Source organism: Diadema antillarum, unplaced genomic scaffold (assembly GCF_040938485.1).
Source record: "Diadema antillarum isolate AM-2024a unplaced genomic scaffold, OU_Dant_1.0 scf00000025, whole genome shotgun sequence".
NCBI classification, from domain to species: Eukaryota; Metazoa; Echinodermata; class Echinoidea; order Diadematoida; family Diadematidae; genus Diadema; species Diadema antillarum.
This window is the reverse complement of record NW_027270914.1, coordinates 2,533,765-2,822,122: the sequence shown is the minus strand read 5'-3', so window position 1 is coordinate 2,822,122 and position 288,358 is coordinate 2,533,765. Positions and strand designations below refer to the sequence as shown.

Below are 288,358 nucleotides of genomic sequence, written 5' to 3'. Positions count from 1 at the left end.
GAAAATTGAATTCCTCTAGCGTTTCCTAAAACTTAGATTGGTCCCCTGCGTTACTGACATCCGCAAATATTTCATGAAGAAAAATAGGCCCTATAGATTCGTCAACACATTGTTACACCATTAAAATTCATCTGTTACAATTTTCACTCTAGTTCACATTTAAACGTTTAACTGACTAATGACTACACAAAATCGTTCCTCTACACATCCAACTCACTCCCTATTTTTTCTTTTGTGTGTGTGTGTGTGTGTGAGTCCATCATAGAATTATATAATATGGGACAGGAATCAAGGTCTTCATAGAAATGCAACTCGACGGGTCTGTAAGTTGAGACTACGCCTGATATGCATATCGCCTCATTAAATGTATCGATCGCCGCGTGATTTAAACTGATATAATTTAGCGGGTTTGAATATCGATCGATAGCTCTAGTAGCCTCGCTTCGAAAAGTGACTCAGAAGTCACCCATCCGGAAGTAACTGAATGCGACCACAGCGACAGTGATAGGCATATATCGTTGTTTGTTTGTTTGTTTGTTTGTTCGTTCGTTTGTTTGTTTTTGGAAAATGCTGGCTTTCAGAGGGAGCGAAAGGGAAATAGAAAAATCAAATGTCTCACATAGATATACATTGACGATGAAGAGTTTACTTGCAAAACGGGTTAAGCCTTATTTTTAGGATTTCAAAGCAAGTTCATCATTAGATAGAGCAAAACAAAATGTCCGATGATACCTTACTTGAAATATTCTCCAAGTTATGATTCCTACATTTTTGTAACTAATTGATTTTCTCTGTTTTTAGCAGCTTTAATCGTATTCATCTCAAATTAACAGAGACGGAGTTACCACGTTTTTCGACCAATCCCTTCAAATGTTTGTTGTGTGAAAATATACTTATCATATCATATATTATAATTATATATTTTCATATAATATGTAGGCTTACAATGCAATGATGATAAGACCATGAACCTAATACTAGGTCCATGATAAGACAAGCCAAAGAAATTACAGTAGTACAGTTATATTTTGTAGAGTGCCCTCTATGAGAGGTTTGAAGTGATCTGAGCTGAGCTGATTAATGTAATGATCTTTACCGAACCGGGTCCTTGTGTTAATAGGGTGACCCGCGGTGAATCATAGCTCTGTGTCAGCTTTGCTATGTACTTTCCTTGCCAGTGACAAGGGGGCATGAAAGTGCACCTTTATGTCGCTTGCATGAGTGGTGTACACATAGCTATATAAAGTAATATGGACTGTCTAGCAAAGGATACAGCTGTCCATCTTTCAAGAATCAATCAAGAATGAAGTTTATCCTTCACTTTCGTAGCAGTTCTTTGGTTGTTGTTGTTGTTGTTGTTTTCTAAACAGCAACACAAACGATGCAAGCATTCCGCGCTATTTTTTATATTACATTATGTGTGTACCATGTGATGGATTACGCAAAGGTGACTAGCCCGGATGTTTTCCCATGTTCTCAAGCCATGTGTTACAGCGCATGGAAGTTTGTGATTCATTGTTACGTCACTAAACCTGCGCTGCTTTCACCGGGGAATGACGCTACGTCCACTCATCACACTTTCTTTGAAGTCGCTCTTTTCTGCAGCAAGTCTCTTCTTTTTATATGATCGCATTAATTAAGATGTCAGCAATATAGTGCGGTGCTAGGCAACATATTAATATATTTATTATCTTTCCCCCTTGCCCGCCCGGGGTCTCGTCAAGTGATTCATGTCATATTCATAAACGCTGATTCAAGAAAGAGCAGACATCACAAACGAGTGGGAGAGAATCAGGGGTAAGAGGGGAAAGATAGGAAAAAAATATATATAGATAGATAGATAGATTGATTGATTGATGTATAGATAGATATAGACAGACAGAGACACAGAAGTACACGTCTGTATCCTTCCTCTTACATCGTTATTCACCAGCTCTGTACGTACAAAAGCTTGTTTTTGATGACAAACCCTGCGTAAATGTCAGACTGTAAATTTCATATCAATATTTTTTCCCCGAGAGGAAAACGGCGCGCTTAGTAAATGATTCTATTTTTGAAGCATGACGTCATTCAATAGACAATGGCAGCGTGAGATAGACTTGTCTAGCTCATTGATAAGGTCAAGGTTGAGCTAGTTTATAAAGTGATATCGCATTAAAAAATAGAGAGCCTTTTTTCGTCTGCAACGATGCGTCAACACAATCCCCATTTGCAATCTTACGTTAGTAGGCCCCCATCTGTTATATGATTTTGAAAACGGCGCAGCCGCATTAAGGAGCTACGCATGCGTAATGAAAGTTATTGATGCCGAGAAGCCTACTGAAGAAATCTACTACCTTGAGGAACGGCATATTCTTAAACAAAATATTACGGGGTATCTGATCTGAAGTGAATGATAAGTTTTTTAATCCCTGTATTTTGCCTCTAGATTACATATTAATCTTTTGTGAGCCATTAATTGATTTTCTTCCTCAAGTTATGGTATCATTATTGATTTTTTTTTCTCTCTTCATGATCGTCAAAACAACGTCCATTGTTCTGCGCCTAAAAACAGTATCTCATCAAAATCCTACACGCCGTGTAAAGCACGTGAAAAATGAGTTCGTAAACTTCTGGATCGCTATAATGTCTAAAAAGATAGTCGGAGTTTTTTATGGGTAGAGTTAATAATGTCATCATATTATTTACTGTCTCGATATACCTGGGGACAGCGTCGCGGTGCCAAACAACAGCTGCGTTACTGCTTATTGGGAAAAAGTTGATGGGAGCTCCCACGTGACTGCGTATGAGTAATCAATAGCAACATGTCCACATGAATTAAGTCATAGAAGTAAGGTGGCATCGCGGAGCGCTGACACGTGACTGGCCCGACCAATTAGGGAAATTTATTCATGAATATAATATGGGTGAACTTCGTGTCTGGCCGATCGATATATTGCGCGCGCGTGTATATTATGGAAGGCTGGAAGATATTTTATGTGGAGGAATACGCGTGGTGGTGTGTATGATACGGGTGTTACGCAGGTGCGTTGCAGAAATCTGTCTATCGAATTGGACAAATTAAACTTGATTCCCTATCAAATATTATTGATTGCGAAACTAATAGACATGTTATACAGATTTGAAACAGCCGCAACATAATCCATTTAAAAAGTGATATCTGGAGTGGTATTGGTTAAAAGAATGAGTACCCTAACTAATGAAAGAGTGCGGAAGGGAAACAATGGTTAAAAGTTTAGTTTTACTGCTGAAGACATCTTATCAGCGATAGAAATTATGAAAGTCAGATATTAGTACAGTAATAATGACAATACAAGTGTAGTAACATTTATTGTGAGGTTATTTATCCTAATAAAAATGATGGTGGTTATGATCATGACGATACTCATTGTACTGATGATAATGATATTCATGATTAATTGTTTACATGATATAAAAGTGATGATGGTAGATATGATAATGATAATGTAAAATCTATGTATGTGCAGGGAGGAGACGTCTCGCCACCCTGGTATTTGTAAAAGTTCTGTACATTTACAAAAACAATCATTACGCTAAATCGACCTGAATTTTCATTGTGTTGAAAAGCTCGAAAAACTTTGATTCCTAAATATGCTATATGGTATTAATTGATTCTGTTTATTATTGTTTGTATTACTTTTTTTTTCGTGAGAAATGTATACTTTAATACTTTTCAGGGAGATCACAAACACACATACACTATGCGATTAGGAAGCGTGACACTCAACCGAAAACGTAGGTGGCGCTTTTTTATCACAACTGCAGAAACAAAAAAAGAAAATGAAAATCATAAATGCATCGTGTTGTAAACTCTCAACCACACTAACAAGATAAAGGTTATCAAAGAAGTTTGATCAGTCACTGGCAATGCTTTAAACGTTTCAGGAAGTAGGTGCCGACTTGCCAGCGTATAATGTGTTTGGAGGCTGTGACTGCACCAATGCGCATACGAAAATCAACATAATGGATGTAACATGATTTCCTTAGGGGTGGAGAAAGGGGTATTTAGTTATTTGCCATTGAATTTCACAAGATGAAATCATACATCTTGCAGCGATGCCGTTTTCAGCAGTCGGTAACTACTCTGTACAAGATCAGAGAAAATGAAAATGTCCGGAGATTGTATTGTGCCGTTCCACTGTGTGCGTCGTATTATAGACACTGATACACAAGTTGACATGGTACACACAGAAACGTGCAAACGGAAGGACAACCCGATGACCTTTGTATTGGGAGGATCGGGTCCCGTTGTCAGATTACATCGGATTTTGACTGATAATACAGATGTTTGTCGAGGTGGTGCCAAATAGTTCAAGATGAGAAATTTTTAGGTGTGTTGGCAATCCATTACTTAATCCTCTCATTGCTACAACAGTGTCATTGACTTACGCATGTATGTTGAGTGTGGTTACGACAACGAGTGTATTAACTATACCGATACTTTCCCTACGGGTTGCCCGGTAGGACTTTCAAAATTTTGGTAGGGAATCGGTTAAAGAGCCATGTATGGAGAAACGTTTGGGACCTGCCGCTGAGCGTAGCAGGTGGGTCCCGAGTGCACGTCACTGGGTGTGAAAGCAATTCCGCGAGTAGTCTTTATCCAAGGCGGCAGTAAATAATGCACATGCCGACCTGTCCAGTAGGGAATTGAGCAGCGAGTATAATAAAGTGACTATACCGTTTGCTGACAAGCTAATCGCTTAATCATACACAACCGATACGTACATTGTGCATTCATATTATGGACGAACGGGAGCATTGGTAAAAACATTCTATTATGAGTGCGTGCGGATGACTATGTTGTCAGGCTCGCAGAGCTCCAAGAGAGGGAAAAGGGGGAAACTTGTTCGCACACTTGCTTGAAAGCTTCATCCCATTAGTATAGCTCAACTGCGAGTTGTACCGTGACTGAAGTAAACCACTTGGCGTTGACACCTGAGCTGTATGGTGCCTGTGAAGAGTACCATCAGAAATTAGTTGCTTGATCGGCGAGCTGTCTTGTCGGTTCCCCCTGGTGGTGGTGATGTCGAGGCTCAGCCGGGGTCGTTTTCCCCCCTCCTTTTCATTTTCTGGACCTACCCAAAACACAGCGGGACGATCGATTTCCAGCAGACGACATTTGCTATTTCAAAATATACAACATTAAAACAAAAAGCGTGGGAAAAATTCCCTGCTAGGCGTCAATAAGATGAATGCCTGACAGGAGGAGGCTCAAAAGGTGAAGGCACTTTCTGAAGCGACACTCCCTTCTCATGTTGAATGTCCGTGTTGTGATAGGCTTAGTTGCTTTTTAAAATGTTCGAGAACTTTTCGCTGACTCTTGGCTGGAATAAAAGAAAAAATGACAAACATGCACTGCGCAGGCCTCTTATAGATATGGGAAGCTGACGGCGGAAGATGCCCATCGATTTAGAAAAATATTTTTTGATATTATAATATCTTACCTTGAAGCAACAAGCGTTTTTCTATACTGCGGTCCCTGGTGTACATACAGCTGTTCACCGGCACCAGCGCAAATATTAAGTCATTATCAATCAACCAAACCTGCAATAGTTGCTGCATAAAAAAAGTTCCAAAATGAGTTGACTTTTAAAGGACAAGTTCACCTTCATAAACATACGGATTGAGAGAATGTAGCAAAATTAGTAGAACACATCATTGAAAGTTTGAGGAAAATCAGACAATCCGTTCAAAAGTTATGAATTTTTGAAGTTTTTGTGCAGTACCCGCTGGATGAGAAGACTACTGCAGTGTATGAATAACTTAGATGTCACATGCTACAACAATATAAGGAAAATATAAAGAGAATTTCACAAAATTCCATCTTTTGAAAAAAGTACACATTCCCCTGACTCGTTACCGATAAATGTTATGGGTAATATTATTCCCCCTGCCTTTAGAAAGAGGCAAGTCAATTGCTCTTTTATTATGCGAAAAAAAGTGAAAATATGTTGAATTTTCTTTTATATTTTCTTTATACTGTTGTACGCATATGACTCACAAGCTGTAGTAGTCTCCTCATCCAGCGGTTCCAACACAAAAATTTAAAAAAAATCATAACTTTTGCATCGATTGTCCAATTTTCCTCAAACTTTCACTGATGTGTTCTACTAATATTGTTGCATTTTCTCAACCCTTATGTTTATGAAGGTGAACTTGTCCTTTAAAGATGGGACACTATAGTACCTGATTAAATCCCTGGGTGTATGATGAGAGAATAAGTGGGTCAAGAAAGAAAAAAAAACTCCAAATCAGAGCGTGGGTACTTTAAAAAAATCGTCTGACAGATCTTATCAAAAGTATCCGGTTCTAAATGACGTCAGCGTCTGGGCCTGAAATTGCTTTAACCTATCTTCTACCAGACTGTATCTGGAGGGGCGGGGCACGGGGTCTGACGCGGGACGGGGGCTGACGCGGCGCTTGGTACTAACAAGCATTCGAACATCTGCAAGTATAACTCATTGAATTTCATGCCATGGATTTCACTTGTTTGGATATAATTAATTTACATGTTTTAGTTGTTGTTTATTTTCCTTGGGCCATCAGTTTGATGCTCTCATTTTATCTTTAGCTTTTCTCAAGAGGAGGAATGAAAATCGGCGCAAAACCTTATCAAGTTGGAAAAACATTGGTGGTAATTGATTACCTCTCAAGTCGTTCATATCAATTATGTTTGTTGTGTATGAACGGTTATCCACATGAATTATATACAACTACTATTACACGATGTAACAGTCTTATACATATACTACATAACAGTGGAAGTGAACGGAACTCCCAAGAGAACTTCCTTGCTGGTTCTCCGATGATGACCGAAATATAGGTGTGATCATAATATCCCTTACAAAGCGTGAGAAAATGGTAAAATGCGAGCAGATGGTTTATACGGGGGGACGAATATGTTTTCATTTCTTTTTCTGTCACACGCCCTCTCTTCTTCTCTTGCACCTCGCCTATTATACAGAAATTGTCTTGCATTAGACGTTTTTTCAGTGACTTACGTAGTATGCATTCATGCTGCTACCTGCTCTCCATAACATATAATGCCAATTATAAAGAAAGGAACGCATTCTGACGTTTGTATCATGCAGACTCGGTGATTGTCAATCTATTGCCTCCATGCGGAATCCGCATTACATTGAATTCTTTTATCTATCATTTATGTCTGCTATACTTGATCTACATGCACGATATCTTGTGGTGTTTTTTTTTTTATTTTGTTGTGTGTTTTTGTTGTTGTTTCTTTACTTCCATTGTGATTATTCGCACAGTCGGCAGGTAAATTGATACACATTACTCATGATGCAGAGGATGTTTTTCATTAGTCGCGGCGAAATTGAATCATTCCTAAACGAATCCGATCGAAAGTCACATTAACTCTTCTTCTATCGTCGGCAACCTGTTTGAATGCAAAACGTCAATGATTCTCTGCAATGGCCGTCCGGAAGAGGTAAAACCGCACGAGGAAAGTAGACTGTCACCGACACGCCAATGTGCACGGGAAGGTGTGTGTAGTGGGTCAAATACGAGAAGCATAAAGCTGGATGTGTGAGGTTATCGAGTCTTCGCAAAACCGAATCCACTGAATCTGTGAATATTCGTACCATCGAGGTAGATCTGTGATGGAACGCGCGAGCGCAAGAAGAGAATGGTGCATATAGGAAGCGCCATTTTGTTTTAGTCACGCACGTGCAAGGCGATTTCAACACTAATTTTTCCTCTTGTGTCTCTTGACACTCCGTGCGTGCGGCCCTATAGAGATATAGGCTTTAGGAGCAAGAATATCTTTTTATTGGCGAATAGCCTTTCATATAGTAGTTCTGTTGCGGTGATTCAGACCAATAAGTTAACCAGGTCTATTCGCAGTCATTTCTTGCTTAACTTCGTTTTACCCGCTAGCGTCCTCCCAGATAAATCCAAGCTAGGATGCAGCTCACCATGAAGCTAGGGTGGGTTCTTTCACTACATCTCTACTCGACGAGTTTTTCCCCTGTGTGTTCTACTCATGTATCATCTTTCACTCCAACTTATACACTGTAAAAACATCGGTGTTAGATTTAACACCATGGGTGTTAAATTTAACACCAATCAAACTTCAATACAGGACCACACCAACAGGTGTAGAAAATGTATTGTGACGGTGTTAAAAAGTGTTCACCTGGCACTTCGTGGTGTTAATTTGACACTGTGGCTGGTGATATTTTTGACACTGCGCTAGAGTTAATTCAATAATCACACCGCATGGTGTTGATTTGATATTGGTGGTGTTAATTTCAATGGTATAACACCCGTCCAGCTTCAATAGGGGACCACACCAATGGTGTTACTGTGGTGTAAATGTGTTTACATATTTTTTTCAAAAATCAAGTACTTTATCGGAAAATTCTTTATCGTCTTGTTGAAGTTCAAAATTAACAAGAAGTGCAGTAACTAAGAAACTATTCAAAAAACAATTTTAAATTTTGAAATGACACCCGGAGGTGTTCATCTAACACCATGAATGAGCACCGGAAATTTAACACCAGCTCGGTGTTTCATATTTAACACCGGACTTTTTGCAGTGTAGCCCTTAGCCCTTTCTGTGCCAGGGACGTCGGACAATCCTTATGTACACCGCTACGGGGTTTTCCAATCGGCAGTCAAAGTGCGCAAAATGGTTAAAGGGTCCCTGCCACGTAATGCAAATGTCAAAACATCTACATTAAAAACATGACATTGAATGTTGAAAGCTTCAACAATGATGACCACAATCTCTATTGTTTATAGGTCTTACCGCTGTACAATCTTGTAGTGTATTCTACACCGGGCTGTGCCTGTGGACAAGACCTGACGATGTCCAGTTGCTTTCTCCACGAATGTTGGCGAAAGTCTAACTCGGTTTGCATGCTAGATTATCAGTTTGTCTCTTTGTTTGAATGTTTGTTCGGATTTATGTGCAGAAGTTTTAAAAGTTGCCCACATTTATATGAGTGAAGATTTTAAGTATAAGTTATATCAGCGTCAGTGCTGCCTTGGTGTTGTTTGATGTGACATTGCGGATGATTTTTTTATCTGCTCAATTTTAGGTTCCAGTTCACTCGAGTATTCCTCTGACAATGTCTGACGTGTTAATTGTGCGTGCCTTCGTACACCCCAGTGTTCTTCCACGTTTGACACTGCCAGGGTAGACTCTCTGCCCCCTTGTATGGATTCTCACTCCTGTTAATGCAGGACTCCTTTCATTGTTCCCTGAGGATGCTCCTACTTTTCCGGTACTCTGGGGCGATTTCCCTGTCCTCCTCCTCCTCCTCCTCCTCCTCCTCCTCCTCCTCTTCCTCCTCCTCTTCTTCCTCCTCCTCCTCTTCCTCACCATCATCATCCTTTCTCCTTCTTCCTTCTCTTCCAATGTTTTCTCCTTTTTTCCTCTGATCCTTCTTGTTATTTTCGTCCTTTTCTCCTTCTTCCCTTTCCCCTTCTACTCCTCCTGCCTCTCGAAACTCATCCACGTCTCATCTTCTTCTTCATCCTCATCATCCTCACCCAGGCCTTTCTCCCTCTTCTTTTTCTTTATTTTGAATGTTTTGAATTCAATTGATTTAAATTGGGTAACCACAATAATAAGGAAACAGTGAATGCTTACAAGTAAACACGCAACCACGAAACCACCGGCTTTGAGTCTCCTCCGAAGACATCTGCTGTATACCCCTTTTCCCTAATCCTCATCTTCCTTTTACCCCCTCTTCGTCTCCTCTTCCTTCTTTTCTTCGTCCTCTTCCACATCGGTCTCCTCCTTCTCCTCCTCACCATCATCATCATTGTCTTCCTGATCTATTTCGACGTCTTAATTGTTCCGTCGTGCCGTTCCGTGCGTGTTGCGGAGTGTTTGGAAAGGAAAACTGTTTTCGCAATGGTTGATGGAGTGCAAAATCAATCTTCGTCTCTTTTCCTTTAAAGAAGACTATTCTTGTCTGAATGACATTTCGAGATGCTGCCTTCTTCCACCATCTTCTTCATCTTTTTCATCATCATCATCATCATCTTCTTCTTCTTCTTCTTCTTCTTCTTTTCTATCATAAGTAACACGCACAGACAAGCGCTCTCCCACACTACTCGAGCTGCACCCCGCTTGACTCAACATGGATGACTCACCACGTCCTGACTCATGCAACTTGGGCAGCCAAATTCCGTCTCATCGAATGTCATGAGCCTCTCGGATTGGCTTTCGTGGGCAAACACAAAATGATCGTCTGAAATAACCACCCGTCTCTGACTTCTAGGCTGCATTTTTTTTTTAACAAAAGAGAGAAAAAGAAAGGACAAAATGGCGGCAATATTGTTCGAACGTATCAATCAAAGCACTGTTGATTTCAAGTGTATTAAGCTTTCTTTTCGTTTGGTTCATGTGTAAATATCCACCTGTTAAGAAACCTATATTTCAAAGTAAATGGTTTATAAAAGTGCAATCAATGGGAAAAAAAAATCCGTGATCCAAGTGCCCGTATATGTGAGTTTGGATGGGGGAAAATGGGCAGCTCCTAATATCTCGAATGTTTATCGAATGGTATATATGAATATATTATGTCATATACTGTAATGACACTGTTTGCGATTTGTAAGCCACTATTACGCACCTTCAGCAATGTTAAGTGACCAATTTCTATGTAACATCAGATACAAGTGGATTTCATGGTACCACCGACTTCACTTTTTATGTTCTGTAGACAAAAACGAACCAAAAATAGTCTCATTTCATGATTACTGTTCTTGTCGCACTAAGCTACCAGCGTCCCTATAGTTTACATACAGACATACAAGGAATCCCCCACTAACGACGATTAGAATGATTGAGATTACGCGCGCTCAACATAATTACACCATTATATGATTTTATCTAACGAGGCTTAACGTACCAATTTGATTAAAATCGATAGATGTGTAAACTGATGTGGTCTTTGATCCGTATCATACGGGCTATAGTTTGTATCTACAGTAGATTGACATCGGGCGCGAATTAGTCTCTCCCTACCTCTTCCTCTGTCTCTCCCCCTCTGTATCTGTCTCTCTCGCTCGCTCTCTGTCTGTCTGTCTCTCCCCCCCCCCCCCCATCACCCACACACACACACGAACTCTTCCTCTCCACGCCCATTCGTCATACACATGCACGCATGCAGCATACGCAGACGATACTTGCATATGAAAAACGGCGTACTCAGTATTTTGGCGGGAGGTGTCTTGACATCGTCCTGTCGTAAGGCGTTTTGCTGTGCCTTTTTTGTGTCAAGCAAAACAAAAACAAACATTAGCAGGTAGCATGCCGTGAATTTCACTTCGGTACAGTCTTCTCTGCTTTTCAGTCACTGGTAACGTGACACAAATAGAGTTGAGAGTTAAGCGGTTCAAATAGTTATATTCGACTACAGCAGGAAACCATATGGAATTACATATTCACGAATTTAAGGGTGGAGATTTTAAAAAGACAAAAAATTGACTTTTTTCACGTATACAAATTCCACCGGCTAGAAAAGATGGTAACTGAAACGTTAAGCGCTCATCATCTGCACTTTTTGCATCAGACGCACGCATGCGCACAAGAAATTATATAAGTGTGATCAATAACGTAACGCTATACCAACAATGATCAAACGCAATATCAGGTATTCCCCATGAACGTCATTTCGTTTTAGCTTCTTTAGCTGTTTGTTATTCACTCCTCACGAAAATTATTTCGGTGAAATGGAACCACGAAGCAGTAATGTTTCTTTTAAAGTCAACACTCGCTGTGACTCGAAATGCAGGGAAAGTGTCGAAAAGTTTATTGGGTGATGTTTGTTCAGGGCTGTTTTTATTATCATTGAAAGTTACGTCCCGTATATTTCTTTCCATCTATCTATATTCATTAAACATTCTGCATTACGATAATGAAGAATAATTGTTGTCATATTTGCCCATTTTAAATAGGCAGAAGGGAGCTGTAGGCCTAACAAAATACAGGCAGAGAACTTGGGCAATAATCTATGTCAAAACCGGTTTGACCGCTAGCTATAGGGTGAACTAAAATCATTATTGATCACTTCGAAATACGTAAGGATGCCGCAAGGATTGTGTTTGAAGTCGCTTGTCAGTTCGCTGAACGTAGACACACCCAAAACACACATATAGTGTGCACACGGGTTGTCCCGCCGTACGTCGAGTAATAGGTAAAGCACAACGCGTATCGATTACAATACTACGTTCATTTGGTTGGTGGTTCGTTTAGTTCGGCGCCGCGGCGGGGCTGGTGTATTTTTCTCCAACGCAGTCAATGGGCTCATCGCGGCGACGACATACAGCGTAATAACGACCCGCTTGGTGTACGAATTGATAACAAGATTAGGCTAGGCAAAGTGCGCATAATGTGGTTCTCGCTCCGTGCGCAGTGTCACACAGCGGAGAACACGGATGGCGGACGTTTGGAGGGGGGGGGGGGGGGGTGAGGATGGGTAGAGAGATAGACGAAAAAAGATTCACGCAGGCCAATTTTAACGGTGTGTTGTTTTTCCCTGCCATTGCATCACCGACTGTATAGATTCACTTGATGCTACATTTTATATAGTTTTGTCACTGTTATAAATTCCTCCAGATAGACACGCCGGCCAGATATTTAAGATTTCACGCATGAAAAGTCTGAGAGAAATTCATCAAAAGGTGATCTTCCATACACCCCGACGAGTTTCAGAATTTCACATCATATAGGCCTTGTACTTCATATCGACAGTGTCATGTATAGACTTGGGGGATTTAATGCGGTCCTTGAGCAGATGAACCAATACTCTTTAAAAAAAATACACTGAACAAGGATGATAAAATTGGAGGCTCACACGTTATAGTACTTTAGCAATGTAATTTCGTTACCAACGCACTTGCTTAACATCCTTACTTGTGTAGAATATTTTTCAGGGGGTGATTTTCATTTTTTTTTTTTTTGTTCTGATTTCTTAAGCATCCTGTCATGCACTCTTATGTGAAGCTGCTACGTTATCATCCTCGTTCATTATGATTCTTTTGATGAATTTTGAAAAATATATTAATTTATGTATATATATTTCTCATAGCAATCACTCTTTATTCAGTCTGACAATAGACGTTCAAATACTAAAGTCTGAAAATCATCCGGAAGTTTCCTTTAAGGACATCGCAGATCGCACAAAGCACCAGAACTATGTCATTTAGCATAGCTAAACCTCCTCTTCTGAATATTTTTTCCACTCTCTCTATATGCCCTTCGTGTACTTAGAGTGTTGATTGTCACGGAAAACGCCATAACGGTTTCCTTACTTTCCAAAGTCCATGGTAGTAAAAGGATAAAACGCGGCACGTCGAGTGCAATAAAATTCGTTTTGTAAGTAGAAAACAGTCTCCCGTGAAGGTCACTTTCACACAGTGTAAGGTGCGGCATTCTGATAAAGCTTTCGCTCGAGCCTGGAGGCACAGTCTTTCCACAGAGGGGCGTCACGACGTTTTTTGTATGGAAAGCCAAAGGCGACTAACGCGCTATTAATGAACGCTCGAATACGAGGATGACCACGCTATGCATACGTAATGCAACAGTTCCATCAATCATGATGTCGACACATTCGGCTTTCCGTATGCCGAGTTGTCATGTAGGTGAAATAAATTTGAAAGCAGAAAAAAAGAAGTCTGTGTATTCAAGGGATGAAATGTCCTCATGTTGTTGTTGTTTTAAAAAGAAAAGAGAGGTGCCACAGTATGGTAATTCGATTTATGCATTCAACACTGCCTATACACGTAGACTACCAAGTTCAGCAGGGTTTCAAGGAAAATATTTAAACCACAATTTCTGTTCGGATCGAGTTTATTCCCACAAATGTTCCGTTCGACCTTCTATAGGCTAAGTTATCAAAGCAAGAAAAAAAAATCATTATTCTTATTGCTGGGTTACACTGAATTTCTCACATTTTTCTTCAACACACACCAGCAATACATTCTTTAATCTAAGCATTTCCTTCTTCATCACTTAAATTGTCAAAATTGGTTCACTTTTTCTAATCCAGCATTGTTCGAAAGCAGGAGCCAATGTAAGCGCTTTGCCCTGATTTTTTTTTTTTTTTTGCGTTAAGCAGGAAATAGCGTGATAGGTCTTGAAATCTAAATGACTGCACATTTTTATTATAGGTTCCCACTTCGACACATTCTGTGTAACACGCAGTGCCAAGGCAAACCTCGACAGGACGGTGCTCAAGCGTGTGATCTGGTGCGTGGGCAAATGTTTTGACATGTGTCACGTCTATTGATCTTTTTTTAGTCACCTGACTGACCTCATGACGTGTCACGTGGTATCCGCCTACATTAGCTGTGGGTGGGATCGATGCGGACTTTGCGCGAGCTACTGCAGGCCCGGATGAGAAAGTACCTGTACCATATGATACTGAACAGCTGGCTGAGAGTTGATTAGAAGGCAGTGACACTCCACGTTTAATTTTACTCTGATGAACAGGTTGAAATAACCAGGCAGAACAGTAAGGGTGTGACTGGAAATGAGGCGCAAAGTATGGAAGTTTGGGGTTTTGAAGTTACCATAGTATCAAACACCTAAAGATGACGTGGTGATATTATCAGCCCTCAGGTCTCCTGTACTAGCCCTGCATGAACATTTTAACCTGATTTCCTGTTATAAAATCAGATCAATAAATACTGAGGAATGAAGGGGCTTTTGAAAATTAAATGTGCAGCGGTATATCGATAGCAAAGGACTCAAATGAAAGCATATTACTCTACCTCATGAATAACCAGTAATAAAACCTCAGTAATTGACAGTGTCTTTGTGAAAGTAGTGATAATGATATTGTAAAACTTAATTGAAACATTTCCTTTCACCCATCTTTGTCATTTTGTAATTGTATACAATTATAGTAATTTCATAGTCAGCGGTCTTCAAGCGTCTTGACATTTTAAGGTGAGGAGCAGCGACAATCAGAAGGGCTTCCTCCTTGTAACCATTTCTGTAACAGCGACTTTTGACATCAGTAAAGATACTAGAATAATTTGGGGTTTTCTGTGCTAACCAGCACCACTCAGAGCACATAAAGGGTTAATGGAGGACCTCTGTGATTAATGGCATTAAAATTCGTAAATAAATCATAGCTAACTATGAAATGCTCGCATGCCGATGTCGTTAAAAATAGGCATTTTTTGTCCAGTTCTTCGCCTCCGTATCATGTACTTTCTCCCCCCCCCCTCCCTACACACACCTTTTTCTTTTAATCGAAAAAACAACAACAACAAAAGCGGAAACAATACAAAACATTTTAGACGAATAAATTTGCGTGAGCTATATAACTGGATGCTGATTTCTCCGGAGGCGCCCTTTAAGCGGTGTGAACGCCATCTCCGCACAGCTGGCCAATAGTGATGAGAATCTGACACACCATTCAAGCCTGGACGCTTCAATTAAAGGTTGACCGACGAAGCGTGACTCGCTGATTGATGGCATCTGTGAACGCCACAGCGTGTTGCGAATGTTAAAAAAAAAAAGAGTCCTGTGTCTTCCCTCAGACTGTGGAGCTACAGTAGCTCAATGCTCAGATACGGCAGCACCAAGGAGATTGTACTGAGTATACCTAACTCTTTGAGCAGCACGCGTCATTTCGCTTGAGAGGACGTTCTTTATACCATCGTTTGGCATGGCTACTACGTAGTGTTCTCAATGAGCGAAACATTATAGGACCGTCAATCCAGGCCAATTATCTCAATGATTGCAAAAGTCGACTGTATTTCACCATGCATTATAGTAGGGTGTTCTCTATATTACCCTGAGCATCTTATTACACGAGCAACCAGGCGTTGAAAAGCATTCGATACGTTATAATGAGTGGAGAGAATGAGAAAGAGAGTCTCTCTGTATGTGTGTGGGGGGTCTTTCTTTAATGTTTATACTTATGTTTGTGGGGATGGGAAATAATGCAAAGTGGACATAGATATATGGGGGGCATTTCATGAAACATTTTGTCCGACAAGTTGTCGGACAAAATGGGCTCTCAGCCAATCAGATGCAAGGATTTCAATAGCTTGTAACAGTTTGTCAGAAAAATATCCGACCAAAATACTTCATGAAATGCCCCCATGTTCTCAGATTAAATAGACCGGTTCTGTAGGAAGAGAAACATCCATAAATTGTAATACATTACAGAAACAATCTATTGATTAATAAGCAAAGCATCAACCAGTGTGCATTCTGCTTGTTTCTTGTCAACACAGTGATCGTATACTCCCACCCCCCCCCCCCATTCCCTTCATCACGTGATTTCCGAAATTAACCTCGCACATACAGTCGTTGCTGTCTATTATCTAATCCCACGCTCTGCGCCCGTCAATGCGGGATACGTCTCGACACGACGCCTAATGAAGCAGTGATCGCATGACAGACAGGCTGCTACCAGTGGCTGCTACTACTCTTTAACAAACCCCAGGGCTTTGTATGTCAATTCCTGATGACTAGCCTCCTCTCTCAGTCGTCTCAACAAATTCAGGGGATAATATATCTTTTTAATTCTCAAAAGAATGATGCAATACCAAATGCCAATTTATTGTTTTTATATCATTATCTATTCATTTACCCATCTACGTATAATTGAAGTCAAATGAAAACACCATTTGAGACATTTTTTCTTTCTTTTAACGTCTGCGGTGCTTTTATTATGACTCTAATTTCTTCAGTTTCTGTTTATTACACACCGACGAAGAACTTTCCTATTTTGTTTATGTGTTGTATACTTCCATCTCAATTTTTTTCGTAAGGAGTGCAGAGAAGAAAGCCCTTTTCTCATCCATTTCTCTTACTTTTTCATTTTTCCTCTTGAAATGCAAAAGCAGGGCAAAGTATTTTTTAGTAGGGTCCCATTTTTTTCTCTCTTCATTTCTTTTTCTATCTAAAACAACAACAGCAACAACAACAACAACAACGTACATATTGGTCTAGCTGAGCACTGTTGCCAACTTATAGTATTAACTGATTAATCTTTTTCTATAATGTCGCTGGCGTTGTTGCTTGAGCAAGCTCTGAAACGGATCTTTTTTTTTTTAATTTTTTGAATTTCTCACAAACATACTATTGCTATCTCTATTTTTCTCTCTTTCTCTGGCTAGAATAAGAGTTTGAATGTCACGAGTGAAATGACAGGTTTGCAAATCTTGAAAAAAAAAAAGATAAAAGAAGATCGAAATCCAAGCAAGAGAATTTGCAATGTGATGACGACGTCATTACAATTCTTGTGGAGTTTGAGATTAAAAAAAAAATGAATGATGAATTCTTATGATTCGTGTGGCGAAATGTTATTTTATTTCAAGCGTTTGGAAGTTTCATTTACATGGCAGAAAGGTTCAGTGAAGAAAGAAAAATCTTCAACATTATTTTTTCTCCTACATATGGAATGATGAAGGACAACACTAAGTACGGTTTAAAATCCCATCACCCAGCGATAGTAAAGTTGAAGAGCGCTCTTTGCTGGTTACGGCAGTCAGTGAATAGTTACCTTCACGAGCACAAGGTCCTTAATGTCATTGATTTGTGACTGCACGAACGCCCTTCTGATTATAAAGTAATACACCTGTCCACTGGCGGCGTTGTCCTGCGCTGCCTCTCCCCGGGGAAGTGACCCGTATAGACTAGTCTATCTGAGTTATATCATTAAACGATGAAGAATTTAGTGTTTTCGTTTAGTTGTTGTTGTTTTTTTCCTTTAGTGATGTTGTTGTTGTTGGTTGGGGTTAATTATGTATAGTTGGTGGCTCTAGTAAATGCGGAAAAGCAGACAAGCCGAGAACGAAAACAAGCAATGTTTTTTAAGGCAAGATTTGTGCACACACTCACACATACACCACTATACACATACGAGCAAAAGTATACAAGCACGCACACGCACGTACACACTTCGCTTGAGCTCGCACATATTCATGAATTCACACATGAGACATTCACATGCCATCGGCGAAACCAAACAAATGGCAAAGACAAGCATAATAGTTGTGTGTTTTGCATGTACAATCATTCTGTTACATCATTCCCGTATTGTGAAGTGCTCTCTGACAAGATGTCTACTGAAGATATGAAAGTACTGACGTCATAATGCGTTTGTGAAATGACGCCAATCTGACACCAAAGTTGTGGCGATGGTTGAGATTTAGATCATGTTCCGCATGCAACGAACAGCTAAACCTTTCCAGCCCCTTTGCATTATGTCTATGCTGTACGCAAACAAGTCAGCAATAACGATGACAAGAACATAAGTTCTCACAATGACTGAAGACAGGAAGTAAAAAAAAAAAAAAGAATACAATACAGTATACATAGGAACATTCCTTCTTCCGTGAGTTTTAGTCCTTCCCATTTCAATGTGTTTGAGAACGAACGAACGAAATGGTTTACCGCGCATTGATTATTCAAATACCACAAGTCTCCTTGGTGAACATGATAGAATGTTTAACTCTTACATAACATAACTTTTTTTACATGATTAAATGACCTTTTCTTCACGTCGTATGAGAGTGAAACGCACTTGAGAATCCTAAGAAAATGAAGCAAAATTCAAAGAGCTCTGTACGTCTCTACTTCAAAGTGCTGTGTTGTTAGTATAGACACAAGATCTGGCTTGTGGTATTGTGATGATAAAAACCACCTTCGGACGAGATTACACTGAAAATAAGAGGATTGTGCCGAGATATTAATATCTTCACCTCCTTTTGCGGATAGCATGCCAATAAACCTCTTTTTCTTTCGTCTCAGAGAGTGAGATGTTTATGCACACAGGTATACAAAAATGGAAATTGATAAAAATCCTCTCAAAGATTAATATGTAACGTCAGACGATAAACTGGATGCAGTGGCGCGAAATACCGTAACCATGGAGATGGCAAGAAAGGAGACAGAGAGGGTGGGTGAGATGATCAACAGACCGTTCGCCTTCTAATCCACTCACCATTTACGCTGATAAAGACTGTCGAAGATGATATATCAAGGGCAGGCAAAACAAGCGAACTCTGCGCAGTGGACAGAGATCATAAGAGAGATGTAAATATGACAAAACTATTTCATCGCTCATTTTGACTCTACTGTGTTAGTGGTATGGGTGCTACATAGTGATGATACAATGTTCTATTGTAATTATTCATAAACCTTTTTTCGCTTCAAGTCCCGATTCGCACAGAAAACCCTATAGCGTTGCACAAAGCGTAAAAAGTCGCTGGCACGGAAAAGGTTAACACTCGGATTTGTCAAAGCAGGAAAGTAAAAAGGACACACACTGAAAACGGAGGGAAATAAATCAATTTCACTCTTATTGAATTCGGACTCATGCGAGAAATGTAAGCATGCGAGATATTTTGAATCGAGTTGTACATCGTCGAGTTTTCGTGTAAAGAGAAACCTAAATGAATGGCCTCTCTGAGAAGTAGATTTCAGCTTCGGGCACACTTCTTATGTTGATCTTTATTCTGCTTTTTCCTTTTCTTGGAAATCGACCAGGAGAAGACGATTATAAATAGAACCCAGCGTTCGTTGGGTTTTAGATTTTGTTTATGTTACTGTCAATGGTATTCGTGTCGCGACTATCTAAAGAAACTCGCGTTCTTGGCTGTCGCTTCGCCTTCTCGATTGTGCTTTCCACGTAAACGTGTGTATTTTAGTGTCTATTTCTTTCTACATGTTTCCATTAACAGATTATAAGCATTGATATAAATAGTCCTCTCTCTTCCTACACCCTTTCTCTATCTCTCCGTCCCTATCTATCTATCTATCTATCTATCTATCTATCTATCTATCTATCATCTATTGTCATCTATTTATATATTCATATATTCATCTATCTATCTATCTATCTATCTATCTCTGTATATTTCTCTCTGCTGCTCTTTCAGTCCTCATGTAGTTATAAATCAGCTGCCTCGTCTATTGTTTCTTCTATTCTTGGAACAATTCAAATATGGGTGTCAACTTCAATTTCACTAATTGTTTAACTTTCTCTGTATGACTGGAAATCTACTCTCGTATCTATTCCCCCCCCCCCCCGAATAATCTAAGTATAGATACTATTCTCTCTCTCTCTTTCTCTCCTATCTCCCTCTCTTTTACTTTCTCTCTCTCAAATCGACTGTCATATTTCTTTCTATATTCCTTTTCCTGGACACAATAAGCAGGATTATTACATATCTTCTCTGTGGGCAGCGATGGTTGAGTGTGTACAGGCCTTCTCTCAGCAATGCGTACGTGCATGCTGACCCGTACGACGCTTTCCCACACTGAAAATATGCCATGCATTTTCTTCTTTCACAGCACGGTTCGCTCCCTTGTGTTGCTATTGCAGGCTCCCGCAGTCTGGTGACCAGTGTGAGCAGTGGTTGCATGGGTCCTGCCCATGTTTTCGTTAGCGGGACGCCACATTAGCTTTGCTTCTCTGCGAAGGCATCTGCGTGTGCGTGCGTGTGTGTGTGTGTGTGTGTGTGTGTGTGTGTGTGTGTGTGTGTGTGTGTGTGTTGCGTGCGTGCATCTTTATTCGTGGCGTGTTCGCGTAAAAAATCTCAAAAGCCCAGAGGCAGAAATGAGATTCATATTCATGACGATCTTCCAAATGAAAGATTAGTCTCCGCTTCCAAACCCTATTGTGTTGTTGTGTGCGAAAAATAATAAATCTTCTGAATAGCTTCACAGTCACCACTTCATACTTCGTCCTGACCTGCAATATAGGACTTCACTTTGATTTACCTCAAATTAGCCATCAATATAAAAGAGGGACTCAAGTTATGACAAAAAAAAAACATTGCAAAACTGTTAACTACAAAACACATTGAACAGAAAAATGCAGAAAATGAGAAGAGATAGACTTGTATGCATTATTAGTCTTAGCGGATTTTTAATTCATAATGCAATGCATGATGCAGTGAACAAAAGTACATAGGAAAGAGACTATCACACATAAAAAGTTGCTAACTTCAGTTCTGTTTCCCATTAATTTGACGCCCACACATCCGGGACCCTCAACTGCACTCTACAGACAATTATTGATGAAGATGTATCGCAGTGTTTCACAAGGGACTCATGTACGTGTTTTTACCGCCATTTTTTTCTCCCTCTTGCTCTTTGCATATCTCTCCCTGTGTCTTTCTTGCAGTCGCCTTCGATCTATCACACACACACACACACACGCACACACACACATACACCACACTCATAAAACCGACATACGTACTCACACTTGTTCTTTCTCTCTCTCTCTCTCTCTTTCCTTGCATATGACACTCCCACATACACACTCACACACACATTACACACACTAACACTGCCATTTTCCCTCTTTTCCTATTTTTCTATTTCTTGTCTTTTTCCATATATTTGTATATTTCTCTCTAGTCTATATTATATATTTCTCTCTTTCTGTATTATATATTTCTCTCTGTCTATATTTATATCTTTCTCTCTATCTCATTTCCTGAAGATCATCTTCAGTCCTCACAGTCTTCTTTGCAAAATTCTCCAAGAATTTTCTGTCGTTCGAGATGTAAAGAAAAAGAGAAGCAGATTCAAAGATTGTAATGGGAATTATTATGCGAAATAATCCACCCATCTTTCTTTGCTTACAAACCCGTTTGCCATGGGGCTTGGAACTTCCAATAGATATTGTTTTAATAGGACTTAAAAAAAATATACATTTCCATAGGCCATGGATTAATTCACACGTCCTTCTATTCATATTTTATGATAGAGTGTCAAGATTAAGATAATGACCTTAACAAATTGCAGTTTCCATACGTTCTATACCACCGCTACCACTATCCTTCCATAGTTATTGCTCCTACGATATACTACACTGCTACTGCTACTGCTACTACTACTACTACTACTACTACTACTACTACTACTACTACTACTACTACTACTAGGCCCTACTACTATCCCAGGGTCGGTGCAACGGGAGGGGGGGGGGCACCTCGGGCCCCCACTTTTCTTTTTTATAATACGTAGGAATACACAGGATTTAGGCACTTACCCACCCCCCTTTTTTTTTACCCCGGAAGTGGCAATAGAAAAATGTGGTTAAACTTTTTTGTTTTTGCTTGGCAGCCGATGAACTCCGGAAGTTGTACCAGAAAACTGGCCTGAAAGGGTTTTTTTTTCTGCTTGTCAGGTGATGAAACCCGGAAGTAGCACGAAAACATAAACTGCCCCCCCCCCCCCCCCCCCCCCCATTTTAATCAAAACGCGGCGCCGGCCCTATATCAGACTGCGACTACGACTACTACTACCACAACTTTTACTTCTGCAAATGATTTTACTTCCAGTGTATCTTTCTTTCCGTCCTTCTTATCGTCGTACTGAGAACACTGCATGCTTGAGCCTACCCGTTTTGGCAGTCACGATTTTTCACGCAGTATTTACATACGAAGGCACTTTACGGAGCATTATACGAACTTGACAGGAATCCACAATGTTGGGGTGTATTTATTTATAGCCTCCATTGATTTAACGCGCGCTGCCATTGACCGCTACGCCGTGCCGCAGATTACCACGCAAAGAAATGCTGGGGCCATCGTCACTTCGGGTATCAACGCGCAATTTATTACGCCATCCCCTTCGGAGGAGGGTAGTCACCGGCGGTGCACCGTCGTCGGTTCTTCGTCACCGCCGGCTGCGAAACTCACCCACCCCCTCAACGTCACACCTTTGTATTTTCTTCTTGACAGACAAGTCATTTACGGGCGCTCGACGGGGCGAGACCCCAGACAGCTACGAGCAAAGAGAGGGAGGGGGGGGGGGGGGTGAAGGGAGAGAGAAAGAGGGGTGAGGGAGAAGGATGGTCTTTACAACACTAGAATAATGATGCGCCGCATTATGCTAAGCACGTTGACATTTTCTGGCATAACATGCTTGACTGAATACGCGAGATACGCTGGTACGGACTAGACTCCCGCGAAAATGCGTATTCCATGTACTCAGACCACTTAGCAGAGAGAAAAGAAAGAAGAAAAAAAAAAAAGAGAGAGAAAAGGATCATTAGTACGTGCCAGGGAAGTGTTGCACGTCGCAGATAATGGAAGGTGTTGTTCCTACACACATTAATCCTCTCTATTATAACAACTAATAGTAAGACGATTAGCAGCAATAATTCTCAACTTCGCCGCATTTTATGTGAAGACAAATAAGGATGCGCTAAAACAGGTGTTACTAGCTTGCTTGGGCGTGAAGTTTATTTGTTTGTTTGTTTGTTTGTTTGTTTGTTTGTTTGTTTGTTTGTTTTTGCCCGGCTTTCCTTCCTGGTGCATTTTTAAGACCTTTTGATATAAATGTATACAGTATTTCCCATCTTGTTTTGTTTTTAAATCACGTTTCTATGTCACCTTCCTTGAGTGTCATTGTCTATGTTTCTTTTATGTCTGGGGATTTGACTTTTGTTCCTCTCGTCATTGCTCAGCAGAAGTTCGGAGAGAGTGCCGGATTGATATAAGAGATCAATGTCTCAATAGCTGAAGCTAGATTGGGAAATAAACCTTCCTTTCCTTGCACTAAGGCTATAATAACCCAACGATACACCATGATTAGCATTGAATCCCGCCCTGTGCACTAGACGCTGGATCTCTCCTCCCAGTCTTCTATGCATTTAACCGCGCCGAGGCAGACAAAAATTAGCATATCTTCAAGACGTTGTCATATATTACGCCTGAGGGGGCGGGGAACGGGATTCTTTGGGGGGAAAAACGCGAAGCGAATGCATAAAAGGAGAGAAAAAAAAAGGCGAGTGATCGTAAAACGCAAAGCCACGGTGTGTGTGTGTGTGTGTGTATGTGTGTGTGTGTGATGATTAAAATGTCTGCAAACCTATTGTAAGTCTTGTCTACTGATCACAGAGAACGAGCTGAACAGTACTTCGTTAATTCCTTGTTTCTCTGCATAAATCCTATAGCATCAAATAAGCCTCCATGCTGACCATGTCTAAACAGTAGAGCCTATCATTATCATTATTATCATCATTATTATATCGTTATTATTGTCATTATTATTATTATCATTACTATCATTATCATTATCATCATTATTATATCGTTATTATTATCATTATTGTCATTATTATTATTATCATTATCATTATTTTGTCTATGGTAAGCCAAATGGTAAAAAAGGTAAATAGAAATACAGAAAAAAAAACATTGGCGAGTGTTAGTGTTCTTGATGAATCAGATGGATCCTTCCTCTTTTAAGGTAACTTCTTGTCTGCAGTCTTCAGTGGCTCGTCGTATTAACCTCTTATTTGTCTACTCCAATCAATTTCTTCTGATTTATTGCACTCATTTTTATATTTGTTTGTGTGCTTCACCTTGTGCTGATCGGGAAACGACTCCAAATAGCAAACAATTTTCCCCTGCTCTCTTGAGTAAGGTACGTCCATAGTTTTCAATTGCCATGGTACGATGATATCTGGGTCACATGGACACGTAAGCCCAAACCGATTTCGGGATTCGTCATTGGCCTTAAGTCAAAAGTCTGGACAATGTCAGTGAGTGAGAAAGAGAGAGAGAAAGAGAGAGAGTGGGGGGGGGGGGGTGAAGAGTGAACGGGAGAGGGAGACAGAGAAATTGATGAGTAAAGAACAGGAAGCGAGAGAGAAAATGAGATGAGTGGCTGAGAGAGCTGCTGGGACTGTTAAAGAACTACGCTCAGACGCAACCAGACTAAACGACAGTTGGTGGCGGAACGGCGCAGTTTACTTCTGTGGATTGAATGATCGTGAGTCGCCCGATTCTTCGTCGTGTAAATGATAGGGTTTTAGCATACATTCCCCCCACCGCCTCTTCCCCATAGCTTACCTCCTCCCCCCCCCCCCATAAACACACACGATCTCCCTCTGTCTGTCTTTCTCTCTCTCTCTCTCTCTCTCTCTCTCTCTTTTTCGCCGATACGATATGGGTTTTCGAATTTCTGTCAAACTTGATTTTGGCTTGCCAAGTAAAAATCGGTGCTACAACGGATATGCGTGGGTGTGTGCGCGGCTACATGTGAGTGTCTTAAGATATGAGAGTCAGATACTTTTTTTCCTTGTCCATGTCTTTCCAAAGCTCCCAATCAGTGCATTTCCATCCCCTAAAAAACGATAAAAATACATCATATATACGAAAAAAAATACATAATAATCATGAAATGTGTGACAATTAAATGGAGAGTGTCCTCTTGTAGTTTTGGTACTTTAAATAATGAGTTGTAGATCATGTTTTCGTGCTTTTATCAAAATCTCGCCGATAGTTTCAAGGCACGCGTACAGACCGGAGATTTATTTGTAGAGGGCCGTACGAAATTGTTAAATCGGACATTCGGAACTGATGGCAGAATATGCATACAAGAGCGCCCTCTTGAGTGCGGGATTCAGTATTTCTTTAAGGAATTTCGAGGCATGTCGCACTCACTTTAATTTAGGACATTCAAAAATTATAAGGACATGACATACATAAAGCGTAATTCGTTACTGGTAGAATTCCGTTCTTGTTTTTCTCTGTACTTTTTGTAGGAGCGTGTTCAGGCGTCAAAAATAATCGTAACATGAGCCGTATCTGCGGGCACATTAATGTGATCATTTCCGTATTTGCATTACACCGAGTGGTTTTGTTATTATTGAAATTAATTGCATGTGTTACATGGATCACTTACAATATCTTTAATGTTTACTTTTATGCTATACAGAAATGCGGAATCGTCCACTATAAAGAGTAGGGATTTGCCTGTCATCGCGGGAGGGGTGGTTCGTGAAAATAAGAAAAGAGAAGCTGTGACTTCACTCCACAGACATACAACATGTTATACTTTTCAATGATATTGATCAACTTTAGATCAACCCAATTCATCAAAAACTGTAATTTTTGCCAGGTAATATTCCATGACATGTGACATGTGCCATGCAAAGCTGAGGAAGATGCACGATTTTAATCACAAAAATTAATTTCTTTAATTCACTCCCTTAGTCTGTGTAGCAGTATAATACTCATGTAAGCATAAGGAAAGGCGAACACATTAACTGTCCCAGAACGATAGACGAGCTTTATCAGACACTGCTGAGAGTTTGTGGATAGCAAAATCTTCCTTTTCCAAACAATCGTAAAAGAAAATGTGTCGTATATGACACTCTCCAGTATTGACACGAATCCGAAACTGGACCTACATGCCTAACTCCCACGCGGAAATGATATTTTTAGTACGTAAACACACTGAAGCAAATTTTAGTTGACAACATTGCTTTTTGCACGCGCGTGTGTGTGCATGTTTTAGGGCACTTCATAAAATTTGCAGTGGTTATAGACACATTCGTGCTTACTTGTTTTTGTTTTCTGTTTGTATTACAAAAAGTAAACCAAAACAAAAGATAGAAATACTGAGGGAGTATAACCCAAAAAGGCCTTTACCGCCTTGTTGCGAGCTAAATACACACATAGTCGATATTTTTTACAAGCTTAACCCTCACAGACAACCACCGACTGTAAAGCCAAGTGATTAAAGACAATAATGCTCTTAGGTATTTGGTGTTTACAAGGTTACGCTTAGCCGTATCCACAATCAGTACCATGCAGTATCAAAGCATTTCATTGCGTCACATACGAATAGCTGCATGTTAATAATCACTTAGTTGCCGTGCGTGCATTCCTGTATACATGTATTAGAATCACACAACATTTACTTGATTATATTGTTAACTCCACAGCGCTTTACACATGAAGAATGTAGCAGCCTATACAGACAGGCTTTGTCGCTATCTTCTCGCTTGTTTCCAATGCAAATCAAAGGCGAGATTTTCTTTTTAATGATCGAGAAGGATAAATGAAATATGAGAAAGAATTATGTATTCGGATTTCTATTATCTTTCTCTGGAGGAAGAGGAATGCCGAAATTAACATGACAAACTAACACGATTGTATTAATGAAAATGGAAAAAAGAAATGACAGACAGAAATAAGGGTGGCAAGGAGGCTGCAGTCTATATACTGGGTCCAAAAAAAAACACACCAATAAAACATGCTCACTAAAGAAGTAGTCAAGTTCCGAGAAATGCCTATAGAATGTGGCTTCGTCATGGAATGTGCAGAAGTCGTACCTCGTTCTATCTAGAAATCGAGGTTAAACGACCATGAATGTGTGTACTTAATTAGGGCTGCAATTTAAAGGACACGTGTTTTCTCGGGCGTGTGCAATATAGGTGAGGCGAGAATAATTAGTGACTCAGTATGCATCATTCTGCCACGTTATATATACGCGGCGCCGTACGTCCATGTGTGCGTGGGTGGATACGATCGAGCTGATGCGCAATATATTGCCACAACTGCGACAAAAGAGGTCGGTGGTGGCGTGCTAGCACACATGGAGACGATTACGGAGTTATCGTGTGTAGATGTTAACCTACTGTCTCAATTATTTTAGTCGCTCGGCGTAGAATAGAAGACCATCGAAAGTTTGGTCGTTTGCAACTAGCGTTTGAACAATTTTGCTAAGACATTCGGACAAATACACGACCAAAAAGAAATCTGTGTTGGTCTTTATCGACCTTCGTATGCATGCACAACATTGGTTTCTGGACCAATGCAGCTGCAGTATGCAGTCTCATAACATTGTTAACAATGGAGTGTTATTATGAGCACTCTGATTACGGTACGTAGAGGTGAAGAAAAGATGCGTTAATCCGATGTTTATCATTTTGTGCAGGTTTGGATGAATCTTTACGGCCATCATAGGGAATCAAAATTCTCCATCCACTCTTAATCTGTATTTCTTTTGAAATAAACGTGTTTACTCATGTATAGAAAAGGAGCTACAAGGTATTATTGCAACTAACCGTGAGCGAATATGAAAAAAAACCCCAAGGTATATGTATGTATCATAAGTAATTAAAAGTTTCCGAACCATTCACAGTCATTCATTATCTTTGTATTCACGAATCATAATGAGTAATAGAAACACACATTAGATATTTGCACTATGAATCGTTTGTCACTAATCAGACGTGTAATTAGTCGTTGCTCTCAGGAAACTACCGAAGAAGTGATTAAAGCGATGACGTTACTACGAGTAAGCGTCGTGGGAACACCGGACGTTTAAACAGCTTCTGATATGCGTGAGCTGTATGTAAAAACGCCTTGAAGCGAGACTGTGGAATTGCACACTTTGTATCACGTGCCAGTCTAATTTGTGCGGGAGTTCGCATAACAGGTGCTGCAGGTACAGGTGTGAGTGAGTCTGGCAGTATACCATAGGCTACATAGTATTAAACCGCCGTGCATGGGGAGGTGAAAACCTGCCTCCAAAAGCTCGCATTTTGAAGAACGGCGCCCTTCACTCGCGGGTCAAATTCAGGCCACGAGATCAGTGTAGTCTCATGATCTAGACCCTTTATTGATACATGCTGCATTGACTCATCATCGTCGTATTCCACAGTTGTTGTTCCTGTTTTTTCTTCATGGTAGTCTTTTAATACTTGCCTGCAGTGCTTAAAAACTGTTCATATCCAGAAGCAGCCGTTGGTGAATATATATTACACGAGGGTTCATGATCACGATGAATTCAAGGTGATAGATCACGAATTCTCGCCGAAGCGAGGGCTAGGGAAGACCAACCACCCCACCCAGCGAATATATGGGATTTTTTACGTGTCGTAGCGTGCTTGGCTGTGCGCATGTCATTTACATAAACGAATGGAGATGCTTGCTTCGGCCAATATTGGATTGAACGCAAAAACCAAGTAGAACGGGGTTAAGGCATTGGGGGTATTTGCGAGGAGGTAGAGCAGTTCATATTACACGTGGGCGATATCATCCTTTTTCCGCCCAAATTTCTTCCCTCTCTTCCTGGCCTCCTTCCCTCATCATCCACCTGTCTCTCCCTCTCTCTCTCTCTCTCTCTCTCTCTCTCTTCCTTTCTCTCTTTCTCTCTCTCTCTCTCTCTCTCTCTCTCTCTCTATCCCTTGGGCCTACTATCTATCTAGCTGTCAGTGATATCTATTTATATACTTACCTATCTATTGTCTTATTTCATCTACCTATTTTATTTTCTATTTATCATCTCTATAGTTATATTCATCTTCCTCTTAATCATCTATATATCTAATCATTTATCTATACTTCTCTATAATCATGTATATATATGTAGGCCTCTATCTATTTATATATCTTTCTATCTGTCATTTATATATTTATCTATCACAATATGCATTCTGCTCTATATCATCTTTACGTCTATCAGCTGTCTATTTTTCTCTTTAACAATCAATGTATCTCTAATCCATAAACATTATCATAATCTATTAATCTACTTATTCATATCTTCATCTCCCTATCTATCATCTACATATCTATATATTATCAATATATCTATCTCTTCTTTTCTCTCTCTTTCTCATCTTTGTATCTATTTATCTATTTCAACGTTTTCAACGTAATATTCTTATATTAGGCCTATAATATTAACTCACTGCTGTATCTTGTTCCTGTCCCTTGTCCCTGTTTCCTTCGCTGGATCAGTACACTTTTTTTCATGACATGGCATTATAGATCAGACTAGAGAAAAAGAGAAAGAGACAGACAGAGAAAGAGAGATAGAGAGAGAGAGAGAGTCAGACAGACAGACAGACAGATTTGTATAGACAGACTGCTACCAGCAGACACTCAAGAAACTCTAGATCTATGGCATCCCTAATGTTCTTTGTCCATCGCGACATGTTCGCTTTCTCTTCTTACTATACTTGCTGCGTGTAAAGTTCCCCTTTTCGTAATGTTAACCTTGATGTTTTGATATTCTCAAGAATCATTATTGTTAGTTCGAGGCTATACTCCCCTTTCTCCGACGGAACTTCCTTTCCCTGAAACACCGAGAAGATAAGACAAAGTCATATGAAATTGAGAAAAGATCAAATTCTATTAATGTAGTTTGACGATGACTTTAAATCGTTAAATGTCTGCCGGTAGGGGAACGATTCACATGATGTCGTTCCGCTAGTATATCTGACATTCTACAGCACCTAATAGGCGGCCATGACATTGAATTCAGAATGTACTGTGGCCGCTTTCCATAGCTGACGGTCTAAAGGGTTGCTAAAATTTCTGGGACGCATGCCATCCATTCAATTGACCAGTTTGTATGGGTATTACAGCATCAGGAAACCAATAAAATCCTCAATTTACGCTCAGATAGTTTCATTTCAACGTCTCGATATGAAACATCGGGCAAGATCCAGTGGAAAAGGAATGAAGCAGCGACACTTCAACAGTATTTCAAAACACTTGTCCTTCATGTATAACTTGCCGTGCGGTCATCACTGGTCATGTAGCATGCCAGATTCTGTATCTGTAAGAGCCGTCGTAATATACAATCTTTGTACTTCAAATCACTTAATATGTGTAAATGTAATCATTGAAGTATGTTGTGTGTGTCTGTGTCTGTATCACATAGACACAGCTAGGGGCGTCTATTTTGTAAAGCATTGCTGCATAGCGCTGGGAGAGTACTGGAATCAGTGCAAGGTTTGCCTGTGGTTGCGTAACTGATGACGCATTTGAGTACCATCCTCTGCGATGTGCACGACAAGAATGTTAATTACGTTTGCTTGTTTCTTTGTTTGTTTTTGTTTGTTTTTTGTTTGTTTGTTGTAGTCTTTTTAGCTTCAAGACTTGCTGAAAAATGACATTAGAAGTAAAATTCCCAAATTGATTTTCTGTTTCAACTAGTAGGAGGAATGTTGTGCAGAGCTGCACATTATTATTTCAGATCTTAGTTGAGAAGATGAAAAATCGCTACTCATATAAAAACAATTTTGTGGTGATTGTCGGCTTGTCATGAACTCATACTGTGAAATATCACTATGAAAATCTCATTCTTCGTTAAACTAAGATTATGTTGGGGATTTTTTTTTTCTATGAGGAAAAAAAAAGCAAAAGTAGGCCTACATGCTTCACTTGAACTAGATTTAGCTTGTTTGAAGTCACTAATCATGAAAGAATAAGACTGCCTGTATACTGTAACTGCTCGAGTGTGCGGCAAAATCAAATCCAACCGTCAACACACACATGAAAACTGCTTAAGAAAAGAATTTAAGGGGAAAACCTATGGTAAACTTGGCATCCTGCACGGTAAGGTCTGAAACAAGCAAGACTAGCTTCTCATCGACAGAGAGGTGTTGATGAAGAGACCCTTTCAACGCGTAATGACATATCTTAAATCCGGGTCAACAACCCGTTCGTAAAAACATAACGATCGAGTTATCGAGCGAGGGATCACGTGGGACCATCCGACTAAAGCTGTTGATTAACACCGATTTTGATCGGTAATATCGCGGGACGGGTTCCAAGGCCAAGATCGCGATATCTGTGCTAATGATCGTCAATATTGACGCCGACGCTCTTTATTGGCAAAGGCGCAGCTGATCATCGTTGGGGGAAAAAAATATCAGAGTTTACCGGGGGAAACCCCGATCCATGAACACGTGCGAAGAATGTAGTGCGCGTCAGAAAACTTTCTGTCACAAGGATGAACGCATGGCGAACAGTGTAAATTTCTCTCGCTGCATATTGTGTGTATATGGCTGTGTGTGTGTATAAAGTGTGTGGCGGATTTGGCTGTGTGTGTAATGTGTGTGGCGGTCGATGTAGGTGACAACAATGTGTACAGGTTTTCATAATTTGAAAATGTGTTACGTATAGCGACCGACACCCCCATTAAAGGCGTATGTAGTAATTGTGAAACTTTCTGCACAAGGACATTCCCGTGATCAATTTAATGTGATCATTCTATCAGAAATAATTGATGAGATTCTACTTGGATATTATTTTGATGCCGATGATGGATTCTTCTGCAGATGCGCGTCTTTAATAATATGAATTTAATGAATGACGTATGGTATGACGGAACTGATTATGGTAATAATTCTGGTAATGCCACGATAGCACACAGACGCACAAAAATACATGCCAGGTTACATTAAGGCGGCTGCGGACGACGTGTTTTATGGGTGGAAAACATTTCCCCTTTTCATTTGTAAGCTATCATTTACAGGCGGCATGGCGCTCGCTGTACCAATGAAATGGAATTTTCTGTGATGTTTGCACGCTGACAGTGTGCAATGATGCCATTACATCAACTTAAAGGCAGTGCATGTATACATGTCAATCAGTTGAAACAAAAGTAAAAACATCATGAAGTTTTTTTAAATGGAAACGTTTTAGCATCCCTCTCTCCACACAACGCCTTGGATTCACATTATGAAATTACTATGCAATCCCGTGTGCATCTTCGTAAGAAACTGCCGTTCTCAATGCTGTTGGTTATTTTTATAACGCCCCTCAATTACAAAGATACGAGCAAAACTACCATTTCTCAATATAAAGTATTCCCCTAAAAAATTGATACGTATATCGGTTTTTGCTTTTGAACTCTTTATGTATGTGTATGTATTATTACGTAATATAAAAGCATAAAAGTTTGATAACCTCAAGTATCTATACATTCGCTAACTCTTACTCTTTGTACATCTCTTTCTATTTCCAACTACAGGCCTCCATGGACTTTGCAGGCATCCCCGCTGATAAAGGTAAGTCCTTCACATTTGAAATTTGAAATTCAAATTCAACTTCTATTGTTCCCCAAAGAATATTCAAGTTGATAATTGGAATTAGATATCCATTTGAATAATAAAAAGGGATCAAAGTGACGGTATGTTTATGTTTCAGATCAGTAAAAAAAAAAGTTAATTTCGAACTTAGGTTCTTTTTATGCAACGTGGGGTTTCGTGCCATGTTCAATGTGACTTTCACAAACAGACTGGAATCAGAAGGGTGAGAATATTCGTCAGTGTCGGACATAAGAAAGTTTGGGGAATTTCAAAATTCTACACTGCAAAAAGTTCGGTGTTAAATATGAAACACCGCGCTGGTGTTAAATTTCCGATGCTCATTTATGGTGTGAGATTAACAGATTGGTGTCACTTCAAAATATAAAATTGTTTCTTGAATAGTTTCTTAGTTATTGTTCTTCTTGTTGATTTTGAACTTCAACAAGACGATAAAAAATTTTCCGATAAAGTACTTGATTTTTGACCAAAAAAAAAAAGGGTGTAGACACATTTACACCACAGTAACACCAGTTTGTGTGGTCTTCTTTTGAAGCTGGACGGGTGTTATACCATTGACATTAACACTAGAAGTATCAAATCAACACCATGCAGTGTCATTGTTGAATTAACACCAGCGTAGTGTCAATATATCACTAACTACAGTGTCAAATTAACAACAGAAAGGGCCAGGTGAACACTTTTCAACATCATAAATGCGTACTTTCTACACCTGTCCCGGTGTGGTCCTCTATTGACACGTGTTAAATCTAACACCGCTCTTTTTGCAGTGTAAGTGTTTCGACAGAATAGTGCCTACGCAGCAAAAAGCTTGCCCTGTCAAGCTTCATAGTGAATTGAATTGTTTGCTGGAGGCTTGAACCCATAGTCTTCACAGTCTCAATGTCCCTCAAAGGTGACCACGAGACCTCCCTCCACGTTTCTTCTTTGCTTCCTAATTCCAGTGCTCGAGTTCTTCACCGATCCGGAACAGAGGCGGAAGTGGAATAAGAAGTCGCCTACATTCGAGATACTGGAAGAAAGGGACGACTTCAAGATCGTCTACACGTAAGTGCACCATTGAGCTTTGTGGGGAAATATCTCGATATCTCGTCGGTCATTTTCTTTGAAGCCGCCGTTTCGCCATCTTAACCACGCGCATCGCCCATATATACGCTTGCGTATAATATAGCTCACGACGCCACGTGATCTTGGCGACAGGCTTTGCTGGAAAAAGCGAGCAAGTCCCCATAGAGTGTGCCTGGTAACATGGCGGCGCCGCGGCTTCATGTTTTTGCAGCTTTAACCCTATAAAGCCCAAGCTATTTTGACCCCTTCCAGGCCCGGGGGGGGGGGGGGGGGGGCACATTGTGCCCCCTATAACTTCTTTATTATGTAATATATCACCGTCATATTTGGCACATGGATAGAGCAACTCATACTCTACATGACCCAACATTTGAAATTTCTCAAGGTCACCTATTGAGGGCGCTAATTACCAAAATATAAAGAAATATATAGGATATATGCTAAAATCATATTTTTCTTTATATTTCTTTATCCCCAGTATATATGCTTTTATTTTGTATCAATCATTTTCATATTAGCCACAAAGGAAAAGCAAGTCAACCATCACTATTTTTTATGGTTGAAATTTCTCAAGGTCAGCATGTGGGGGCGCTATTCATTACAATATATATAGAAATATATTAAACCTCTGATGTATTGCTTGGGATAGGTACATATATTGGTATCACATTTAACATTTCCATAATATTGGAATTTTGAGTTTGCAGATTGATAATCCCCCTATGATCAACAAGTTATATTACAGGGAAAGCTTGTGTGAAAATGACACAAAATAAACGGGTAGTCTTTGGAAATGCTGTATTTTTTATTATTTCTAGTATGTCTATTGTTTGATGCCTACGTCATATAAAAATAAAGGAAATAATAAGAAGACCATTTCAGGATAATTCTTAACCATAATTACTTAACATTTTGGTTCTTCAGCAAATTATAGCCAAGAAAACCCACATTTCATTCAGTATTATATTCTTGTTTGTAATTGGAACAGAAAAACATGCAAAATCTGACGAACATGGTTGTCAGTTTACGGTTGCCATGGCAACCAGCAATATCAAACATAGCTAAATTTTATACCAAAATGTTCGCAGTAAGATTTTAGGAAAAGTCACCAAATTTGGTTGAAATCGGGTAAAGGGTGTAGGAGTGGCAATCGAAAATATGGTAGGAGGCACAATGTGCCCCCCCCCTTAGGCTTTATAGGGTTAATGGGCCTATGAGATATCCAGATACAGTCAAACCTGCCTTAGCGGCCACCTCTCTATAGCGGCCACCTGTCTATAGCGGCCACTGAAAAATCCCCCCGAGAGAAAAGCCATGTTAAAGACCCTGTGTATAGCGGCCACCTGTCTAACGCGGCCAGCGGCCACAAATTTTGTTTCCCGCGGTAGATTTTAACCTGTCTATAGCGGCCAAAAACCCGATGGAGCCGTAGCCGAGCTGATAATTCAGGGTGTTTTTCTGCTTTTTAGCTGTGCCAGTCATTTGTGGGCAACATTCAGTGATCGCCACCGTTGCATTCATCACTTATTCAGTCACAATAATGGACTAATTCATGACTGTGCACATGCTACATCTAGTGTACTGTGCGACAATTTCATAAACACCGGCATTGTGCTATGCATGATACACACGTGTGCATACGTACACACATAAATGTACATGTATATACAACGATGATACATGTACATGTAGGCAATGCACACAAAGTTGGATTACCTGTCTATAGCGGCCACCTGTCTATAACGGCCACTTTTTCCGTATCCCTTGGGTGGCCGCTATAGACAGGTTTGACTGTACTTCTAAAGAGATCTTTATAGACCACTGAACCACGCATGGGTTGCTAGACTAATTTCACAGGCATTTGCATGAGAATATCATGGGGAGAGATGGATGGTTTGAGACGATAGTCATAATAAAATAATATCAAGTCGCTGCACGTGACATTTACATAATCTTCAAAACCGTTCGAATCAGAGGAGCGAACAAAAGATTTCTAAAATTGACATTTTTTATTCACTTTGACCCTAAGAATGGTTGTCACTTTTGTTAGCTGCTGGCGCATGCAGTTACTTTTGGGATCACTATACTGACGGAACTACTTTTTCCATTCAATAGCGGATATTCAAACAAGACTATTGATGGATGAAGCAGTATTAACGTAGCACAGCGACACGGCTCTTGCAGTCGTGTGTCTCGTATTGTTTTATAGAATGGAGTTTCCCTGTTGCACGCTTTCGAGTAATCGTTCAATCGTAGTAGAAACTAACCCTTGAAAATGCACGAATAACCACCCCTCAAAAGAATCCATGAACTCCCTTGCGTGAAGGAAATATTCTGCCTTGACACAAATAATACACGCCAAAGCGTCCATATCACGTGTAAAATATGATACATTTTATGCTGGTCGGTTCAGGGGTTTGCTAATTGTTGAGATTACAATTGCGAGAGTGCTATCTTTCTTTAATGATCTAATTTCATCGAAGAAAAAGAAAAAAAAAACCCTTTCAAATAACTTTTTTTTCTTCTCGTCTCATCTGAGTGTGCAAGGAGAAGTGTGTGTCTGTGTGCGTGAATGTGAGTCACATGTGTGCGTGTGTGTGCATGTGTGCACACGGTGAACCGCAAACCCAGTATTGATATGTGTGTACTGTGTATGTGTCTGTGTGTGTCACTGTGTATGTATGTAACAGAATGATCAAATTTCCTTTCTCTACCACGCAACGGAAAACCGCGCGAAGGAAATGGAAACCCAATATGGTTAAAGTAAACATGGGAAAAAAAGAAAAGTTTTGGGAGTCTGCTTTTTGGCATGCAACGAACCTCCACTATTCTGCCGACTCTGGTCTCCCCATCCAGACAAGGGGTAAAACTGTAACGGGCCGATCCTATTCTAAAGAGAGAAGTTCTCCGGGTCAAATACCACCGAGGAAAAAGTCTCGTCTACCTCGTAAAAATGAAAACTTCTTCTCGAGATGACGACGGGTTTAACCCTTCGTGTGCTGTTCTTGAGTGCCCATTGCTATGCATCGGAATACCACCTGAACCTTATACGCGCTGTCCCCGGCAGGGAAAGGGGGTTAACAGACCCCGATGAAACCAAGCACTCCCCTCTTTCTCCTCGTCCGTCGTCGTAGCGATGTTTAGAAAACAAACACGATTAACGGTCCATTGTGGAACTTTCTTAGCCTTGAGTGTGCATTGGCTGGTGGAAGGGGGAGGGGGATTTTAGGAGGGGCGCCCTCAGAAACCTGAATAACAAAAAAGGGTTAACGGGTTAAGTCCAGGGTCAAAGGTCACCGCACCAAAGTGCTGACTGATTCTTCTTCTACATTTATTTTTCTTCCTGCACTCGGAAGTTGTACAAATTTGCATAGGGCAACCACAAATTGCTGTAGGATAGAATATGATGAAAGAGACATGCGCCCCCCTCCCGCCGCACTTGTTGTATGGTGATAACGGTTCTTCATTTCATCATTTCACACAGATTTTGAACGATGACGTTCCAGTTAACTCTTTTCCCTTCGAGACTCTTGACCTGCTATGTGGTTCTCCTCGGCAAGGCGTTTAAACTTGAGTGTATACTTTCCACCTTCCAGATCATCAAGGGAAAATAAACTTAGTGACCAACAAAGTAGGCCTATAATATGCGAAAACTGATGGCATTTCTACTTTGTGGTTTTTGTTCACCCTTCGTAAACCGATACACCATTTTCTGTATTCCCCTAGAAATTAGACCTTCGGCAATCGCACTCTGACAACAAAAATTGCTTGATGGTAATTGTTCATAGAGGGATGACTTGTATCAATTTTGATATAGTGGCGTGTGCGAGATTGGCTATATAATTTCATGGAAACATAATGTAGCATAAATAGATGGATGCAGACATTTTTTTTTAATTTCTTTTCTTCGAAACATGACGTAGCCACTATATCCAAGAGCCGATACGCATTGCTATTGTGTAGTGTTTTCCCTGTTTATCCAAGGATGCGTATTTGCATCATGCAGTGACTTTTTATTATGAAAGTCCTACGAAAATTACTGAAATACCTCAGGTTTAGATGACTGAATAAACAAAAGAATAAAGATGTATGAATAAGTTAATATAAACTATATTTGTTTCACATCCACCACCACTTTTTAACGTGGGTTGAAGGGAATAATTGATATAACGATCTGTCTGTCGATTAGTAGTTTGTGGATCGGTCCGTCCGTGGCAAGAATTTTCGATTTCAACTACACCTTGCTTGGTAAGCAAGGAGTGACCTCAGAGAGAAGACGTGCCAGGCGTACTACTACTACTACTCGGGGTGTCGTTGAATGGGTTGCCATGGGAAACAACGATTTTCTCTTTCTTTCTTTTTCTTTTTGGCTATATATCTTGCAGAGCAAAAGTCTCCTGCAATACACACACACACACACGCACACACATGTATGTAACAGACTACATATTCCCGACGGATATATACCAAACGGATATATATATATATATATATATATATATATATATATATATATGCCGTTATCACGGCAACCATGAATCACGAGCAAACCTTTTCTCTCACAAGGTCCATCATATTTATCATCTTAGGTGATAATACATGTATATTCCATCGACCAAATCAACGGATATTTTTCTATAGATAGGCCTTCATTTATAGCTATTACTTTTTACTTACAATATGAGCTCCCTCGTGGAGACTTTATGAGCTCCTTTGTGGAGACAACATGAGCTCCCTCGTGGAGACGATATGAGCTCCCTCGAGGAGACTTGGTATGCATTTAATATTCTTGTTTATATCTCTTTAAGATCTATAATGTTTGGTTTATGTTTAAGTGCTGTCTGGGGCAAATTATTTGTATAGGGCCCCATTTCTCTCTCTTTCTCTTCTTCCGATCTTTAACATAACAACAACAACTATTACTTTTCTCCGGTTATGATCCGACTATGCATGTGCTTTGCTTTACAGATTGTGTCATTGCACGTGCAATGAGGTAACGGAGATTTAAAAAAAAAAAGATAATGTAATAAATAATATAATAGAGAGACTCTTATGTGGAAGGTATATGATGTCAAATTTTAGATTTATAGTCGCACTAGTTCTTCTCAAGTGTTCTCTGTACTCCTTACTTCATAGTTATCAAACTTTAAAAAAAAAGCCAACCCCTTTGAGTGCTTTGATTGCAAACTGGCACAGAAAACCCCATAGCATTGTACACACTGTTCAGAGTTCCTGGCACAGAAAGGGATAAACAGTGCTTGGTGAGATATCTGCAGTGATATCTCTCGTTCTAACTTTCAAGTTCTTTTCCATAACCCCCTTTGTCTAGCCAAATCTCTCAAGAGGATACAACATTGCGACATTTATAGATGATGTGACAACCACGGTTTATGATTAAAACATTTTCATCTCACAGTAATTGATATGGAGGAAGAGGGAGGGTATTGATCACCCTTAAGCTAATTCGTGTTTCATCCTTTCTCCTTCTCTGGTGTTCTCCTCCGTGTCTCTCTTTCACTCAATCTCCCTCTTTCTGTCTATTCCTCATCACCTGCCCCACCCGCTGCCTCCTGCCTTGCCCCCATCCCGTTTTTTCTCTCATGGGGGCGCTGTGGCATAGTGAATAAGACTTGCGACTCCCGATCAGAGGACCCGAGTTCGAATCCCGCCCAGTACGTCCTTGGAAAAAATGTTCTACCCACCATGTCCCTCTCTACCCAGGTGTATAAATGGGTACCTGGCAATAATGGGGTAATAATAATAGCAGGGCCCTCTGGTAGAGCAGTGGCAAAACCGAAGAGGCTAAACTGAAGAGACAAATAGTACATTATTATTATTGTTATTATTATTATTATTATTATTATTATTATTATTATTATTATTATTATTATTATCATTATTATCATTATTATCATTATTATCATCATTATTATTATTATTATTATTATTATTATTATTATTATTATTATTATTATTATTACTATAATTATTATTACTATTATTACAGAGTATTCAAGATGCCTACGGCGTGTGACGATCGAGACGTGGTGCAGTGCTGTGTGGTGAGGTCGGACGAGGAGCCCGTTCGTCACACCATCCTCTACAAGAGTTGCAACCACCCGAGCAAACCACCCAACAAGGGGCACATAAGGTTGGTCCCCATCCCCTCTCCAGGGAGGCCATTGTCTCTCCTTTTCTTATTTTCTTTTTCTTTCTTCAATTCAGTTCAGTTAACTTTAGTTTATTTTTTTCCCATCAAGCAAGAGAAAAAAGTAAATACAATGTAATATAAAGCATGCTTAAAACAACCACATAGTTTGATTAATTTCAATCAAGGCAAAAGAAATGCAAAATGAAATTGCATTATTCTTGATTTCCATCAAACAAAAAGTAATACAAGACACAAAGTATAATTTTTTTTTGTTGTTGTTGTCCATTCATTCATTATTAAACAGTTTGAAAGAAGTGCATGTCATAAGGTACAATTATACGTAAAATATGTGTACGAAAAATCATAATAACAAGAAAATAATGCACACTTTGTAATGGCGACAAAAGTAAATGCCGGTATGACGATGAAAAAAAAAAGTTGATACCCCTGTATGGGAAATTAATCTATACTTAGGCCTACCATTAGAGCATTTGATAATTGATATGCATTGTATATGATGTTAATGATATAAAACCATATCGTGAACAATACTTCACTTCTGTTTGTAAGTTTTGCTATATTTTGATGAAAATATGTTTATGGATATTAGGGTCCCATGAAAGACCACTGCTTATTGGTAAATGGGCTACCCTGACAAAAGATTAGGAATAAAATAGGTACATAGATAAATAAATAAATAAATAAATAGATAAGTAGTTTATAGATGAATAATGAATATATAAATACACACATACATACACCCATAAATGAGTAGCTGAATAATATGATAGATAAAAATCTAAATAGATACATATACATGCATGTAAACATACACACAATAGACCAACATACATACAAAAATGAATAAATGAATAAATGATAAATGATAAATGAATATCTAAATGAATAAATTTCCGAAATCTGTGCTTACTACTGCCCAGGGCTGATGTCGGAGTGATGGGGATCGTGATCAAACCAAAGGAAGGTGATGACGTAGCTACCCACGTGACATGGGTCGGACAGGTCAACCTGAAGGGGTGGATGCCAAAGATGATGGTCAACAAGGTCACCGTCGGTTACCCCGTCTCGCTGTATGACGACATCGTGACGGTAGGTATATTAGGATGAGTCAACGAAATGACGATAGTGATTATCATCATAAAAACATCAATTATGATAATACTACTACAACAACAACAACAACAACTACTACTACTACTACTACTACTAATAATAATAATAATGATAATTGTTATTATTATTATTATTATTATTATCATCATCATCATCATCATTATAATATAACGACACTAAATATAATGACAATAACAACAATAAAAAGATTTGGTAGTATAAAACAAATAACGATAACAATAATGAAATGATGATCATCATATAATAATAATGTTAATAATGTTGATGATGATAATAATAATAATAATAATAATAATAATGCCCGTTAATAATAACAACAATAACAGAAGTAACAATATCATAATAACGATAATGATTTGTTTTTATTTCACCAAATTGGATCTATTTTACATTGCCGTGAAGTAAGCAATCAATGTCTGCAAACAAGCAACCACAGTATATGATTAGGTAATGAATTTGGTACCATAATTTGCCAAGAGCCGCAAACCACGCAGCCAATGCTCTCAACCAGGGACCTCGTAATTCCATGAATGGTCTCTGGTCTTATTCTCTGATCTACAAGTGCTCGTCATGATTACGATATTAGCGAGCTTTAGATTTTAGACACACGGACGTTCAGAGGGGAAAAAACATGGTCTGAGAGTGCGCAGTAGCTTGATGTGCGCTACTGCGCACGCTCAGACCATGTTTTTTCCCTTTGAACGTCCGCGCGTCTAAAATCTAAAGCTCCCTATTAGCGAGAATGTAAACCTAAGACGACCATTGATATCATTTCCATTTCTAAGAGTTAACATGGTGAGAATATTATGTGCCTCAAACAAAAAACCACAGATACAAAACTAGCTACTGTATTGGAGTTGCTTTCAGTATCATGCTGTTAATCATGTGTGGTAGGAAATCTACAACGAATAACTCAATCAGCATTAGCTATTTTTAGAGTAGCTCATTAACATCGTCTCTGCCTAACGAATGGTGTGAAGTGTTAGCAATTTGTTAAATCAATCCTTTCACACTTCTGCGCCTCCTATCTCTCTCTATATCTTTTCCTATTATGCTGTCAGGTGACATGTCATGTGTGTCACATGTGACATGTCATGACTATTGTGACGTAGCAGTGAAGACAGTTCCACGACGTGTTCGAGTTGGCCTTCATTGATAAAAACAAAGGGGACGAATTCGTGGGGCGGTTTCATCAGAATCCGAAATAAACCGACAAAGACACAGAACATGAAACCTCCACATGGTTTGAATGACAGAGGGATATTAGTCTCGATCAAAGACGCAAGCTATTATAAGGTCGCAGTGCCATCGCCTATAACTATCCGTATCATTGGTACACCAACATCGTGGTGGCACTGTGGCATAGTGGATAAATTAATGTCCCTCCCTCTCGACCCAGGTGTATAAATGGGTAACCAGCAACGCTAGGATAATACTAATGGCAGGGCTCTCTGAATGGTAGAGAAGTGTCAACACTAAAGAGTCTACCCTGGATATAGAAAACCATAACCATTATGTAGGCCTATCATATATTGTTATATATAATATATTACATATAAATTGTATGCTATACATTATATATTATATATTACATATTACATATTATATATTATATATTATATATTATATATTATATGTTATGTATAATATATATTATATAATAATTGGGCCGTGACGCGAGAAAAGGGCCCTTAGGGCATTAAATACCGAAAATGAGTTTTCACCTCCACTTTGTGGAAGGAACTCTGCCGTATTTAGATATGCAAACCTTTATCTGTAATTCCAATCCTAAATGACCCCATTACGTCATTCAAAAAAAGCATGTTTTCTAAAAATCCTGTCACTTTTTGATGCGTCTATGCATGTGCGCGCAGTTAGTTAGTTGATCTTTTTTTGCGCGTATTGCTTTGTCAAACTTCCGCGCCGTTTTCTGGCGTTTGCGCGCAGGGCCTTTTCTCGGGTCACGGCCCATATCATATCATACATTTATATTATATATTTTATATTGAGCATCACGTCTTAGTCGAAGATTTAGCAACCACTTGTATTACAATGATGTTGGTGTTATTTTTTGATTGGCAGTACTGGAAGAAGCTGACGGGACAGGACAAGAAGGAAAAGAAGGACGCCAAGAGCGACGAGGAAGAGAAGAAGGAAGAAGGTGGCGAGGAAGCGGCGGCTGAGGGCGAGGCAGCAGCAGCAGAGGGCGAAAAGCCTGCAGAAAACGGCGAGGCGGCAGAGGGTGAGGCCGCGCCCGCTGCCGAAGAAACCAAGGCTGCGGACGAGAAGCCCGCTGAGGAGAAGCCTGCAGAGGCGGAGGCCGAGAAGAAGGAGGAGGCGGCGTCGGAGGAGAAACCAGCCGGCGAGGGCGCTGCAGCAGAAGCAGCAGAATAAGGCTTCACGGAAACGCTTTTAAACATAACAGCAACAACAGAGTTAAATATGGACATTTTGAACACCTAACAATTGTAGGGTTTTGAGTTAAAGAGGAGAGAGAGTGCGAGAGAGAGTCTATTTGGAGAAGCATATTCTGTCAAGTCAACAGACCATTTTTTGCGTCTTTGTGTTCATATTTAAATTGTCATCTCTTTATTCTTAATATTATTCTTTCTTTCAATCTAGGCCTTAAAAGATCGACAGCCTCTGAAGAGCGCCCCCAAACGGCGGTCTTATCTTGATCTGCATGCAAGCGGGGATATAGAGGGGAATGATCACAGACATGTATTGTACCATTCTCTTTTTGGATATTTCCTTGGATCACCCACACCCGTTTACGCCACCATAAAATACAATCTTACCTTCAAGTAGGAATTAAAGTTGTTCTAAAGGCATTATTCTATAGGGTGTTATTTGAACAATTATTGTAATACATGTCTTCACCATGACTAGTTTTTCTCTCATTGTATTGATTGGGAAATGCATGAAGTCTGCTCCAAAACACTTTCCGTTCAGCATGACAATAGAAGATAGGAGTACGCAGCAGCAAGAAAGGATTCTTTTCTCATTTGTTTTTGTATTATCATTATTACTCTGTTGTAAACTATAAAAAAAAAAATCGTCTGCATTCTTCAAAACTTCTCTGTATCTCTCTTGTCCAGTGTCTTTATTCTCTGTGAAAAAAAAGGAGGATTAGAAAATAAGGAAAACGAAATTCAACGACTGCTCGGGACGGTCTTTTCGTCCAAAATAGCGAAGTCCAGTGTGTAGATTGCATTGATATTAATGGTCAAAGCGATATGTGTGTAACCCATCGACAGACTCTTTGTCGTTTGTCTCTAGTTGCAGTTTGTGACCTCGACTTGTAATGCAGTGTTCATGCGATCAACAGAAGTTGTAAGCATGACGTCATCATGACGTCAATTTGCGCGGGATATACATATATATGTATATAATATATATTATAAGAGCAAGAGATGGTTGGTTTTTTTTTTCGGTGTCAGCAAGCTAGCTGTTCATAACTGTAACAGCTGATTGATTAAATATTGGAGTAGTGTGTTTAACGCTTTTATTTTCAAAATGTATTTCTATGCCTCCTGGTGTTTTTGGCGGAGAAAGAGATAACAAAGCTTATACATCAATGTCTTTTTAAAAGATTTACAGGCATTATGCCAATCACACTGAGCTGTAGATTGCTAGCCCGACGTTCGCATATATTTGGATAAGTATGAAAAGATATTGATATCATGTGCGTGGTGAATGAGCCAAAAGCTGTATTTTAAACAGATTAAAAGTGTATCACATAGAGTGTAGCGACAAGCTTCTGTCAGTGACGTTTTGGAGGAGCTCGTTATAACCGTCGTCTCCTTCTCCAGGTAACTTTTTAAGACTCGCTCTTCTTTCCACAGACGTCACACCCATCGGTAACGAGTCGCACACATGAATGTCTGTGGATGAATACTCAACTTTGAGTTTCATCGCGCAGTCGGAGTGTTTGGAGGGGCGTTAGCAGTCACCGGTCACCACAGTGTGTGTAGTCACGGCGCGAGTGCATTGGTTGACTTACCTGTTCCGTCTCCTTTTACATGTTAACATCTACCCAAGACGGGCATGCACCAATATGCATTTGTCCAGCGTCTAGCACGTCGCTGATTGGCTATTTTGATCACGTGTGTGTTCGTGTGAGGACAGCGCACTGTGTCGCGCTCACCATACAGGCGACTCGTTGAACAATACTTCATGATTGGAACCAAGGTGTGTTTAAGTCTGGGCATCTCTTTGTCATTCAGATGTCATTCAAAATATCCTTGAGGTGTCTTTCAGCTATCACTTCCTTAGGACGTGTTCCCGAAGACTTTTTAGTTTGAGTATGATCAGCAGAGAAAGGTTGTGTATTGGAATGTGCTTGAGGAGGTAGAGATCGATAACACCTGTAATACGAAGCGTGTAATATTGTCTGTTTTTGTTGTGACGTAGCATTGAGAGGAATGGTGCCTTGCGTTTGGGTTACTATGGTAACGATATAAACAAAAGTGTTTTTAAAAAATCATTTGACGGCTTCCGGTGTACATATTCATTTCATTTTTTCAAATTTTTTGCTAAATAAGATCTTTTCAATTTGAAAGCAGTTCTGTTCAGATAGATTAAATAGGTACAGACCCACAGAAAATGCAGTATAGGAACTCGATTGGTACGGTCGACCGAATAGCCTTAATTTGAGGTAAGTACTATCAGTGCAGAAAGATGTATTTTAGCCCAAATGCTGCAGAAATCTAGAGAAAGGACACAGAATTTTAACTTAGATATGAAAAATATAATCAATATTTTTTACGAACAGGCGATCCAGAACGTATGAATTCAATTATGAAGATTCGCCAGTTCGTGTTATCGATGACAGTTCTCATCGACCGGAAAGTTTTAGGGTTTCTTTTTAAAGAGAACGAACTACGTGTAACCTCTGTTTGTAACAGTTTGGATGACATGGTATTTCTTAGATGATATTTTTCTTATATCAATATCAACCATATAACCATTTCCAAAGTGAAAGTACAGTTTGTTCGGACGTAAGTTGTTGGAGCCTTAAACATTAAACAACTATCGATACTAACAAATGTCCAGTTTTTATCGTCGATATTATCGTTATTCGCTTTTGTGTTACCCCAATGCGTGAGCTGATGTATACAATATGAATCGCTCTTGTTCCAACATGTCATATGCAATCGTCTGTACAGTGTTCACCTGTGCATCGACACAGTCTCTCATTTCGGCGCCATCGATATACCGTCTCTAGTTTAGTGTTGGTCTGGACTTACCCTCACAATGGTGCTGTAGTCTATAAGAGTCAGACCGTACCTCTTACATCAGCGCCAGCGGCTGACTTGGGAGAGTGAAGCGATTCCGAAACGGCGGGCTCGGGATCGATAGGCCAAAATGTCGATCAATTCCATCCAACGCTCGACGCGGCAGGATATACTACATGTAGTAGCTTCATCTGGAAAATTGTACTGCTGTTGATAGATTCTGTTCTCGTGCGACTACGCAAACGTCATCAAAATAGGGTTTAATGGTTGCGTTCATCACACATAGGCCTACACATACACACGCACATACACAAGTCGTGGTTTACATCAGTAGATAGCAGAATACTTGCGCACGTAGCCGTACGGCGTTAAAGTCAGTTTTGTCCTATGACAATGGGATCCCATAGCACGTGAGAGACAGATATACACATAGTTACACACTGTTTTGCTCCATTAAAGGATGATGTACGCCGCACAAATTTGTCATTGAGTAAGTTTTCACGTAGAGGCTGTTGCTTTTAAAAGGTGCTCGGAAAGATTGTTGTAGTTTTGTTATTTCCTTGGCGGTGTTTTTTTTTCCCAAGTTCGTATCTGTTTTGTCAGGGAGTCTTGTTTTATTTTGCCATGCTTTCCTTTGTTGTTGTTGTTGTTGTTGGGATTTTTTTTTTTTTTGACTTTGCGTCACAGCTGTGTTGAGCTTCGCACTGAGAAATGTTGCGTTGGCCCAGTTGTTGTATTTGTCTCCTTGGTAACCGAAGTCCGAAATATCTTCGGTCGGCATTTTGGCAGTAAAAGGGTTGTTCGTAGCTATTTTTGCTGTGTGTACTGGGTATCGCTATAAACCCACGGGAAAGCGCAAATGTTTATGTTGTAGGATATCATTCTTGCCAGTGTAATAACATGGACGTTTGTCTCGGACAACTTGTCTTAGCTATGCATTCATTCAACTATTCATTCATTTTTTCTTTCTTTCTTTCTCTTTGACATTACTGTAACCAATTTTTCCACACTGCTTCCTGTATGGTTTGAAGAAAGACAAATTTCTGTGCGTGTGTATCATTCACTGTTTTTAAGGCCTTCCACATACTTCCGCAAAACTAACAATTTATTTTACGTAAAGATAGCGATTCAGAGTCTTTTTAAAGAATGAGGCATTTTATACACTGTAACACCAAGGAAAGTGCATTATGTTGATTGTTTAATTGTCTAAGTCTTATTATACCGGAAAGTCTTGTGTGTATTTTGTAAGTTTCGGCATGCCATTTCTTTACATGTGTATATAAAACGTCTTGATATATAAGTTATTTATACCGAATGATTATAATTTGTTGATGTGAACGTAGGGACTTATTTCGGTCTAGCTAGTGAGGGCGGGCTTTATAACAAGGGGGTAGATGTGTTGTATTATACTGTTTGTTTTCATACGAATGATCTCTTGACATTTAATTGATTAAACTATCGCCCCCTCCCCCTTTCTTTCAAATACTACACAGCTGCATGACAAATGTGTGGGTTGCACGTGGTCGCGTTTTAAAAGACAGCGCCGACTGTATTGATTGATTTATTGCTCGGGAGACCTCTCAACTACACTTTAATAACAGACAAGCAATGTCATACCGTCGTAGATTGACATTCTGTAGAGGCATCAACAAAATCTGTGCTGTTATATCTCCGGCGAGGCGAACGCCATTTTGGTGACATCATACTTTCGCAGATCGCGGCGTGCTTGTCGGCGTTACTATAGAAACAACGCGCCAACATACATGGTATAGGCACACGTCTATAATAATAGGTGGTAACGTAACGGTTATATTACACGAGGTGTATCAATGAAGACGGATTGTACGGATAGAATATAGAGTAGTTAGAGTATCACGGTATTTTCACAGCACTGATTTGTGTCTTATGGAAACAACAGCAGCAGCAGAAGAAGAAAGAGAGGAGTCGAATAACACAATAGTAAAAATAGACAAATGTATATGAGTGTTTTTTGCAAGGCTGGTTAATGTTCAGCGCGCGAAGAATCTGTACAAATGCATTTTCGCAGACTTCAAACACACATTATGCAATGATATTCGAAGATTACGTGCTCCAATGACACACGCAGAAACCAATGATTGATTTGGATAGCTGAGCCTTAAGGCTGAAACAAGGAAAATAGGGACAGGTGCGAATGACACGTATGCATCTTGGCATAATTTGTATGTTGTTGTTTTTTTCCTTTTCCTTGTGTTAATATTTCTTAGTAGAATCTCTGAGAATGATCTGAATTTGAAAAAAAAAAGTACATACAGTGATAAGGCATGAATGCACATATTTTTTGAGAGTTCAGATGCAAAAGGGCTTTAACTGCAGCAGAGAGAGAGAGAGATACTCCACTCGAGTCCTTTTGCAACTGAAGTCGTCTCTATTCGATGACACAGTGTATTTGATGTACATACATGTAAAATATAGTGTGCTAACTGCCATATGGAGTTAACTGGGTAATGTTACTATTGTAAAACGTGACTGTGCTTAGGTAAGTAAGCAAATCGCTCTAGCATTTAGATTTCAAAAAACAGAAAAACAAACAAAAAATACGAAGATTACGTGATAGTAAATTTGCAATATAGCCAGTAAGTTGATTTCGGCACGCTTTGTCACTTACATGCCACGTTGTGATATAGACAAATGATATACCGTATTGTATGTATATTGTTCATAACAATTAATGTTGGTTGCCCGAGATATATACTTTGAATTGGATTTTCTCACTTCTTAAGACGTTATAATGGACTCTAGTATGGAACTTTTGACAAAGCATTGACTTATAGTCTGTACAACGTATGTTACTTCCGCACAGTGTAAACTTAGTGATTAGCTCGTAGCTTCGAATGTAGATTAGTAGAGATTACAGCGTTTTTTCTATATGGTCCATGCAGTAAGGGAACACGTGATCCTGGATTATACATAGTGATTTCTTGAGTATGTGCAAAAAGAAGAAGAAAAAAAAAAAGAATACAGGAGGCCACAATTTGGATGTTACAACATACACTCACACTGCTGTTGCAGGATTTCTGGTGTCTCCGAGACTCAACTCGGACCGTGATGTTTGTTTGACTAGTGAAGCGATGTTATTAAAATTCCTATGTTAAGAAAAAAAAAATGTCCTTTTTTTGATGGAGTCATGATTGATCATCTTAAAATCACATCATCTTTTATTCGATGAGTGAAGTGCGTGGACGACTTTGCTGTTATTCTTTTTTAAAGTCTTGATTGCACAGCTTTGACTGCTTCATGATGATGATGATGATGATGATGGTGGTGGTGGTGGTAGTGGTGATGATGATGATGGTTATAGTGATAGTGATGATAATGGTGATGATAGTGGCGATTGTGATGCACTCAGCTAGTGTTGGTAGTGGTGAGGTGATGGTGATGTTGATGGTACGTGGTGATTATTGTGGTGATGGTAGAAATAGCGATGGTGATGATGGTTGTGATGGCAGGTGATGGCAATGGTGACAGTGGTGATGGCGATGGTGACAGTGGTGATGGCGATGGTGATGATGGTGGTGGTGATGTCGAAGATGATGTGGTGGTGGTGATGATGTTGATGCTGCTGCTGCTATGCTGGTGACGGTGGTAGTGGTGGTGAGGTGATGGATGCAATGATGGTGGTGGTTGTGATAGTGGTTTTGTGATGGTGGTGATAGTGGTGGTGTGGTGGTGATAGTGGTGGTGTGATGGTGATGGAAATGATGGTGTGGATGGTGATGTGGACGGTTATGGGGGCTTGTAACGGTGGTTGTGGTAGTGAAGGTGGCGGAGATGGTGATGATGGCACTAGTGATGATGGTGGTAGTGACGGAGGTGATGTTGATGGTGGTGGTGGTGGTGAGGTGATGGTGATGTTGATGGTGGCGATGATTGTGCAGGATGAAGGCATTGATGGTGGTATTGATGATTGGGATGGTGATGACGAAGATGATGTTGGTGATGGTAATGATGGTGGGGTGGTGGTGAAGTTGGTGATGGTGATGGTGACGATGGTGGTGGTGGTGACGATGATGATAGTATCCATGCTTCGGATGGTGATGATAATGGCGGTGGTGATGGAGGTGATTGTGATGGCAGTGCGAGGTTAGTGATGGTGATTGTAGTGGTGCTAATGGGGTGATGATGTTGGTGATGGTGATGGTGTGTTGGTGGTGGTGATGGTGATGATGGTGTTGGTGGTGACAATGATAATGGTAGCGATACTTGGGGTGATAATGATAGTGGTGGTGGTGATGGTTTTGGGGAAGTTGATGGTGGTGATGGTGATGGCAGTTGTGACGGTGATGGTGATGTTGATTCTGGTAATGGTGATGGGAATGATGAGGAGCAGTAAGAGGGAAAAAAGGAGAGAGATAAGAATACAGATGGCATATATATATATATGTATATATATGTATATATTACATATACCATATATATGTAACATATGATATAAACATATTATAAGGATTTATATAATATTATAATCAGCTGAGAACCAGAAGGGTGCTATCGTGTTCGAAGATTTAAGAGTAAACAAAAACAGAACAATCTATATTCATGAAATCAAAAGCTTACATTTTCAAAGGTTGGTAGATTTATAAGCATTGTTCCAAATATTGCGTAAAATGGCACCCTTGCTGTTCTCATTTTAACATTTTACACAAAGTTAAAAAGAATGTAAAATTGTTACCATAATGTAGAGGAGATCAATAACCTAAAATACCTAAAAAAACTGTGATAACGCCCTTTTGGTTGTCAGCCAATGATATTATATATTCTTTTTCCTTTATTCTTTCAATCAATGTCAACTTGCACACAGAGTGAAGTTCTTTGTTGCGATTACATTTTCTCAGTCTCTACACATGATACGACACTAAAAAAGAGACATAAGAAGTGATAAATGTCCACGTAACGTTAGCATCAATCATGGAAGCCACAGTTGGTGGAATTTCCGCTCAAAACCCTCCAAAAGTTGATGTGGATGGGACTAGAGCCCGTGATGTGGCTGGAGGCTATTACACACAAGACTACAAACTGGAATCACATGTCATTACTGATGTTGTTCTTGTTGTTGTTGTTTTTTTTTTTATTGAAATGTATCAAACAAGTGCGCAGCACATTTACCACACAGTTACAGCACTATTGGTACATAATACAATCGATTGTGTAACATTCATACGAACCTACCCCGACCAAAACAGAACCACTGTACACTAAATAAAAAAAAAAAAAAAATGTCCCTACCGGGCAAAAGCTCTGTAAGATTTTTCAAAACTTCCAAGCCATTGTAGCTCAGTGAACAATACCACAGAGTCTCAATCATGGGGTCCTTGTTTCAAATCCCCAGGCAGTAACTGCTTACCCCAAGGCAAGGCACCCTGTAGCTTAGTCCTACCAACCGGGACTTCGGTCCCTCAGTTGCTTGCTAACCAGCATTTATCACAACCTCAGCAGCCATGCAAAACAACTCAAGAACATTTAAATGAATATTCAAATTAACATCCAAATAATATCACAGTTATAAAATCTAGTTTTCTTTTCATAAAAAGTACTTTGTATGAAACATATCACACTATGTAGAGGAATGTATACTGTAATTCCCATTCTTATCTACAGCCCCATTATATAAATCACATCAATGCATATACGCAATATATGAAACAATGGAATGGTGGGAATAAAGGCAGAATACAATGAGGAAAGACTACAGTCAACTTGCTTAGTTGTCTTTTCAGTTTTTTAAATGGACGGAATGGACTGACACTCCCTGCAGAGAACAAACATTGAAGCAGAACATTAAAAAACTAGAAATGTCGCTACGGCGACTGATGCCTCCGCCATAATGCATGATTCTCCCAATAGGTGTATCGTACAATGTCTTCACAATGTGTGATGACAGTTTCACATAACTGGCAAAATATCGAAATAACAGGTTTATCAGAAATATCTTGAATGTTCACTTTCCACGAACTGGGTTTGCTATAATTGTCTATTAAAGAGTGCAGGTACACATATTTGGGGAATTGGAAATTTTTACTTGACTTCTGACCGACCTTATTATAAGTTTATGCATTGAGTATAATTTTCAAAATATGAAGAAAGAGTGTAATTACCAGTACAAAATATATATATATTTTTCATTTAAACCTAACCTTTGACCCTTGACCTTCTGGCTGGAAATTTCCAAGAGAATCTCCATTAAGTAATACATGTACATATATTAAATTTTAAAACTAATAATGCAATCATTGCATATACTAGTACAGGCGTATATGAGGGAAATAGTAACATTTTGAGAAGTTGACCTTGACCTTTGACCCCTGACTATTGACCCATGACCCCTAAATTCCCTAGATAATCCCTGCCAGTCAGTACATGTATGTACCAAGTTCAATGAAGATACATTGAACCATTTGTGAGAAAAGTGATATTGCAACATTTTCACCTAACCTTTGACCTTTTGACCTTTGACCTTATGACATGAAACTCTCTGGAGAATCTTTATGCAGTAGTACATGTCTACACTAAGTTTCAAGAAAATAACTGCAGGCATTGCATAGATATGGGGGAAATAGCAACATTTTTAGCATTTGACCTTGACCTTTTGACCTTTGACCTCTTGTCAATGTCACTATTGAAAAATCTACTCAACTAATTGTCCCATCATACATCATCCTTGGACCAAGTTTGGTGAAAGGTGCTTCATCCAGTTTTGAGTTATCACGTAAACAGATAAATTTTAGGATTTGACCTTGATCTTTGACCTTTGACCTCTGTCCGATTTCACTGAAAAACTAATCAAATAATTGTCCCATCATACATCATCCTCCATCAAAGTTTGGTGAAATTTGCTCCATACAGTCTTGAGTTATCGCGTAAACGGATAAATTTCATGATTTGACCTTGACCTTTGACCTTTGACCTTTTGCCGATTTCACCTAAAATCTAATCAAATCATTGCCCCATCATACTTCATACTTGGACCAAGTTTGGCAAAATTCCAGTAAATATTACTCAAGTTATCGCGTAAACGAAAGCGGACGGACGTACGTACGGACGTACGTACGGACGTACGGACGTACGTACAGACGTACGGACGTACGGACGGACGGACGGACAACCCGAAAACATAATGCCTCCGGCACCACTACGTGGCGGAGGCATAAAAAAAAAAAATATATATATATATATATATATATATATATATATATATACAGTATATAATAAATATGTCAACAACAACAACAAAAAATCAGATACTGCTGTTGACTGAAGTTTGGCAGGAAGAGGATCTGAATTGGTAGTGTAGGTGATTTAAAGCAAATATCTGCTCCAAGTTCAGGTTGCCCAAAGCAAGTAGAAAGCAGAAGTACAGAAAGGTCCCTGTCACAGAAAGCGTTAAAAGCGAATTGAACATTGAGGGGAATTGTACCAAATATTACGTATCATTTGTCAGAAATGGAATGAAACTCTTTACTCTTCTCATCACCATCAAGTTTAACATCAAACATAATGGGAGTTTCCATCAAAGATGAATATTACAGAAGTGAATACAATAGGTACAGTGCACTCCCGTTACAACGAAATTCCGGTTACAGTGAAGTAAAAATTCAGGCCCAAATTTATCAGCAATATAGCATTATATACTTTATTTGTTTGGTTACAATGACATCTATACTTTACAAAAGAAAACTGCCAGTCCCGAGGACTTCGTTATAGAGGAAGTCAAACCATTTTGACTTTAAAGAACACTGCGCCATTCAAATTGGGAATTACAGCTGCTGCTGCTTCAGTCTGGAACATGCAGAGGAAAGGGGACTATCCACCTCAAAGGGACTATTCAATGCCTTTTTAGAGACTTTTTCGTCATACAATACCCATCATCATGCTTGGACGATAGTGAGAAACCTGCAAAAATCAGTCATTTGGTTAGAAACTGTGATATTTGTCAAAGAATTGACTATCTGATATCGTAACTGCCTCTAACCAACATTTCCCTTTGATCAACTCCGTGTGTGCCACGTTTACATACCTAACTCGGTCAACAGCTTGTCAACTTTGCATATTTTGCGCAAACGCCCAACTGCGCATAAACCGATCACTAAATCACAATATGCCACAGTACTAGTGTCGTAGTCACAGCTTTGCCACAAAACTTATATTACAGCAAAGCTTGCACCTTTCTCTTAATCACATCTTTTGTGCTTTTCTAGCATAAATGCTTCAATAAAATGCTGCATGGTTTTGTAAAAATAGAATGCTTTCCAAACAAGCTCATGCAATACAACATGGCACATGAGGGGTTTACACCACGGCACACAGAGTTAACCTTCTCAGTTTCATCTTAAGAAAATGTAATAGCCAATATACACAAACCAGGAGCCAACTGTAATGACAGAGTTAATCTAAACATTATAACAAGGTCTGAAGAACTGTGACAAGATTAACAGCTCCAAATTATTTTGGTCCTATCGATCCTGGGCGGCCACTTTAGCATTACCATTTCACTCTAAGGGGGCGCTGTCACTATCCCATCACTCAAACATTGGCAGGTACCCCTAGGTATAACCCCCAGGTACAGAGGGACCACAGTGCTCAACACGTCTTGTCCATGAACATGGGGGGATCCAGGAATGGAATTCCATAAAGGGGAGGCCCCTTTGCAAAACTAAAGGGGGTGCATGCAGCCCCCCCCCCCCAATTTTTCTTTTTATTTCTTTTGTTTGGACCAAAAATAAAGATGGGGCGTGCGCCCCCCTCTGGATCTGCCACTGATGAATGTGCATACCTGGCAGACTTTGGATCACTGATCTATGGTCTGGGCATCCAGAGCTTCATCCACAATTCCAAAGGGCTTCCCTACACACAACAGGCTGGATTTGAATTGCTGATCTACCGTCTAAGCATCTAGTGCTTCATCCATAATACCGAAGTGCTTCCCTATGCACACAGGGCTGGATAAAGAACCGCTGATCTACTGTCTACACATCCAGTGCTTCATCCGCAATACCAAAGGTCTTCTTTTCACACACCAGAGTGGATTTGAACCTCTGATCTACCGTCTATGTGTCCAGAGTTTTATCCACAGTACCACAGTGTAGCCCCCCCCCCCCCCCCCCCCCCCCCCCCCCCCTCCTGACACCACACACTTCTCACAAGTGGGCGGGGCCACACAGATATAAAAGGAATACCCCCATCCCCACACACACATAGTGGGGCCAGCCCAAAGTCACCAGTCTATATGATGTATGTACATCATCCTCGTCCACTACACACTTGTGTGACAAGGCACTCATACCGGCCAATCAAACCCACCCACCTACCTAACCCTAACCCCCTCCTCCCTCCAAAGCCCCCTATACTAGGGTCCCATCCCCTGGTACTTAGCCCTCAATGTTCTCATGAGTTCGCTGTTCAGACTCCCCGTCTCGTGGCGGTCCACCGTGGATCCCGCTGACGAAGCTAGCTCCCAGATTTTCTGCTCTATCTCCTTCTGCCGGGCTGCAGTGCACAAAACAAACAAACAAACAAACAAACAAACAAACAGAGAAATCAGGAGGGACATTCAAGATGGTGGCAGTTCAAAACAAAGAGGTCAAGAATCATCATATAATGCACCACAAGGTACCCTAGTAAAACAAAGCAATCCTAATAAAGCAGTGGCAGATCCAGAGGGGGGCGCACCAGGCACACCCTTTGATTTTGTAAAGATGCCTCCCCTTTACAGAATTCCTGGATCCACCCCTGTAAAGGGTGGGTCCCACCTCTTATTGAGATCACCTTGTTTTTGACATCTCAGCCATTTCAAAATCCATTTTCATCAAAATAAACTTTGCATTTCTCTGAGACTTGTATTCTCTTTCATATTTCATAAGAGGTTTCTTATTATTTCACCAAAAAAAAGTTAGAAACCTGAAATTCCATCTCAACCATGTTTTGCCAACGATTCACCAAGAAGGATGAACTCCTCTAAAACCCTACACATCATCCACAAGTTTGAGTTTAGTAACATGAAAAGTCTCAACAGAGGTTTGGATGCTTTTCAAAGGCTTTTAATTGCCGAAAGTAACTACAAAATAAACCTATAGCCTCCAGTGTGTGGGGAATAGTGATTTCATATTACACACTGAAATAGCCAATAAACAGAGACACTGCATTCATTATATAGTTTCCACTGAAATCACATGCTTAGTAAAATCTGTGCCAGGGTTTGGAGTACATGTGTACTTGAAGCATGTGATGCCATAATCAAAGTGGTAATGAACATTGATGAATATGTGCCAAGTTTGTAAAACGTGTACCAGTACTTAAAGGACAAGTTCACCTTCATAAACATAAGGATTGAGAGAATGCAACAATATTAGTAGAACACATCAGTGAAAGTTTGAGGAAAATTGGACAATCGATGCAAAAGTTATGAATTTTTAAAATTTTTGTGTTGGAACCGCTGGATGAGGAGACTACTACAGCTTGTGAGTCATATGCATACAACAGTATAAAGAAAATGTAAAGAAAATTCAACATATTTTCACTTTTTTCGCATAATAAATGAGCACTTGACTTGACTCTTTCTAAAGGCAGGGGGAATAATATTACCCATAACATTTGTCGGTAACGAGTCGGGGGAATGTGTACTTTTTGCAAAAGATGACATTTTGTGAAATTCTCTTTATATTTTCCTTATATTGTTGTACGCATGTGACATCTAAGTTATTCACACACTGCAGTAGTCTTCTCATCCAGTGATTACTGCACAAAAACTTCAAAAATTCGTAACTTTTGAACGGATTGTCCAATTTTTCTCAAACTTTCAATGATGTGTTCTACTAATATTGCTACATTCTCTCAATCCTTATGTTTATGAAGGTGAACTTGTCCTTTAAATTAGTGAATTTGTTCAAACAACTGTAGGCAAATGCTGAAGGGCATGGTTGTTGAGTAGGGCCATAAACGAGGTTACCTGTCTGCATAACATCATCACATGATCTAATTTGCATAAATGTACATGACTGTGACTGTTATCACAGTGTGTTTTGTTTTTTAACACAAGCAACTTTTACATTACATTACATTCTTGCTTAAAGGGGATGGCTAGTAACTGATCAGTGGGAGTCAGTGGGAATGCTGGGGGATGATTGTTCCAATCCTTGTGGGATTCATTTAAGAGTACAGTATATATCTATTGTTGTGTGGAAATTATTTGCTTCAGAATGGTCTCATTGATATTCAAGTAATGTGCAGTTTAATGTTTCCAGGTTAGCATGACTGTACAGTGTTGGGGCGATCGTAAACGGGCCGTGAACGATCGCCCCGACACTGTACAGGCATGCTAACCTGGAAACATTGAACAGCACATTACTTGAATATGAGACCATTCTGAAGCAAATAATTTTCACAAAACAATAGATATATAATGTACTCTTAAATGAATCACACAAGGATTGGAACAATCATCCCCCAGCATTCCCACTGATTCCCACTGATCAGTTACTAGCCATCCCCTTTAAAATTTCAATCTCAAGAGAATTTGTCAGTCAATTTGACTTATTGGCTTTTTTTTTTCTTGGTTTTTGTTTAAATCAACTCGAACATGAAATGGAGCTGTTTCTGTTTTTATTGGTATTTCTTTTTACACTTTTTCAAAATTCTATTTTTATATTGATATTTCTTTTAAAAGAAGTCTATTTCATAAGGCTAAAGTGTTGGTGAAAAGGTGGACCTTGCATCACAAAACCAAGAAAATATTGCCAGAAAAGACTTTTTTAGTTCAGGTCACATCAGGAAACGAGAAATTCTTCAAAGAGCGTCATGACTACTGTATACGATAACCCAATAATATAGGATATTATTTACCCCCTAGTAATAAGTATTGAATGTACTTAAATTTCTAGGCTAGGTTTTGTTTGTTGTTTGTTGTTTGCTTCATTTCTGAAACAGTAAAATCATATCAAATATAAACAGTGTTGAACATTACATATTTGAAACGAGAATCATGGGTGAAATATCAAAACACAATGAGAGTTGTGAAAACAAATGGACATGTGACAATGATAACAATATATGTAACGGTGGATTGCCCATTTCAGATCTATCTACATGATAGATCTGTTCTTCAATGGGGTTTAAGCTTTATAAACATTCTCAGACTTGCATAAGGAACGTCGGGGCGAACTGTATGAGACGAAATAAACTTGCATCTCACCTTGTTCAGCCGTTAGCTCCTCCTCCCTGCCTTCCTCCACTGGTCTGCTCTCGCTGTCAACCTCCTCCCCAGTGTCAATCTCCTGCACAAGTGGCTTGCTGCAGCTTGCTGAAGCAACCTCGTCCCCAGATGGTTTCTCCCCGGCACGCCCCTCAAACTCCTCCAGGATCTGCCAGCTGCGTGGCAACCTCGTCTCCAGATCAGCGAACTCTGCCTTCTGCCGTTGGAAGTTACTGTCCTCAGTAGTACTTGACGGCCGCTAAAAATATCATGGATTGGAGAGACACAGAATGTTGAGTGTTACCAAAGCATCTGTAAGTACATGTCATCAAAACAAATGATATAATGTATTGAAAAGTTTCATGTCTAGTTTTCCTCACTTCATAAGATCACAAAATCAAAACATAATGAAACAGAGGAAAGGCACAAATAGCAAATATTACTTTTTTTTCCAGATATCAATCTGAACACAGTCCAATCAATTCATAACGCATGTTTAGTGTGAACACAGTCATGTCAAGGCATCATTTGCGTACACTCAGACAAGGAGGCATTTGAAAAAAAGACAAGCCAAAACCTTGAGTGAAAGGAATACATGAATACTGGAATTAATCAATCACATATTTCAGTAAATCCCTTACAGTACGCTGGGCAATACTTTCTTTGAGACTTGAACTATCTGAGACATATAACTGAATAAAGTGTTAATGATTCAAACAGGTTTGAGTAAAACAACTTTTGAGTTTTCTACAGAGAACGAAAAGATTTAGCCCACTTCAGCACAGCTCCTGGTATTGCCCCAAGTTGGAAATCTTTGAACTGTTCATGTACAACAATTGGAGAAGACTCCGGTATTAGAGAAATAATCTACCTGTTTGTCACTATCAAGTGAGATCTCCTCGATCAGTGTTTGTTTTGAAGACTCCATAGCATCCCCCGCTCCTTTCTGTCCGCTATCTTCGATCTGCATCGTGTCCAGCTCCTCTATCAGCATGCCTCCGCCTCTCGACGGCTTTGGCTCCCTGTCATCCGTTGCCATGACGACAGCCTCCTTGGCGGGAGTGATGTCTTCGATCAATGTCTTCTGAAAGAGCAAAGCATCAAGTGTGAACTCACATAGCTAATGTGTTCTGGATTCTACATTGTATGTCATTTTAGCCATCCAGATTTGACATTCAGTTTTTACAAAATACCCCATCACATCATTCTTCAAACATTTTTAGATGACAATAATTCCGAAAAGAGTTATACTTTGGGCATAAGAATATTTGTTTTATAAGCAATAATCCGATTTATATCATACTACATGTTTTGTACTGTACTACGAGATCTGCAATATTTTATCTTCAGCAAAATTGTATGTGAAATGTGCATTACTTTTGTTACTGAATTAAGTCCACAAAATGCTTATTGAAAGTCATTTCACTGGAGAATCAATCAACAAGAAAAAGATATCAAACACTTAGTAAAAAAAGAAATAACAGTACAAGACATTTGATATCTTCAATAAAAAAAAATGAAGAAATTGATAACTACAAGTCTTCAAGTGTTATCATCGATCTTTACAGGTCTGGACCTTCACTACAAGATCTTCAGTTGTTGGTTACTATGGAAACCAAAAGTGTTGATGCCTTGGGCTCCTGTACATGTGTAGATATTTTGTAAAAAAAGAAAAAAGAAAACAAAATCGACAAAAACATACACAAAAGCCAAAAAACACCTGACAAGTTTGGGCTATATCACAGGCAGTTCCTTCAATCATCTTGAAGTCTTCACAGTGATGACTTGGATAGGAGAGCTGTGGCCGTAGTTGCTACTAAAGTCATACACCAAACAAGTTCTACTCAGAGACCAATGGTTCAGAGGTATTAGATAATGACCTCATGTAATTTGCATAATAAGGTCACAAGCATCATCATTGTTCTGTGAAAACAAAGGGAACTTAATGTTCTACGAAACAATATATCTATTCAATGGCGATTTTACTGAAACTCCACCCTATCAGGTTGGCTGATTTTACTTTATTCATACAGCCAACTCAAACCTCAAAAACTAAGCAGCTTCTTAGGTTATGTTCACTGGCCTGTATTCATGAAGATGGTCTAAATCAAAACTAAGGTTTAAATCTACTCCATGGACTGAAGTAAGTGTGAAATAGGCAAAACTTTCACATGCATGCATTAACTTGTGGTTATTATTGGATGTCTGTTAGTGTATGCAATCTGTCACGTGCACTTATGCACAAGAAATTCGCATAAACTATGGACTAAATTTAAATCATCTTTGTGAATATGGGTCATTATGTTGATGTAATGCAGACACACATGCTGCAATACCTAACCACACTCACTGCTATCTTGATAGAAGCCACATAACTTGGAGGCGGGCAATCTATCAAGCGCATATGCGCACAACAAATTTGTATAAACCATAGAATATGAAAGAGCATGTAATTTCAAGAGGAATTCAACATTTATTTGATGAAAATTGGCTTTGAAATGGCCGAGATATCCAAAACAGAGTGATCCAAATAAAAGGTGGGAACCACCTTTCAATACGATCATTACCCACGCCGATGAAAATCGGCAGGGGGTTATGTAAAGGGTTCCGTATGTTTGTTTGTTTGTTTGTTTGTTTGTTTGTTTGTTTGTTTGTTTGTTTGTTTGTTTGTTTGTGTACAAGATAACAAGAGAACGGGTAAACGGATTTGTTTGTTTGTTTGTTTGTTTGTTTGTTTGTTTGTTTGTTTGTTTGTTTGTTTGTTTGTTTGTGTACAAGATAACAAGAGAACGGGTAAACGGATTTGCACGAAATGTTCAGGGGATGTTTGGATAATGGCAAGAAAGAATCGATTAGATTTTGGTGATAATCGGTTGACCCTTGCAAATTCTGTGTTACCTTGAAGTTTTGACCCCATGATATAGTGACCACTCCGAAAATTTCCCGTTTCTCACTTTGCGATTTTCCGCTACCATACAAACACATAAACTCCCAAACGATCCGACTTCCCTGCTCAAATGTTCGTAAGAATTCCGAAATTTACGTTAAGGCCTATTTGAGGGACTATGTCCTTCTAGATTTATGAAAGTTCGTTCTCCGTCGTCACAAACTGGCCCGTATTTTGATGATTTTTCAAATTAACATTGATTGTTTTTTTCGTTGGAGGAGCATTTGCTCGGTCAGTTACACTGCACGATATGCGCACTCAATGTCAATGCGTGTGCAAGGCCGCTGAAAATGCATCGCGCTCTACACTGTTGGTGCAAAATTGCATCGGGGACGTTGCGGCGCTTGTTGGTGACCGAATACTGGTGCAGTAGACATTTGCATTCAACCCTTGCATTGAATAATTTCCGTAGACACTAATCATAGGGGTAATTGCCTAGGGAGTACGTAAATTTTGTTTTTCTTTTGCGCTTTTTTGGATACCATCAAAGATCGTACACTCATACGACCTTTGATATCATCACACTCTCGGCTTGCTATGAGCAAAATATCCCGCAAGAAAACGGCGTATTTCTCAATTTTTAGCGCTTTTTCGGCGACCCGTCGCGTAGACAATACTAGTATACTCTTAAAACTGGACTTAATTCGCGCGCGCTTGGAAAAGTTCTGATTCTGCACTTTTGACGGTGGTATTTGGGATTTTCGATGGATTTGAGTGGAGGAGACTAGGACTTTCCTGCTGTGAATGAGTGTTACCGTATGTGAAATGATGTGATTTGCGTGTGATGTGACTGTAGAACCAAAGATCGTACACTTCAGTGTACGATCTTTGGTAGAACTCACTGGCTGGTGATAAAACACACTGGCAATTAAGTGACCGAATTCTGGTAGATGACCGAATGCACATTATGTTTACCCCGACTTTGTACAAGGCGTGGGTCTGCCGCCTTTGACGGCCCCTCTCTAGTTTTATACTTTGTTTTTGGATGTCTCAGCCATTCCAAAACCGATTTTCATAAAACAAACTTTAAATTCTTATCAGAATGGTATTCTTTATTCTATTTCACAGGTGGTTTCTTGGCATCTCGCAAAAAGATAAAATCCCAATCTTCATCTCCACCAATACTATACCATCCCTTTAAACCATCTTTGTGAACACAGGCCATTATATTGAAGCAATGCACAAAAATGCACACTGTAAAGCCTAACCACACTCAATGCTATCTTTATGGTAGTCTTACCTTGGAGGAGGGTGTGGCCCATAACTCTGCCATCTCATCCTCATCAATCTCCTCAAGATCAGGCAGGTCCTGTGGTGGGAGGACAGATGAGAGAGAGAGGGGGTAAGAGAGAGAGGGGGGTGAGAGATAGAGAGAAAGTTGAGAGAGAGCGGGGGTGAGAGATGGGAGGGGGTAAGAGAGTTAGGGGATGAAAGATAGAGAAGGGGTGAGAGATATGGGGGGTAAGAGATAGAGGGGGTGAGAGATAGAGAGGGGTGGGGGGGGGGTAAGAGAGTAAGGGGATGCGAGATAGAGAAGGGGTGAGAGATATGGGGGTAAGAGATAGAGGAGGTGAGAGTTAGAGAGGGGGTGAGAGATATGGGGGGTAAGAGATAGAGGGGGTGAGAGAGAGAGGGTGGGGGGTGAGAGGGGGGGGGGGTAAGAGAGTAAGGGGATGCGAGATAGAGAAGGGGTGAGAGATATTGGGGTAAGAGATAGAGGAGGTGAGAGTTAGAGAGGGGGTGAGAGATATGGGGGTAAGAGATAGAGGGGGTGAGAGAGGGGGGGGGGGGTAAGAGAGTAAGGGGATGCGAGATAGAGAAGGGGTGAGAGATATGGGGGTAAGAGATAGAGGAGGTGAGAGTTAGAGAGGGGGTGAGAGATATGGGGTAAGAGATAGAGGGGGTGAGAGAGAGGGGGGGGGGGTAAGAGAGTAAGGGGATGCGAGATAGAGAAGGGGTGAGAGATATGGGGGTAAGAGATAGAGGAGGTGAGAGTTAGAGAGGGGGTGAGAGATATGGGGGTAAGAGATAGAGGGGGTGAGAGAGAGAGGGTGGGGGGGGGGGGGTGAGAGAGAGGGGGGGGGGGTAAGAGAGTAAGGGGATGCGAGATAGAGAAGGGGTGAGAGATATGGGGGTAAGAGATAGAGGGGGTGAGAGAGAGAGGGTGGGGGGTGAGAGGGGGGGGGGTAAGAGAGTAAGGGGATGCGAGATAGAGAAGGGGTGAGAGATATGGGGGTAAGAGATAGAGGAGGTGAGAGTTAGAGAGGGGGTGAGAGATATGGGGGTAAGAGAGAGAGGGGGTGAGAGAGAGGGGGGGGTAAGAGAGTAAGGGGATGCGAGATAGAGAAGGGGTGAGAGATATGGGGGTAAGAGATAGAGGAGGTGAGAGTTAGAGAGGGGGTGAGAGATATGGGGGTAAGAGATAGAGGGGGTGAGAGAGAGAGGGTGGGGGGGTTAGAGAGGGGGGGGGTAAGAGAGTAAGGGGATGCGAGATAGAGAAGGGGTGAGAGATATGGGGGTAAGAGACAGAGGGGGTGAGAGATAGAGAGGGGGTGAGAGATAGAGAGGGGGTGAGAGAGTTAGGGGATGAGAGATAGAGAAGGGGTGAGAGATATGGGGGTAAGAGATAGACAAGGTGAGAGATAGAGAGGGGGTGAGAGATATGGGGGTAAAGGATAGAGGAGGTGAGAGAGAGGGGGTGAGATAGAGGGGGTGAGAGAGAGGGGGGGTAAGAGAGTAAAGGGATGAGAGATAGAGAAGTGGTGAGAGAGGGGGGGGGGGTAAGAGAGTAAGGGAATGAGAGATAGAGAAGGGGTGAGAGATAGAGAGGGGGTGAGAGAGGGGGGGGGGGGTAAGAGAGTTAGGGGATGAGAGATAGAGAAGGGGTGAGAGATATGGGATAAGAGATAGAGGAGGTGAGAGATAGAGAGGGGGTAAGAGATATGGGGGTAAGAGATAGAGGGGGTGAGAGATAGAGAGGGGGTGAGAGATAGAGAGGGGGTGAGAGAGATGGGGGGGTAAGAGAGTTAGGGGATGAGAGATAGAGAAGGGGTGAGAGATATGTGGTAAGAGATAGAGGAGGTGAGAGATAGAGAGGGGGTAAGAGATATGGGGGTAAGAGATAGAGGGGGTGAGAGATAGAGAGGGGGTGAGAGAGAGGGGGGGTAAGAGAGTTAGGGGATGAGAGATAGAGAAGGGGGGAGAGATATGGGGGGTAAGAGATAGAGGGGTGAGAGATAGAGAGGGGGGTGAGAGAGGGGGGGGTAAGAGAGTAAGGGGATGAGAAATAGAGAAGGGGTGAGAGATATGGGGGTAAGAGATAGAGGGGTGAGAGATAGAGAGAGATAAAAGGGATAGAAAGGGTGAAGTGAATGGCATAATCATAAAAAGTTGATTAATAAAATGAAATCAAGCAAATAAAAAAAGACTTAGAAACTTATATCATAAAGTCTTCATCTTCCACCAACTCCAAAGTTGATAATTGCTGCCTATAAAGTAATATTGATATTTCTTTTCCAAGGGACGTAATCTGAACCCCATTCACTGAATGTGATGACACCACGCACATGTCTTTTTGTATCTGTCGTCTTGCTCTGTTTAGCATAGGGTTTGTTTGGGTATTTTTGGGTTATTGTTTTTTTCTGCTCTCATCTCCAACACTACTGCATACATGGAACATTTTGCAAACTTTCTATTTTCATGAATTTTGCTAGTCAGGTGCTATTCACAAATTCAAAGACAAGCAAAAATATTGACTCTGATCTGAACATGAATGTGACGAACATGCATCCATTGTACATCTCTCCATTCAGTACTATACTCCATGATCGTGAATTTAACCACACGGGAAATTAATGGAGAGTCCCGATTTGCAAAACATTAGACTTGCTAAGTATATGGCGTATACAGTATCTTGGAAATACAATCGAATTTTAGATCAACATCTCCAGATGGCAGTATTTACCATCATGCAGAAGGACAAGTGTAGGATAGAGAGCCAACGGTATACTCACGTCAATGTCTATCTTTTCCATGTCGTCCGGCTCTCTCTCGTCTGACCACGAGGGCTCAGTCTTGGTCGGTGGCGCTGTGAAATGCAACGAATGATAGTTTAAAAATATGAATAAAACAGTATATCAATGTTGAGATAATGACATAGTGTGCATTAGGGTTTACGAGAACACTTGAAAACAATGCCGCTAATCATACTTCTACTACCCTAACAGTTTTCATTCACTGCACACATATTGAAGAATACAAATGCCTTTGCGACTCGGTGATCCAAATTCATTATGGCAGTTTAAATCTAGTTCATGGATTTTCCAAAGTTTGCTGGCAAAAATGAAAATTTGCATATGACGCATTATACACTAACAGACATCTTATAGTAAACACACTTTGATAGTCCCATCTTCAAGGTACTCTTATCTCGAGCTTGTTTTAGTTCACAGACTAAATTCAAACCATAGATTTAATTAAAACTACCTTTTTTATTGCAACTGATTAACAAATTTGTTAATCAGTTACAATAAAAAGACAAATCGAAAGAAGAATTTCATGAATTTGAATAAAACTACCTTCATGAATTTTGGCCCCCAAGATTTGTATGGTGACCTTTGACCCATGTCTTACCTTCCTGGCCTGTCGGAGGTTTCTCCACATTGAAAGTAAAGAGGTGTTCATCCTCCGGAGGGTGGTGGATGAAGGTCTCCGGGTCCGGAATCTCAACCTTCTTCGGGAGGTCGCCTCCATTCTACAAGGGAAAGAGTTCGTGAATCAATCTAATACCCCATTTATACGCAAAGTGGGGCCAGGAGCCCTCCTGAAGAGTTTGAACTTACACCCCTCTGAGTCTGTTCATACAGAAAATGACTGCCCACTGAGACCACTAACAAAGTGGCTGAGAGGGGCATAACTGTCATGGCGACCTTCAAGTGTGCGGAAACTTCTAACATACAAATTGTTATGCACAGCGCGCACCACATTCCACCTCCGGAGCACTCTAAACAATGGCGACTATTTATACAGAGTTCGGAGCACTTCAGGAGTGCTCAAGAGCTTGTGACGTCACATGCGTCAAACAATATCTAGAAATAAAGAAAATTCAACCTATTTTCACTTTTCTTGCATAATAAAAGAATGCTTGACTTGCCTCTTTTAGAAGACAGGGGAATTAATATTACCTTTAACATACATCAGTGACAAGTCAGGGAAATGTGCACTTTTTTAAAGAAATAAAATTTTGTGAAATTCTCTTTTCATATGTTCCTTTAATACATGGATCTATGCATGTGACATCATATACTGTAGTAGTCTTCTCATCCAGGACTGACTGCACAGATAATTTAAAAATTCATAACTTTTGAACGGATTGTCCGATTTCCCCCCAACTTTCAATGATGTGTTCTACTAATATTGCTGCATTCAATCAATCCACATGTATTCTATATGAAGGTGGACTTGTCCTTTAAAGGAGACCTCCGGGTGATTTTCAGACTTTTACATTTGAACAACTATAAATTAGTTATACCGAATACAGAGTTTCAGAATTTATAGTGATCGGGATGAGGAATAAGAATGTTTTCAAAATTTATAACAAATCACAATAAACAAGGATGATGACAAGGCAGCCTCACCGTAAGAATGCATGAGTTGGAGCTCAAGGAAGCAGAACAAAAGAAGAAGGCACGCATATATTCTGCACAGGCGTACTTGCTAAGCAAGTGGCATTGCAATGGAATTACACTGCTACATTTCTGAAATATGCGAGGCTCTATGTCATCAACACAATTCAGTGTAATTTGTTGAAGATTTTTCTGAGAATTGGTTTCTCTATTGGACCACAATAGATTCCACAAATCTATACATGGAGCTGTTGATTTATGTGCTACATGATTGTGAAATTATGAAAGTCGTCTGGAATGCTCCATTAACTCACCTCTTCCCTCTCCCTCCGCTCCCTCTCCTCCCGCTTCTTAATGTTCCTGTTCCTGATCTCTGCAAGAGCTGTGATGGGGAAGGGGGAATAGAATAACCATTTGTGTCTATTGTTGGAGACAGTTTCCTTCTATATTTTGCAGGGTCTTGCACAAGAGGTTGTCTGCTGGCTACTGGGAAATTCAGCGCAGTAGTGAGCAGAAAACTTCTATAGAAGATCTGCAAAGCATGAAAGGAAACTGTTGGAGAGGTGATAGAACATCTGGCCTCATCAACGAAGATCCAACTAACAGGAAATTTTGGAGAACAGCAATCAAAGAAATATTGTAATGGCAGAGATTTTTTGCAAGTTTCATGCAACATGAGAGTAGCATGAAAATGAAAGCATGCAAATTTTTTGCTTGTCATATGTAATAGTATTTTATATTGGTGATTTCAAGGTAGGTATATTGTAGGTGTATAGCTGCCTGTTTTTAGTAGTTGTCTTTACATTTTCTGGTCCTGAAACATAAGTGAATTTACTGTCGTAATGCAAACCAGTGGCAGCGGTAAGTTATTGGAAGTGTTCGCTCAATTGCTGCGACCATTTGCGAAATCAAAAACAAGCAAAATTTCTCTCACACACGGCTGTGCGTGAAAAATTACTTGTGCAAAAATTTCCACTTTTTGCAGTAAATCGTCCAACCCCACAGAGTGGAAAAATGAACTTTGAATGCCGACGATGACACCAATGAATCAAAAGTAATAAAAAAGTAGCAATTCCTAGCAGCAAATCAATTTGGAGATACCACAGCAAATAATGAAAGAAATCAGCCAAAGCATTTGAAAAATATGACAACTATGGTGATAAATCCATGGGAATTCCCCAAAGAGCATTAAATCAATTTGGGAGAGAAAAATAGACGGGTAAAACCACATCATTAAAGTAAAACTATTGAAGCAGCTCACTGTCCTCAATGAACGGATGCTGTCTCACCATTGACGCTATCCATGATCTTCTGTCTTTCATTGTTAATCCACCTATCCCTCTCAGCTTTCTCAGCCTCACGACCTCCTTTCCACCTGGATTTTTAAAAAAAAAGGTCATATTAATACATTTTATTGATACTTTACCAGAAATTGCCATAACAAAATCGGTACAGTGCACTTCCCTTATAAGGAACACGGTTAAAACAAAACTGCGGTATAAACAAAGTAAAAATTCAGACCACAACATTATCCGCTCTATATTTACATTGTTTATTTGTGTGGTTATATAACGAAATTTCGATATAACAATATAATGCTGGTCCTGAGGACTTTGTTATAACAGGAGCCCACCATACTTAATATGGAGAATATTAAGAGAATGAAGCCCACGGAGCCTTGGACTGGATCTGGCAAAAACATACTTGAAAGTACATTCACTAATTTGTTAATGAAGGGCATTTCTGGTTTTATGGAATATGTGGTGTCTTTTTCATTCTCGTATTTCAGGTTTCTGGGTTCCAGAGAGGGAGGGGGTGGGGATATTAGGGGGAAAAGAGTTAGCTATCTCACCATGCTAGTGTGCAGGCTCGCTCCTTGGGAAACACTGGCCGGTCGTCCAGGTACGTCAAATTTTTCTATGTGGATTACAAACATTACGAAAAAAGACAAAGAGAAAAAGTCTGTGAGAATATGGAAACAAATCTGACGTTTTGATCAGACAATGATTGCTATCTTATTGCAGAAAAGTATTGACCAAGACTACTGTATTAAAATCTACAATGCATTCTGCTAACATAAAGATTAAAGTAGATGAATCTGTCATAAGAACTAACAGGTATGGTTTAGATTTCATTTTGCACGAAAAAAAATGTAAGACTTGTGACATTCAATTTTGCATTTAATAAATGGCTTGAAGTTTTGTGTCCACACACCTTCGAGAGCACGTCACCAGTGGGATTGGACATTGACGATAATGAAACCAAACCAACATGAACAAAGAGAGGGATTAAAAAAAAAAAAACACTCATGACAGCATTCTGCAATCTACATGAAGGTCTGTGTACATTTGGGAGGACTAGAATGCCTATGGTTGATTTTGTGTCGCAGTGGTGGCAGCACCTCTAAGCTAGAAACTAAACAAACCGACAAAAAACAAACAAATAAACCCAAACTAACAATGTCTCTGATGAGAGTCAGCATTTTGCTTCATGGAATTATTAATGGGTCGAGGGCAATTACCCCCGGACAATTATCCCGGGCCCTTCCCCTGACCCTAAGCCTAACCCACACTCTTAACCCTAAACCTAACCCTAACCCTAATCTTTACTCTAAACTTATCACTAGCCAGTATTTACCCGGGCGGTAACTGCCCTTGGGGGGTAATTGTCCCGACATGTTTTTAACAACTCGATGCACATCCAATAATTGGGTAACGGCTTCAGTGTGAATATCACTAAGCTCGAAAATAAACTAAACTAACAAATGTGTGAAAATATGAATATTAAAACCCAAACTTACAATGTCTCTGATGAGAGTCTTGCGGTAATTCTTGATCTCCTTGATGACTGGGTTGTCCATCAGATTCAGCACTCGCTGGCAGAAAGAAAACACAAACAGACATTGAGGATCAAATAACAGTTTACCCTGCCATGCACTCCTTGGCCACAACTTGCCAAGCTTTGAGGTTTTTCTCTTCTTTTTTTTTTGGTCTTTTTTTTTTTCTTCTTCTTCTTGTATATGTTGTTCAGATGTTTCCATTGTGAACATGTGACAAAACCATATTTCTGTGCCCTGTTTTTACATATAACTTGGACAAATAAAGAAATGACATAAATGTCACCAAAGGGCAAAGAAGAATAATCATCTTTCCCTTGATGTGAAACAATTTGTGATTGACTCACCAGCGTGGGCATGGCTGCAAACACCTCCACCACCTTGGGGTCGTTGATGCGGTTGTGCGAGAGGTCAACGACACTGAGGTTGGGGCAGCGCGCCAGTTCGGCGAGGTCATCGGCCGATGTCAGTCTGTTGTGGGCGATCTGGAGTGTGTTCAACTTGGGCAGGCATGCTAGATGGATGGGAAGGGGTTCAAAAATCTGTTTAACTCTTTTAGTCCCTAAAATAACATTTATGTAGTTAAAGGCAAGCTACATGTACATATAGACAGGAAGGGGTTCACCCGTTGAGGATGAGTCCCGGAGAATACTCGGCCAGGTGTCTATGGGAAATGCGTGTTATAGCAAAAAAACGGGTTACAGACCAAGAAACAGCTTTTCTATGGTTTCAGGCAGGCCAATGAGCAGAAAGGATTACAGACACTGTTTAACTCTTTAAAAAAAAAGCCTGAAAAACAAGCTCTCATGGGTTCCATCTATCAGTATCTGAAATGTTGTGCCCATTACACAATCCATTTTATACAACTCTACTGAAAGACCTCTCAACTTCCAATACACAATTCACCATGAAGGAATGGGCTACAGCACAGAGCTCAGTGTATTTTGTATATTTGTTTCACATAGATGACACCATGGACTTTCAACTCAATTGATTAACAGCACATAGCAGCGTGAAATGAAGGTGTGTTGAAATCCTCTCCTACATTTTTTTGACTGTAGCAATACAGATATCCTTTCAGTTTCACTAAAATTATGCTGTTTATGTTTTTTCCAACTAAAGGAAGAAATTCAAAATAATATTCAAATGCAGACATTTTACTGTGCATTGCAGGATCGTTCTAACAGGACTGATATCCTTGGGAAAAGTATGTTCAATAGCAAAATGTAGCAAAATGTAGCAAAAAAAGAAAACTGCTTTTTTATCCAATAGTGGCGAGCCAATGGAGCAAGATGGAGTCAAAAGGGACCTGAGCTTTTGATCCTGGCAGAATCTTTGTCAGAGGCAAAATGACAAACAGGCAGGGAAAGCAATCACATATATGGACTACACACAACAAGAACAGTCAAGGACAGGCTAGGGACACAGAACAAAGAAAACAAATGGTAAGGGTTGGAGGTCATGGGCAAGGAGCCCAACAGGTAAAGGGAGGGGGATTTAAGCAGGAGGGTGGACAGACAAAAGGCAGAGGAGGGTCAGTAATGATCCTGAGGACTATGGGGGCAACCTGTGAAGGATAAGGATGAATAGGGAGGCAACATCAAACAAGATTAGGAACAACAAAGGGATAAACAAAGGAAAAGAGTGAAATAGCAAACAGCATTTTGTATGTAACATACATACACCACACTGAGGAAATCAAATCTTCCATTCTTTACATCTCTTGTCAAAAATGGGGTCAATGGCATCACCATCCCGACAAAGACGCTCACCGATCACAACTGATTGACAAATTGCCCTACATCGACGTAAATCTCAATGGAAGAACTTCATGAGTTTGAATAATTACGCAGTACCGTGGTACCCGCTGCATGCTGTAAGAATTAGAACCAACACTTGCTGTCGGGCGACAGCTTGGTGGAGATGACGCCTGTCCGGTGATCAGGAGGTCGTAGGTTCTAATCCTGCTCGAGCATGTACGCCCATGATTTTTGATCATGGCTACTACTAAAACACTGATCAATTCACTGTTTATTCATGTGGATGTAGGGCAATTTGTCAATCAGTTGAAATGAAAACATCTCAAGAATTTAATGAATTTGAACACTCACCGATGTTCTCTATCCTGCTGATCTGGTTGTTGGAGACATTGAGGGTGTCCAGTTTCTCCAGCTGCTCAAGGTTGCTGATCCGGGAGATGAAATTCTGCTGGATGTACAGGCACCGCAGCTCTGTCTGGTGTTCCAGGTTCTCAATCTTACGGAAACCGTTGCACTCCAGGTACAGTGCCTTCAGCCCGGTGTACTTGGCTAGGCCTTCGATGCGAGTGTAGCCTAGTGGGACAAAATACATAGGAGAAAGCGGGCAAGAGATAAGATATATATTAAGACTTGTCACGGCTCTCGCTGCAGACGGATAAGGGAAGTTAATACATAAAGGTATGAAAGAGAAAGATGGGAAAGGGGTTTCACCAAGACCCTCAAAGCAGGTCTAACCCAATCTTTTCACAGGTGTTATTTTAGCCATATAGATAGACAAAGATAGAGCAGCAAACACAGAACCTAGTATACCATTAACTTCACAGACATCCAAAGGCACTTACCCCTGTAGTGCAAGTAAAGGACATCATTGAGTTCTGGGGTTCGGTAGAGCTTGTGCTGCTTGCAGATATCCATGAGGGCTTTCTCTGTCATTCTGGAGGAGGAAAAAACAGAGGAAAAAAGTGCTGATTACAGGAATCACCACCACTAAAATTATTGAATCGACTGACAGAGTGAATAAATGAAAGAATGAACAAATGAATGAATGAATGAATGAATGAATGATGAAATCTGTAAGTGATACACAGAATGAATGAAATAGTATCTGGCTGATTGACTCAATCACTGACCAAATGACTGACTGACCGACTGACTGCATGGCTGAGTGAACAACTAAATAAAACAACTACATATATGAATCAATGAAATGAATGATTGAATGAATGAATGCATGCATAACTGAATGAATGACTAAAGTTGTGAAAGAATAATCAGTTACTGTAAAATGAGGAATGTTTGCGTGCAATTTTGCAAATTTCGCGAGTGCCAACATTCACGAAATTAAAATGCACGCGAAAGTTCTTGCCTACACAATGTGCATTGGACATCAGTAGCAATTCGCGAAAATTTCATGCTGCGAGAAAGGTCGTCGGCTCCAATTCGCGAAATTTTCATGCCGCGAATAGATCGTGTTTTACAGTACTACCCATTGCTAAATGAATGACTGACTTCATTACCAGAGATGCTAACCTTGTAGACATCATGGTAGTATCTATTCTACAGGCTGAAAAGGCATATTCTTTTTATGGAAAATGGCATTTGTGCTTTTCCTGCAGGAGATATGTGCAGGAACATACTTAGGAAAAAAACAGTATTTTCCATGAAATCTGCTGTATGTTTTGGTAAAAAGACATAGCAAAATACTGCAAAAGAGTAAGAGTTGGCCGCTCTGCACTCGTGAATCCCTACAAGAAGTTATAAGTACAATGCAGTAGCACGACATAGCTTGCCTATAAACTTACCTGGGATATTTATCATCATCCTCAGCTTTCTTGGAGTCGGTGTCCTTCTCCTCGTCCTCCTTTCTGTCTCTCTCCTTGGAGCTTGGTTCTTCTCCAACATCCTCTATCTTCTCCTCCTCTTCCTCCTCCTACAGAAAAAAAAATACATATCTATCAAGTTCAAAGGTGGTTTTTCCTCGTAATCATTGCCTTTTTTTCTATCATCCCCCTTCTTGTCAAGAAAAAAAAAACTGACAATATCAAACAGCCATAGCACACAATTCTTTCCATAGAACTCAGCTTCTCCTCCTTAATTATCATCCATTCTTTTCTCATCTTACCCCGTCTTCCTCTTCTCCTCCTCCTCCTACTATACAAAAGGTTATTCATCTGTTTAAGACTAGTCTTGAGTATACTTGGGCAGATGTCTATAGAAATAGTTGATTTCCCTGAATTTAAAGGTCCTATTTACCTTTGGGAGCAGTGATTTAAAAATGTTCAAGATATCACATTTGATGCATATGTGTAGGTCTGTTGTATCACAAAACATCATACCATATAACATTTCTGCAAAAAATCCTAAACTGTAAGGAGATATCAGTATTTTTCTCTTTAAACTGTAACTGTAGATGGTACTAGTCTGGAATTTTTTTTTTCATTATGACTATTGTTCACATTTTGTGTATTTAACAACACTTAACATCGATTATTAGGATTCAAATTTTTACAGTGTATCGGTTGTTTCCATCACTAACTCACATTTTAAAACTATTTTAAAGCACTAATGTTGGGTTTTTGTTTCATGTGTAAATGGTAAATTATGCCTTTAATATCATATCCCTGTAAACAGTGGAAATATAATCATAAAACAGGTCTAGATTTCTATGGTCTGCTCGAAAAGCAACTGACCTTTACAAGGGAGGTGTCTTCTTGCTCTTTGCTGATTGAAGGCTCCACTTGAGTTGACTGCGGTTCATCTCCCTCACCGGTGGTACCATCTGTAGGCAATGCCTTGGCAGGCTTGGTGCTTTTGGTACCGGGAGGTTCCGCTTCACTGCCAACCTCGGTGACAAACACCGGCGACTGCTCCTCAGCCTTCACATCATCGGTGATCTCAACAATTGTCGGCATGGCGACACCTGAGACAGAGAGAATAAATTGGCCCTTAGGTGCAAATTGGAAGATCCCCATGTAGTTTTATAGGTGAAAAGAAAGAGAGCAGTGTCAAAAGTGGTGTCTATTGGTATCTCTCCTTTTCTCTGAACTGCATTGTGTTTATTCATTACATTGGGCTTGTCCATTGAGAATCACATTCATTCCATGATGACATAATCTCTTAGTTGTACATCGTATACCAATGACTGGTTTTGAAATGCGGTGATATAAACCACCTTGATTAAATGTTCACTTCAACAAATGTAAGGTTTGACAGACCTTTTAGCAATCAGTATCTTTGACCCTGATACACTAGATTGTGTCTCTTCAGATAGGACCAAAATTTTTTCTTCTTGCATAATTCTTCCAATGTTTCAATCCTGTCAAAGAATATGACAAAATGCTGTCTCCATTAAGCACAATAGTTAAGCTTTGTACATTTTACAAGCCATTTCCTGTCTCCATAAATATTCTCAATAATTTCCCCCCCCCCCCATATTCCCAACATGCATGCGTATCCAAAGCAATGCTCCAGAACACATTAACTTTCTCATCTTTCCACATCAGTCTGTGCATTCTGGTCTGCATTCTATTACGTAAAGAACCCTGCTCCATACTCCTCAGAAGTACACCACAGCTGGTGCCAATGCGCTCCTACTTAGACTATGGAAGGAGCTTCCAAGATTACTGTATACGCTATAATTTTCGCGTACATAAATTTTCGCGAATTGCCGCTGTCACACACTTTCGCGAGTGGTTAAATTCGCGATTGGGGGACCAGAGAAAATATGAAGTGGCAAAGAAAGTGTGAATTTTCAACTTACTAGCAAATAAGAATGATACTAGTTATACACTGCATGAAAAAACTTACCAAGCTCTGCGAACTAGTAAGTTAGAATTCAACATTTTTGAAGTGGTTAAGTCCATCGCGCTAGATTTCTGACGAGTGGTCCCCTTGCGATAATGGATTGGCTCTCTACAGTATTCGTAAGTAGACGTGGACGTGCGTAAACGTAAACAAGCTGAGCCAGTATGGTCTGTTCGGTAAGCCGTGACATGGTATACTAGTATACAAATGACGCACAGGTCTGAGTGCGTCAGTCGGAATTGTGTGCATAAGGTAACTATGGAATGCTTAACCCACGAGGCGAAGCCGAGTGGGTTTAGGCTAAATTCCATAGTTACCGCATGCACACTATATTCCGACTGACGCACGAAAAGACATGTGCGTCATTTGATTTATAGAATGGGTAATTTTCTTGTCAAAAACCCAGTTTTCTATCGTGTTACCCGATGACAAAATTACTGGATGCATTTCCTTTTGGCTTTCCGTAAAGGGCATGCATACCCGTACGCACCGTTTTTACTGGATGCATGGCCAGCCATGCATAAGTTTTTACTGGATGCATGGCCAAGCTGAGTGCGCGAACGCTTGCTTTAGTGCGCGAACCTTTGTTACAAGTACGCGTACTCTTGCTAAGTGCGCGATAACATGTTTACCACTGTGACTCAGCGTGCGGCCAGTAAAAATGAACACATAGCTCTCGACCAATCAGATCGCAGGATTCTCGCTACCCATTCTATAATACTGAAATGTTCGTATCATCAAGGCAAGGGATTCATTTTGGAAGGTAATATTTTCGCGTGTTGTTAATTTCGCGAATAGCTCCCGACTCGCGAAATTCGCGAAAACAAAACCCACGCGAAATATATAGCGTATACAGTAATTCGTCTGTCTCCTTGTTTGGAGGTTTCTAAGAAACATCTCAAAACTTTATTTTTGCTCAGTAATTGAATCAAGTTATTTTTCTTTCATTATAGTGTAAAGCACTGTTAGATAACTTAAAATACACTGTAGTTTCTCAGCATTTAAGAGCAATATGCAAATATAATAATTATTATATTTAATCATTTGCAATATGAGTTATAATGTGGGCTGTAGATAAATCAATGTCTCCGGGATACAAAACTTTCATTCAATTCAATTCAATTTCGGTTTTATTAAAAAACACCAAATAAAGAGTCCGAAGACTAACCATATTTGGTTTACATCAAACTTTACAGCTCTACGACTTTACAGGGAGACATAAAGAAAAGAAATAAAGCAAACTGACACTTTACACAACAACTGATTCATATTGACAACCCCCCCCCCCCCCCCAAAAAAAAAAAAAAAAAAAAAAAATGCCACACTATAATTACATTATCATAAAAATTGATAACACAAACTTTAACATTAGCAACAAAGATAAAACATCAACAGAAGAGAAATTGCATATCCTTTATCAAATTGTAAAAGCACTTTGACAAACAGAGAGGGGAGGGGGGCATCGGGGGACAGTTAGACTCTTGTCTGTGCTACGCAAGTTACATTGTATTTTATTCTTCTCATTTGATTTGGTTTACTTGTGTGACTGACGTCCCAAGATCACCACGGAATGAACGTTTTGATGGTTGAAACAGTTGACCTTGATACGGGAATTTGATGTTCTGATGAATTTCAGCAAGGCCCCAAGTGCCCAAGCCAAGAAAGGGAGTATGAAAACGGTGTCAGGTGGCTCGCTGTGTAGCTATGTTACTGTACACTCTGGTGACCCTATCTGCAAAATAGAGATAGAATTTAAAATTAGACCCTAGACCCTAGTAAGGTAGTAGATCTAGTATTAAAAAAAAAAAAAAAAAAAAAAAGCAGCACAAAGGTTCGACCTCCAGTGCCAAAATATGACCGCGCCCAAAGGCATAGGTTTTACTAGTCCGTGCCCCGCGGTCAAATTTTGGACAGCTTTATGGTCGAATTACAGATTGTATGGGTGTCTTGCTTTACACTCTTGAGTCTTGAAATCAGTGAAGTTGATGCAAGCCAAGAGGCAAGAGTCAAGAGGCTTCAGCACTGGAGGAGGCCTTGGAGGCAGCTAAACAGAATTAGAAGTGAAAGCAAGGCAATACCAGTTTCATCTAGACATATATCTATGACTATGAGAATGAATTATGACTAGGAGTTACTTGCTGGCCACTTCTACTCTAATAGAGTGGTCAAGCCGTGGAACTCCCTCCCAGAGCATGTTGTGTCTGCACCCACTGTGGCTGTGGCATCCTTCAAGAGTAGATTGAGAGCCCTTCCCATAGGAATAGAGGGCTAATCAACCAAGTATCCAAGTATCCAAGTAAGTCCCCTGGCCCTGCACTGGCTGTGGCTGGAGTCTTGAACTGGGTATCCAATATTCTGGCCCTGGTTGCTGGTGGTGGGTCCTGTTTGGTGTTGTTTACATGTTTGTATGTCGACATTGTTATTAGGCACTGCCACAGGGCAGGGGGAGGTTTAATAATCATTGGTCTATAAATAGCACGTTAGACATCTAATTTAGTAATTTACTTAGTAGAACGGTAGGGCTACACAGTACCTCACTGTGGTCTAACCGTTAACAGAGCTAACATTAATTGTAAGATAAGGTATGGTTAAGCAGAAAACAATGAAGAACACGATTTTCTTTTTATGACGGCCGACGGATTCCCAACATGATTGTAAACGAAGTAAAACATGAACGATTTACAATTACACTCTCTAATGAAGCCTAATGTAAATGAATTCTAAGAAATAAATAAATGGCGTAAATACTCAATTTTGAGTTGAGTGATACACGCCATTAAAACCAAAACAACAACAACAACAACAACAACATTTGATTAAAGAACGAACTGCAGTTGCTAAGTTGGTGCGCTCTCCTAGCCCCGCAATGACTGACACGGATTTCAGTATACTGGACTGAACTACGCGACTACGCCGATCTGAACGCTTTCGTTCCTATGTACGGAGAATAATAGCTAACCATTAATATTTTAAGGGCTTCTCAAACTACGTTTATGTCGGTATTGTGCTAAAAACCTAGCAGCAATTACTATCATACCTCTGTTTCTTTGAAGAGAATGATGCAAATTCGACGATATCGACGCTTCGTACGAGAAGAGGAAAACACCGTACGTATGCGGTCTGTGTATTGTATAATAACGAAAAAAAGAATCGAGATTCCGCATCAAGCGTGCGTTACCTTAGCAACTTCAGTCCAGACATCATCTATCGAAAGCCCAAAGTTTGGACCATTTCTGAGAGAGGAGGCATTAATCTATCGCTATCACATTTGTCATATATTCATTGCTTAAACTTAGAAGAGTTTTGAAATGCTTGGTTTTAAAAATTTCCATGACTTCATCTGACGATGAATATGTGATCTTACACAATGCAGAAGCTACTAGATGCTCTACAACTGCACTCCAACTCGTCTACCAAACAACTCGGCCTATACAGAAATATTGGTCAATTACTAGTATATTGATTAATCGCCCCATCCTAGTACAACTGGCGAACCTGATAATAAGTCGTATAGCTCATACACTTTTCAGAAAATAACCTTCTTTTTTTTCTCACTTGGTAAGGCACTTGAATTTTTTCCAAGCAAAGAGTTGCCCGACGTAACAATCTATGGAATTCCTGTTCAAACAAAGAATGAATTTACACAGACCAGACAAGACAAGCCTATTAAACATCAATTCAGGAAGTATTCATTTGCATATGTAGCGCTAAATTCAGTAACAAACTTTTTCTGTTATTTACTGCCAAAATAAAATGGGCTTTAATGAACACTTTGTTGCTGTCAGGTGAATGTGCTGGCAAGCATTCTTTATGGGGATTTTACATGAATAGCATAGAGATAGAGATTTTGACAGCCAATTCTATACACACGCCTGTTATGGCAAATGACCTTTTTTTTTTTTTCCCGCATGCTTATGCACAAAGTAGAACTACAAAATGGCTTGTGTTAATAAACTCCATTGTAAATGTCCTTCCCCTGTAGTTTCTTTATTGTCTCTTTATTTGAGAAATGAGACTTTTTTTAAATCGACTATAAAAATGCCAAATTGCAATACTAAGTATATAAGGAAAAGGTATAACGCTCGTCGTGACAGACAGGTGTATATAATCATGCATCAGGAAATGAAGTGATCTGACGGCCTTCGGCAGACCTATGAAATGTTAATTCAATTAAAAACATTTTATAAGCTTAAAGACAAGTAAAATGAGAACAGAACATAGTAAATCAAAACACAGTTGAATAAAGGCAAATAGAATATTATGTTGCTTATCGTAAAGGGATAAAGGCCCTGTCAATTTTGGACCCGTTGAGCCTCACAGTGCAAGAGCGACTGACTCATGGTCAGTAGTCAGCACACAATGGTTGAAAATATCCGTCTGTCCGGAGGAGCTTTTATCATTTATTTTTTTTTAATTTTTTTTTACTGTTGCAGCCCTCTTCCATATTTCTTTTTTTACTGTTGCGGCCCTCCTCCGTAGGAGGGGATTCCATGTTCAAAGCCAGATGTACTCTCCGGGGAACATATCCCTGAAGACCAGATACAGGCCTTTGCTCAAGTCTTTCGGTCGCGATATTACCACTTCTTAATCCCCATGTATACTGAGCTCAGTGAGCATTACATTCCCTGAGTTTGAAAATGATTCAACAGCTGATTAATTACTGTCGTACTGAATTCACCTGAATTCGTGATCATTTATCATCGTAAAAGCTGTGTGTCATAATACTGAATCATCATCAATATTTTGTCATTATGATATACTAATAGGCCTAGTAGAAAATAGCTATGAATAAGATTTTACAGTAACGAGTTTTGGTTTCTAAATTCCAAGCATATGCTATGTAGATTGTCGTCAATGCCCCAAACATGTACAATCATGGTGAACAACTTGAAAAGCTGAATGAACGCAATTTGTTCTGCATTAAAAACCTTCATAAGAAAATCCAGTCATCCGAATGACGGGTCCGAGGTGTTACCAACCGAATTGTCATAGTAGCCGAAATCGCATAACACCCTCAGCTGACTTAATATCAGACTCCTTAATATTTTATTTCTCTCAACCTGTAAAAAGTCAAGCATTTTGATGGTTCCTCGTAATAGCAATGGCAATGCAGATATTACATTTTAATATTTTTACGTAGTTTGTGAGATTAAAATCCGCATAGGAGAATTAGATTTGATCTAAAAAATTCAAAGATAAATTTTGGGCCTGGTATTGCGACTATAATCTTTCACCATATCATTCGTGAGAATGAGAGGATTGGGCGTCGGCTGTCAATTCACAGAGGGTCGGTGTACCACCTGTGCGCGACGTCTGACCTACCATACTACGAGTAAACTGGTGTAAGCGGCATCAGTACAGAGCGCTGAGCTCCGTTGGCGTACTCGATCGGGTACAACAGTTGATAAATAGTGCAGCAGTGTAGCCCCATGATCACCGATTGAAAGGCCTGTGCATTTTGTAGGTAGAATACAGAAACTCTGAAAGGAAATACAAAATGTCTGGTGGCGGCGCTGATATGACTCTCCGAAAGACAGTAGACCAGCTGAGGCGAGAGCTGAATCTTGAAAGGAGAAAGGTCTCGCAAGCATCAGCAGAGTAAGTTCTACTTCTAGAAATCTAGTTCTAAATTTTATATGATATCGTACTGCTACTGTTATGTCTTTATGAGTATGACTTCACTTACGTTATGTGTTTATGTCATGTGTTTATGTCCGATAGAAGACTGCACAGCACAGCACAGATAGATTATGCACGGAGAACAATAAATCTGCATTGTCGTTGATTGGTATAACAGTCATATACTAAAGTCCTATTATTATTGTTGTATTTCCTACAAATTGGTGCTACTGTTGCCTGTTGTGTCCAATAAAATTATACACAAACAGATGATGATGCAAAGAAAACAATATATCTACCGGTGATCAGTATAGGTCTATATACTAATAGAAATAGATCAAGAATTAGACATCTTCTATTGTTACGTATTCATTTCTTTATTGGTCTATGTCAGATGTAGAAATTTGGCTTCCACTGGCATTACATTGCAACAAAATGATCGTAACAGTACACATAGTTTACATCACAATTACATAATTACGTCCATGATAAGCACAATGAAAACAAACAACACCCTACAAATCTATTACACAATACATATACAATATACATTGTATCATATATTACAATTAGGTACAGTCAGTCGTCATCATAGACCGTACTGTGATATGAAGACTTTTCAAACTATTAACGTATGATCTCATCATATGTTTATTACCTTCAATGTTTACTTCACGATGCAGCCTACAAGCCTACTGTGAACAGAATGCCGGGAATGACTACTTGCTATCGGGAATCCCGCCCCCTGGTGTGGCCATGAATCCATTCAAGGAAAAGAAGATCGGATGCAGCATCATCTGAAATTCAGGAAGAGGAGTCTTTTTATGTAGACTAGATTATAAAGGTACTTGACATTGGACTTTTGTACAGATAGTGGTACAGTGGATTCCTGTTATAACAAAGTCCTCGGGACCGGCAGTTTTCTTTCGTTATATCGAAATTTCGTTATAACCGAACAAATAAACTATAAAAATGCTTAGACTGGATAGTGTTCTGGCCCGAATTTTTACTTCGTTGTAGCTGGAATTTCGTTATAAGCGTATTCGTTATAACGGGAGTGCACTGTACAGGGAAAACCTGAAATAACAATCTTGCTTGTAATGAGGTACCGATTTTGTCGAGGTGAATTCGGCAGTCCTGATTTTCCATTATTCACTGTATGCAGCTAGTCTCTTTGTTTAATATGTTTTCAAAATGCATAGCAAATTGCGATGCAATGAATACCAGGAAAATTATTTCCTGTACTAAATATACGTGTAGATGTACACCCCTTGTGTGATATGTAATAACATACAAGGTATTCAACATGATATCCTATTTAATCAGGCATGATGTTGATATAATGGATGCTATGAGCATAAGTTTTTAGACTATTAAGCATTTGTATAATATGTGTTCATCAAAGTTTGTCCAGTAATTTTGCTTCTTAATTTTTTCCTTTTTTTTTCTTTTTTTTTTTTGCTGCTGCTGCTGCTGTTGCAAGAAGAAAAAAAAGAAGAAACTAAACTGAGAGGTATCTTTGGATATTCCTTTTGAATTGTACTCACAAATTAATAAAAACATTTCAAATAAAGAGCAAAGTTAAATGTTCAAACGTTGCTTACTTTTTTTTCTTTTAACGGGAGGCAGGGAATTTCCCATAAGTGATAAATCACTCTGTGAAAGCATTCTTTTACTTTGGCACTAGCTGGGCGATTTCAGAAATGGATGACTTGAGAGTCTTCAGTTCACTTTTATCTGTTTTAACCCATTGGGGATGGACACGCATTTCCCATAGACACCTGCCCGAGTATACTCCGGACTGGTCCTCAACAGGTTAAAGTGGTACTAATTATTGAAAGTGAATCCTTGAAAGTGACGGAGCATACCATCCACCCTAATTGGTCATTAAATGGATCAAATATCTGACAAGCACTTGGCATCAATGTAATAATGATACAAGAACTTGGCCAGCATACAACATGGCTTCTACAATTGACGGCTCATTACTTTTCTCTTCTTTTTCGACTCTTATAGAAAGGGAAGTAAGATGAAAAAAACAAATTATGGAGGACGTTAGTTTTTAAAGGCAGTTTCTAAGGATTGATTTGATTTGTTTTGATGATGCATTAATTTGCTTGTTTCTCTGTTACTTCCTTTCTTTTGCAGAATTCACACGTAGCTGTTTTTTTAAACTAAAGATGGACTTTCGATGCTGACATCACTGGAGCACCGAACACCACAAGCACAGTACTTACTCCCAGGCCCCATCAAGTCACATGCAAGTATTACTCGTCATGGCAGATTTGGGTCAAAAGTCACAAGTTAAGACCCAATGACAAGACAGCTTCTTGAAGATGAACTGTTCTACAATAATAAGTTTGTATTCCCACTCCTGTCGATAAAGGGCAGCATTTTTTTTCTTCAATTTTTGAAAGGCTAACTTGACCTCGTATTGATGTCATGACCCTGTTCACACCACGTGGTGCTTTTACCGGGCATGAATGCAGATTATGATCTGAATGTGCAAGAGGTGTGCAACAGGTCCAGTTTGTTCAGGTCTGCGAGTAGTACATACCATATACTGTAAAGCAAGATATTTTTGCGTCACCAAATCTTGCAAATTGGAGGACGATGTCCTTTTGCGCAGCATGAGATTTTCGTGAAGTGTCACTGGCATTCAGTGCATATAGTGTAGACAGGATCTTTCACATCCATTGTAATTTTGCGTATCTTGACTCTCGCAAAATTTGCAAAATTAACAGGCACGCTAACATTCCTTGTTTTACAGTATTTAAGACTAAAACAAACTACATGTATTCATGCTCTGTATATTATGTGAATGGTTATCAGCCCTGTTCTCCAGTTCCCTAATATGTTTATAACTTCTGTTTTAATGAGAAATTCAGATATTCCTTGAATTGGCCATCATTTGTGTATTTTGAAAGCTACAAGGGATCTACAATCAAGAGATAAAACTTGATATAAGAGATCATGTATACAACATCGTGATACTGTAAAAGCTGTTATTTTTGCATACAGATATTTTCTCAGTGATGAGGTCACAGATGTTGTTTTCATGATTTGACACTGGTCGAGGCTGTCATAACTTCATCGTTGCCTGTCCATTCACTCTGCAAGGGGGGCATTTCACAAAGCATTTCGTCCGACAAAGTTGTCGGACAAATTTGCTCTTAGCCAATCAGATGCAAGGATTTCAGTAGCTTGTAACAGTTTGTCCAAAAAATATCCGACCAAATTGCTTCATGAAATGCCCCCCAGATGATGATACACGTGCTGTTAAATTTGCCAAATTCATGAAAATGAAATCCTTGCCAAAATAACAGCTTTACAGTATATGCGATCATGTAGATCGCCCCATGAAATCTGGTCTGAAACCACAGTGTACTGATATCTATAGTGAGAGGCTTTCCAGATGAGGAAAATAAAAATGATGAAAATCTGATTTGCAAAATCATGCAAATGACATTTCATCGTGTTCCTAGTAAACAGAGTCTCTCGGCCGCTAGAAATAATCTCTTCAAAGAATGTACAACAAATCACAAATAACGGTCCATGTAACAGGGTGTCATGAACAACGTTTCCGTCACTCAAACAAGCAACTATCAAAAAAGAAATGGAGGGGGGGGGGAATCATTTAGGCCAAAGTAGATAGTATGTGTACATGTCAAGTCAGTGGAGTTAAATAAACATGGTTTAGGGGTCAATCCGTTTGGCTGACAAATGAACTGCCAAAACCAAACAAAATGTGATGTGAAGTTCTTCGAGATCATGCACTGTCATCAAAAATAGCAGATATGGGAAGCGCAATTACCAAAGTATGATTTAGATCAGTTTTAAGAGATAGAAATATGAAACAGATAGAAAATGACCACTGAATGAATTCTACATGTTAGACAAACAAGATTTTCTTGCCAAGTGAAACGCTAAGTACTGAGACTTTCACAGTTGTTTCAGTGTTCAGGGCAAATGCCTTTTAGTGCCTGTAGCATGAATTTTCAAACGGCAATGTTGTTTGTTCTTAACCAAGCTACTCATTCTCTTCATATTGAAGTCTCAGATTGTGATTCTCATGATGCTATAGGGGAGTTTCATATTTAAATTTTTATGTGCAACCTGAGAAAGATTTTCCATAGCAACCAGAAAGCATGGCCTACCTAGCAACAACTAATGAAAGCACATGTTGGGGTCACACCCAAGTGTCAGTGAAAGATTCTTAAAAGGCACAAAACAGGTGGAATATCTCAATGGACAAGTTTGTATCACCTGAAAGAAATCATTGAATTGTGGTAGATTATGAGACTCCACACTCTCGATCCATGCACTTTTCTCATTGTACATCCAGCTGTTATTTCTTAAAAGAATACGATTGAGATACCAATAAATGTACCTATAAAGTTTACACAGTATTTTTTGATACCTTGCCGCCAGTTGCAAGGTCAGGCTTGCCTTTTTAAAGAGACCATTTGGTTACCTGTATTTGAGAGAGTCATGATGTTTTAAAGGGATCGTACAGTTTTGGTTGAGACGTAATTTCAGGTTCTTAACATTTTTGGTGAGATATTGAGAAAACTCTTACGAAATATGAATGAGCATGTAATTCTATGAGGAATTCAACTTTTATTTGATGAAAATTGGTTTTGAAATTGCTGAGATATCCAAAAAAGAGCAATTCTTATAAAGTGTGGTACCCACACTTTATTACGATTGCTTTGTTTTACTTTGTTTTTGGATGTTTCACTCATTCCAAACCCAATTTTCATCAAATAAACTTTGAATTCCTCTTAAAATGGTATGCTCTGTACTGTATCATAAGTGTTTTCTTGGTATCTCACAAAAAGTTATAAGCCCAATTCTCATCTCCACCAATACTGTACCATCCCTTTAATGACTTTTTAATCTTTGTATATATAATGAAGGATTCATCACATTTGTCTAATTTCTTCGCATCAATGAAAAGACTCATCACATTTATTCACTCAATTTGCAGAAGAGCACTTGGCCATTCAGTAGGGGCACATTAGCCAATGGCTTATATCGTACTACTAGTAGTTTATTTAGAGGGTGTGATCACTGTGAGCAAGTTGCACCACAACTGCAGATTAATGTTTACCTTTCTAGGTGCTGGATTGCAGTACTAAAAATAATAATAGTAATGATAATAATATTAATAATGTGTTGTATGAAGCAGTTGATTCATCAAAGTGGACAGGCAAGAGTTTTCTGTTTCATGTGTGGAAGGAGAAAGTGGATAGATAGATCTATAGCAGTGCAAATTCAAAACATCTGAAAGACAACTTGGATAATCTTGTGCATTTCTCTATGGAGATGGGTGTACTGAAAGAGAAAATTGCTATTCAGTCATGCCTGAGCAGCCAGCTCTTAAGCAAAACATGCAAAATTATCAATCATATCGTGGCTGGGGCGACAAGACCACGTATCTACAAAATGTCAAATGTACAAGAGAGTCAAAAAACATGGCGGCCAAAGCACTACATGTATAACGAATGGGATGGCCTTTCGTTTGGCATGCCGTGGTGGCTTCATTTTGAGAATAAGACAGTTAGGATTTGGACAGGACATCATTCAACCGATTATCTGACCATTTATCTGAAAAAGTCATTTTCACCAAAATTTGAGATGCAAGGTCTTGTTACTCCAGCGACGATATGGCTATTGAAATACATGAAAGTGTCAGAGTTTTGTGCAAATTGAAAAATAGAACCTGGTCTGTTCTCCTTTTTTTTTTCTTCTTCTTCTTCTTCTTCTTCTTCTTCTTCTTCTTCTTCTTCTTCCTTTTTTCCTCTTTTTTTGTTGTTGTTGTCAATATCAGTTTGATAGTTGGAAAAGAAAAGCAACTCAACTCAGGACAACAGAAGGTGCTGATGATATATTCCTGTTTTGCTGCCATTGAAATAATGCATTTCTTGATAGATTTCCTCACTAGGTGAGATCCTTCCTATTGTGGAAGGTGCATCTCTACAACAACTGAATTTCAATGCCAAATATTTCACAGTATCCAAAGCTTTTGTGCCAAAATCTGTGTAAAGTTGTGGAAAACAATCAGATATTTTCACACGCACAAAAAAAACCCTGCAAATTCATAAAAAAATATTTTTTGTAATGATTGTGTGAGGAGACATTATGTGTAGCATGCATGATATTTCTCCAAGAAGCATCAGCCAGAAATCTGCAAGAAAATTGAGATTGGGTCAAAGTACATTCAGCCATTACTTACTCTTTATCACTGATGACAGCTTAACATACATGTATGTACAAAATGTAGTCTCAGGCACTTGTTGTGGAGCTGGTTTCTTGCAGTGTTATTGAGTCAAGAGAAATGTGTTAAAATGTCATCATCAATTTTCCTGTGCACATATCAAAGAATATCTGGAGATATACAATATGTGATCATGCATGCAAAGCCTTTATTGTTTCTTGTGAAATCTCTCTGGGACTTCAAACATATATAGAGGAGAAATTTCATACAGCCAGTAGGCATACCAATTCAATGATTGTGATTTTTTATGCATTTTTCATAGTAAAATGCATCCAGCAAATCACAGAGGTGAATCAATACAGTATCATGTCACAAAAGAGCTATTTAGTAGGATGAGCTTTTTGTATATATTGATGTAGAAAGTACTGCCTAGCTGATGGTGTTGATCAGCCTTGAGCTTAGACTAACAGATGGAATTCTAAAGCAACAACACAGTACTTAAATGTCATGTAAGTGGCTCTAATTGAAAGCTAATGATTGACGTTGAATGTGAAACTACAGGTACTCCTTTCGAAGAGTAGAGCCCATTCAAGTTGATACATCATGCCTCATTGGTGTTGTGCAGCACCCTGCCACCAACTGAATGCCCCCCCCCCCTCCCCCCCCCCCCCCCCCAAGAAGTGAGTTCACATTTAGCTCTCAACAATCACCCCCAAATGGATTCAAGGGGCTAGGAGGGCATAGTGGAAGATGCGTTGTCATGGTGACGAGCTATTGATGCAATTCCTCCCCCCCCCCCCCCACTTCCAACTCAATGCCTTGTAGTAGGTATTTGGCAAGCTTCCTGCCGCTATACTTGTAAGCAGTCTTATGGATGGCTTTTATGAGAGGGGTTTGAATACATTTCAATTGTAAATTCAATCAGTGCATTATTATTGATGTAAATGATGTTTTGCAGATACGGGAACAAATGTCAGTATTCCCTTCTTGAATAACAGCCATGAGTTTCGTAGGAGTTTTATGCCATTGCCAGAGTCAATACCATTTACATTGCCAAATTGCGTATACAAATTGTATCTTGTGTTTGAAAGAGGAGGGTCTTACTGATGTTTTCAGCCATCACAATCTCCAAGTCTTGACTTCAATCCCTCATATTTTTACTGTCTGTTTTATGGAATGTTTTCTTAGCTTCAATTTTTTTTTCTGAGTACTATTTTTGTATTCATGCTAATTGATACTTTCAGCAACAATCTTATACCTTTTGTGTGAATACTGTACTGTACTTCAGAATTTTAGATATATTCTTTTGCTGTGTACTTGTTTGTATGTATATGCTAAATGTAATATTTTAGAAATGATTATGTATTTGTAAAGAATGCATTCAATAAGATTTGAAACTGAGGATAATGAATTGGTCTGTTTCAGATGAAAAAGTATTTGCTTGCCAATGAAATACCGAGTTAAAACCAGAGTTACAATGTATAGAACTGAATTCCTTCTTCATCGTTGTGTACATGCAGTTCAATACCACATTTTATTCATTTAACCAAAATGTTTATGTGTCACTGCTATTTCTAGACAAAGGAGTAATTCTAATTCTTGTCTATTTATCACTTGAAGAAACAGGTCATGTGTTTGAGCATAGAGGTTTTGAAACATGGTCTTTAAATTTTCTTGATGAAGCGTTTTCTTATTCCATACAGTACATATAACATAGCAATATGCTGCAAATATGTTTGATTCTTACCATGTTTAACACTCTGTTGCCTGTCCGGCAGAAGGGCCTAAGGCTCGCACATTTGAAAAATAACAAAAAATGATGATTTCATAATGAGAGCGAACTTTCAAAACTTCTGTCTAATTATGTCTCAAACCAAAATTTGATTTGGGGTCAAAATTTCATGCTAGGGCCTTTCTGCCGGGTAGAAGATGACTCATTTCTTTCACATACAGCCTTATTCTTCTAACACATTCCACTTTGTGAGAACATTGGCATTTTTTTCTATTTCCTTTTTTCTTGGGGGGGTGGGGATGGGGGAGAGTCAGAGTACATTGAGTTACCTTGTGTTGGCTGTCTGTCTGTTTGTATGTTTTTCAGGTCACATCTCGGTTGAGTTATAGAAGTGTAGAATAAATCAGAGGCTATATGACACAGATACATGTTACCAGTGGTGTGGCTTTATTCTGTTTCTGTATTTTATCATGAATACACACAAAAAAATAAATTAATGAATATGAAGAGATTTATTGCAAAATGAGCTAAGCGCCATTTTTAAACATTGCAAAGTATATAAGTCCACCAGCAGAAAGAGCAAAATTAAACCTTTCCAGTAATACTCACTTGTGACATAACAAGGAATATTCTGGAAGTTATGATTAAAAACATCCTGTATTTTTGTTATTGTTTTTTTATATTTTTATAGCAGCTTTTGATAGTCACAACTATCTCAACTTAACAAGAATGGAGTTAGCTCATTTAGTGATAAAACTCTTCATATATATATATATATATAAATGAACAAAAACAAAACTGGAACAAAGTTCATGCTGTATTCACCAACAGCAGAAATAAACTGTTGGTGAATACAGCATGAACTTTGTTCCAGTTTTGTTTTTGTTTTTAATAATCACGCCAACACGTGGACTACCTACTCAATATATATATATACATGTATATATATATATATATATATATATATATATATATATATATATATATATATATATTTATATATACTGGAAGAAATTGGACTGAGGCAGACGTTGCTCTCGATCTTAGTCTCCCTTTTATTTGTCAAGCTTTCGGCCAATCATCTGGCCTTCCTCAGGATCTACCAACAGAATAGTTATTATATGAATAACCTGATGTGTCATATCATGTTTAATACAATTTCATATATTACCACTCTTCTAAATCATTTCCTTTATATACACACATCAATCATTCAATACAAATACAAATATTCAATCTAACCTCATCTCATCATCAAAATGACATATAATTATTCATATAATAACTATTCTGTTGGTAGATCCTGAGGAAGGCCAGATGATTGGCCGAAAGCTTGACATATAAAAGGGAGACTAAGATCGAGAGCAACGTCCGCCTCAGTCCAATTTCTTCCAGTATATATGCAACCAACAATGAGGCACCGCACACGTTTGGGACTCAGGGAACTATCTCTCACACTATATATATATATATATATATATATATATATATATATATATATATATATATATATATATATATATATACAGAGAGAGAGAGAGAGAGAGAGAGAGAGAGAGAGATTATGATAGTGATAGAAGGCTGCAATGTGATGGCGATGAAGTGATGATGGAATGAAGGTGGTGAGGAGAGTTGGGTGTGGTCGTTGCCATGGTGATGGATACCTGTGAATGCTCTGTATTCAACTTGACATAACAAAGGAGTGGGGTAAAACAGACATTAAAAGTTTCATTGAATTTATACACAATATAAACAAGAAAACATTGAATTGAATTGAATTTAAAAGGTGCTTTATTGATCAATATCCATCGAAACCCGCAGGCTGAATTGCAGACATTGTTAAGAAAGGACCATGAATACATTTAAAAAAACTGTAAAGTTTGAGAAAAATTTGACAATTTATAGATTTTAGTTTAAAATGTAAGTATGAGGATGAAGAGAATACTGTCGGATCATCAACAGCAGGGGGAAATATGATTAGTTTGGTTGACAGTACTCATCAGCATGAAGAAGACAAGAGATGAGAAGAATGATGATAAATGTGGAGGGGATAACAAGAACGAAAGAATAGAAAGAGAGAAAGGGAAAGAGAAGGATGATGAAATAGAAGTGGAGGAGAAAAGGAATGAGGAAAGGGAGAAAAAGAACAAAAGGAATAATAAGAGAAGATCAGAAGGAGATGAGAAAGAAAGAAGGATGAGAAGATACGGAACAAAGAAAGAAAAAGAATAAGTGGCTGAAGAAGAAAGGCGAAGAAGAAGAAAGATAAGGCAAAGAAATATAGAAGGGAAGGAGGAGAAGAAATTCGTATTCTCAACAGAGCTATGAATTCCAAGCATCCCCTCTCAAAAGAATTATTCGCGTTTTATCACTAGGCCTACTTGTCCTACCATCTGTTGGCAAGGGCTTGACTAGAACAATGGTGATCCTTCAACTAATATATGTATACACTCGTCAGTGAAGGTGCTTTGTAGCTCTGTAACGCTTTCTCAAGTAGGCTTCTAGTACCTCATTATCACACGTAACAAAACCCATTTGTTACGCTCTGAAAATTGAAGCACAAACGCCGCCCGCACTCCTTCATCCCCACCCCACCCCCCACGTTCGACGTGTGAAGAACAAACAGCTGTAAATCATTCTAGGGTATTCTTTCTTTTGTTCTCGACATGACCCGTGCCCCCAACAATAACCATGTGGGATTAATTTTTTGAAGCCGAGCTAGCTTCACCGCGAAGGAAACAAAAGCGCCAGCCGGCCAGAGCTCCACTGTTTCAAACATAATGATCGGGGTTAATAGCATTCATTCACACTGTCATATCAGCTTCCGCGCTATTTTTATCGTTCGAGGGGGCAATGGGCTGGGCTGTACATGGGGAAACACACAAAAGACGCTGACTTACAAGCACAGTCTGGTATATTGGAACCCAATGAAAATCCCATAACGAACACGGCTAAGCCTAATAAGTACAATATTATCAATGTGAAACTCTGAATAATGAATAACGAAATAATTGTCTCCAGCCGCGTATCGTAAGCCAGTTCATAGTCCCACGTTGCGTATGTGCAGAAAAGGTCACTTGCATGAAAAGAGGCATGTTGTTTTTTAAATTCTCAAAGATTACGCATGATTCTGTGATGTGATGATTATTCATGTAATCCGTACAAAAGGTGCTTTCCAGAACATATACATTACAGCAATAAAGTGTTCATTAAAATCTTATAGTATTTGACAATAATAATAGAAATCACAGCAACAAAGTGTTGATCAAAGCCTATAGTATTTGATAATGATAATAGAAATCACAGCAACAAAATGTTGATCAAAGCCTTTAGTATTTGACAATAATAATAGAAAACATTTGTTAATGCATTCAATTCAAAGCAGTAAATGAAAGGTTGTTTGCCAAATTAAAGTTTTGATCGACGTTGTATTCTGGTCACCTGATCGACGTGGTTGTAATTCTGGTCACCTGATCTACGTTTATAGTTCATTCTTTGTTTGAATATGAATCCATGAATCGCTACGTGGGGGAAACTTATGCATTTGTCTTGCAGTGACGTCACAAACTGTTACAATGTTCTTAAACTAAAATCTAAATGAATAAAATGATGATAAATAGATATGAACTGAGTGTCCAATTTTCCTCAAACTTTACTAATCTATTCTACTGATATTGCTGCAGCGCTCACTCAATCCACATGATTATGATGATAGTAATAATGATAATAATAATAATAATAATAATAATAATAATAATAGTAATAGTAATAATAACAATAATGATAATAACAGTAATAATGATGATGATGATGATGATAATGATAATAATAATAATAATAATAAGAAGAAGAAGAAGAAGAATATTTGGGTTTCATTCTGAGTTCATGGAACGTGAAAGTGGCTTAAAGGACAAGTTCACCTTCATAGACATGTGGGTTGAATGAATGCAGCAATATTAGTAGAACACATCAATGAGAGTTTGAGGAAAATCAGACAATCCGTTCAAAAGTTATGAATTTTTGAAGTTTCTGCTCAGTTACGGCTGGATGAGAAGACTACTATAGCTTGTGATGTCATATGAGTACAACTTTATAAAGAAAGTATAAAGAAAATTCAAGATATTCTCACTTTTCTCACATAATAAAAGAGCACTCGACTTCTCTCTTTCAGATGTCAAGGGAAACAATGTTACCCCTAACATAAGTCAGTAACATGTCGAAGAAATGTGCACTTTATTCAAAAAGTCAAGTTTTGTGAAATTCTCTTTTTATTTTCCTTATATTGTTGTACGCATGTGACATCATACACTGTAGTAGTCTTCTCCTCCAGCAGTGATTGCACAGATACTTTAAAAATTCATAACTTTTGAACGGATTGTCGGATTTTCCCCAAACTTTCACTGATGTGTTCTACTAATATTGTTGCCTTCACTCAATCCACATGTATAATTTATGAAGGTGAACTTGTCCTTTAAGGGAAGCCCGACTTTGCTAACAAACACAGTGTCCTCGTCTGCTGTCCTGTCGCGATCTCCCTCAGTTCAACCTCAGTTTCCAGCTCACCGCTGCACATCTTTTGTCACTATTTTTGTTTTGTTTTTACTCTGATACTATAGTACTCTCACTATGTCGATTCCCTAATTCTTCAATCGTGTCTTTCTATATAACAAAAACATAAACAGAATTCAACATGGTAATATTTCCACAGTGACTCTTTATGCATAACAATACTTGTCCTATTTTCAGGAAGCATGCAGGGGGAGTAATACCCTTTACGTTCATGTGTTGGTGACAAGACAAGGGAGCTTATAAAACTTTCGTTGTTGTTTTTTAAGCGAAATTTTATTGAATTCTCCTTATTTTTGTCTTTATATTTTTGTCTTGCGGTGACGACACAAACTATGGAAATCTTCTCACCCAGCGATGGCGGCACAAAAAATTCATTTCACAGTTTTCGTTTACCATTTTGTACTCTGTCTTGAACAATCACCCAAACATCATTATTTCGCTGTTGCCTCAGTGTACAAAACTTAACAAGTTGTAAGTATCATACGAAACCATTGAAGCGATTCTATTGCTTTAAGGCTATGAATCACAACAATAATATTTTGCTTGTCAATCGTTCATTGTGGTCACTATTGACATGACTTTCGATGTAGCAACACTCACATCCATACCTTGATACATATATAGTTAACAACAGTGACGCACAACATAAAATTTTATAAAACTTTCGTTGTTGTTTTTTAAGCGAAATTTTATTGAATTCTCCTTATTTTTGTCCTTATATTGTTGTCTTGCGGTGACGACACAAACTATTGAAATCTTCTCACCCAGCGATGGCAGCACAAAAAACTTTTGAAAAAGTATACACTATTGGACGAATTGTCAGATTTCCTAAAACTTTACAGATGTGTTCGCATGCTATAATATTTCTGCATATATTTCACTAGCCACGTGTGATAGGTTTCATTCCTTCCTGAAAACGTTGCTCTAAATTGCCCAGTGTTTCTCTTCCGATACTAGTAACCGAAATCAGTGTATCCTTGATCTCTCGTCTACGTCTTCCGTCTGTACCATCTTTGCTTCCTTCTAGTCTAGCAGCCAGAAAGGGTCCCCGTGCACCCCCCCTAAAACAAAATTCTACGATATGTTCGAAGATCGTCAGAACCTGTATTTTCCGAATCCGGTTGTCGCCAGCGGAAAAAAAGGTTGCGCGCGCGTCTTATTTGCATATTTCTAAGATGGCCGCCGCCCGTTGCTAGGAGACGGATTATTTTTGAATAACTTTAGTTAGGAATAACAAATTACCATAAAAATGGTATCATTTTGAAGAGAATTAAATTTCCTACAAGCTGATACCCCATTTGATGGGATAAATAGTTGTTGTCATGAAATATTAAGGAAGGAATTATGTTTTTTAGCATTTTTCTAAAAAGATAGGGAATTTGGTTATAATGTTCTTTTCCATACATCTAATATGCATTTACAAATAACATTTGAAATTTCCTAAAATTATCCCCCAGTCATAGCTATTATCATGTGAAAACGGCTTTCCAATACACCAATTCCTTTAAAAGTTACACGACATTAAAGGGGATAAGGTTCAATAGGTTTTACAGCAATATTATTTTAAGGGTTATAATGTCTCCGCGCGCAATTGCGTAGGTTCTGTATCTGGGGTTTGTTGTAGATCACTGCTATCTATTGATCAAATCTCATCGAAATCGGCGAAGAAAGAAAGAAAAATTACACTTTCTATTCCTTATATGAAATAAAAATGTTTTTTTTTTTCTATTCTGTGTTACCAAACTCAATCCATTCAGCTTCCCATATGAACAGTTTCTTGTCTTTTTGGATTCCCTCCAAAATCACAACTTATCTGATATTAAAAAGTTAAAGAAAAAAATTTGACGTGACAGTTTCCTCTTATTGGAAGATTAAAGTGAAAAAAAAAAGAAGAATCTTATGCTAAAAGCCCTAAGAAATAAAGAACTTGTTAAATGGCCTTTCAGAGTTTAAAATGAAACATGGCTATCTTACTTTTTCATAACAAAATGAAGGGAAGTATCTGTGTAGTTCATGTCGGCCCATACTGGGTTACTATTCTTCAGAAATGATCCCCGTGCACCCCCCCCCCAAAAAAAAAAAAATCTACAATGTGTTCGAAGATCGTCAGAACCTGTATTTTGCGAATCTGCTTGTCGCCAGCGGAAAAAGGGTTGCGCGTGCGTCTAATTTGCATACTTCTAAGATGGCCGCCGCCCGTTGCTAGGATACGGATTATTTTTGAATAACTTTAGTTAAGAATATCAAATTACCATAAAAATGGTATCATATTAAAGAGAATTAGATTTCCTACAAGTTGATACCCCGTTTTATGTAATAAATAGTTGTTGTTATGAAATACTAAGGAAGGATTTTTTTTTTACATTTTTCCCAAGAAATACAGATTTCAGTAATGTTTTTTCCATACATTTAATTTCTGTTTACAAATAACATCGGAATTTTCCTTAAGTTAAACCCCATAAATAAGTATTATTATGTGAAAGCGGCTATTCAATACACCAATTCCTTTAAAAGTTACACGACATTAAAGGGAAAAGGTTCAATACGGTTATACAGAAATTTAAGGGTAATGTCGACGGCCGCACTTGCGTAACGCGTGTAATACTATAATAATCATTGCAAGTATGAGACCCTATCACTTCTTACATCCAAATTATTGATTAAATATCATTACATCTTGTGGAATATGAAAGCAAATTAAATCTTTTATTCGCTATCACCTTTGATCTACTCAGCTTCACTTTTAGTTTACGTCTTTTTTCATCAAATAGAATAAAGGCCTTACGAGAGGTGTAATTTCATGACGGCCGAAACGGGCTTACCTGGATAGGGGTTTCCAACATATCGATATTAATCAAACTTCTCTTCATCAACTCTCATTCTTCTGATCATCTTCACACACATACTCACACCTCCAATATCACACACAGGCATTCATGCACGGGAAATGAGCTCAGTCGTGAATTTCGTGAATTTATTCAATACGCCATTAATGCATTCATGGAACATCAAACTCGAATGCTTTATTTAGATGTCGAAATAAGAGTTACATGTATACCGCACAAGCGAAATATTTCTCACCATGCTCTAGCAGGAAATCAATTAATTTTTTTAAGATAAGATCGCACATACGTGTTCTCATTCTTTGGTGGTTCGCCTGATGGTTTTTAAACATATTGCTCACACGTTTATTATTGCCAAGAAACTAATAGATAGATTACAAATACCAAGGAATGGCATTGATAAAAACGAATAGTTGCAAGTCAAATCCAGTCGCTTTCAAATTCTGTTTTTTTTTTATAAAAAATGATTTCATGCACTTAACTTTATTACATGGGTTGATTTAAATGCAATACAACGTAAACTTGGTTGTTGAATCCGTTAGGAGTGACTAATAATCAATATTATACAAAAATGAGAGAGAGAGAGAAAAAAATGTTATGGTTAAGTAGACCATGGATCTATAAAACATGAGGGAAATGTCTGAGGGAACATTAACCATGCATGCGTGTATGTATATTTGTGTGCATGTATATACTATAACTATGTATATATAATATATCTATATCTATATATAAATATATAAATATATATATATATATATATATATATATACAAATATATATATATATATATATATATATATATATATATATCACGTTTATATTTATGCAGGTTTGTATACTTTTGTGTTGTGTGTGTTTGTGTTCAAGGATGTTTGTGTATGACTAATGTGTTAAACATTAGACATATTCAGAGTGTAAATGTTTAACCACAACGAATACAATATTTTCATGTTTTCCACAGAAATTAGACATCTATTATAATTAGATAAATTTGCTAAAATGATTTGAAGTGTATCTGCTATAGGCGCATCTGACGTGCAATCCACTTTATAGAGCGCATGTAAGTTCCGCTGGAATAACAACTCATGCATGAGTTAAATACACCATCCAATGTTTTCAGATATCCATGCCCTACTCGTCCGCCGGTCCTTTTTAGATAGAGTAACTATAAATGTGCATGATCGATACCCAAAAGATTATTGACATTGCACGTTAAACACTTTCACTAGGTTGCCATTGTCGCGAGTCTCGATATGCTAATACATGTATACTATCTACCACAAATCGATTCTTAGTCTACGAGTGACCGTGGTGATCTTATCATGGCTTATCACATCTTGAGGTCTATGGTGGTAATCGTGTTGATCGTAGAAGAATTATTGGACTGTTTGAAAAATTACTACGATCAACACAATGTCTTTGACTGACATCAAGATTTGATTATCTGATGATCAGCACGATTAGTCCGCGAGTAAGACCACGATTTCGGGCGAATCGAGAAAGTGGACCCAGCTTAGTGAATGCCACGAGAGTGGTAACGTACCATAAGGATAATCAACACGACAGTTTCAATACCGTACATATCAATATTTACATATCTTCCAAGATTACTTCACCTATGTAATCTAGATTCTTTTGTATGCCTCCGCCAAGAAGTGGTGCCGGAGGCATTATGTTTTCGGGTTGTCCGTCCTTCCGTCCGTCCTTCTCTCCGTCCGTAATGAATTTTGTGGACAGCGTAACAAAAAAAAAAAAAAAAAAAAAAAAAAAACCCTGAAATTTGGCATGTATGTGTATTGGGGGTGAAATTCTGCCTATCAACTTTTGGGTGCACATGCTCAAGGTCAAAAGTCAAAAGGTCGAGGTCAAATGCTTAAAATTTCACTATTTCCCTCATATCTCTGCAATGCCTAAAGATATTTTCTTGAAACTTAGTGTATACAGGTATTACCCAATTAAAATTCACTGGTAAAAGTTTGGGGTCATAAGGTTAAGGTCAAATGTGAAAAGGTCAAGTGAAAATGTTAAAATTTTACTTTTTTTCTCTGTATCTTGGATATTGTTCAAGGTATCTTCATGTCAGGTCAGGATGATCTGCTACTGGTACCCTGTAGCCCAGTACAACCTGTTTCAGGGTCGGATTGTCGGCGACTAAACCGGCAAACCCACCAGTCTCCAACTGGAGAATGGTGAGGAGGGTGGCTGGACACCCTGGTGGAACTAAAAACAAGATCTATCTTAAGGGCATCGACTCTGGAGAGTCAACGATGGCCATCCAGCAATGCAGAAGGACCCGGCCACCCACTGCATTTTCTTGGCCACGATAGTTCTTATGAGAGTTCGTAAACATTGTGGAAAACCGGCATCTGATGGTGGGACCCGCAGGCCAGATGATGCGTCAATGGCTACTGGGGAAGAGGAGCGTGTTGCACCGACTAGGCACAGCTGTAAGGACGCAGAATATACTGCCGATAATCCTGTGCATGAAAGGAGCAGCACAAACCTGAGAAAACCTAGAATTATAGGGACATGGAATGTTCAAGGAATGAATGCTGACAAGATGGAGATCATCATAACCCGAATGGGAGAACAAAATATCAGTGTGCTTGGTATTTCAGAGACTTGGTGGCTCAACCAAGGTCGTTTCACTACCGAAGATGGCTACACAGTTGTGTATTCAGGCAAAGACGGCGGAAAGAGGGAACACGGAGTAGGCTTCATCCTGGACAAAAACTCGGCTAAGTCTTTCTTGGGTTTCAACCCAATAAGCAAAAGAATTATTACTCTCAGACTGGAAGGTCACCCATTTAACATCTCCGTCATCCAGGTCTATGCGCCAACATCTACTGCATCTGATGAAGCCATGGAAGACTTATGATCAGCTCCAAGATACTCTTGACAAGATTCCGAACAAAGATGTTCTTGTGATAATGGGAGACTGGAATGCAAAAATTGGCAAATCAGTGACCAAGTCTAAGATCGTCGGAAAATATGGATTGGGAGAAAGAAATGAACGTGGAGATAGTTTGGAAGATTTCTGCCAAGCTAATGACCTGATTGTTGGAAACACTTTCTTCCAGCAGCACCCCCGAAGACTATGGACATGGAAGAGCCCCGGGGACAATGTAAGAAACCGGATTGACTATATTCTCGTTAAAAGAAGATGGCGCTCTTCACTGCTCAGTGTTCGGACAAGACCAGGTACAGACTGTGGGAGTGACCACCAGCTTCTGGTTGCACAGCTGAAACTAAAGCTCAAAGTAAAGAAGAAAGAGACACCACCATTAAGGTTTGATGTAGACAACATACCGGAACAGTACACTGTTAGTGTGAGCAATAGATTTCAGGCACTTCTTCAGATTGATGATGAAGAGCTGTCTCCCAATGAACTGTGGGAAGGAATGAAAGAAGCAGTGTTAAGCACAGTTAAGGAGGTCATCCCAAAGAAGAAGAAGAAGAGGCAACCATGGTTATCCAGAACAACATTAGAACTGACTTGCTGACAAGAGACAGGATGCGAGGAAGAGAGGGGATATGGCTGAGTGGCGAAGACAACACAAAGAAGTGTCAAAAGCAGTTAGAGCTGATCAACGTGCCTTCGTTGAGAGAAAATGTGAGGAGATAGAAAGAGCAGGGAGTGATTCTAAGAGGGTGTATGCTCTGGTCAAAGAAAATGACTCAAAAACCATCAGCAAGGTCAGATGTCATCAATGACAGAAATGGTACCACCTTAACAGAGAGCACAGACATAAAGAACAGATGGGCCTAGTACTGCAAGGAGCTCTACGAGCAGAAGACCCAGGCAGACTCTGCCAACAGCAACCTAGGGGAACAAGAGTTAGAACCACCCCCGTTATTGGAGGAAGTGCGCCAAGCAATGAGAGAAATTAGGAACGGGAAATCACCAGGCTGGGATGATATCCCAGGCGAGTTATGGAAAGCCTCTGGTGAGGAAGGCATAAACATCACGTGGAAACTATGTGACACAATCTGGAGGAATGTAGAATGGCCCGAGGACTGGGGAAGAGCGGTCTTTATCCCGATACCTAAAAAAGGAAATGTAAAGGAGTGCTCAAACCATCGCACCATTAGTTTGATAAGCCATGCCAGCAAAATACTACTCAAGATCATCAACAACAGAATGAAACGGCAGATGGAAAATGAGATATCTGAAGAGCAGGCTGGTTTTAGAGCAGGAAGAGGCACGAGAGACCATATCATCAACATCAGAAACATCATTGAGAATTGCCGAGGACACTCTGTACCACTCTACCTGTGCTTTATAGATTACAGCAAAGCCTTTGATTGTGTCTGTCATGCAAAATTATGGAACACTATGAGAGAAATGGGTTTTCCTAGCCATATAGTGAAGCTCATTAGCAAGCTATATAAAGATCAAGAGTCTACAGTACGAACAAGCAGAGGTGACACAGAATGGTTCAAGATTGGTAGAGGTGTCAGACAGGGATGCATACTATCGCCCCAGCTTTTCAACATCTATGCTGAACGGATTATGAGAGATGCCCTGGGAGATTTCCTTGGTGGAGTGACAATAGGTGGCCAACGGGTAACAAATCTCAGGTATGCGGATGACACCACCCTGGTTTGTAACAACAGAAGAGAATTGATGGATCTACTCAGAGCAGTAAAAATAGCAAGTGAAGAGAGGGGGCTAATGCTGCATACTAGAAAGACTAAGATCATGGTTGTAGATGGAGAACGGAGTTTCGCAGATGGTGTCTTTTCTCTAGATGGTGATGCCATTGAAGAGGTGGAAAGCTTCGAGTTCCTGGGTTCCATCATAAACACCAAAGGGGACTGCTCACAGGAGATTAAACGAAGACTAGCAATGGCCCGGAATATGGTACAAAGTATGACAAAGCTCTGGAAAAGTAAACTCCCTTCCTCCCTCAAGGTCCGGCTACTAAGATCTACAGCCTTTGCCGTGGCATCATATGGCTCAGAATCCTGGACAATGAAGTCAGCAGACAAGAAGAGACTGGATTCGTTTGAGATGTGGTGCTATCGTAGGATACTGAGGATACCATGGAAAGAAAGAAGAACAAATACATGGGTGCTAGAGGAGCTTGGAGTGGAAAAGAAACTACGGGCTGATATTGTGGCCAGAAAATTGACATATTTTGGCCATGCTACCAGACATCACTGCCTGCAGAAAACAATCATCCAGGGAATGGTTGAGGGAAAACGTAAAAGAGGAAGACCCGCAGCAAGCTGGCTTGATGACATCAAACAGGTGACTGGAGCAAGCATTACAGAGGCTACCAGAGCTGCCGCTGACCGCAGACAATGGCGTTCTCTCATCCGAACCACACCTGCATATTTGTATGCTACGTGACTAGAGAGAGAGATCTTCATGGAACATAGTATATATTATGCATGTACTGACTGGAAGTGATTATCTAGGGAATTTGGGGTTCATGGGGTCAAAGGTCAAGGGCAACACTTCAAAATTTTACTATTTCCCTCATATTTATGCAATGCCAGCAGGACTTAAACTTGGTGTATGCATGTATAACCCAAAATAGAGATTCTCTGGCAATTTCTTTTTTTTTTTTGCCAAAAAGGTCAAAGATCAAGGATCAAGAGAAAGTGCTGAACTTGCTTCTTCCTCCATGTCTCGGAAGTGGCTCATGGTATCTTGAAACTTAGTACATATTTATGCATGTTCTGCCTGACAGTGATTCTCTTATGAATTTTAGGGTCAAAGGCCAGATGAAAATGGTAACAATTTTCTACTCAATACAAAAATTGCACTTTTTCTCCATACCTTGAAAATTACTTAATGCATAAACTTATGAAAGGGCCAAAGTCAAGTTAAAGTCCTAAAATTCCCAAATACATGCTCTCCTATTCATCCAATTAGACCTAGGTCAAGGAAGGTGACCATTTTGAATTTTGAATGGAAACAATGTCATTATCGTTTTCAAATTCCCAGTAACAGGGCATTTAATCTTGTTGCTTTCGCGTGGCCTTTCTTTCTATGATATACAAGAAGTAAATTTGTTATTGCTTTCAGCAATAACAAATTGGGGCCCGTTTATCTATATCATGACGAACCTCCGGAATAACGAACCTTTGGGGGAAAAAATGAACCTTCGGAATAATAAACTATAACTACTATTGTTATATTGTACAAGCTTTAACGCCGACATCTATTAACCTACTATATTACTACTTTCACTCTTTGAAAGGAAACACGCCAACAACCAACGACACAACAGGAATGGAAACAATGGCATTATCGTTTTCAAATTCCCAGTAACAGGGCATTTAATCTTGTTGCTTTCGCGTGGCCTTTCTTTCTATAATATACAAGAAGTAAATGTGTTATTGCTTTCAGCAATAACTAATTTGGGCCCGGTTATCTATATCATGACGAATCTCCGGAATAATGAACCTTTGGGGGAAAAAATGAACCTTCGGAATAATAAACTGTGACCAATATTGTTATATTGTACAAGCTTTAACGCCGACATCTATTAACCTACTACTACTTTCACTCTTTGAAAGGAAACACGCCAACAACCAACGACACAACAGGAATGGAAACAATGTCATTATTGTTTTCAAATTCCCAGTAACAGAGCATTAATCTTGTTACTTTCGCGTGGCCATTCTTTCTATAATATACAATAAGTAAATTTGTTATTGCTTTCAGCCGGCAGCATAGCTTTCGATGGTTTGTGATATCATTAGAATTAAAACATTGAGCTCTCCATAGCTGACAATTGTAAAGTAGTAGCCCGCCAAAGTTGGATTACCTTTTTTTGATACGCACTGTATAACCTGAAAAAAAAAAAAACAGATTTATTGGGTTTTTATCAATTGTACATTATAGCCACTCAAATAATGATGTATTGTTTGAGTTAGTCTTCGTACACCACTTAATTACCAACTGCTAATAGTAGTCGTAATCTTCGTTGTAATATTAAACTAGAAATGTCGCTATGACGACTGGTATGCCTCCGCCATAATGCATGATTCTCCTAATAGGTCTATAGTACATGTGGACAATGTGTGATTACATTTTCACAAAATTGGCAAAATATTATAATGGCATGTTTGTCACAAATGTGTTGAATGGTCACCTTCCTTGACCTAGGTTTAATTGGATGAATAGGAGAGCATGTATTTCACTTGATCTTTGACCTTTGACCTATCGTAGATTTTTTTTTTTGGGGGGGGGGGATGCACGGGGACCATTTCTGAAGAATTTATGATGTAACCCAGTATGGGCCGACATGAACTACACAGATACTTCCCTTCATTTTGTTATAAAAAAATAAGATAGCCATGTTTCATTTTAAACTCTGAAAGGTCATTTAACAAGTTCTTTATTTCTTAGCGCTTTTAGCATAAGATTCTTCTTTTTTTTCACTTTAATCTTACAATAAGAGGAAACTGTCACGTAATTTTTTTTCTTTAACTTTTTAATATCAGATAAGTTGTGATTAATTTCACGTTCTTGGAGGGAATCCAAAAAGACAAGAAACTGTTCATATGGGAAGCTGAATGGATTGAGTTTGGTAACACAGAATAGAAAAAAAACATTTTTATTTCATATAAGGAATAGAAAGTGTAATTTTTCTTTCTTTCTTCGCCGATTTCGATGAGATTTGATCAATAGATAGCAGTGATCTACAACAAACCCCACATACAGAACCTACGCAATTGCGCGCGGAGACATTGTAACCCTTCAATATTGCTGTAAAACCTATTGAACCATATCCCCTTTAATGTCGTGTAACTTTTAAAGGAATTGATGTATTGGAAAGCCGTTTTCACATGATAATAGCTATGTTTTGGGGATAATTATAGGAAAATTCAAATGTTATTTGTAAATGCATATTAAATGTATGGAAAAGAACATTATAACCAAATTCCCTATCTTTTTAGAAAAATGCTAAAAAACACAATTCCTTCCTTAATATTTCATGACAACATCTATCTATCCCATCAAATGGGGTATCAGCTTGTAGGAAATTTAATTCTCTTCAAAATGATACCATTTTTATGGTAATTTGTTATTCCTAACTAAAGTTATTCAAAAATAATCCGTCTCCTAGCAACGGGCGGCGCCCATCTTAGAAATATGCAAATTAGACGCGCGCGCAACCTTTTTTTCCGCTGGCGACAACCGGATTCGGAAAATACAGGTTCTGACGATCTCCGAACATATCGTAGAATTTTGTTTTAAGGGGGGTGCACGGGGACCCTTTCTGGCTGCTAGACTATTCCTTCCTTGTCTGATGATAGACTCGGGTAGCTCGCGCGTCCATGCTCCAGTGGGACGCTGCAAATTTCATTGTTGTTTCGATGAACGTCAGATTTAGCATACAAGTTGTCAGCGCTGACAATCACCATAGTAACAGTCAGTGACCAGAGCATCTCATCCAATCAAAACCAAGGATTTTGCTGAAATTGTCAGCGCTGACAAACGTTGATGAAACACCCCCCAGATCTCGGTCGTGGATCGCGTGGTCCTCGCGAAAATTTGCACTAAGGTAGAGGCCAATGTAATCTACAAGACTGTATAGTTAGATTTTTCAAATTTCGATCTATGTATTTTATATTAATTAATTTACGCTAATTTATGCACAATTTTTTTGGGCCTATAAATCAAAAAATAAAGCTCTAAGACTTCTAATTTTTGGTGAACATATTCTTTTCAATATCCTCAACAATGATATTAAGCAAGAATTCGGCTTCATAATTATTTCTTATGTATTTTATTGTTTATTGAATTTCTTATGTATTTCTCTGTTTTTTACTTTTTGTTTTTGTTTTTTCGTCAAAATTTGTCGCAGAAACTTTTTAAAGCATAATCAGGCTAAAATAAATCATTATCAGCCATTGAAAGTAAAGATATTTATCTTTATATGAATTAATTGCAAAAACACAATTTACATTGGATTTGTACACAAAATCATGTTTTTGAGCAATTTTTGGGTCGACGAATTTTTTTCAAAGGGGCGTGGCTTCAAAACGGTATGCCGGAAGCGACAAATTTGGTCTCAAAAGTTGTGCGATACTTGAAAGAAAAAAGTCATAAAATGTCGCGGCGAGAGCATCACGCAATGCGGAATAATCACGCGAAACGTCGGGGGGGGGGGGGGGGGGGGGGGCAAAAATCCCCCCCCCCCATGGGAATAATTATAGGGTTAAGATATTTGCGACAGATATTTGCGACAGATCACCGCGGCAGACTGCTGCAGGAAGTCATGGGTTCGAATCCCACCCGAGGCATGCCCATGATTTTATCATGGCTCGTACTAAAACATTATTAATCGGCTATAATCACTATTTACGTCGATGAAGGGTAATTTGTCAATCAGTTGCACAAACAAGGCTTGTTTAATGGAGTTCCTCAAAAGAACGCTGAAACAAAACTCAGATAAAGCACACACACACACACACACACACACACACACACACACACACACACAAGAATGGAAGAGACAGATTGAATGGGAAAGTGAAATCAAGATCGGAAATGTTGGCAGTGGAAGCTGTAAGAGGTCGCTCTCCCTATATAAAGTATAGTACATAAAGCAGAACCGGAAACACAAGCGAATACCACTAATGATTATGGTAGACCTACATGAGAATAATTATGTTGATTACGAACAGGAGGAAATATGGAAGAAACAAAAGGCGACATAAAGGACTGGTAGCATCATGCGTATACGTTGAAAACGAGGCATGCTTAGAATATTCTAGAGTGACCGAGTGTCATTTCACAGTTTTCGTTTACCATTTTGTACTCTGTCTTGAACAATCACCCGAACATCATTATTTCGCTGTTGCCTCAGTATAGAAAACTAAACAAGTTAAAAGTATCATACGAAACCATTAAAGCAATTCTATTCCTTTAAGGCTATCAATCACCTCAATAATATTTTTCTTGTCAATCGTTCATTGTGGTCACTATTGACATGACCTTCGATGTCTTAAACTCACATCCATATACCTTGATACATAATGTTTATAAGTCAGTGACGCACGACATTTGCTCCTGCGACAGTATAGTAAGGTGTGTCCGGTCTTATTTTCTCCAAGGACTTATATTTAGGATCAGGGTTTTGATAAGGTGTTAGGTTTAATTTGAAGTAAGGATTAGGATCATTGTAAGGGATTAGGGCTATGTCTATGGAAAAGTTTTATTTTTGGCTTGTTTGGCTTAGCGTGCAAGGGAGCAATTGAAGAGTTTGTTTGCAAAAACCGATAAGTCCATATCTGACAAATGGAGATATTTGCGATTAAAGGTCAAGAAAAATAAAGAGAATAATAAAAAAAAATTTGCTTCTTTTCACCATAACTTCAAAAATGTACCTTTATATGTAGTGACAAAAAAATCATTTAAAAGGTATTATTTTGTACTTTATGACAGAGACCGTACTTCAAAATCTTCAAAAATAGACTTATTTTGTGAACAAACTCTTCAATTGTGGCCGGAGCAATATCACATTGCTCTCCTATGTTCTGAACTGCATGCAGCATCAGCTGCAATGCACTTCGCTCAGAAGCTAGAATGTTAGGGCGCCCTCTTGTGTGCCTCTTGCGCTCGTGACGCTAGACAACGAACCATTGATTGCCTGTTTGCGCGCAATTCTGAAGGCTGCTCAGGCAATAATAACAGGGATAAAAGACAAGGGAACATGATCGAGGGATAGATAGATAGACAGATAGAGAGATAGATGGATAGATAGATAGATAGATAGATAGATAGATAGATAGATAGATAGATAGATAGATAGATAGATAAATAAATAGATAGACAGAGAGGAAGAGATATATACACGATGTATTATCATAGAGCTATACACAGATGGAGAGTTAAATAGATTAGATAGATACATAGATAGACAGACAGAGAGATAGATGGATAGATAGATGGATAGAAAGAAAGAAAGATGGGAAGATGGATGGATAGAGAGATAGACAGAGGGGTAGATAGATACATTAAAGGGATGGTACAATATTGGTGGAGATGAGAATTGGGCTTTTAACTTTTTGCGAGATACCAAGAAAACACTTATGATATAATACAGAGCATACCATTTTTTGAATGACTGAAACATCCAAAAACAAAGTAAAAAAAAAGCGATCGTAATAAAGTGTGGGTCCCACACTCTATTAGAATCGCTCTTTTTTTTTTGGATATCTTAGCCATTTCAAAACCAATTTTCATCAAATAAACGTTGAATTCCTCATAGAATTGCATGCTCTTTCATATTTCAGAAGAGGCTTCTCATTATCTCACAAAAAATGTTAGAAACCTGAAATTAGGTCTCAACCAAAACTATACGATCCCTTTAATAGATGGATAGATTGAGGGATGGATAGATAGTTTGATAGCTAGAGAGATAGTGGTAGAGGGATAGATAGATAGACTGATATTTTGTAGATAGGCAGATACATACATAAATGCATGAATTATATATATAATAGGGACATTGAAAGATAGAAAGATCGACATTAATTTTTGAATAGATAAATGAAAGAGTGGACAAGAACTTAATGTTGATAATATCTAAAAAAAACCACTATAAACAAGACTGCATCACTCAATGAAGTAATTTTCGTCGTCCCTTTGCCTAGGTTACTATTATCTATATAGTAACACTTTAGTAATGCAAGCTAAGAGACGACGAAAGTGAACACGACCCCTTTTAAAGAAAAATCCTATAGACCTATACGTACATCCTCGCAACATACCCCTTTCAGACGTTCAAATAGTGTTGTACGTTACAAGTCTATTGTGCAAAAGACAGAATCGCTGTTATGAAATATAATGGCATGGTGCCTAAGCCATGATGGAGTACCTATATTGCGCAATGAGATCTGAGCTTGACACGTCTATTGCCCAATTCAAAGTGTTCCCTTTTAAAGTATATATTCTACATGACATTGCTGTACACATATCTTTACTTTTTTATGTTTTCTAGCTTGTAAGAACTGCTGGATAATGTATGTTGATTTTGTAAACAATAATGTTGACACTTTGTAAGCTTAAGAAGATTCAAATGATCAAAAATTCTTGGCAAATGCTTTAGTGTTCGGACACATCATTTCTTACAAACTATAGAATACGTTCTACTACGTTGTTGTGTCATAAATAAATCCATTTATGTGTATCGTTTGTCTGAAGAATGGCATTGACTGAAACGTATGCTTTTGGAGAAATATAATGCTAAATATTCCAGAAGAGAGGGAAAAAAGAAGAAGAGGGGAAAAGGCAATTAGCACCATGCAGTTTTAAGTTATTGCGCAAGTTGCGTACTAGTAACTCTGCGAGGGACGATTGCACAATGAGACGCGTGTCGAGTGTGCACGCATTGCATGCCAGCTAGGACGCGGTACACAATACAAATACGTGTAACGTGTATTTCCCACTTCCATGCAGAAGTGTAACGCTGATTAGTCATGCGTGGCCTGTCACCTCTTGTGCAGGGCTGACAACTTTTTGTTTACTCTCTTGCCAAAGAACCCCGGTGGGGAAAACCCACTTTGACCTAACCCGCGTCTCAACGATCAACTATCGGTCACATGAATCTATGCGCAATCGATATCCACAGAAGCGAAGACAAATGATCGGTTTGATTGAATTCATGTTATCTGTATCGTTCGTTTGACTTACTGAAAGAATGCGAGCTGCGTACTGTGAAGCAGGGGTGCATTTCCCCACACTATCAATATGAAGTTTGATAAACGATAAGCGAAACTGGTACTAGTATGGCAGGGATGCAAGTACAGTGCTTTACAGTCACATTCATTATACTGTGAAACAGAACTAAAAAAAATGATGTACTGCAGTATATCAAAACTATACGAAAATAATTTCTCTACATTGAATACAAATTGAACGGTGCAATATCGAAGAATACGGCAATGTGGAGAGACAACCGGTTGTAATTTTCTTTTATAATTTTTAGAACACATCAGAGTATTCTAGTTTTTTACAACTTAGAGCTGAGTTATAATTGCATAAATAAGTGCATCTACACACACACACAAAAATGAAATCAACTTGTTTACGATTACGAATATTATTGTGAGCTTTAAACAAGAATTCAAACACATGGCTTGACCGTATACTAGACATAAAACGTAGGGCAATGGAGTTTACATTGACTTTGCTTGAAGAAAAGCGTTTTTAAACTTTGTATAATAGCACAGATAAAAGTTATTTCTATATACTAGGAAAGATGGTGCAGGACTATAGTTATAAATGATGAAAAACGCACGCGCGCACGAGCGCGCGCGAGTGCGCGCGCGCGCGCGCACACACACACACAGACAAACGATGGTTATTCATGAGTTTACAGTGTATGTAAAAATTGTCATCTCTTTGAACAAAATTAATTTGAACAAAATAACGAGAGACTACAGCAGAATGTGCTTATGGAATGGACCTTTAGATTGAAAGATCCTCCCTTTGTTGAAGTTGACATCAAAGTCAAGCGAACTGAACAACCATGTTGTAACATTATTCAAGTTAAGCACTGAGTGCAAAAGTTATAACACTTTACTGAAGTGAGTTAAGTTGAGATCATTTCCGACTTGATCACCCAACCCTATCCGCAAAATACAAGATCAATAAAACAAATTATACTTTAAAAAAGGAAGTGCAAAGCTTTGCTTTTTGTATGAAGATACATACATAGTTTGCAAATTTTGAGAGTAAATTCTGTTTATTATTTTGTATGATAATGACACTGAAATAATGAGATGGTAAATTTAACATTTTGAGTGGTAAATTTGAGTTTTTTTTCAAGTTTTGACAAAAGGTTGATAATAATGATATACAATTTCATTTTTAGAGTGTCGGCCTACAAGACGAAGGAGTTATCTTCCCGAAGGGGCGGATCCAGGAATTCCGTATAGAGGGGCGCCTTTACAAGATTAAAGGGTGGGGGAGTGCACCCCTCCTATTTTTTCTTTTTTTAATTCTTTTGTTTGAACAAAAAAAAATAAAGGGGGGCGCCCGGTGCGCCCGGTGCGCCCGGTGCATCCGGTGCGCCCAGTGCGCCCGCGCCTGGATCCACCACTGTTCCTGTATGTGAAGAAACATCCATTCGTTCAAGTGAGCACATCCTCTTATTGCATACATCAAGCCGAGATGCCACAGCTCGCACGGTAACAGAAAATGACAGTTGAAAAACATAAATAGAATTCGTAAACAGTACGCTGTATCATGCAATCAAAGCCAGGCATCAATGACGACAGAGCTTTCCCCATCAGAACTCAAGAGGGCGCTCGTCGACCCCATTCTGCAGTCCTGGGGGGCGTTTCATCAACGAGTTCGTCGGAGTTTTCACCGACAAATTTGCTATCAGCCAATCAGACGCAAGGATTTACACTGACAACTGTTAAAAGCTAATGAAATCTCTGGTCTGATTGGCTGATAGCAAATTTGTCGGTGAAAACTCCGACGAACTCGTTGATGAAACGCCCCCCTGGTCGCACTGGCCTGTGCGTGGCACAGTCGAGACAACACTGACCAGCAGCCAATTCTTAGAGGAGAGACGCACAACGGACCACATGGGGAATAAACAAGGTTATATGCACTGATCTCTATACACATGTCCCACCCACATGTTCCATTCATTAGTGTCTCCTTGATAATATATGACGCAGGGTGCGCGTGTCTGTGACGTCAGTCAGTCAGGTTCGTCTGAAATTGGTGAATATAAGTGTATCACACAGAAAGATAACAAGACTCTCGTGTATACGCAATTGTTTCTCATCTTTAATTCTTTTTTTGTTTTGCTTTTTAATAAGAAAATACGGTGCCATGACATTTGCTCCGGACCTGCGATTATTGCTCCCATGAAATATCAGCACGCTAAGTCAAACATAAATTGTACTAACAAACATCATACTCTAAGTCGAATTCTAATCCTCACTTCAAACTTAACCTAAAATAAATACGTTAAGAAGATGATGTCATTCTCCTCCTCTTTCTTGTATCAAATCAATGTATCTATCTGCTAATATATCTATCTATCTATCTATCTATCTATTTATCTATTTATTTATTTATCTATCTATTTATTAATTCATCTATCTATCTATCTATCTGTCTATCTATCTATTTATCTATCAATCTTATATATCTATCTATCTATCTATCTATTTATCTATCTATCTACCTATCTATCTATTTATCTATCTATCTACCTATCTATGAATCTCATCTATCTATCCATCCATCAATCTATCTATCTACCTATCTATCTATGAATCTCCTCTATTCTATCTATCTATCTACCTATCTATGAATCTCATCTATTCTATCCATCTATCTACCTATCTATCTATCTATCTATCTATCTATGAATATCATCTATTCTATCTATCTATGAATCTGATCTATCTATCTATCTATCTATCTATCTATCTCTCTATCGATCGATCTATGATCTATCTATCTATCTCATCTATTCTATGTATGTATGTATGTATATGTATGTATGTATGTATCTATCTATGTATCTGTCATTATCTCTATAAATTTTGTTCTGCATGTGTGTTTGTGTGAATGTCAATAATTCGTCTACTTGGGTTCCATCCGCCTCGCAAGTGAGTATAAATATAGGATAGGCCTATTAGAATAATTTCCCCTTTGTGAATTCACGATAAGACTGAAGAAAACTTGTTGAAAATGTGTGGGTTTTTTTTTTTTTTTGGTTTTTTGGTGTTTTTTTTTTTTTTTTTTTTTTTGGGGGGGGGGGGGTTCTGCGGCCCCGTTTGAGTTGAATCACTTTGTGATTGACACCAATGCCAGTGTTCTGGGTTATGCAAAAGTGAACACAGTGTTTGACCCCCCCCCCCCTCCTTGATTCTGATTTTACACTAATCACCAATGTCCACTTGCCTATGGAGTTAGTAGCTTATCACTCTATAAAAGTGTTTGGTTCTATAAGTTAGTTTGCAGCAATCAATGGCAATATAACACATTTATTTATGAGATCATTCGAATCCTTGACGAAATGACTTGGTTTAGTAAACGTGAAGGGAGAGGGATCAAACTTTGCTAATTGATATGTTACATATTTTTGTTGTACATGGTTAAAAGATGGCAATATTTTTCTTTAGCCCTTTATCTTTTTTTTAATTCAACATCAAGCTAAAACAGACCTTGATAAGTAAAGCCACTCGAATAAAATACCGTAGAAGTTCCATCAAAATTTGACAAAAAAAAAAAGAAAAATGAGAAACGCGTGGAGCTCTGAATTTGCATGGTTTCATCAAATATTTGTCGTAACAACACACTCAAACTGAGAAGAACATATCAAAATTTACAAAGCAATTACATCACTCGGTTCTCAAACAAATCTACAATAAAAAGCTTAATTTTTTAAATTAAAACATATCCATTGAATCCGTTTTCCCCTCAAAAATCATCGTTGCTAGGTTATCAAACGTGGGTTCTTATTCTACGATTACACTAAGTAAGGAAAATCTCGATAACTTCAGTTTCTTCAGGAAATGAATGAAGGATTAGGTGCATAATTTGTAGTTGATATCACGCTATAACCATGTTAATTCAATAATCATATTCCTGTTTTGCGCTTGAAAATTATCCGATAAGCAAAGATCGAAATTCGATACCATCTTCACGATAGCTTGCATCGATATCAGCCGGGTTATTCCCCGGTCACTGCTATCAGCTGATTGGACAGTTAGAGCTGTGTGTGTCTTTACTGCACTGCAGGCTTCATGTCCCGTTAGCATCGTGCAAGGCATGGATACGATCGGAAAATCCACGGACGTAACTCATCGAAATTTCGCACGGAGGACCCTTAAACGCTTGAAGGTGAAAGAGTTATAAACCAACTAACTTATTTCACTAACAGCTCGTAAGTACAAAGCACTAATGCATTCATTTTCATCGATTTGTGTTAACTCGCATCGGCTGAGATGCCATACCGTGTGGTGCGTCGGTTCGATATGTACCGTTGACGAGCTTTCGTTGCTAGTGTGTGGTGAGGCTGATTAGCTAGTGCCCCCTGTACTGGAACGTGGTGTGTGCATATTATGCTACTCGAGCCATATGAATGTCCGCATGAATGTGTTATGAAGTGACGGCTGTCCTGCCGTCTAGCTACCCCAGCACTTCGCCGGTAGAACTGCCATGCTTAGTAGGTCCTTGGGAACATATGCGAGAAAATACATACTAGTAGTGCATGCCTGTAATAGCGAGAGGCGTGTCCTCTCTCTGCTTGAATATTATTCAGACCAATTTTCAAAGCATATACACGGAAAAGATATTACTGTTCAGTTGCAGTGATGTTATGATCAACAGAATAAAATTTCAGATGCTATCTTGTTTTCTATGAAGTAACAATCCAACATACCTAGTCTAACTGATAAATAGTACTCCAAACGTGGAATACACCCACTTCCAACACGTATATCAATGGCTTCTTAAAGGGGGTTCCCCACCCAATATCATAGGGTGAATATAAAAGAATGGATGTCACAATAAGTGCTCTTGTTTCCCATAGCAACCAGTACTGCATGTTGCAACTTTTGTTAAGGTCAAGTGCCAACTGCAATACACATAATAGTCTTGATATGATGCATCTTTTACTTTTTACCCAGTTTACATCTCTGTACACTGATACCTCACTGATTCTTCTCTATGAAGACTCACATAATATATTATTATCATTTCTGTCATTATATCTACCCTGTAGCTAAAACTCTGCCACAGCACAGTATTCTAACTGTACAAATACAATGTATGTACTATAGAAGTAATGATCATATATTCTGACTGTATGTAAATGAAGAGTTTAAATGCAAAACCAGATACTGTATGTACTTTTTTATCAATTTGAGATATATTTGAGATTTGTAGAACAAACAAATATTAAGATATATGATAGATCTAATGATGTCTTTAAAAACATTTTTGTTTTATAATGAGTGCAGTACCACTGAAAGTATTTTTCTTTGACATTTTATTAATTTGACATTTAAACTGTGAAATTGGCTATTATCTCTACGACACATGTATGATTTACATTCAAACTCTTCATTTATGATATATATACATAATGTATGCACAGACAATGGTGTGTGTGTACATGTATAGAATGCCCGTCTGTTTGGTGATTTCTACAACTTAGGTGGCAGCATCATGTACGGGGTATAGGTGGAAGAAGTAGATAGGGCCACCGCAATATTGCCCTATCTAATTATTTATTTTTTGCAGCGTTTGTTCGGCTTGGTCTTTGTCGAGAGATTTCATACACAGGCATATAAACTTATTTAGGCAAGTACAATATCTCTTTAGCCATACCATACAAAGATGTGATATATATGGGTCATTCCATGGGGTTGGGCCTGCTCTAGATTTTCATGCTGTGCAGGGAATAAAAGTCATATTCTGAAAATTTTATCAAATAATTGCTTGTGGTTTGTGGTTATTCTTGGAGAGAGAGATGTGTGAAGAATTATTTGATGAATAAAAAACAAGCCTGTGTACAAATTTATTTTGTCTGTGACTGTTTCATTGTTGATGTCTCATGGTTTTTTTGTGGTACCAGTTGTGACAAAAATATATGCCATTTTCATGGCAATGTAATACAGAAATACACAACCTTTCAGCATTATGCCTATCGTAATTAAGAGAGGCAAGGTGACTTCTACAAAGACTATAAGGCACATAAACATGTGTCACAAAATAAGAACACCAGAGCATCTTGAAGCAACCTCATACCGATGTTACAAACGAAGTCCGCGGCGATTTTTGTTGTAACATCGGTATTGCATGGTTTTACATACACTTATAATCATAATATGATCAGAAACTTGATTTCTATAATTAGACTCATATTTTAGGAGTGTTATTGTCCAAAAATTAGCATCAAAGAGCTCCAAATAAAAGAGAAAACACAGAACATATTACCGTACTTCCGTCCGAAGTCCGGCCTCTTCGTGTAACATCGGATAAGAAAGTCGCGCTCGCGACAAAAAGAAGAGCTACTAACTTCAGCAATCGTATTTACGTCACTGGCAGTACTTCCCCAACGGCGGGAAGACCACTTACAGCCCCGTTCACACCTACCTGGACGGCGCAAGACCCGTTTTTCTGCTGTAGTCCGTGTTACATCGGTACGTGAATTTCGATGTTTCCGATCGGGAATTTCAATGTTTCCGATGTCAATCAGTAAGCTTGTACGCTATTTTACGAAGTAAATAACTTTTGTCACATTTTGTAAACTGTATTGGAGGAAAAAAACGATATTAAAACCACTAAACTGGCCAAATATACGGTGGACGATGATGCCGTTAACACGCTGTAGTCCCACATACTGAGATATTTGTTACTTGTTCATGTTCGTAATTGTGATCGCCAAATTTCCCCTTTTATGCCCGTCTCTGCAAAAGGAGCATGTGTTCCTCTCTTAGAAAACCGTACAAAAGTATGTCCAGTGTATCTTCACGGCAATATAACATTATTTTACCTCCCGATTCTTGTGAATTTTGGACCTTACTTATGTCATTCGTATCTACCAAGTAGATGTGCTGAACGTTAGTACGGTACTATGAAGTTGGAATACGTAGACGTCCAGACTGCGTCTGAGCTAAAGAAAGAGTTTGCCCAATTTTGTTGTTGATATTTTGGGAATTAAGAGCTGTCAGATTCTTTCTCTTGAACAGATTTACAATGACAGTGTTTTCCTTTCAAGATTTCACTGACCTGTTAATAGTGTTAGATGGCTTTACGGTGCTCTGATGAAGCAGTACATGGGTTCACTGTTTCCATTCCACGTTCACCCACTGCAAAATCTCAAAGCTAAAATGCCAGTTTCGTATTCATTTTGGGTAGGTAATTGGTAGGAAATAGTTCCATATGTACCGCAATCAAAATTGGCATAATATTGGTCTATCCTATCCTAAAAAGAGGGCAAAAATTTTGAATTTGATGGGGATTGAGTACCGTAAAAAAAAAAGGGGGGGGGGGGGCCTAGTATTTTGTTTGAGGTCTATTTGGAATAGGACCGTAACTGTAAACCTAACCCTATCCCTAACCCTAGCCATGACACTGGGGGCAGCGCCCTGCCCTTGGCCTTGCTAGCTTACATAGATGTGAAAAAAAAAATTAGTGTAGAATATGAAAATGATTTTTTACATGCTATATTATTATTAATATCATTAACATTACTGCTGTACATCATTTTAAGCGTAACCCATATTTTTTTTAATTTTTTTTTTTGTGGATGGTACACATGGAACTGTAGCCAACTGGTATGACAAGAGGTAGAAAGGTAAGCAAAATTGTCCAAATTATTTAATTCCATTCATATACACAGATACATCAACAGGAATATAAAGAGTACACAGACACAAATTTTCTGTTAATTCTTTCATTTTATTTCTCTTCACACCTTTTGTCCAGTTTGTCGATGAATCTGCCATGGATCCTCCTCTGCCGCCGCTACGTGATTAAACTACGTGAAAGAGTGAAAAGGGCACAGCCACAGCACTCCACAAACAGAGAGAGGAAGCTGACAAAGCAACACCAAAGAAGAGCGAACATAACAAACTAGACAAAAAGAAGACTGCACGGAGGGAAAATGGACATTGTAGAAAAGAGCAGAAATTAACTTCAAACGTAGAACATGGAGAAGACAAGAAAACTTGTATGATTTCTCTTTATTAGTTTTCATAGTTGAGTTGACAGTTGATGAAGTTGTTAGTAAGAGTATATAAGGTCAAATTGTGTAAGGCTCGACATCATTCTTCTTCTTATTATTAAGTCTACCTTCTTTCATACCAGAGTTACAAAGAATTGAAGTCTGTGTAACATAGGTATTGTTCCAAAGGTATACAGCAGGTATAATTCCAAAGAACTGTTACATTAGTGTTATTCATGGGAACATACATAAAGTCTATGTGTGTAGGTTTTAACATCTGACACCACAACAAAGGAAATCAGTTGATATGTCGTAATGTACCTATGTTACGAAGACATACTGTCCGTGTAACATAGGTAGTATACTGTGGACAAGGTTGTAGTACGAAAACCCCTGATGATAACAATAAAATCATGTTTTCACTTGAATGTCCATACAACTCACTTGCTTCGACTGTAGTTTTTTAAAGAATATTGTTATTGTGTCACTCTTGAGGAAAAAGTTAAACCTTTGTTTAAAATTGTAAATAGTTCGTAGAAAAAACATGTTAATAAAAGTGTCTTCCAGTTGATATCAGAATGGACAATCTTACTAATAATGATCTCATGTGCCTTTCAGATAACATGTTGATGTGTTATGGTGGAAAAAAACTGGGATATGTTCATTGTTATCATTTCAGAACACAAAATTATTGAGGATGTCACAAAATGAAGTCCATGTAACGTAGGTATTTGTCATACCTGTTTACCCAGGCTGACTGAAAGTGTGCGAAGTAATAAACAGATTTCTAGTGGAATAAGTTGAAGAATGGGAGTAACAAATCAGGGGGAAAAAGAAAATTTCAATTTACCCAACTTGAATTTTCAACTTGTATGTCACAATTTCAGTCCCAACCCCATGGAATTACCCATATATATATATACCGGTATATATATATATATATATATGTAAGCACACATGCAAAAATGTAAAGATAAAGAGCATACATGAGACACAATTGGCAACACAGAACCAAATATGCATATCACATAATATATGCCACAAAATCAAAACATATGGTTTATTACATTCAAGCATACTTAATAGGTAGGTCTCAGTATACAGTCATGAGATCAGTGCTTTTGGTTCCCGTGGCAACCAGACATTTCTTTCAAATGGATGACTCTTCCCAAGATATTTGATTAATATTTTGTTCATACACATCGTCCATGAGAGAGGAAGAAGACTTGATTTTCTTAAATCAAATCAAGAAACATTGATAGCCAAGCAATTGCATTACATGCTAGATTGAAAAAAGAGCATTTACAATATGTTGACATTAAAAAGAATAAAAATTGAGAAATAATATGAGACAAGTAAGCGAGAAGTGGATGTAGAGAAAATAATGAAGAAATATATGGACAGAAAGCTTTTCTTTTATCTTATTTTTAAATGAACATAACTGAGGAAGATGGAAAAAAGGAGGAGGCGAAAAGTTTGGAATAGAATGGGATGTACATCAATTGAGAATAGGAAGATACTCGTGTCATTATTCCATATGAAGTATGAAGAAGATTGCAATCAGAGTACAGAAGCATGTGTATGGGAGAGTAAACTCTAGATTATTCATTCATTTTTTAATATTGTTCATATTGTTGTTTCATTCCTTTGCAGAAATTACATTTATAACCTTTTTTTTTAAGCTAGATTTATGACTGTTACTCAAATTGACAACAAAACTTTAAAAGAATATAGTTCCACCTCAAATTGACATTTTTGTTTATTATTTTTTTTAAGTTTTTCCAGACTTAATAAATTTAACTAGTTCTTTCTAATATTCCTCCAATATTGAATACAAATGTGCATTCAATTAGAGGAACCAATTTCAAAATGGCAAGCAAGATTCTCCCCGGACTTGATGGGGTAAGAAGGGTTAGAAGAAGAAGAAATTAAGTAAAAGTGTAGAATTTAAAAAGAATCAGTAGAGATGGTGATATCTCAGAATGGTAATAAAATAACACCAGCACCACAAAAGAGTTAAAATGTGCCCATATAGCCATTTTTTAAAAGTCTTTAACTGAGGAAGAGGATGTTGGGGGGAAGTACCTGGCTTTGGAAATTTTTGTGCCGATGATCTGATCTGAGGAAAGGATTCCAGAGCCGGAAAAGGGTGTGTGACCGACCTTCGACCTGCAGATGGGAAAATAATTTGCCGTTTTAATGTTGACGAACATTGTCAAGTCTGTGTCTGGGGTTTTTTTTTTTGGTTGGTCAGTGGGAGAAAAGCTGAAATCAGCTGTTCTTCTTTTCAGGGTCATGGGTGGGTCAGTGACACTTGAAGTGAGCAGTGAGTCTGCAGACACTTTGAATGAAGTTGAACTTGGTGTTGCTTAGCCTTGGATCAAGGCTCTTGTTTTATTTTCCCTGTCAGTTATAATTCTCTTCAGTCTCATTCCATTATAGAAGAAGTCCAGGGTTAAGCTGCCGAATCAATTCTCCAGGTCTGTGATTAAAGCAAGTCAGCATCACAATGTACTTCACTTTACTATAATCATCAGTTCAACCCAGGACTGATACTTTTCCGTACAGAACAATCAAAGAATGGAAACTGCAGATTATTATATTCAACATGAGTTTCTCACACCCGTGTATTTGCTGGTTTTTTTTTTTTATTTTTTTTTTTTTTAGGGGATATTTTCTTCAGAATTAGGCTATCCCCACTGTTAACCCTGTTTTTGTTTTTATTGTCTGACTAGTCCATATGAACAAGAATTGGTGAGAATTTTCATGATTATCATTCAGTAATATAGTAGACTTCTCAATAAACTAAGTACTTCTCACAACATGTCTTTTTCATTTTTTTCTTCTGAAACTTACTGAAGACTTTACAATGTTTTCATAAACCTGTCTTCCATCCTCAATAAGTGACACTTACTCTGTGAGATATTTTTCTTTAGATGCGTTCCAAAGTAATCAAGCCCTACTCCTGCCCCCCTCGTTCGCTCTTTTCCCAGCCGCAATCATTCGCTCCCGGCTCCCCTAATTTATACATGTCCCTTTCCACAGAGGCCAAATTGATTGCGCTGTAGTTGCAGCTTAATGTACCGTTTGTACGAGAATGTGATGGCGGATAACGCAAGGCCAGCCGTACTGTGTCAAACCATCTTTGCTAGGTGGCATCAATGTTTGAGTATGAAATACATGCATACCTTGTATACCATTGGGTATCTGTGACCTTTTAGCGCTAATGAGATGCCAGCGTTAACTCTCCCATACCCGCTACCCCAAAAATGCCATTGCCATTGTATGCAAACTGACTGCAGATAGTAGGAACAGTGTTAAGGTGGTTAATGAACTGGCAATGCTTCAATACACCTCCAAGGCCAGGTAGCACACACACACATCCCCTGACCATACAGCATCAAGTACAATGCCATTGAGAATAGAAGAAAACTTCAACTGAATTCTGTTGTAAGCCACTTCACAGTTCTACTTTGTGCATGAGCAGAAAAAGGTCGTATGCACCAACAGGCATGTTGGTTTTTGAAATATTCATGTTGTACTTATAAATGGTGTTTGCTGGCACATCCACTTGACAGCAAGCCTGGTTTTAGGCAATCGTGATTAAAAAAAAAAAAATGTTAATACCTTCAATGCAAAATAATGAAATGGATCCCCCCTCCCCCCCCCCCCCCCCCCAAGTGATGGACCATTCTAATCACCTCGTCTTCATGCATTCATTGTTTATTTGAACGTGATTGCAGAGATTCAAAGATTGTTACATTAACTTGTTCATTATGCTGCTGTGAAAATGAGTGAAATTCATACCCAACTTAGAAAAAAAGAAAGGTCATACAGTATGTACCAATGTACTCATGAGCTAACTACGCGAAAAAATCATCACTCAATTTTTGGTGAAAATCTGTAGGTGGGAAATCCCCCTGGGGAATTCCCCCAGGGTAAATATGGTCAAAGCTGTAAGAAAGATACTATAGGCCTACTGTTAACTTGTTGAGGACGGACTGATTTTGCTACAACAGGCATTTCCCATAGACACCTGCTCGAATTTACTCGGGACTCGTCCTCAATTGGTTTAAACAAAAATTTTCATGTGAGTAATTTCTTGTGCTCGGCCGGGTAAAATGAAATTCATGTGCTTTTAATTCTGCAGAATCAAAACATAAAGTAGTGTTACCTTTATAAGCAAAAAAGATTACACGCTTTTATTTTCACACCAGTTTCTTGTTGCGCAAAATGCGTGACCATTTCCTCACTGCGAAAATTTCCTCTTAAAATTTCAATAGTCATCTAACAACAAATGACACATATTTTGCTGTCGCTGATTCAATTTTATTATCAAATTATCATGATTAAAAATTATGTATCATCATTATTATTGTTATCAGCAGTCGTAATAGTAGTAATGTAACAGTAGGCCTACTAGTTACAATAATAGTACAATTATTTTTGTTTTCATACCTATTATTATCAAATGCATATTATTTACTTATTGAAATCTATGAGCATTTATAGGGAGGGGGTGAAGTATTGTAAAAGGAGGCTTACATATGTTTTGATTCATCAGCAAAACAGAGGAAACAATTACAGCGACCTTTTTAATAGCATATAATTGTCGTCGCACACAGGAAAATGAAAAAAAAAAGGATTAAAATATGAAATGCAAGTTATGATGTGTATCACACTGTTGACTCTAGCACTAGAAAAGGTTTTTTATTTATGTCTGCGCTGCTCCCTTTAAAGGAGAAGGCTAGTAACTGATCAGTGGGAATCAGTGGAAATGCTGGGAGATGATTGTTCCAATCCTTATGGGATTCATTCAAGAGTTCATTGTATCTATTGTTGTGTGAAAATGATTTGCTTCAGAACGGTCTCATATTCAAGTAATGTGCAGTTTAATGCTTCCAGGTTAGCGTCCCTGGTCAGTGACGGAGCATTAATCTGCACATTACTTGAATATGAGACCGTTCTGAAGCAAATCATTTTCACACAACAATAGATATATAATGTACTCTTAAATGAATCCCACAAGGATTGGAACAATCATCCTCCAGCATTCCCACTGATTCCCACTGATCGGTTACTAGCCATCCCCTTTAAAACAAAGGTGACAAGTAGATTTCCCCCGCAAACAAGTCTAGTCCAATGATGCAAGACTAATGCCTTCCGCAGAGGTCTAGCACGGGAGCATCTCGATAATGCATGTTCCCAATGGTCTTTTTTAGCATGTGTTTGGGTATGTGTTTGTGTGTGTTTGCATCTGTATGTAGTCATGTGTGTGTGTCAGGTGCATATTATGCACATGAATAGCATGGATATTTGATATATAGTCTAAAACATATTATCACAGTGGCTACTTGCCTGCAGTGACCAGGTGCTATCTGCTTTTAATCCTTCCCCCCCACGAGAAATATATGTTAAGATTATGTAGAATGGCCACTAGCTATAAGTTTTATTCCCCATCTACCAGTATACTGAGTTTTCACATTCCAGTGCTTTTTAAGGTCATGAATTCAAAATGCACCATAAGAAAAAACAAAAGCAAAGACATAACCTGTTTTTAATTCAGTTCTTTCTTCGATATATTTTGTAATTTGATATGATCGTTTGACAACACATATGTGCCTTTAAACCTTTGTGTGTTTTTTTTAACTTTTTAAAATTTCATTTACTGATAATGCAACATGACAAGAATGTGCAAATAACCTGTATACAGTGGCTACCTGCCCAGAGAAGTTGCTCTTTTTTTTCCTTTTTATTTTTATTTTTTCCTTCCATGAATGCTTGCTACAGCAGGCTCAAATGTATTATAACATCCACAAAGTTTATCACTCATCCTAATATTACGATTGTACAGCATGGTGATGAAGAATAATGTTTCATGTGTGAGCAATTTATGAGCTTTAGATACCAGCATTTTCTTGTTGTCATAGAACCAAACCTTACCAATCCATCACCCTTAATGAGAATATTTTCCACTCACTAGGAGCTTGATATCAGAGTTGCCTCATCTGCCATGGTCTACAAGAAGCTGATAGGAAGAAAGAAATCAATTATATCTCATCATTCCAGACAAAAGAATAAAAAAGCCTTCCTGATTTGGAGAATTATATTTGCCTATTGAGGTAAATGCAACATGGAAGTATCTCCCTGATTGCGATTTTATGCTGTGGAGCCCCTTCTCCCCCCCCCCCCCCCCCCCCCCGATGTTGATAATCAACTAGCAGATGTAAACATTGCCAGTCTTGACGTACAAATGTATACTCACATATTAAGACCTTGTTTATGTGTGTATGCAAGTTGCACATTAAGAAGGGGTGTTTATTATTCACATAAAACAGGATTTGAATTTTTTTTTGTGTTTGTTTGAAAGGATTTTTTTTTCCTCGAAGGAAAAACATCACTGTGTAATATTTCGTGAACAATACAATGTCTATAGTGTGAATTACATTGTTGTTAAGCCATGATATTAGTTGTTATACAATCGTGATGGGAAAATGTGGCTATTACAATTTACCTTGAATTTTAATGAATTAACCTATCACAGCACTAAATAGTCCCATGCCAACCTGTAGTCATGGCAAATATCCAAAAGAACCAGTAGATAGATTATGGTCAAAATGTCTGATGATAAATTCTTCAGGTAATATGAATATATTCAGTTATATCCTGAAGAGGCTTGAAAGCTGTCTCTATAGATTTGATAATGAAAATCTAGATATTTTTTTAGAGAAAGTAGCTAAATTTTATGCAAGGTTTTGCCCTGTATGATGTTGTGAAATACAATCTCATAACTTTTTTTTTTGGTACAAAAAATCTGTAGATGCACCAAATGAAAATGATATAGACACATGAGGGGCATATTTGTGTGTGTGTGTGTGTGTGTGTGTGTGTGTGTGTGTGTGTGTGTATGTATGTGTGAAATATGCGTAGAGACACTTTATGAGCGTTGTGACAGCCTTTGATAAAGTGGTTGAAAATCAACGTAATGGTTTAGGAATATGGTTTGATTGTTTTTCAGGGATCTTTGTTGGTTTTTTGTGGCACACAGAAACAGGGAAATGTCAAAAATAGTTGAATCCATTTAGAATGAAGAATAAGCCTTGGTTCTAATAAGACAATATTCAGCTTACTTGATAAGGCTAATGCTCATATTTTTCTACATTTTGATCAGTGAATTTTCTTTAAAACTGTGCAGATATTTCATGTACGTGACTTCAATGAATGAATGTAGAATTTCTTATGACATACATTGTGCTGTCATGTTTGGTCAAATTGACTGGCTTATAAGTCTAACAGATTCTCAAACTGCTCTGTAAATTTATAAATTCATAACTTCACAAGGTAATTTGATCACTGCACATCACTGCCACCTCTCGACATACACTGTAATATGCTCACGGAATGTATCTTTAAAGAACATTGTTTTTCCCTTGCACTGCAGTGTAGAGAGCACATAGTCAGAGCAAGTGTATGTCAATGTCAGCAGTCATGGGATATGATTATTATTCCAGCCACAATGTTTTTCCATCTTTCGCCGAGTCAAGATCGCCGAAGTTAAGTCGAGGTTGTGCGTAGGTCGTGAAATAGATGATTGATTTCGCTCTGTGTGATCGATGAGTTACACAACATCCTCCCAAGCCTACACATTATGCCAACTACGTTTTGTCAGAAGAGGGCCATTGTGATGCTCCCGTGTATAACTTGCTGTGATCAAAATCAAGTTTGATTTGATTTGATTTGAATAGTTTATTTGTTCACAAAAACAAGAAACATAAGTGAGTTACAATATTCCTATACGATAAAATTTTGTCATTTATTTGATGTACAAAAATAATCAAAATGTATTCAAAATCATTGTGAAAGGCAGTCAATGTACTCCATAAGAAAGCTTAAATCCCCCAAAATGTGTTGTGAAATGAACTCTAAAATCTTCCAGATCACCAGTTGCAACTTAATGCAAGACTTTTTATTTGTAAATGATTTTGTAATCACATAGATTGTCACTGACATAGAAGATTAAGTGTAACGAAGAAATGCTTACCCATTATGGCAGTAAGCAAATGCTCATAATATGCATTAAACTCATATAAATCATAACTCATATTTTAGAACTATTTTAAAGCACTAATGCTGGGTTTTTGTTTCATCTGCAAATGGTAAATTATGCCTGTAAGTAAGTGCTGTTAAATGTATGTATGATTTAGTAGGCTTGGTTAAAAGAAGTCTTATAGTTACCAAAGGTTCTGAAGAAAAGTAAACCTAGATTTGAAAACCTGGGTTAACTGGTCGTGATTGGAGATTTAATGCTTTGAGTTTTATGGTTTTGGCTTATCAACCTTTAAGTTGTCCTAGAATATATGGATTGTGTCTTTTAGGTTGGAGATGGTTTCTTTGTAGTTTGTGTTTTTATGTTTTAATATTGTTGCAACTCATCATGATGGCTTGCCCAACATAGCAATAGCGGATACTTGCAAGGGCTGTACTATTGCAATGTACAGTGCAGAAGGGGCAGGCAAAATGAAGAGCCTGTAATCGTAATCTTACAAGGTTCTTGAGAAAAAAAAAAGATCCGTTGCTATTAAGATATGGGTAAAACCGACTAATTAGAGATTTATCCCTTTAGTTTGAATGGCTGGAGCTCAACAGTATATGAGTTTAAGTTGTGAAATTACTAGTAGAGTGGGTCTGTTAGATTGGAGATGATGAATTTGCCATGACTCTGTTGTTGTTGTTATTTTTAAAGTCTCATCATATTTCACCCCTGCATGGGTATTGAGCAATGATTAGTTACGTTCAGACGGGAGCCCTTAACCTCGAAGTTAGGAAACTTCGAGGTTAGAGCTTGTAGTTAGGGACCGTGAAGACGCACTCGTAGTTAGCAAACCTCGAGGTTTGCTCGATGTTTCGAGCCACGAGAAATCTTATGGTTAGCGCTCTAACCACGAGCCGCGGGGGGTCCCCACTCGTAGTTAAGCACCGTGTGGACACAAAAAACAACGAACTCGAAGTTAAGAGTGACCTCGCCGTAAACTCCAGCCCCCACAATTTCTCTCTGCTTCCGGGTCAACCTCCCAAACGTACACCACAAATACACTACACGTGAAAAACATATGACGAACGACACAACAACATCATCTTTTCTTCCCATGCGCTTGATCTCTGAAACTGAACACGTCGAACTAGATCGCTACTGTATTCTATATTCTTCTCCGACGCTTAAAAAAATGTTTTCGACGAATATCTTCATAAAGGAATAAAGTCATCAGTGCAGTGCTATCTCTGCATACCATGACAGAGAAAAAGAGTACCTGTAAGCGAGTCCGACAGGGTTGGACAAAAGAATAAATAGACGCCTTGTTAGCAGTGTGGGCTGAAACTTCCGGTTATGTGGTTCTAACATCGAGTGGGACCCACTCGTAGTTACGAGGGGCAGAAGCTTAACCTCGAGGTTTCGTAACCTCGAGGTTAAGACTCGTCGTGTGGACACACGTCGTAGTTAGGGGGCAAGAGCTAAACCTCGAGGTTTCCTAACCTCGAGGTTAGGGCCTGCCGTCTGAACGTAACTAATGTTAACTGTGGCAGTATAGCTGTACAGCATCTAATCAAATTATTACCAACATGCTATTCGATTAGTACCACTGGGAGAGAGTAAATTCAATTAGATGTCTGGTAACACTCGTTTCGGTCTAGCGAGGTGAGCATTTATCTATCATTCATTTATATCTATGATATTCTTTTACTCTTTTTTTTTTCAGTGGATGAGGGGCTGCTGGAAATGGGATGGAAGATTTTTTATTTTGTAATGTGAATTTGTCACCCTCTAATATTATCATCGGATAAAAGAGAAACAACGTTGGGATAAAGTTATGCATGACTCATGTTTGGCTATTGAATTGAATTTGACTGCTTTTTTTGTCTCTTTTTTATTTGGTTCAATTGTTATCTAGATGTAATCACTTTTGGTAGCTCCGTAGGATTTTGGATATATAGCCATCTCCCCCAGTCTTGTCTGAGATGAAGATGTGGAGCTCATCGCCATGGTAATGATGTTGACTTCAGTATGGGTTTATTCTGAGAGGAGTTGCTGATCATTGAATATAATGTAAAACTCAGGCTTTATTTACAAACTTCACATGGCTCAGAATTACTCACGTGCCAGCGTGTGGTCGATAGTATTGGATGTGAACTACATTATGTATTTGAGACAGTGGTTAGTAAAATGCTCATATGTGCTTTCTTCACTGAGCTACTCTTACACTGTGCTGTTTTGTTAAAATACTGAGTATGCTCGAAAGGTTGTATCTACATTGTCTTCCATAGAGTGCCCCAATAGAGTGGCTATGTGGTAAAATTTAACCCATAGGGGAACATGCTCAAAATGTTCTGCCCATATAGGGGGAAAACATAAATCAATGGTCCACTATCATGCGTTCATATTTATTCAGATCACTGTTGATATGACTAGCCTGTATGATGTTAACACGTTGTGATATTGCACAAGGCCTTGCAGATATCATTTTTTTTTTCAAACCAAAGAGGTACAGCTGTACAATATACCAGTGTATCTATATTCTTTGGTAACTACTCAAATTACAGATGTATGTGAGTGCAAGTCTGCATCGTTATAGATACTTCAAAGAGAAAGGTTCTGTAGTAGAGGATCTACAAGTGTACCACTTGAATATATTTAGGAGGACAAGATTGGAAGGGAAGGTACAGCAAAGGATACAGTGACCTCCTCTCAGGTTGTCATGGATACCAAGACAGATTTGATCTGAATAACTTTGAATAGATTTGAATTGATTATGCCTAACTCAGTATTTACCATGCTCTTATTTTTCATTTGTTTGAGTCTCTTCCCCCCCCCCCCCCATATATCTTGGATATAGTTTGGAAATGTGCTAGCATCTATTTGTGAAATTCCTTGTATACAAAGAATTTTTACCATCTGCATTTTTTTTTTTTCAGTGATTGCAGATGCCAACTGCCATGACAACTGGTTTTTGGCAAATTGTCAACTTGAGACTGTAGGGTATTTTGACTGGCTGCCTGACTGATTACTACTTCTTGAACTGTGTACTTTTCGGAAATATTTTTGTTTTTTCAGTTTTTCTTTTCCAGTGTCAGTATCACACACTTTTTTTTAGCTCTCTAAGTGAGGTCAAAATGTGGTAGTGTAGACACCATTATCATATCATTAACTTTGAACAAGTAGGATGTTTACTATGCTGTGTATATGCTCCATGAAGATGGCCGATATGTGCATTTTGATCCCTTGCTAATCAGGGTCTTCTTGTGTAAAACTCTGACAACTTTACAATTAATGGTAGCTCTACAATCAGTGGTAACTACCATAACAATACTGTTCCATAGCCAATCAAAGCCAAGAAAAACCAAGGGTTACACCAATGCTTGCAGAGTTACCATTAATCATAAAATTAGGCTTGCCATGTACCAGTAGCAGTGGGGCCCCGGGATGTTTGGTGATATATGTTGTCTCATATTATCAGTGTGAATGGGGCAAGTGCTGCATCTGGTATATCAATGTGTCGCTTCATTTATGATGTAAAAAACTGTCGCCGTTAGTGAGGCTCCTCTACCAAGGTCCTCGGTGCTAATAGTCGCCACGGATCGCTCGCCAAGCTCCGAGATGCGGTGGCTTCCTCCCCAGGTTGCGCTGCGGAGAGTCGCAGAAAAGTGCACCGCAAATTCGGTTAGCATACCGATATTAGTTGACAGCATATTAGGGGCATTAGTGGTTTGCTGGAAATGTGGGGGAAAAAAAAGCATAGTCGTCTTTTGATGTGAACAAGGGTTAGGAGCATCAAGGCTAATGTGTTATGAAGGCCACGATATTTGTCTTGTATTTTGAAAGAGAGAGAACAAATTGTAAAATGTCATTTGGAAGAGGAAAAGGGAAGAGAATGAAAAGAAAAATTATAATTGGTAATCATATCTCGATCAGTTTTTTTCTCTACATTGATGTATTTTGCACAACCCAGAAATAGCACATCTACTGCATACTGGAACTGACATCTTCGAAGGCAACATAATAGGCCTATATGATTATACATTATGTCACAAAATTGTGTTGTTTTCAAAGGGTTTGAAATGGTGTAGTGTTTTCTATGCGAAATCCTCCCATACTTGCATACAGGCAAAACTGTAACAGAAAGGTATGAAATGAACATTCTAGTCTTTCATCATAAAGCCAGTGTGCTTACAAGTATTGATTTCTGTGTGTTTTTTTCTTAGCATAATTCCACAAAATCAGGCGGAAAGTATGCTTGGAATCCTCTATGTGTCTGGGATGTGACACAATGCTATGCGTACATTAAATGTTCAGGTAGTTGCTGAAGATTCTTCCAGCATTTTGAATGATTTTTCTACATGCATTCCACTCCAACTTACAATGTGTTTATCATTATGCCAACACCTTGGTGTGTTAAGTGATTTACATGGCTCTCCACTCAGTGACGGATCCAGAGGAGGGCGTACCAGGCGTGCACCCCTCTTTATTTTTTGTTAAAACAAAAGAAATAAAAAGAAAAAAATGTGTGGGGGGGGGGGGGGAAGGGCATGCGACCCCTATAATTTTGTAAAGGCGCCTCCGCTTTACAGAATTCTTGGATCCGCCACTGCCACTCAACTATAGATGTACAAAAGCATCTGAATTTGACTCCTGCCCATTGTATTCATTCTGGGCCAAGATTATGCCCACTTTTCTGTGCATATGTGCCATTACATTTTGCAAGCATAATACTTTATTACACCCCACAACTTTCAAGACAAGTTATGAGTGGCTGAATTTGTGATTGAGAACCACATTTATAGCACCTGAAACAAACACCACCCCTTTGGAGAGACAAATTTGTGATTTCCATCAATCTGAGAGTGGGAATGCATGTACATGGGCATTTTTGTTACTGGCAGATGATTTCGGCCAGTTGAAAAATTTGGCGAACATTGGTGGACCCACCAAATTTGTGAAAATAAAATCACTGGGATATGCTACGACATGGCTTCGAGTCATTACTAGGGTAATAGTGATGACAGGGTTAGCATTGTATGTTGTGGTATACATTGATGTTGCTACAGTGGGTAGCTTGAAGATCACACATCATTTCTTTGTTGTTATTATTATCATGCTTAAGGTATTGTGTTGATGATGATATAATGATTATAGGGTCACTGTCATAGTCATAACTTTTGTCATTGTCATTATCATCATTGTGATCGTTATCATAATCTTTAATATTCGTCATCGTAGTCAGAGATAATTTCCTTTGTCACAGCATAACAAAGCACTTTCTGCCAAAAAAACACAAGCTGTCATTGGATAAAGCTTCTTTAATACACACATACACACACACACACACACACATACATACAGACACACCTCACACGCGTACACACAGGCACGCGCATAAACTATTAAAATCAATGCAATCAATACAGTGGCCCAGACATTATTCCAGCTCTGGCTAACTAGCCTGATGGATTTATTGATTAGTGTCCATCAGTGGGCAGCATGGAATGGTCAGCAATGAAAAAAAACTTTTTAAGACCAGATGGTGATTTTTTTTTCTTTGTTTGTCAGTGGTTGTTGTTTTGTTTCACATTTTGTTTTGTTTGTTGGTGCTTTACAAGCTACCTTTACATAATTAAGTGTTGTCGGGAGTATTAATGAACCTCTTATGATTACGCTGCTGTGGTGGAATGAGTGTTGTTAAAGCAGCAAGAACAAAAGTCGTGATTTAGGAGTGAGAGATCGAGGAGAAAGGAGAGACAGAATGAATGATGGAAGAGGAGCAAGAGAAAGAAGAAGAGGAAAACAAAGAAAGGGAGAGAGAGAGAAAGAGAGAGAAATTGAAGGAGAGTAGAATGAAGGGGAGATGGACAGGCTGACGTTGTTAGGGGTATAGATTTATTACATAATATCTCTCACAGGGCCATTTACGTGGTATATAGAAGAACTGCAGAGAGAGAGAGAGAGAAAGAGATCAGATAAACAGTTTGGGTTCTGCTTCCAGTGATTCTTGCTCATAAACTATGTCCACTATAAGCTGGAGACTGTAATCAGCGTGGGTGTATGTGATCTAGTTTAAGACTTGATTCTTGAGGACGGTTCTACTGCTCTTGTTTTCGGTTGTGACAGCAAGGCTTCAAATATATCCGATACTCTTCTCATTTGCATGCAACATTAATCCATCCCCGCGGACTTCTTCAACCCGTCAGACTGACCCGTAAGTAACAGCGGTCATTCCTTCAAGTTTCGTACCTCGTCTTGTGTGTGTAGGTGTGTGCGTTTGTGTGTGCGTGTGTGCGTGTGTATGTTTGTGTGGATGTGCTAGGTTTCTGTACATTTGTGTGTTTTTATCATGGGTATTTTGCCCTCGAGTGCAAAAACACACTATTTGTGCAATCTCTGTACTAAATGTTGTAGTCGTGAGCTAGTCTTTTGTTACAGTGCGTTATAGCCGTGGTATTATATAACTGCAACTGCATTGTTATTGCGACATGCAGCACACAACATGAAGATGCATAAAAACACAAAGGACTGTAGCCTCATATAGTAATAGACACCAAAATTTATATTATTCATTTCTTAATTTATCTTAATAGTTTATGTATTTATTCATTTTATTGGGAGAATAGGGTTAATTGTGTGCAGATGATGTAATGAGTGCAGTTAGTCTGCATTCAGTGTCACCTAACCAAGAGAATGACTTCTTGTCACCCCCCCCCCCCCCCCCACCACCACCACCACCACCACCACCACAACCACCACCACCTAGGTATTTAGAGCAAGGAAACATGAATACCACTTGCTTATCCTGAAGAAAATCGCGGCCCAGGAAGAATGCAAATGGTGTGTAAATGCTCTTTGCTGGTAGTGTACAAAGCAAGTTCTTCTTTCACCTGAGCAAAACAAAAGAAAACAGAAAAGAAGAACTTTTTTGAATGACTCAGAGTGTCAAACATTTTCCTAGTGAAATTTATCCTATGTTGCTAAGAGCAGATTGCTGATGTTTATAAAAAACCAGATTGTGAAAAAAAAAAAATTACCATACAAGTTCTCTGTGCACTAGCTCACCATCATGTTGAATTGTACACACTGCTGATTATCATGTCGCAGTGAATTTTCAACATGCCATGAACATCATGGTGAATTTTATCACTCCATCTTGTTTCTAGTCACAAAGTTTCAACGTAAACTTGAATAATCACAGTGTATTTAGACTATATACATTGTGTTTTAGTATGATAATTGAAGTACTCCAGTGTAGGTCCATGCACTTATTCAAACATCTCAGTTCGTATTGTATTGTGGATGTGTCGCAGTGCTTTTTTTGTTGTACACCAATTTTTATGTACATCAGTGTTATTCAGTGCATCATGAACATTATAGTATTGTTATATATTTCATCACCTCAGAGTTTCAGCATATGCCTGAATATCACAGTGTATTTAGACAGTACAGTGTGTTTTAGTGTGATAACTGGAATACCCCAGGGTATGTCCATGCACTAGTTCAAACATCATATTGAATTGTGATACACACCGTAGAATATCACAGTGTATTGTCGTGCACTATATTTTTGATACCTCGTATACTGGAGGACAGCTTTATAGTACATCACCCCATTTTGTTTCAATCACACAATTTCAGCATACACCTGAATATATATATCACAGTGCATTTTAGCATTATAATTGGAATCACGTTATGCATTATCGGTAATTCTCTTTTCTTTTTTTCTTTTTTTTTAAATGGCTCAATAGAGCTTGTAAAAAACCAAGTCATTATTCTCTTTCACACATATTCATCCCAGGTATAATGATCAAAGGGTTTCAAAGCAGTATTGGCTTGAATATATCTGTTTGAGTGTTAAGTGAAACAAAATTAAAATTATCAGCGGCCAGTGTGTGAGTACTGCAGTGAGTGGTGCTGCAGTATACTTTTGTGTGCATGTGTGTGATTGTCCGCTGGTCTAAATTGCAAAATCTAATGGACAAATCACATCTATCCGTACGTATCTGTGTAGTGGGCCGGTGATGAAATGCGGGTTGCTGATGGGGGTGGTATTGGGCTGGAAACGGGGAGGGGGAGGGGGAGGGGTGGCTATGCCGCAAACTCCGTCATAAAAATTGATAGGAGTGTTGCCGGTGAAATGGTCCATTTCAGAGAATCAATTTGACCTTGACGGCTTTTCAGACTCGTCGAGATTTTCGTGGCGACGACAACGTTGGGCATCATATACCCCCATCCCTTGTCTCTCCTCTCAGCTGTGTCTAGTTCATCTCTTATGTCTCTAGTTTGTCATTACTGGTACTTGCCCCCCCCCCCCCCCAACTCTGGTGAGCTTAAAGGTAGCAGTCTATCTTCAAAAACACATTTGCTCATTCTCTTGAGAAGACCCATTCTTAATGAGAATTGTTGCGGCATCAAATATCGCAATGTTCGAGCTCTTTGACAGATATTTCACTTGAGCAGTTGAGACATTTAAGGTGCTTTGCACAATGTGATCTATAAAACAGATAACTCGTATGTGAATGAACCTTTAAATACCAAGATCCACCTTCAGCAGAATTGGGAAATCAGGGGACCACACAAAAATGCTCAGCCATTTCAAAACCAATTTTCATCGAATGAACTTTGAATAACTCTTAGAATTGTATGCTCCTTGATATATCATACAGCGGTTGCTACTTTATCTTACAAAAAGTTGGAATCTGAATCTCCATCTCAACCAAAACTAGACCATCCCTTTAATGCTCAGCAAGAACCAATATGAATCAGAAGGGGAGGAGGAGGATTCCTCCAGGACCGGTCCTACACCGCCACTAACCCCCCCCCCCCCCCCCCCCTTGCTCTTTTTTGGTGTGGAAAGATTGCATTAAAAGCCGGGCTCCACTTCGGAAAATGGATACCTTCTGCCGTATGTCGTTGAAAAGGGAAAGTGGAAGCCGTTCTTTGTGGTAGTGTAGCCTGAGCTGTCGGTCATTTAACCCATCGAATGCCGGGGGCAGGGATTTTGATATGATTGTGAAAGAGCGATGGAATTTTATGAGACAGTGGTCTTAAGGGTGCTTGATTTCATCCACCGAGGTAGTGGTCAGCGTGAGAGAAGATATTGAAGTGGTCAGCAAGATCAACATGATGGTGATGTAGGAGAGTGGACATGACGCTAAGGCTTCGGACACAGTACTGGCCAATTGGCAGTGATGTACATAAGCACCTCCCTTAATCCTGTCAATAGGATTATCCCCCTAAAGCCGTTAAGCCCCCTCTCACAATTCATTGTGACAGCAGTGCAATTTGATTGGACGGCACGTGCCCGACTCAGGCTGCTAAATTTTTCCTGCTGAATTTCGTCAATGTGTTAACGTCTATAAAGATTTGTACAAGTGCACTCTTTTTTTTTGTCTCCATGCAAGCTGTGAATATTGGATGAGTAGTCAGCTATAGTGTATGGCAATACATTGCCTATGAATTGTGCAACGCCATCTGCCTGTGTGTCTGTATGTGTAGAAAAGCAATCCTAATATATGGTGTGTGAGGAACAATGTGTAAAGTCAGATGTATTGTGTGTTAGGCTGTAGGCTAATGTTCTTTCAGGCTTTCATAACATGTCACAGCCATCATTGGCAAGGGGCTAGGGATGAGTGCATTCCTGGATACATGGACAGATCAATGGGAGGATGATGTAAGGGATAATTGCTTTAATAGAATAGATAGATGAATAGATGGATGGATAGATAAATGAATAGATAGATGGATAGATTGATTGGTAGATGGATAGATAGATAGATTTTAATAAATTTACAGGTAGATGATTTAAGAGGTATTTTCAAACAGTATGTCAATAAACACATTATTAATTAGATGAACAGATAGCTATATATAGATTGACAAATTTTAGGATCAGCAGTATGAAAATAGTTAAGAAAGAAATAAAGGCACAAGGAAACAAAGAAACAAAATAGATGTATAGATGAGTAGAGAGAGAGAGAGAGAGAGAGAGAAAGAGATGTATGTATTGGTAGAATGGTAGCTAGATGGATGTATATAAGTACAATAGGAATAGTAGAAAGTTGGTTGAGTGGATGGCTATATATGTAGATAGACATAATAATAGAGCTTGTTGGATAAATATGAAAAGATAAACATAATGTTCTCAGATCCATGATAGTGACATCGAACAGGTACTGGATAATCAATTATCATAACATTTCATTCTAGTGTTGAGAAGAATAGTCATATATTTTCAATTCAATTCAATTCAATTCAATTCAATTCAATTCAATTCAATTCAATTCAATCATAGTTTATTTCCAATCAATGAAAATCAAAACATAGTACAAAGTATACATGTCATGAAATAATATTGTTCAAACATTTGCAAAAGATTCATGTAGTATCCGAGATAAATTATATAACAACATATATTTATAATACAATAATTAGGAGGAACAATACATATTATACTTCGTGGACGTGCGGAAAATAGATTTGATTATGGAAAATAGTGATCCACTAAAAAGCAAAGCTTGTGGGACGTGGATCGCTAGATAAATAATGAGGAAATAATATATTATTCTAGATTTTTTATAGCTGTTATATTTAATATAGATTATTTAAGTCATTTGTAAAGATATACATGTATATCTTTACAAATGACATTTCCCCCCATATGCTCATAGGAGACAGCTCTAATGAATGAGAAACACACAAGTACCCGTACTAATCATGTGCTAGATTCAACTGCGATCTCTACCTATCTATCTGTTCATGAACCAATTGAACAAAGCGATCAATATTTTATTGTGAACTGTGTTAAACACAAGCTGTATTTAACAGCCAGTATCTTTGTGCGTTTTCCTTTATTTTATGTGTAAACCATTTAGTGCATTTCCCATCTTTTAGGTAGCCCTCTCCATTTTTAAGCAATATCATAAAATCCAGCATTAGATGTTTCAATATCGATCATTTCTCATCTGTTGGCAAATATATGTTATCAGAGTTGTTATGCATGATCTATCTATTGTTACATATAATGCTTCATCAGACTGAATTAAAATGAAAATAAAGTTTTAATGATGACATGAAATATGTGATATATATTACCAAGTCAAAGAAACATTGACAAATTGTATTAGAAAGATAGCACAATCCATGTCAGAAGAGTTGTTCCATGACATTTGCTCCTGCGACAATTGCTCCCATGAAATATCTGCGTGGTAAGCCAAGCATAAAACCTACCCACTAACATAACCCTAACCCTAATCCTCACATCAAACTAGAATGAAAACCTAAAACCCTATCACAACTCTAGCCCTAACCCTAACCCTATCCCTGAAGTCCTTGGAGAAAATAAGTCCGAAGCAATTGTCGCAGGAGCAAATGCCACGTCACCAAGAAGAAGACATTGGGCTGAGAAGGATTTCTACGTGCTACTCCGTCGCAGAGAAAAGTGCATTGTGGAGGTTGACTAATTAGCATAATTTACATCATTGAATTAAGCCATGGTTCGCGGACAATAATACCCCTGTGGGTAGCACAATCATCATCAGATGCCATAACATTCTCAATTGTCTGTCTCACCCCCCCCCCCCCCAACGTTCTAGTTTCTCACACATTGCCAGAATAAATGACATTAAGCCAGATGATGGATCTTTGTAAGTCTTTTTTTTTTTCATCCCGTGGCCGTACTCAAATGAGACAGGATGGAGGGAGAGAGTTAATGACCACACACCAGCAAAAACGTGACAGTTCGGATGACCCGTTCGAAGTTAAACTCAATTTTGTAATGATTTTCTAGCCATCACCACCATGGATTACAGAGAGCTAATGCACTACGCTAGTCTAGGAATCCTAGCTGTTTATGCAAATTGAAGATGGATATTTTTGCATTAATAGTATCATGTCATGAATTGTGAGACTGCAATTCTATTATGAACCCCACGATGAGGTAATTTTACACATTTTGCAAGACAAAGGTACTTTTTACCCTAAATGCAGGTGGCAAGGGCATGCTAGAATGCAGAAGTATTAAACTTTGTTGCAGCCAGCTTTAATGCAGGGATGGGAATGTAGACTAGTGTCAAGTTACACCCTTTCATTTGCTTGGCATCACTAAATTGTCATTGAGAATCGAAATAACATTTACAGTCTAGCATGAAGGGGATAAACTGTGTGTGGGGAGAATGATGAGTAGCGATGGTGACATTTATCACAGAGAGATAGATAGATAGGTAGAAAAATAGATAGAAAAAGAGAGATATATACACCTAGGTATATAGATAATATATAATATATATATATATATATATATATATATATATATATATATATATATATATATATATATGTGTGTGTAGAGAGAGAGAGGGAGAGAGATATAGAGAGAGGATGAGAGATAGATAGAGAGGGAGAGATAGATATAAAGAGAGAAATAGATGGATAAAGGAAAAGAGAGAGGGAGTGAGAGATTGATAGAGCAGGAAAATAAAGAACTGAATACATGCACTGACTGACAGAAAGGCAACGAAATAAAGGGAGAGGAATAGAGGGAGAGAAAAAAAAGGAAAACATGTCTTAGATAACAAGCTATAGGGATATGTTTTGATAGTACATATGCCTTCTGATAATTTTCAGCATGCAAAGATATGCATGTATAGATATGGATATATGTTTATCTATTTTGTATAGACAACAGAAACATATCAAGGAAAGAGCTCATCTGCATGAAATATCATATTAACAATCAAATTTTGATTGTTCAGTTTGATTTTTCACATTATGTTTTTCATTATTTTTTCTCCAACAAAACATAACGTAAAATAGATATCATGTTTTGTTAGAAAAAAGATGTTATATTTTGTTGGAAAAGGGAATGAAAAATAAAATGAATTGAATTGAATTATTCACATAGGAATAAATAATGCAGAAGAGAGAAAGGAGTGAGATATAGATATACAGAACTATGATCATGGTCAGAAATCTTTTAGGGACGAATATAGAGCATGACATGTCATGGATGTTATAGGAATGACAGGATTCATACAGAGGCAGACCCAAGAGGGAAGATGATTTATTGGTATTAAAGTTAGAGTTTAATCGCTGAATTTCAATCAGGAAGACTTGTGTGAGGTAAACAAATTATGGAGGCGTAGCAGCAGGACACTGGGCCTTGTTGGTGATGCCCAAGACACATATTGGCCAATGCTTGGATAACTGTGTTGTGCCTACCCTCTCCCCCTCCCCCCCCCCCCCCCCCCTCCATCCTCCTGCCTGAGTAACAAACAGCCCCTTCTTTCAGGGCTCTAATGCTGAATCACTGGTCTTGAGTGTTCAGATTATTGGTCTCGGAATGGACTGGATTTTTCTTTTTGCCGCATTTGGACATCGAGGTGGAAATAACTTTCCCTTTTATGGAATAAAAGAAGAAGAAGAAGAGGACAGAATGACAGTCAGTACAGTTAACAACCCGCGGTGATGAAATAGTGAGATGTATTTCTCCTTCAAATATAAGTTCTTCCCTTTACTCTGCTGATGACTCATTTGAGGACTAAAGTCTCCTAGTGACAGATATTTTGCTGGATTAAAACACTGTACACGGCAATCCGACATCATGTTTTGGACACCTACCATTGAGATGTATCCTTTCATTACCCTGGGACACTTCGTGAAGGTACTGTACTCTTACTACAAATTGTAAAAAAACAAATGTTCGCACACATTTTGATTTCGTGAATTTCACGAGAGCCAAGATTCACAAAATTAAATTGCATGCAAAAGTTCTAGCCTACACTGTATGTATTGAATGCCAGTGGCAATTTGCAAAAATTCAATGCTGCGAAAGAGGCCATTGGCTCCAATTTGCAAAAATTTCATGCCACAAAAAAAAAAACAACTTGCTTTTGTGATACAGTGACGTAGGCCAAATTATCATTGTCTTCTATCTCAACCCATTTATGGAGAGATGTTTACTATCTACTGTTGTCTTCTCTTACATTATCCATCTATCAGGAGATAGCTTTCTTCACTCTTGGTATGATGTTGTTTCTCCTTGGCAGGTTCTTGAAAAAAAAATTGATTGCTTATGAACCCATTCGAGATCTTACCAACCAAACAAAGTTGAACTTTGCCTTTGACTGAAGAAGTGCGAGGACTAGAAGATTCAAAATGGATTGCTATGTTTCTGTTTATTTTGGGCCACTACACTCCTTTCGTGAGCCACCAAATTTTCAGATTTAGAGATATTAGTGGCCCAACGATGGGAGCACGAGATGAAAAAGTTAGTGTCAAGCCCTGTGTAATAGCAGATGAAAAATCATTAATTGTGTGACCACTACAGGAAAAAACATAATATACAAATTTGGGGATATAATTTTCTGTAGAATATGCTGTACAGGGAAAAAACTGAATATTTGCAAATTTCAGGAAGGAGGAAAAAAAAAACATCGAAAAAAAAAATGGAGCAGAACTGTACTTGATTGGTAGGATTATGAATGCTGACAGTATGAGGACATATTGCATGACTTTTTTTCTGTGCTGAATTATGTATCCAAACTACCCACTGGGCTTACCAAAGACAGAGATTGATAGAGAGAGAGAGAGAGAGAGAGAGAGAGAGAGAGAGAGAGAGAGGGGGGGAGGGAGGGAAAGAGGGTTGGAAAAGAGAGAGAGAAAGAAAGAAAGAGAGAGATAGTGCATTCAGACGCAAAAAAATTATACTTGAACGGTATAGCTATACGATGAATTTATACGTCTGAACGCTGACTAACGAAACAACGTATAATGAAACGACGGTCAGAGCATCATTTCGAACTAGAACTCGATAATGAATCAGCATTCCGTGTGCGTCTGAACGTGTGGCGACCATAGAACGGTATAACTGGGCGGGGCTTAATGGGAGCGCGCACGAAAGGTGACCCAACAGCTGTCCCTCATCATGACTATAACAGCATGCGCAGAGGGAAACTGCACATCTATACGACGTTTCCCAGAACAGTCAAAATTAGTGTCTGAACGGTCTGCCGGCTATACGATGATTCTTCATACGTCGATTCGTTATCGAGTTTTGGTATAAAATGGCTTGCGTCTGAATAGGGGGAGAGAGGGAGAGGGGGAGAGAAAAATAGAAAGAGATAGTGATGATGATGGATGCATACACCAGCCTACTCTATAGTCATAACGACGAAGCGTGATATTTCTTGAGGTTTGAATTTTTGAGAATATAGCTTGGTGCATTCATGAATTTAGATTGTTGGTTTTCTTTTGAAATTCAGTTGTCTTGAAAACTGACTCAAGTAAAAAACTGTGTGCTGTATAATGCGCACATGGCCAGTCTGTGTTTGTGTGGTGGCATATAATTATATTCATTTAGACAGCATTAAAATTTCAATTTCATTGATTCTGTATAAATTCTCACTTCGTGAATTATTTATTGCAGTATTTCACGCATCTAATTCATCCATCCACTCATTCATAGAATCTGTTTCTTACAATTTTCTTTTCTTTATTTTTTGTTAATAATTGACTCTCTCTCCCTCTCTTCTGAATGTGTCTGGCTGCTAAAGGATAAGACAAAAATGGAGAAGTTGCTGCCTGGATCAGCATACACGAGCTCTAGCGGTTATTCGGTGCATTGCGTGTCGTCCGTTGACTAATCGTGTTTGCCCAGTGCGACATGATTGATGGACCAATCGCATGAGAGAACTGTTGTTCAGGACAAATTTGAAATGCAGTCCCTCGCATCGTCGAGGAAAGTGGCAATGTGACTGTGCAGACAAAAAGGAAAACAAAAACAAAATCAAAAGGGAAGAGGACAGTATGTGTGGTCATAGCTTCATTAGAACTGAGTCACGTTAACCCATCGGCTGCCGGAACCTGCTTGGTCCTGTACAGAACCTATGGGGAATTTGAGAGTCTTGCAGGGAACAACTTAAACATGTGATGATCGTATATATTGAACCACATGTGATTATTGAGATTACTTATTTGGTTGTGTGGTTTTTTTTTGCCACGCACATTCTTTATCTTACAATCCATTATTAGAAATAATTCAAATGAGGCATTTTACAAGATATGGCTTATATTGTCAAGAAGCGAAGTAGTAGACATATCTAGCTCTGCATGTGTCATTTCACATGAATGAAAGATTTACCCCCACCTCCCCCCCCAAAAAAACAAAAAAAACAAAGAACAAAGAACAAACAAACAATGGAGATGAAGATGCATGAAGTCGGAATGTGTATTATATTTTTTGCTGCCAGTTTTAGGTTCAGATTGGTAGAAGATGAGGTTCAAAAGCGATGGATTTATTCATTCTTATCCTGCAGTAATCCCTTACCTCCATCAATAATGCCAAGAGATATACAGGATTTATTTATTTACTCTGCATAATGCATAGATGGGGGAAAAGCTACAGTATGTATTAGAAAAGATATTTTACATCCTCCATGTTGACAAAAAAAAAATGTCAACAGTATGAATTTTAATTTCAGCTTGATATATAACCGATTGCCACATGTGCATGGATATGGACAAGTACATGGGTCCATGACAATCATCTGTATCCATGGTAACCGTCGCAATTGTCTGGCATGATGACCTAAAGGCAAAGCACAGCACAGTTCCCTGCACCCCTGCATTGAGACAATAAATTGCAAACCAAAGAGATTCAAATTAATTTTCCATTTTCTGCGGTACAAGCACACAAAGTTGCCCTTTAAAATCACTAATAATTTTTCTTTCATTACTTTTTTCCCCCTTCCATGCTCTCGCTCTTCGTAATTAGCTGCAAAAGAAGTTGTAATTGTGCGTCGATACACGCCAATCCGAGTGCATGCAACGGGGGACCCAGGTGCTGCGTAGAGATAGCTTGTTAAAGTGGACGTTCGAAAAATGCCGAAAATAATCAATGCCCGAATCTGTCTGTGTGCTAAATCAAGGCATGATGATGTGTCCTATAGAATGACTCATTGAACATGAGGGGGTGAGTCATGGATGTTGTAGGGGAGAAAAAGAAGAAGAAAAAAAAAAAAAAGAAAGAAGAAACTCACCCAACAAAGGAGCAACATTCAATTAGTAATGATGTCCTTGGACATACCTCACATTCATGTTGCAATTCATATGCCGCGGATGGTGAACACTCGTGCAGATATGTTGAGTGCATCGCAAACAGAGAGTTTTTCTATGTCTCGCCCGGTAAGGTTTTGGGGCAAGAGCCCCCGTAATTTGAATGAGCAGGTATCCATTCACTCTGCTTGCCAGACAGTGAGGCTTAGTAGCCCTTGGCAAGCGTGGGTTGGTAGCACTCTGATGAGAGTCAACTTTTATTAAGCTATTTTCCCCTCTCCTCATGGCTAACGATGACAACCCACAATATTATCAATAAGTACCATCAAACAAGTGATTTAGGATATTAATTCATCTTATTGTCGGTGTTGGGATGTTAGATTTTTATAATTACTACGATGAAGATGATCATTGACTCTATCAAAATCATTATTGATGATGATAATGATATGGCCTTCTTTATCAAGGATAGACTCTTCAGTGTTGCCACTGCTCTACTAGAGGGCCCTGCCATTATTATCGCCGTAGTGTTGCCAGTTACCCATTTATATACGTGGGTCTCAAGGGACGTGGTGTGGATAAAAATATCTTGTCCAAGGAGGACGACACTTAATGGGATTTGAATTCAGAACTCTCTGACTGAAAGTCAAGAATCTTATCCATTATGCCACATTGCCCCCGCAAATTAGTAGTAGCATTAGGAGTAGACACAGTTATGTTGGTGTAAAGAATAGTCATATTGTAGTTGCACAAGGACTAGCAGTAGAAGTACGTAGCATCAGAGCTGGAAAGAAGTGATCTCCCAGATAAATTTGATCATTGGATCCTCCATGATATTTATATGTGAATATTGGCCAAACCCTGGTAGGAGTAATCAGCAGTAATAATAGCAGCTGATTAAAGTGAACTATTCTTTATCATCATCATTATTGTAATCATGAAATGTTACCTCCATTAACATACTTCATACCAGCCGAGTACCTCATGTAGTACATCACTCAACCAAATGCAAATTGTTCATCTCCCATACTTTTGGCCTTGACGTGTTTGATTATCAATATCATGATAAAGAGTGTCTCCCCCGCATCCCTCGAAAAGTCACGGATCACTGCCGAGATAATGTCAGCATACTTCCTCTCCAATTTGACTGCCCTTTTCAAATTTGGTAGACACCGAATTTCTACGTACACATGCTGCCTGAAATATCAGGGAGGTACATTCATGTACCACATGGAGGCATACATGTATGTGACGCTAACCCTGAACTGTGTCCTTTTTCGACACTTGGCACATACCCACACACACACATGCGTGCTGATATGTTCTTTCTTCACAGATCTGTGCACATATCCGTGAAGCAACTGCGTGAGTGACTGGATATCACACTATCCTATTTGTCCCTTCTCCGTCACAAAGGTCTATGTGTGGGACTGTTGCATCACATTGTATATCAAAAGTGATTGATGGACTTGACCAAAGCTGTAAATCTTGTAGGGAATTTCTAATGATATACCACTGAAATAGCTTGGCTAATTGATGACGTAGTATATTCATGTGCTTGTGCATTGACGTGAGTGTTCGTCTGTATGTCTGTATGTGTGTGTGTGTGCATGCATTGGTATGATAATGTGTGTGTGAATGTACTCCTGTCTGTGAGTGTGTCCCTTTATGTAGAATGTTTAAGTCTCTTAGGACCAACGGTTTCAAGTGCCGTAGGCACTATGCACGAGTCAGTTGCCGACGACGATGGCAGGGTTAACGTTGAGACAGAGATCAAACCAACAGATCGCGTATCACGTGTCTCAATCGCTCATATTCGGCTGATCCCGCGGGATTTGTTGTTGACGACGGGGGCTGACGCATTTGGATCGGGTCGAGGAGCAGTCACGATCTCCATGTTGATTTTCCTTTCAGGAGGGATGTTTAAAGAAAGAGGGAGAGACGAAAAAAGAGAAAGAGAAAGAGATAGAGATAGAGAAAGAGACGAAGACAGTGAAAGAATCCAAGACATCCTATTACATGCCAGTACACATTTAAAAGCCCAAATATCATGATTAAAACCACCTGAATAGGATGAAAATTGAGATAGAAAATTGGTCAAGCGTTGCTTTTAGCCCTTTGGCCCTATGGGACTCGCGAATCTCCATGCATTTTGTAAAAAACCTGCCAAGATTCTGGAGTGTATCGATTTCTAGTCCCGTGTAAGAAAGAACATAATGAGGAACATGTATGCAGATTTTTAACTCTAAGCCATTGCAGTATTCGTATATTATACTATACTGTACTATAAGATCCTGCAAAGAGAGCCAACATTCCTATGGTATGTATTTGTTTTTATCGTTCTATGTAACATGTATACATGTCAATTATATATTCACATATATATAATTGATGAGAGAAGTGTGAGAGAGACATAGATAATCTGACTATCTGTGTCCCCCTCTCCCTTTCTTTCTTTTCTTTCTCTCTATATAATATATGTATATATATCTCCCTCTCTCCCCCTCTCTATATATAAATATACATGTATATAACATTATATATTTATATATATCTCCCTCTCTCCCTTTCTCTCTCTCTCTCTCTATATATATATATAAATATACAACATGTATGAATATATAATATATTTATATCTCCCTGTCTCCATCTCTCTTGCCCCTCTATCTGCCTTTATTTCTCCCTTCTCTATCTCTCTCTCTCACTCTCACTATCCCTCTCCTTCCCCTTCTGATTTATTAAATGGCCAATTATCAGGTACCAAAGGTTTGCCAGCCTCCCTTAACAGCCACCCTCCGTCTCCCAAGACCATCTCTGAGACCATTTTCGAGATCTCCCCCCCCCCCCTTATTGTCCTTTCTCTATCACTGATGGACACATAGCAGCTAAGACAGCACACCCTGAGGAATGAATATTACATGAGAATGGGGCATATCTCGTCACCCTCGCTCTGCAGCGAGACCAAGAGAAAACCATCTTTGGCAATTTATGTCCCTCCATTGCCTCCTCCCCCTCGTCCTTTTTTAGACCTGTTCACACACACACACACACACACACACACACACACACACACACACACACACACACACACACCTAATGATAAGCGGTTTTTCATAATTGATTTTCATGTTGCGATTAAAAAGCTAATGATAATTTTTATGCGTGAATGCAAAAATTACTATTATCATGATGCAGATCATGATGCAAAAATCGATCCATCTCAACATTTCAAGGAAACTCTTCCAATAATGTGCCTCATTCCATGTGTGTGAATGGCACATGAAAAAAAATAGAGCTTATTATTCCCATGATGCATACTCAGTTTGACATTGGTAGTGCTCAGTGTGTCGAAGGTGAGGGTCCCTTTGGTCCTCTTCAGTCATTGTTTGGGGATGTGCAGCTTGGAGTTTGGAAATGCTGGATTACAGCCAAATTAGGTTTCTTTAGGCGTGTGTGAACAGGGTCAAAATAAAATTGATTTTTTGCAACACAATGCAAAAAACAAATAACTCTTGTTAGTGCAAATGGATCTTTTATAAAGGAAAACTCTTGCCCCTCTCTGACTCCAGCCAATATACAAATGTATGTCTTGTATATTTGTCTTTCTGTCCGTCTCTGTCTTTCACACACCTTTCATTTTCTGCTTGTATGCCTATATGGGTTAGACATACTTGTAGTTGTAGCATAATATATTTACCTCTGAGGAGATAGTAACTTTTTTCCTCTCTTTTTTTTTTCCTCTTTTTTTTTCCTTTCCTTTTCTCTCTTTTTCCTCTTCCCAATCATTTTGGTGTCAGTTGACATCGGTTCGTTTATTGTGTTTTATATTGATGTTTTGTGTATTTTCTGAGGGTCCCATATCGTACAAGCTTTGCTTCTTAGTGGGACCCTCCACTTCCATCCTCATCCCTAGTTGACTTGTATTATACGCTTTATGTATTTAACAAAGATGTAATCGCAAAAGAGACACTAAGTTACATGTGAAGAAATATTATTATATTTTGTTTTGACAGATTAAAGATGAATAGGATATAATGATAGGAATGAAATGACAATATCAAAAGAATTGAGGGAAATATAAAAACATGAATAAAATGAAAGGGATAGAAATAATACAGATGGACTATTGAACAATGTGTGGTAAAAAAAGAACCACATTAATGGAGTTAGAGAACCACAGTTTAATTAATTTAATGGAGTTCATGCGTGGAGGACCAAAAAAAAAAAAAAAAAAGTTGGGTAAGGTGGTAGACACAGCAGTGCCCACAGTGGCCAGAGACCCGTCAATGAAAACGTCATTCTCAGGAGGGGGGTGGAGCTGCCTTTGCAGGGATAAATTATGCTTGGTGTCACTCTTGTGCATTCTTGACACCAGGTCTGTATATAATTAGTGTCAAACATATTAAGCTCACTCCAATGGACATGATTCATACCCACACCTGTGCTAATTTTTTTTTGGATACCATAAATAGCATCTTGGAGATGGTAGACAGGTACAAATGGTGGTCCCCTTTCGCACTAAAAAGATAGTCGGCTTCCTTGATACTCGTGAAGATGCGATTTACAACTGCACCCCCAGCGGTGTCAACATCAGGGAGTTATGTGTCTGTTAACTCATTGAATACTAGTCCCGAGTATACTCGGACAGGTGTCTATTGTGAAATGCATGTTATATCAAACTCACTTGGTACTCAACGGGGTAATAGTCCACTTTGGAATGATTACAACATCTATTTTTAGCAGCACTGGAAAATTATCAGGTGCTTCAGAACGGATTAAAGAATTGATGAATCAATCAGTTAGGTAATTAAAAATCATTTTTGTTGATTAGTGGTGTGCGTGACTTCTCCATGTTTCTAATCGCACAAAGAGAATACAGTGGAGGTTTTGACAAAGAGAAAGATTTTTGTAAAAAAAAAATTGTTCTCTCTTGGCACAATTGCTACAAACTGTAATTTATATCTTACCAATAGTTACGACAAAGACAACACAGTTATGATATAAAGGGTTGATATATAATTCGAAATGTGCACATTGATTTAGTGAAGGCATACAAAAGAAGATGAACTCACAATTTGAGAATATATATATATATATATGTATATATATATATATATATATATATAAAAATCATAATATTTTCATTTTTCTAGTATGATAAAAAAAGCTCATGGCAAACCTCCTTCAGAAAGTGGGCAGAATGATATTGCCCTCAACATATATCACCAACAAATTGAAGGCATTGTACCTTTCATTATTAGAAGAAAAACACTTTGTGGAATTCCTCTATTTTCCACTATATATATATATATATATATATATATATATATATATATATATATATATATATATATACATATTTTCTTTTTTACTGCTGTGACATCACAAATTGTTGTAGCCTTCCTAGACAGTGATGACATCACCTGGATTTAACCAAAACATTGAACATTCTTTCATAACTAATGAATCAATTATCTGATTGCCCTTAACCGTCTCTGATGTCCTCTAGATTCTCACTATATTTCAGATGTAAGTTCCCCTTTAAAGTTGAGAGAGAGGGGAAAAAATGACAATGAATTATGAATCTCTCGATGAATAATCGTATTGCTTGTATGAGCCCAATGCACTATATACACATTAGCATGGGATGATCAGCCAATATCAGCTGCAGCAATAATTTTTGTAGACAACAAACAACAACAACAACATGACAGTGACAAAGTGTATAACAAAGACACTGTCAATGCTTGCCCCGTAATCATCATGCACTTTCGTCTCGTCACTTTGCGAACCCTTTTAGCCCCCCGCGCACTGCAGCTAATGATGATGTATCGGCCCCAATAATGAACCCTGCCGAGGTATTAAAGTGGTCTTTGTAGCTCCTGTCCTCGTAAATATTGTCACCTTTCATTTTAATTTTTTTTCTCTTTTTTTTTTGCTGGTGCCTTTGCGCTCATCATTCCATGATACTCTCCCATAATTTACACTCCACTGTACTGAGGTATGATCTACAGTATGATGGGCCATCCGCACCAGCACCTGCAGGCTTTATACGGCAGTGTGCAAATGGGTTTGGAATGAGAGATGTTGGGAAATGCATTTTTTTTTCTTTTTGGCTGATCTTTTTGTTTTGCTAAAACAGCAGCGCGATAGAAAGAGGGAAGAGAGCTCATCCCTTGAACTCTATCAGATGTCCTTGCTTCGTCCCATCTCAGGGTCAGCCTCTTTCAGCGGCAGTCATTAGCGCTGGCGATCGCCGGAGTTCGGCCGTACGATGCAACTCAACCAAGTTCGTCGAATAAACATAAACATTCGCCATTCTGTGTTATAGAGCTTACCCATATTGTAGGTTTATACTTTCTGGCTGTCTAAGATTGCTTTCGTTTATTAGCTCATGTCTGGCACAGAATGAGGGTTTCCATACAACTTTCAGGATTTTGGGGCAATGATAAATGCAAAATGAGCTGATAAACACATAAATGCGTTTGTAAATTGCGCTTTAATAGTGAGTATGGAAACACGATTTTATAGTTGATATTGACACACATTTTGATAGTGGGTGTTGAAATACATTTAAAGCATGGGAAAGTTGATGATTGCACCAGCCTAATTTCCAAAAACTAATTTCTGAGTTGCAATTTATTAGTATAGTTGATATCTGAATTTAGTCTATGGCAGCCTTTGTGGTAAGGGAATTTACAATCAATTACATCTTTTGATAAAATGGGTCCCAGAGTTCTTATTGAATAATGATTCTGATGGGATAGTTGATATTCATTTTGATATGTTTTATTCCACTGTTACTAAAGGAGGCAATGATGATTGCTTGTAGCAAGGAGCTGGAAGCTCCTTGCTTGTAGGGAAGCAACTTAGGGACCAACAGCTGTAAGTCACTTCAGAAGGACTATAGGTAGTGAGGATGATGTGTCATGCTTTAGGCAGGGCTCCACACTAACTTTTATTTTTGGTGGCCCAAAGGCAAACATCCGACCTTTTTTGGTGGCCCGATCAGGCCACCAAATTCTTCATTTCTGAAATTTTGGTGGCCCGACATGCATTTTTGGTGGCCCTGGGCCACCGGGCCACCGTTAGTGTCTAGCCCTGTTCCCTGCTTTAGGGCACAAACACTGCAGCCTGGGGATTTGAACCCGGAACATTTATATGGTGTCTATTACAATTTTTTAAAGTACTTTACAGAAAATAATGGAATGATATGTTAACAAAAGAACAAAAGAACAGTAGAGCACAAAAGAATGTATATATGATCAAAATATTTCATATTTCATACCATTTTTGTTTTGATTTGTAGACGATGCAATTTTTCGGAATTCTCGTCTTATTGCAGGTCTGTGCCGTGCTTCCCAGTCACGTGCAAATTTTATGTGTCGTCTGGGTTTTGTTTCCTCGGAAACGTATCAACCAAATTCATAAAAGCTTGCCGCACAGACTGTACATGTACGTGCTTAGGCATCAGATATACACAGGGGAGGGTACCTGCACATTTCAGCAAGGAATAATGGATGTAGTCATGATTAGTTTATGACAAATGCAACCATATGGGATAGGCCTCAAGCACAGCTCATGTTGGGCACATTATCTTTCTTGGTTTTAAGCGAACAGTTTCATATAGATCATGCACTAGCTCATTTTCTTATTCTGCATTCCAATGTTTGTAAGTATATTTTTAATTCAGTTCAATTCAGTTTTTATGTTTCCATCCAGCAAGGAGTGGAACAAAACATGATATAATATAAGATCTTTTATAAGATCTTTTAGATCTTAGTGTAAGATTTTTGTAAGATCTGAAAGAATTTGTGATAATGGAAATAGAATTTTGATTTGATTTTAATTGAATTGGATTGATTTTTGCCTGGAATGGTAATTAACATCAGTTCATGAACTATTAAAAAGAGCTTGTCTTAACACAGGATGAATCTGTCATCAGAGATGGAATTTGCATAGTAAGTTAAGGCATTCTACATCTTCGTGTTGTGAGATGTTTTACTATTTGTCAACATTCCATTATCAATTAGAATAACTGCTTTTTTGGTTTGATTTGCCCCTAAGAACCATGTGTGTGTTGTTGCTCCCCCAAATTCCTAAGCCACTTAAAAAGAGCAAAAACACACTCATCAATTTTGTATTAGAAAATCACTTCCGCGTGACTTATGACCTTTTCTGCGGCAGACGGACACACACGCAACTCGATGCCAATGTCTTCTTATGTACTAAGTGGATCTTAAATTGGACGGTTGTATCCAGAATCTTCATTAAACGCTGAAAGGTCGTCAAAATGCTTTCCCCGTTTCCGGGAGTCATGTAATCATGTAGTCTTCCTCCACAGACTCGGTAGTTTGAGCATGGACACGCTGCATTCCACATGAGCATGAGTTGACTGTGCACATGTCCCAGACTAATGTCTTTAACCTTAAGCTATCTACAGCTGATTTACCCTGATTATGACAACATCAATCTTTACTGGCCTTCATTCAAGTCTTGCAATCATATTTTCTGTCTCAGCCACCTCCATTTTATTGCACGAATATATCTGAGAGAGATGGAATGCTAGGGAGAGAGTGGAAAGTGGCTGAAAGCTAGACTATCCAAGTAACTGCTTGATACATGGTTATGATAATGCGAAATATCTCCTCAAATCCAATTGAAAAGTCATTTGTGGACTGCATGCTTCGTGAAGGATTACCCAAGCACACACAAACAACACACATTGTCATGAACACACGCACACACACACACACACACACACACACACACACACACACAACACACACATTTACGCAAATACATACACATACATGCAAGAAAAAAACAAAACATAACACAAATACGGCGTCTCTTGAGTATTTCCACCGACGACGACGGCTCACTCTTTTAACAATGATGTGATGGGAGATTGTCATCTTTTCCGACATCTAGAGATGCAGATGGCGTTGCCGGGGGAAATGTTCGTTTTGGTCCGGAGGCGCGTGACCCGTCGGCGGGTAGGTCATTGTCAAGTCACTTTTAAGTTTTCAAAGTGCCGCTGTGGTGACCTCGTCACTTGGAGCAATTTTTTTTTTTTGCTTCACTCTCAGAATCGAGTGAGAACTTAGTATTATGTAGCCCTGTATGCAATTTAGTCAGAAAGTATAAAGCTGTTTGCTCTCCATTGTGCATGAAAAAAGCTGTAGGACCAGTTTGCTTTGAACAAATGAAAAATGTTTTTCATTATTTTGAGTTGATTTACTTTTTTAATGGCTTCAATCCTCAGTCTTTTATATATATTACATTGAGAGTTTTTGTTTTTGTTTTTTTTAGCAAGCATGTGATATCTATCTTGTCATTTCAAGCTTTCTTTCAGTAATTAAACTTCTTTTTTTTTTTGGTCATAGTATATTCAGCAGCACTGTCCATCCATTTGAACTTGATCTGTTATGATCATAAGTAAGTATGTGTATGTGTGTGTGTATGTGTGGGAGTGTATTTGCTGTATTACAACCGGCATTAAGATAATTGTTTGCATGCCCTAACCTGTTGAAGACTAGTCCCGATCATACCCGGACAGGTGTCTATGGAAAATGCGTGTTATAGCAAAGTCAGCCCGTCCTTACTGGGTTAATATTGCATCCTAGCACACGTGGGTTCCAAAAGGGGGGTGACTCTCCAACATTCATGTGTATGTGACAGTGACTGTAAATGTACACAGTATAATTATATTCCGGTACTTGGTATTCAAAGATCATAAGACATTCTGCCGAAGAAAAAAAAAATCCACAAACAACTGGAGTGTAAATGATATGAGTCCAAAACAGAGGGATGGTACCATCTGCGGAAAATGCAACAATATTTAGTCGGCTGGCATGAAAGGTGCATGTGTGGTCTGGGGCAGATGTTGAGTGTTATTGATAGAAGTGGTCAGTGAAAGCTGGGGTAATCTGGACATGGAATGGTGATGAGAGATGAGAGAGAGAGAAAGAGAGACATTGAGAGAGAGAGAGGGAGAGAGAGAGAGAGTAAAAAAAAAGATAGAGAGAAAAGGTTTAGAAAAAAGAAGTTTTCACTTCAAAATGTAGCAGCTTCACACAAGTCTCAAATTTCCTATTCATCTGTGAATTTTAGACATTTACAGCTTAATCTTTAATTTTCATTTTTGTGCTTATCACCGCATATATTTCATTTCAATTATCTATCTTAATGATGGTATTGAAATTATTGTAATTGTAATATACCTTTTACACACAGTTCCTATCTCTGTTGATAGCAGTAATTACCATTTAATAATCAGCATCCTAACAGCAATATATTCTTTCCTATTTTCTTGAAAAAAAGTGCACTCTATCAATCAGACAAACAATCAGACAAACAAACAAACAAACAGACAAACAAACAAACAAACAAGCAAACATACAACACCAAAATGAAATATAATTTAGGACCTATCTTCTTTCAAAGCTTGTGTAAATGATGCTCAAAATGTTTTGATGATGATGTTTCATTTTGTCAGTCCGACTCTGCAAAGATCATGGAAGAAACCTTTAAAGAGAAACACACATGAATGACATTAACTGTCCTGATTCTAGTTGTTTATGTCTGCACATGTCTCTTGTAATTCAACGTAAGGCATATATCTGGGTTAAGAAGAAGAACAGTCCAAGTTATAGCTCCAATGAATGGGTGCTTGTAGCCATGTTATCGCCCTGTTCATATCTAAAAATTTACCTATCAACCTCATATGGAAATGACTGGAGAGAACCAGATAGGTAAGGAGGGGGTCATGAGCAAAACTGTAAAAGTAGACATTTTCATGTGAGTGATTTCTCATGCTCAGTGGGGTAAGATGAGTTCTGCATGTTTTTAATTCCGCAGAATCAAGACATCAACTATTGGAACATATGGCAAACAAAAATATTTATGTGCTTTTATTTTCGCGCGAGCTTTTGTTTGTGCGATATGCACACAATTTTGACTTTTACAGTAGTGTGAAGGGGGGGGGGGGGTGTTAGGGTGAGTGGGAGGGGAGTATGGGAGTTGGAGAAGGGTGAAGGGGTAGTGTTTGGGCAGGATAGAAATTTTGACGAAGAGGGATGGATTCCCAGTGAACTGCAAAAACAACTGGCTTACATTATTGGGATATTTGAATTGGATGTGTGAGATGGCTTGGACACATGTATTATGTGTCTTCCCTTCAGAAGATGAGGCCCTATTCACACTTGTAAAGTAAGACTGTTCTTTGACATTCAAAAGGATGATGCGGAGGGCTTATCAGACATCCAGCCATGATTCCAGATAAGAGAGTCCTGCTAAAGAGTAATTTGTCATGGAGAGACCAAAATGCAGAGATATCTCCTTTGTGCAAAAAGGGCTTATGATGCTGAAGATCAATGGTAGCTGTCATAACATAACTCCATCTTCTTCTGCATCTATAAGTACACACTGTGCATAAATAACTTGGGTTGGTTGTTCATGGCTTTCACATCATGGTTTTAACTGCAAGCAGCAATCTGATTGCATTTGTTGTTGTTGTTGTTTTCCTTTTCTTGAGCAGTCTGATTGCATTTGTTGTTGTTGTTGCTCTCCTTTTCTTGAGCAATCTGTGGACTTTGTCTGCCTCATCAAGAGAGGTTGGAGTGTTGCTATGGCAACCATAATTTTCTCTCACCTGCCATCCATATTCTTCCAGTAGAGTGTCAGTGTGTTCTATATAGCATCCCTCCAGTGACTGGCTTGAGGCCTTTTGTTTGTTTTTGTGCTAGGAATTAGTTTAGATTTGTTTTCTTATTTCATTGTGATAAATCATAAAGAAAAGATGCAATTTCATAAGGAGCCAGCAGATATACATGTATATAAACTTTTGCAAACAACATGTTTACCATAGACAAGCACTCAATGCAACTAGTGCAGTAATTATTCTAGAGTGAGAAAAAATACGTTAACAGTATGTTTTTAGTGATGCCATGCAGGAATTAAATTTCATTTGAACAACCAATATTATATAAGAATGTGCAGAATGCAAAGGATTCTCAAAAAAAACACAGCTTTTAATCAGTACATTCCTTTGTGGAGAGAGTGTGTGTAGTCTTGATAGAATTGGTCTCAAGTAATAACAAGTAAATAAGCAAGCAATATAGGGAAGAACAGGGAAAAATGAACCAGTTTGATAGAAACAAAATAAAAGGATGATTAAACTCCAGCCACTAACGATCTTGGAGAGCTGTACATGCAGAGGACGCAAGGTGACTTATAAAACATGTTCAGAATGTAGTCTTCTCACTCCATCTAAAATGCTCGGATTAAGGTCCACGTCTTGACTGATGAAACTCCAGCAACGAACGATTCAAGAGAGTTAAGTGAAGGGGATGCACAGAAACTTACAAAGCCATGCAAAGAATGCGATCTTTTCGCTCTGGTAATTAAGACTGCCCTGATTAAAGGTCCATGTCTTGACCAATAAAACTCCAGCCTACTAACAATCTCAGAGTTCTAGTTGTATGCAAGGGACCGCAAGGCGACTTACGAAAACATGCAAAGAATGCGGTCATCTCGCTCCGTTTGGATCAGATTAGATGCTGTGATTAAGGTCCATCTTGGTCAAGATATCAATCTTAACCAGAGAGTAGCACTGAAGTAAACTGGTGCGACATATATCGTAAAACAGGAAAAGATACATGCTTTAAAGTTTTCAGTGATGTAATGATATCATTAATAATTTCATTCAAACAACTCAGAACGTCAGTCTTACTTCTCGAATATGAAGAGGGTCCCCGCGCACTTTGGTGCGAAACATCCCTTGTTCCTCCCAAAATGCATTCCATGTCTCCGGAGCAATTTTCCTCCATGGTTGATGACATATTGGGGATGAAAACCTCCCCTTGTCCCCATCAAATTGCGCACAGATGGAGTTTTATTGAAAAGGAATGCATACTGTCTCTCCCATGTGTCTCTTCCTTGACTCTCTGAACACTGTCCCCCAATAGAGAAGCTATGGTATGGGGCTTCCTGTATTGGGGCGGAATAGTAAATAGTCTGAAAGTTTGGAATGAACGATGGCTCGTTGTCCGTTTGGAAATGATGATATTTCCCTTTTTTTGACAAGCTGTTGGAAATAAGCTTGACACTGTTGTCATGTACACTTCAAGGTGATGGTGTTGAACTGAGCTTTTGTTTTTTCTCCTGTATTCCTGTGTGCATTGTGTATAATCATCTTCTTATGTACTTCATTTGTCAATTGTCTTGCAGTTATCACTGAATAGATTGAGTAGTTATAATAATGATTATAATGATACAAGTAATAATGACGGTACCACTACTATTACTACTTCTACTGCTGCTACTGTTACTAGTAGTGTAAAAGTGGAAATTTTCATGCATTTTACACAACGTGAAACTAGCGCGAAAATAGAAGCTTGCGGATTTGTTACTTGTTGTACATAATATTGTATGTTTTGATTCCTTGTAGTTGAAATCAAGCTGAAATTCATTTTACCTTAATGTGTGAAAAAAAAAAATACTGGGGTGAAAATTTGCACCTTTACAGTAGGCCCTATCAGTAGCTGTTACTAGTAATGGTAGTAGTGTTGATGATAATGATAATAACAATGATGAAGATAGTGATGACAATAATGTAATAATATTAATGTTGATAACAGAGACTCCAACCCCAAGCACCTTCTGATTGGGAGATTCTCCCGCCTGAAACCCCAAGCAAACGGGAGACTCCAATTTGATGTGCGCGAAGAGCGAAGTTCCTTGCGGCCGGGGTTCAGGGCCCGCTTAAAGACCCTGGAAGCTCTAGGGTTCTAGATGCTCTCTCATCCTATCTAAGGTTTATTTTTCAAGATACAATGATATTAAGGAAGAAATCATTTCAAGCGGGAGACACAGAGCCAGGGCGGGAGAAATTAAATCTCAAGCGGGAGAACGGGAGATTTTGCAAAAATGGGCTTTCGGCGGGAGATCTCCCGTCGAAAACGGGAGAGTTGGAGTCTCTGTGATAATAATGATAACATTAACAAAAGCAATAAATAGAATCATTCTAATGATAAAAATGATAACAACAGGAATGATTTGCCAGTGCTGCAGGTCAATAAAAGTTTAAGGGCCACACAAATATTTATGGCTGTTATTGAGTTCAAGTTTCAGTCCCTGAACTTCATGGCAGTAAACATGCACATTGCATATCAATATATACCAAGTTGCATGGAGTTGTAGCTGCTGGCTACACCATGGGAATATTGTTAAATAGATTACTATTCTAGACTGGTAAATAAGAAAGTAGATGCACATCTGTTATAAACGTTCGGTTCATGCTCCACAAAATGTTTGGAGAGCTTCCAACATAGAGGGTATCAATTTCACGTTTGTAAGCGCAAACAACTTTAAGAGATTATGAAAGAAAGCCCACGATGCATCATTCACAGGGCACATAATTTGTGCAAACAATTTTAAGAGACCTCTATCAAAAATTAGTGTATGCATTACTCCATAAATGTAGTGAACATGAACGGTCTATAAAACAGAGTTTGAAATGAATGTTTGTTAACAGGCCTTTTTCAGACATCTGAATAGAGTTTGTAACATTCCCTTTGTATGTGAATTCGTATCCAATATCTTCTTACAAAATTGGGTTTAAAGTTTTGTCATGAAACTAAATTGGTACAGTCACTGAGGGGTGACGTTCCTCTTCAGACTGACACAATTATTGAATTTAAGAGAGATCTTCTGTGGAAAAATGTAGATCCACACACAAGTGGAAACCAAGTGGTATTTCTTCAGGTTCTGTGGTTTATTTGAAGTACCAAATGGAACTCTTGCTTGCTTCGTAGTTTAGTCTTTGTAATACCTAAGGTGTCATGTGGACACTGTCGTAGTTAAAGGAGAAGTCCGGACGATTTTGAAAAAAATTAACCAAAATCTACATAAATAAAGGACCATAATGACTAAGTTTCATTGAAAAAGACCCTCCCAACTCGCCACAATCGATTTTTTAGCATCACTAATTTTGAATCGTAACCGTTCGATTTCTGTACGCCGGCGAGAAAGATCACGTGACAGCGTGACGTTTCATCCTCACATTGCTTTTTGCTTGGAGCGTCAGCTGGCTCGGGGGAGCCCTGCTTGAGCAACGGTGATACGGGCCAAGCAAGCGGTAGTAGCGTACCGCTCAACAGTCTCTGACCACACAGCGGATGCACGCGGCATGATCTATTGCTTCATTAAAAAAATGCAGATGTGTCAAGTGTTAGGGTGTTGTCAATACTTCAACTTTACTAGTAAGTCTTCAAATTGAAGAAATATTTCGATTTTAAATTGATATCTATCCACGATACTACCTTTACATGATCCTGAATGCTACAACACGCAGCCCGATTACGCTGTGTGTATTGGGCTGCTGGTCGTAGTTACCGGCGCGGCGCGGCGGCGGTACCAAGCTGGCGCTGGCGTTTCTTCCTCGGTTCAAGTTACATGTATACTGTCGTATTTTATCACCGTCAGACACACTTTTCAACAGTCTCGGACAAAAAAAGAGGCAATAATTCTGACATTGACAGACTGATTTCAGATTGTTCACACTCAGAAGTCGAAAAAACGATCGCGGATTGTGATAGCACTTGGCAGCAGCAGACGGAAATGTATGCCTGCACGTTACAGCCCGACAACAGCTAATGCATTGTAAGTGATGGGGTGGACACTAATAAGTATGGCAGTATTATAATACATACATATTTCAATTTAAACGAAAATGTTATAGCATTGCAACTATTTTACATTAATCTTTGAAGATTTTATATAGATATATAACGAAGATTATTTGAATAAAGGAATACAGCGTTTGGCAACAGCACTCCTAAATCGGTGCACGGTCTCCTGCAGTAGCGCCGACAAGGCACACCTATGCAGGCATGCAGATACCGCCCGCAGTCAGCAGTGCAATGGGAGATCGATGCGTAGCTGGGCTTCGCTCGCGGTGCTCTCAGCTGAGGAAACTGCGCCCGATACGTCACGCGCAATGCATCCTGGGACAGATAGTACGAAGGGCAGCTCGCGACGGATTCGAACATGAAGAATTACCTTATTTAAAAAAAAAAATCATAGTAAATGTATCTGATGGTCTTTTCTCGTCGGGAAAAGGGTAATAGGTTCATGAAATATTGTTCTTTACACACGAAACGGCTGATAATCGTCCGGACTTCCCCTTTAAAGAGGCAAGCACTTATTAAATTAGCATTGATGATTAGCTAACGGTGACGATTTGCCTCGATGTGAATGCAGCTATTTGTCTTCATTACATTTCTCACAGCACGTTCTATACAAAGACTACACATGTTTCTCTTTAACTCTTCTCCATACTGTGAGCCAATTGTTTGTGTGCAATATCAATGGCATTTTGAGGTATGGTCCTTAGAGAGTTAACTTCTCTGCCCCCCCCCCTTCCTCATCCTCTTCCCCCTCCCTCCCGTTCAATCCCTCCCCCTTCAGCAATTCACTCATACTTACACACAAACTAAAACATGCAGGTTATCTTCTTTCTTGCATATGTTGTTTTAGATCCAGCATTTTATCTCTCTCTTTCAATAAGAACTTTACTCTCATCAGATTTTTCCTTCTTCCCCCACCTCCCCCTTTTTGGATCCCTTTCCAGTCTCACGAAATTGTCAGCAACTTACAGCACTGGATGTCATTAGCATCATGGAGTACCTGTAGTGCTTTTGAAAGGGTTAGAGCCAGAACACTTGTTTCCCATTCTGCCCTCACCCCCTCCCCCTCACTTTTCAATGCATCCTCATCTATACCTTAGGATGGTTTCACACTTTTACCTTATTTTGTTTGCAATCATGTTTCTAAAATGCACTTGTAGACATTTTGAGAGGTACAGGGTGTACAGACTCTGGTCCGTAGGCCTACTGCTAGATACTAAAACATGTAGTTGCCAACAGTTTTTCATACATGTACATCATCTTTTTGTCACTGAGTCAATGGCCTGACAAATGAACTATGTGCAACTCTTTCAATTTATGATCTTTATGATGCATACATCACGGAGAAAGCGGAATGCAAGACAAACTGAGCTCCACCTTCTCAATTGTGCTTATTAAGAGGTAAAACCCAGCAGATGACGAAAGCATGCGGACCCCCAAGTTGTCAATGCCACTGAACTACAGTGGCGGAAAGCTGGACCTGAGAAACATGCAAATGTATTTGGAGAAACATCATGCTAGTTCTCATCCAAACTTATTAAAGACCATTCAAGTAGCATGTTTTAAAACATATTCACATATGGGCCTAGACCTAATATATAAACAAATTGAATTAAAAACATACCTAAACATTTTTGCAACAAAAAGCTCTCCTGCCAATCCGAAAGGCCTCTCCTCTATATATTCGTTCATCTTCCATCTGTCCCTCCACCACCCCGAGATGGGGATGGTTACATAATAGTGTGTGGGAGGAAAGGATGAAATGGAATGATGAGGAATTGTCAGCATTTATTGGTAGCAGCGGTTTGCTGGCAACCAAATAAATCCATGCATCCTGTCTGTCACAACCTGGTTTCTCAGTAACATCTCACAGGTGCGTTAGCTCATGGACCTCCAACCACTTTCATCCCCTCTGTTCATAGCGTTAGGAGCCATATCCCTGCTGGTGTTATAACAGTTGGCCCAAGGTATGAAACATTATCTATTTTTTTTAAATTATTTTTTTATGAAGGCAGAGTTGTGATATTTTTTTGATCTTGAACATTTTCATTATTGGTGCAATGGTTGGCATAAGGCATGAGCCATCTCCTTGTTTCTATATCATTTTTTTTTCACATTTAGATACACCTCATCACAAATATTATGACTTATGAAATACTTTTATGATTATACCCTTTGCAACAGTTTGTAGAATATATGAACAGTCTTCCTTCCCTTTTTAACTCATTGAGGATGGTTTGATTTTGCTACAACATGCATTTCCCATAGATGCTTGCCCGAGTATACTCAGTACTTGTCCTCAATGGGTTAATGAATGCAGAGATGTTGTCATTCATTAACCATTTCAGTGCTAGAGACTCTGGACAGTGTGTACAATGCTATGGGGATTTTTGTGCCAATCAGCACTCAAAACACACAGAGGGTTAAAGGGATAGTACAGTATTGGTGGAGATGAGAATTGGACTTTTAAATTTTTGCCAGATACCAAGAAAACACTTATGATATAGCACAGAGCACACCATTTTAAGAGGAATTCAAAGTTTATTTGATGAAAATCGGGTTTGGAATAACTGAAACATCCAAAAACAAAGTAAAACAAAGCGATCGTTACAAAGTGTGGGTCCCACACATTATTAGAATCGCTCTTTTTTGGATATCTCAGCCATTTCAAAACCAAATTTTATCAAATAAATGCTGAATTCCTCATAAATTACATGCTCATTCATATTTCATAAGAGATTTCTCGTTATCTCACCTAAAAATGTTAGAAACCTGAAATTAGGTCTCAACCAGAACTGTACGATCCCTTTAATGGCAAGCCATTTCAGCTGGGGCAATCCTGATATAATGGACAGCAATGTACTCTGCTGGGTAGCATCTTTTAACTTCACAGAGATTGCTGGGGGGAAAAGTGAGGCCTTGCAAAATTACACCCCCAGTGTCCCGTACGATCGTGCGGCATGCTTTCCTGGAAATTGCAGGATTGAAGGAAGCGAGTGCATTCTTCTCATTAACTATTAGAATTTGCATGTATGAGGATAAACATAGTCTTGCTACAAGTCTCATTAACTGAGCATCTATATGCAGAGGGTGGGGGGGGGGGGGGGTGTAGATGTAGTGTGACTGACTACATCTACAGGTTTTATTCTATAGTGAGATAACTTTCTCATGCTTGATCTGTCTGCTTTCGGTCAGATCAGATTCTTACTGCATTCACAAATTGAAGTGACTATTTCATCCAGATACAAGCCTTTGCAAATAATGAAAATTGTCCTTTAAAGGGGATGAATTTCATGACAAAAAAAAAATCCACTGGATTTGGCATGTTGGAAAAGACATCTTTAACTCTCATTTAGGCCATGGGGTGAAGCTGAAAAAGAGGCTTAGAAAATGGGTTTCGTTCCAGCAACACTGGCACTACTTTCTGAATGCGGAAATGTGATGTTTTGTACATCCTAAATATACTGTAAAAAGTTCTCCTCGAAATATCCTGCAGTTTTTGCGAAAATCCATATTTTATAAACTCCGAACAGCAGCCCAATACACATATCGTAATGGGGCTGCGGATTGTAGCATTTAGGATTATGACAGAATAGTATCGCGGACAAATGTCAACCTTAAATCGAACAAAAATTCTTCAATTTGAAGACTTACAAGTAAGGTTGAAGTATTGACAACAGGGTTCGTGCAAGGTTTGGTTCTACAAATAGTCATTTTCTGTTCAAATTGATGACTTAATATGACTAGGTCGAGAGGAATCTGGGAGAGCTACGCAGAATTGACGGTCAGCGCAGGCGCACACATCACTGCGCACAAATTTCGAATCCATTGACTGGATGTAGATGTCTGTGTGTGCATGCGCTGGCCGTCAATTCAGTGTAGCTCTGCCAGTTTCCTCTCGACCGAGTCACATTTAGTCATCAATTTGAACAGAAAGGAACTATTTGCAGAAGCAAACCTTGCACGAACTCTGTTATCAATACTTCAAATGTATTAATAAGTCTTCAAATTGAAGATTTTTTCCCGATTTTAGTTGATATTTGTCCGCGATAAAACATCCGTCATGATACTGTATGCTACAGTTCACAGCCCCATGACGCTATGCGTATGGGGCTGCTGGCCGCAGTTATGCGTATGGGGCTGCTAGCCGCAGTATACTAGTAGTTCCCATAGTGTTTCTAAGCTGAAATACATATGCACATTTGTAAAGCACTGCTTTTAGCCATATACCTAGAAAAAAAAAGTGAAGTTTTGGTTTAATAGTTGCATTATATCTCATGTTTCAGTTTTTCCTGATGCTGGCTATGCAAAGGAGGACAAGAGCAAAGTGGTTCGAGACCGTATGAGAGAGAGCACTGACTGACCGTCAGAGGTCAAGGCAAATGCCTTATATTCTGTTCAAAGACATGTTATCAAATGACTAATCATTCAAGGCAAAAAAAGAAAGAAAAAAAATCAGTGCGTTTGTTTGTGTGTGTGTCCGCGTGCATGTGGGAGAATCTTATTGTACACACACACACACACACACACACACCCTCACATGCACACACACATACGCACACACACCCTCACATGCACACACACATACGCACACACATAGTTATGAAGATTCAATATACCCAAGTGTATTAAAATATTATTCTACATGCCTTTGCCATTTATCACATCAGCATCATAAAAAAGATTATCATAAACATGAACACACACAATGATATAATACATGTATTGATCAGTGCATTACACATACACAGGTGCATAAAAATGCTGACATATTATATACACTCACACGCACACATACAAACTCATTTACACACATGAGACATTACTATTAAACAGATCATATTGTTTATCAGTAAACATGTTTTTATTTTCTTCTTCTTCTTCTTCTTAAGAAGCTTTAATATACTTAGATCACATAGCAATCACGTTGTTCATGAAATATTATACAGTACTTTAGAAAATTTAATCTTCATAAAATTTCCTGAAGTTTTCATTGCTATTATTAGGTTACAACATGGTGGGACACTACCTCCTTTCATGGAAGATAGCTCAAAATGATAATCAGTCAAATTTTCTAGTTTTAATAAATTTCCTGGAACATTCCATGGTCCAAATATCCTTGAAAGGGTGTAAAAGTTTTGAAAAATGCCAATATATAAAATAAAGGCAAAATTATAGTTTACCCATTCATGAGTGAAACATGTTGGATTCTGTATTGGAGGCAATGTGTACCTGAAAATCTTGGAGAGAATAAAACAGGTTTGGCATTAAAAATTATGATAACATTGCAATTAACTTCCAATATCAGAGGATCTGTGCAAACCTGACTCAACTTATGCACAATTTTCATTTGGCTGGTATTAGTTTTAGCAAACTGATTTTGTACTCATACCTACATTGTACTGACCTTTCTACATGAACATTCTGTTTCAGTATTAATAATAGTTAATTTTTTTTTCCCCAGAGTGGGAGAAACAAATTTTAATCGTAGTCATTCAGTTTTATGAAAAAACCACACTTAGGAAAACATCTTTGTTCTTAGAATAATTCAACCCTAATCAAATCATAATAGTGGGCAGAAATGTTTGCTAAAGGGCGAACAATCACATACTGAGGCAAGGAGTCAAAACATGTTGCATAAACATTGGCATTCAAAATACAGGAAGCAATCTGTATTACAAAGACATTTTATCATGCACAACTTTGGTAAGATGTCAATTCTTGAATATCAATCACATTGACCAAAGCATTGGTGCATATACAGTACATTCTGTTGTTTCTGAACTTTGCACTGAAGTTCTTTGTGTATGTGTGTGAATGTTTCAGTGGTGTATATTGCTCCATTTTATCAAGGACAACATATAGTAACATGACAATGTTTTCATGCTCCAATATCAATCATATTAACCTATTTCCCTTGGCAAGTACCGGTAATGAGCAGGTTGACTCTGTTGCAAATGATGCATTTTACAGGCAACACAGCAGAACCTGAACAGCTTCCAAAAGAAAATCTTGATCTTGCTGTGAGCGTCTTAGGGGAGGAAACAGATGCTCCTGCTGACGGACCAGGCTCCTCCTTCAGCTTTCGTTTCCTAGCGAGATTCAGGCGTTTGCTATCTATAAACCTCTTGTAGCACGTTTCATGGAATCCTATTTAATACAATGGAGAAATGAACAGCAATGATTAGCCGTTGGATTTTGTTAGGGGGAAAAAAAGGCTAAACGCTAGAGGGAGGGGTTGAACATTACACTCAATATATCATTAAATGTACAGTAGACTATTGACTGCAAATATATTTGAATCTTGTAATTACCAATAAGCCCTAGTACTATGCAAGGTAATCATTAACACCTCATGATCATTGTCATCATCAACTACTTCAACTTGTACTTGCAGTGCAATTACTGATTTTAAATTACATCTACAGCTTTCAGCACCTGATCACATGCAATATTAATTATCATAATTATGAATACAACTGCCTTATCATCATTAATACTAGTAATCCTTGGCCTTTCACTATCACCACCACCCACTGCTTTACAGTTTGGCACAACATAATGGTAATCATATGTTTTAGGGAGTTTAATTGTTGAAATTATATTATTGTCATTGTTGGTTTTTTAGACCTATTCATATCAAATATTAATAAGTTAATTTAATGAGATGCTAAATGTGTGTTTTGAGGGGAGATTCGCCAATTTCGGGGTGAGAGAAACAGGATGGATATTTAATATTAATACTCCATGGCCATGATTATGAAAATATAAATTTACAAGCAGTTTAGACCTTTTCAATCCAGTCCTGTGTGTCAAGGTTTTTGCAAAACAATATCACCGATCAGCTACATCAACCTACAACCTGGGCTGTACATAGAACAACATGTAAAATTACATCTAGGCTACATTATAACGGGGCTATGCCATGCCAAGGTGAAATTCAAGATAATTTATCTAAAATGTAACAGACACGCTAACGGCTAAGCTACTGCATTAGCGCCCATTATAACATACACAAGCAACGTTCATAACATACTATCTAACGTTGTACTTGTAGTCATCATGGTCATTAACATTATGCATATGAGAGAGACTGCACTGCAGTGTCGACTGCTACGACTGTACGCATACTAACCTGTAAATTATCCTACGTAGGTTGCAGTCAGTCCCCCTGAGCAGCTGAATCACTTCGTTCTGGTCTGCGATTTCACGGTCTCCCCCACTCAATTTGATCCACTCTTTGGCACACAAAATAGGTTTCGTCTATCTTAGGTTTGTCATAGCCGTGAAATTTTCAAACTTCATCGATGTTACATGCATAATAACGCATCTTAAAAGTTTCGGCAGAGCAGACGACGTAGACACGTCGACAGGCTCACAGGGGGCGGCCATTTTGACTCGTAAACAATAATTCTCGATTCGGATTGGATAACATACATCACATGATCGTTCGCGAATGAATATCGTACGCGGCAAAGTGTACATATTCAGCTCCTCAGTGACAAAAAAGTTCACTGTTTCCCCCTAAATTACCAAAATACTGCAGGAGGGTTTGTGTCGAACTTTTTCCTGTAGCCTTTTTGGTTATTTGTTTACATGTAGCTGTGGAGAAATTTTAGTGCCGCAGTTGTCGGAACGAAACAAGCGAAAAAACCAGCTCACCCCATGGCCTAATTGTAGTATGATATTGCTCATATTAAAGTTCTGATGTGTTGCTTTAATTTCAGTAATCGCTTTCCAAGTGATGACTCTTTACATATTTATGAAGATTCTCCAAAGTGTGGATGAGTTTTTGGTGTAAAAGAAGAAGGAAAAAAAATGCACTGAACTTGGTGTCTGTTAGTGAAGTTCGATCCTGGAAGATGACGTCCGTCATGCACAACTCACAGCTGGTAGTCTTCAAGGGGATATGACTTCACTGGCTAACTCGACCTGACGTCTTTGCGGTTGTGGATGCATCCTAAGAATCTGTTTCATGGTCACAGTACAACAACAGTATGGTAACCAACATAACAAGGAAAGAAAAATTGGGCTGAGAAGCAGAAGGTCGTTATCGCAATTTGAGGTGAATTCAATGATTGGTATCACATTGTAGAGCTCAATCTCCTCTACATAATGGCATCACTTATAAATTGTTTTTACTTTCAGTAAAATGTTAACGGTTTATTTTACCTGATATTTGGAACAATGCTTATATATCTACCCACTTATGATTAAAAAAAACCAACTCTTTATTTAAAAAAAAAATTGTTTCTTTTCGTTTGTAATTATACACAATTCTTAGAACCCAATAGCGCCCTTCTGGTTCTCAGCTAACGAAAAAAAAAAAGTGATCATCCAAAGTGCAACGACATCAACCGACATTGCAAAAAAACAAAACAAAAACAAAACAACAAAAAAATCCCAACACAATAACAGACGAACAAACAACATTAACGACAAAATGATCATCCACACTTATGTCCTTCTTTCTGAATTCAACTATGGGGAGGCCACGTGCAGGATGTGCAAGGAAGTAGAATGACAACAACAACAATAACAGCAAATCTTGGGCGTACGTCAGCGTCTCGCCACTGGGCGTCTGGGCAGTCTGAGCCCATATTTCATGTTTGTCTGATTTTTTGAGTGACGTCATCAGTTTATAGAGATTGTTGATGGGGGGGGGGGGCTTAGGTGCATGTTTGTTATTAAAGGGATGCTATGATATTGGTTGAGGTGAGGTTTCAGCTTCTAACTTTTTGCGAGATACTTAGAAACCACTTTATGAAATGTTAGAGAGCACACAATTCTAGCAGAAATTTGAAGTTAATTTGAATGGTGAAAATTTCACTCAAAGAAATGTGACATGAAATAAGATGATTGTAGAATTTTACATTTTTTATTTCCCCCTCCCATATAAGATAATGTGATGGTGGTTGCATTTGTATATGCAATTGACATTGGGTGATGATGTGACCACCTCCCAAGTTTCCTATTGACCTTTGACCGTTTTGACAATTCTTCTGTATAAAATTATCTTCTCTTGGATGAAATGAAACAGAAATATAAAAGGTACCAAGCTATTTAACCCTTTCTGTGTCAGGGACTCTGAACAGTATGTAGAAGGCTATGGGGTTTTCTGTGCCAATTTTCACTCAAAGCACACAAAGTGTAATGAATTGTAAAAATCACCAAGCAAAGATGTCCTTCATTGTTTGAGTGTTAAAGTGATGTTTTCCACACATTCATATGTCACATGGTCTCAGGTCCCGCCCCGTGATTGGCTGACACCAAAACAATCGCCAGAATAATTACAGACTTCTGTGAGACTTGCATTCATGTACCACCAGATTTATAACAGGACCTCTCTTCAAAAGACGGGCCGCCTTTTGTGGCAGGTGGTGGCACGGTCCGACAAATGTTATTTCACGTAGGGTTCTCTTGAAACGAAAGTGCCGACCTCAGCTGTTAAGCATGAATAAAGGGGGGACAAAGGGGAGGATGTTCCTCTTCTGTTCCACCGTCAAAAGTGAAAGAGAGACATTAGACTCGCCCGTCATTGTATGGACGTTATTAATGGACCAGCAATCGGTGCATTCATGCGTGAGCTGCGAGCATTTATGACTTCGATCGCAGTAGAAATTTCCCACACTCCTGTCATATGTTCGAGACATTTCCAATTGTTTGAATTAATCAGGAAAATGTGCAGGCAAAAAAAGCATAGTACATATTGATTATATGTATGTGACATATTGTGGGAATGTTGGTTGGGTGCCTTTGAATGTTCCACAGATAAATGACGCTATAAAAATACCATTCATCATTATCATTCTTAGCTAAAGATCATTGAAGGCCAGATACACTTCTGAAAAAAACCCACTATGAAACCATTTAAAGTCAAATTAGAGATGTAAGTCATGACAGTTGAACCAAATGGTCATAGGCCTATTTACTTGTTTTAGTATTTGCAAAAACTTGAAAAGATAAAAATTTGTCTCATATGGACATATTATATTTCCAAAATATATTTGTTTCTGCCGTATATTTGTTTCTGCCAAACAGCTGTTTCAGGGCATAAATCACATGATCATATTTTTAAATTTCAGAACATTTCTTTTCGATGGTGATCAAGCCATACCTTGTAAGACAAGCTCGTAAAATCCCTGTGGATATTTGTGCACAATACCCTCTGGATTCATGTGGGGAATGTGTTAATCGAATTCAGAGAGGCACAAAATTATACGTCAATAATTTTGCTTAGCCATACCTTAACCCTTTCTGTGCCAGGGACTTTGGACAGTGTGTACAACACTATGGGGTTTTCTGTACCAATCAGCACTCAAAACACACAAAGGGTTTACCGATTTCAAGCATCTCATTTCAACATTATGTTGCGAGCATCTCCATTTGCAGGCAGGATGAGGCATAACATTCATCTCATCTCACTTGCTCCTTAGGCTTAGAGATGTCTACATATTTATTTATTCATTTATGTATTCAGAACATTATTTTAACAGGGACATCATTCCCTTCAGCTTTGCTGATCTCAAGCAGACCTGCGTTTCAAGGAAGTCCTGTATAGAGTATACAATGTAGACTTTTAAAATGAAAACAGAATATGCAAAATGAACAAACCAACAAACAAGATATATACAGCATTTACAAATCATTCTTTGTAACTACATTCACAAAGGATAATGACTATCATGAGTACAGAATGGATACCAGTGTAGTAATATTATGCAAATCAACTTCATACAGAGTCAGGTTTAAACAAAAACATTATTAACCCTTTGTGTGTTTTGAATACCACCAGGCATGGAAAACCACCACAGCCTTCTACCACTGCCTAAAGTCCCTGGTACAGAAAGGGTTAAAAGCAAAACAAAGAATTTATCAGAGCAGCTCAGTGATATGCAAGAGGCTAAGCCTTTGGATTCCACTTGCCTGTCATTGCATGGACATTGGTTTCTTATGGGTTGAATTCTTCCCTCTCCTTTTTTTTTCTTCTTATTTTCAGCTACCATACTTTATATGAAAAGGAAGTCAAGAGCCATTTTGATGAATAAATAATATGGCATCAAGTCCGTTGCCGCGGGAAATTGGAGGAGAATATTCAGTACATTCTATCACTGTGAATCCAAATAGGAATAGGCCTCTTTCTGATATTATATGCTAGTCTCATTTTCCAGACTGCTTTAGAGCTCTGTTCGTACCATCATGTACGTCTGTTGATTATACGCACTATGCACGCGTGGAGTTGAATGTTGCCGCATTTCCTGCCTGTGCACTTGAATTGATGTTGCGCGGCAACGCAATTCAAGAGTCTCACACTGCTTGATTTTGTCACATACACGTAGGCACACACACACACACACTTGCACTGATGCACACAGCTAGCTAAACGTGTTACAATCCCCACATGCATCTTATTTACAATATAACAACAAATTGGTGGCAAATACAACTCTCTCTCTGTGTGCATATATGTGTTTCTGTGCAGGAATAGGGGCTCCCATGCGCCTCATTGATCAATGTACAGTAATGCACGGCAGGGGAGGCTTGCAAATTGCTCAAGATTTAACCAAGGATGTCTACTTAGCCAAGCGCAGTCCCTTTTCCGCATATTATACGTATAAGCTGCCATTGCACGAGCCTAAAGGCAAAATGCATACCGGTACAACGGAACTGTATAAGCCCCCGTTGTTGAGACATGTTGATTATGTAGATGCTTCATGCAGTGTAAGCATTTGGGTAGTACATGTATGTGAATGTTGGGAAATTTGCATCGAGCATGATGTTGGCAGGGCAGAAATGATATAGTGAAAGGGAGAAGTCATTTAACCCTTTCACTGCCAGTGACTTTGGACAGTGTGTACAATGCTATGGGGTTTTATGTGTCATTCAGCACTCAAAGCATACAAAAAGGGTTAATTGTCACGTTGAAGGGAAGGTGTATTCCTTGACTATGTTGAGTCTGATTTGAAGTGTGAATGAGTGCAAATAGAGTCAGTAAAAGTTGTTTCATTCGCTTTGGGCAAAAAAGAAATAGAGAAAGTTCGCACATTCAGAGTTTATCATGTTTTTCCCTGGACCGTGTTTGTAGTCTTGATCACCTGCACATATTAAATGCACCAACTGTAATGTCAATGCCCTAAAACTTTGATGTACATAATGTAGGTTTGTATATACATGAAATTATCATTTTTGACAACAATACAATGACTAAAGCTACTGCTTCTTTATGATAATCAAGATAAAATGCTATGGATCTAGAACAACAGTATATATATGTGTATGAATGATATGTCTGATATGATTATTTTGTTACAACATTGGCACAACCAACTTTTGATATTTCCTTTGCAAGATGGCGGAATGACAAATAGATATATTTAGTTCAAGTTAACACGATTTAACATACATTCAATGAGCAAGTTTCATGAAGTTTTTTTTTTATTTTTTATCATAAGCTTTCCACTTTCTTTTTAATATAAATTAATGGTAACCAATGAATATAACTGTTTTTAATTGTGAATGCACTGTATATGACACCTCTGCTCATTGAACAAAATTGAGGAGGGTACAGGGGATAACATGATGCCAGAGGATTAGATATCCCATGTGAACAGGGGCAGGCAACATTTTGAAATGTAATCACCACCGGTGTGCCATGAACAAACCATCGTTCATCCTGACAGTACATTCATCAGTATGAATCTTGCATCGCGCTGTGTGTCCTGGAGAACTGCTCAGAGGGCAGAGAAGACGGGCAGGCGCATTCCTCGGCGTTGGTACTCCGTTAGGGCCGGATGTGCGGGCGGTGCAGTTCGCGTCTTCTCGCAGAGAGAGCACTCCGTTTAATGAATAATGATTTGAGATAACCATTCATTGAACTGTTCAGGTCATGTACGGTGACCTCTATTTCTTTTCATGATGGTGCAGAAAGCAGGACAACCTTAAAGTGGAAGTTGATCCTACACTTATGACCTGACAAAGATTTGATCTTGTTTGATGTGATTCAATGACAGGATTGCTAGTTATATCTCATGGATTACTAGTTAATATCTCATGGATTACTACTTATATCTCATGGATTTCTAGTTATCTCATTGGCATATAACTGCATACCATTGTCATCATTGGAAGGTGTGAAGTTATGCTTGACTTTTGTACATGTATATGAAATAACTTTGGGACATTAACACTTGTAACACTTCAAGAGGAATACACCCCAAACATGTATGCAGATTTTTGGAATGCAGAAAAATAAACCCATTGAGGATGAGTCCTGAGTATACTCGGGCAGGTATCCATTGGAAATACGTGTTGTACCAAAATTAAACCATCCTCATTGGGTTAGTAGAACTGAAGTCTGTGAAGTTTGAGGAAAAATTGGACCATCCATTTAAATGTTACGATTTGTTGACATTTTTGTTAAATTCATGCACCTTCATTAATGGCTAAGAAGGCTACAACAGTGTGAAAAAGGGAAATATGTAGAATTCTGGTGGCTTTTCTGTATTAAAGTAGATTTTGCCCCCAATTTTTTTAAAATATATTTTACCCAGGATGGGATTTTAAAGTTAATTGGTGCCATCTTTGCATTCCATAACAGCAGTATGTTCAGGTTGGGTGCTAGAGATTTATATTGTTACCCCTCTCTCCCCTCCAACCTCTCCCCAATAGCGAGAAAAGCCATGCATATTGGGCCAAACTTAGAAGCACATTTATCGGGGTACGTAGCCAGTCATGACTTCCAATCTGTAACAGTAGAACAAGCCCCTCTTGCGTCATTACTGACCCGATAGGTCCCACTGTTTATTGAGCTATTAATATCCGGACCTACCTGGGGTGTACTGATGTGTGTGTAACGGGCCGAAATGGGGGACCGCTCACGGTGTGCGGTGATTGGTCAGTAATGGGGGGACGGCTCAAGGTGTGCGGTGATTGGTCAGTGGTCAATCCGGACAGATGGTCAGGGCAACACCACAAATTGACTTGTATTGATCGAATGGTGAAGAGTGAGGGAGAAAGTGACGGAGAGAGAGAGAGAGAGAGAGAGAGAAATGGAGAGGGAGAGATGGAGTATAATTATATATACTGCATAGACATATATAGTGCTGATTGATAGATAGTGAAATATGCAAAGAGATTGAAAGAAAGAAGCAGGAGGAATAGATAGATACAGTGTGAAAAAATATATAGTTAGATGGGCCAATATATTCGGAAAAGAAAGCAGAAAGAAAGGTTGGATGCAATGTTGATAGATAGATAGATAGGTAGGTAGACTGATAATCAAATAGAAAGATTTGACGAAGGGATATGTAGATGCAATATGAATTTATGTTCAGGCAGAGATAATATAGAGAAGACATAATGTAGATACAGTTTTAGATGGATGGATAAGCAGATAGAAAGATGGAAAGAATAGATGAATAGATGTGATTTAGATCTATTGATGAGGGAGATGTAGAGGTAGGATACGATATGGTAGATAATTACAATATCAGACACACAATGGAGAATTTGACAGATGTCTACAAAGTAGATACATAGGCAATCATAATTATAGGCAGAGGAAAACGGGAAGAGGACAATGATTTGACTCGTAAGTACAGAATGGAAATGTACTTTTCAGACAATTATATGAATGGAATTGAGAGAAAGGGGTATGTAGACATGCGTTTTCATTGTATGTAGACAGACAGACAGATCGGGCAGGTAGAAATATATTTATAGAGAGAGAGACGAGGGGTAGAAAAAGATAGATAGATAGATAGATAGATAGATAGATAGATAGATAGATAGGAAGAGAGTGGATAGAAAGAAATAGGGAGGGGGAAGGCGTTGAAAACAGATAGAAAACGAGGGGGGAGGTAGAAAAAGATGGACAGATATATGTAAGAGTAGAGAGATAGTGTGTGTGAGAGAGACATATAAAGAGACAGAGGGATAGAAAGAGATAGAGAAAGAGAGAGAGAGAGATACAAATATAGAAAGGGTGAATGTTAAGTAGTATTGTGTGTCAAGGGATATATGACTCATGTCAACCAAGTGGAAATAGGAATCATTGAAGAGCTCTCCAAGCCACCACTGGTCTCTCTCTTGACATAACATCGTCGTGGCAACTGGGAGTTCGTCCAGTCAGCAAGACTCAAGACTCGCAGAGGATGCTGTGTGAGACGTCATCTTCAATGCACAAAAATAAGCCCACGTTTTATGGGCAATGACTGGGGAGCTCAATGTAATAGTCAAAGATGCACTGGTTTCAAGCCCCTGCCCACAGAACAACAGACTTCTCTCTGCTATCCAGTTATTGAAGTATATCTTCTATATTTTTATGATTCTCTCATGATTTAGAAAGTTATTCTCTCATTAATAGCTTCTTGCAAAATGATCAACAATCCATGCCTGTCAAATCAAAGCCATATATATGAATGATTTAATCCGTTCCATACTGAATTCTAAAACCCCCATAGGCTTAATACACAGGCCACCAGGTTCCCATATGGAACAGGTTAAGAAAATGGCTGTCGGATCAGCTGTATTCATGTGTGTGAAAAAGAAATCATAGAATTGAGATACAGTATATACTTACGAACATGACTACCATACCATTCTGTACAACTTCACTTGATATTGTCATTGTATTACCACTAGAGTAATTCAGTTATCTTTGTGTATTCATTTACCCGCCCAACTAGGTAGCCCCTTGATATGCCCCCAAAGATATGAGTTTCAGATCCAGCTTTTGTCCTGTGGCTGCTGCATTATAAACACAGAGGGATGGGGAGGTATGATCTTTGCTAGATATTAAAAGGGGCAGTTGATTATGCTCATATAATATCTCTCTTCCTTTACTCCTAAACACCCCCTTCCCCATTAACCACCCAACCTCCCTTCCCGCCATCCCCACCCCCATCCCCCATCACCTCATTAGCACTCTGCTACCTCATTGCCCCCACCCACGCACACACAGGGACAGCAATTATCCCCAAGTCCTTTTGTTACACATTACCTGGACTCTAATCCACTATCGATGGATTTACAAGAAGTGTGTTAGGACGGTTCAATTGGCCATTAGCAAGGATTGCTGTAGTCGGTCCGACCGGCCTCGCTAATGCCAATCGTTGTTGGGGGGGGGGGGTAGGGCTGAGGGGAGACAAATATCATATAATGAGTACACATCTTCAGTAGATGGGGAGGAACTAATGAGCTTGTGAGAGAGATAATGGCAAGTCGTGTTTGCTTAACAAGTGGTGTGCCGAAAATTGATACGTATGAAATTCTTGCCGTCATGACCAGTTGTTGACCCATGTGTGACCTTCCCGCGAATCACATGGTTGGTTAGTCGGGTAATTTAGTTGTCTCTATTTGCACTTGTAAGCATGGGTCTGGACTACACTCAAATTTTTGAAGTGCGCGGAGAGAAGGTAATCGGGGAAATTGATAATGTCAACATTGTGTCACAAAGCCTAAAGATCATTGCCAACCAATGCGGGGAAGAATTAGTGTCTGCATGGCTATTTTTAATTACCTTCCTTTTTGAGCATTCTATAAGGCTTTTGACATCAAATTACACATTTCATTCAAACAATGCACAATCCCAATCTCTACAAAGATTCAATGTCACTTTCTGTATCTGTAGGGGTAGCACCACTACTACTAATATACTGCACTAGTACAGCCTAGAATATGTATATTATACTTCTGCTACTACTACTACTACTACTACTACTGACACTGCTTATACAGCACTGATACTACTTGAAACAGCTATACTACTTATACCTCTACCACTTATACTTATTGCATGCAACTAATGGTGCTGCTTAGAATACTTATAATATACTTTTTATACAACTACTGGTACTACTTATACTTCTTTGATATACAACTAGAAGTAGCACTACTCAAAATGCTTAAACTACAAAAGGTTAATACTACTATTCTAATAATACTTGTGCTACCTAAACTAGTGCTAGCACAACTACTTTTTCAAGCTATACTGTGATTTCCTATACTACTTCTGCTAATTCTGCCTATACTCCCCCTACTGGTTTCACTGTGTCTCTTCCAGAAGTTGTTGGTTTGTTTACTCTGTTTACTTGTGGCACAGTTTCTGGCCAATTTTTGACAGGAGGCCAAGACGCCACCAAGTGAGGTGATTTGACGATATCTTGTCCAGACAGACGGGGGAATTGACCAGCGGCCTAATTCTTCTGTCGGTCAGAACGAGGGCAGCAGATTCTCAGCTGCCACGACCGTAGAGTGATGACGAGGAATCCCTGTCGGGGAATTCTTCTTTGTCTGCTGCCAGCAGATATGAACTTGGACCGTTGTCGGAGAGATCTCCACTTTTTATCGTGATGCGCGCCATCTCAGGCAGGCAGCTTTTGGTGTTTTCGGCTACTGTAGAGTATCAACAAGTCTTAATCTGGGAAAATATTGTTGCTCTGGCGTTACTTGTCATGAAGCCCTGCGGGGAGTGACTGTGATCGTGTCCTAAATTGAATGTCATTGGTTTAGGTCCTGCTGTTCATGAAAAAGTCTACTCAAATATAAGTGTGTGGGACTGGGAGACTATTAGAGGAAACCTACATGGATATAAGTTTGTGGGACCAGTGGAATGAGACTTCTTGCATCACAGATCTGACATGTCTCTATGATTCTACAAGAGGCTCCATGAGATATTAGATATCTCTTCAAATCCTGGCCAGTGAATAATATAAATGACCACTTGATGTCCACGGGAAATATTTTCTTCTATTCAGGTGCATGTAATATATAAAAATATCTCCCTACATGTAATATATGAAATAAATATCTCCCTGCTGGCTTGATGGAGCCTCCCCAATTATATATGTATGTTTAACCCATTGAGGACGAGTCCCGAATATACTCTGGCAGGTGTCTATCGGAAATGCTTGTTGCAGCAAAATCAGTCTGTCCTCAACGGGCTAATGGCCTGATAGTATCACTATGTCTGTCTGCAGGAATATATATATATATATATTTTTTTTTTTCCAGGAACAAGTGTTTTAAAACGAAACTGATTTGACAGGGATATTATGTACAGACGGAAAAGGAGGAAGAGAGGACAGAAATTGTGTCAGAATTTACAGGCAGGAAGGAAAGAGGAAAAGGAAAAAAAGGAAATGTAAAAAAGGGTAAAAAAGGGAAAGTAAAAAAGGGAATAAAAGGAAAAGAGGGATAAAATAGAGACTGAAACCAAGAATCGTCTGAAGCAAATGAACTGCCAGTGTCTGGAACGTGTCTTTACCTTTGCAGCAAGTGCGCTTGATAGCCACAACTCGGAGGGGCGGCCTCCTCCAATGATTGCCATGCACTACTTGCTATAGGCCGGGAGGCCCGAAATGAGACGGCAATTGGCACATGTGTTGTTTACATCGAGGACGATCCTTATTAAATAGCAGCATGGAGGATGGAGGAAAAAAAAAAAGTTCAGGCGAAGTCGGATCACGCCGCTCCAGACTCGATCACATGGAAAGCCACCAATGTGAGCTGGAGGGGGCGAAAAAGACGTGATTTTTCATCATTTTTTTTTTCCTGTGACGTATATCATTAATGGGGTATAGGATTGAGAGCCGGTGTGAGCCGCGTAGAGAATCAAGTGGTGCGGTTTGCCGGGGGTATCGTCGGGTCAATCCCGCGGTATGCCAACATGGCTTTAAGTATCGACTCAAAAATAGCTTTATTGCCCCCCACGTCAGCTCTCCTCCGTGGAGGCGGTCATTAACTCCGCAGATTGCTCGGAGATTTAGCAGCTCCACGGACGGGAACCGACTTTATGAAAACAAAATTGATGCCGGTAATCATGGCTTGATACAATACAGTAGGGCTACTTGTAATCTTGAGAAAAAGCCACCCATAGAAAGGTAGTATGAGATAAAAGAGTGACTTTAGTGTAGCATTAGCCACCATTAGTGTGGCTATCAGATCAAAATGTTGAACATGATGAAAGAAGTAAAAAAGACAAAAAAACTTTTTGTATTCAAAAGTTCTCAGTTGTGTCTTTGTGTATTTATGGCTATCTTTTTTTTTTTTTGGAAAATCTCAATATACATCTTTATTTCCCTCTTGCTATTTTTTTATATCTTTCTGTTCATGAGCAAGTATGTCTGCAAGGAAATATGCAATGAAATACACAAATTTAATAGCCTGCTAAAGCTGCATTTCAGAATTCTTAAAATCGTGTGTGTGTGTGTGTGGGGGGGGGGGGGGGGGGATTACCCCTGTTGTTCCCCAGCTGTGTATGGTCCTGCTCACATGTAGGCTTTATATATGAAGAGTTTTATCGCAAAATGAGCTAACTCCATTCTTGTCTAGTTAGATATTTGTGATTAAAGCTGCTAAAAATAAAGAAAGTAATAAGAAAATACAGGATATTTTTAATCATAACTTCTAGAATATTCCTTGTTATTTTACAAGTGCTGTATTACTGGAAAGGTTTTATTTTGCTCTATCTGACAACGGACATACTTTAAAATGTTTAAAGAATGGCGCTTAGCCCATTTTGCAATGAAACTCTTCTTATATATGAGTGAGTTTTCTCAGCGTCTAATGTTCTGCAGGTGTCTCCCTGAAACTGTCACTGAATTTCAGAGTCTTGACAAAACAGAATATGAACGATAATTCCCCCGAATGAGGGAATTATTTTTGCCTGTTGAGATGGCGTGTAGCAATGCACACGAGTTTTCTCCTTGTTGCCTTCTCAGAACCTTCCCTACTACGATGTGTGAGGGTATGCTGTAATCCTGCATATATTCCTTTTAGGTGAGAGAGAGAAAGAGATGAATAGATGGAGAGAGATGTGTGTGTGAGTGTGTGTGTGTGTTTGTGTGTGTGTGTGTGTTTGTGAGTGAGTGCACGTGTGTATTGGAATGTGTGTGTTTGATCATGTGTGCGTGTTTGCAGTGCCATTTATTCTGCGATTCCCCATTTACCTCATTCTGCCATTCAAAGGACCCTGGGTAACAGAACAAGGAGGAGATGGAGAGAGAAAAAATGATAAAGAGAAAAATGAGGAGCAGAAAGAATAAAAGAGAGGAAAAGGGAGAGAAAGCAGTAGAGAGTGAAAAGTTAAAAAAACAACAACAACAAAAACTGAGTAGAGTAAGAAATTGGTTTTCTCCAGCTAGCATAGCTCCCAGGCAGTAGTTAAGAGTATGCAAACACGTGGAGAGTGGACACATTTTCTGGGCCATTAATTTGATGTACGGCATACCCAGACTTTTTGTTTGGTCTGCCCGCCCGGGTATTCAGTAAGCCAACATCGGGCACACCCCTTTCAGACGGCAAAAATTATTTCTCTCGTTTTGCCATCCCGTTTCTGAAACACATTTTGATTCAGCATCGTGCTTCACATCAAGGCAGTATTGAGACACTGAAACAGCCTCCCTGCATAAAGTGTACTGCCAGCTATCACTTTTGTACAACAGGTGTATTACAAACTCCATAGCCTGTTATTGATGTCAATCAATCATGTCCAGCTCCAAGTACACACATGTGCAATATTGCATACATACTTCACATGCACATAAACCCTGTAGAGTGCCAAGTGTGATGTCATAGCCATTTTTCGCGCCGTGGAAACCGGTTCTAAACAACCTCACTTGGCCTGAATATCTTGGAACACTGTTGTTTCTAGCCATGCTCGCACCTGGTTCCAACCCAAGCTATGACAAAAGACTGTGACGCCATCACTACGTTACCCTATAGTACATTTGGGAAAGATTGTAGATTGTGGCCAGAAGTGGATTAAAGATTCTAGCTAAACTCGTTCTCCAACGAACTGATTTGGCGGTCCGAAAGGGCCTCTAGAGCTATCACTAGGGCGGGGTGAGACAACTCATCAGCCTGCTCTCTGCCCTTCTCTCTCTCTCCTCCCATGCAAACACCAGTCCCAAGCAAGCTGTCGGTGTAGTGGAAGCAGCCAAGTTTTTGACCCATTCACATGTATAATTTAAAGCATCCAAGCTATTTAGCATGTGATGTTTCACAATGCATCTCTCATGGTATCATTTTGATTTGATTTAAACAAAAAAGTAGCCTTGGAGTAATGATGCAGTGCTCCTTGGGATCTATTGTTACACCTATATAGAGGGGAGCGTAGTGGGTTCTGGAGCAGACAGCTCTTAGATGCAAGTGCTATCCCGGGATTTGAAACCTGGCCTTCTTACTTAGAACACCACATGCAATCCACATGGTCTTAAGACTTACAACCCAACACGTCCATTAGAGATGTCCTCACTTTGCAACACCCCTTCCCTCCCAACCCCCTTATTTCTTTTACATGTGAAATGGTCATTCACGCCACTCAAAGGGCAGGTTGTTTGGCATTGAAGTCAAGTTGGTGTGAAGAGGTCTCAGAGTTTACACTGAGATGTTCTTATTAGCTTGTCACTCAGTCAGATAATGTCATACTGGTCATGCTATGTTTCTTGCCCTACTGTGGTTATCATCAACCTTTCTGAAAGGTTGATTCTGTAAAAGTCGTGTTTGCATAAGGATGAAAACAGATTAAGAGGAATTGTTACAATCTTTGCATCAATATTTCATTAGTCTTTACTGGAGACCACTTGTATAACATGTCATGTCAAGCTCTGCTTTAATATTATGCTTTCGTGGACTTTCGGTGTGTAAGGAGACTTTATTCAGAGACTATCAAAATACTTGCCTCAAGCAGTTTCATATTCTGGTATTAGTGGATTTTCCACGTAAACCTGGATTTGCTATATTGTGTGTTCATCTGACTGACTTACACCCCCCCCCCCCACTATTAAGTGCTTATACCCATGTATAATGCATGCATATTTATGATGTTTGATATGTGGGTATATAGATATATGGCATATGGTTGTGCAAAGCTGCACACTGGCACTGGTTCGATGGTCACTGACTAGTAAATATTACTGTCCAACCAGTAACTTTTTTTCAGGAATAAACCAGTAAAAGATGGAAAAACTGGGTACCTACTGGTCCGACAGACAGGTTCGACTAGTAGAAGAAATGGGTTAGTGTACAGCCCTTGGTTATAAAACATAAATATGGATGTATGTGTGGATCTATGGCATTCATTTATTCAGTATACAGTTATGTATAATTTAGGCCTTTACACATATAACATGCTAGGAGGTGACAGGAATTCTGCTTTACTCGTCCCCTTTTTCTCCACCTCATATTGGTGGTGACCATCGTGACCGATGTTGTGCGGAGTCCCGAGCACAAATTAACGCTTTGTATCGACGACACGTCGAGTCGGATGCCGACCTTTCCTGTTTGCCACAGAGAGAGCCTCAATCAAATCGTTTACGAGAGTCGTTATTTTTCGCAGATGTGAAGCAGATCGATGCTCGGTTAACGGGGGCTTCGCCAAAGCACGAAGCGCCGACAGCAGCGGCCAGATATTACTTTTATCTCTTTCTTGATCCTTTCACCGTGGTGAAGTCGTAATGATGGAAGTGTTACATCACACGTGCTGGCAGCTCGACAGATGTTTTACCTAGCAACGCCTTAGAAACTGACTTGTCCGTCACCTGCCCGGTACATTAAACCTCTGTCATAAATCTGTCGGATATTTTGATGATTGTGGAGGGAAATGACATTCAGAAGGACCCATCCTCAGTGAGTTGAATCGAGGGCTTGGTGACTTAAAGGGGTAGTTCACTTCATTTTCAAGTTGTTTGTTTGTGTGTTGTTTTTTATATTTCTATTACAAAAAAGGGAATGTTTTCTTTGATATAGACAACATAAAAGGAATTGATGGAATTTTGAAGTTATACATTTTTCGAAAGTAAGATATTGGTCAATAAAATCATCTGTTTGAATTATCATTTGTTGAAACAGAGGCTTGGTGAGTTAAAGAGGAACTCCATCTTCACGTTCTACGTAGCTTTTTTGATACAAAAAGAATACGGTCAAACGCGCAGACAAAGGTGAACATTTTCTTCTTTTGTAGACAGCATGAATGGAAATTGTACAAAAGTTTTGCGTGTTTCAGAAAATGTGATATTTGTCAAATTAATCTGTTTGAATGAGATCTGGCAAGGATATCCCCCACCTCAAAGCCCTCCCATTAGCTTGCATGTAATAGGTATATATTGCAAATTCGTTTGTCTTGGTGAATAATTTAGCAACTATGACTTTTCCTGAAACAAGCATGTGTTGTCTCTCTTCTTGCACTGCAAAGCAATGCCTGCACCTATGAACACATGCAGGGGATTAGTGTAGAGATTGGCTAATGTTGCCAATTTGGTAATTCCTTGCCTTTAGTGATTAACCAGGGTATCAAGCTGATGAATTTAAAGAATTCAGTGATGGATCTCAGGAGACACTTTAATGACATATGTTTTGCATCCATTCAATTTGAATAAAAGAAGAAATTAAAAGATATTAAATACGTTTTTGTCAGTGTATATTAGTCAGCAACCATTTGCTCTAGGGTAAAACTTGTCAGATGAATTCATGATTCAAACATGAACATAATACAGCTATATGAATTGATAGCAAGATGTGATGATTTATTGTCGTCGAAACCCATTTTAAATACCGGGCTTTAATGTCGAATGAATCATGGCTGACAGAGAAGCACCTTCATCCCTGCATTATTCTGTCTATTCTATTTTAGTTGGTTGTATCCATATTTGAGACCATACTCACAGAGTTCTTGGCTTTTATCTGGTAATCTCGTAGTGGCGTCGAGACATAATCCTTTGTGAATTTGTGATGTTTTCTGTTCTTTTGTTTGTTATATCTGCCTTTCATGTGGGAAGTGGCTGGAATGAATTGAAATTGAAAATGTGCCAGTGTTTAGTCGTTGGAAGGGTTTAATTAGGGATGGGACGACCTCCATCGATCTCCCCAGGCCGATCAATGTAAGTGGGTGAGGCATTAGCTGCTCCGATGAGAATCATCTCTCTTGTTATCCCCATGTTTTTGTTTACGGACAGTGAAAGGCTATTGGTCTGCCAGAAGTAATGGGCACGACCTTCGACAATGACAGTTGGCAGTAGAGATCACTTTAATAGGCCCTTTCATATTTTACACCCCTGGGAATGGTTTCTCAGAATTTCATAGCTATGTTAGAATCCTACATGATAATATTATATCCGGATATGATACGGTCAACCACTGAGATATATATCTTATGTCAGTTTGGTTATATCTCTCAAGCTAGAGTTAAAAAACACCATCTAATGAATATGTTAATCATATGCGATATGTTAGGAGAGTCCAATGTAAATGTTTGAACTCAAGAGGGCGCTATACCATGAATGTGTTTATCCTTGTGAAGGGGAACATAGCCGTGTGGTAGTATGGTAGCATGGAAGTACAACAGAGTAGGAATTTTATGGAACTTTACTATTTAAAGTAGTCTTTACTCTTAAAGAGAACAATCACTTTTCCCATGGAAGAGCAGCTAGTGCAGCTTAATATGGGTTATCCAGCCATCTTCTCAGATGGAGAAAGGGAAACAAATTAACAAACAAACAACTCATTAACATCTGTGTGTATCTCAAGAAAGTGTACTAACCATCTTCAATATTGCAGAGTGTAAGAGCAATTTGCCAAGACATACACATTTACTGCCTTATCAGGGGTGCCGAATATGATTGACAGGTGTGTGGGCGTGTCTCTTGGGAATTCAGTTGCATTTGTGTGTTGCCTGTGGTATGAGCCATATGTAAATATAAAATGAGCCTGGGAAATGCCTAACTCGGTAATGGTTTGATTCAACTCCCAGATATGATCAAGTACATACATATGTGACCCGCTACAACAAAAAGGTCTTAAAGTCACGCTTGGTCGAAGCCGTGAAAATCGAGTTTGAAGTCAGAGCATTAAAAGTGGTCAAAACTTACGATTTTCTGATTTTGATATATTATTGGAGTCTAACATGTCTTCTATCATCTGTCGAAATTTTGAAGCAAAATGATCAAAGGAAAGATTTAAAAATAGCGTTTTTCTGAGCCATGTTTTTTTGGCGTTTCAACGAAGCAGAAACTGGTTCGAAAATTTGGATTGAGCGCCACAGATAGGTTCCGCCCCTAACAGCGACCAGAGTGATCTCATTGGTTAGTTTGCTGCTTGCTGCTAATCGAAGCGTGAAGCTCGCACAGTGCCCAGTCGACTCGTGCGTGCGGGCGGAGTGCGCTATGCTCAGCCGCTTCTCACATCCTGGTCACTGATTGGTTGGTGAGGAGACCGCCGACGCTGATGTGCTTGAATGAACTCTTCGGGGGTTGCTAGGGCTTACCTTCTATTGTCCAGAGGTGAAAACTGACTTGCGTGTCCCTTGATCGCGATTTCGTCAAAAGGAAGACTTTTAGGGCGCTTTTCTCGAAACAGTAATTTTCCAGACGTCTCGACATGCTCTCTTTTAAACATCGATATCTCCGCAGCCGATTATTTTTATAAAATGTGTTGTATATCAATTTAAAGCAGAAAGATTAGGGGATTATATCATGCAATTTTCAAATAGTCGACCTCGCCCGACTTTAGGATCATTTTGTTGTAGCAGGTCACATATAATATATGTATGTACTTGCATATATATAATATGCAAAAATACATCCAGCCAAATACTGTGAAAGTTCACAGTAAAAATAAAAAAAAAAACATGAGGTGATAAATCATTGGCTCTTAATTGTCTAGAAAGCTGCATTCTAGTCATTTGTATTTTCAGTGTTTGAATTCACCAGTGATACAACAGATATTTGTAGCTGAGATGAAGCAAAAATACTGGTATGACATTGTGATTAATACATGCAAATATCCTCTTTCCAAACTCTTTCACAGTCTGTGCTGTGGGCACATTAACATGAGTCCTAAGTGAACATGTCAGTTGTTGCAAGTCTGACAGCATGTTAATTGTATTAGTGACATACTGGTAGTCAGCTCGATAAGATGAATTTGGCTTCCATTGTGATGCCACATCATGTATTCTCTGTCTTTCATTTTCTGTCTCTCGCGTTTTTCTTTTTGAGGCCACCATACAGGGCTGGATGACAGCCGCTCAATAGAAAGATCAATGGAGCTATCGAATACTGATGGCTCCATTTATTTGAACCGTGATGAATTGTCTATCACCAGACAGACCTTGTTCCAAAAAAAAAGAAAAAGAAAAAAAGGTGTGGAGTCTCACACAGAGCAATTTGTGTCCTGATCCTAATCGTACCTTTTACCTTGGCATTTTCTTTCCTTCTCATTATTAGCTTTAACCCTTTTTGTGCAAGGGTCCTTGGGCAGTGTGTACAACGCTATCAGCTTTTTATGTGCTAAGCAGCACTCAAAACACCCAAGGGGTTAAGGGCAGAATTTGCTTTTCAGGTGCCTTTAGTTTCTCCCACTTTATACCAAATGATGATTTTTAGTGTCTTGAGGACATACATGGAACACTTCTCCTCACTACCATGCACTGCATCTTTAACCCATTGAAGGCTAGTTCCAAGAATACTTGGGAAGGTGTCTATGGGAAATACATTATAATAGCAAAATCAGGTTGTCCTCAATGGGTTATGACAACTTTAACACTTGAGGATGAGTCCCGAGTATACTTGGGCAAGTGTCTATGGGAAATGCGTGTTGATACTCGGGCAAGTGTCTATGGGAAATGTGTGTTGTAGCAAAATAAGTCTGTCCTCAACGGGTTAACATTCTGAAATTGAATGAAAAATTACCCATATCATTTCCTGTCATTATTTCATGTGATGGAAAAGTGAATGTCTATGGAAGTATGTATGAGGTGAACAGAAAGATATTATGAACCATAAATTGTGGTAGACAATGGAGCGAGAGAATTATAGATTGATGAGAGAGATATAGAGATGAGAGACAGATAGAAGGAAGATAAAGTAAAGTGAAGGAATGGGAGAGAGAGAGATATAGAATGAAAGAATAACAGAAAGAGAGAAGGGTTGGAAATATATAAATAGAAGAAAAATGCAAAGATATGACAAAAGATACATGAAGAAGGAGAGAGACAGACAGACAGACAGACAGATAGAAGTTGAGGAGGAGAGAGAGAACAGCACAAAGAATTGGAGAGGATATGTCCTGATCTACTTTAGATGTGTATCAACCTGCTTTTTTGGCAGTGTGATAGCAAGGATTTTAATCAGCGACTGGAAAGCAATATTATCATTGTTGGATATATTTCAGAGAACATAATGAATATCATTAAATGCCAATACTTGAAGTCTGAGTGGGAGAAAAGTTATTGATATAGGACTACTGATATATCTTATTCTTTAACCTGTTGAGGACAGGCTGATTTTGCTACAATACGCATTTCCCATAACCCTTGCCCGAGTATACTCGGGACTCATCGTCAATGGGTTGATATGTAAAGACATATACACAATAAAAATGAATGATACATATTCATTGACAGTAATATAATAATGTTAACATTCCCAAAGTGTAGTCAGGAGGTTGTATCAAATACAGCAGATTCTTCTCAGAATTTATATTTCCTCATGTTTATTGATGAATATGCCACAACCAATCACTTATAATATGCTTGTAGCCACAAGCTCCCTCATTTTTTGGATACTCTTCAAAAAGAAAATACTGAGGCAACTGTGTTTAAAGACGTTCGTAAGACCATACTTAAATGCCTTAATGTTGATGTTGTTACACTATGATTATGTCACTTTTCTTGGATAAGAATCTTTGTTACTATGCCAAACCGATGAGGATAACCCAGTGATAGAACTTTTAAATTTTTGAGAGAAAATCCACAGTCATTGGTTGTAAGTTTCACTCTTTTTATGTGTGCAATCTTAAAGATTTGTTTTATTTTTTTTTTATATGTTCTTAAAAAATGCAATGAGGAAAGATAAAGGTATGTACCAGTACCTTGTCTGTGCAGCTAGTATAGCTTGGTTGAGCCATTTGGCAGGAGCAGAAGTCATATGGAAATTCCCTCTCAGAAACCAGGAAATTGCACAATATGTTTTCAGTGGCATCTTACCCCTGGAACGGTAGATGACAGCTCAGCTTCTGCAATACAGAACTATACATTTCCCCCTGAACAGATTTCATAGACCTTGGCAGTAGTGAGGTTATCCAGGGATGTTGTGTGATTCATTCTGTAGACTACAATCTTTGTCTCAACATATTTGGCGCGTATACATTGTGAATGATTCCTCCTCGGACTATATCTGAAATTCATCCCTGGCAATTACTCAAGTGCTGCCCCATTATCGTGGGAGCCAAGTACTCGCTGACAGAGTTCAAAGGTGGACGAATACATGTCATGTTTACACTCTCCGTTTTTTCGCGTTCCCAACCTTGCCAGTAGTTGTGGCTGCTAATGTGCACCTTTGTTGTTCTATGTTCCCAAGAGAACATGTTCGAACATGGACTTTGTCTTTTCCTTTGCGCGGCAAGCGATGTTTGCACAGATACGACAGTAATTACCCAAAGCGAGCAGATCCGACGTGAATTTTCACATTCTGTATGCCCAGTTAGAGTGAAGGCTAAGTCTGAAATACTTCCCAGAATTAGATATGTTTGTGATATCTGTATATACATATCTTTTAAATCCATAAATAGCTCTGTGGGACAAGAGGCAGATTTGGAGGATCTCACGCATGAACTGTTGCATCTACCATTGGACTCAATCTTTTATTCCTTGGCTAGATTCCTGTTGTGTCTGCGACAATGACTTTGCTGTATATACAAGCAGACATACTAATGTAATTGATTCCATGATTGCAAATATATGAGGAGTGAGGAATACAAGGTTTTGGAGGGATGTTTTGCTCAGTCGTGTTGGAACGGTGGATATAACTCCCAATGGGTGTCCGTGAGAAATCATCAATCAGAATAAGATGAAGGAAAAGGTAAGTTGAATACTGGGCTTATTGTTTGCCATATGTTTATATTCACTGATTATAATGAGTGCAGGGCCCTCTGTTAGAGCAGTGAGAACACCAAAGAGGCTATGCAGCTGGATAAAGGAGACCATATTTATTACTATCTTTATCATTATTATTTATCAAGTCAACTGATATTTGCAGATATCAACAACATGCCAAAATGTTATCTTAACACAAAAGCTGTGCTTAAATCATCTGCAAGTGAGGAATTGGATTGTGTTACCTCTGGAAAGCGGATCATAGGCCTACTTATAATACTCTTCAGGTGGTCTCAATCCCAAAGTTAACCACTGGCAAAATTGTCTCACTTCTCCTGAATTCTTGAAATTAAATCATGGGTGCAAAAAACATATCGTGTATCCTGTGTAATGCCATGTTATCTCCTTTGACTTTTGTTGAATGAAACTCACAAATGTTAGGGAACATGCTGCTTTTCATTTGCTACAGTAAATATTTGTTTTATAGCTTACCTGCACCATGCGGCTTATCAAAAGCTAGCTATTGCTATCCTTTACCATTTGGTGTCCACAGTGTGTCGTGTTTAATGCATAGTGCACAAACTTTCACAAAGCGATCGTACAAAAGTGTGGGTCCCACACTTTCTAGCATCGCTCTGTTTTGGATATCTCAACAATTTCAAAACCAATTTTCATCAAATAAACGTTGAATTCTTCATGGAATTACATGCTCTTTCATATTTCATAAGAGGTTTCTCATTATCTCACCAGAAAATGTTAGAAACCTTAAATTAGGTCTCAACCCAAACTATATGATCGCTTTGTTTTACTTTGTTTTTGGATGTTTCAGTCATTCCAAACGTGATTTTCATCAAATAAACTTTGAATTCCTCTTAGAATGGTATGCTCTGTACTATTTCATAAGTGTTTTCTTGTTATCTCGCAAAATGTTAAAAGCCCAATTCTCATCTCCACCAATACTGTACCATCCCTTTAGATTGCTGGACATACTAAACTTTGCAGGAATCATCATGGGGGGGGGGGGGGGAGGGGATCCAAAAAGGCGGAGGGAGGGGGTCATAAGAACAACATCACTATATACATCGTGGTGTCTACTAACATGTGTGTTCTTGCTACTACCATCAAGGAAAACATGTGAAGAAATGCTTTCATGCATCATATTTATCACTTGACATGACAGTTTTATTAAACTTCTGTCATCATTCAGTCTGTCCAATTTTCCTCTGTTTATGAAATCCAACTTGAATATGGTTCAGATATACCTGCACTCTATTAATTTCAATCACTTCAGTCATTATATCATGCACAAAGTTCTGGTGAAATCCTAAACCCCACATAATGCACATCAGCATTTTCATGATTCCAAGCAGCAATAAACAGTGATACAGAATCAATTCAAGAATTTCAAGCTTCTTGATGTAAAACTTAAATACGAAACTGTAACAAGACTTTGTGTATCCTTGTGGCTCTAATATGAGAATGCATGATCATAATAATCACAATAAATTATCCTGTATCATTCCATCTTTACTCCATCAACTTGGACACATAGTGGTATTGTGCTGGAAATTTATGGAGTAGAAATATTTGCCTAGTTATGACATGTTTGTAAAAATGTTTTCCAACAAAACATTTAAGACGTTTCAGGAAATGAAACAGCACACACACATATCTCCATATTTTGCAGCGGCATTTACGTCCCTTTTGCTCTTAATTGGCATGGATGTCAGTCACAGTAGTACTGTCAGACTGTTTGTATATTATGTGTTGTGATCAGTGCACCCCCCCCCCCCCCCCACCTCCCAGGTCCCACAGCCATAGCCACCATATGGCCCCTAAAGGTGAAAGGTTACCCTATTACTGTCAACCACTTTCTCCATAAACTGCACACAAATTTGGAATGACAGGATCATACCACATGCCATTTTTTGCTTGTCAATTTTTCCTTCTCTGCTGTATGTAATTACCCTCTTTCTGTCTCTGTCATCAAATGGATGTCGATTCAAATTTTATATCATGAAAAGAAAGTTTGATGAAAATGTCAGGGTAACGATACACACACCAACACACACACAGATATATGCACATATGTATAAATATCCTAAATTTTCTTTGTATTTTTTAATATCATTCTTCATCTACCCTGACATAATCAATAATTGTATACTTCTTGTGTAGCTATGGTGGCTAATACTGTACTGGTGATTTCATTGCATGTACATATCTTTTTTTGACTCTCCTTTCTTTATGTGTAATTTTTTGCGTTACTGTAATTGTTTTCATATCTCATGGCCTTTGCTGAAAAGCAGCCTTTAGCCAATTGCATCTTTTAACTACACGATTAAATAGATTTAATCAAAACTTAACCCAACTCAACCAAAACTTTAAAAATTCCATGACTTTTGAAGCCATTTGACTTTTCCTCAGACTTGACTGATATTTCCTGGTAATGTTTTCATTAGAATGGGGGTCACTGTGCTATATTTTTCAGCTTCTTTCTGACGCATATTTGCCCTTGGCAAATCTTTCCTGGAAAATAAGACTTGTTTGCTCTTCACTGTCATATTTCTAATTCAGCTTTGGCCAAAATGTTGATGCTGTTGTTCTTTTTTCCAACTCAGAGGTAGTCTCTTTGAATATCACAACTGAGCCAGCTGTAGTAACTGCGGTAGAAACGTCATATAAGTCAGAAAACATCTAGTTTTTCCCCAAGTTAATGTTCAAGGCAGCCAGTGAAATTTGGTCTGTTGTTTTTTTTCTGCTTCCCTCTTTTTTTTTCTCTCTCTCTTTTGATGTTCTACATCCTACTTTCATGCTATGTCGGAAGAGGATCAGTCACATGTGTAATTGCTCAATTCTGTAGGGAACCTGGGAATGTTTTCTGTGTCAACATATCACTTTCTAGAGCAGATTTGAGTTTGTTGATAGTGTTTGTTTTCAGACCTTCTTGTCATATCGACCCCAGGAGATGATAACTGCTGAATATCTTGATCTTGTTTTTGGATTCTTCTTTCATGAATCGTTTGGTCTCTTCTTTCGTAGATTTTTCTGTCACGACATTAGGCATTTCTTCCTCATTCTGTGTGCTTTATTCCTTTCAAAACTATTAGGATTGGTCTTTTTTTGAAAACTCTTTCTTCCTATTTTTGTGATTTGCCAAATATGATTTGAGAAACATGATTCGAGTTTGCATGCTGTTAGGCTTACCATAAGATGCTCAATGAGCATTTGAAGGGGTTTTCAGACACGGTCAATACAAGCAGCAGGGTTGTGTTGCCAATTTGACAGTTCTGCAAGTCTGAGGACGGAGTGCCTATAGCATGTAAAGCTCTGGCAGAGCGGAGAAACATGCATGCTTCCATGGGATGTCCAATTTGCAGTCACTGCTCACTGCGGGCATTTGAAAACCACAAATAGTGCTCATCAGCCACTTGTCAGCAAATCACCAAAGCATAGGCTTATGCTCTTCGGTAATCAGGGGCGGATCCAGGAATTCTGTAAAGGGGGTGGGGGCAACTAATATTTCTGGTGCCACTTCCGGGTTTCATTTCAATTTTTTCTGTTTATTTCTTTTGTTTTTAACGATAAATAAGTGGGAGGGCGTGCACCTCTTGCGCCCCCCCCCCCCCCCCCCCCCCTCTGGATCTGCCACTGGTAATGGTTGACCCCAGTCAAGATACTGCAACCATTTGCATTCTTATTACCTCTTTACTGAGGATTTGAAGAGTTTGTTTGCAAAAACTGATGAGTCCATATCTGCCAAATGGAGATATTTGCGATTAAAGGTCAAGAAAAATAAAGAGAATAATAAGAAAATTTTTGCTTCTTTTGACCATAACTTAAAAGATATACCTTTATATGTAACGACAAATATATCATTTAAAAGGTATTATTTTGTACTTTATGACAGAGATCGTACTTCAAAATCTTCAAAAATTGACTTATCGGTTTTTGCAAACAAGCCCTTCATTTATTCTAGATTGTGCAGACTAGCTGAGGTATGAATACAAGCAATGAAATTTGCTTGAATCCGGGGAATAATTCCAACCTATGAATAAGGAATTAGCTACAAAACACTCGGCCTACATGTAGACATTAGCACTGATTGATTTTTTTTTTTCCCATGGTGAAAAAAAAGCAAAGTGAATGAATAATGATATTTCTAAGATATGGATGAAGCAGCAGTTAAGACATGGAATGCATTTTTCTTGCATGGATTGTGGTATTGTCCATACTCTATAAAGGGTTTCAATAGATTATCTCACATTTTAACATTTTAAAAGTGGCGTAATTTCGGTGTGCAATACTTACAGGAGTTTTTCACAGATAACACAGCTTGGGTAAGAATATGGCAAGTATTGACTGGATTAATTGTCAAATTAATAGGTAGACCGTATATTCTCATTGTACAAGTTTTTAATTTGTATAGCGATCAGCCTCGGGCCTTTTTGATTCATCGTTCTCACTGTAAACATTTTGAAACCTTTGTTGCAGTCATTTGCATAGAACAAGTACACGTAGCAACTCACATGTTGCATAGTGGAAAATTAAATTTCATTTTTTTTTGTGGTTACTGTTCACACTCTGAAACTTTGTGTCTTTTTGTTGAAATTGCACAAATTAAAGGACAAGTCCACCTTCATAGACACATGGATTGAGTGAATGCAGCAATATTAGCTGAACAGATCAATGAGAGTTTGAGAAAAATTGGACAGTCAGTTCAAAAGTTACGAATTTTTGAAGTTTCTGCTCAGTCGCTGCTGGATGAGAAGACTGCTACAGCTTGTGATGTCACATGTTACGATATAAGGAAAATATAAAGAAAATTCAACATATTTTCACTTTTCTCACATAATAAAAGAACACTTTACTTGGCTTTTTCAGTAGGCAGGGAAAATAATATTACCCTCACCATAGTGACAAGTTGAGGAAATGTGCGTGTTTTTCCAAAAAATAAAATTTTGTGAAATTCTCAACTGAACCAAGGCACTTCTGTTTAATTATTAGCGCTAGAAGCAGAATGAAGGTCTGGGTAAAAGACTAGCTACCCATCTGTTTAAGAAAAGGACAAAAAACAGCACAAATCAAAGAAAAAACAACAAAGAAAAAGGATGCGGTGTCTTGTGTCTTCACAAGGACCCCTCATGGTGAAGGAGGTGCACTCTCTATAGGTTACGGCAAGGTTGCCGATTCCCTTTGATTGGTCCTGCTTTCTCATGTAACAGGTACAGGTTATGTCAAGAAAAGGACACACCCAACCAACCTCATTAAAGAATCTATCCCACTTTCTATGTGTGTTTGTGTGTGTGTCTTTGTCAGTACATATAATTATGTTTATTCCCCATATACTGTAAAGCAGAAACTTTTTATGAGTTTGTTTGCACAAGGTTACATTTAGTGAGCTTTCCTTGTTAATGATTTTACAAATTATGATAGTACGTAAGTATAAACTTGAAGTAACATTTGAGCTATTACTTTCATAATAGCCTGCTTAAGCTAAATATATGCCATGAAATTTTCTTACCTCCCTTAATGTACTTTTTTTTTTCTATGCCACTATTCATATCTATGTCATTTCCTTAAACATAATGCTGGCTATGGTGAGAAAATTTCTGTTGCTGTTGTTTTGTGATACTCTTCTACCTTGTTTGTATGAATCTATTGGAGCGGTCTCATTTTTCATATGGAGTGGAAGTACTGGGGAATCAGCAGTCTTGAGGATAGACTCTCAGTCCAGTAGTTGTTTTGTAATCTTTTGCAAAGAAGACACACATTTGTTATTAGGGGATTAATATGAGAGACTCCAGATTAAAATGTCCCCTCCCCCCTCCAGGTAGGGAGAGAGAAGTAGAAACATTTTTAAAATGTCCCTTCATGTTCTGTGATTGCCCCACCTCTTGCATCCTCCACCCCCATGTTTCGATACCTCTATCCCTTGGCTCCTCCCCTCCTCTCCCCTATGCCCTTCCTTTCCAGTAGGCCCCTCCCCTCCCCTATGCCCCTCCTCTCCAGAAGGCCACTCCCATCCCCTCCCCTATTCACCCCCTCTTCAGTAGGCTCCTCCCTTCCCCTAGGCCCCTCCTTTCCAGTAGGCTCCTCCCCTCCCCTCCCCTCCCCTCCCCTCCCCTAGCCCCTCCTATCTAATAGACCCCTCCCCTTCTTGAAGGTCCCTCACTCTTCCATTGGCAAACATGACCATGGAGTTTGTAGGAAGTGTATTATATTTAATGAAACAATTGCATGCTTCCCCTCCCCATCCCTCACTCTCACTCAGTCTGTAATACCACACCAAGTTCTACCTTCTCTGTTATTTCCTGTCCTACATCTCCATCTTCTTTAAGAGTGAATCCACTTTGTATCAGTTTCTGCAGTGTAGTTTCATCCTACAGTTAGTATTGGCCATCTGTGAGGTTTTGTTTTCCTATTCACTTTTGAAGAGTTTCCAGCTATGAAAACAAAATCAGAATGTAAACTAAAAATACCACTTACACTTGGTTCTTTATCCCGTGGCTGCATTTGCATTGTAATGTGTCAGTGTGAATCACAGTCTATAAGCAGATGTGCTTCCCTAGAGCAGTAAATGAAGTTTATGGGACATTCACTGGCAGCTCCAAGGTGCTGGAGGAGGGAAAAGTATCCCCCCTTTTTTTGGAGGACTTAAGCGGTTCCTGTCTTTCTCAGGGTGTGTTTTTTCAGACTTTGGAAATAGAAGAGGAGCCCAGGGGATCGGAAGTTAGCTTGTCCCCAAAATGAGCATATCACAGCATCAGTCATCATTAAGGTAACAGTGCAAATGGTTTGTCTCATGAAGGTTTTCTGTTTCCATGGCATGTAGTAGTATTTTCTGCAAGGCAAATTTTCAAAATGTGTGTGTGTGTTTTTTTCTAGCATAATGAAAGAGCAAGTAAGATTATGTCAGTAGCAAGTCTCTTTATACAGATGTATACTTTACCTTTGAAAGTTTCTGGTTAAAACTATGGGCAGGGGTGACTTCAAAATAGTACTATTCACTGAGGTGAATAGTACTAGTATAGAGTGGATAGTGACTTGTACTTTTGGAGGCACCAAGGCCCATAGTGTTAACCAGAAGCTCAAAATTTGGCAGAGTATATTTTGTTTTATGTTTGAGATAAAAAATTTAAACAAAAGGAGAGGAAAATATGAGGCGAGAAGTGATGGCGGTGGATGTGATGACCCCTTGTGTGCTTTGAGTGCTGATTGGTTCAGACAACCCCATAGCATTGTACACACTGTACAACGTCCCTGGCACAGAAAGGGTTAGTAATACTGGTGATAATAAGTACAGCATTTGTAATGCACCATCGATCTACTGGTCTATTCCGAGGCGCAGAGGGACACATTTAAAGAAAATAACATACATTGATACTCTCATTGTCTCTCAGCAGCTTTTAATACAGTGATACTCTCTATGATAATATTAGCCATTGAGAAGTAATTACAAATTGCTCATCCATACAGTATGTTGCCCATACATGTATTTTAAAATTCAATGAGTTTGGCATATATATGAATGTATCTCTAGATACAAAGTATGTGTATATATATATGTGTATAGTTATATTGATGATCATATGTAAACATACACACACATGCATTCATATGCATACACGCACACTTTAACAGCCAAGCACACATTCACACTATCCAGGGATATTTAACCCCCCTCCTTGATTGCTGCCAATTTGATGAATATTTAACGATTAGATGGTATAAAAGTCCATTTCATGCCTCAGTTGGAAAGTTACTCATTCTTCATTGGACAGTGACGCTGTCGCGATGTTAATTGGCTACAGTGTTATCTTCTGCTGTATGTGCATTTTTTTTTTTGTGTGTGTGTATGTGTGTGCATGTGTGTGTTGGAATCAATATGTAAATGTATGTAAAGAGAGAAAAATTAAAGAGTGGTTTCGAGAGGTTAGGGGCAGGTGTGTAGTGTATGATGAGTGGACACACATAAGAACATGGAGTGATCGGGTTTCTAGAGTGGATAAGTGTATGTGTGCGTGTGTGTACAATGTATGCACATGAGCCCTTTCGCAATGCAAGGGCTTTATTCTGCTGCAAGTTTTGAAATCAATTGTGTTTTGTAAGTGAGTCTTTCTTGTGTTGACTTACCCATCATGTGACTGCGTGGCAACATCCTCAAGTTTCATTACATCAGCAATGGTATCTCTGTTTTCTGGGAGAGAGAGTCACCAAAGTCTGCTGTGTAATACTGGAGCCGTTCTTTGCATCAGCGACTCATTTACTCACAAAAAGGGAATTCTACTGACAATGCCACCAGTTGTAAGTTTGATTTTTGCCTTCCTTTCTGCTGCCTTTGTACCTGTAGTTCCTTTCATACACACCCCAAAATTAAGGGTGTTCAAATATTGATTCTTGTGATAACCAACTAAAAATTGAAGCTACCTAAGTCAAGCAGTTAAGAGGTTTTTTTAAAAAAGTGCAACAGAATTAAATGAATATAAATGAATCACAAAGAGTTATAGAAGGGGAATATATGTTTTTGAAAGTAGAAGTTGTGATAAAAATTATGGCACCAAACTATGGAAATGTGGGTCCAATCTGAAGACTTTAAAAAGCAAAAACAGGTATTAATTTTTTATTAATTTGAGATATTTGATATCAAAGCTTTTGAAAAACAATGAAGATTATCAAAATGAGTATGATAATTTCAATTATACCTTCAGATATTTTCAAAGAATGTTGAACTTACTGTCATGTAACAAGTATCATTGAAAAGATTTTGTTTATCTGAATTTATGATAACATTACTGAAAAAAAACCCAGAAAACAGCATTTATCTGTTTTTGTATTCAAACTCTCTGTGTTCATTAAAGCACAGAATGGCAATGTTTCATGTGTGCATGAACTCAAGGCCAGCTTGAACGGATATATTCCAAGGTGCTAATTTGTGGGGAGTTATTCAGTTGCTCCCAGGGGTGGGTTTAACCACGAGTTTGCTGATAACTGCGTTCACACCTGTGGCAAACTGGATCTCACCACATAGGTTACTCTGTATCAGCAACCTATCTGCTGCTTAACCACATACCTACAGAAAAAAAATGTGGTGTGGAGTATCCAGGTAACTCCCAGTGAGCATTGATTTGGTAGACTATGAGAGAACGTTCGCACAGACCCTAACTTTTATGATAAAAGTTTTATTCCCTTGATCCTAAGTTCCAGTTAACTTGAAGTTAAGCAAGCTCAGAAGGCCCTTTTACAAAAAGGTCTGCATTATGATGCAATTAGTTTATCTCATATCTATATTCATCAAACCTGGTGAATATTTTGTCTTGCTCAGTGTGTGTGAACAGTACCACAAAAATAAAATCATGTTGTTGTTTTTTTACTCCCATGATGCAACTTACCACATAAGACATGGGATGAGATTCCCTGGGGTCACGCTCAGGTCATTGTTTTAATAAGTGCTTTGCTTTCAACCTAATGATTTTACTCATTTTTCTTCTTTTTCCATTTTTTTTTTTTGGGAGGGAGGGAGGCTTTGTGTAGAAGACATCACAGGAAAAGAATTTTTGCAAAACGAATGATAACTTTTGTATGTGAATGGGGCATAGAATGTGAGCTCACACTTGCAATGAGAAATCATGAGTACGCTGGCTGCCTGGTCCGTACATCTCACTTGACACAGAATGTTTTAGATTCAATATCACCACCATTCACCCAGGTGTAAAGAATTCAAAAAAAAAAATGGTAGCTGTCAGTGCAGGAGTAATAATAATTACTGAGCTGTAATGGAGAACTGTGCTTATGCTGAGAGTGCTGTGCTTGGTTATTAGGAACACATTGTTATTGTTATCGCCACTGTAATTTTATCACTGTAAGTCTTATATAAGTAAATTATCTGGAACAGGTGGAAAATTTTGTACCTTCCTTGAGATTGGTTGATGAGGATTATGAGAAGATAGTATTTAGAATGGTGATTACTCTAATAGAATGATAATTGTGATTGTGAATACAATGATAATGAAAATGGTAACAATGATGGTAGAAATGATTACAAATAAAGATCATGGTGATAATATCGATGATAAAAACAATAATGGTGATAACATTGATGATAGAAATGATAATGAATAAAAAACAATAAGGCTATCATAATTATTATTAGTACTATTATGATCAATACGATCATAATTGCCAGTATTCTTATAATGATGGTTGAGATGGTTATATGTTATCTCAAAACAGCAATCTCAGTTTTAGTGATTGGGAGTCATTAGGATATTAATGATTCATATTCTCTTTGTATTTGTAATATCATTTAATTCTAGCTCTCATAAATATAGCATAACAGAGAAAAATTTTTCAACAACTGTAATTGAGACAGCGAGAACACATTATGGTCTTGAAGTCATCCAGTATTGAATAATGGCCTGAGCATGATTGTCTTGAGTGAAACGATCTTTGAGAAATTTAATACCTCAAATGTTTTCACTTTCGTCCAAACAAACTTGGGTCTAGAATATGATCAATATGACCCATGCAATGGTTCATGGGGATATTCTCTAGTGCTCATAAAAGCTGTCATAAAAAGCAATTACATTGGGACAGCTGTAAATCAAAGCGTTTGATAAGATTTGCATACCACAGCCAAGAATCGTATTGTGCCTGTGTAACATCGATGAAAATTGTAGAGTGGTACGTTTTAATGCAAGCATCTTGTGAAATAGTTTTAATCTTGTCTGTATTTCAGGGAGTCTGTGTTGGAGCATGCTCTGTCCCCGAATGTGAATCAGATCTTGATCCAGTGTGAGTCTGTGCTGGATAATCTTAGTTTGTGACTTGTTTTGTGTTTTCCTCGGATGTGAATGGAGTCTTCATTTGCACTTATTACTGCTGTGCATGCATGTGTCCCCACTTTTGTATGAATAATGATCCGGACTAGATAGCGCTTTTTTTCGTGAATGTGAATTGGGTCTTGATTCTCTCCCCTAACTGTGGCATTTCCTGTCTATATTTATGCATGGCCCAATGGCACATGCCTGATTAATCCAGTGATGTGGCAGAAGGTCCAATGGGACTGAATATCTAGACTAGATCACCTTGTAGAGCACCCCCTCTACCTAGAGATTGAAGTGCAGGGCTGTCTGAATTGGTTTGGTGTGAGTGTCTAGTATTATTTACAGTCGTGTGTAATGTAAAGCCTGTATGATAATGAAGTTAGGAGCACACCGCATTCATGTGATGAGTCCATTATTACAGCATAGTCTTTACTCCCCAAACCCCTGCTTTATCCTAAATCTCAATGTCTGGGTATTTGGGTCTTCCAGAATGGCGGTAGGCCTATACCTCAACTTCTAAATTGTAGGGACTTTCACAGATTATGCTCCAAGGTTTTCGTATTAGTTTGCCTGCATACAACTCCTGTCGTTTGCAGTATCTGCCATACTGTGCAACAAGTTTGTGTCCTACACATAAACCAGATATGTCATAGTCCCACCAAGGCATATCTGGGTAAGCAGATTGAGCTGATAATTTTGGGCATTGCCCATCTTGCAATTCCTTTATTTTTTATATTTATGTTTTGATAGAACAGTCATAAAGAATCACTTTATTTACAATGATTTATGTGATTAAGATAACAAAATCACAGAAACATAAAAAGGGGAGTTAGCGGAGAAAAACAAAATAAAAGTAAAAAACAAAACCCAGCAGGACATGAAATTGACCTGTCTCTTGTCACATATGTGTCTTCCAATTTTTTTCATTTGTATGATACATCCATCCCTATATTTATCTGCTTTTTCACTGATATTGCAATGTTGCAGTACTTTGGTTTTGGGTTTTTTTTTCATATTCTAGGCCCTATAGTGTCGTGGAAATGAATTTTCTTTCCCACCCCCTCCCTCTTCACTCTCTCTTCTTCCAAGCCCTTTCTTTTTTTCCCTCTCCTCATCTCTTTCTCCCCCATCTCTCTCTCTCTCTCTCTCTCTCTCTCTCTCCCCCTCTCTCTCTATATATATATCTTCTCTTCTTTGGAGCTGCCTCTTTTTCTGCGACTGCCAGTTGATCTGTGATGTCAATGAACCGGCACAAATTTACAACTTGATTGCCTTTCCTGCCAAAATGATTCGGTGTCCGTGATAGTTGCTAGAAATAAAGCCCCCTTTCACTCTCCATCCATTAAGTCATCTCTAGTGGGCAAGTCGCTACCAATCTATATGCATAATTAACAACTTCTTGGGTATTTCCTTGTCCATGGCTGGTCGACTTCTGTTTTCCCATTACTAAAAATTTACAGATGGGCCGTAAGGAGTGAATTGTGGCTGACCATGCAAGCTACACATTTTACAGAATAACTAATGCTGTATATGCCAAATATTTTGCAAGGTTTTTATTTTCGCGAATTTTTTGCGAGTCACATGCTATTCGCGAAATTAAAAAATAAAGACAGGCGAAAATATTGACTCTGATCCCAATATGAATATGACGTAAACGTATACATTCTCCATTTAGTACATGACTCCACGATCGCGAATTTAACCACTCGCGAAATCGTCGGGAAGTCCCGATTTGCGAGAATTTAGACTCGCTAAATATATGGCGTATACAGTATATGAAAAGCTGCATGATTGTTTGTTGTTAATATTTGTTTACCAGCTCTTATCAGCCTCTTTTTCCATAATAATATGTAGCATTGTATTTTGAGTGTTAACTTTGCCACAGTTCGATGTTTCAAAAAGAGTTAAACTTTGGAAGCCTTGGAACGAGGCTATCATTACCTTGTACCTGTGTGTTGTGCTTGACAGAAACAACAGTGGAAGTGAATGCCTTGTTTGCTTCAAAAGCATATTCTAATAGTTACGTTCAGACGGTAGGCCCTAACCTCGAGGTTAGGAAACCTCGAGGTTTAGCTCTTGCCCCCTAACTACGACGTGTGTCCACACGACGAATCGTAACCTCGAGGTTACGAAACTTCGAGGTTAAGCTTCTGCCCCCCGTAACTACGAGTGGGTCCCACTCGATGTTAAAACCACAAAACCGGAAGTTTAAGCCCACATTGCTAACAAGGCGTCTATTTATTCTTTAGTCCAACCCTGTCGGACTCGCTTACAGGTACTCTTTTTCTCTGTCATGATATGCAGAGATAGCACTGCACTGATGACTTTATGCCTTTATGAAGATATTCGTCGAAAACATTTCTTTTTTAGCGTCGGAGAAGAATATAGAATACAGTAGCGAGTTCGACATGTTCAGTTTCAGAGATCAAGCGCATGGGAAGAAAAGATGATGTTGTTGTGTCATGCGTCATAGGTTTTTCACGTGTAGTGTATTTGTGGTGTACGTTTGGGAGGTTGACCCGGAAGCAGAGGGAAATTGTGGGGGGGGGGGGGGGGGGGCTGGAGTTTACGGCGAGGTCACTCTTAACTTCGAGTTCGTTGTTTTTTGTGTCCACACGGTGCTTAACTACGAGTGGGGACCCCCCGCGGCTCGTGGTTAGAGCGCTAACCATAAGATTTCTCGTGGCTCGAAACATCGAGCAAACCTCGAGGTTTGCTAACTACGAGTGCGTCTTCACAGTCCCTAACTACAAGCTCTAACCTCGAAGTTTCCTAACTTCGAGGTTAAGGGCTCCCGTCTGAACGTAACTATTGTGATCCTTGACAGTTCTCTCACAGGGAGATCCAACCCCCATGATGCAATGAGTAGTCTTACTAATCAGACTCTTTACACCATTCACAGAAGGAAAATGTTGCCACATAAATGTCGATCAGTGAAGACAACTGTTGTAGAGAATTGAATCCCATTAACTCTCACAAACCCACCAACTAGAAATGTTATCAATATTTTACTTAGACAAGTTGCCCTCGATACTTAAAGTGTCGATCAAAATCCCCTCCATTTTCTTCGCTAAAACTGCAATCATGAAAACCTGGTAGCCTAAGGAGAGATGGTTGACCACATTAAATTGATCTTTATTCGTTTGCCATGGTGGTACATTCGAGAAACACAACCAGCACAAACCTGCTAGAAAAGAAATGCCCATAATCATTGTAGAGACAGAACAGTTGAATGAACATGTGTTATCATAATGATAAAAATAATACAAATATGCATGCACTGTCATACTCTGACTGAAAAGGTTAGCAGTTTTGCGTAAATTTGACCTTCAAAATTGCCATGTAAGATACATTGTATATTGTTTTAGAGTTGATATTGTTTGAAAAGGGATGATCTAGGGCTAGGGTGAATATTTCTCGTTTTTGTCACCCAAGATGCCACCATTGGCATAGGATTATATCTGATAATTATTTACAGTCTCATGCCACTGTATCAAGTCGATAAAAACGTAGCCCTGACATCAGATGTGACCCAAAGCCATTACTGTTTAGACTGGCCCTTTTCTGGCAAAAGGAAGCAAGTCACATTGAGATATATTTGTATCATTTGCCTTGACTCTTGTGATAATGACCAATATCCATTTTAGTAACTGCTGCACGATTTGCCTTGAAATGTCAAAACCAATTGTAATACTGTATGAGATAAAATCACTCAGCATTGGTGATGGGCGTATAATGCAATAGGCGTACTAAGTATTTGAACAATGACTTATGTTACCTTATACCACTAAAAGCTGACCTATAAACTTGGTTTTATTGCAGATCTGCACATCCCCTTGTTTAGATTCCTCAGCACGAAACTGTTTATATTTTTGGGGGAATAGACTCCATCTCAACCAGCCTACTTCACCCCCTCCCCCCCCCCCCCAAGTTCAAGATGGTTTTGGGTTAATGGAGCCAGGGAGCAGTGGGCGTCGCCTGGGAAATAAAGCACAAAACAAAACAAAACTTCAGCCTTGGCCACCTTCCCCCATCTGGCCAACTTTTACCCCCATTTTTAAGGAAGGCACATTCACACTTGAAAATCTGTGACCCAGCGGAGTCAAACAGACAAAGATACGGACAAAGGTGAATTTTATGCAAGCTCCATGATTTATATATTTGACATTTCACACATATATACCAAGTATATATTCCTCATAGTATGTTCCATTAGGACCAGTATCTCACAAAATGTGTCCTCGAAACATTTGTTCCGAACCTGCTTACCAAGAGTATAGATTTTGACTCAAAACTCTTCTGTCATGGACCAAGTTATTATTAGCAAACTAGCTGCTTTGCATCCTTATTGTTCTTATGAAAAAATAGTTTGAAGTCATTAAGCATTGTTCAGCTGGCCAGATAGATATATGATTATGAGAACATAGTATGGGAAAAATGAGCCTCTCTTGATATTATCTCATGGAAACTGAAACTTATTTCCTTGATCTCACTTCATATTGTCTTTGGACGATTTCAATTTATGGACACTTCCAAGTGCCATATTAAGGGGTAAAAATACTGGTAGAATGTGAAGGGGTCTTTGTAAAGCTGTAAACTGCGTGTGAGGTATGTTCATGAGAACCAGAACTAGTGTTTCTGTTTCCACATAGTGTATCGCCGTTGTGCTTCTCTTGGTGTGATCTCACTTACTGCTGTCATTGAGCTACAGTAGCTCCATGCTGCTGTCAAAGAAATTGTACATTTCAGGGATTATTTCCCTGCCCCCTTCCACATAGGTGGCCCCGTTCAGACTTAACAGGTCTCCTAGATTCTGCAGGATGCTCCACCTAAGATTTAAGGCACTGTTTATAAAGCGTTCAGTGTGTGCTGTGTGGTCCTACATGCTTCTAGAGTCTCTATTCCTCTTTTATGCATATACCTGAGGCAATGAATTGCACTGGGTAAGGTGTAGGCCTATATTGTAACACGAAATATTTTTGTGGCATAGAATTTTTATGAATTGGAGTCAACGACCTTTTTTGTGTTATGAAATTTTCACAAATTGTCACTGGCATTCAAGGCAAGAAAACCCCTAAACATTGCACACACTGTCCAAAGTCCTTGGCATAGATAGGGTTAAGGGACTTGTGAATCTTAAATGTCAGAATACACAAAGTTAAATGATGCATGTACTTCCTGCAATACATAATGGCTTCCATTTGGCTGCTGTTATGAAAAGTAGAGGTGACTGTATTGGGAACCATTTCCCAGCTGTGCTTCCTTGGTGTTACTGCTTCCGAACTTCCCCCTGAGAAAACATCCGATATGAAGAGTTTGGTGGCAAAGTGGGCTAAGTGCCATTTTTAAATATTCTAAAGTAAGTCCATCATCAGATAGAGCAAACTGATATTTTTCCAAAGATATCTCACTTAGTACAGTGAGAACAAGGAATATTCTTTCAGTTATGATTAAAAAAAGTCCCATACTCTTTTATTGTCTTCTCTGTTTTTCAGCAGAAAAATGACTCAAATGAAATGACTCAAATTAACATGAATGGAGTTAACTCTTTTTGCAACCAAACTTTTCGTATTCTGTGCTGGGTGTGGTTATATGCACTTTGGTTTTGAGTGCGCTGAGGAATCTCAAAGCAACCTCTATGAGAAAAAAAAAATCAGTTTGAAAAAAAAATGCATCACAAATAAAAGAAAGCAATATCTCTAATTAATTTTTCCTAATACTTTTCTGTTTTCTTTTTGGAAAAAAAAAGAAAGAAAAAGAATAGGAAAAGATAACTGATATTTTGAATGAAAAGGGGGGGGGGGAGGAGAGTGTTGGATGTTTTCCATAATGTAACCTGGCACTTATGATGTTGTGAATCTTTCATGTAGACTTTGGCAAATACTCGCTATGTATTTTGTATAGGGTTTGTCATTTGACTCCACTAGCCAATGAGAACCAGCTATGAGCCACAATCGTAGACCTGTATAGCGTCTATGGGAATTTTAGAATCTGGCATGGACTGAATTTATAGGCCTTTATCTTTGATAATTCTTCAGCCTGGAGGATGTTGATGTTAAACAATGTGATATATAACCCCCCCCCCCCCCCCCCCCCCACACACACACACACACATATAGGTCTACAGCTTGGGAGGAGTCTACCCAAACAGGAAAAGTGTTGTTTACAATCAAATGATCCCGAAGAGAAAAATAATAATAATATGCTGAGTCCTATTGTTTTTTGTTTTTTCTGACCAGACTGTGTGCTCGTTCACACTGACTCATTCATAGCCTTTTTGGTAATTGTGATCGCACACTATTGTTGATACTAAGTTATAAAAAATAGGACAGTATGAACATGAGTGGATTGAGAGAATAACAGACAAGACCCGTGGTTCTTCCTCAGCAGACTCCTTCCTGTAATGCGCATGATTATTCTTCCTCATACCCTTCCAAGTACTTTGTGGGAGGTACATGGCATTAGTGAGAAACCCTCCTCAGAGGGTGACTGTGTTAAAAGTGAATGCAACTGGATTACAACTGTCCACATTCTTCTTGCACTGAAAATATGTGGATCATAGCTGCATGAGGATATCATGTAATTTTGATTTCTCCATGAGAATAATTTGATTTTCTCTTTGAGAATACATGAACTGCACTCGCAGCTTGAAATGTGCGGTGTTGCAGAACTGGCCTGTGAAAGATTGGTTGTCACATCTTTAAAGGGTCTGGGAGGAAAGACTACAAGGCTGACTCCTTTCAGCAGGGAGAGGTGCATAATACTGTATTACAGTGTGCTGCCAGTGTGGCGCTTTTTATACAGCTGACTTCAGTTAGGGGCAAACAGGTCGCTAATGCAAGCATTGGCTGAGATCAACCACCAACTCCGTCCTGGGGCTCTCTGCTGAGAATTTGTTCACTCTCACCTGCATTAGCTGCCTACACACACACACACACACACACACACACACACGTGTATATTATTATGCATGTGTGCTCATGATTGTGTGTGTGTCTATTGTGTGTAGGTAGTGTCGTCTGCTGATTGTCTATTACCCTATGCCGCATGGAGAGGTTGAGCTGAGCTTGGAAGCGAAGGGGATTCACAGGGGCTGAGTTGCTTGCAGCTGTAGGGAGCGTGGAGGCAGGGTCAGCCAGAGGATAGAAGCTCTTCTTGGTAGTTGAGTCAGAGGACCAGCTAAGCTAGGATATCATATCTTCAGATAGTGAAGAATAGATTGAGAGTTCTGTGTGTGAGTCCATCCAGCGCCTGTAAAAGGGATTCCCTGCTCGTATACCACACAGCATGGTAAGAAACAATCAACTTTTCCATAGCTTCATTTTTTTTTTTTTTTTGCATTTCATTCCCCTCTTTTGTATTATTCTGTAATCACTCCCTGTGTGGATGTGAGTGTAGAAGAGTGTTATCAAAGCTTGGCGACTGCTTTCGCCCTCCATCATCCACTCCGCATACCATCACAGGATGAGAGTGGCGGATGCAGACGACCTTTGCGGGAGGAGGGTGTTACACCATCTGACAGGTGCGTTGAGAAGTTGGCCTGATAATCTCACTCCTATGTACTGTAGAAGCCCTAGTAGGGTAGATGGACATGTATATAACAATATGCAAAGATGTCTGCTAGAGAAAGCAAGTCGTAAATGTCGTGTGATAACAACGGCAGCCAATATATCCCCTATCACTGTCGTCGCATATATCAGTCATGAGTGAAACGTTATTATGCTGGCAGCCAGTAGGACCTAGATATCTCCTATCACTGTCGTGATATATCAATCACGAGTAAAACGTTATTATGCTGCTGTGTGCGCAGGGAAAGTTATGAGTGACCCCCTCAGGGCTTACACGATGGTAGAGAAGGCACTATGAATATAATGATATATAGACTGATGGACATTTTTAGGCAGATATAATGAATTGTCTCACAATGTGATGTGTTTCTTATGACCGTATAGCCTTTCCCTACGCTCCCAACGAATCCTGATGTGAGCTCACTTGTGAATTGATTTGATTAGTTTTGCCTTGAAGTTGATTTATTTGGATGGATGTTGTGGAGAGATATGTATGAACACAAGCAGTCTCACGCGTTGTATTTTAAATCCAATGCCCAGCCTGTACAGGGAGTCTAGTTGAAGGTCAGGTGACTTTAACCAGAAGGATGCAGGCTTTATTCAAGTAGTTGCAGCAGATCCATGTGACTGTGATTATAGCGCTGTCACCACCACTGTCGGCATTGTCGCTACATGGCATGAGGAATCAGTGCGGAATTGCCGTAGGGGTGCTTGGAGGGTCTTGGGAAACGAGTAGGAACCCTGTCAGCATACATGGGGGATATCAGCAGGGAGATGAATAAAACAATAATGGAAGAATATTAGCAGATTTTACTCAGACTGTATGTGTGAATGAGATGATTCACCATTTGAAATTAATGCAGTTTATGCATTTTACAATTTGATTCACACATATGCAATCTTTGCAAAGTTTTTGATTTCAGTGATGCTAGCTTGTAGTTTTAATCTATGATGTGCATCCACATGACACCTAAATGTTTTGAGATTGAACTTTCGAGGAGAGTCCCACTCAATGATTGAACCACAGAACCGGAAGAAATGCATACATGCAGCACTAGCGATAAACCCCACAATGTGCGGCAATACAGTATCGTGTACAGCACGCACTGGAGGTTGACCCGGAAGCTGAGGAGGAATGGGAGTTTCAGTTTGTTCATAATAATGCTCACACAACGATGCTATTAATCTCCGAGTTGGGACCCCCTGTGGCTCGTGGATAGAGTGTGAACCCTGAGAAATCTTGTTGTTCTAATTATCGACTAAAAAAAATTGTAAGATTGCTAAAGTTATCTGAAGTGCATCTACATGGCGATAAACTACAAGCCATCCATTGAAGTTTAAAACTTTTGAGCTGATCTTTACAATTAGGAACATGGTGTAAACCTAAGTTTTATTTCATTCAGAGAAAAAAATGGTTACGATACAAAGAAAAATATCTGATCACAAAGAAAACATGATGATATTTCTGATATGGGCAGCATTTCAACAGTAAAGCACATTTTGACATGTTAACGTAGCTTGTTCCCTCAATTGGCACAGATGCCTAGAAACTATTGGCCAATGAAAAGAGATTACTGCTACTTATCCAACCCCCCCCCCCCAATCCTATTGTGTCACCATGGCCAGCCTGTTGGACTGAGGCTCACTGCTCTACCTGAGTGGACTTTAATACAACTAGGTCAACTAGGTCAAGTGTGGATGGTTTACTTGCAAGTTGAGTTCAGTGCCTTGAGCCATTAACCCATTGAGGACGAGACCCGAGTATACTCGGGCAGGTGTCTATGGGAAATGCATATTGTAGCAAAATCAGTCCGTCCTCAACAGGTTAGACCACTAATCAATTGGTAGTCGATATACCACAATAATCAATTCTAACTTTAATGTAAAAAAAAAGAAATCTTGTGACTTCACATGTGGTTGACTAAATCACTTGTGGGTTTTTAAACATGAAGAGGTGGACTTATTAATCTTTTGATCAGTTGGAGATTTTTGTCTCGATAAAAGGCAGTGACAAATTTTTCCCAAAGAGAATCCCCCCAATGACAATCACTTTGTGTGTACAGCGTCTGCAGCGTGCCCGTGTTTCCGACTCTAGAAAAATATTCCCACGGACTTTGCCTATAGATGCAGTGCAGTCAGGTGGAGAAACATTGGGGGGGGGGGGGGACTGTAGTGGGGAGGAAGAGAGGTGTTTGGGCAGCGATTGGTCCGCTCAGTCGTCAGCCGCCGCGGACACCACACGTTTATCGCCGCAGAACACTCCGGCAGGTTTTTTAGCGGGAAGTGAGAAAGTAAATATTTTCTCCCCTCTCACCTTTGCATATGTGTGCTTTTTTGTTTGTCCCTGGCAAGCCATGGTATCTTTTTTTTTTCATATCATGCTTTGCTCATGGATCTAGATACTGTAATGATGTTATCATTATTCATGTTCTTTTAATCTTGTGAAAGGGTGTGGTTAGTCATTGGCTAGTGACATTCAGGTCAAAGGTCACGTACAGTTTCCACAGTTGCAAGACAGACCGTGTGACATAAGTGATAACTGATGAGAAGTGGGGGGGGGGGGGGATGAGATATAAATTGTTCGACTCCAGAAACCTTGAAATACAGGGTGCTCCTTGGGAAGGTAATACTGATTTGATACAGGATGCAGACAGTGAAACTGAAAGAGAGAAGAAAATATCTCATGATTATTTAAGGTTAAATGGTATATAGACAGATGGACATAAATAGGTTGATGGATAGAATGAAAATTAAAGGGTATATAATTATACAGATGGCTGGAATAAATAGGCCGATGAATGGATTGACAAATTGATATATTTATACTGAGTTAGATAGATATGCTAGTTGGGTAGGTGGATGGATATGTAGATGAATATATAGATACATTTGTGATATAGAAATAAATAGGTAGGTAGGTAGGTAGATAGATAGATAGATAGATAGATAGATAGATAGATAGATAGATAGAAAGATAGGTAGATAGAAAGAAAGATAGATATGAATTTATATACAGGTGTGTAGGTAGAAAAAATGCTGAAGAGAATATGTAAGATACACAGTTATGAATATATATGGGTATATGTAGGTAGGTAGATAGATCAATAGATGGATAGATAACTAGGTTAATAGATTGAGAGATACAGCGTGATACACATTGAATGAAATTACCATTATTTAGGCTGGAATTACAGAAGGCGATCTGTCACCTGTGTCTTAGCTCTGAGTCGCTGTCCAAGACAAAGTCTAGGGATTTCTAACTTTCCCAAAATAGCATCCATGCCATGAAGTTGGAATATTCTCTATAATCCAACAATAAATTTACTCATGTGCAATATCATATGGCATAGTCAAGTACTCTGATAATAAATGCCTTGAACTTTTCAAACAATCTTTGCAGAGCCTGGAGAGGCAATCATTTTTAGGCACTCCCCAAGACATTTTGAAATTTATTTTGTCAATTGTACTCACAATGTCATTGTTTGGTGATTTTGCATTGTTTGCCATTCCTCTGCACAAAAGTTTTATACCTTGGGAGAATATAACAAAATGTTCTGCCCATAGCGGAGGCAAACATAGCAATTCCGCTATCGTATGATCATGTTTATCTTATCTCTGATTGGTACTGTAAAACATGATATATTTGCGGCATGAAATTTTCGCACATTGGAGCTGACAGCCTTTTTCGTGGCATGATATTATCGCGAAGTGCCACTAGCGTTCAATCAATATAGTGTAAACAAGAACTTTCGCGTGCATTTTAATTTCGCGAATCTTGGCGCTCGCGAAATTCGCGAAATTAAAGTGCACGCGAAAATTCCTCGTTTTACAGTATTTGACTCACCTGTATCAACAAGCAGTTTGTTCCTTGTATTTGATTGTGTATAAATTTTTGGCATAAACTGCCAATTAAAAACAAAGTTATCAAAACTTCCAAATAGACGAATGACTCAAGTGTGATAGTATGTAGGCTATTTTCTGGAAAATTTATGTGTAACAAGATAACTTCCTTCCACTTTGTACCCTCAAATTTGTTTGATGTAATGATGGGGATCAAGGTAATAGCACGTCAAAGATGCAAATTGTAGATTATGTACAGCAGAGGCTGTTCGATTCATTGGAATACTGTTGATTTGATTAGATGCAGAAAACTGGGTAGTTGAAACCCATAGGTATTGCTTATGCTGTGTGTGTGTGTGTACATTGATGGATTACATCGTTCGTGCAGAAGTTTGAGAGTGCAAATTTCCATGCAACCGTAGCTTGTGTTTTGCGCATCTCGTGGGCACGGCAATGTTGACTTACGCCGAGCACCTGAGCAACTGTGATCAACTGTGATGGATGGATTTCTTCAGTTTAACTAGGGTGGGGCGGGGGGTGGGGGGGGAGAGGGGGTGAGGATGGAGGTGGAGATGGTAGGGCGGGGTATCTCTAGGAGGGGAGAGAATATAACGTGGACAAATATTAGCTCATGCTGTGAAAGACTCTTGCAGGAGGAAACATATATTATATGCAATCGTATGTGTGAATAAAGGCTTCAAGGGGTTCTCAAGCTTCTTCTTCAGTTTCTTTTTCACATGCTTGATCTCTCACGTTATGCATGACTCATGACTTGTCCTCCACAATCTGCCCAATGCCTCATCGGAGGACATTGAAAAAAATTGCCATGGCAACCGTTACTTAGAATTGATTGTGGAGAAGCTCTCATCGTCATTCCCGTTTCCTGTAAATCTTTGATTCGATGGCTGCGGGGGCATCTTCCTTCCTTCCTTTTTCATGCCTATTCCCGCTCGTGCGCTCCCTGAATTCTTAGAAATAAATTTCAATGAATTAATAATTTTTCTATAATATCTTGTCTGTCTGTCTGTCTGACTAACCGCTTATTGTTCTCTCTTGTTTTGTCTCTCTCTGTCTTTTACATGGTTTTCTCTGTTTAATTGGTTCAAGAGTATACAGATAGGGAGATAGGTAGATAGTATGTTGCTAAAATAAGTATACAAAAATAGGAAGTCACTTTATGTATTGGTAGGTAGGTAGATATATGAAAAGATAGATAGATGGATAGATAGATAGATAGATGGATAAATGGATCGATAGTAAGATAGATAGATAGATAGACAGACAGATAGATATAAATAGAAAGATAGATAGATAGATTGATAGATAAATAGATAGATTGAAAGATAGATTGATAGATAGATAAATGGATGGATAGATAGATAGATAGATAGATGGATGGATAGATAGATAGATAGATAGTAAGATAGATAGATAGATGGATGGATGGATAGATAGATAGATAGGTTGGTAGATAGACAGACAGATAGATATAAATAGATTGATAGGTAGATAGATAGATAGGTTGGTAGATAGACATGTAGCCAGTTGGATAGAGAGATGTATACATTGACAATAGATAAAGGCTGACACACAAAAGAGATACAGCATGTTACAGATTGGATTAACATTCTTTGCGGCAGATATACGGAAGGCAATCCATCAACTTTGTCTTGGTTCTGAATCACCATCCCAAGCCACATCATCATGCCCGCTGATCTGACTCCTCTCTCCCGTCTCCGGTTACTGTGGCAACCCTTAACCTCATTTCTGGCACCTCACCAAACCCTGCAGTAGTTAATGGCCAAGTTTTAAATGAGTAAGCAGTGTGGGCAGACAAGGATTCTATTTATTTTCACAGTGTTATTCCCATCCCCATGCTAACCCCCCCCCCAAAAAAAAAAAGTATGATTAGAATGAAAGAGAAAACAAAGTAAATGCCTTGAACCAAGGCTAGTTGTGTCCTGCTATTTCTCTTCAGACATCCCAGCATCAGGGTGGATTTTGCTGATGAATTAGATTTTGCTGATGAATTAGATTTTCTTTGACATATTCCTAAATCTGTCCGTGCTGATAGATCAAATACCAATGTGCATTAGCATCAATAAGGCAATAATGTCGAAATGTATTGATTGATACATAATACATACATACCTCCGTACGTATGCATACTACATGCATGTATATACACTGGGCACACCTTCCATGAAAAGCATGCGTTCACGTCATTTTCCTGGGCACACAACGATATGTGCATTTGCCACTGTGTAAAGAGGATGCATGTATAGAAAGGAGTTTGACTGATGAAGAAGAAAAATATCAGAACCAGTACTAGAAAATATCGTCATATTTTGCAAGAGTGATGAAATATGTGGGATACTGAAAAATTGATATTTGAGAGGGCATCTAAATATTAAACCAGAGAGAGAGAGAGAAGAAAAGGAGGAGAAGAACCTGACAGACAGACAGACAGACGGATAAACTGATAGATAGACAGACACACAGACAGATAGGCAGATAGAAAGACAGACAATATGTGACCCGCTACAACAAAAAGGTCCTTAAGTCGCGCACTGTCGAAGTCGTGAAAATCGAGTTTGAAGTCAGAGCATTAAAATTGGTCAACACTTACGATTTTCTGATTTCGATATATTTTTGGAGTCTAACATGCCTTCTATCATCTGTCGAAATTTTGAAGCAAAATGATCAAAGGAAAGATTAAAAAATAGCGTTTTTCTGAGCTATGTTTTTTGGCGTTTCAACGAAGCAGAAACTGGTTCAAAAATTTGGATTGAGCGCCACAGATAGGTTCCGCCCCTAACAACGACCAGAGTGATCTCATTGGTCAGTCTGCTGCTTGCTGCTAACCGAAGCGTGAAGCTCGCACACTGCCCAGTCGACTGGTGCACGTGCGGGCGGGCTATGCTCAGCCGCTTCTCACATCCTGGTCACTGATTGGTTGGTGAGGAGACCGCCGACGCTGATGTGCTGGAATGAACTCGTCGGGGGTTGCTAGGGCTTACCTTCTATTGTCCAGAGGTGAAAACTGACTTGCGTGTCCCTTGATCGAGATTGCGTCGAAAGGAAGACTTTTAGGGCGCTTTTCTCGAAACAGTGCTTTTCCAGACGTCTCGACATGCTCTCTTTTAAACATCGATATCTCCGCAGCCGATTATTTTTATAAAATGTGTTATATATCAATTTAAAGCAGAAAGATTAGGGGATTACATCATGTAATTTTCAAATAATCGACCTCGCCCGACTTTAGGATCATTTTGTTGTAGCGGGTCACATATACAGACAGACAATATACAGACAGACAGACAGACAGGCAGATACAAAGACAGACAATATACAGACAGATAGACAGACAAATATACAGACAGACAGATAGATAGACAGACAAATATACAGACAGACAGGCAGGCAGATATAAAGACAGACAATATACAGACAGATAGACAGACAGACAAATATACAGACAGACAGACAGATAGATAGACAAATATACAGACAGACAGACAGACAGACAAATATACAGACAGACAGACAGACAGACAAATATACAGACAGACAGACAGACAGACAAATATACAGACAGACAGACAGGCAGACAGGCAGAAAACAATATACAGACAGGTAGATAGACAGACAAACAGACAGACACTAAGAGAGGAAGAAAGCAAGAGAGAGAGAGAGAGAGAGAACTGGGAGACAGGGTAAAATAGGTTACAAATTTACCTTATTAACCCCCATCCAGCCCTTTTCACATTCAACACAGACAAAGATGATCATGCCCCGGTATGTTCCTCCATTTAACTTGGAACACCAGGGTGTTGGGCGGGGTCGAATTGGAGGTACTCTGCAAGAGACGTGGCACATGATGATGAAGCTAAAATATTGCAAAAAGCAAAATGAACGTTCTGAGGAAAATTCTGAAAGAAATGCTGAAAACGATTTTAGTAGTAAACATGTTTTTCCCCATGAAGGGGAGAATTAGAAGTGTATTTTTGTTTGTTTGTTTGTTTGTTTGTTTGTTTGTTTTTTCTTCTTCATGAGACATCACTAGTTATTCCACTTGGCATCTTGAGATTACTGTAACTTGCATAGATTTTGAAGTTGTGGGCAGAATGACCCATTTCACATTGTTTGCAAAGAATATTAAGATCTGAGATTGTGCTGAATTTTAGAGTGGGAAACAGAGATGTGACTATCTCTCAGAGCATTGCAATTTATAAATGAAAGTTTGTTTGTTTGTTTTTAGCAAAATGAGTTAATTCCATTCTTGTTGATTTGAGAAATTTGTTCTGGAAGATGCTTAAAAAAACACACATACACACAAAGAAAATAATAAGAAGGTATGAGATGTTTTTAATCATAACTTCTAGAATATTCCTTGTTATGTAACAAGTGAGGCATCACTTGAAAAGCTTTTCTTTGCTCTATCTGACGATGGACTGACTTTGATATGTTCAGAAATTGCACTTAACCCGTTCCATACTGAATTCTGAAATGCCCATAGACTTAGTACACAGACCACCGTTCCAAAAAACAAAAAACAAAACACTTTTCTAGCATAATGAAAGAGCACTTGACTAACCGCTTTCGGAAAGCAGGAGGAATAATTGCTACCCTTAACATGTGTCAGTATCAAGTTGATGGAATGTGTAATTTTCATGAAAAGGGAATTTTTATGGAATTCCCTTTATATTTTCTTTTTATGATTATTGTTGTCCACACATGACATCATAACCTCTAGTACTCTTCTCATCCCGTGTTTTCAACACCCAAACTTAAAAAATTCATAACTTTTGCGTTGATTGTCCGATTTTCCTCAAACTTTCACTGATGTGTTCTACTAATGTTGCTGCTTTCGCTAAATCCACATTTGTGTTTGAGTTTTGGTGTCCTTTAACATGTAGCTGGTCCTCTCAAAATCTCCAGAGTTTTGAGGACTATTCTGTAGTATTTCCTTGTTCCATTGTTTTGTCAGAGGACTCTGGCGGAAATGTCTTTTTATCCCAACAAATATCCGTCTGGGCTCTAAGAGACAAAGTTTCGACGAATGATGTAAACACATCAGCCTAATGCCAGTTTCCTGCCAAGAACGTGATATTTATGTTGGAATATCTTCATTGCTCTTTTGTTTATGTGATTCTGAGAGACTATGAGAATATCTAGGACGATACAGGAAAATTTGCAGTGTTTGCTTCTTCCCCTGACGTCCTTTGAGGTGTTATCTTGAGTTTTACGCTATTCTGATCCAAGTGCCATCTTACATTCAAGACTCTCTCTGCAACTCAGCAGAAATTGTGCAGTTTTAGCAGAAGAGGTTGTATATCCTTTGATTATGGGGAATCACTTGCAGATAAAATCCTTGCAATGTGAAAAATCAACACAAACTGTCATTTGAATTGATACTCCTTCCCTTACCCCTTCTTCCCCTACCACTAACCCTGCGCCTCTACTCCTCCCACAACTCCCTGTCCTACCCTTACCACTCTCCCACCTCCCATTTCTCCCCCTTATCTTCCCTCACCCCTTCCTCACCCTACCACTAACACCCCCCTCTACCCCTACCACTAAACACACCCCTCTACCCCTACCACTTAACACACCCCTCTACCCCTACCACTAAACACACCCCTCTACCCCTACCACTAGACACACCCCTCTACCCCTACCACTAGACACACCCATCTACCCCTACCACTAGACACACCCCTCTACCCCTCCAACCACTCCCTGCCCTACCCTGCCCATACCGTGTACCTCTCCCACACCTCCCATTCCTCCCCCTACTCTTCCCCCATTCCTACTTATTAACCCTTCCTATTCCCCTCCATCCCTACCGCAAATTCTCATCCTATCCCCAAGTCCTCCTCCTATCTTCTCTTCTCCTCTGCATTCCCCCTTCCTCGCTAACCCTTTAACATGGCCTGGATTAGCTTGATCCTCCCAAGAGACGATTGCACCAAAAGGAAGAGAAGACACAAGCATATTGGTTTTCTTCCCGGAGACCTAGTTCTTGAAATTCAACTCTGCAATTCACCCGCAAAATTCACCTGTGAAATTCACCCGTGAAATTCGCTCGTGAAATGCACACACCTCCCCAAAGTATCTCCTCTGTGTCCGGCATAATTTGCACATCTTACACTCTGCGTGAATTCCACTTTTGTTAGCACAAGGTATAAGGTGAAGTGGACATGATATATCTCCGTTATTCTCCCAACATAGGTCGCTTTCCATTTTCGACGGCATGACATGCTAACTTTTCCTGCTACATTATGTCACCTGAAGCTGTTTGTAAGCTTTGTCACGATCAGTCTTAAACTGTGAAAAAGACTTTAACTAGTGTTTGCTTCTTGTCATTTTTGTTTTTTCAAGTGTCAGTAATTTGTGTGTAGATAAAATCAAATTGATTTTGTCATTAATGCCGATGTGAATGCTACGAACTTGATTGGCTCAGACTGGATGTTAAACACCATGCTTAAATTTTGATCAATGTGACCGAGATTGAAAGTGAGCAGAATTTTTTTCATCTGTTGTTTTCATCAGTCTTACATCTGTTCGTTCTATCTATCTATCTATCTATCTATCTATCTATCCATCCATCCATCTATCTATCTATCTATCTATCTATCTATCTATCTATTTATCTATCTATCTATCTATCTATCCATCTATCTATCTATTTTCCATTCATCCCTCTCAATCCGTTCATTTGTCCATCTACTTACCTACCAATCCTAGATATTTATCTATTAATGTATCCATCTATCTATCCATCAATTCATTCATCTATCTGTCTATCTTTCTGTCAGTCAATTCATTTATCTATCCATCTATTTATCTATGAATCTATCTATACCTATTAATTTATCTATCATCTATATATTCATCGATTCATTTATGTATCCACCTATCTGCCTACCAATCTACTGTAAAACGAGGAATGTTTGCGTGCATTTTAATTTCGCGAATTTCGCGCGCGCCAAGATTCGCGCAATTAAAATGCACACGAAAATTCTTGTCTACACTATATGCATTGAATGCCAGTGGCATTTCGCGAAAGTTTCATGCCGCAAAAAAAGCCGTCGGCTCCAATTCGCGAAAAATTCATGCCGCGAATATATCATGTTTTACAGTATTTATAACTACCTACCTTTCCATTGATTTATTTGTCTATCCATCTATCCATCTATCTATCTATCTGTATGTCTATCTGTCTATCTTCAAATATTAATCAGTAGCGGTAGTCCCAGAACGTGTGAGGACATTGTCCAGTGTTGGTAGGATAATATGACCTCTGTCACTTTTGACCAGTTCAATATGCACTCCACACGTGGCTCACGTTATTGGAAGGCGTCTCGGATTTGCTTATTTTTGGTGGTAGCTTATTTATATCATTTCCTTTCGACTGCTGAGCCATTATTTTGCCTAACAGTCGTCCATAGGTGTTCGATGGTTTGCATCGCTTGAGTGTCCTGTAGATGACATCTGTAATGTGGGGAGAGATTACTGACAATGGGTCTGGATTTATAGGCTATGTCTTCAGGTGGCTTGAAAGGAATATCAAATGTCAACAGAGAGCAGGTGAGTAGGAAGGACTGAATGGGGGTGTGAAGCTATTCAAATCATTTTGGCCACCTAGTCTTATTCCAAGGCCTTCAGTGTAATTAACTTGAAGTATGTCATGGTCAAGGGTCGTATCAGGAATTGCTATCATATAGAATGATCTTCTTTCAAAAGGCAAATGTTAGTCAGGAACCAAATGGTATGAATTGCTTCCCAATGTTCCCCTATTTAGTGATCCCCCCCCAATTCTGAAAAATGAGGAATGTTAGCGTGCATTTTAATTTCGCGAATTTCGCGAGCGCCAAGATTCGCGAAATTAAAATGCACGCGAAATTTCTTGTCTACACTATATGCATTGAACGCCAGTGGCAAATCATGAAAATTTCATGCCACGTAAAAGGCCGTCAGCTCCAATTCGCAAAAATTTCGTGCCGCGAGTATATCATGTTTTACAGTAGGGTCCTATATGACATACCTCACATAATCATGTGACCCAATGATGAAGTCATACAAAAAAGATCATGTTACTTTCGGCTTCATGTTGCTGCTGCTTCCTCTTCAGTTTTGCTCACGACTTGAATGTTTATAAATTGTGGATAGGGATATGTCACCAATCTGGTGATCCTACCTGATGAAATATAAATCACGAAGGCTTGAAGAGAGACTAGGAATGGAATACACCTGTAGCTGGCCGGTGTCTGGGGCTTTGTTTGTTATTGGAGGCTGGCTGAGAGTGGCATGTTGACATTGACCTGAGATTAACACACACAGAGTTATGGGAGAATCAGAGAGAGAGAGTGAGATATGTAGATCAGTCAGGAGGGAGAGATATTAAAGGTATGATTTACCATTTGGAGATGAAACAAAAACCCAGCATTAGTGCTTTAAAACAGTTCTAAAATGTGAGTTAGGGATAGAAACAATCACTGTAAAATAATTGAATCCATATAATCAATGTTAAGTATTATCAAATACACAAAATGTGAACAATAGTTATAATAAGAATGTTCCAGATTAAAACCATCTACAGTTACGGTTTATTGAGAAAAATACTGATATATCTCCTTATATTTTAGACTTTATTGCGGAAAATTTTATATGGTAGGATGTTTGGTGATACAACAGACCTATACATATGCATCAAATGTGATATCTTGAACATTTTTAAACTCACTGCTCCCAAAGGTAAACTGGACCTTTAAAGGTATTATTCACCATTTGCAAATGAAGCAAAATTGCAGCTTCAGTAAGTTCAGTGCTTCAAAATAGTTCGAGAATGCGAGTTATTGAGAGAAACAACCAGTGTAAGAATTTGAATCAGTATAATCAAAGTTAAGTTTTATTAGATATAAAAATACTAGTTATAATAGAAATGATCGTAGACTTAACTGTCTACAATTATGGTTTATTGAGGAAAATACTGATATCTTCTTATATTTTAGGCTTTAATGGTGCAATTCTTATATGGTAGGATGTTTTGTGATACAACTGACGTACACATATGCATCAAATATGATATCTCAAACATTTTTGAAATCACTGCTCCCAATGGTAAACCATAGCTTTAAGATAGAATGATTGATAGATAGAAAGATAGATAGATAAATAGATTGGTAGATGGATAGAAAGATAGATAGTTAGGCAGTAGATAGATAGGGAGATATATAGATAGGTAGATAGACAGATAGATAGATAGATAGATAGATAGATAGATAGATAGATTATAGATTGATTACATATAGATAAATAGATGGATAGATGACAGATAGATAGATAGATATATAAGTAGTTGGATAGATAGATAGATAAATAGATAGACGGGTGGATTATAGATAGATTTTTTATTTTGATAGGTAGATAGACATAGATAGAAAAATAGGTAATAGATCTAGAGAGATATAGATGTAAACAGTTTTAACAGACAAAATTGAAAGATAGATGGAGACATAATTTAAGGAAGATAGAATTTGAGGGTAGAGGCGGGGGATAACTTCAGGGGAAAAATTCGATGGGATCATTGTTGGAGAATGGGGGAAAATGATGGGTGCAGGAGACGAGAAAAAAGAGGAAAGTCATATGCAGAGGAAATACAACACAAGTCAGATGGAATAAGGCAGGTGTGTTCCCCACAATGGGAAATTACTGACTGAGATGGAAGAAAGAACCAGGATGTAGGTTTAAGAGGATGAAGGAAAGGAGTAGGAGGAATGGGAGTAGAGATGATACCAATGAGAGCTGATAGGGGGAGATATATGGCTGGGCATCCAGGAGGAAAGGGGTCGGTGGAGTTTGGAAGGGGGTAGGGGAGGGGGGAGGTTTGCTAATTTAGAAGATGATGAGGAAGAACAAGAGTGCATGTGCCAGGATCAGGATGCAGGTAAGGGGGAAGATACATGCCTGATCATCCAAGTGGAAGGGGGTCCTTTCCACATCCCATAAAGGGGCGGATGGAGTTGGGAAGGGGATAAGGAGGGGGGCAGGTTTGCTCCTCAAGAAGAGGGTAAGGAAAAAATGAGAGAGTGTGTGTGTGTGTGTGTGGATGCAGGCTAACATGATCTGGGATGGGATGAAATATTCTTGTCAAGTGATAGAAAAATGCCTTGAACGGAAAGGCCCACAAGCCTAGCAAATCATGCCCAAGTCATGACCTCTTGACCTTTCTTATTATCCATACAATATTTATCATATTTGACCAATTCCATGGTTCTGATTATCCTATAATCTTTTCGTGTTATAGTTTGCCCCGTGTCAAAGCAATCAATCCACAGATTGGAAGCTTCCTTTGGCGCATAAATTCAATGAAAACAAAAGAGTGTCTGGCTAAATTCAGCCCGTAGTTAGTGGGGCACAAAAAAGAGGGGGGAAAAAAACCACTTTGCTATGTGGAAACAAAGCAGAAATTTTAAAAAGCCGGAAGCAAGGCTCGAAAGAAAAAAAAAGTGATGCTCTCCCTTTAATGCACTTCATTAAATTTAGATACGCAGGGCTTTTATGAGAGTACAACGTCGGTAGTGATTTTTGATGTACTGCTCAATCCCTTGCTGCATGCAAAAAAAAAAAAAAATGATATTATCCATTTTGTTCTCTTCATAGCATACATGACCCAAGAATAGTGCATCTTGATTAAAATCCAAAGCCAGGGATTTCTTTTTTTTTGGGGGGGGGGGGGATGGGATGGGGTGGGGATGGCAGGCACAGGTGCTGTGATGAAGCTGCTCTCGTGTGGCATCAAAATTCTGCTACTCTTGAGTTGGGCTGCGCTCCGAAGAAACCATGGTCTTCTACCAAAGTCGTTGGGGGGGAAAACTTTTCATAACTTGACCCAGATACCGGTAGTAACACCCCCTCTGCCTCCCTTGATTTCAAGGATGCAATCCACGGCGGACGTGATAGAGAGTTTATTTCCTTCAACATATTCATGGCCTTATATTTCTTTCTTTTTTTCTATTTCCCCCCAGAGTTCCATAATTGGTGTACTTTTGATAGGCTTAATTTCGATTTCATATGAAACATTCCAGTTGCAGGCAAATATTTGTTGATGCAAGAAAAAGCACTTCTAGAATTTGTAATTTGGGGGGGGGGAGGCGGGGGGTAAACAATTTTACTTCTTAACTATAAGTGTTCGATTATTGTTCTTGAAACAACTGCTGTGCCTAAGTTTTCAAATTGGCAATATGAGTGTATGGGGGAAGCAACTGCCAGTACACCATGGCAGTGAAAAGTTATTGTAAGAATTGGCAGTTTTGATGAATTTTTAAGGGGGAAATTGATATCTTCAAATTGACAATACGTGTATATTGATTCATGCTTTTTTTGTCTTCCTCATGGGGGGGGGGGGGGAGGGGAGTATGCTAGAAGTAATTTGTGTTAACATGTTCACTTTAGATATTGTAAAGTACAATATTTTCGTGTCTTGAAATTTTCGGGAATTATCACTGGCATTCAACCCATACAATGTAGACACAAACTTTTGTGTCATTTTAAATTCACAAATCTTGACTCTCGCAAATTTTGCAAAATTTGAATGCAAGCAAACATTCCTCATTTTACTGCGTGAGCTTGCAATACAGACAAGTGACTGCAAAACACATGTATGTACTGGCTGTATTCAGTGGTTGTTGTTTTTGTTGTTGTCTTGGGGCTTAATGATGTACCAAAAAATCTGAAAGATGTACAGTGCACTCTAGCTGTGTGTATTCCTTGTGTATGCCACCAAAGTTTTGATGCATTCTGGAATAACCTATAGGGACAGAAGCGGATCTAGGGGGGGGGGGGGGGGGGGGGGGGGGTTGCAACCCTCCCAAAAAAAAAAAATCCGGGGACCATTTTTAAAAAAAATCTTATCTTTTTTTAATTTTCATGGGGGGGGGGGGTTAATTTGGCAATGACCTCTATACCAAAAATAGTGGTGTTTTAGATGCAAGAAAACGCCATTTTCACACATAGATTTTCAAAAATTCTCCCTACTGTGGGAGGGGGGACACCCCCCCCCCCTTTATAAAAACCTAGATCTGCCCCTGAGGGATCATGATAAGACAATGACAATTACCATTGATCTCCTGACAGTTAAGAGTTTCACACAAGTGATTTTTATGGCTGTGCGCTCAAATGGTCCCATCAATCCTCAGCATTTCAATGCCAGAGGCGGATCGAGAGCCGCGTGCCATCTTTGCTCCAACCTCCCAGTATAACCCTCTCAGTACCACATCCACAAAATGGGAGTGCCATCATGCACAAACAGGTGGGCAGTGATAGCAAGAGGGTTAAAAATCTGCACTGTTGGACGTCCCCCTCCTGAAGCCACCAGCACGCACCCCTGCACCCCTTCAGGAGCCACCAGCACGCACCCCTGCAGTAGCCACCAGCACGCACCCCTGCTCTCCCTTTCAGAGCGAGCCATCCATACCCGATGTGGGAAAGTCCAGGATCATCTGCTCCCATCTCACAATTTGGCTGGTTTTGTCTCCCACCCCCCCCCCCAACCTTTTTCCCCTCTACATCTTTTCCCTTCCACATCTTTTCCCTTCCACATCTTTTCCCTTTTCTTTGTACCAGTTTGACTTCCAGCCTTTGGAAACCCCCGTCATATGGACAAAGAAGAATCTCTAGTGTTAAATCAATGTGACTACACAGGCTTTTGTAACTAGAAGCAGTCAGTCTTGCGTTGCTGATATCATATTTTGTTTTATATCATATGCCTAGGGTGGGGAGCATGAAGGGGGGGTGGGGCTGGGAACAGCTGCATGCTAATTGTCATTCGTGAAGTAATTCTAGGCAGTCACACTTTATGTAGCAGTAATTGGCCTAAATATAAAGTGGGACTGTAAGCCTACCCCCAACATTTTAAACGAGCTATCGAATTCAAGGTTGTCTTGTTAGCATCAAGCCGGGCTGCAGACGGTTGGACATGTTGTAGGTCTCGTTGCGGCGCGTGCTATTCTACATTAGTCATGTACCCCCCACTTGTGATTCTAATGACATTGTCAGAGGCTGATATGAGATAAGTCTCATTCTCCTTGCACACAATAGATTCAGACAAAGGAAGATTACTTTTGTGCAAAGAGTGCTTCGGGGGAAAAATATACTGAACATAAAGAGAGATGTGCTCTTTGAAAAGACTGCAGAGAGAATAGAAATGGAATATTGACAATTTGAGTGAGAAGAGAAAAGGTTGGATGCAATATCATATGTCAAACATATTGCCGTTTCTGTCAAATATCCCGCAGACATGCATTGGCTACAAATGACCAGAAAAGAGAGGAACATTCATTGTAATGTGCTGATGTTTTGTGATGCAGTACCGAGGCATTTTATTGCTATTGGTGAATTTTCTGACAGCCAGCAGCGATCTTGGATGGAACGGTTTGCACGGTGACACGACTTTTGCTCCTGCGACATATTTCTCCTGTCTTATTTTCTCCAAGGACTTAAGGTTCGGGTTAGGGTTAGGGTTGTGATAATAGGGTTTAAGGTTTTAATAGTTTGATGTTGGAATAAGGGTTAGGGTTATGTTTGTCAGTAGAATTTGTGTTTAGCTTAGCGTGCAGATATTTCATGGGAGCATTATTGCCACAGGAGCAAATGTCATGGAATCGCTCAGACACAGCATATGAAAAGCAACTTCTCAGCAATTTTTAGTTCTGTTCCATCACAAGGAAAAAGGAAAAATAATGGTTGACTGAAACTCGCGTTCTGTCAGAAGTTGGTGCCAAATATTCATTGAATAAATACACACCCATTTCCTTCTTTTGTCCAGTTTTCAGCCTTTTTTCCCCCCAGGACGTGCCAGGATATTATGTAGAAGTTTGTGTGCACATGTGTGCCTGTGTTTACACACATGAAAAGAGGAGACTTATCAATTGTGTGTCAGCATATTGTAACAATGTTGGTTGGAGATGTGTCTCAGTTCGGTTGGGTCTGTTTGCACAGCATCTTAGCAATACACTGGTAGTTCTGTTCTCCCATATTAAGGTGCTGTTCACTTTCCATGTTTGAAATTTGAATGTGATTTTTGAATTATGATTTATGCGGCTGCTAATGAACGATGAATGTTTGGTATTCAGCAAGCAAGCAAGGGAAAGGCAGAGCTCTTCAGGTCCCCCTCCATGGGACTATCAGCTATGGGGATAAAGTGCCTTGCCCAGGGACTTGAATCCGAGATGTCATAAATATCTGGTTAGGGGAGTGCCCTGAATGAACAATACATCAAGGTGATATAAAAAAAAAGAAAACAACAATTTTTGCTGCAGTACTTCTGTATGCCCACTGTATTTTTGATAGGAAAGAGGAATTCAGATGTCAAGAAACGGGAAGAACCCTGGAAATAATTTCATTTCGAGGATGCAAATCAATTTTTACACAATTCAGAAGGGATCACAGTTATTAAAGGGATGTTCGTATAGTTTTGGTTGAGACCAAACTTCAGGTTTCTAGCATTTTTGGTGAGATAATGAGAAACCTCTTATGAAATATGAAAGAGCATTTGTAATTCCAAGAGGAATTTAATGTTTATTTGATTAAAATTGGTTTTGAAATGGTTGAAATATCCAAAACAGAGCAATTCCAAAAGGTGGGACCCTACTTTTATTACGATTGCTTTGTTTTACTTCATTTTTGGATGTCTCAGCCATTCCAAAACCGATTTTCATCAGATAAAATTTGAATTCCTCTTAGAATGGTATGCTCTGTATTGTTTCATAAGTGGTTTCTTGGTATCTCAGGAAAAGTTTAAAGCCCAATCCTCATCTTCACCAATTCTATACCATCCCATTAAGATGAAAATGTAGTCCAAGAAGTAGCAAGGCATCCAGTGATTCTCATCAGTTTTATCTGTCGTATATGCAACATTAGTGTCATCAAAGTCGCTGCTACAGCTGTGACATACACATGTAGTAATACGAATGGCGTTTGATTTCTCATTTTGTGTTTTGCGAAGACATTTTCCAGTGGGCAAGGGTCTTCTGTTGCAGGCGCTCTGAGCTCAAGATAGATTTCAGGTACATGCAGAGCATATCGCTATTATAGCTTCCACCAAATCTTGAGGTTGGACTTTGCTCAGTTTTCACTAGGGAGTTAAAATTCCTCATCAGAGCTAGCTGTTTTGTTTTCCTCGATTGTTATGTCTTCCCCCAAGATTGTTTCCCCTTTCCTTTGACTTCAGGGCAAAGCCTCTGTCAACTCATCTAATTTGCTTGTGTGATTTTGCCAACATCATTGTTTTAAAGGTATTGTTTGCCATCACTGTTTTTCTCACTAAACCATAACTGTATAGACGGTTTAGTCTATAAGCAGTTTTATTATAACTATCGTTCACATTTTGTATATTTAACAATACTTAACATTGATTATAATGATTAAAAATTTTGCATTGGCTATTTCTATCCCTAACTCACATTTTAGAGCTATTTTGAAGAACTAAAGCTGAGATTTTGTTTCACATGCAAATGGAGGAATCTCTAAGTCCTTAACTTTCATACTTACCTCTGACTGAGAAAACTTCTACTCATATGACAGTGTTTGATACTATATTCATTGTACTCAAATGAAAATGTGCAATGAAGTTTCTTAAAGTAACTCCTGGGGGTTTATATTGCCTGTTCAAGTCATACCAGATATTTATTCTTTAACTTGTCACCTACCAATAGCGGCCTGTGCATAGGCAACATTTATGGTATTTTGAGATGGAGGTCCCTGCGAGCGTTGATTTCACCATTACGGATACCGGTGGTCAATGAGCTCAGACATCTGTCTTGCTCATAGCTTCCAGAAAAAGGCGCTGATTTGTTCGGCAGAGAATGGGTTACTTGAATAGAAATTACCGCTCCCTCCTTGTTACACTACACTTGTGCATGGGGCCCTGGCGTTCTTGGGCATCCATTATTGATGAGTCGTCGTCAAATTCATTGCAATTCGCGGGCAAATTGGTAGCGCAGGTTGCACCAGAATTAAGAGTCTACCAGTCGGAAGGGGGGAATGACCTTCCCTGTATTGTATGTATTCATGAGAGGGTCTGTCTGTGTGTGTATGTGTGTGTGTTTTGTCCGTGGTCATGTTGGTTGCCATAGCAACAATAAGGTAAGATCCAAATCTCCCCCTACGGGCTGTATTTAAGCTGTGTTGCCAGACCTCGTAAGAATTGTATTGATAACGCTGTAAGTACCTAAGTCAATAGCGAATTACAGTCTGAGAATAGAATTATTACAGGAAGGAAATAATGCGTGTATTTCATGGGAGCAGGGTCACAGAACTTTGCAAAATTTTTGCAGTCTTTGATCAGTAAGATTTTTTTAACAAAATTGTTCGCGTAAGCATGATGCCTCACACCACTGAAATAGAATTACACATGGTTATGGGTGTACATGAATACGAGCCTAATACTGTAAAAGTGGAAAATACTTGTGGTGTGGAAATTTTTCAACGACTTTGCATGACCAAAAACTAGTGCAAAAATAAAAGCTTGCAAATATATTTTGCTTGTTGTATGTGCCACTGTGTAATGTCTTAATACTGGGGAATTAAAAACATGCAAAATTCGTCTTACTCTGTCGAGCGTGAAAAATTACTTGCACGAAAATATCCAACTTTACAGTAAATATATGTTGTCTTGAAAGATAGTCAGATACTGATGTAGGTGGCAAACTCCATTTTGTTTCGTGAGTACATACATTTCATTTGAATATGTCAAATATTCCCTTATAATAATATGTTTTATTGTTGGTTATTTAGTAACACCAAGGAGGTACTTGCCTAGTACCTCCTTGGTAACACACACATCCCCAAAAAAGATGATAGATTAGGCCTAGATATTTGATATATTTGACACTTATTTTAGGGAGTGTTGGGAGGTTGGGTTGGTTTGAAATGATTCTGATTTATATTTTGCTGAGCTGGATCAAATCTTGTGTCCTGTTGGTGATATAAACTATAAGCAAGTAAAACAGATAAACAGACAGACAGACAGACAAATAGATAGATAGACACACATAGAGAGAAAGAGAGAGACAGAGAGACCGACAGACAGATTGGTACAAACAGGGATGGGGAATGAAAGGGTCAATTAGAGCGAGGGAGCAGGAAAAGCTCATTCGGCGTGTCCCCCCACCCCCGTCCGCGGACCAGTCGATCCTCTGTCGCCCATGTGTTTGCTCATGATGAAGGATCGATCCATACCAATAATGGGGGTATGTGTTCTCTCTTTCGAGGGGTTGTTTTCAAGAGCTGTTATTTTCCCCCTGTCTCTTGGGATGGAAGCTATATTTGCCACTAGTACATGCTGTGTAACAAATGCCAAGCTAATAATGCTAGCCTCATTTTCAGACTGCTCATTCTTTTTTTCCATTCTATTTCGTTGTGTTTCCTCAAATTCTTATTCCTCTTAAATCGAGCCATCACAACAATACGTCATGTTTGTCATTGTGAATCAAAATTTTATTGAAATATGCTTAAGCCCTGGTTTAATTATTGCAGTTATCATCAATAAGAGTAGGCTTTGTTGGGGTTGTATTCACAGTCTCGGAGTGCTACATTGTATATGCCTTGAAAGCAGGCTGTTAACTTAGTAGCGAGCTTGATCAAAGAGTATAGCTTTACTCCATGCACACTATGGATGACTTGGATTTACATTGACGTCAGCAACTATCAGTTTAAAGGGACGCATCAGCTTCTCTACCATGCTTCACATCATTTAGTGTATGGAGACCAGAACTGAGAAGCAAATTAGCTCGTCCATGCACAGGCAGATTATGTCCCTTGAATTCTGACATGAGGCAAAGATTCGTCCCTCCCCTTTTCTTCCTTTCTTCCTTTACTCGTTCTCTCTCTCCTCTCTCTCTCAATCCTTTCTTTCATTCATTGGAAGCATATGCATATAATAGATACTGTCTCGTCCAAGTTCGCAATCTGCAAATTGGTGTCTCAGCTATGCATGGCACTTCAATTATGCTATGGGGATTTACTCGGATTGTATCCGTAGCTTCAGTTCTCTGCTTGCTTGCTTGCTTGCTTTGAGAACGGCAGACCTCAATGCCAGGTTCACTTTTTGAAACTGATAACTGGGTTTGAACCATGAACCAGCAAATGTAGTCTCCTCAGGTGACGGGTAGATGAATAGTCTGTTGGTTGCCACGGCGAGTAAAGTGGATACCGCTCCGCAGATCGTCTGCTGATGTGTGTGTCACTTGGCAGGGGAGATTGGTGGAGGTCACTGCTGCCAAGAACAATTGACACCCATTACAATCAACCCTGTCCCATAAGGCGTGTCTTCATCAGCCCGAAGTTTCAAAATAGCGCGTTATCTTGCGGTTACCAAACTAGTCCGATGTCAAAATAGCGCGCTATCTGTGTAGTGAAGACGCAGATAGCGCGCTATTTGATCGGGAAAATTTCCCCCCAAATCTTGGTCTAGTTCGTCAACTAGAGCGCTAATTCGTGAAATAGCGCGCTATCTTGGGCGCGTCTCCATCAGCCCGAAATTTTCTCGATCCCTCCACGCTTCTGGTTAGCCAGCTAGCAATGGAAAGCGCATGTGCCAGCAGCTAGTGATTGTGTATAGTACATTACACGCACGGTGTATTCAAGGATCACAATGTGTGTAGTATAGGCCTACTGTTCTTGTCATCTTTAAAACCAGGGAGGTTATTTTTCTCACCTCCCTATTAAAACTCAGTGCCGTGCATGCCAGCTGTTTTTTTTTTTGTTTTTTTTTTGTTGTAAACTTCTTCTTCTGGTCCACTCTACCTTAGCTGAAGATTCTTGCAGATTGTGTGCATTTTGGATTTGTTTAAACATTGCAATTCGTTAATTTCATATAAGATGCCTCACTGGACAGAAGAAAGAGTAGCGTTATTAATATCCCTTTGGAGAGAATTTGCTGTACTGCTCACCTCCCTGGTTGTAGAATCGTATATACGGTGATACAGGAGATTTTGAGCGGGGAAATCCACTTTCGAACCGCGAGCCAGGCAGAGTAATATTGCAAAGTGCGCATACGTCAATTTTCGGACTAATTTCCCGAAGCAGGCTGTTCGAGCTGATGAAGACGCACATTCGCTGTATCGGGCTATTTTTTAAGACCGCAAAATGTCCCGCTAGTTTGAACTTCGGGCTGATGAAGACACGCCTATAGTCTTGCAATAATCCTTCAAGTTCTAGGGAGAATGTTGTAGCAAAAAGTAGCATATTTAGTGCCTGCATTTAGACAAATGGTACACTTCACGCTATTCAAATGGGAAAATTTTTAGATTTTTACATACATGTATCCTTAGCTGTCGTGTACATGTACCTATTCATAAAGCCGTGGAGCTTTTCATGAAGCCTAATTTCTTACTGAACTGAATTTGGTTTTCAATTTCAAGTAGTCAATTTATTGGCATTAATCTGTTGAGGATGGACTGATTTTTGTCTAACACGCATTTCCCATAGACACCTGCCCGAGTATACTCAGGACTCATCCTCAACGGGTTAAGGAAGATGATTTTTTTTTTTTTTTTTTTTGGGGGGGGGGGGGTGGCAGGAGTCTGAAACAAAAGATGGAATATGTCCAGTAACCCTGAGCAGACTATCATATCTCCGGTTTGGTTGAAGCATCTTAATATGAGAATGCGTGTTTGTGTGTTTGAGAAAGACAGATACTACATAGGTAGGAATACATCAATCCTTTGTACCATTGCAGACAAAAAACAAAACAAAACAAAAACAAACAGACCCTCTCTTCCCTCCCTTCAAATGGCCCAGTGTCGCCATGACACTGATCGGATATTTATTACTGCTGAGAGCCGAGGCTCCGAAGCATATTACATAATAAATACCTCATCAGCAACAACATTATACCATCCTCCCTCATCCTCCTTTAAAAGGGATGGTATAGTATTGGTTGAGACGAGGATTGGGCATTTAACTTTTTGTGAGATACCAAGAAACCACCTATAAAATAGTGCAGAGCATAACATTCTGAGAAGAATTGAAAGTTTATTTGAAAATCGGTTGTGGAATGGCTGAGACAAAAAAAAAAAAAAAACTAAAACAAAGCGATCGTAATAAAAGGTGGTAACCTTTTATTAGGATGCTCTTTTTTGGATATCTCAGCCATTTCAAAATCAATTTTCATCAAATAAACATTGAATTCCCCTAGTAATTACATGCTCTTTCACATTTTGTAAGAGGTTTCCCATTATCTCGACAAGAAATATTAGAAACCTGAAGTTTGGCCTCACCAAGAACTACACAATCCCTTTAATACCTTATCATAACTGTTACCCCACTCTACCCACATCCCTCTGCCTAGCTAGGAGGAGGAAACGAGTCTGTGTTCTGCAGATGACACAACATCACAGCCTAGAACGGGATAAAATGATGTGATGTGGGATGTACACATTATGCACGCACACTATCAGGGATGCTGACCTTGTATTGATATCATTGCAGTACTCTGAGGGCTGAAAAACATGAATTTTACCTTTCCTGACAATAGACATGTGTAAGAACACACTTTTTTTGAAGAAAAAAACAACAGTATTTTCCATGAAACCTGCTGTATTTTTGGCCCCAAAAAAGAAGCAGTACAAAATACTGCAAAAAGTTACAGTTGGCATATCTGCAGAATGCTACCTTCCTCCCTCAGCCCAGCCCTTCCATTCCCCTTAGCAAGACTATTGCCTCAGAGTACAATTGGCATTATGTACACCTCCCCTACCAATGGTAATGACAGAATTGAAGAGAGCGAGAGGGTGTGTGTGTGTTCTGTAAGTATATCACAATACAGCATATGACTGTGTGGAATCATGTTTAATTTTATACATCATGGACATACATCACAGGTGTACATGACAGGCATACATACCTATGGAGTATGTATGCCCATGATTTTTTATCGTGGCTGCTGCTGAAACAAGGAATAATCGGTGCTTATCTATATACATCGATGAAGGGCAATTTGCCAATCAGTTGCAATTGAATCATGTCGTGTAGAAATATGATACGGTGGGCACGAATCCCACCACCCTCTTTCCCCTTTGCCCTTTCCAATGCAAACAGGTTGAGTAAAGTTTACATTCATGTCACAATGTTAATAGCAATGATCTGAGTAGAGTTATATGCTGTAGACTTTGATACTACGCACCTGTTAGTCCCATTAGTTCCATTTATAGTTATGTTCGTGCGGTTACCCCAGCATAGATGATTACTTCTACTAATGGCAGGTGAAGCCGATTGCTCCTTAAATACAAGCTCATTCACATGCAATTATTGTCAACCAATACGTCTGGTATTTTCTAGTTGGCAAACATCACTAGATGATGACGTGATGAAGTGGTTCAGGGGAGGAGGGAGGAGGAGGAGTATTCTATCCTGGATATATTCACAAGGAATATAGCCACAAGAAATCATGATGTGTTTATATTAAAGGCACGTGGTCCCGGTGGTTTAGTCGATTGTGTACGCGGGCGCAAGTTTCCCCGAGTCCGATGAAGTCCGATCCACTGTAGTCAGTGGTCCAATCACAGATCGGCTCATGATTCGGCTGAGGGGGTACCGATGACAGCTTTAGCAAACTTCTTTTATGATGTCATACTAAGAAGCACATATGCACGCACCCTGGCATTACTACAGACTGCGTGATGCTCAGAGAAGACAACGAAGGCAACGTTACCTAGCAACACCTACGCGCTTTACTCTTGATGACAGCTCGACTTCGGCAATCTTTGTATTAATGCTAACGGTGATCGACAGTATCATCAACAGCGCCCCCACACCCACCAGGACTATGCGCCTTTAATTTGAAGTTAGCTGATATAACAGTGTTTCCTTAGTCCTTGCCTTGGACTTACACTCCCTTTGGTATTCACTTTTATCAAAGTAGCTAGTTTCAAGTTTATATAAAGTTTAAGAAGCTCAGTATGATCTTGACTTTGATTCATCTGTTAATTATGAGGTGATTATGATTTGGCATCGATCAACAGTAACTAGGAGTACTGCTTTTTCTCTAATTTCTTGTAGAGGGCTTTGAGAAGACCATGCAAACAGGTTTATTTCCTGCAAAATAAGAAAATACCCAAATTTTAAGTGTGTTTTACTTATAATATTTAGCTGCCAAGTCTCCCTAATTCTACAAGAGGCTTCCTGAAAAAGAATTCACTATCCTGACAAATTAATTAACTATCTACTCATTCTAATTGAGGGCATAAAGTCTTGCTGATTCTTTGTTTTCTTTTTTTCCCCCTTGAGATGTTTGTAACATTATCACCCTAGTTGTTCATTGGAATCTCCCTATTATTCATGTGTGACTTGTTGTCTGCCCTGATATCAGTTATTAACAGGAGAAGGACTTATTTACAGGTTGGAATGTATAATTACAGAATTTTGATGGCACGGAAAACATGCATCAAATGCTTATCGCTTGCCAAGGAGCAAAAGATGAGAGGAAAAGATGCAAGCCAAGCAATATTGTGGCAAAAGATGGTTGAGATTGTGTTGTATTCCGATCAGCCACTTGGGGATCCTTTCACTTTGCCTTTAAAGGCAAGACAAAGTTCACGGTCGAATCGTGACCGATCACTGGGTACGCTGCACCCCACCCCAATTCCACCCCTCCCTCCCCTCCCCCCCCCCCCCCCCCCCCCATTCTACCAATGACTCTGACCAACCACGAAAGAGGAGGTGGCGGGATGAAGGTTAGGTGTGTGATACCCCCTCTGTTGGGGAGATGCAATTTTGCTGCGTAAGGTTCCTCAACTAGCAAGCTAGCTCTCGGAGGGAATTGCACAGCACTCGCCCACCAGAGACTACACGGTGGTGGCGGCAGAGGGGGGCGGCAGAGCTCGGTGGCGGCTGGAGGAAGCGTCTGTCCCGGGCTCCTCTGTTGTCTGTTGCAACTATCTGCATCTCGTCACCTCGCTCGTTGAATTAATTATCGTGCCCGTGTCTTCGATTCCCAGCCCCATCTCGTCTCAGTCTCCCCTCCGTCTGTGCCTCCCGGTCCTGTATGGAGGAGACCGGTCTCTGAGTGCATTGTCCCACATATTTGATTAAGGGGCAAACTACATGCTAATGCATAAACAAGACATACTCTTACTAGCTCCATCTCCCTCAATATCTTCCTCTCTTCATCTCCCTCTGTCTCCCTCCCTCTCTATCTCTCTCTCCGTCTCTCCCTCTCCCTCTATACTATCTCTCTTTCGTGGTTTTGTAGTTGTAAATTTCTTTGGCTGCTGTCAGTTTGCCTTGTGACACACAATATCTCTCCTCATGGACATTTATGTCTCACCGTATCTTCAGCTTATACGTTAAGGCCAACCATTCTGTTTTCCTGTCTTCCAGTCTTCCTCCCTCTCTCTCTCTCTCTCTCTCTCTCTCTCTCTCTGTCTACCTCTTTCTTTCACTTTCTACATTACTGTTCATATCTATTCCTATATTCCTATATTCCTATATTTCTATATTCCTATATTCCTATATTCCTATATTCCTATATTCATATATTCCTATATTCCGCTTTTCATGAATATATATCTCTATTCTCATCATTCTCTTTCATCAATATAATGTAAAGATAATATTAGTATCTCTCTCTCTCTCTTCTGTGCTGGGGCTGCTGTAATGAGCTTAGCAGATTCTAGTTGACATTTAATCAGCTTAAAGGGGCTATTGTAGATGAAGTCATATCTTCAACAGTACCACTCATAATGCGAAAAGTGCATTCTGTCAAATTGTGTCTGCCACATTTTATCTTCACCAGATTTTTCCAGGCTCGCATAATATCTCTCAATGCTGTACATGATGCTGAATACATTCGGACCATTCAGAAAGCAATCCTTGTTAGATTACATTGACAGGTCTGTCACTTGGCATGAGTTGTACAGTGTGTATAATTATAGTGCTGGTATGCCATGCCCACATACACATACATGCACAAATATATGTATATTCATATAGATAAATATACATTTACAGTATATGTATTTGATTTTTTTAGCAGGTACTTTAATGGTAAAATCTCTCCTGGATATATTCTTCGAAATGTTTTGTAGAAAAATGAGGAGTTTATGGTGTGGTGGTGTGGTGTGATTACTTTGAAAAAAAAGGCAAAAATCAACTTTCATTCCATAAGCTTGTGCAGCAAAAAAAAAAAAAAAAATGAAACTGGCATTTGTAACCAAATACTCTTGCAGCAGATGGCTGCGCAGTAATTCTATCAGAAAAGCAGCATTTCTCAAACAACTTGGGACCTGTTATACGGAGATGGTTGCAATTATTGCGAGATGCTGTCTAAAAAAAGACTCAGTCACCATGGCGATAACTACTATATTCGAAGCTTCTATGTTACATGGCTTGGTTGATGCAATGGAGAGTGCTGCTCATAATGTATTTTGTGATTGTTTTAAACTATGTGTGGAAAAAGAGCTGGAAGAAAAGAAGTTCAGCTTAGCTGGTTGTATGTCTTGGCTTTTATCATGGTATCTGCAGTTGTCATAGATTTGGATTGTAATAATCTGCTTTATGAAATTAATCAGTCAACTGTGTGAAATAAAATGCTATGATGCAGACTGGGTTCTGGGTTGAGTGTCCTCTAATGTACTAATATGGATGCAGAGAATATAGGAAAGATCAGTGAAACACTCAGTGAAATTTGGAGTTGAACCAAGATGCTGTTTAAAAGTATGTAGAGAGGACATCACATGGCAACATCAAAATCTATAAAGAAATCTTAACCATTGCATGATTCATTCATATTTGGTTTTTTTCAAGGTTTGACTGAGTTTTTCACCATTGTATCTGCATTTACTGCATCCACATTTATTTGTGGGGGAAAGTGCCCCTTTTGATGAAAGTCTAATTTAACCCATTGAAGACTAGAGTGGAGAATACCTGGGCAGGTGTCTACAGGAAACGTGTGTTGTGGTAAAATCACCTCGTCCTCAATGGGTTAATACAATTGCTCCTCAGGAAGAGACTTGTGTGTTGTGTACAATGTACACAGTTCAGTTGTACAAGAGAGTCATCTTCTGTGGGACCATGGGTCTTGCTAACAAATCATGCAATATCTATGCCTCTATCAACCCATTATGCTACAATTCTTCACCATGGCATTTGTGACCTTTTGCCTCTCTGTGTATGTTCATGCACATCTTGTATGCTGATAAGCCTGTATTCATTCTGTGTGCCCACAGTTAGGGCAGATCACTTTCAATACATTCACTGGGCTGCGAAAAACTAACATCTATTACAAACTTCATATGAATGCTGTGAATGCTATGAACTCTGTCCACTCATTGTTATACGCCGCAGAATTGAAATACAACTATATTGGCAGTTACATCCATTTTATCTTCATACATCTGCAGTAACCTTATAAGCATTTCATTCTTGATGCATCTTGCCATGTGTGAAATATGGATATTTCTGTATTTTGTCAAAATAATCAGATATTTATCAGTTATTTACTCAAAATCATATTCCAGTATGATACTTGCATATTTAGAATGTTTATATGAGAATATTTGAAAAAAATATTGCTCCATAATAGCATGCTAGACTGACTAACAGATGAAAAATGAAGCAATTTTTTGAGTAACAATCTAATGAGATTTAGAGTGAGGCCATGAGAGAGACTGCCACTAAATATTGCCCTGTATTCGCTTTCTTATCGTACACAGGGTTCTTCGAAGCGGAAAATGGGATCAAACACTGAGCTCGTCAACAGCATCCTCAGTAAGCTAAGGGAGAGCAATGTCGCCATGGAAACCCTGGAGCTGGCCCGCTCCCTCGGGAAGCGCTCCCGCAAGGACGTCAACCCAACCCTCTACCGGATGCAGCGCAACGGCCTTATCTTGAAGGTGTCACAATCACCTCCAAAATGGGGCCTCAAGCGCGAGGTGACGGTGGGCCCCCTGCACGGCACCGCCGGCGATGGTGACTCGGTGCAGGGTGCCGATGAGACGACGGCTCAGGAGGCACTGGATATCGGCGACGGGACGCACCCGGGCGTCGAGGTAAACGGCATGGACGTGGAGAGCGGCGGTGATGTTCCTGTCGTCGAGGGATCCGATCATTCCAGTCACGGGGGTGCGGGAAGGGCGCACCCGCCCCCGTTAACAACGAACTACAATGGAGCTTTGCCCACCCCAGTGGTGGACCCCCTTCCGTCGCCCTCAAATAACTCCAGCTCGAGTGATGACTCAGAGATAACTGAGCAGCCGACAGTGTATGCAAAGCCGCCACCACCGCCGCATGAAATGGCACAGAACTTTTCGAGACCGTACACGCCGAATGGCATGGACCACCGATTACTGCTTGCGTTGAGGGAGAAAACGGACTCTATTCACTCCAATGACCTAGCCAAGCAGCTCGGGTACCGCACCAAAAAGGAGATAAACCCGACGCTATTTAGTATGCAAAAGAAAGGACTTGTTCGCAAAGTGTGTGAATCGCCCCCTCTCTGGGTCATTACCCCCTATGGCAGGCAGGTGGTAGAAGTGGAACAGGCAAATGCGGGCCAAACCCAGGGCCCTCAGTTTGGTCCGTCGACCAGCACGCCACAGCCTGGAACGGTGCCTCATTTCAGCTTCGGTAGTCACTCAGACCAGCCCCAGGCTGCGCCGATCCAACTGCCCCCGAGTCCCCACTCACTGATTTCGTCCAGCGGTGACCGGGGAGCCTTTATGAGCAACGAGAGAAATGGTGCACAAGGCGCCCCGGGCCCGGTCGGAGGTGGGGAGTACTCCGCTCTCCTGCAGTCTACAACTGACATGGAGATCAAGGTACTGTGTGCTCTCAGCAACCAACAGGTCCAAGGAACACTGGACATTGTGCAAAACGTTGGCTTGAACCGTGGCAAGGCCAAAGACGTGAATCCATCACTCTATGGCCTGGCCAAGCGGGGTTACGTCACCAAGGTAACCGACAGTCCCCCGACGTGGTGCATCACCGAGAAGGGACGGGAGACGATCGCGAAGGAAAATAACTCGCACGGGTTGAACGGCGTGACGAAACCGTCAGAGGTGAGCAGTCAGGTCACCAGCGTGACCCCAAGTCCAGTCCTGATTGCTCAACCCCTAAACTCTACCACTTCTCCTGGAGTCATCCCCCCAGACCCTAGGACCATTCTCCAGGGTTGGGAGAACAGCCAAGGAGCCGGTCTCGCCCCCACCATCCCAACTCAGGTCGCGCCCATCCGTGCCACTACCATGCCTTACGTCTCCAACTCCTTTGCCACCCCGTCTCTTGCCACCAACAGCAACAGCCCTGTTGCCCCCAGCCCCTTGCCGCAGTCTTCCCACGTCGTGTCGGCAACAGGGTCGTCGTCGGGTCAAGCCATCAACAACGAGATGTTCGCAGCCATCAACAAGAACCCCGTCAGTGCGCTGACGGAGTACGCCCAGGCCAGGCATCTTCCAGTGTCCATAGATCTGTTGCAGCAGTCCGGACCACCCCACAACCCAAGGTACTGCCACCCACCCTGCATCAAGATCCCCCAAGGCTACACTTTTTGTCAGTTGATGGGCTTCAAAGCTCTCTCAGATGGGCCACAATAGAGGCCCCAAATTACATGAAAAGAAGTGTATTTGATAAAACTGGGCCTCAGAAATAACTACAAGAGCCAAAATGGGCCTCAGGTTAAAAAAGTATTGAGAAGTGCACCTCTAAGGATACCCCATTTGTCCTAAGAATGAAGGGGGCTTGGTAGTGGGAAGGGAATCAACAGGAATGCCTCCGCATTACTTGTCAGCATCAAATTATGCATTCTATGTGTAACATTTTTGTCTGGAGAGTACTGTAAACGTCAAAATTTGTGCATGCGTGAAACCTTCATAAATTTCACAAGGAAAGAAGATATGCGAACGTAATGCATTGCCTGTGGGTGGGTTTCATGAAAGTTTCATGACAGGGGAAAGTGCGTCAGCTCCAATTTGTGTTAGTTTTCAATTTGTGTTAGTTTCCAATTTGTGTTAGTTTCTGTACATGAATGTTTCTGGTTTTACAGTGTTCTTTCCTACCAATCTATCCTTGAAGCCATATCTAGAGAGAAATTTCTACCCTGTAATACACTTAACAGTATCAAGCTGGTCTATCTTTTATCTCATGTGCTCAGTTCTTTTATGCTGTTGCATTTGTTTTCTTTTCCATAGACAGTTCTTCTAAGATCATTTCGTGTGGCACCCATAGCCACAAAGGCTGTAACAGGTTCAGCTACACTCATCTGTGAAGATTTTATGGCATATAAATGTAGTACAGGTACCTTTTATGGCCTGCCTTCGTGATGTAGCGTGGGAACATGCACTTCCGTGCAACGTTAATTGTCATCATAGATAAGCATAATGTGGGTCAACAAAATATGATTAAAAAAATACATTTTAGTGTGCTGGGAGCAGGGGCTGAGGGGGGGGGGGTAATAGTAACATGAATTTTGCAAATTATGAGCAAGTGCAAATAATCACAATAAGACCTAAATGTGTAGGAGGTCACATATTTTGGTAGATTTATATAAGATTATATTATATAAAATAAGTATTATCGGTTTCCTGTGAACTTCAAGATTTTTCTTCCATTACATGTCTTAAAATTTGTTGGAAGGTGAGAAAGACAACAAATGCCCTTTCTTCATTACATAATTTTTCCTGCAAATATGAACAAAACCAAAGCAAACATTGGAGAAATTATGCAGTCACTTTGCATGTTTTGTTTTGTTTTATCCCTCTCCTCCAATCCAGGTTTGTTTTTGCAGCGTGTGTGGGTGGTCGACGCTTTCAGCACGTCACCAGTCGCAGCAAGAAGGACGGCCGACGCGAAGCGGCCGACATGGCTCTCCGCATGCTGGTGGCAGAGGGCTCCCTTCAACCCAAGCTGACTCCCATGCCGGTTGTTTCCGTAAGTCACCGACCTCCCAAAGTCAGCTCTACCTAGTTGGATTGATATCTTTTCATTGATTTGTAGCCACATCAATTTGATTGGGATCAAGTTTACTTGGATTTTTATTTTATGCTCTCCTAACTGTAAGTTGCCATCTTTCTTTGCCGAAGTAGAAATGGTAGGTGTATTCAGATAAGAATTATTGTTCTCATTGGAGAAATACCAAGGTAATAGAAAACAGTGGTAATTTACTTGGTATCATAATCATTCTGGGAATATGATGATATTCATGGTAGGCATCGTGATTGTGCATATTTTATTATCTTCAAGAGGAAAAGATATCGTGTGTTTGAATTCTGGAGAGAGACACATTGCTAAATGATCAGAGATATTTCGTGGCCTGATTCATACTCAAATCTCACATGCATATTTTGTGTGAAGTTTGAATCATCACCCTAGATGAAGGAAAAAAATAATAATGAAATATTTCACAGTGTATTTGCAAAGAAAGGGTACTCCACAAGTTCCAGACTTTTATCTCCTCTTCCTTTCCTTTTTGTTGAAAATTTTGCAGACGTCACCAAACAGTGGGACGACCTTCTACGACCGCATCGCTGCCTTAAGTCATCAGACGTTCAACTCCCTCGCTGCCGGCATCCCAGACAGCATCAGTGGCCGCAAGGTGCTGGCCGCCCTCATCCTGAAGCAGGGAGAGGAGGATGAGGGAACCGTTATCAGCTTGGGAACAGGTGGGAATCATCCTCCCATTGTCATGGCGATTAGGGAGGGAGGTAGATGAGCTAGCAGTATTGCGTTGATGTGACATGGAAACTGTCTTGATGATCGGATGAAGAAAGTTTATTTGTATCGATGTGCGAAGGAGAGAATTTGTAAGCAAACCAGTGTCTTGCAACACTAATGCCCTTTGCAAGTTATTTTGAGCTGAAACTGATCCGATAGGCATCAATTTTACTTCCTGCTAGTTTTGTCATGCGTAATGTGTCAAGAGAAGCACAATATCTTATAAATTATGTTTCAATTTCCTCATCCTCTATGTTTTGCATTTGTTTCCTAGGCAATCGCTGTGTGACGGGAGACAAACTGAGTATGGAAGGCAAAACGGTCAACGATTCTCATGCAGAGATTATCACCAGAAGGGCTTTCATGAGGTAGGCTCCCATCCTTGGAGAGAGGCGAAACCTCAAGCATCTTTTAAACCGGAGATCCTCCTCTCCTTAACCCATTGAAAACTAGTCCCGAGAATACTCAGGCAGTTGTCTATGGGAAATGCTTGTGGTAACAAAATCAGCCAGTCCTCAATGGGTTAACTGCCTATCAACCTGTAGACTCTTATAGAGCAGACATGCACACATCATGTGTGTAAGGATAAATTTGGGAGGGAGAAAGCTGACTTTGAAGCAAAAGTAAATACATCTTGAGCAGGAGACACACAGCTAGAGTCGAAGAAATTCAAACTCAAGCGGGAGAGCGGGAGATTTTGTAAAAATGGCCTTCGAGCCAGAGATCACTCTGCCGAAAGCAGGAAAGTGGGAGTCTCTTCTGCTACCAGCAAATGCAATGGTTATGTTATGTGACATTGTGAATACCTGAGAGTGAGCTGCATCTCCACTAACATCACCAAAGTTTAATCTGTGCATTATTTGTTTTATAAAATGGGTCTATACACTTTTTACAATATTTTCCTTCATGGGTTGCTACCAATCAGCTACCTGTAGAACTTGCTCAAAATCAAAGATGTCTGAAGAAATGTTCTATAAAGCACGCTGAACACAAACTTAGACATTGTTAACAGTAAACTAGAGGTTGAGCACTTGCTTGTAAGTGATTGAGTGCACTCTGATAAAGTGGGTTTGTGCATTATGACATCAGTGAGAGTGCCTGGTGCTTTTTTGTTGTGCACTTTTTGCACTCCTATACATTAGCGTTTAAATACTCATTTCAACACTTCTGTTCAGCTACATGTACATTCTTGAACCCATTTCATTATTATGCAATGACACACCAGATTTGATAAAGTCGCCCAATAGACTCTCAATGTTCAGAAGAAGTTCTATACCGGTACTCTTTCTTGTCCATTAAGACATATTCTGAATTTTCAGCTGAATTCAACATTTTAACAATGTACTGTATACGCTATATATTTCGCGGGGGTTTTATTTTCGCGAATTTCGCGAGTTGGGAGCCATTCGCGAAATTAACAACACGCGAAAATATTACCTTCCAAAATGAATCCCTCGCCTTGATGATACGAACATTTCAGTACTAGTATACCATGTCACAGCTTCAATACCGAACTGGCTAAGCTTGTTTACGCACGTCCACGTCTACTTACGAATACTAGAGTACTGTAGAGAGCCAATCCATATTCGCAAGGGGACCACTCGTCAGAAATCTAGCGCGATGTTGAATACTAACTTACTAGTTCGCAGAGTTTGGCAAGTCTTATTCATGCAGTGTATAACTAGTATCATTCTTATTTGCTAGTAAGTTGAAAATTCCTTGTATTCTATTAATGTAACCATTTTAGTTGCAAATCTCAGAATTGGATCTAGAAAGACCAACAGTCTATGCTGATTCCCCCCCCCCCCTCCTTGTACTGAAATGACTGTTCTAATGTTGTTTTCTGTCTTTTGTCAAATATGTCATAGTACTTTTTTTCCTGTATCATTCCTATGTTCTATGCACAGTTCTGGCATTCTGTGATGCTTTCTATCAGAAGTGGAAATGAAATCAAATGAAATTGATTTCCCTGTTTTGCGTAGGTTTCTGTACGGTCAGCTCCAGACGTACGTGAAGACGCCGGAGGAGACCTTCCTCACCCAGGGGGCGGACGGCAAGCTGCGGCTGCTGCCAGACGTGACCCTTCACCTCTATATCAGCACCGCCCCCTGCGGCGACGGGGCGCAGTTCTCCCGCACCGACGCTGGCGAGAACGAGGAGGGGCCTGAGGGGACGATGGACTTCAGCGGGTCGGCCAAGCACCTGCCAACGTTTGGCAAGACCAGCCAGGGACTGCTCAGGACCAAGATGGAACAAGGTGAGGAATTTGATTTAATTTTGCTCTAATTTGATTTTGAGTTATGTATTTTTTTTAGCAAAATAAAATTCACACTCATCAAGAGACATTCCTACATGTATGTGCTTCTACATAAGTCAGTTCAATTCAATTCAGTCATATTGGTAACCTATTACTGTCTAGCAAAAGGTAATACATGATACAAAATGAATATTGAACAAATCGTATTGTTTGAACAGAAAGAAGTATTTTAACAAATTTTAAGAATTTGTAATTGCAAATACATTGTATATCTTTTTAATACATAAGATTGTGCCGTAAAGAAATAGAAGTTTTAGATTGAGAAGTTTGTGATGTAGCATTATTAGCATGATTGTAATTGCAGCCTCAAAGTGAGAACCAGTGGATAATTTTACAAAGGCCAGAATATGTAAAGGAATGTGCATCATTTGTTTCATAAAATAGCTACATGATTTGAATTTTACGGCAACCATTTTTGCAAGTTAAAGAAGTGATGTTGGGCCTTTAGGCAAGATGAAAGATTGGTCATGTGATAGTTCTCAGCCAATCCTTTGATAAAGATCCATATCACCATTTTATAATCCCAGTTCACATTCTGTGTGTATACATGGTCGGTATGAAATGAAAAGGGGTTGGAGGTGAAGAAGGAAATTGAGTGACCATTGAATTGATTATGAATGACCCTCAAGCTGTATGGAGAGGGAAATCGGAATCCAAGAGACTTGTAGAAAGGATGACCAAAAGGGTGATTACATAATGGGCAGTTGAGATGTATACAAAGAGTGGTTAATGACTTTAGCAGCTGACCTTAGTATAAACATGTAAATAGCCATTATGGTTGCTCTAGTACATTGTATGGAACATAATCTGTGTAAGCAGTGAATTTGCTAATTCTCCTTTTCCACCATATTTGAGATGCACTCTGTGGAGCAATTATGATGTGGTTATGTCTTAATATTTTCCACCCCCCCCCCAATTTTCTTTGACCACCATAGGTGAGGGCACCATTCCAGTCAACACCCGCGAGTCGGTGCAAACCTGGGACGGAATCATGCGTGGCGAGCGCCTGCGAACTATGAGCTGCAGTGACAAGGTCGCCAGCTGGAACCTGCTTGGACTCCAGGGGGCGCTGTTGTCCCATTTCATTGAGCCCATTTACCTGAGTTCTATCACACTGGGTGAGTGAAAATACCTGTCTAAATGAAATCTTTGCATTAATTCAGCCCCTTATTGTACTTTGTGCCCCTACTGGCATGCATGCTAGAGTGCTTGTTTTGCTAATTTGCACAGATATCTTGAAAACTAATTGTCAAAGAATAGAGATTACCTGTAGGCCTATATAATCCCCATAATCCCTTTTGTGTTGCCATGTCTTCAATCTCTGTTGCCACACTTGAGTGGGCTTTGCTAATCTACAGCGATATCTAGCTTGGATAGATTCCTGAATGATATGGTATAGAAGCTTGCCCTGTCCCGTCTAAATGCCTGGGCATGTGAATGGAAAGTTTCCCCAAACATATGTATACTGTGGATTCAGCACATATGCAGAAAGTTTCAATCGTAAATTACCTGTTAAAAAGTTTGAGAAAAAATCAGATAATCTGTTCAAAATGTATGACTTCTTAAGTTTTGCTTAGTTTTGTATGTGCTGACCTTTTAAGATGGAATGTATACAACCATTTATTTCGTTACAGTAGTAGGGTGATGTTGAGAAAATGTGAAAGGAATTAAAAAAAAAGAAAGATTTTTCTTTCACAAAAGCTAGGCAACATAGTACTCTTGACCTAGGTCATCCAGTAGCTGTAAAGAATTCCTTGTGCTACAGCACATCTCAGTAAAGAGGTGAAGACATGGCGATGGGTACTTTTCATTACAAAATGAAGATTTGTAGCCATCAATTTTTGTTGTATCATTTTACTACCATGACATTACAATGTGTTGTAAAGCTCTTATCCAGAGAAAGATGCACATGGAAATGAACAAAATTGTGAAGATCTCAACTTTTCAGTCAATTTTCTTAACAGGTCCATCAAGTGTTAAATCTTTCTGACTTTGCTCAATCCATGAATATAGTTTAGGAAAACGTCCCTTGTAAGAACTGTTATTGCAGTTAAAGGTGTCTCTTGATCAGTGACAGGTTTAATGGAAATGTTCCTGATGTATGATTATATGGTGAATATAACCGGTATTACCCTTTGGATTATTTCAAGAGTTTATCTTAAGTAAACATAATTTGACTGAGTGAGATATCTCATGTTCATATATGCAGTAGTAAGCATGTTGCTTGTTACACACAGACAGACAGACACACAGACACACACACACACACACACACACACACACACACACACACACAGACACAACTTGACACAAGCACAGCCAAACAGATGATTAATTTTCTCTTTTTGTTTTGTTGTTGGTTTTTTTTAACAGAAACCTTGTACTGTAATTTTCACAATGTATTTATAGAATATGGATACAATTCCAAGCAGCGCGTAGACAATATGTGATCTTGTGAGAATATTGACACACAGGCAGCTGATAACCTGTATGGCACTATGTTCATGTTTACTGAACCTTTTAATACCAAAGTGCCATGTTCATATTTACACATGTGCACATTGCAGCAACCCATCTGCCTAAAAACTCATAAAATGCATACAGCCTTTGTCTACATCTCGTCGTCGATCTGAGCAGATGGCATTTCATGCACAGCGGCAATATTCCTCTCTTTTATTAAATCCTTGTGTGCCGCGTTTGCAGGCCTGCTTCAGTTGACACCTGCGCACATGTTGCTCAAAGACACAACCACATGCAAGCACATTGATAGATAGCAATATGCCATGGAGTACATTGAAAGTATCATAGCTATAACATTGTCCTGCCATTTACATTAGAGCAAAGATTATAATTTCCTCTTTAACTTTGTTGTACTGTATTATTAGCATGATTACGCTTCTATAGAATAGTTATGTGGCTTTGAAAAAAAAAGCTTTTAAATTTAATACAGATATAGCAATGGTATTATAATTCTTTTGGCTCTGTGTGGTTTGCTCAGATACCTGTGTATCATCAGCTGATAAGCAGAAGATTGTTCTCACATTTTTTTTTTTTTTTTTTTTTTTTTTTTTTTTTGGGGGGGGGGAGGTATTGAATTGTGGTATCACATCGTAGAACTCAATCTCCTCTACATTTTGTTGTCAATTTTGAATTCTGTTCATTTTCAGTAAATTGTTCAAACTCAAAACCACAAGGGTGCTATTTTAACTGATATTTGAACAGTGCTTATAAAGTCTACCCACTTTTGATGAGATAAACTTTTTATTTCATGAATATTGATAATTTGCTTTTATTTACGTTCGAATCTTAGAACCCGATATATAGCGCAATTCAGGTTCTCAGTGGATGATATGATTATAGAGTTCTGTCTAGTACTCTTTTTATAGGCAGGCAGGTTCAACTTTCAGGCCCATGTATGAAGAAACTAGCATCAAGCAGATGGTTTTCAGGCCCTCTCTGTCAATCCCCACTGGCATACCTACTCATAGATAGTGTGTATGCAAGCCACTTTTGTTTAGTGGTGATATCATTCCACGAATTGCTCCTTATAATGGATGCTCCTCTCCGTGTTTAGGTTCCCTGTATCACCACGGTCACCTGGCGAGGGCGGTATGCTGCCGGCTCTCCTCCGCCCGGGACAACTTCACCCCGACGGAGCTGGACAATGTCTCGCTGCCGGACAAGTTCCACATCAACCACCCGCAGCTGGGGTGCGTGAAGGCTATCGACCCCCCTCGGGGGACTGAGAAGACCAAATCCCTCAGCATCAACTGGTACAAGGGGTGCGAGAAGCCGGAAGTCACTGATGGTACCAAGGGAAGGTGGGTCATCCAGTCATCCCTGGATGTTGTTGTTAGGCGATGGCATCTATCCTCCTTATTGAGTCATGAATGATGAATCCCATCCCCACTTTACCACATACAGGAATGCTTACTGTACCATAAGAGAGTCATAATGAAGAATTTAATCAAATTTATTCTTTTTTGTTTTAATGTAGACTGTACTTTTCCTGATAAACAAAATGGTGCAGCAGTAGGCCTTCTTGTTTCCTTGGCCACATCGTCACTGATAGCTGTTTTATGTTGGTCTGCACAGAATTTGGTGTATTCATTTCTTTTTAATTGTAATCACTCAATTATTTCTTGTTGATTCATGTATTTGTGTAGATACATTAAAATAATTATGCAGTTAGAAATTGATTGTAGTTTATGCAACTATTCATTCATTTAATTTATTTGTAAGAAGATTATTTAGTTTATTTATTTAGATATCTAGTTCATTAATTAAGTGATTTAGTCAATTCATTCATTTATTAAATTGGTTCCCATATATAGTACTGTATATAGTATATATATAGTGTGTTGTTTAATTTAGTAATTTCTTTATTATTATATTAATTTCTTTATTTTTGTATTCATTAATTGATATGTTTATTTATCCCAGGTATGCATATCATTTCCAGGTTAATAATGGCAACCTGTAGCCATATTATGCATTATATACATAGACTGACTGAAAAACTACATGTACCATATCAATGTATTCCAAACACAGTAGTGAGCAAGCATCTTCTGCCCTTTCACTCCCTCGCACCTCACATCTTTATTTATGTATATATTCATTAATTGATATGTTTATTAATCTCAGGTGTGCATATTATTCCCAGGTTTCTCTAATGGCAGCCAGTAGCCAAATACCACATTGTAAACATAGATCGACTGAAAAAAGAGAATACTACACCAATGTTTTCGAACTCAGTTATAAGCATCTTCTGACCTTTGACCTCCTCTCATCTCACAGGATACAAGGTGTCCTCCAATCCCAGCTGTGCAAGGCTGAGATGTTCAATGAGTACCAGCAGACGTGCAAACTCTTCGGCCGCTCCGACCTACTGGCGTGGCGGACATACCACGAGGCTAAGCGCAGCGCCGAGCCCTACCACGCAGCCAAGTCCTACCTGAAGAGCGTGCTCAACCACGCCAGCTACGGGACGTGGATCGAGAAACCCATCGAGGAGGAGCTCTTCCAGAATTGACGATGAGACTCGCCCCTCCGCATCTCGCTCCGCCTCCCCCCGGCCCCCCAAATATCTGATATTTCTTGTCATCATCATACCATGCCCCCCCCCCCCCCGTTCAGTTTTCGGAAGTAATTCTCTTTCTCCCAGTTTTCAAACCTCTTCCCCTCTGCACCGGTGTGATGAAAAAGGAGTAGGCTTCCAGTTATGCAATATATTTATCAAGTTTTGGTAGGAAATTGTGACAAATATACTCAGTAACTGCACTTCCTACCCCGCCATCGTGATAGAACAAGCAAATACATTCTTTGTACTGGACTGGATTTGATCTAGAAATCATGTCTTATGAATATCATATTTTCTCCCATATACACCACCTATTCTGCCCAGGCAGTCTTTTACTATCGAGCTCATATTTCCCCTCGAGTGTATTGCATAACAAAAAATGATGATATTAATATGCAACATACTCCGTACTAATCATTGAGGCTGTGTTTAGCCATATATCACACACTGGAATATATTCTTAAAGCAGTATGTGTATCCCCAGGATATGTTAATATATTGTCTCTTTTTTTTTCAGTCATACAAATTGTAGTTCCATATTTGTTTTTGTAAAACATTAAATAGTAAGATACGATCCACTTCTTTTCACACACACAGACATCAGATTGATATTGCATAAGTTTGCTCCTACGATTTCTTTCACGTTGGTTGCAAATTTGTTGATAAGCATCTGGGGTGAGTAAAAGGTTGCGAGGGAATATTTCCAAGCTGAACTTGATGACAGAAGTGTAATGGGGCTGATTGACCTCAAGGCTCAAAATATTTTTTTTTTTTGTGCAAACGATACATTCCATTTTCATTCAAGCCCTTTCCTTGCATCCTACACTTCCTGTAATCATGCACTTAAGGACTCCTAACGTTTCTAACGTCTCGAAATAAGAATAAGCCCTGGTTATTTACTCAATCATCATGAATAGGTAAGTGGTGGTAGCTGTACTGTGGGAATATGGGGGTTAGGTGAAACCGTGTGGTAGAATGTATTTGAGAGTGCACCCTCAAAGTGGAGGAGCTCTGGTACTGAAAGTACTCTTGACCCTATCTTTTTGAAGGAAACAATGATAAAGCCGAAATTTGTTGCATTGTTATCCATTGTTGATAAATGATGTGGCTTTGACCGTATTTATTTGTTGGTTATAAGCGCAGACAAATGGAAACTGATCAGAAATTAACCCGTTGAGGATGGTTTGATTTTGCTATAACAGGCATTTCCCATAGACGCTTGCCCGAGTATACTCGGGACTCGTCCTCAACGGGTTAATATAACGTATTCAATAATAGTTTTTTTTTTCGTAGGTTGATACATTCATGTATATCACATCGGATGTATCTCTCCCACCCCCCATACGCACACATTTGCTATTAAAAAAAAAAATCAATATGAAAATAGAAAATATAAAAATTTGATATGTAAGGGAAAAAAAATCCACCCAGAGAAACCCAGGATTTTCAGTGGTTCTGCCCCACATCCTACACTCCACCCTTTGGATGGTAATCCTCCTCCCTTCTCCCCACCCCTCCCCCCCCCCCCCCCATCCCCCTCCTTTTAAAACAAGAACATTCCATGGCGCTTGTATTGAAAAAGTTAACTAGATGGTGAAATAATAGAGATTAAGCAGATTAAGCTGATTATCTAATCCTTGCTCATGAATAAAGGCTCAAAGCCTCTAAGCCTAACAAATTTTTTCTCGGCAATCTAGGATTAGTCCACATTGAACTTAACACATCAAAATACGCAGGAATTAAAGCATGGAACTTTTTTATGACGTTCATTCAGTTGAGATATACTTTATTTTGTTTCCTATTCACTACTGCTGCACACCACACAAGCAGTTTTTTTATCTCTGTGTTTGATAGTGCATCATATTTGGAATCTATGGCTGGATGTAAGATATCTTTTGTAGTTCCTGTATTTTTCTTGTCTAGATACTTTCATTTTATGAAAAAGAAAAATATGCAGGTTTTTATAGGATATTTAGTAGTTTTTGTATACCATATTTCTGTGGCTTACTCACAGAGTAGATCTCTAACCAGTACGTTTGTTGTCCGTTATGACAATGGTATGTACTTGCCGAAATATTCCCCACTATTCAGTATTTTGTGTATAACGGATGTTTTTTTGTTTGTTTGTCAGAACCACGTTGTACAGGGCAAAGTGCAAATATTTGATACATTAATCACAACATCTCATGCCTAATGAAAACGAGAAGAAAACACAAGTTATCTGACTAGTATGTGGGAACACAAAGGACTTCTCTCTTGGTAATGTGTTTATTTATAACTTACCTACCAGTGTTGCCAAATTACAATGTATGACATCTGGCTGAGTGATAGATAATAGAATCATTATTGTAAGTGTTTTGATTTTTATACATATTTTTTTTAATTATTATTATTATGCATCTGTTCTTTCTAACACAGATGTTGTGTGTTTATAAAATGCCTGCACTGTTTAAAAACATTGAATTTAGGGTTATGGAAGTACATGGAGCATACATCCCAGAACCACAAACACAGAACATTTTTGACTGGCACACAAGAAAAGTGGATGAATGATACCGACCCCTTGTGGTTCACCCCAGGTGATCAGCAATAGTCAGCAAACGTTATCAGCCAGGCACATTATGCTACACGAAGAAGAAGAAGAAGAAGAAGAAGAAGAAGAAGAAGAAGAAGAAGAAGAAGAAGGAGAAGGAGAAGGAGAAAAAGAAGAAGAAGAAGAAGAAGAAGAATTCTCTTTTACAGTCTCATAAAATCAGATCTTTTCAAATCAGATTGTATCAAATGCTGAAAGTTCACCATGGAATCACCATGTAGTCTTTGCGAAACTGAAATGACAATGTTACTATAAGGGGTAGTCACTGCTTTTGGAGTAGAGAGCTGTTACAGTTATGGTCCTGTGGTTGTACTAGGAAAAAATGATCATTAAACAGTCACAAAAGCTAGCCCAAGTTAAGTAATTATTATAAAGTACAAATGTAGATGTTAACAGCATTCCATAAGAAAGTCTTTGTAATTTTTTTCTTGTTTTGTTTTGTTTTATTCTTAATAATCATATAAAACCTGGCAGATTCCAAACAATTGATCACTGTGGGCCCCCCCCCCCCCCACAAAAAAAAATATCAACAAATGATGGATGATACTTTTTGATGTGGAAAAAGTAGACAAATAAGAATGTAAAATAAGAGTGTAAAACAGGGCAAGTTGATTATTGCATTGCATGAATATTTTCTACCATTTGGAGTATTCATAATAATGATTTTTTTTTGCCGCTTCACAAATTCCATTCCTCTTTTAATGTCAGGTGATTCAAATTTTGCGGAGTCACCATGAAAGACAGGGAATTCGACTGGATGAATTTTAATGTTTATCTGTCGAAGAATAAAAGTTGCCAAGACCCAGAAATTTGCAATAGCTTTTATTTTGCCAATACAGACACACTGTGGATGGATTTTTACAAAACAGAGTGAAATGAAATGGTGTGTCTTGACATAAATTCTTTTTCTTTATCACTTCTCATTTTTAATTCTCCGAAGAGCAATATTTTCAATCTTTACTGTAATTCACTTTCAAATATCCTCAATTTTCTTTTTTCAAAGACGTATATATATTTTGGTAACTTCGCGTGCAAATGCCACATCGTGTTTTGTTTAGAAACAGTTTATATGATTATGTGTTTCAATGAATGTTGCATAAATATATATATATTTATATATTTTGCTGATGACATTTTAATCGATAAGCATATTGTGTATTAAACGGAAAGTAACATTTGACGTGGATCTTAAAGGCAGAGTCTGCCTAGTCACTATGCAAAAGAGGTGAGTCTGAAATGTATGATTTGTAGAAATTATGTACGTGGAGCACTTTTTAGTTATCGGTTCCACATATCTAGGTATTTGGTACAAATGTGATGATAATGGATGGTGATGAGATTATTGATGGTGATATTGTTTTTTTCTGTAGCTAGTAGCAATGGCCAGCACTGTACAGTTTAGGATTGCGTGAATTGGACAGGATTCTTGATGTTAAAGCATTTGTTAAAGCCAATTATGTTATAAATTCAGGAAAATTACCAAAAAAAAAGGGGAAAAAAAATTACATGCAGAGATTATTTACAATTGAATCATGTTTATTTGAAAGAAAACGGCAAGAAACATACATCACATATAGGACTAACTAGGGACAGATATGGTATGACTGAGATTTTTGACAGTTCTGTACATGCCCATCTTACTTTCTTTATTTAGTTGGAACCAAATGAAATTTAGATTTTCAGTTTCCTGTTCAGAATACACACACCTGTGTTTGTAGCCTTCAGAAATTAGCTGCAGCTAGTTTCTGTAGTGTTGTGAACATTACGCCAATTATGAGCACAAACCAGATCTTACAAACTTATACACTGTATCCATGAGAATCACAGTTCTGGGCCTAAAAGTAAAATTTGATGTATTCACGTAAATTTGGGACTCTGCCCATCTTGGTGGTATCTTCTTCTTTTTTTTCTTCAAGAATTTGACACTTTTTCATGAGTGACTGTAAAGATCTTCACAGAAAATGAGTCGACAAGGCCTCCTGTGTTCAGTCTTAGGCTATGCATGGACAATTTTCATGCATGTTGTATATGAAATCACATGTTTACTGGAATCCACTGCACACTGTATACGCCAAATATTTTGCGAGGTTATTGTTTTCGCAATTTTCATGAGTTGGGTGCTTTTCGCTTATACAAATTCACATGAAAAATTTAACTCTGATCCCGGCATGAATGTGATATGCACACATATAATTTACATCTCTCCGTTCAGTGTTGTACTCCACAATCGCTAATTTATCCAATCTCGAAATTGTCTGGAAGACCCGATTCATGAAAAATTAAGACTCGCTAAATGAATGGCATATACAGTACTTGTTGAGGAAAGTGGTAAACAACTTTTTGGCAGGTTGAATATTTCCAACACAGGATGTACAATACAAAGCTCACATTCATTTCAATTGCATCTCAATTGCATTTACTATTGAGATGTAAATATGAAGTTTGAGTTGTGTAGAAAGTTTAAAAACTTTTCCTAATTTTGCTAGAACTATACATGTTTCATGATTGATATTAACAATAGTTTAAACAATTGCCAGAATCAGAAAATCTTTTGTTACTGACTGATGTCTGAATTTTATCAATGAATGCATATTTGGGGAATTCAGATATGTGTGTTGAAAAACAGAAAAACTATCGATAGATATCAAAGAAATCTACCTTCAATCAGGGTATAATTACTATGTTCATTGAAATGATTACTACATTCATTATCTTTAGACATTGTATGAAAGCTATGTGGTATTTACCAAACAGATTTGAAGAGCATTTTATACTTCATTTATCATGGTTACCGACTCATAGAATGATTGTATTTCACTCAACAGATTCGAGATGATTTCAAGATGTATCTATTATTTCATATATGCATTTCACGAGATATACAGAAAAATAATGTATGAATAATGAGACTAGCGAAGATTAGTATGATTTGAAACAGGGTATCGTTCCTTATCGAGACGAGAAATTAAGCAAAACAGCTGCATTATGAGTGGGTTGAATTACACAGATTATTAAAAATTCTTTCTCTTAAGTTCTCATGCTCACAAAATCATGGATAATGAACAGAACTTTAAATAGTAATGACAAGCTGAATTCTAAACTTTTGAGGTGTGTAAAATATTCCAGTGTTTATTTGTTTGGTAATTTTTGTTTTCATTGTGACGTCACTTTCGGTTTGAAAATTTACACTGTACAAGATATTAAATGGAATCATCTAATTCACTGTAAAATTTTTGTTATTTTTGGTAAACAATATCACCCAGTAATCACCCATGCTGCCACGAAACCAGTTGAAAGTTTCCCTCTTGTGTACAATGCATATGTAAGTACAGCGTATCAGTGTTGATTTGAGCCTGCGCTATAGCGAGTGAATCCCTGCTCTAGACGATGCTTTTGAGTTTTGCACCCATTGGATCTCTTGATCTCCAGTGTATCCACTTTGATTATGTCCAATGATGTGTGAAGTTTCAGTATTAAAACAGTCAATGAGAACGTTGTAAAGAAACTTTGAATGAAAGTATACGTGCCCCACACTGTCGCAGTGCTGTCAGGCATCTTCCTTAAAGGTTTCATTTCTAGCATTCGCTGACGAGTCTGGAGAGATCGATGTTTTGAACCAGATGATAACAGGTAGCTATGAACATTCATTTTCAAAAATCATGCAAATATAATCACAGCAGAAGGCAGCAATTTATTCAGCCAAACAGACAATGCAGAAACGTGATGGTGGTCACAAGTGTCCTCGTACAAAGTCAGCCCACACACATGCTTTGATATTACGAATTGGAAGTGAAGATTACTTGGCAGATAACATTTCTGGCCACAAATCTATTCGTGAAGAGAACAATTAACATCTTAAAAGCACACATGAGATATGCAAGATCTGTTTTCCATAGTACATGCTATGTATCATCATACATTTCAATGGTGATTTAGTATATTCATATTCAAAATAACTTACGTGAAAGGTTATAAACACTTTATTCCATGAAAGCAAAATAAGATATGCACAAGACTAGAATTATGAGAGTAGAATATGAATGAAAGTTTACTTCACTGATTAACTCAAAATCTATTTTAATGAATAAAGAAGAAGGGAAATTATGAGTACAGTTTTCACATTAACCATTTCCCTGATATAAGATTAAATTAGAGCTGGCGCTTTGTCTTGTAAAAGCCATTATCTGGCATGATGTCTTATTTACTTCAAGTTAATTCAATAAAAGTTTTCCACAGGAACAATGAAATATTTATTCAAAAGTATACAAATAGTAAAGGCTTTTGCCAAGTAAAATACCAAAAAGATATTCTTTCAGGATATTTAACATTTCCTCTTTTTTCCCCTAATTTTAATGAAGCAAATGCTTAGGGCCAATACACTAGATTACAGAATGGTATACGTAACAGTCACATGTATTCAGACACAATTTATATGTTTTCCGCAACAATATTGATAGCAACAACAACCTGAAAGTTATTGAAAAGATGATACCAATGTGCCCCATAGACGCCTATACAATGCACAGGTGTGTATAATATGATATGAATATATCTCAATACTCCTATAAAGAAAGTATATGACAATGTTGGCAGCAGTGTGCTCACTATTATGTTTTAAAAGATCTATTATGCTTGGCCAATATATTCCGGGCACAATTCTTGTGTGTTTGACCGAAAGATCGGTCTGTATCTTGTTGTCGGGGATATGTTCTGCGGAGACGTCTACGTCTGGCTTCACGGAATCCCCTCCTATAGTCTACGGACGAGAGTCGTAAAAGTTAAAAAAAAAAAATGACTAAAAAAACTCCTCCGGACAGACATATTTTTTCTGTGTGTAAACCTGACATCTAATCATTAATGATTTATGCAATCGACAAATAACCTTTACGGAAATTCTTGCAGGAATGAATGAACCAGTTCAGTTTGTAAATAAGCCAAATGACTGGCATTGGTATTGTAAAAGTTAAAAAAAAATGATTAAAAAACTCCATTAATAATAATTATGCAATCAATATTATACAACCTTTACAGAAATTCTTACAGGAATGAATGAACCAGTTCAGTTTGTGAATAAGAAGACCGGCACTGATATGGTTAGGGGAAAAAAATGCAATGAAATGATTATCTCCAAACAGTAGAGAGATGGCAAAAATCAAATAAAGAATGTTATTTGTGTCAAACCAATAATGACAGTGTTTTATTGAATGCATATCTAAAAAAAAATCATAATATTTCAGTTACCACTTTTTTCTCTCTCTTTTTTGTTCTACATTGAAGTACAATGTAAGCATTATGTTGGTACACTGTATCGATTTCAATCCGTGTGTATATTATGTGGCAAGAATGTCCAAGAATGAATAAGTATAACGAGTACAGTGTCCAAGTGTTTGATTTTTCAAAGCACAATCATATATATAAATATGTATATATGTGTATTATATATGTATAACACATATATATGTATATATAATGTGCAGTTTTTATGTGTAAAGGTAACTTTCTTATGAATTTATCAACATGTGCAAGTTTATGTACTATTGAGAAAAGATGTGTGACATAAAGTAATAATAAACAGAAATATTATCTCCAGATTGTGTGTCCTTGTGTGAATTTCTTTTTAATAGTGAAAAGATTACCGATTTATTGACTGGCCGACCATTCCCAGTTTATTGCTTGCCACTGAAGAAACTTGTTGATTTAATATAATACAAAGATAAAGTAGATGCATGTGTATATGTATGTGTGTGTGTGTGTGTGTAAGGCTTTGTATAAGTGAGTGAGTTGTGTGCATGTGTGTGTTCTCTACATGTGGTATTACATTTATTCCCAACATGCGCTGATCCCTATATAGTATATTTAATAAGATATTACAGTGTTTTAATTTGAAGAGTTTGTTCGCAAAAACAGACAAGTCCATATATGCCAAATGGAGATATTGCGATTAATAGGTCAAGAAAAATAAAGAGAATAATAGGAAAATTTTTGCTTCTTTGACCATAACTTCAAAAATATACCTTTATATGTAGTGACCAATATATCATTTAAAAGGTATTATTTTTGTACTTTATGACAGAGACCATACTTCAAAATCTTCAAAAATGGACTTATCGGTTTTTGTGAACAAACTCTTCATTTGTTAATGTGTTGATATGTTAATTTGTTTGTGTTATTTTTTTTTCTAATTCAAGAAAATAATACAGGCAAGACTAGAATTCATTTAATTAAAAGTACTACTGAACACCATGCTTGAGCTCATCTTTAATAATTCGATTAAAAAAACAATCTTTAGTAATAAATGGTTTAAAATCGCACATATATAGAATGGTAAAATTTCCTTGAAATACTAGTAGTCAAATGTACTAAAGAGTAAAGACCTAGGGAATTTAAGTATTTTTAATGGTTTGTTTTTCACCAAGAATTAGCATTGGTTGCAGCCAGTTTTATATGCAAATTAAGTGAGGTGATGATGTTAATAACAGCCCTTATTGATTTGAACAAAATAGATATACAAAACCATGCTTATGGTTAAATTGATGATTTAGCAAGTAAAACCTCTTCTCCTCAAAATTCTCCTTTACCAGGTTTTTGCAGGGAAACGATGTGATAAAAGAATGGTAAAGCATTTCTACTTGATTTCAAGTCAGAAAAATTCAAATTTAGTGAAGTTTTGTGTGCAGGGCAATAGATTATTACTTGTAAGGTGATGACATCATTGTCTTACATTATTTACATTAAATGGAAGATTCCCCAAATTCTGAAAAAAAAGAATGTCTCTTTTCTAGCAAACTAAAAGAGCAATAGACTCAATCTTTCAGAAAGCAGGGGTAATGTTATTACCCATAACGTAATGTTGGAAACAAATGAAAAAATGTGCACTTTTCATTAAATAGATGTTTAATTATAAATTGAATTCTCATATTTTCGTTATATTGTAATCATTGTCCTGCAGTGACGTCACAAACTGTTATAGTCTTAAAGCGATAATGGTGGCACCATGACTTCAGAACTTTTGAATGGGTTGTCCGATGTTGTTGTTCCGAGTGTTTGTTTCTGTGTTGTTTTTTTTTTTGTGTGTATGTGTTTCCATTTACTGATGTATTCTGGTAATATTGCTGCATTCACTCATGTAGGCCTATATATGGGGAAACTTCCTCTAGCTACATACGATATACAGTAATTTGCCACTATACATCGATTTTGCGGAAACATGTGGGACTTTAACATTTCTTTAGGATCCGTGTTTACTTTTGGTCAAATTCTGATGAAAATTCTACTCTCATTCTTGTTAGAATTTGTCGTATCTCAAGTCAACTTTAAGCTGATAATTGTTTCGCTTGTGATATTAAATCGTGCTGAATAAAAAGCGCGACTGCCATGAATAAGGCAAACGTAAATATTGCGTGTCGTGATCCCCCGATTTCGCTTTTAGATGAGGCCTCGCTCGGCTCTCGCGTTGGACACTGTGTTTTCCGTGGCTGGGGATAGCGCCATCTAGCGGTCACAGTGCATATAGTTTCTAATCAATGATATCGTCCGAACTCTACGAAACAGGACTGGACTATATCGGTGTATGTTTGTTCGAGGGTAACGGGCACACGGCGTGGAAGCGGAGTACAATAAACACACATGCAAACACAAAGAATAAACACTCACAACAACAACAGGAACAACAAAAATACGATCAAAAAACACTCAATATTCTAACCATCAGTACACTGTCCTAGCAACAGTTGCTATCATATCGACCTTTTCTTTTTATGAGACAGATTGCAGGAAAGCGGAAAAGAAATTTCATTAATACCACAACCACTGACGACCTATTTTGAAATTCACAAAATTGTGATATTGAGGGGTGTAGAGCCCACTAATGTCAAAATCGCCCACTAATGTCAGAACAACCATTAATGTCATAACACGTCGACGACAAATGTCATAACAACCACTAATGTCATAACACGTCGACGACAAATGTCAAAATCGGATTAACCACAAATGTCATAACACGTCGTGTCAAAATTTCCAAATTTACTGCAAATGTGATAACGCGTCACAGGGGCGGATCCAGGAATTCCGTAAAGGGAGGGGCCTTTACAAAATTAAAGCTGCCGCACCCCAATTTTTTTCTTTTTATTTATGTTGTTTTAACCAAAAAAAAAAAAAAAAAAAACATAGAAAAGGGGGGGGGCACCAGACAGGGATGCGCCCCCTCTCGATCCACGACTGCGTCAACCACAAATGTCAAAACTCATTGCTTGCATTACATGGGGCGGATCCAGGAATTTCGCAAAGGGGAGGCGCCTTTACAAAATTAAAAACTGCCGCACCCCCCCCCCCATTTTTCTTTTTATTTCTGTTGTTTAAAAAAAAAAAGAATTGAAAGGAGGGCACCAGAGGGGGATGCGCCCCCTCTCGATTCACGATTGCCTCAACCACAAATGTCAAAACTCATTGATTGTATTACAGGGGCGGATCCAGGAATTTCGTAAAGGGGGGGGGGGAGGGGGCACCTTTACATAATTAAAGCCTGGCGCATCCCCCTTTTTTCTTTTTTGTTTAAACAAAAAATAGAGAGGGGGGCACAGCAGAGCCTTCGGAGGGGAGGGGAGTGCGCCCCTGCGTCAACCACAAAATTTTAATGTCAAAATTCATTGCTTGCATGACAGGGGCGGGTCCAGGAATTCCGTAAAGGGGAGTCGCTTTTTCAAAATGAAAGGCTGGCGCAACCCCCCTCCCCCTTATTTTTTCTTTTTATTTCTTTTATCTAAACGAAAAAAAAATGAAGAAAAAAATGTAAAGGCGCCTCCCCTTTACGGAATTCCTGAATCCGCCCCTGTAAGGCAAGCAATGAGATTTGTGGTTGACGCAATCGCGGACCGAGAGGGGGGGGGGGGCGCATCCACTCTGGTGCCCCTCTCTTGTTTATTTGTTTAAACAACAGAAATAAAATGAGAAAAATGGGGGTGTGGCAGCCTTTAATTTTGTAAAGACGTCTCCCCTTTACGGAATTCCTGGATCCGCCCCTGTAATGCAAGCAATGGGTTTTGACATTAACTTGTCGTTGACGCAGTCGCGGATCTAGAGGGGGCGCGGCGCTCCCTCCCCGTCTCTATTTTTTGTTAAAACAAAAGAAATGAAATGAAAAATAAGGGGAGGGGGTTGCGCCAGCCTTTAATTTTGTAAAGGCGCCTCCCCTTTACGGAATTCCTGGATCCGCCCCTGTGACGCGTTATGACATTTGCAGTAAATTTGGAAATGTTGACATTAGTGGTCGATTTTGACATTAGTGGGCTCTACAAGGGGTAGTGATGTTCGTTATTTCGAAGGTTGGTAATCCGAAAACGAAAGAGGAATAAGGTCCAAAAACACACAATTTCCCTTTACTTAGATGTTCGTTAATCCGAAAATGAAGTTAAGGGTTCGTTATTTCGAAGGTTCGTTCATCCGACAGTGAAATACGGCTTTTAATCCGAAGATGGTAATGATAATAAAAGTGCGTAGACTAAATAACCTTTGGATATACGAACGTTATATTTTGTTTTTGGATCAGTGAACCTTTGGAATATAGCCTCAAGGAACCTTTCATTTCATTTTCGCATTGACAAACCTTCGGAATAACGAACTTCCTGATCTACGAACTGTTCCAAATATTGAGAGCAACCACTTCTGCGCAGGAGAGGGCTGATGATTACTTATGCTAGTCTCTCACTGACCTGCACATAAAATCTACACTGAATTAATAATGATCATTATTATAATGATAATAACAAGTTCTTAGAAACGCATACCACAGAATCTCTATGTGTGTAAGTGATAATAATAAGTTCTTAGAAACGAATAATACCACAGAATCTCTAACGTGTAAATTCAAGCATATTTTACATCAATTTACTCCAGAAAACTTCACCTCACATTAGTCGTGAAAACGTGTAGGAACGACTGCGTTTATAGAAGATAGTTATGTATAACATTGTTGATTTCATTTCATTTCTTTTTTATTTCCACCAAAATACACAATGATAAACACAACGTAATTGTATTTAAACAAGCAAAATATTTTGAATATTTACATCAGCTCCTAAATTCTTATTAAGGTAACAAACTTCTGATAAAGTCCTTATATAGAATAAATCAACTTGAGGTCCTATAAACACAATAAGTAGGCTTGGAAATGAAATGGAGGAGGCTTGTTAAAAAAATATTAGTTAGCTTATAAGAAGTGGTATGAAAGGATTTTGTAAATTAAGTAAAATTGAAGAGAGTCTAAAAACAAAGACAGTGTGAATGAAAATGGGACCCCTCCTAAAAGGTCGTATGTCGTAATTATATAGGTCACGAATTTTTGCAGGGTACAATTAAGATGACTGTCTCCCAGCATCGTATATAAAATCGTTTTGTAATACACCTCAGGAATTCTAAGAAAGAACTGAAAAACTAATCCCATGATAATTGTCACCCGAGAATAGTTATACGCTCCTCATCTTTACAGAGAATAGCAGTTGGATTTTTTTTTTTTTTTTTTTGCCGGATCAGAATAAATTTACTGGAGAACTGTAGGATTGTACAGGAAAGTTTTACTTTGTATTATTCGGAGGAAAGTTCTGAATTATCAACATCTATGATATACACCAGCTTATGAAAAGAATCTAATTTTCAGAGTTGCAAAGGTTATACACAAGTTTAAAGGTTATCTGGGCTCCTTTTGACATTATCAACAGTGTCAAGCAGTACTCAGTCTGTTCCCATCCGTTTGCTCATAATGATTAACATATCTTATCAGTGTGTATTTGCAATAAGTATGATTTAATGCAATAAATACATGTATATGATATGGATTTATCTATAGTTTCACGTTGGTATTATGTTCTTCGACTCATGTATCTTTCATTTCTGAAACGACTTGCCTAACCGTGATTCCATATTGCTTTGAAAATCTTTGTATATCAAAAGAGAAAGTTATATTTCATTGTTTTTTGGCATGACTTGCTCTTCTTTCAAAATGTGTAACAATATGATTTAACAAATGTATATTTTGAACAGGCCCCTAAAGTATACATTATCTTTTGTATGATAGAAATAAAACAATTGAATCGAAATTAAATGAATTGAATTAAATTATGTGTCTTCACTGTATATTGTTAAAATATACAGCATATGGAAAGACGAATAGCAAAAGTAATTATAGACAAAGGACGTCGGTTGCTCGGCATTATGAATGTGAGTCTGTAATATTAACCAATTTGTGCATCAAATTTTATTCAGTATTGCGTTTTCTTGCTACTCATCTCCAAAAACTGAATTCCCGAAGAAATTTCACAATTTCAGAAGGGCTGATGTCCAAAATAGTTATGATTACGGATATTATTCTTTATCCCGAATAATGTCCGAAAATGTAATAAGGTTCGTTCGTTAATCGGAAAATGAAACAAGGTATTCGTTAATCCGAAAATGAAACCAGGTTAATTAATGCAATAAATTGAACAATCTACGGCGAAGAATGCATCATCCTGAATGATGATGTACAAAGAAGAGGGGAAATGATGACATACGAAGAAGATGAGAAACCACTTCTTGTTTTCATTAATAACAAAATTATGTACAAATAACGATTGCATTCCAGTCTCAACATATATGGGTAGACCTATGTCATGTTTGTTTGTGTCTACGTGCGTGTGGATATTTGTGTGTGCGTGTTTTCACTATTTTAAGTGACTTAAATTGCTCAAATTTCCAGTATTAATGAAAAATAATGATATTGGTTCACCTATGAAAAATCATGTCGAATGATTGAGCGGTATTTGTCTTATTTGACATTTCATGAATCGCTGTCTCAGAAAATAGCCTCCAAATATTTCCAGATATTTTCGAACGCATGCATAACTGAATATTCATGAAACTTGACATGTACCAAATTCATAAGACACTATGTCCCTATAACCTTCATTTCATTTTCGGACCACCGAACCTTCGCAATATAATAACAAACCTTATTTCATTTTCGGCTATAAACTTACCTTCAAAAATAATGCTACTAATTTAATGTTAAGATTAATGATCCTATCTATATAATTTTCGGAATAACGAACATCTATTGTAAAGAGAATTGTGTGTTTTGGAATAACTAGAACTTCCAGAATAACGAAAATCACCAAAAAAGTTCACAACGCAAACGAGTTGTTTGCGTTGTATACCACACAACTAAGCAAATACGGAAAAAAATAGCAAAGCTGAAACTTTACGCATCTTTTTCTTTATGTCCATAATCTAATCTCTTAAAAAATCGAGTGAAAAATATTCACTCTTGAAGGAGTGAAGGAATCACTCGAAGATTTTGGAATGATCCCTGAGGTCACTCTAAAACGAGGGAAAATGAACATTTTCACTCAAAATTCACTCCAATTTCACTCTAAATTCACTCTTTTTTGTATTCACTTCTTCAAGAGTGAATATTTTCTTATATATATATACTTTTTTTTTTTTTTTTTTTTTTTTTTTTTTTTTAGAGAGAGTATTATAGATAGATCTGGCTCTAAGTCACTTGATCTACAATTTGTCATGTCATTTTACTTTTCAAGTGCTTCCCCTTATTTCGGTCACTTATTCTTTGAAAGTCTCGGGTTAGACTCGAACCAACGATCTCCTGGTTATATAGACAGGCATTGGCTGTTGGGCGAAAGTTAGTAGTGGACACGACGCCTGTCTAGTACGAGCCCGAGTATGATTATCAATGCAATGTTTGTTTGTTTGTTTGTCTGTTTTTTTTTTTTTGAAGGGAAGGCGGTGTTTTATGGCTCCTACTAAAATACTGAATAATCTGTGCTTATTTGCATTGATAAAGGACAATTTGTCAATATGTTGCAATAAATAACAACTCGACGCAAGCCAAGATTTATTAATTTGAATCTTTGACATTCATATCTCTCTGGCATAGAATCATATTCGAAAGAGACAATAATGATAGTTCTAAATCAACCGTTGCAAAGGTTTGTGAAGATTGTCAATCCATGACAACTTCAATCATCTCGCATAATGAAAACCTGCTATTTTTTATTTAAATTGCCTCTGGTCATCACGTGTAAATTTCCCAGAGTTTATACAAACCATACCACGCTCCTGTTAAAATATGTATTAATGAAGGCTTTCAATTCACACAAAAATTAATATCATGCTTATTTCATTATTATCATGTCATCTTGGAGACATTTCATGTGATGATGCACTAAGGCCTGTATAAATGTTGTGACATTATTCATTATCTTATAATAATGTTATATGTCATTAGGCTCCTATATCGTATTTCAATATATCATACAATTTATACCAGGTAATAGTTTATCATAATCATTATATTCTCATAAGTTCATTTCTACTAATCCTTTATATCTTTGTTTAATTTCACTCCGTGTCATAATCAGTCCGAATAAGTTGTGGTGTTTTCACTTTAAAAGTTAGACCTTATGTATCACAGGTGTATCTCGTCTGCAAAGTTCATCTGACTTACAGCTTATATCTTGAAAGTCTAGGCAAAACATTGTCGTAGAATTCGTCAATATTTCATCGTACGCATCACGTTTAGCAGTGAGAACTAGAGAACTTTGCAAATTGCACCAACTTGACCACTGTTGGAATACGCATAAATTACTTCCGGAAGATTATATTTTGTAACTAAAGGTGACTTTCAGGGTCTAGTTCGCAGACTACGCAATGGTCTGGTTTCTCCCAGCCGGCGCGACGTCGCAAAGCTCTCCAACAATCGCCGTGGCCGCCGCCAGCCCGCCAGCCCGCCCTGCCTGCCTGTGTGATGTGATGTTCCATGCCGTATCTTCCCGCTAGAGCGAGGAATTCATTTCCGGTATCTTCGGCCGCGCGGACCGAACGTGGATTTATGTACCTGTGTGTACTCGATCGGAGGATCATTTCAGATTGAAACATCTCGTGGTGTTTTCTCTCGAATTTTTGGCGTACTACCCGATGACATCTTCTTTCGTGAACCTTTTCGACTGGTTGGACTGTTACACTACCCGATAGCTTCGCCAGATCTAACATTGGATTATTCATTTCCCGACAAATAAGGTAAGTAAATTGACGAACGGATCCGTAAGGATGATGTTGTGCCAAGAGCAGGGGGATATCCCTTTCTATGGGAGAAATGCGGCCATCGTACAGTTAGCTATGCGTGTTGAATGTGACGATTGTGTGTGATCGGACATAATGAAAGTACAATAGAGACTCAGTTGAGCGTGGTAGGCGGAATATGGGTGGTGCTCGTTTGTTTTGCGGGGCGGTGGTGGGTTGCCCGGCCAGCTGCGCCGGCGAAGGTGTTTGCTGCATACTGGTGTGTAATGTGGTATCTTGTGCGAAACTGAATGCAAGTTCACGGGATGGACTTTGATCAGTAGGTCCAATCAAGCGCTGAATCACTGTCATAAACATATGTACTAAATGTAGGCTAGGCCATGCGAAAAGAGTAGATCGATAAAATAACCTGATGTTATTTTCTCTTCGTTTTTCCATCTATGATGTGTAGTTATGATAGGGTATATCATGACTTGTCATGAAAACGGAGTAGGATAATGTTCCACAGTATAATCTGATGGTATGGCTGGCTTTTAAAAATACTCATTTCAAATCGATAAAGGAGGAAGGTCATTTAGTTTAGGAAGAATTTTTATTTTCAAACAAGCTATAGATCCTAGGCCCTGTGATACATGTATTTCCTATCGCTATGGGACACAAAGATCGCAAAAAGTTGCATTGATCATGTTTTTATTCCTTTTTGAGATACATATTGTCATTGTACAAGATCTAGTGTCTATATCCATCCATGTGTTCAGATCATTGTCAGAATGATTAGATCTATATTTACACTGTAATATGTTGGTATTTTGTTGAGAGACATAGCTTTTAGAGGGATGATCAAGGCTCCTGAACTGATCGTGCGTGCATTGAGAGTCGGGAGAATAAGTGTATTTATTTTATAACCATTAGTGGAAAAATGAGCAAAGAAAATGAGATTCCATCGATGGTTGTTGGGTTGATGGTCGTAGAATCATCTCATCTCATTCAGTGGTTTGTGGATACTACATTTACTCAATGCATTCACTAGTAGCCTACTTAACCGGCCTGTCGCAGTTCGTGGGTTAAAGTAGACTCGTAAAAGCTGCCATAACAGTCATCGATGTCCCTTACCTGATCTCAGCCACTTTAATAATTTGTGTATGATCTTGAAGAGCATTAATTGTGTATATATGAACAAATTCAAGGGGGCGTAAAGTAGATGAAAGCACTTACAGGAATGCTGCTGTGCCCAACTTTCTTTTTGAGTGGGATGTCAAGTCCAAGCAGCAAATGGTCATAACTCACATTTTAATGATACATGTGACTTGCTTCCTTTTGCCAGTACTGAAACAAAATACTTCGAAGGTAGGTTTGCGATGTACTGACTCCTATAAAACCAATCATCATCCCGTAATAACGATTTTATAATGATTGTCTATGATTGATTTGGCTGATGAGTTAATAGCTCTTGGTTAGCTATCAATTTCCTGTGTATATTAACATTTATGTGGAGGAGGCCTACACTTACAGTGTACCAATTGTGAGAATTAGACAACTGCCAAGCTGAATGTCACATTTATAATCAATACATCATACTTATTACAGCTCTGTCATATTAATATGTTGTTTTAAACTCTACCCACAATACATATTAAGCTTGAGAGTGATCTGTATTAGTGTATCTTGCTTTGGTAATGACTGATTTATTGTGGAAGAAACAAGGTATCACTTTCCAGCTCACAATCATTGCTCTTGCGACATAGTTGTGGCAATTTGTCATCATAAATGTTCTGATACATTTCTCCCCCATAACATTAATATTGCATTTGACTGTTAATCATGTATAGCTTTGAAAGTGGGCATTGTAGGACAAGTTTTTATTGCACATTGTTACTATAAAATATACTCAAGAACGCTTTCCAAGGTAATGATATGGTGTACATTTCGTACGATACAGTTACAGATTGTTAACGGAGTTAATGCAGCAACAAAAAAGGGAGGGATAATGGTGGATTATTTTAAGTTGGACTGAAAAATTGAGGACCTAACAGGACATGTGGGCATGGGTGCAAACAAAGCCACTGGAGTACAGTGTATTGAAGGTGAAAAGTTCAGTCTATACTAAATTTATACCACTGAACTTTTGGCTTCAAAGCTTTTGATGGAATCGAAGTGGACAGCAGTGAATATAAGTTCTGTGTAAGAATATCAACATCATACACTTGCATCAGAGTAGTGAAAGCATGAGTCAACTTCATCAACTAGCAAAGATCAATAGCAAACGTAACAAGCATTAAACTTGTGAGAAAATTATGTGAGTCAGCTATCAGTATGGAATATCAAAGATCAATAACCTAACTGATTATTTGGTGATAAGTGGAAAGAAAGGAATTTTCACCAAAATTTAAGATGCAAGCTTTTTTTTTTTTACCACATTGATGACATACAAAGTATATTTTTGGTGAGGCTTGATGGCATTAAAGAATGATTCTCGGTAGAATATGAGGGGCTGAAGAAAAAAGTTACACCATGAGAAAAAAAGAAGAAGATATTCCACGTTGGTAATGAAGCAAAATCAAGGTGATCTTCATGAGAAAAATAAAATTTTTGTCATTTCAATTGCAGGTAGGGCCTACTGTATACTGTACAATATGGCATTCTTTGAAAGAGAGATTATTAGTTGGAATTCTTCATGCTGATGACAATTGTGTCTTAAAGGCATCTTTCATTGTGCTCGGTAGATCGATTTTACATTTTTCTCTGAAGAATGTCATATAATGTACAAGTGTACTTTGTGACTCTGCACCAGATATGGGTCAAGAATACTGCATTACTCATCAACTAGAAAGAACAAGCTGATTCCTTTCAAACAAATTCAGGGCCAAGTCATGATCCATTCTTTGTAAATTGCACTTATAACCAGGTAGGCCCCCTAATGAACTAGAAAAGCAATGTTACTGGTACTAGTGATATCATTGTCATATCAGCATAGGGGCTACTTTAAAGGTCCTAATTAGAAGGCTATGAAATAAGATACCTTTCAGTATGGATGTATTCCAAGTGCTGTAAATCTTGTGAATACTTGTTTCAAGAGAGAGCTCATATTTGCCTAGTGCGTTAGCAATGTCCAAAAACTTTTGCTGAGAATTAAGATTCATACTGACAGATCTGAACTGCATGTGGGAATTAGAGTTTGGAGCTGCGTAGCGTTCAGACACTGCAATGCGTCTCCTTCACTAGCCGTCTGCTAAACTGCACATGATATTTCGTACAAATAGATGTGTGTTCAAATCACCTATTCTGTCAATCAAACGACCAACTCTGACAGACTAACAAACAGGCAGGATTGTATTGGTCCCTGAAAGCATGTTCTGGGGCGGATGTGAATGCAGGCAGGGTCACGCCAACACCTCCCCCCCCCCTTCACCTCCGCAGTCCTGTTTCACGTTGCCACTAAACCTTTCAGATTGCAACCTCCCATCGAGGATCGAGCAATACTGTTAAATGAGAAATGTTTGCGTGCATTTTAATTTCACGAATTTTGTGAGAGCCGAGTTTCGCGAAATTGAAATGCACAATAAAGATCTTGTCTACATGCATTGAGTGTTAGAGGGAGTCGGGAAACTTTCATGCTGCGAATAAGGCCGTCGGCTGCCATTCGCGAAAATTTTTTGCCGTGAAAATATTGTGTAACCGAAAATCTCAGAATCGGAATCTCAGTTGATTGGCCAAAAGTGATCTTGGGAACAAGGTTTTGGAGAGAGGCATGATTCAAGTTTCTGCCTACAGGCATAACAATTAGAGAAAAACAAAGCAGAACAAAATCACCCAGCTTTTTCTTGGTGCTAAAACATGTTCCAAATGAACACGTTTAGCAACGAGGTCATTTTCAGTCTGAAAGCGCTCATACTCTGTGCCAATGAGTGGCCTCTTCTCCCAGGGAATTCCCCCTCACGGATGACTCATGAGCTTTAAAGGGGAAGGCTAGTAACTGATCAGTTGGAATCAGTGGAAATGCTGGGAGATGATTGTTCCAATCCTTATGGGATTCATTCAAGAGTTCATTGTATATCTACTGTTGTGTGAAAATGATTTGCTTCAGAACGGTCTCATATTCAAGTAATGTGCAGTTTAATGCTTCCAGATTAGCGTCCCTGGTCAGTGACGGAGCATTAATCTGCACATTACTTGAATATGAGACCGTTCTGAAGCAAATCATTTTCACACAACAATAGACATACAATGAACTCTTCAATGAATCCCATAAGGATTGGAACAATCATCTCCCAGCATTTCCACTGATTCCCACTGATCAGTTACTAGCCTTCCCCTTTAAAGGGAAACATCACAACTTTTAGCTTCATCGCCATGGTGCCAAAATTGCTGGTAGAAACATTTCCATCTTTGTATGGAATTCAATAATCAAGATGCCTCAAATGATAAAAGAAATGAGGCAAAGTGCAGGGATTACTTCTCTTCTTCTACCTCATGAGGTTTTGATGAGATTTCTCTGAAGTTCAAAGTGTACAAGCTGATGTTTGTGCAAACACCACTTCTTATACTGTAAGTATTTGCACATGCACCTGTATCAAGGCCGCACACACGCACACACACACACACACACACTCACTCCAACTTGCAGTGTAGTGTGGTAATCATTGACTATGTAGTCAGCACTTGGAAGGAAGAAAAAGAAGAAAAAGAGGAAGAAAAAGAAGAAGAAGAAGGAGAAGAAGGGATGATGTGTTTGTTTACCTGCAATTGAGGGATGTATAATCTTTGTTTAAAAGTGATAAAACAATATCAACGGCCTTTGCAGTTTGTCTTTAATATCCCAAACTTCTCATTAAGGTAAAGCATGCATTGAGGACCTCTAGTCATATACTTCAAACCATGTCGTACAATTGTTGTCCACCAGTTTAGTCCGACAAAAATGAACAATGTCTGTTTTTTTTTTTTTTTTTCAGGAAGGTGAGCGCATCTGTCCTCCGTTGTGTTTCCAAATTGTACATCCTACTTAAACTGTCTTTGGGACTTTGTTGGGGCTAACATAACCAGTTTGAAAGGGCAGGGCACTGGATGCAGAAGATAAATTTATATTTGTCCCAATTTGGCTCATGGGCATTCAGGCAGGGCAAGTGACCATTTAGTCTTACTTGCCCAACAGAGTTGCCCCTGGCTGGTGGGCAAGGTAGTTTTGTAGCACCCTTAAACATAGACTGTTTTTTTCTTTTTCTTTAATGAACCAGCATATTCACATTTCAATTTTAGGTCTCTCCCTTTTTTTCTTTTGTGGATGGAAAAAACAAAACAAAACAAAAACAAAAACAACAGCAATAACAACAACAACAACAACAAAACATGCAGGCCAAAGAACGAAACTGCCGTGGGTGGGATACTGATCTATTAATTCTTTGCTTCTGTCCATAATAATATAGTAATTATGATATCATAACCAGATGAATTATAGAAATGTCCATGGAAGCAGTTTTTGAGATTTGTGACCACGGTAGAACTTTGTTCACTTCAAACTTTGGGTATACTACTCTTCCATCAAGCCATCCACTGCCATATTTCTGGTAGCACTTTGCAAAAACATACTGGAAAAAAAAAATCTTATTAGCTAATTTGACCAGTTGTGTCACTATGTATGCCTACACAGTGTAGTACTGCAGATGATGGTAGGAGCACTATGCAATCTGTGCGGTTAGTAGAATATTGTGTGTGGTCCAATGTGCAGTGCCTCTTATCTGGTCTAATGTGTTTGTTGCCGTATCTCGGTGTCATTTTGAGTCAATTTGTTGATGGGGCTCTTATCACGACATTGCTTCCTTTGAAACAATACCAGGACTTCCATTCCCTGATAAGACTCGAGAAGACCCTCTTTGGACGCGTTGCCTTCAGGATCAGATACCCTGGTGACCAGCTACAAAAAGTTTCAATATAAATAGTACACTGTGTACAACCTGTTGCATATGAATTTAATGTACATGTATGTAGAAAAGTTATTTACTTTGTAGCTTCGGTGTCAGTTTTCAGTTTTCAGTTTGATTTTATTTCTGCATTTTCCATGGAAATCATACAGTATGTACATGAAAATGATGACATTTGTATCTGATAACAGCAAAAAAAGAAAAAAAAGAAGAAAAAAAGAAGTACGTTCATAGTATAATAACCATGACAATCTTCTAAAGTATTTAATTAAGTATTATATCATTTACTTATTATATTACTATAAATTATATTAAGTAGTGCTACTGAAACTTGGATATAGAAGGAACACAATCTATTGTGAAGGTCATCAATGATGTCATCTATTCGAAGCTTGGCCTGAATTCATTAGTTTAGTGCAAACTGCAAATGGAACAGGAAAGGGGAAGTATTCAGAATTCTGTGTGTATGTGTGTGTGTGTGTGTATGTCACACTCCAAACACCTGTGATGTGAAAACAGCAGCAAAAAGAAGAAATTGTTTACCTGCAGAGCTGTGTAAAAACTTATCAATACATTTTGTGTGCTGTCATCTTTCCTGTGGATGAGCCTAAAAAAAAATTGAGGTCTTGTGAAATATTTTTCTCCCCTTCTTCCCACTTCCTATTTTGATCATCTTGAAAATCTACTGTGGCTTTAAGAACAAAAAAGAGGAGAAAAAAAATCAGAGGAGGTAATGGAATGTTTTGGCACTGTGCTGTGAAGATGAATGGGAGTTACAGCAAAAAGGAGATACTTCTTCACAAGTCTTCCCCCAGTGAACTCTTTTGTTACCCTCAAATGGGGCCTTAGAGATTGTAGAAAAACCCTCTAGAGAACCAGAGAAGACTGTTGCATTGTGGGTACTTGTATTGACGTGTGTGTGATTCACCCCAGGAGCTGGTGTTACAATGGGAACCATTGTATGGGCCTCTGGGGCAAGACACAGTCACTGGGGATTTTAACCCGTATTTTGCTACAACATGCATTTCCCATAGACAGCTGCCCAAGTATACTCTGGACTCATCCTCAACGGGTTAAAGGGGGGGAGGGGAAAGTTGCCATTTTTGTATGTGTCTGCACTTGCGTCTGTATTGCTCCTTGTTTAGACTAGAGAGTTCTTGCTTGGATGCATGACGTACGAATATATATTGTCGGCTGAGAACTAGAAAGGCGTTGTTGCAATTACTGTAAAATGAGGAATGTTCGCGTGCATCTTAATTTCGCGAATTTCGCGAGCGCCAAGATTTGCGATATTAAAATGCACGTGAAAGTTTTTGTCTACACTATATGCATTGAATGCTAGTGGCAGTTTGTGAAAATTTCATGCCACAAAAAAAAGCCGTCGGCTCCAATTCGCGAAATTTTCATGCCGCGAATATATCGTGTTTTACAATACTTGCTTGGATGCATGACGTACAGTGTACAGTATGAACATATATCATCGGCTGAGATCCAGAAGGACGTTGTCATAAATTTTGGTAATAGAGCTATTGGTATCACATTGCCGACGTCAATCTTCTCTGCATTATTCTTTATGCTCAAATCATGGAATGCATGCTTGCCCTTCTGGTTCTCATCTGTCATATTATGTGACAAACTATGGGATGACATATTCAGAAATATACACATACCCAGTATATATTCACAAATAGGTAGATAACAGATGGGTAGAAAGACAGATAGAAACATATGTAAATAGATATACACATGTTTACAGATAGGTAGATAAATGTATATTTATAGATATCTACTACATTAAGATCTTGTTAAAGGTCCTGTTTACCTTTGGGAGCAGTGATTTCAAAAGTTTTAAAGATATCACATTTGATGCATATGTGTAGGTCTGTTGTAGCACAAAACATCCTACCATATAAAATTTTCGCAACAAAACCTTAAGTATAAGGAGATATCAGTGTTTTTCTCAGTAAACCATAATTGTAGATGGTTTAGTCGGGAAACATTCTAGTTATAACTATTGTTCACATTTTGTGTATTTAACAATATGTAACATCTATTATACGTATTCATATTTTTACAGTGGTTGTTTTTATCCCTAACTCACATTTTAGAACTATTTTAAAGCACTAATGTTGGGTTTTTGTTTCATCTGCAAATAGTAATTATGCCTTTAAAAAGAAGATATACCTGTTATCTATCTGTATATATCTTCTTTACTATTCTTTCTCCCAACCTTCCCCATCATATGAATATATAGATAAATATCTTTATCTGTCTCTGTCTGTGCCATTTCCACTCTCTCTATCTCATTCTCTCCAACAGCCTTATGCAGGGACCATGATTGCATGGCTTGAATGTACATGTAGTATGTTTATAGCATCAATCAGCTGGAAGTCAGTGTCAATAGAGGAAGCTGTTCAAATCTACCGGGATCAAAAAATAGATGCGGTGTGTAGTGGGCCCAAACAAGAGTGGGAGATCAGAGAAGGAGAAATAGAAACTAGGTGTTTAAACTTAGAACGAGATTCGAGCCGTGGTCTACCCTCATTCAGGGGTCCCCGAGTGGGTTCCGATGCTGAATATTTTGTCATAGGTGCGTGTTCATCGACTGAAAGCGATTAGAAAGATGCTCAACCACACATCATCATCACTTTGTTCAATGTGAGGCAGTATGCTTTTACACAAATGATGCAAGTCTTCAACCCTCTGTTAAAGAATTGAATAAACCCTTCCAAGCCCCATAGCTTCACCTAACGAAAGATACTAAAATAAATTGGAGGAAAATTCATTCAAGGAAATAAGGGAGGCCAGATTGGGGAGAATTAAGCGAGAAAGGTCAACTTATCCACAAAATGAACCTCATTTTGAGGCTGGACACACTTAAATTTAAACCCAAACTATATTTGTTTACAGCATTGATTCACAATCATGTGCAACTTTTGTGAGGTGAAACCTAATGTCTTCCTTATTTCAGGACCTCTTTGCAAGAAAAAAAGAATAATCCTTTGCCAAATTTTGAGCCTGCGATTTTAAAGCAAGTTTGTTTGCTTTGTGATTGCTTGCAACTCACAAAGCATGATAAATCTTTTGTGTATTTCATAAATTTATATACTCATTTGTTCTAACACTTGTCTCAATGAAAAATTGTTCACAAAGTATGATATCTGTATGATCTATCATTGTCATGGAGACCAACACAGTATATTGGGAGTCACATGACATTGAAGGTCATGTTATGCAGGGTAATCAAGTGATTACCCTGTTGCCTTTAAGATATTTTAATTCAATTAACTCCAATTTTACTTTGCACTTTACAGAACACTCTGTTAGAAGCATGTACAGTACAATAGGGAAGCAAAGACCCCAGTGCCCTTTCATTTCGCAGTTTAACCCACTTGGCACCTTTGCCTCAAATTCGTCCCGCTAAAACATGAAGGTCTCACCTTTGCCTCTGGAAGAGTTAACTTGTAGGCCTATATGTTTTTCTGAAGAGATGTGACATGCACTGAATAGCATTTTAGTCTCTATCCTGTCGTGGACTTATTTTCAGTTTATCAGCATCACTCTATGCCTCTCTGGCTTACTTTTTAAATTTGTAAAGTTTTAGAAGAGATTTGTTTTGAATATTTGCTCTTAGCTTTACCATCTCTCTTCCTTTATCTACCTGTCCATCTCTAATCTCTATATCTTTGTGTTTATCTGTCTGTCTGTCTGTCTATCAATCTAACTATCTGTGTATCTATCTATCTATCGATCTATCTATCCATTCATCTATCTATCTATCTATCTACAATCTATCTATACCTGTATATACTGTATCTGTCTTTCAGTCTATCTATCTGTGTACATATCTATCTATCTATCTATCTGTATATTTGTATCTATCCATCTATCTATCTATCTATCTGTGTCTATCTATCCATCTATCTATCTATCTATCTATCTATCTATCTATCTATCTATCTACAAATTGTATCTATCTATCTATATCTGTATATACTGTATCTGTCTTTCAGTCTATCTGTGTATCTATCTATCTATAGTGTATATTTGTATATATCCATCTATCTATTTATCTGTGTCTATCTACATTATTTGTATCTATCTATCTGTGTATCTATCTATCTATCTATCTATCTATCTATCTATCTATCTATCTATCTATATCTAGACAAGGAGAGGAAAAGAAAATGGTTGAGGAAAAGGAATAGACGCAGACAGAGAGAGAGAGAGAGAGAAAGAGAGAGAGAGACAGGAGAAGAAGAAGGAAGTGATATTGAGAAAACATTCAAGGCATTCATGAACACATTACGAAACATGCAATAACCTCACAAAACTTGGTTAACAATTACCCAGTCTGCACAATATCCTCTCATAGACCAGGAGGTTAATTCCCTTCGGAGTGGTTGAGGTACAGAAATAAAAGGCCCCTCGCACACACCCAAAATTAATGAAAAAAATAAAAAAATTGTGATGCCGTGTGAAAAATTCTTGTGTGAACGCACATGCAAAATTACTAACTATTGTGATTTACATTGTAGTGCAAATAAAAACAGTAATTCAGAATTCAATATGGAATGAGTTAAAGGGCTGGTATAGTTTTGGTTGAGAAGGGAGTTCATGTTTTCACTTTTTACAAACCACTTATATGGAATTTGAAGGAGTGTACAATTCGAAAAGAAATTCAAACGTTATTTGATGAAAATCAGTTTTGAAATGGTGGAGACATAAAAACACAAAGCAAAACAAATTAAAACAAAGTAATCGTAATAAAAGATGGGACCCACCTTTTATTATGATCTCTTTGTTTTTGGATAACTCGGCCATTTCAAAAACGATTTTCACTTAATAAACTTTGAATTCCTCTTAGAATTGTATGCTCTTTAATATTTCATGGAAGTAGTTTCTAATCATCTCATATAAAGTTAACACCTGAACCAATACTACACCATCTCTTTAACAACCGAATTCACAACATTGGATTGAAGCTGGAATGTTGAAGCCACAGTTTTGACATTGTGTATTTACTCTTTAAAGGTATTAGCCCACATTTGTAAACCTGCAGCAATTAGTCTCATAGTTAGCATGGAGTTTGGGTATGATTGCAGTAACACCTGTGCAAAATTTCGTTCCACTTAGTCCATTACTTTCAATCAAATAAATGAAAATGCACCGTATGCATGCGTGTAACGCTCGCTAGCTCCGGTCCACGTACGTACTACATGCATGCGATACATGTATAAGTTACATGTACGTAGCTAGCCCGCGCTCGTAATTTTGATTTTGGGTCGGGTTGACCAGAGCCCCGTCTTATAAAGCCTTCAAATCAATCACAAGTCCCCAAATCAATCGCAACTTGCATTGAAGCTCACATAAAACTTGTGATTGATTTCTATCACAAGTCTTTATAAGACAGGCCCCAGGTTTGAAAATTGATTTTAAAACGATGATTTTCTCTCTTTTATCGAATGGTATAGACAAAGAGCAACAGGTGAGGTATGTTACTGTTATAACTTGTACTTGAAGTCATATTGGACCTGTTTTATGCAGTTTTGATTTTTGTGGGTTTGCAAATGTGGGCTAATACCTTTAACCTTCTTTCGTTTTCCTTTGACAAAGAATTTCTTCTCCGTGATGTAGTTGTTGAGTCATTCATTGTCCTTATAGATTCATTATAGAGGCAAAGTTCTTGAGTCATTCAATGTCATTATAGTGTTATTTAAAAAAAAAAATCAAGGTGCGGGTGCCCTTGCTGGATATTTACTCATCGCTAGCTGTATTAAGCCAAAGTCTTAGAACGACAAGGTATGAAACCATGTTGCAAAGGAGGAAGTCTGCCCATCCTTCGAGTTGTAATTCAATAAAGTCTCTCACATGATGGTATCTACACCTGCACAACAGCACTATCTGTTGTGTTCATGTATTCTATGTTCGTGGCTTCCATTAAAGGGTGTGTACAGTTCTGGTTGAGGTGAGGATCTAGCTTTTAGCATTTTGCGAGATATTCAGAAACCACTCTATGAGATGTCAAAGAGCATGCAATTCTAAGGGGTATCAAAAGTCTATTTGATGAAAATTGGTTTTGAAATGGCTGAGATATCCAAAAACAAGGTGAAACAAAGAGATCCTCATAAAAGGCGCGGCCTGTCGCCGTTTATTATTATCATTTTTTTTTTGATATCTCAGCCATTTTAAAACCAATTTTCATCAAATAAACATTGAATCCTTCTTAGAATTACATGCTCTTTCATATATTTCACAAGAGGTTTATCATTATCTCACCTCAGAATGTTCAAAACATGAATCCCCACCTCAACCAGTACTGTGCAGTCCCTATAACACCAAAAAGTGCATTTTATGTTCCTAGCTTTTCCTCAACACAAATAAGTGCCCACTGTAGCATGGTTCTATACAATTTACTATAAAAGCTTTGATTTACCAGTCCATACCCATTTGCATGAAATATGGATAATTGGAGGTACTTTAGAAGGACATGGGACATTGATGAAAAGAATACTATAAAACCAGTATGTTAAGTATGCATTTCAATTTTGTGAATTTTGGGAGAGCCAAGATTTGCAAAATCAAAATGCATGTGAAATTTCTTGTCTATACTATATATGCATTGAATACTAGTGGCAATTCGTGAAAATTTCATGCCGTGAAAAAGGATGTCGGCTCCAATTCACAAAAACGTCATGCCACGAAAATATCTTGCTTTACAGTACTCTCCTTCTGCCTGATAGCAAGTTTTAGTTGCCCTGGGGCAAGTGGACAAGTGGGGGTGGCAGCTTCCATGGGACTGGATGATGATATGCCTCTCTCTCTACCTCAAAACAACAACAACAACAATGACAACAACAACAACAACAACAGCAACAACAACAACAACAACAGCAACAACAACAGCAACAGCAAGAACAACAAGAACAACATCAACAACAGCAGCAACAGCAAGAACAACAACAACGTTAACAACAGCAGCAGCAACAACAAGAACAGCAGCGATAACAACAATAACAACAATTATAACAACAACAAACAACGACAAAAATAACTGCAGCACCAACAACAAGAACAACAACCAACAAGTGTAAATGCACCAATTTACTACTGAACATATTAATACTGGTTCCTCTTGTAATCTGTAGGAAGTGCTTAGAATGAAAAATGTGATTTGGGTCTGGGAATGGAAAGGGAAGCAGGTGTGATTTTTCCTTCCTAACCTGGCTTGGATTTTCTGTCCTGTCTGTTCCTCATGCATAGAATCATCTTTTTAAATAGGTATAAAGACTCTGTAAAGAGATTTAAAAAAGGTTTTTTTTCTCAACAATCCTGCCTTGTGAAAGGTACTTGTAGGAAGGAGAGGGTGTTGTGCAATGGAGAGCAGGTGAATGGATAGTCTATGCTCAAGGCTTAAAGAGGCATCTATTTCATAGCCATGCTGACTTGAAGAGCTTTTTGAGGAGAGACGGGCCATATATCAGGTGGGATGGTGCTGTCATGTCCCTATCTTGTCGCAATCTGTCAGTTAGATGACTTCAGTCCATTTGGTGTGGTACATGTGCCCCCTGTTCAGACGCAAGCCAGTTTATACCAAAACTCGATAAAGAAACGACGTATAAAGAATCATCATATAGCCGACAGACCGTTCAGACACTAATTTCGACCATTCCGGAAAAACGTTGTATAGATGTGCAGTTTCTCACTGCGCATGTTGTTATGGTCATGAGTGACAGGTACAAGGTCACCTTTCGTGATCGCTCCCATTAAGCCCTGCCCAGTTATACCGTTCTATGATCGCCATACGTTCAGACGCACAATGGACACGATGGAATGCTGATTCGTTATTGAGTTCTAGTTCGAAATGATGCTCTGACAGTCATTTTGCTATATGTCATTTCGTTAGTGTTCAGACGTATAAATTCATCGTATCTATAGCTTTTTACCATTTTGGTATAGCTATACCGTTGTAGTATATTTTGCGTCTGAACATCCGGGTGGTGTCGTGTGTGCATACCATGCGATAGATACATGTAGTCATGAAGCTGTGGGTGATGGCACTGCTATCATCTCCTCCAGGTAAGATTTATAGCTGCCATCAATCCTTTGCAGGGTATGATATAGGGGCTGTTTTGATGGATGGAATAATTTGGGAAGCGATACGTCTCATTTTGTCATCCCCCAGTGGAGAACTAATGGGAGTTTTCTCTGCAGGGGAGTGGGGGGGGGGGGGGGGGGGGGGGGGGAGGAGGGGAGGAGGTGGGGGAGGGTGAAATCAAAATGATTGAAGCTTCATTTTGCATCCATCATATCTTACTGAAGTTCATTCATATCTGGTCAATTTCTTTCTTTTTATGCCTCCGCCACGAAGTGGTGCCGGAGGCATTATGTTTTCGGGTTGTCCGTCCGTCCGTCTGTCCGTCCGTCCTTCCGTCCGTCCGTAATGAATTTTGTGGACAGCGTAACTAAAAAACCTTTTGAGGTATCCTAATGAAACTTGGCATGTATGTGTATTAGGGGGTGAAGTTGTGCCTATTAACTTTTGGGTGCACATGATCGAGGTCAAAGGTCAAAAGGTCAAGGTCAAATACCTAAAATTTCACTATTTCTACCATATCTATGCAATGCCTGAAGATATTTTCTTGACACTTACTGTATACATGTATTACCCAATTAAGATTCTCTGGTGAAAGTTTGGGGTCATGAGGTCAAAGGTCAAAGGTCGAAAGGTCAAGTAAAAATATCAAAACTTTTCTTTTTTCTCCGTATGTTGGAAATTGTTCAAGGTATCTTCATGGAACATAGTATATATACATGTACTGACTGGCAGTGATTATCTAGAGAATTTAGGGTTCATGGGGTCAAAGGTCAGGGGTCAAAGGTCAAGGGCAACACTTCAAAATTTTACTATATCCCTCATATTGATGCAATGCCAGCAGGATTATTATTATTTTTTTTAACACTTTGTGTATGCGTGTATAACATAATAGAGATTCTCTGGAAACTTTCTTTTTTTTTGCCTCAAAGGTCAAAAGGTCAGAGATCAAGGGAAAGTGCTGAACTAACATTTTCCTCCATATCTCGGAAGCGGCTCAAGTTATCTTGAAACTTACTACATATTTATGCATGTTCTGCCTGACAGTGATTATCCTATGAATTTTAGGGTCAAAGGCCAGATGAAAATGGTAACAATGTACTGTTCAATACAGAAATTGCACTTTTTCTCTAAACCTTGAAAATTACTCAATGCAGAAACTTATGAATGGGTCAAAGTCAAGTTAAAGTCCTTATATCCCCAAATACATGCTTTCCTATTCATCTGATTAAACCTAGGTCAAGGAAGGTGAACATTCAACACATTTGTGACAAACTTGTCATTCTAATATTTTGCCAATTTTGTGAAAATGTAATCACACATTGTCCACATGTACTATCCAGACCTATAGGAGAATCTTGCATTATGGCGGAGGCGTACCAGTCGCCTTAGGGACATTTCTAGTTCTAGCTTAAGATATTAACCCATTATTGAGAACAGATTTTGCTATCACACATGTTTCCCATAGACACAGGTGCCCCAGTAAACTTGGGACTAGCCTTCTATTTTTTTTTTCACAGTGTACTCCGCTACAAATCAACAATGCATGCATGTTTTTTTTTAACATTTTCATACTTTGAAATTGTAACATTATACAAAACCCCTTTCAAGTCTGTTTTTGTTTGTTTATTTGTATGTTTGTTTTTTAAATGAGCATTACCATTTAATAGGCAGATGTATTGTTTTATATTGTGTGAAGAGGAGAGTAAGTCGGAACAAAAATAAGGTACCTCAAAGAGATGGGGCTTTATGAGGTGATTCTTGATTAATGGGTCCTTGATGAATTTAGCTGCAGACATTATTATCTTGTGATCATTTAATTTACCAGTCTGAATCTCATGACATGTTTCTCTGATATTGGGGAGTGATTAGAAGGAAGTTGTTAATTTCTTACATCTGCTAAAAGGCAGAAAGCAGCTAAAGAAATTGATATACTGTTTATCCGTACAAAAAATTGAACTGGGAACCATTCAATCTTATCACTTGTGGTATGAGACACTTGTGTATAGCGATTCAGGTGAAATTAAAAAATCTGTAACTGTCATAACCAGCTGTGCACAATAAATGGCTGACAATGAAAGATAGTATTTTTTTTTTGTAACCCTATGAAACACCAACAATAAATAGTTGGAAGAAATAGAAAAAACAAACAAACAAACAACAAAACCCAAGAGATTCTACACCAAACCAGTTTTGTTTTGTTTTGTTTTGTTTTTGTTTTTTTGAATGTGAGGTCTGGCCAGGGAGTGGATGGCTGAAAGGGAAAACATAGTTTTCATATGCATGGAGAGCTGTTTATTTTTGCTCCGTAATGGACACGTACATGTACATGCATATAACAAATGTTTAAAGGGGCATAGTCTCGGTAGTGTAGAGGGCACTGTTGATGATACTGCTGATTACAGTTAGCATTGATACGAAGATTACTGAAGTTGAGCTGTCATCAAGAGTAAAGTGCGTAGGTGTTGCTAAGTAACGTTGCCTTCGTTGTTTTCTCTGCGCATCACGCAGTCTGTAGTAATGCCAGGGTGCGTGCATATGTGCTTGTTATTATGACATCATAAAAGAAGTTTGCTAAAGCTGTCATCCCCCTCAGCCGAATCATGAGCCGAACTGTGATCGGACCACTGACTACAGTGGATCGAACTTCTTCGGACTCGGGGAAGTGGGCCAAAGCGTAAGCGCTAAAGAGGAGTCAACAGCGTAGGTCTCTATAGGAATCTTGCGCAGTGCGCCCGCCTACGCATTTGACTAAAACACCGGGACCATGCTCCTTTAATAATGCTGTGATGACACAGTATTGATTGAGTAAAGATAAAGGGCTCTTGAGGAATGAATGTAGCATGCATTTAAAATCAAAATTGTTCTACCCTCCAAAATACTTGAAAACAGCTCATTACCCTGGCTAATTGCCTTATCAGCCACAAAAGTTTCTTGGTAGACCCATACTAGTGCAATGTATTGCAAGCAATACCTAAGTATTTGAAGATGAATTTTGAGCCCTTCTTGGAATCGTGTCTTGACTTTAAGTGTGATCTCTAACCCTTAAGCTGGCAGAGACTGTACTCCCTGTGTAAGTGATATGCCTCAGACTGTATTAAATGGTCCTTCGACTGCATTTTGCGCTCCCCTCGTCAGCCCAGCTGTTACAATGCATGGGAGTCGTTGTCTGCCTCCGTGTTTGAACAGGGCCGTTTTACCTTGTCTGTGTGACTCACACTCGATTCGCTACCTTCGTCTGCGCTCTCTGGAAGAGCGGTTATTGTACAAATTTGTATTAACTCATTGAGTGCCAGCGGGCATAATTTTGTGGTTTAATAGTTGTTGTAGCTCTTCATTATGAGTTTTAAAGGGATGGTATACACTATTTTTGGTTGATGTCCAAATAAAAGTTGGGACCCACCTTTTATTAGGTTCATGTAATTTTGGATATATCTCAACCATTTCAAAACCAATATTTATCAAATCACTTATAAGATATAAAAGATTATACAATTCTAAGAGGAATTCAAAGTTTATTTGATGAACATGTCTCTTGATATGACCAATATATCCAAAAACAAAGTGGTCCAAATAAAAGGTGGGACCCATCTTTTATTAGGACCACAACCAAAACTATACCATCCCTTTAACTTATCATTGCTAGAATTTCATGAAATCATACCCGTATACATACATATGTGCAAAACATGTGAGGGTAATTTTGTGTTTCTTCATTGGCTTTGTTTTATATCTTCTGTAATATGCTACTAGCTAATAATATGTCTTTAATTCCACTAAACCAAGATATATTGCATAGCCATACATCATAACAAGCAAAATTCCTCCATGAAGAAGCAATAAACAGCGTGTAGCCAAGAATTAATGTCATTTCATTTCATTTCAAAATCAACATTGTGTTGTGAAGGAAGGCTGCCCTCACAACTCTGAATAGTTCTCAGGAGAGTGAAGCCAGGTTATTGTATTAAAGTGTAATGTGATAGTACAATAGCACACAATTTCTTTCATTTCTTGAGGGTGGTGGGGGAGGGGGGTCCCTCCCTGATAAATTGTTACGGGATGATGATTTTCTTTATATTTTTTTGAATGAGTCATTATGAAACTGTCGAACTGTGGGTAGATTATAATCAGTTAACAAAGGAAGAGGCCATGTATGAAGGCTGAAGGGAATATGATATGTGTATGACTAGTAACTCCTGGAATTTGTCTCTCTCTTTTTTTTTTTTTGGGGGGGGGGGGCACATAATTTCCGAAGATTTTTTTTTTTAATGGTACCCACATCGCTCTTGTTTCTCCGAAAATTACTTTGAAGGTGGGATATGGTTCAATGTATGCCTTCCATTTGTGTATGATGACAGACTTCATTCGGAAAAAAAGATGTTATTTTACAAATTCACTTATTAATTGTTGCTTTTGAATAAATTTCAAAATTGGTTGAGTGTTTTTTCTTCAATTTCTTTAGATGATGATACATCCATAAGTTAAATGTTCAAATATTATGACAACACCAGAAGCTTTACACTTGATGAAAAAAAAAAATCCTCCTAGAATGAGAATAATGACATTATGGGTATGTATAAGAGGTATTCCTGATAAAGTGCTTAAAATATCCCTCAAAGATGCATTCCTTGTCTTTTCTTGGAAATTTGAATGCATTTGCCTGTCAGATAGGATTGTTGTCATATTTGTCTACATATTGTTTGGGTTTTTGATGACGTTGAAGTGTATCTGTACTAATGAATTTAATTTTCTGACATTGTAGTTTATTGTATTGGTAATATCTCTGAGAAATCCGAGAGTGTAAGGTTGCTCCTTACAGAGTTATCAAATTGCAAAGATCAGTGACCAGATGCCCACAGGTGCTTGATCAAAGACTAGTCATCTGGCGTTATCGTTTGCATTTGATTGCTTGGTTCGATAACTTTCCGTACAAACTCTGATGTTCCGTATCGCTTTTCCAACCCGCAGACGCACGCACATGTACGTACGCAGCCGGGTACTGACGGGCAACAGCACAGTCCAATTGGCGGCGCAGCAGCTTGTGTTATCATGTGGACGCGGTCGGCAGCGACTCAAGAGAGTTGCTGCCACACCAGGCGCGGCTGGGCATCCATGCAATCAGATTCCCACACCATACCTGGTTTGGCCACCCTCCAAATTGCAAGGCGCGGCACTGCTGGGCGGAGACAACTTTGTTTACTTTAAGTTGTTTCTCATACACCTTTACAATAGGTTCGATCTCTCCCTTTTAATGTCATTTTATCCTTTTCCTTTACATTTTGAAGTAAAGTAGTTTTTCCATGTTGTTGAGTGTATCTTTATATCCGCACTGCGTGAGATTTCATGCTCATTGCTATAGTACGATATACAGTGTACATGTACGCTATAACTGCCAAACCGACAGAACAGAATGGAACACGCTGTTTTTAATTCCATTTTTTGTGTAATTCCGGAGATGTTTGCAACTGGGAAGTTTACATATCAAAAATTTGTATGGCCACTGCTTTGCAAACTGGCTACTAATGCAGCATGCATGATTACGCACAGATATCAAACTTTAATATTTCTCAGTTGCAGTTGTATGTGATGAGCAACAACTTTTTCCTATAGGTTCTGAAACGACACGTTCTAACACCTCTCAAATCTAAATTTTGCACGACAGATACACTTTGAAAATGTCCGTTTGGCTCAACATTCGATTCATGGTACATACCTTGTGCAGAGGACAAGAAGTACCATTTTTCAGCTGTTTGCTTCTGGGAATGAAAAAAAAAGTGTGAAGCTGAGTAAATGTCTGGTCAGATTTATTGTTTTCCTTTACTGGGATACATTAGTCTTAAAGACCAGCTCATTTTTTAATTTTTTAAATTTTTTTTTTGTTCTTTTGTTTGAACATTCACTCTTTTTATTGTGTGAAATGAACATGTGACCTGTCACCATCAAGGGTCTGCAGGGGAAGACTAAGAATGTAGTTAATGATCATTCAGTTAATGACCTGCTTGTCAATTAACCCCTCACTGGTGTCATCCATCCAGTAGCTGTCAATGTGGAACTTGGGACAGCAGGGAGCACAATGCCAAGAATGCCTGGAATGTGCTAGTCTGTACTTCAGACCACATTACACCATTTAATAGGTTTATACCCATGATGGCAGTGACATGGCACTGAACTTTCAAGTTGCCCGCACGAAATATATTGGAATCAGACAATGAGAATTGTATTATTGAGGCTTCATCAAAATTAGACATGAAATGAGCATAAGTTAGGATATTCCAGAATTATGTGTTTTCCAAAACTGTATTAAACAAATTGCAACCATACGCAAGTTTTCCATATGGCATATACCGTACAGTGTGCTTCTAGGCTACAGTATGCACGCTTGTGTTGATAGTTAAGAAAATGCGATATGAAATGATTTGTTCCGTTCGGAAATTTATAAGTTTATGTGATGAAATTGACAATTTTACATATTAAAACAGACAAACAAACAAACAAACAAACAAGCAAGCTAAAAGAGATGTAGGCCTATTAACCTTTTGTGTGCTGTTAGTTCCAATTAGCACAGAAAACCCCATAGTGTTGTACACACTGCCCAAAGTCTGTGCCATAGAAAGAGTTTATCGCAATCATGTGCCAATGATGTAAAGGTGATTGTGTCACCTTTTGTCTTTGGCTTGTTTGATTTCATTCTTAGAAGTGTTTGTGAATGTTGAGTAAAGTTCCTCTGCAATGGGCAAACACGCCAGGAAAGTTCGTATTTGTTGGTCATTCACACTGTAGTGAAATATCACAACAATTAAAACTCCTTCTACTTTGTGCAAGTGAAAGTTTCCAAGCAACTGTGCCAAAAGCCACAAAAGACGTAGCAAGGAAATCAAACATTTGATGATTTTCATTGAGAATTTTCACCATTGGATCTTTTCCCCTCTTTTTTTTTATGCCTCCGCCACGAAGTGGTGCCGGAGGCATTATGTTTTCGGGTTGTCCGTCCGTCCGTCCTTCCGTCCGTCCGTCCTTCCGTCCGTCCGTCCGTCCGTCCGTCCTTCCGTCCGTCCGTAATGAATTTTGTGGACAAGGTAACTATCAAAACCTGTTGAGGTATCCTAATGAAACTTGGCATGTATGTGTATTAGGGGGTGAAGTTGTGCCTATCAACTTTTGGGTGCACATGCTCAAGGTCAAAGGTCAAAAGGTCAAGGTCAAATACATAAAATTTCACCATTTCCACCATATCTATTGAATGCCTGAAGATATTTTCTTGAAACTTAGTGTATACATGTATTACCCAATTAAGATTCTCTGGTGAAAGTTTGGGTCATGAGATCAAAGGTCAAAGGTCAAAAGGTCAGGGTCAAATACATAAAATTTCATTATTTCCACCATATCTATTGAATACCTGAAGATATTTTCTTGAAACTTAGTGTATACATGTATTACCTAATTAAGATTCTCTGGTGAAAGTTTGGGTCATGAGGTCAAAGGTCAAAGGTCAAAAGGTCAAGTAAGAATATTAAAACTTCTTTTTTTTTTTCTCCGTACCTTGGAAAATTGTTCAAGGTATCTTTATAACACATGTACTGACTGGAAGTGATTATCTAGAGAATGTAGAGTTCATGGGGTCAAAGGTCAGGGGTCAAAGGTCAAGTGCAACACTGCAAAATTTTACTATTTCCTTCATATTTATGCAATGCCAGCAGGGTTATTATTATTTTTTTTTTAACACTTGGTGTATGCATGTGTAACCTAATAGAAATTCTCTGGAAGTTTTTTTTTTCTTCTTTTTTTTGCCTTAAAGGTCAAAAGGTCAAAGATCAAGTGAAAATGCTGAACTAACTTTTTCCTCCATATCTCGGAAGTGGCTCAAGTTATCTTGAAACTTAGTACATATTATGTATGTTCTACCTGAAAGTGATTATCTTATGAATTTTAGGGTCAAGGGCCAGATGAAAATGGTAACAATTTACTATTCAATTCAGAAATTGCACTTTTTCTCCACACCTGTACCTTGAAAATTACTCAATGCCTAAATGTATGAATGGGTCAAAGTCAAGTTAAAGTCCTTAAATCCCTAGATACATGCTCTCCTATTCATCCAATTAAACCTAGGTCAAGGAAGGTGAACATTCAACACATTTGTGACAAACTTGTCATTTCAATATTTTGCCAATTTTGTGAAAATGTAATCACACATTGTCCACATGTACTATCTAGACCTATTGGGAAAATCATGCATTATGGCGGAGGCATACCAGTCGCCAGAGCGACATTTCTAGTTTGGTCATGTGACTTTTACTCGTCCAAACAGACATTGTGACGATAGCTGCCCTGGGTAATGTTAACACTCCATGATAGCTGTAGTTGCCCATCGCAGATCGCTGAGATGTAGTTGCACATTGTATGCACATTACGGTGGCCAAGGCTTATGAAATTGTAGGACGCCTTGATGTTATGATTTTTCATTGCAGTATGAATGGAAAGGTCAAAACATCGCAAAATTTTGATGCCGCAATATTTCCAAGATGCAATGTCAGTTGGATCTCTTGCCATGAAGGTGACATTCATACACGTATCTTGAAGATGTTGAACCTGGATTTTGAACGTGTGTCTTGTGTGTGCATAGTGATAGTAGGTGTAATGGTTGTGTGTAGTAAGTCATAAGATACCAACATCAACCGGGTAGGGTGTAATTTATCATGTAATTTGAGAAAATGTGGAGATCGCTTTGCCAGAATGCGGAAAACGATCAAAAATAAAAGGAAACTAATCCAAACAAAAAAACCAAACCCAGTTGCCCAGTTATCACAACTTCAGACTTCTGGTCGGATGTCCTTCCACCAAAAACTGGAGTCTGGAACAAAAACAGAATGTAGAAAGCTGAGTTAAAAAAAGAAAAGATGGAAAAAAAGCAACAACAACAAGAAGAATAACCAGAAAAAAAGAAAGAAAAGAAAAAGAAAATATGCTTTTCTCAACAAGGAAGCATCATGTTCGAACAAGATGACATTCAGTCTCGCAGATTTCCTGTTTGGTAAGATGAAGACTAAACATCGCTTTCCGTGTCCGGAAAAGAGCAGTTTTTATCTCTTTTCATGTCCTTTAGAAAAACTCTAGCAGCTCCCGACTAAATTTCTTCTGAAAGTGCCTGAAAGTGGCATTTTGGTGTGGAAAATGGTGAAGTTTCAGCACGAAATGGGCAACGTCACGAATTATGTTTTTTTGCGGGGAGATATTTCAAGTGAAAATTGATTCCATGTAGATGCTGATGTTGGTGGAGTGAACCAGTGTAAACCAATTTTATTGCTTCATGACAATAATATAAACTGTAAAAATGTTATCTGTGTCCAATTTCTGTTTCCTTGACTTGAACTTTCCTCCATTAAGTAAAATTGATCACAGAGTTAAGTCCCCTTTAACCCGTTGAGGACAGGGCTGATTTTGCTACAACACGCATTTCCCATTGATACTTGCCCGAGTTAACGGGTTAACAGTCACAGAACTGGAGGTGGGGGGGGGGGGGGCAAATGTCATAGACATAAGAAGATAAGGATACAACCAGGTTGCTTGTGATTATGACTCTGTAAAGTTTTAAATTCACTTTTTTGACTGTGCAATTATGATGGTATATTCGGCATGTCCCAAGGCAAAAACCATCAAATTTCTCAATGCCAGTGACATGATGTGTTGCATGACCTTGAATAAAACCTGCCAATGTAATTTAATCATGAGTCATCACATGTTAAAGGCATAATTTACCATTTGCAGATGAAACAAAAAGTCAGCTTTAGTGCTTCAAAATAGTTCTAAAATGTGAGTTAGGGATAGAAACAACCAATTGGTGTAAAAATTTGAAACAGTATCCTGATCAATGTTAATTATTGTTAAATATACAAAATGTGAACAAAAGTTATAATAAAGATGTTTCTAGACTAAACCATATACAGATACGGTTTACTCAGAAAAATAATGGTATCTCCATTGATATTCAAGGCTTTATTGCGAGATGTTTACATGGTAGGATGTTTTGAGATACAACTGACCTACACGTACATCAAATGTGATATCTGCAATATTTCTTAAATCACTGCTCCCAATGGTAAACAGTACCTTTAACCCGCGGAGGACGGACTTATTTTGCTATAACACGCATATCCCATAGACACCTGCCTGAGTATATTCGGGATAAGTCTTCAACGGGTTAAAGGTACAGTCATGGTACTTCTCTTGGCATCTGCCCCATTATTGTCTGGAATATAACTCAACCGGGAGGGAACGATGCGCTGGAATCAGGATTTAAATTGATCTTTGTCAAATGATTCCTGTAAATTGAACTCTTTGCTTTATGAGATCCTGGTGACTAGCAGGACTAGCAGGACTAGCAGACATAGCAGGAACTCGACCCCTGTAGGCAGTTTCAGAACCTGACCTGATCAGATCTTCTTTTTTTAATTCTGTCTGTTTATACTGAGCTGAAAGGCTGCTCAATGCTGCTGTAAGAGGCTTCGGAACCCCCTTTTTTGGCTTTAAAATAGTATAAACAGGGTAAAAGTGTTCAAGATCCAACATGACTTGCCATTCTGCTAGTCATTCTAACTTCTGTTGTTGTCTTTTTTTAAACCTACATGTGGTTTGAATATGTATAACTTTCTGTCCCCCGTCTGTGCCTGAATTATAGTCCAAGGGTTCTATATACTTGTGTGTATGACCTCAAAGGGGAAATGATATCAAAATAGCAGGAAGGAAGAGGCTACATTTTTCTCAAGTATGGACCATAACACAGGATGCGGTTACTGGAAGTTGTTTCCTCCTTGGAAAGCAATCTGCCTATAGGCTAAAGGAGAGAGAGAGAGAGCGCATCCTGCCTACCAGGGCGGGGCCTGGTGATGCTTCCTTTAATGGTTGTATCACCAAGACTCAACGTTTAAGATGATTTCAAGAGGAAGAATGAAATGTTGATATAAATCAGGTTGCAAGAAAGAAGTCTGTGGCATTCTAAAATGCGTTTTTTTCTTTGTAAAAAAGACAGTTTTGGTCAATATCACTTTTCCAAATTAGGCAAGGTGGTAATTTCTTCACTTTGCCCCTCTTCATCATTATATACGTACACTCAAAATGTGTGCTATTAAGTCATTGTTGGCAAGGGTAAGGCACTGTTAAAAAAAACCCAAACAAACAAATATCATTTTCTTTTAAATCAGTACAACTCTTGAATCAATTTGATGCATAGGATGTAAATCTGGAAAGACCAGACAGGATGAGACACTGTATATCGGGAAATCTGTAAGCCCTAGGGAGAGAGCCATTTTAATACAGACACTCAGCAAAACCTTTTGGACAGCTGATGAGTATAAAAATCATTTCACAGACTTGAAGAATTTAACTTTTTGAGAATAAACAGTAATTCTGTGTGGTGAGGTGGAGCTAGATCATGTCTATGATATTAACTAAAAGCAGTCTGCATAGACAAGAGTTCAGGGTCAAGGTATACGGCATGTCAGTTTGTGAGATCAATCCTGAAATATTCCAGAAGTAGATGCCACCAGACTTTGGAAGGAAAGGAGGAAAAAGAAAAAGATGATGGTGCCCAGGGA

At 38.8% G+C, this 288,358-nt stretch overlaps 3 protein-coding genes across 3 annotated transcripts in view; 2 read left to right on the top strand and 1 right to left on the bottom strand.

Annotated features, from left to right (window-relative positions):
- The window catches only part of LOC139733731 (uncharacterized), a 96,900-nt gene extending 47,511 nt beyond the window's left edge, over window positions 1-49,389 (top strand). The window contains exons 2-6 of the mRNA XM_071644544.1: window positions 32,558-32,594; window positions 33,578-33,680; window positions 39,709-39,852; window positions 40,794-40,962; window positions 43,090-49,389. Of these exons, the coding sequence (XP_071500645.1) occupies window positions 32,558-32,594; window positions 33,578-33,680; window positions 39,709-39,852; window positions 40,794-40,962; window positions 43,090-43,401 (765 nt within the window). The 3' untranslated portion in view covers window positions 43,402-49,389. The remainder of the gene's footprint in view (window positions 1-32,557; window positions 32,595-33,577; window positions 33,681-39,708; window positions 39,853-40,793; window positions 40,963-43,089) is intronic.
- Window positions 49,390-55,626: 6,237 nt separating this feature from the next.
- Window positions 55,627-74,546, bottom strand: LOC139733475 (uncharacterized). Its single transcript, XM_071644293.1, has 15 exons — window positions 74,325-74,546; window positions 73,437-73,564; window positions 72,477-72,568; window positions 71,986-72,207; window positions 70,222-70,388; window positions 69,839-69,913; window positions 68,891-68,955; window positions 68,328-68,413; window positions 67,353-67,420; window positions 66,047-66,167; window positions 65,428-65,501; window positions 62,655-62,723; window positions 59,339-59,551; window positions 58,468-58,726; window positions 55,627-55,766 (listed from the first exon to the last, which is right to left on the bottom strand). The coding sequence occupies exons 1-15, from the start codon at window positions 74,544-74,546 to the stop codon at window positions 55,627-55,629; spliced, it is 2,001 nt and encodes a 666-aa protein (XP_071500394.1).
- Window positions 74,547-113,172: 38,626 nt separating this feature from the next.
- On the top strand, window positions 113,173-246,047 carry LOC139733720 (uncharacterized). The gene is made up of 9 exons (XM_071644534.1): window positions 113,173-113,267; window positions 234,701-236,487; window positions 237,755-237,911; window positions 238,468-238,642; window positions 238,969-239,062; window positions 240,677-240,951; window positions 241,947-242,129; window positions 244,586-244,832; window positions 245,812-246,047. Exons 1-9 carry the CDS (start codon window positions 113,196-113,198, stop codon window positions 246,044-246,046), a joined length of 3,225 nt encoding a protein of 1,074 aa, XP_071500635.1. The 5' UTR covers window positions 113,173-113,195; the 3' UTR covers window position 246,047.
- Window positions 246,048-288,358: the final 42,311 nt, after the last annotated feature.

Bases quoted from the DNA above. Each gene is read 5' to 3' on its own strand.
- LOC139733475 (XM_071644293.1), bottom strand. From the start codon at position 74,546: ATGCCGACAATTGTTGAGATCACCGATGATGTGAAGGCTGAGGAGCAG. The intron at 72,569-73,436 runs GTAAGTTTATAG...TTCCTCCTCCAG, and splicing joins GATGATGATAAATATCCCAG to AATGACAGAGAAAGCCCTCA. The intron at 68,956-69,838 runs GTAAGTTTGGGT...TAATCCACATAG, and splicing joins AGACTCTCATCAGAGACATT to AAAAATTTGACGTACCTGGA.
- LOC139733720 (XM_071644534.1), top strand. From the start codon at position 113,196: ATGGATACGATCGGAAAATCCACGGACGTAACTCATCGAAATTTCGCA. The intron at 236,488-237,754 runs GTACTGCCACCC...CCTCCAATCCAG, and splicing joins GGACCACCCCACAACCCAAG to GTTTGTTTTTGCAGCGTGTG. The intron at 237,912-238,467 runs GTAAGTCACCGA...AAAATTTTGCAG, and splicing joins CTCCCATGCCGGTTGTTTCC to ACGTCACCAAACAGTGGGAC.